Source organism: Schistocerca piceifrons, chromosome 11 (assembly GCF_021461385.2).
Source record: "Schistocerca piceifrons isolate TAMUIC-IGC-003096 chromosome 11, iqSchPice1.1, whole genome shotgun sequence".
NCBI classification, from domain to species: Eukaryota; Metazoa; Arthropoda; class Insecta; order Orthoptera; family Acrididae; genus Schistocerca; species Schistocerca piceifrons.
Genome location: NC_060148.1, coordinates 12,883,128 through 13,171,485, shown reverse-complemented (window position 1 = coordinate 13,171,485; position 288,358 = coordinate 12,883,128). Strand labels below are relative to the sequence as shown.

Genomic DNA, 288,358 nt, shown 5'->3' with positions numbered 1-288,358 from the left:
ATACGGCGGCAAGACATGCGCGTCCGACACAAGTTACAAGAGACGAGAGAAAAAAATGAGTAACTGTTCATCCAGAATATCTCGTACATCAAAAGAATGTGTAAAAGTGTTCTTCATCTGTCCGTTTTTCGCGCCGCGGTTTTCAAAGTCAGTAACTCACTGCATCTCTGACGGCGCTTCGACAATAAACAAGTTACGTCACCTTTTACATTCTCGCAACATTATTTGCTAACTGTAGCTGTTGCCGAGCGACTGCTCGATTAGTTAATGATTTAAAATGATGAAGCAATCACACAATGTTACAAATTCCACTGTTAAATACAGAGGGAGAGCGGAAAGGTGAAAAGAGTACACTGCAGGCCCCTACTGGGGGGAAGATATGTGTGATGTGACAGAAGAAGAATGATTTGATTATGTTCAGCAGCTCAGAATTGGGTGTTTCATCCACTCTTAGATAATTACGATAATCATAACATCGAGAAGTAACAGAGCGTGGGTGAATTTCTTTGTTTGCACATGCCACTTCTTTGTCCACAGCTTTTGCTCGGATTTTTTGGCCTTGTTGTCTCGAAAATAATCAAGGATAACCACAGTTTGGTTTTTTCCCAGAACCGAGCACCATCATGTAGCACACACGCAAAATTAATGTACTTAAATCGTAGCTCTGCGCTGTTGATATACAATCTAGGAGTGCAGTGGGTTGGGACATTTGTAGGCTGCCACGTCCTTCTGCCTGTATGTCGGTTGTTCTCGCACTCCGTCTGTCTGTTCTGTCTGTCGGTTGGTCTGTCGGTCGGTCGGTCGGTCGGTCTCTCGGTCGGTCCGTCGGTCGGTCGGTCGGTCGGTCTGTCGGTCGGTCGGTCGGTCGGTCGGTCGGTCGGTCGGTCGGTCGGTCTGTCTGTCTGTCTGTCTGTCGGTTGGTCGGTCTGTCGGTTGGTCGGTCTGCCGGTTGGTCGGTCTGTCGGTCTGTCGGTTGGTCGGTCTGTCGGTCTGCCGGTTGGTCGGTCTGTCGGTCTGTCGGTTGGTCGGTCTGTCGGTTGGTCGGTCTGTCGGTTGGTCGGTCTGTCGGTTGGTCGGTCTGTCGGTTGGTCGGTCTGTCGGTTGGTCGGTCTGTCTGTCTGTCTGTCTGTCTGTTGGTCAGTTGGTCTCTCGGTCGGTCTGTCGGTCGGTTTGTGGGTTGGTCGGTCAGTCTGTTGGTCTGAGGTGTCTGTTTGTCCGTCCGTCTGTCTCTCTGTTGGTCTATCTGTTGGTTGGTCGACCTGCCTGTTGGTCTGAGGGGTCTGTCTGTTTCACTGTCGGTTTGTCTGTCAGTTGGTCGGTCAGTTGGACGGTCTGTTAATCTGTCGGTCGGTTGGTCTGTCGGTCGGTTGGTCTGTCTGTCTGTCTGTTGGTCGGTTGGTCTGTCGGTCTGTTGGTCGGTCTGTAGCACATCTCAAATGCATTGATTCTCTTCCTGTTTTCCTACAGTCTATGTTTCACTACCATAAAATACTGTATTCGAGACATACGTTACCAGAGATTTCTTCCTCAAATTGAGGCGTGTGTTTGATATTAGTAGAATTTTCTTGGCCAAGAATGCCCTTTTTGTCAGTGCTAGTCTGCTTTTAATGTCCTCCTTGTTGCTACGGTCATTAGTCATTTTGCTATCCAGGTAGCACAATACCTTAACTTCATCTACTTTGTGACCATCAATCCTTATGTTAAGTTTCTCGCTAATCTCATTTCTGCTACTTCATCTTCCTTCGATTTACTCCTAATCCTTACTCTGTACGCATTAGACTGTTCATTCGATTCAGCAGATCCTGTAATTGTTCCTCACTTTCACGCAGGATAGCAATTTCACCAGCGAATATCATCACTGATAACATTTCACCTTGAATTTTCAACCCACTCTTGAATCTTTCTTTTATTTCCCTCATCACTTGTTCGATGTACAGATTGAAACGTAGGGGCGAAACAATACATGGCTGTCTCACACCCTTGTTAATCCGAGTACTTCATTTTTCACCTTCCAGTCTTGTTTGCTCTTGGTTCTTGTACATGTTGTATATAATATTTTTGTATTGTATACAATAATTTTCCAATAGCTTATCCCCTATTTTTTTCAGAATGTCGAACATCTTGCACCATTTTACATCCCCGAACGCTTTTTCCAGGTCGACAAATCCTATGAACGTGCCTTGATTTTTCTTTAGTCTTGTTTCCATTACGAACCGCAACGTCAGAATTGTCTCTCTGGTGCCTTTACCTTTCATAATGCCAAAATGATCATCATCTAACACATCCACAATTTTCTTTTGAAAATTAGGTGGACTGATAAGGTAAGGAATGAGGAGGTTCTACGCAGAATCGTGGAGTAAAGGAATATGTGGAGAACACTGATAAGGAGAAGGGACAGGATGATAGGACATCTGCTAAGACATGAGGGAATGAGTTCCATGGTACCAGAGGGAACTGTAGAGGGCAAAAACTGTAGAGGAAGACAGAGATTGGAATACGTCAAGCAAATAATTGAGGACGTAGGTTGCAAGTACTACTCTGAGATGAAGAGGTTAGCACAGGAAAGGTATTCGTGGCAGGCCGCATCTAACCAGTCAGTGATTTAAAAAAAAATTCAGCTCGGATTCGGAGGCTAACTACAGGGTTATTACAAATGATTGAAGCGATTTCACAGCTCTAGAATAACTTTATTATTTGAGATATTTTCACAATGCTTTGCACACACACACAAAAACTCAAAAAGGTTTTTTAGGCATTCACAAATGTTCGATATGTGCCCCTTTAGTGATTCGGCAGACATCAAGCCGATAATCAAGTTCCTCCCACACTCGGCGCAGCATGTCCCCATCAATGAGTTCGAAAGCATCGTTGATGCGAGCTGGCAGTTCTGGCACGTTTCTTGGTAGAGGAGGTTTAAACACTGAATCTTTCACATAACCCCACAGAAAGAAATCGCATGGGGTTACGTCGGGAGAGCATGGAGGCCATGACATGAATTGCTGATCATGATCTCCACCACGACCGATCCATCGGTTTTCCAATCTCCTGTTTAAGAAATGCTTCTGCTTTAGCCTTTTCCGTAAGATTTTCCAAACCGTCGGCTGTGGTACGTTTAGCTCCCTGCTCGCTTTATTCGTAGACTTCCGCGGGCTACGCGTGAAACTTGCCCGCACGCGTTCAACCGTTTCTTCGCTCACTGCAGGCCGACCCGTTGATTTCCCCTTACAGAGGCATCCAGAAGCTTTAAACTGCGCGTACTATCGCCGAATGGAGTTGTCAGTTGGTGGATCTTTGTTGAACTTTGTCCTGAAGTGTCGTTGCACTGTTATGACTGACTGATGTGAGTGCATTTCAAGCACGACATACGCTTTCCCGGCTCCTGTCGCCATTTTGTCTCACTGCGCTCTCGAGCGCTCTGGCGGCAGAAACCTGAAGTGCGGCTTCAGCCGAACTAAACTATGAGTTTTTCTACGTATCTTTAGTGTGTCGTGACCATATGTCAATGAATGGAGCTACAGTGAATTTATGAAATCGCTTCAATCATTTGTAATAGCCCTGTACGAATTTCAGTTACTACTGATAGTCATTGGTGCATACACTCAGGTGTCACGGGATAGCGACGTGGGGATATAGACATGGCTGTGGTGTCTCATACACAGGTTATAAGAGGGCGGTGCATTTCATGTGAAAAAATTTCCGACATGGGATTATTAACAGACTGGAATGGTAATTGGCGTCAGACAGATGGCACGTTCCACTTCGGCAATCGTTAGGGAATTCAGTATTCCGAGATCCACTGTGCAAAGAGTGTACGGTGAAAGTCAAATTCCAGGTATCACCCCTCACCGCGGACAGGGCAGTGGCCGACGGCCTTCACTTAATGACCGAGAGCAGCAGCTTCTGCGTGGTGTCGTCGGTGCTGACAGACAAGGAACACTGCGTGAAATAGCCGCAGAGATCAACGTGGGACGTACGACGAACGTGTCCGTCAGGGAAGTGCGGCGAAATTTGGCGTCGATGGGTTCTGGCAGCAGGCGACTGACGCGGCTGCCTTTGCCAACATCACGACATCGCCTCTCCTGGGTTCAAATGGTTCAAATGGCTCTGAGCACTGTGGGACTCAACATCTGAGGTCATCAGTCCCCTAGAACTCAGAACTACTTAAACCTAAGGACATCACACAACACCCAGTCATCACGATGAAGAGAAAATCCCTGACCCCGCCGGGAATCGAACCCGGAAACCCGGGCATGGGAAGCGAGAACGCTACCGCACGACCACGGCCCCTCCTGGACTCGCGACCATCTCGGCTGGACACTTTTTTTTTTTGTCATCAGTCTACTGACTGGTTTGATGCGGCCCGCCACGAATTCCTTTCCTGTGCTAACCTCTTCATCTCAGAGTAGCACTTGCAACCTACATCCTCAGTTATTTGCTTGACGTATTCCAATCTTTGTCTTCCTCTACAGTTTTTGCCCTCTACAGCTCCCTCTAGTACCATGGGTCATTCCCTTCTCCTTATCAGTGTTTTCCACATATTCCTTTCCTCTCCGATTCTGCACAGAACCTCCTCATTCCTTACCTTATCAGTCCACCTAATTTTCAACATTCGTCTATAGCACCACATCTCAAATGCTTCGATTCTCTTCTGTTCCGGTTTTCCCACATTCCATGTTTCACTACCATACAATGCTGTACTCTAGACGTACATCCTCACAAATTTCTTCCTCAAATTAAGGCCGGTATTTGATATTAGTAGACTTCTCTTAGCCAGAGATGCCTTTTTTTGCCATAGCGAGTCTGCTTTTGATGTCCTCCTTGCTCCGTCCGTCATTGGTTATTTTACTGCCTAGGTAGCAGAATTCCTTAACTTCATTGACTTCGTGACCATCAATCCTGATGTTAAGTTTCTCGCTGTTCTCATTTCTACTACTTCTCATTACCTTCGTCTTTCTCCGATTTACTCTCAAACCGTACTGTGTACTCATTAGACTGTTCATTCTGTTCCGCAGATCATTTAATTCTTCTTCACTTTCACTCAGGATAGCAATGTCATCAGCGAATCATATCATTGATATCCTTTCACCTTGTATTTTTGTTCCACTCCTGAACCTTTCTTTTATTTCCATCACTGCTTCCTCGATGTGCAGATTGAAGAGTAGGGGTGAAAGGCTACAGCCTTGTCTTACACCCTTCTTAATACGAGCACTTCGTTCCTGATCGTCCACTCTTATTATTCCCTCTTGGTTGTTGTACATATTGTATATGACCCGTCTCTCCCTATAGCTTACCCCTACTTTTTTCAGAATCTGGACACTAGACGACTAGAAAACCGTGGCCTAGTGAGATGAGTCCCGATTTCACTTGGTAAGACCTGATGGTAAAGAAACGTGTGATAGCAAAGAACATTCGTGCCGATTTCCAGAATACACTGGGGGACTCTGATCTTTCATATTCAACTGTTGCCAAGTGGACAAGTGAATTTGAATTTGGTCGGGAGAGGTTAGATGGGGATCCGCGCAGTGGTCGGTCGAGATGCGTCACTGCTCCAGAAATCATTGCAAAAGTGCACAGAATGGTCACAGAGGATTGCCGATTGAAAGTGCGTGAAACTGCCCTCGCCCGCCATGTGTCATCTGAAAGGGTAGACTATATCACTTTTTAACTGAAGAATGAGAAATGAAAAAAATTATCTGCAAGATGGGTGCTGCGACTCTTGGACGCTGGATCAAAAACGCACGAGAATGGATATATCGGAAAAATGTTCGGCCCCTTTTAGGAGAGACGGACAAGATCTTTTTGTGCCGGTTTGTGTCCACAGATGAAACTTGGGTGCACTACTATACGCCAGAGACGAAACAACAGTCAAAGCAGTGGAAACACGCTGATTCTCCGCCAACAAAGAAAGCAAAGACAGTTACTTCGGCGTGGAAGGTCATGGCATCAGCGTTCTGGGATGCGAAGGGGATTCTGTTTGTAGACTATCCCTCCAGTAGGCAAACAATTACTGGAGAATACTAGGCTAACCTCCTGGACAAACTGCAACAAACGATACATGAAAAGGGCCACGTTTCGCAAGGAAGAAATTCATCTTCGATTAAGACAATGCGCGCCGGGACACATGTGCCGTCGTCATGGGAAAATTACACGAACTGAGGTATGAATTGTGGCCACACCCGCCTTATTCACCTGAAATGGCTCCGTCAGACTTCCACCTCTTCCCAGAACTGAAAATTTTTCTCGGTAAACGAAGATGCACTTCAAACGAAGAATGGATAGCCAGAGTTGACACCTATTTTGGCATGCCTGGAGGAAACTCATTTTCGAGTTGGGAGCAAGCCCCTGGAACATCGGTGGACCGAGTACATCAATCTACAAGGAGACTACATTGAAAAGTAAAAAAAAAAGTTTCAGTGGTGTAAGTACGTTTTCACTTCAATGAGAATTTCACTCCGCAGCGGAGAGTGCGCTGATATGAAACTTCCTGGCAGATTAAAACCGTGTGCCCGACCGAGACTCGAACTCGGGACCTTTGCCTTTCGCGGGCAAGTGCTCTACCAACTGAGCTACCCAAGCACGACTCACGCCCGCTACTCACAGCTTTACTTCTGCCAGTATCTCGTCTCCTACCTTCCAAACTTTACAGAAGCTCTCCTGCGAACCTTGCAGAACTAGCACTCCTGAAAGAAAGGATACTGCGGAGACATGGCTTAGCCACAGCCTGGGGGATGTTTCCAGAATGAGACGAGATACTGGCAGAAGTAAAGCTGTGAGTACGGGGCGTGAGTCGTGCTTCGGTAGCTCAGTTGGTAGAGCACTTGCCCGCGAAAGGCAAAGGTCCCGAGTTCGAGTCTCGGTCGGGCACACAGTTTTAATCTGCCAGGAAGTTTCCACATTTCACTTTTCTGCACCAAGAACTTTTCAAACCACCTTCGTAGAAATCCGTTGGTAAATTCGCTTCAGTTCTTAACATGTAAACACGGCAGCAAAAAATGATATCTGAGATTACTGACGTGGGGATCAAAATTAATGGGTGGAAAAAAGACATCTCAGGTTACATAGATGATATTGCTATAGTCACAGAGACAAAAGAAGATCTAGAGGAAGTACTCAGAACAATGGAAAAAATTCTATGCAGTCAGTATGGAATGAGAAGAAAAAGACTAAAGTGATAGTATGCAGTACAGAAGCAGAATATGAACCTCTGAGAATGACAATTCCAAGAGAGGAGCTGGAGTCCGCAGCTCGTGGTCGTGCACTAGCGTTCTCGCTTCCCACGCCCGGGTTCGCGGGTTCGATTCCCGGCGGGGTCAGGGATTTTCTCTGCCTCGTGATGACTGGGTGTTGTGTGCTGTCCTTAGGTTAGTTGGGTTTAAGTAGTTCTAAGTTCTAGGGGACTGATGACCATAAATGTTAAGTCCCATAGTGCTCAGAGCCATTTGAACCATTTTTGAGGAACTGGAAGTGATAGAGGAATTTACTTACCTGGGAAGCAAAATCACAAGAGATGGTAGAAGCCGGAAAGAAATTACGACCAGAATACAAAAGGTCAAAATTGCATTTAATCGGAGAAGGAACTTACTCACCAGGAACAACATCAGTCTGAAAATAAGGAAACGTATCATGAAAGGTTTCGTTTGGAGTGTGGTCCTATACGGATGTGAAACGTGAACAATTCCAAGTGGAGAGAGAAGATGGTTAGAGGCCCTGGAGATGTGGTGCTTTAGAAGGATGATGAAGATCAGCTGGAGAGAGAAAGTAACAAATGAAGAGGTGCTTAGAAGAGTACAGGAAACCAGGTCTCTGTGGAGGCGCATCCAAAGAAGAAGAGACAAACTTGTAGGGCACAGCCCACGACACAACAACACCATTGGAACAATAGCAGAAGGAACTGTTGAGGGAAGGAATCGGCGGGGGCGGCCAAGCGTGCAACAAAAAAAAAAAAAAAAAAAAAAAAAAAAATGGTTCAAATGGCTCTGAGCACTATGGGACTCAACTGCTGTGGTCATAGGTCCCCTAGAACTTGGAACTACTTAAACCTAACTAACCTAAGGACATCACACACATCCATGCCCGAGGCAGGATTCGAACCTGCGACCGTAGCGGTCGCGCGGTTCCAGACTGTAGCGCCTAGAACCGCTCGGCCACCCCGGCCGGCAACAGATCATGAGTGATGTTGGATATAACACATACGTGGAAGTGAAGAGGAAGGCAGACGGGAGAGACGAATGGCGCTCTTCTGCAAACCAACCTCAGGGTTGAACACTAAAGGAAGAAAGAGGATCCAGATTTCGGTTTTCGGAAAACGTACCTCATGTAAACGCAGCAGACATGCGTGGGGCGACAGGGAAAACTGCAGGCGGATGACTCGATTGTACTCCAGCGTGCGACTGAACCGTTTGTTTCCACTCGGCAGTTGCGATCTCGACTCGCGAGTTTGGGCTCGGGGAGCGCGTCCTGTGACGTCACCGCCTGAGCTACCTGCGGCCGCTGTTTACGGCTTCCGGTCGGAGGCTGGGCCAGGACCTTCCCCAAGCCTGCAGCCGGTCCCCTAAAGAGGCCCGGACGTTGATGGCGCGGCCGTCATTCCGGCGTAATGGACGGCCCGGAGCGGGAAATGAGATACAACAGCCCGCCATCAGCGGCGCGACACTCTTCTCTTTCTTTCCGCTGGCCAGGAAGGCGAAAGCGTCGAGTCTGCAGCAGGAATGACATTAGCGACGAACCAAATTTCCAAAATGCGAGTCACATACAGAGGGGACCAAACAGGAGGAAACACACAGAATTTTGGAACGAGTATTATGCTCGAGTATAATGAGACTAGAAATGTGTAGGAATCAGCATTGGTTTCGAAAAAGGCGATCGTGTGAAACCCAGCTCGCGCTATTCGTCCCACGAGACTCAGAGGGCCATAGACACGGGTTCCCAGGTAGATGCCGTGTTTCTTGACTTCCGCAAGGCGTTCGATACAGTTCCCCACAGTCGTTTAATGAACAGAGTAAGAGCATATGGACTTTCAGACCAATTGTGTGATTGGATTGAAGAGTTCCTAGATAACAGAACGCAGCATGTCATTCTCAATGGAGAGAAGTCTTGCGAAGTGAGAGTGATTTCAGGTCTGCCGCAGGGGAGTGTCATAGGACCGTTGCTATTCACAATATACATAAATGACCTTGTGGATGACATCGGAAGTTCACTGAGGCTTTTTGCTGATGATGCTGTGGTATATCGAGAGGTTGAAACAATGGCAAATTGTACTGAAATGCAGGAGGATCTGCAGGGAATGGACGCATGGTGCAGGAAATGGCAATTGAATCTCAATGTAGACAAGCGTAATGCGCTGCGAATACATAGAAAGAAAGATCCCTTATAATTTAGCTACAATATAGCAGGTCAGCAACTGGAAGCAGTTAATTCCATAAATTATCTGGGAGTACGCATTAGGAGTGATTTAAAATGTAATGACCATATAAAGTTGATGGTCGGTAAAGCAGATACCAGACTGAGATTCATTGGAATAATCCTAAGGAAATGGAGTCCTTAAACAAAGGAAGCAGGTTACAGTACGCTTGTTCGCCCACTGCTTGAATACTGCTCAGCAGTGTGGGATCCGTACCAGATAGGGTTGATAGAAGAGATAGAGAAGATTCAACGGAGAGCAGCGCGCTTCGTTACAGGATCATTTAGTAATCGCGAAAGCGTTACGGAGATGATAGATAGACTCCAGTGGAAGACTCTGCAGGAGAGACGCTCAGTAGCTCGGTACGGGCTTTTGTTGAAGTTTCGAGAACATACCTTCACCGAGGAGTCGAGCAGTATATTGCTCCCTCCTACGTATATCTCGCGAAGAGACCATGAGGATAAAATCAGAGAGTAAATATCTCTGCAGTGAGCATTGCGTTCTGCTCATGTTGTCAACATTAGACCAGGATTGTCACGCGTTTTCGGGACATCGCTGTGCGTGTGTGGTTTCGTCAGAGTTTGAAGTTTATAATACCAAGAGTTGTTGTTGTGTTTTCACCATTTGTTGATAGTGTAATAGCTATGGTGAATTACTGTTGTTGCTACGGATGCAAAGAAAAATATGCGAAAGGAGGGATAGTAACTTTTCACTGGTACTATGTTTAAACATTTCGAGACGCGTTATAATTAAGGCTTGATTCTGTAGACCTATTTTTCTACGATTTTATGAGTATATAATAGATATTACGGCTCGTACTAAAGCTTACAAAGAATCGCTTCCTCTCGTAAATTTGCTAGTGGAACAGGAAAGGGAATGGTTAGTTGTTGCAGCAAATACTATGCTCTATGCATTTATCAGTGACTTGTCTATTATGTATATAGATGTGAAAGACGGGTAACAAATAAATTCAATAGAGTGGGAGTCTGTAATTGTCTTCGTATAATGTGTGTATCCAAACCTTTTTGTTTACTATAAAGTTACAGTGTGTCTAGGACATGGAGAATGATTATGTGTGATTTATGTTTTAGTTTCCCGAAGGATGAACAACAAGTAAATATATGGCTCCAAAAAATAAAGAGGAGTAATTTTGTCCCCACAAAATATTCCAAAGTATGTTCAAAACACTTTGAAGAGGAATGTTAAGACAGAGAAAAATTTGGACGTGTGTGGCTGAAGGTAGATGCTATACCAGCTATTTTTAATTTTCCACAGCACCTACTACCAGTTTCTGCATTCAGCTTAAATACATTTTCTGCACAAATGAAATAAAAAACACAATAGTGTAGCTAATCAAAGTACACATTCATCTTCTTTGGTGTATTTTGCTTTCAATTTATTTTCTTTACCATTTGATTAAAAAGCGTAAAATATTAGTAAACATGTCACCAAACTCTTTCATTTGTGTCACTTTCCACATCCCTTAATGGTGTTATATGGGTTGACTGTTACATGACCAACTGTATTTGCTTTACCGTACATTTATTCTCCGATCGCCTTTTTTCCCCCTTCTTACTCAGTCTACTATTTATTTAATAAACTGGGAACAAGTACGGAAAATGCGTTAAATAAACACTTCAAAGTGTCACCAGTAAGAAAAATTGTGCTTTAGGTCGCAAAAACGAGAAAATAAATACGCAGAAATGACAGAAAAAAGGAAGAATTAGCAGGGATATAATAGCTAATGTGTGGGAAATTAGGTGTTTTTCGGACACTTGCAAAAATACTAGCGTGCTGTCAAATCTTTTTGCAAGACTATCACTGCAAAAATGTACGTCAGGCCCTGTAATACTATAAAGTGCCGTATCATAGCGAAAACTACCAAAAGTCGAGTGCATCTGAACTGTGACACCTATCGCAAAGAAGCAGGATGTAATATCACTTGCCCTTAAAAGTTACGCAGCTGGTTTATTCCCGGTATCAAATGGATACTGTTAAAATGTCTGCGCAACATATGTAAATAAAACCACGACTCGTTCGAAAAGAATCCGTCTGTACTAGGGATGTAGTGACGTTCTAAATATACAGGGCGCTTTAAGGACAAACACACGACGTCCCGAGAACACGTGACCAGGCCGGCAATGTGTGTTGACAACACAAAATCTGTTCTGCGCATGTGAATGCTCACTCCAGAGATATTTACTCTATGAATAAAATCAGAGAGATTAGAGCCCACACACAGGCATACCGACATCTTTCTTTCCACGAACAATACGAGACTGGAATAGAAGGGAGAACCGATAGAGGTACTCAAGGTACCCTCCGCCACACACCGCCAGGTGGCTTGCCGAGTATGGATGTAGATGTAGCTGTAGATTATGGTAAATGCACAGTTTTCGAACAGATATCTATAGCTAACGGCAAAACAGTAATATTGCACCACAAAAATAAGGATAAACATGGTGGACAGCGTGAGAGGAAAAGTTGCGAATAGAAAAGTGTGCTTGTGTTTCGGAAGTCAAGTGGTAGTGCTACGTCCATACTAGATGACTCGAAACGCAGATCCCAACAGACTGTCTCCAGGGTAGTTTTGTTCTGTCGTCGCAACTACAAAAATGCGGAATAAGATTTTCACTCTGCAGTGGAGTGTGCGCTGATATGAAACTTCCTGGCAGATTAAAACTGTGTGCCCGACCGAGACTCGAACTCGGGACCTTTGCTTTTCGCGGGCAAGTGCTCTACCATCTCTTTTTTTTTTTTTTTTTTTGCTCTACCATATAGGCCTATATATATATATATATATATATATTTTTTTTTTTTTTTTTTTTAAGAGTGTTCAGATATGGGTAGGTGGAGACAAAGCGGGCAGGGGTCGAAACCCGAGGCCTGGCCGCGATGTCTCCCCCCTCCCATCCCTGAATCACTCACTCAAAGTAGCTTTTTGATTTTTTTTTTATTTATATTTTTTTTTCACCAGGAAAAGGGTAAATGGAAAAAAAGATCTTTATTGGTACAAACTTAAATACAACAGAAATGCCATCCTTCCGGCGAAAATAACACAAGACAATATACTCGTACAAGGCGAGGAATTTTTTTTGTTTTTTTTTATGAACATGGTGTAGGGAAAAAAAGAATAATAGGTCTGATGTAATCTAAGAGGTGTGAAGCAATATACAGTGGAGTGAGGGAAAGACCAGTGTTGTCTGGGGTAGTGCATTAAAGAAAGGAGGTGCGTGTCCATGCGCCTACTCCACTGTGGGTTACAATGTAGAAAGTAGCGCGGGGAGTCTCAGATGTCAGCAGGGGGGGCGGGAGTGCTGTCGGCGTGTGGCACCATCCAACTGAGCGGGGGTGAAGTAAAGATCGCGTGTAGGTAATTGGCGAAGAAGGCGCGGTAGCGCGGTCGCTGTTCGACTTCACTGTGGGCGGTTTGTAAGTACTGGCAGAAATCAAGGCGTGATTTGTCGCCACCATTATACATGTAGGTGATCGTCCATCCCTTGACCCAGACAATCGCATGATTTTTGGAGGCGGGGAAATAAGTATTCTCAGGATGGATAAAAGTGCATGGGTCAATCGAGTCCGGCGGAACGCGGAGGTAACAGGCTACGAACTGTCGGGCAAGTTTCCAGACGTCACTGGTGGCAGTACAAGTCAGTTGATGGACATCGTCATCCACGAGGTGGCAAATGGAAGAAAGTGGGGAGTCCTGTAGTCCGATGGCGTGAAGGCGATGGTTTGTGGCGAATTTTTCATTTGCGACTTGGTACCATGTTGCCCGGACGTTGGAGGGAAGAAAAGGCTGGTGGATGTGACGCCAAACCGTTGGCCACCGCGTGGACGGGTGTCTCAGTTCGATATTGTTGCTGGATATGGAACGAAGGAGAGGGGTGTAAAAATCTTTAGGTCGAGGAGAACGCGTGGTCGGTAAGTGTGTGTGAGCATAACTGAAGTCGACGATGAAATCAGAAATGTGCGTCAAATGGTGCTTGATGTGTCCGACTGGTACTGGTGGTGTTATGGTCGCGGGCACAAGAATTTCCAGCAAGCTGCGCGTAAGGGAGGTGCCCCCGTGCCACTGCTTGTGCATGGTGGACATGTACAAGGACGCCGCTCGGAGTCGCACATTGACAAGGCCGAGGCCTCCTGCTCGCGGGGGAAGGGTGAGCGTGTCGCAGCGGACCTTAAAGATCGTACCGGCTGTTAGGAAGTATCCGAGGGCAGCCTGGAGGCTGCGTCCAATAGTTGATGGCAGCGGGAGGACCTGTGCGATGTGGACCATTCTGGCCGCCACATGTTGATTGAGGTATTGGACACGTTGTAAAGAATCGAGTCGTCGGAGAAGATTTTGTCGCACCGTCGTGCGGATAGTTTGGAGTGCACGCCGAAAATTGATGGCAGCGGAGCGGCGCACGGTGGAGGTGAAAATGATACCAAGGTATCGTAGTTGTTGTACACACGGGAGAGGTGCTAAGTCCTCGTGTGAGAGGCCCCGTCCAATGGGCATCGCCGCGGATTTAGCCACATTCATGTTACTGCCCGCTGCATTGCCGTACGTTGATATCAAATCAAGTACCGTGTGTGTTACACACCGTGAGCGGATCAAGAGGAGGAGGTCGTCCGCATACGCACGACATCGAAAACTGTGCTGTCGCAGAGTGAGACCAGAAAGGTGGCTCGTCAGACTCCCGATGAGTGGCTCCAGGCTTATGGCATAGAGTAGGGTCGAAAGTGGGCAGCCTTGCCGTACGGAACGCCGGATCGCCACTGGTCCCGCCACACGGCCGTTAACCTGAATCAGAGATTCGGCGGTGCCGTACAGGCTCCGGATCACGTCGATAAAGGCTGGTGGAAAACCTATGCGGTTCATCACTGAGAACAGAAAAAGATGGCGCAATTTGTCGAATGCGCTGTCAAAATCAATGGCAACCACTGCGGCGCGGAGTCTGCACGCCGCTGCCAGTGCAATTAAATCGCGACATTCTCCTGTGGCCGTTTGTATATTAACTGAGCCGCCCGGAGTTGTCTGTTCCGGGGATAGAATGCTAGGCAGGATCTTGCGGCATCGCGTTGCCAGTAGGCGTGTAAAAATTTTACAGTCTGCGTTAAGCAGAGTCAGGGGACGGTAATGTGCTGTCGTCACACCTGGTGTCGGCTTGTGGATGGGTATAATAATTCCCGTGACGAAGGACGGCGGTACGGCGTTCCCTATCGTCAGCAGTTCATTAAACATGGTTGTCCACCGTGATGCCATTAGTGTGAAGAAAGCGCGATAAAATTCTATTGGCAATCCGTCGACACCAGGTGACTTATTCAGAGCACCTTTTTTGATTGCATCGTGGATTTCGTCACGCGTAATGGGCTCCAGCAGCTCGTCCGCTTCGTCGCTGCTGAGGGTGCGAGTTACGTGTGGTAACACAGACTCCTCAGCGTGGTTGTTGGTAGTCTCCTCCTGGTACATTGTGCGGTAGTGGTCGACAAAGGCACTGACGATTTCGGCCTGGCAAGTGACGTGCTGGCCGCGACAGGTGGTGATCTCGGTGATGAGTTGTCGTCGTCGAAGTTTCCTATCGGAGGCGATATGATGCATGGTCGGATGTTCTTGTTCCGCCGAATCTTGACGTCGGGTTCGCACCATAGCCCCCTGCAGTCTACGGCGTGTCAAAGTTACAATTTGCGCCTTAATCCTGCTGCGTTCCCTCTGGGTGTCGGGGGTGGGCGGTTGGGCGTCCAGGTCGCGGAGAACGGCGTAGAAATAGTCGGTAGTGTGCCGGCGCCACGTAGCAACTTTCTTCCCATACTGAATCAAAGTACGTCGAATGGCAGGTTTGGCACATTCTAGCCACCAGGTCAAGGTCGTGCAGTATTTAGGTAAGCGACGTTCACAGGTGGCCCATGTCTCGGTAACACGTTGAAGACATTCGGGATCATGAAGATGGGAGGTGTTTAGCTTCCACGGTGCACGACTACGCCAGACCACTTGCTTCGGGAAGAGAATGTTGCAGATGTAGGCACAGTGGTCCGAAAAGGCCAGGGGCCAAAGTTCTGCACCTTGGACTGCAGGTGTGAGTTCCCGAGAGACGTAAATTCTATCAAGGCGGCTCGCGGAGTGACTCGTCTGGTAAGTATGTCCAGGCGCGTCGCCGTGCCGAACTTCCCAAGTGTCGCGGAGCAACAGATCTCGGACGACAAGACGCAGTTCTTGACAGGTGTTGTAGTGGGGCACTTGATCTTTAGGGTGCAAGACACAATTAAAATCACCCCCAAGCAGGTAATGGTCGCAGCGTCCAAGAAACAAAGGAGCGATTTCTTCTGAATAGAAGAGGGCCCTGTCGCGTCTGCGGGTGGAGCCTGACAGAGCGTAAATGTTGATGATACGCGTCCCCATGACGGTGACGGCCATGCCTCTGGCAGATGGAAGGTATGTGATATCGGCCACTGGAATGCCTTCTCTGGCGTAGATGGCTACGCCGCGTCCCAGGTGGTCACCAGGAGAAGGATAAGTGTTATATCCCGCGACGTCTGGTAGTGTGGCCAGGTGTACTTCCTGTAGTAGTGCGATATCGACGTCCGACGCCCATATCATCTCTCGCAGCAGTTGAAGGTTCACGGGAGAGCTAATGGTGTTAGTGTCGATCGTCGCTATTCGGTAGGTTTGGAGCCGTACCCCGCCGTGGAGGGGAACTCCACCGGCGGAGGATGAAGAGGGGCGAGGCAGCGGTGAGTCGTGCCGTACGCCACCTGACGGCGTTACCAGTGGCGTAACGATGCTTCCGTCTGGGGTGACTCTGTCCCCAGCGTGTGGTCCGGCTCCTCATCGACGTCCTCACTCCACACCATTGAAGGCGGTGTCGTTGTGATGGTCGTACGTTCCACTTCGGTCGTAGGGGCTGTGGACGTCTCGGCGGCAGTCGCATCTGTGGAGTCCATTGGTTCAGGAGCACCTGAGCGAGCCAGTAGAGTAGGCATCGACGTATCCACAGTCGGCGTCATGTTGTCGTCATTCGTATCGTCGTGTAGGTTCTCCGAGGCCTCGTCGGGTCGGACGGCCTCTGGAGCATCGGGGGGTGGTGATCCGTCTCGTTCCGAGACCGTACGGCGCCTCCTCTTGCGCCTCTTAGGTGAACGTTGTTTGCGGGTTCGTCCCTCCGTGTCGGAAGACGGAAGGGAGTCGCGTCGCTCTGAGAGGAAGACCGTCGCGGGAACGTCAAATGAAGGGGCGTCCATATGTTCAGGCGGGTGGGTGTCGGAAGTCGTCGCTGTTGGTAGTGGCGCCGGAGTAGCGTCAGGCTTTGAGCGCGACGCGTCGGCCCCAGCGGTATCCGTAGCAGCTGGAAGGGTCACCGGTGCATGGTCCGATGGGCGGCGGCCGGTGGGAGGAGAACAGAGCGCCGATGCGTAGGTGATCGGTAAAACCGTAGTCGGAGCCGGAGGTGCCACGGTAGCGGCTGGCAATTGGGTGATTCGTCGCTGACGACAGATCTGAGGTGGCCTTCTTTGTCGCACCCGGAACAGGTCTTGGGTTGGCCGTCGTATATGACAACCGCGCGGCACCCGCTAATTTGCAGGTAAGATGGCACGTGGCGATGGAGGTCGATGGTGATCTGCCGTACACCGTTAAGAACAGGGTACGTTTGGAATTGCGCCCAGCGTTCGGCAGTGTGGCCATGTACAGTGCCATAGGGGCGGAAAGCCGCTGGAAGCTCGAACGGGAGTTCGAAAACTCGTATGGTGCGCATTCCTAAGCCGGCATGGTCGACAGTGACCACTCCGACATTGCCGTCGGCGTGGCAAAAGCGTAATCCATGGTTGGTGTCACGAAGTATTCTTTCACATACCGCGTCATTGACGACTTTGACGTATACAGTACTGCTTAATATGGACAAATGGATGCCCAAGATGTCAGAAGTTGGGATCTTAGCAACGTCGCGTAGGAAGCGTTCCACTTCCAAGGCCTTTGGTCGTGCGTAGTCGTTGCAGAAGTTGAAACGTAAAGTTGATTTTCGAAAACGGTTGGCCATGATTCTAGTGCACGTAAGCGACACGTAAGTGACGGCCGCTGAAATTGTAAACAACAGCGAGCGCGCGCGCTCCGCAGGCGGAAATAACAACACGTCCGCACTGCACGGCGGCGAAAGCCGGACTGTTCCAAGCTTTACAGAAGCTCTCCTGCGAAACTTGCTGAACTAGCACTCCTGAAAGAAAAGAAAGAAAGGAAGTTTCATATCAGCGCACACTCCGCTGCAGAGTGAAAATCTCATTCTGGAAACATCCCCCAGGCTGTGGCTAAGCCATGTCTCCGCAGTATCCTTTCTTTCAGGAGTGCTAGTTCTGCAAGGTTTGCAGGAGAGCTTCTGTAAAGTTTGGAAGGTAGGAGACGAGGTACTGGCAGAAGTAAAGCTGTGAGCACCGGCCGTGAGTCGTGCTTCGGTAGCTCAGATGGTAGAGCACTTGCCCGCGAAAGGCAAAGGTCCCGAGTTCGAGTCTCGGTCGGGCACACAGTCTTAATCTGCCAGGAATTTTCGTTACAAAAACGCGTGTTTTTTTTTCCTTCAGACGCGTTTAGCTTTATTGACGTAAAGCATTCTCAGTGGTCTGTAGTTAAGGTATTTACTTTTTGATTTGCTTTTAGATCGAAAAACAGTTCATTACGAAAGGAGTTGATTTGTACTCGCGGTGATTTTCGGTTGATTTCTCGCTTGCAGGAGGAAATGCCGTTTGCTAGCACATCGTTGTTTTTCAGCGTTAGGCGCTGATAATTTTGGTCTGATTTTTAGATCTTCTGCAGCACTATGCATTTCTTATGTTTTTCACGACACACTTTTATGTACACCACTGTATTCCGTCTGTTTTTGTACTTCAAGTATGTGTTGTGGTTTGTGTTTTGTAGTGTTGCCAACATAACCTTTCCACTACTTTGTCTTTGATGTACAACTTTTAAAAAAAAATTAGAGTATTTCGTTTGTGTAATTCTATTAAATTCTGTTTCTGTGCATCGTGCAGCCTATTGCGCACAGTTTGAGTCGTAACACGACGTCCTGCAGCTGTACGAAAAGCATCATTCAACATGGTGGCGTTGCTGTCAGGGTTTCTCCGAGCCATAGTCCGTAGGCAGCGGTCATCCACTGCAGTAGTAGCCCTCGGGCGGCCTGAGCGAGGCATGTCTTCGACAGTTCCTGTCTCTCTGTATCTCCTCCATGTCCGAACAACAGCGCTTTGGTTCGCTCCAAGACGCCGGGACACTTCCCTTGTTGAGAGTCCTTCCTGGCACAAAGTAATAATGCGGACGCGATCGAACCGCGGTATTGACCGTCTAGGCACGGTTGAACTACAGACAACACGAGCCGTGTACCTCCTTCCTGGTGGAATGACTGGAACTGATCGGCTGTCGGACCCCCTCCGTCTAATAGGCGCTGCTCATGCATGGTTGTTTACATCTCTGAATGGGTTTACTGATATCTGAACAGTCAGAGGGACTGTGTTCAAATGGTTCAAATGGCATTGAGCACTATGGGACTCAACTTCTGAGGTCGTCAGTCCCCTAGAACTTAGAACTACTTAAACCTAACTAACCTAAGGACATCACACACATCCATGCCCGAGGCAGGATTCGAACCTGCGACCGTAGCGGTCGCGCGGTTCCAGACTGTAGCGCCTAGAACCGCTCGGCCACTCCGGCCGCCGAGGGACTGTGTCCGTGATGCAGTATCCACGGTGAACGTGTATTTTCAGGAGTTCTGGGAACCGGGTTGATGAAAAACAGTTTTTGATGTGTGTAGGTCATCTCGCATCTTCCATGTTGGTGTGTGGATTACAGTGATGTTCCACTTTTTCAAGATTTCTCCAATGCGGTCAGTCACATGCTTAACGAACAGCAGCATAACTTTTGATTTAACCTTCAGTTGGCCATCACAGTGATTTCTATGCGGTGGTCTTAACGCTCTTTCAAACTCAGCGAACGAATATCCGTTCTAGAGCAACGCATTGGTCAGATCTTTTAATTTTGCGCCAAGCAGCTCTTGTACGCTGATTTTCCTTGCCCCGTCCGCCAACGTCTTTATGATGTCTCGCTTATATTACGGGTGGTGGTTCGAATCCCCGGTGTACGTAACGGCCTGTGTGCGTGGATTTTCGATAAACTGTGTGGCTCAAGTTCAAAACTATCACATCAACAAACTTCAATGCTCCGGCTGTCCCCCCCACCGTAGTAAACTGATTTTTCGCATTGATCTGCATCTACATCTACATCTACATTTATACTCCGCCAGCCACCCAACGGTGTGTGGCTGAGGGCACTTTACGTGCCACTGTCATTACCTCCCTTTCCTGTCCCAGTCGCATACGGTTCGCGGGAAGAACGACTGCCGGAAAGCCTCCGTGCGCGCTCGAATCTCTCTGATATTACATTCGTGATCTCCTCGGGAGGTATAAGTAGGGGGAAGCAATATATTCGATACCTCGTCCAGAAACGCACCCTCTCGAAACCTGGCGAGCAAGCTACACCGCGATGCAGAGCGCCTCTCTTGCAGAGTCTGCCACTCGAGTTTGCTAAACATCTCCGTAACGCTGTCACGCTTACCAAATAACCCTGTGACGAAACGCGCCGCTCTTCTTTGGATCTTCTCTATCTCCTCCGTCAGCCCGACCTGGTACGGATCCCACACTGATGAGCAATACTCAAGTATAGGTCGAACGAGTGTTTTGTAAGCCACCTCCTTTGTTGATGGACTACATTTTCTAAGGACTCTCCCAATGAATCTCAACCTGGTACCCGCCTTACCAACAATTAATGTTATATGATCATTCCACTCCAAATCGTTCCGCACGCATACTCCCAGATATTTTACAGAAGTAACTGCTACCAGTGTTTGTTCCGCTATCATATAATCATACAATAAAGGATCCTTCTTTCTATGTATTCGCAATACATTACATTTGTCTATGTAAAGGGTCAGTTGCCACTTCCTGCACCAATTGCCTATCCGCTGCAGATCTTCCTGCATTTCGCTGCAACTTTCTAATGCTGCAACTTCTCTGTATACTACAGCATCATTCGCGAAAAGCCGCACGGAACTTCCGAAACTATCTACTAGGTCATTTATATATATATTGTGAAAAGAAATGGTCCCATAACACTCCCCTGTGGCACGCCAGAGGTTACTTTAACGTCTGTAGACGTCTCTCCATTGAGAACAACATGCTGTGTTCTGTTTGCTAAAAATTCTTCAATCCAGCCACACACCTGGTCTGATATTCCGTAGGCTCTTACTCTGTTTATCAGGCGACAGTGCGAAACTGTATCGAACGCCTTCCGCAAGTCGAGGAAAATGGCATCTACCTGGGAGCCTGTATCTAGTATTTTCTGGGTCTCATGAACAAACAAAGCGAGTTGGGTCTCACACGATCGCTGTTTCCGGAATCCATGTTGCCTCCTACTGAGAAGATTCTGGGTTTCCAGAAACGACATGATACGCGAGCAAAAAACACATTCTAAAATTCTACTACAGATCGATGTCAGAGATACAGGCCTACAGTTTTGCGCATCTGCTCGACGACCCTTCTAGAGAACTGGGACTACCTGTGCTCTTTTGCAATCATCCAGTGATCCCGTTGAGATGTGCACCAGTCTTCCACCTTGCGGTGACGACAACCGCAGACGACGCCAGTCCACAGTTGCGGTCGCGCATTCAAAACACGTGACGTCACGACACTGCGCGGAAGCGGAGTTCTGGTGTAGTCAGTAGCGAGGCCAGGCTGTGAATCGGACATTCGACAGTGCTTGAAAAATGTCCTCCACAGATGGGGACGAACTCTTCTGTTTTAAGGTGAAATCCATTCGACCGCAATGTGTTACCCTGGAACATTTTATTAACTGCGGCCTTTCCGCCCGTGGAAGTTTATACACAACTGGCCATTATAATTGCTACACCAAGAAGAAATGTAGATGATAAACGGGTATTCATTGGACAAATATATTATACTAGAACAGACATGTGATTATATTTTCACGCAATTTGGGCGCATAGATCCTGAGAAATCAGTACCCAGAACAACCACCTCTGGCCGTAATAACGGCCTCGATACTCCTGGGCATTGAGTCAAACAGAGCTGGGATGGCGTGTACAGGTACAGTTGCCCATGCAGCTTCAACACGATACCACAGTTCATCAAGAGTAGTGACTGGCGTATTGTGACGCGGCTGTTGCTCGGGCACCATTGACCAGACGTTTTCAGTTGGTGAGAGATCTGGAAAATATGCACGCCAGGTCAGCAGTCGAACATTTTCTGTATCCAGAAAGGCCCGTACAGGACCTGCAACATGCGGTCGTGCATTATCCTGCTGAAATGTAGGGTTTCGCAGGGATCGAATGAAGGGTAGAGCCACGTGTCGTAACACATCTGAAATGTAACGTCCACTGTTCAAAGTGCCGTCAATGCGAACAAGAGGCGACCGAGACGTGTAACCTATGGCACCCCATACCACCACGCCGGGTGATACGCCAGTATGGCGATGACGAATACACGCTTCCAGTGTGCATTCACCGCGATGTCGCCAAACACGGATGCGACCATTGTGATGCTGTAAACAGAACCTGGATTCATCCGAAAAAATGACGTTTTGACATTCGTGCACCCAGGTTCGTCGTCGAGTACACCATCGCAGGCGCTCCTGTCTGTGATGCAGCGTCAAGGCTAACCGCAGCCACGGTCTCCGAGCTGATAGTCCGTGTTGCTGCAAACGTCGTCGAACTGTTCGTGCAGATGTTCGTTGTCTTGCAAACGTCCCCATCTGTTGACTCGGGGATCGAGATGTGGCTGCACGATCCGTTACAGCCGTGCGGATAAGATGCCTGTCATCTCGACTGCTAGTGATACGAGGCCGTTGGGACCCAGCACGGCGTTCCGTATTACCCTCCTGAACCCACCGATTCCATATTCTGCTAACAGTCATTGGGTCTCGACCGACGCGAGCAGCAATGTCGCGATACGATAAACCGCAATCGCGTTAGGGTACAATCCGACCTTTATCAAAGTCGGAAACGTGATGGTACGCATTTCTCCTCCTTACAGGAGGCATCACAACAACGTTTCACCAGGCAACGCCTGTCAACTGGTGTTTGTGTATGAGAAATCGGTTGGAAACTTTCCTCATGTCAGCACGTTGTAGGTGTCGCCTCCGGCGCCAACCATGTGTGAACGCTCTGAAAAGCCAATCATTTGCGTATCACAGCATCTTCTTCCTGTCGGTTAAATTTCGCGTCTGTAGCACGTCATCATCGCGGTGTAGCAATTTTAATGGCCAGTAGTGTATTTTACAATTGAAGTATAACAGGTAGATGGTTGTCAACCCCAGAGCGGTTTGTCTGCATCACGTTTGGCTGATATCGGTCCAATGTTTTAGGGAGAGGTGTGCAACACACACACATACACATATTTTGCCGGCCGTGGTGGCCGTGCGGTTCTAGGCGCTTGAGTCCGGAACCGCGAGACTGCTACGGTCGCAGGTTCGAATCCTGCCTAGGGCATCGATGTGTGTGATTCCCTTAGGTTAGTTAGGTTTAAGTAGTTCTTAGATCTAGGGGACTGATGACCTCAGATGTTAAGTCCTAAAGTGCTCAGAGCCATTTTTTTACACATATTTTATAATTTCAGTGCCTTAGAAACATCCGGGTGCCGTGTGATAGAGCGGCGAGGCGTAATGCCGCTATAGAGTGTGCGAGTTAGTGAGGTTTGCCTAGTCTTATTACGTTACTCGAGTTACCTCAGTGTATTAGGCTACAACAGACAGCTTAGAACCGCCGCCAGCAAAAATACTTCTCCACCCTCGCGCCGCAGCGCTACACGCACCCTGCAATCGATCGCTCTCGCCTCTCGACAGAGGTCGAAAAGCCGGCCGACATCGATACCTCGCAGTAATTAGGCCGTCTGCGAGCTGAGGCAGTCGCCCGCTGTACGGATAATGGCCAATTAACCCGGCCAGGATGGCAGGAAGGGTGGGTGGTGGGGGTGGGGAGGTTAAGTCCCGCCTCGTTAAAACCCCCGCGACCCCTACCCGTAGCTGGGTGAGGCGTGTGCCCCGCAGCTACCCGGCACAGATATACCCGGGTATCGCATTACGCGCGTCAAGCGGAAGGTCGGTCTGGGGCATATCGTGTTTCACCGACCTGGGGGGGGGGGGGGGGGGGGGGGGAGAGGCAGCACCCACCCCTATGAGCCGGAGTTCACGCCCCTCGATGAAACTTACCGTATCGCTATGGCTCGCTCGCGCTAACGAAATCAGACCACATCAATTTTCCCGTATTTTGCAGATGCTGACTTTACCGTACCGAACTCACTGAATGTTTACTAAACAACGCCTTCAGCACCTACTTTTTCAGGCTTCCTTCCGTCATTGTGTAAGACCAGAACCACAGTTTATAAAATATTCTGGGCTGTTATGCCGCGGTCGAATGGATTTCGACTCAAAACCCAACGTTTCCTCCCTTCCAAGAATTCCTCAGTACGCTCACAAATTGCGTCTGATACCTGAAACAAGCCTTGTTGTTGTAGTGGTCTTCAGTTCAGAGACTGGTTTGATGCAGCTCTCCATGCTACTCTATTCTGTGCAAGCTTCTTCATCTCCCAGTACCTACTGCAACCTACATCCTTCTGAATCTGCTTAGTGTATTCATCTCTTGGTCTCCCTCTACGATTTTTACCCTCCGCGCTGCCCTCCAATACTAAGTTTGTAATCCCTTGATGCCTCAGAACATGTCCTACCAACCGATCCCTTCTTCTAGTCAAGTTGTGCCACAAACTTCTCTTCTCCCCAATCCTATTCAATACCTTCTCATTAGTTACGTGATCTACCCACCTAATCTTCAGCATTCTTCTGTAGCACCACATTTCGAAAGCTTCTATTCTCTTCTTATCTAAACTATTTATCGTCCATGTTTCACTTTCATACAGGGCAACACTCCATACAAATACTTTCAGAAACGACTTCCTATACTCGATGTTAACAAATTTCTCTTCTTCAGAAACGCTTTCCTTGCCATTGCCAGTCTACATTTTATATCCTCTCTACTTCGACCATCATCAGTTATTTTGCTCCCCAAATAGCAAAACTCCTTTACTACTTTAAGTGTCTCATTTCCTAATCTAATTCCCACAGCATCACCCGACTTCATTCGACTACATTCCATTATCCTCGTTTTGCTTTTGTTGATGTTCATCTTATACCCTCCTTTCAAGACACTGTCCATTCCGTTCAGCTGCTCTTCCAGGTCCTTTGCTGTCTCTGACAGAATTACAATGTCATCGGCAAACGTCAAAGTTTTTATTTCTTCTCCATGGATTTTAATTGCTACTGCGAATTTTTCTTTTATTTCCTTTACTGCTTGCTCAATATACAGATTGAATAACATCGGGGAGAGGCTGCAGCCCTGTCTCCCTCCCTTCCCAACCACTGCTTCCCTTTCATGCCCTCGACTCGTATAACTTCCATCTGGTTTCTGTACAAATTGTAAATAGCCTTTCGCTCCCTGTATTTTACCCCTGCCATCTTTAGAATTTGAAAGAGAGTATTCCAGTCAACATTGTCAAAAGCTTTCTCTAAGTCTACAAATGCTAGAAACGTAGGTTTGCCTTTCCTTAATCTTTCTTCTAAGATAAGTCGTAGGGTCAGTATTGCCTCACGTCTTCCAACATTTCTACGGAATCCAAACTGATCTTCTCCGAGGTCGGCTTCTACCAGTTTTTCCATTCGTCTGTAAAGAATTCGCGTTAGTATTTTGCAGCTGTGACTTATTAAACTTATAGTTCGTTAATTTTCACATCTGTCAACACCTGCTTTCTTTGGGATTGGAATTATTATATTCTTCTTGAAGTCTGAGGGTATTTCGCCTGTCTCATACATCTTGCTCACCAGATGGTAGAGTTTTGTCATGACTGGCTCTCCCAAGGCCATCATTAGTTCTAATGGAATGTTGTCTACTCCGGGGGCCTTGTTTCGACTCAGGTCTTTCAGTGCTCTGTCAAACTCTTCACGCAGTATCGTATCTCCCATTTCATCTTCATCTACATCCTCTTCCATTTCCATAATATTGTCCTCAAGTACCTCGCCCTTGTATAGACCCTCTATGTACTCCTTCCACCTTTCTTCTTTCCCTTCTTTGCTTAGAACTGGGTTTCCTTCTGAGCTCTTGATATTCATAACAGTGGCTCTCTTTTCTTCAAAGGTCTTTTTAATTTTCCTGTAGGCAGTATCTATCTTACCACTAGTGAGATAAGCCTCTACATCCTTACATTTGTCCTCTAGCCATCCCTGCTTAGCCATTTTGCACTTCCTGTCGATCTCATTTTTGAGACGTTTGTATTCCTTTTTGCCTGCTTCATTTACTGCCTTTTTTGTATTGTCTGCTTTCATCAATTAAATCTGTTATCCAAGGATTTCTACTAGCCCACGTCTTTTTACCTACTTGATCCTCTGCTGCCTTCACTATTTCATCTCTCAAAGCTACCTTTCTTCTTCTACTGTATTTCTTTCCCCCATTCTTGTCAATCGTTCTCTAATGTTCTCCCTCAAACTCTCTACAACCTCTGGTTCTCTCAGTTTATCCAGGTCCCATTTCCTTAAATTCCCACCTTTTTGCAGTTTCGTCAACCAATAGATTGCGGTCAGAGTCCACACCTGCCCATAGAAATGTCTTACAATTTAAAACATGATTGTTAATTCTCTGTCGATTAACAAGTGTTTATGTAGTGGTGAGTGAAATTCTTTTCGGAAATCAGGAAATAGCACCTTCAGCTCATTGCCTTGATCTTGCCTTTCAGGATGCCATACGAGAAAAGCGCGGGTTGGGCTTTGAATGATCGATGTTTCGGGAATGCATAGAGGAGACCATGCTGTTCTAGATGCCTCATTATGTTTGAGCTCAGAATATTTTCTAATATCCCACAACAAATGGATGTCACGACAGGAAATTTCGAATAAAACAAAAAATGACAGTATATGCAAACAGGGTAAAAGAAATAACAGCAATTATTTGTGAAATTATGTGGAATGTCTAAATGGGAATCTTGTAACAGAACTGGCACATACTGAAGACTGGTGGAAATGCTGTTTTCCAGCACTACCAAACAGAAGTAGTCACATTAAAGGAAACACGTGTAGCATAGATTTCCAAACAGCTGAAGTATTAGTCGAGGAACCCTCTCTTAAAGAAGTGAGGCAAAGTGTACAGAACTTAGACAGATACCTGCCAGTATCTGGAAAATAAGAAATCTACCTATACAGGATAAATTCCGCAATCTGAGTGTGAAGATTTGGGAAGAAGAGCAAATTCATCCAATATACAAGCTATTTCAAAAGTCACGTCCCATAGGTGAATCAGGACTAAACTAACAAACTTTCAGGGTGGTACTACGGACCGAAACAAATAAAAAATGTCTGGCCAGGGTGTGAATCGGACATTCAACAAATATACGATCCCCCCGAAAAATGTCCTCCGCTCATGGGGACGAAACGTCGGGTTTTAAGGTGAATCCCATTCGACCACGGCATAACAGCCCGGAGCATTTTATTAATTGTGATATTCCACCCACGAAAGTTCACATTAAAAAAAAAAAAAGAAAAAAAAACGGGAGCCTTACAGAATCACTTCGTTACTCCTCTCTGTCTGTTTTCCTGTCCTGTTTTTCGAAACCTTTTTCCTTTCATAGGCACGGATACACCTATCAAGCTGAAATTTACGTCACGTACTAAGGTCCCTTGGCGATTACAATGCTACTCAGCTGCAATTCTGGCTAAAATACTTTCTAGTTTACATTTTAGTTTTTGCAGTGGAATACTTAGCATTGAACCGTCGTTCTGCCCCGCCAACAGCGTCCATTAAGGGATGTACACTACTGGCCATTAAAATTGCTACACCCAGAGGAAATGCAGATGATAAACGAATACTCATTGGACAAATATGTTATACTAGAACTGACATGTGATTACATTTTCACGCAATTTGGGTGCATACATCCTGAGAAATCATTACCCAGAACAACCGCTCTGGCCGTAATAACGGCCTCGATACGCCTGGGCATTCACCCAAACAGAGCTCGGATGGCGTGTACAGGTATAGCTGCCCGTGCAGCTTAACACGATACCACAGTTCATCGAGGGTAGTGACTGGCGTACTGTGACGAGCCAGTTGCTCGGCCACCATTGACCAGCCAGCGCTCCTGTCTGTGATGCAGCGTCGAGGGTAACCGCAGCCACGGTCTCCGAGCTGATAGTCCGTGCTGCTGCAAACGTCGTCGAACTGTTCGAGCAGGAGATTGTTGTCTTAGAAACGTCCCCATCTGTTGACTCAGGGATCGAGACGTGGCTGCACGATCCGTTACAGCCGTGCGGATAAGATGCCTGTCATCTCGACTGCTAGTGATACGAGGCTGTTGGGATCCAGCACGGCGTTCCGTATTACCCTCCTGAACCCACCGATTCTATATTCTGCTAACAGTCATTGGATCTCGACCGACGCGAGCAGCAATGTCGCGATACGATAAACCGCAATCGTGATAGGCTACAATCAGACCTTCATCAAAGTCGGAAACGTGATGGTACGCATTTCTCTTCCTTACACGAGGCATCACAACAACGTTTCACCAGGCAACGCCGGTCAACTGCTGTTTGTGTATGAGAAATCGGATGGAAACTTTCCTCAAGTCAGCACGTTGTAGGTGTCGCCACCGGCGCCAACCTTGTGTGAATGCTCTGAAAAGCTAATCATTTGCAAATCACAGCATTTTCTTGCTGTGGGTTAAATTTCGCGTCTGTAGCACGTCATCTTCGTGGTGTAGCAATTTTAATGGCCAGTAGTGTATATTGCAAAGTTGCGTGGCTTTCGGACGTGGATGAAAACTTGGAAGTTAAAATAATATTTTCCAACACAGCGATGAATCCTTTTAAAGGCAGACATATTTTCCGGAAGCATTTACAAAGATCTTCACTCACAAACTGTCTTGTAACAACGTGAATGACAAAACAGCAAAACACTACTACGAATATTAGGCATCTACAATGCTTTCACAATGAGCCCATTTCCGCATAATGCCGTGGTCAGGTGCTCCGTAAATGCATAAGTAACCGCTGGTCTTAATGTAATCGTATATAATTATGATCAGAAAAGTTGTAATACATCGTTAGGTGTTTTTACCTTACACGTAATATCGTTTCTCCCATGTTCTGTCTTTTTCTTTTAGCATTATTAGTTTCTCCTTTGATGTACGGTGGAGATGTATATCTGACTTCAGTTGGTTTTTATGTATGCTGTTTTTCTCCTGACAGCATGGATGAGTGGATCAGCAGTTTTACACGGTTACATAGTTAGCATTACAAATAAGTGATGCTTGGAAATTAGGTCGTTTTTGACGCTGATTCACTGTTACCCATGCTGTGAGTAAAAAAAATAGCATACATTAATACCAACCCAACTAAAAAGAAATCTCCAGCGTACATTTGGAGAAACTAATAACTGTGAAAAAAAAAGACAGGACTTGGCAGCAACGATATTACATGTAGGGTAAAACTAACTAATGATGTATTATAACTTTTCTGATCACAGTTACAAACCATTATAGTAAGACCATCAGTCACTTGTGTGTTTACAGAGCAGCTGATAATGCCATTATGCCGAAATGGGCTCGTCGTGACTGATTTGTAAAATAAAAACCATTTAAAGAGTTGTGTAGCTGCCTCATATTCGTAATAACCACGTTATAACAAAGATATTTTGCACTGCGGGCGGCAAAGAGCAAAGAAGAGCAGTTGTTACAGATTTTGCGTCATTACATTGGCCAAACTGCTACTGCGACTAACCTATCTTAATAATGTATGTTCTTTGGCCTATTGTCAAAAACAATTACATTTATTGATTTATGATGAAAAGTCAATGATCGACGACAAACAGCTGGTGCGGTCTTAATGGCAATAAATGATGATTCATTCTGAATACATTTCTAATTATTGTTCTTTTGACTTTTATGTTAAAATTTGGTTACGAAGTTGCAATAACAATACCTATCGTAGAATCATTCATTAAATCTTGAGTTGACAATGGATTTTATTTCTGACGTTACTCGAGGTGCAGTGCAAAATGCCGATACGTAATTTCAGGTTAAAACTCTGTATGATAATTTCGTAGTATCAAAATAACTCAAAATCAATAGTGTTTACATCACAATGTTCGAGAATCGTTAGTGAAAAAGTTAATTACAACTGACGTAATTGGTTTTTCGCTATTGACATGATACCTGTAGTGCACAAGTCACGTTAAATACGTCAGATGACTGATAAACGACTAATAAATCTGTTTCAAGGTAAGTTGAAATTTACGGATTTTACTAACTAGTAATTGGTTTAATTACAACATAGATATTTGCCCTAAAATTTCTATGGGAATCACTTAACACTTCCAGGCTGAGATGCCGTGGTCCGTATATAAGACTCTCCCCTGGCGTTTCGCCTTCGACTGCGGAAGGCATCCTCAGAGGACAATCGGCCAACTGCAACGAGAGCGCGAGTGAGCGACTCATACAGGGTGTTACAAAAAGGTACGGCCAAACTTTCAGGAAACATTCCTCACACACAAAGAAAGAAAATATGTTATGTGGACATGTGTCCGGAAACGCTTACTTTCCATGTTAGAGCTCATTTTATTACTTCTGTTCAAATCACATTAATCATGGAATGGAAACACACAGCAACAGAACGTACCAGCGTGACTTCAAACACTTTGTTACAGGAAATGTTCAAAATGTCCTCCGTTAGCGAGGATACGTGCATCCACCCTCTGTCGCACAGAATCCCTGATGCGCTGATGCAGCCCTGGAGAATGGCGTATTGTATCACATCCGTCCACAATACCAGCACGAAGAGTCTCTACATTTGGTACCGGGGTTGCGTAGACAAGAGCTTTCAAATGCCCCCACAAATGAAAGTCGAGAGGGTTGAGGTCAGGAGAGCGTGGAGGCCACGGAATTGGTCCGCCTCTACCAATCCATCGGTCACCGAATCTGTTGTTGAGAAGCGTACGAACACTTGGACTGAAATGTGCAGGAGCTCCATCGTGCATCAACCACATATCGTGTCGTACTTGTAAAGGCACATGTTCTAGCAGCACAGGTAGAGTATCCCGTATGAAATCATGATAACGTGCTCCATTGAGCGTAGGTGGAAGAACGTGGGGCCCAATCGAGACATCACCAACAATGCCTGCCCAAACGTTCACAGAAAATCTGTGTCGATGGCGTGATTGCACAATTGCGTGCGGATTCTCGTCAGCCCATATATGTTGGAATGAAGCCTCATCCGTAAAGAGAACATTTGCCCTGAAATTAGGATTGACACATTGTCGGATGAACCATTCGCAGAAGTGTACCCTTGGAGGCCAATCAGCTGCTGATAGTGCCTGCACACGCTGTACACAGTACGGAAACAACTGGTTCTCCCGTAGCACTCTCCATACAGTGACGTGGCCAACGTTACCTTGTACAGCAGCAACTTCTCTGACGCTGACATTAGGGTTATCGTCAACTGCACGAAGAATTGCCTCGTCCATTGCAGGTGTCCTCGCCGTTCTAGGTCTTCCCCAGTCGCGAGTCATAGGCTGGAATGTTCCGTGCTCCCTAAGACGCCGATCAATTGCTTCGAACGTCTTCCTGTCGAGACACCTTCGTTCTGGAAATCTGTCTCGATACAAACGTACCGCGCCACAGCTATTGCCCCGTGCTAATCCGTACATCAAATGGGCATCTGCCAACTCCGCATTTGTAAACATTGCACTGACTGCAAAACCACGTTCGTGATGAACACTAATCTGTTGATGCTACGTACTGATGTACTCGATGCTAGTACTGTAGAGCAACTGGCGGTGAATCGAGGAAGTACAGTACATACTGACGAAACTAAAATGAGCTCTAACATGGAAATTAAGCGTTTTCTTTATTTGTGTGTGAGGAATGTTTCCTGAAAGTTTGGCCGTACCTTTTTGTAACACTCGGTATAACCCATCCAAAGGGCGGTGCTGTCAGTCACGTGACGTCGGCTGTGGTATGATCTCTGATATTGCCAACTCTCTCAATTGAAATTAATCGATTGTCATGCTGTTGCTACAATGTTGACATTCATATCTTATCCAGCTTAATGCCTTCATCTTTTCTATTAAAATTATTGCAGTGTTTGGCAATCTCAATGGCCTCTCTGTACATTCGCGCATAGTAATGCGGCGTCTTTGCTATGACGGTCGTCTTACTAAACTTTTATTTCGCGATCACCTTCCTGAAACACATGTTCCGCTACAGCCGATTTATCAGTATATCCGTGGCGGCAGTTCTTTTACGTTCACGCAGACAGATGTTGACGCGTCTTTTTGTTGTGCCTATATAGACCTTTCCACAACTGCGCGGAATTTTATAGACACCTGGTGTAGCTAGAGCATGCCGTTTATCTTTTGCGGATTTTAAACATTCTTTTATTTTCGTAGTGGGTCTGGAAACAGTTTCCACATCGTACTTTCTTAAAATTTTTCCAATGCAATCAGTCACCTTACTGATGAATGGTAAGAAAACTTTCCCCTTGGGTTGGTGTCGATCCTCGTCCGTCCTGGTTGTCACCCTAGGACGTAGTGCACGATCTATCTCGCTGTTGGAATACCCATTCTCCTTGAAGATCGCTCTAAGGTGTTCAGTCTCATCATCTAAGTGAGCTGGTTCACATATTTTGTGAGCCCTGTCTACTAATCTACATATACATCCATACTCCGCAAGCCACCTGACGGTGTGTGGCGGAGGGTACCTTGAGTACTTCTATCGGTTCTCCCTTCTATTCCAGTCTCGTATTGTTCGTGGAAAGAAGGATTGTCGGTATGACTCTGTGTGGGCTCTAATCTCTCTGATTTTATGCTCACGGTCTCCTCGCTGAAGGTATGTTCTCGAAGCTTCAACAAAAGCCCATACCGAGCTACTGAGCGTCTCTCCTGCAGAGTCTTCCACTGGAGTTTATCTATCATCTCCGTAACGCTTTCGCGATTACTAAATAATCCTGTAACGAAGCGCGCTGCTTTCCGTTGGATCTTCTCTATCTCTTCTGTCAACCCTATCTGGTACGGATCCCACACTGCTGAGCAGTATTCGAGCAGTGGGCGAACAAGCGTACTGTAACCTACTTCCTTTGTTTTCGGATTGCATTTCCTTAGGATTCTTCCAATGAATCTCAGTCTGGCATCTGCTTTACCGACGATCAACTTTATATGATCATTCCATTCTAAATCACTCCTATTAATGTTTTAATAAAAAAAAATGGTTCAAATGGCTCTGAGTACTATGCGACTTAAGATCTGTGGTCATCAGTCCCCGAGAACTTAGAACTACGTAAACCTAACTAACCTAAGGACATCGCACACATCCATGACCGAGGCAGGATTCGAACCTGCGACCGTAGCAGCAGCGCGGTTCCGGACTGAAGCGCCTAGAACAGCTCGGCCACAGCGGCCGGCCACCCAGCATTCAGATCTCGTTAGCGGCTCAGGAAAATATTTGAGAGACAGCGCCACTCAAAATCGACATGAAAAGGCCCCAGGAGGTGGCATAAAGCATGCCAATGAAACAACCCTTTTCCTTGGGACGTTCATTCCTACACATTTCGGTGCCCAAACCTGCAGTTCATACTGCGATGCACAAAAGGAAGACGTTCTTGCCAACCTTCGGCGCTGTTGTCACCACCTGGGCGATCCAACCTTCTTCAACAGCAACCATTGGGGAATCCCAGTGATCTTGGAGTGCAGTGCGACCATAATTTTTGCTCGAGTGTACGGAATGGAACCATTAGGGACCCTTCAAATCTATTAAACGAAATTTGAACGTGAGCTGAAGCAGCAAAGGCACGTTATGCTCCTACAGTGCTGTTGTTTGAAACTCTTTTGTGGTATGATCTTGGACAGGTGCGGCATAGACGCTTGCGACAGTAAAACGGCAAAGGATCCTTCTAAGAGCTGCCCTCATTTGTCAAATCCCTCGGTGACAACTACCCACATTTATTGAGTATTTCAAAAAATGTACCTTTACAGAGGAAACGTGTAAAGTTGGCCAAGGCACTTGCAGATAGGCAACCACTTAACACACCTACAAGGCTGGTTGCCTACCTGCAAATATCTTCCAGTATTTTGCACAGCATCATCCTCATTATCTATCTTTCAAGGATTAGGCTGTTGCCTGTTCCGAACCCACAAACAAAATCGTTCCCATCTTTTTAGAGGTCTTCGAAGATCTCTTCTTCCCATTTCGTTTGTGATTCAGGATCTTCTGGGGAATTCTGTGACCTGGTGTTCTCTTGAGGTGTTGTCTCCAATCTTCACGATATTTTTTAATTTTTTCATTCAACCTGAAAACATTTAATTCTTTTCTAATATCTTTTTTTCTAATCAAATCTCTTCTTGTGCAGCTGTCCGCCTTTCTTAGGAACCTCATTCCTCTTGTTTGATTTATTTATTATTTTTTTTTTTATAATTCACATTACGCTTCTGTAGGATGACACAGGAACCGCCATTACTTTATGGAATTTGATGACGGTGTGTTTTTGTGCTTTATGGCCCAATGTTCTGCTAATGGTGCCAAGGACAGTTTGGAATTTGTGTATTTGATTTTGAATAACAGGGACTAAATTGAAATTTATAGCACAGCCTAAATAAGAGATTTGAGACACTTGTTCTAAAACTGAATTACGCAAATAAATTTTTGATAATATTTGGCTAATTTGTTCAGGCAGTTAAATTAATTTTGTTGCTTATGAAAAAGGCGAACAAGATGATACGTTGCTATTGTCGGGAGGTTAGATGTTAAAGTTGGAAATCTCGAAAAGACAACAAATGAAAATTAGCATACGAATCACAAAGCGAACCAGTTCCAAATAGCTGTTTGGTACAAGGATGTTTTCATAAGAATGAAATTTTAAAATGTTGTGAAGCTACACTGCGAGAAAGCAATGGTCAAAATGTGTATAGATATGCTCCAGTAAAAAAAATTAAAATTAATTTGCTACTTGAGCGTATCTGCTCGAATCTTTGACCATTGCTTTCCGGCAAACTTCACAGTTTCTCAAAATTTAATTCCAGCAGTCACTCACTGATATATACATAAAATACAACGTTTTTTCGTTTTGTGAAGTGCACAATTTTACATTTATGAACATTTACAGCAAGTTACCAATCTCTGCACGACGTTGAAATATTATCAAGATCTGACTCAACACTTATGCAGCTTCTCTCAGATAGTACTTCATTGTAGGTAACTTCATCATCTGCAAAAAGCCCAGCTTCTCTCAGATAGTACTTCATTGTAGGTAACTTCATCATCTGCAAAAAGCCTGATTTCACTATTAATATTGTCTGCAGGGTCATTAATGTACAAAATGAACAACAAGGGTCCCAACACACTTCCCTGGGGCACACCTGAAGTTACTTCTACACCTGACAATGGCTCTCCAACCAAGATATCCTGCATCCTGGATACCAAAAAGTCCTCCACCCAGTCACAAATTTCACTTGACACCCCATATGATGGTACTTTTAACAATAAGCATAGATGCGCTACTGCGTCAAATGCTTTTCGGAAATCAACAAACACTGCATGTAAACTACTGACCATTAAAATTGCTACACCAAGAAGATATGCAGATGATAAACGGGTATTCATTGGACAAATATATTATACTAGAACTCTCATGTGATTACATTTTCATGCAGTTTGGGTGCCGTAATAACCGCCTCGATACGCCTGGGCATTGAGTCAAACAGAGCTCGGATGGCGTGTACAGGTGCAGCTGCCCGTGCAGCTTCAACACGATACCACAGTTCATCGAGAGTAGTGATTGGCGTATTGTGACGAGCCGGTTGCTCGGCCACCATTGACCAGACGTTTTCAGTTGGTGAGAGATCTGGAGAATGTGCTGGCCAGGGCAGCAGTCGAACATTTTCTGTACCCAGAAAGGCCCGTACAGGACCTGTAACATGCGGTCGTGCATTATCCTGCTGAAATGTAGGGTTTCGCAGGGATCGAATGAAGGATAGAGATACGGGTCGTAACACATCTGAAGTGTAACGTCCACTGTTCAAAGTGCCGTCAATGCGAACAAGAGGCGATCGAGACGTGTAACCAATGGCACCCCATACCATCACGCCGGGTGATTCGCCAGTATGGCGATGACGAATACACGCTTACAATGTGCGTTCACTGCGATGTCGCCAAACCCGGATGCGACCATCACGATGCTGTAAACTGAACCTGGATTCATCGGAAAAAATGACGTTTTGCCATTCGTGCACCCAGGTTCGTCGTCGAGTACACCATCGCAGCCGCTCCTGTCTGTGATGCAGCGTCAACGGTAACCGCAGCCGTGGTCTCCGAGCTGACAGTCCGTGCTGCTGCAAACGTCGTCGAACTGTTCGTGCAGATGGTTGTTGTCTTGCAAACGTCCCCATCTGTTGACTCAGGGATCGAGACGTGGCTGCACGATCCGTTACAGCCGTGCGGATAAGATGCCTGTCATCTCGACTGCTAGTGATACGAGGCCGTTGGGATCCAGCACGGCGTTCCGTATTACCCTCCAGAACCCACCGATTCCATATTCTGCGAACAGTCATTGGATCTCGACCGACGCGAGCAGCAATGTCGCAATACGATGAACCGCAATCGCTATAGGCTACGACGTTTATCAAAGTCGGAAACGTGATGGTACGCATTTCTCCTCCTTACACGAGGCATCACAACAACGTTTCACCGGGCAACGCCGGTCAACTGCTGTTTGTGTATGAGAAATCGGTTGCAAACTTTTCTCATGTCAGCACGTTGTAGGTGCCGCCACCGGCGCCAACCTTGTGTGAATGGTCTGAAACGCCAATCATTTGTATATCACAGCATCTTCTTGCTGTCGGATAAATTTCGCGTCTGTAGCACGTCATGTTCGTGGTGTAGGAGTTTAAATGGCCAGTAGTGTACTTTCCCTCAGACAGTACTTCGTTATAGATAGCTGTATCATCTACAAAATGACGGATGTTACTACTAATATTTTCTGTATGGTTCCAACACACCTCCCTGGGGCAGACCGGACGTTACTTCTACATCTGACGATAATTCTCCAACCAAGATATCCTGCATCCTGGCTTCCCAAAAGTCCTCAATCCAGTCACAAATTTCACTTGATAGCCAGCGTGATCGTAGTTTTGACAACAAACACAGGTGCGGTACCGCGTCAAATGCTTTTCGGAAATCAACAGACACTGCATCTACCTGGTTGTCTTGATCCAAAGTATTCACTTTCGCTGAGGGCAGAAATGTCCTGAGCGAATGTTATGGATCATATCCTCTCATTCTGAAGCTGTCTTTTATTTACGTCATTACCCCTTTCCATGTATAGTTTGGGGAGTAGGGGCGAAAGACTGCATCCTTCTCTTAGGCCCTTTTTAATCCTAGCACATCCTTCTTGGTGTCGCATTGCTACACTTTGCACTTGGTTCTTGTACGTACTGTGTGATACCCGTCTCTCCCTGCAGCTAACCGTGCCAGAATAAGCAGTGTACCCTCCCGTCACACGGAGACCGCCACAGGAAGTTTTGGCTGCTGCTGCTGCGGCGGCGGCGGCGGCCGCGGGATGCGAAGCCGGGACCCCGTGTTGAGTCTCCCCGACTTCCTGGCTTTGTCTCCGTGTCGGTCGCAGGCCGCTATCTGCCCAGGGCTCAGGGCTAAGGGCCTCGCCACATTCCGCCCTGCCCTTTAGCTTTGCTCCGCGTCTGCCCGTTCTAATAACCCTACCACAACAAAGGTCAGAAATTAATTATTATTGTAGTGTTGCTCACGGTGCTAAATGGTGCATTTCCGGGCAACAACAAAGTTATATTATGTGGCAGGTGTCATGAGAGCACAGTTAATAAAGTCATTTCTTGAAATAATGGATAGACTAGGCACTCATCTTTTCGTGTTTCCCACGCTGGTCTCGTTGTGAACTCGTGGCTCAATTGTCGAAAATCTAGGTGGTGATGATTCCAAGCTCGGATGTAAAGAGGTCTAGGTGTTATTGTGCGATATTCAAAAGTTTTATAGATCTCTTTCATAAACCATTCTTGAAGATTAAAATTCTGCAAATTAGGACAATGGTGATGTAAGAAAAAGTAATCAGCACTCCGAATTTCAGTTACATTTCTTTTTTATTACTTTTGTTGCAACATCACTTCACAATACAAAACATACTTGAAAATATCTTCCTCACTGTTAAAGTTCACATTTCATAAACTCACAACAATTTACGTCTTTTTAACATGACGACCAAAGCTTGACTCTCCAATAACCGCTTACGCGCCCAAAAATCGGAGTTACCACTACGTCAGAGATCATAGTGACAAAAGAAAGGATTCACAAAAGAATAATATCATTGCAATATAAACATATCGATGCATCAAAGTACCTCTACATTAATGAAATCAAATCTGAATGTAATATGTTAACTACATTACAGAAACACAGTAGAATATTGCTGGTATCGAGAGGTTCAGGTGAGGTGCCGTAATGGCTGCGTAATTCAAGTACCATTACACCATGTTGCTGTAGGCCTGCAACCTGTCTGGGTCATTTACACGCAGTGACGGCGTTGGGGGTTTAAGACCTCTACTGCTAAAGTAATTTACTGCTCGTTGTTGGGGTTCGCAGACGTGCAAAATTTTGTAAATATCATCGTATTTGCATTTCGTTGATACAATTATTCACTTCTACAACCCAGTGTTGAAATTTCGGAGGTATCGCTTACTATTATTATTGTTGTTGTTGTGGTGTTCAGTCCTGAGACTGGTTTGCTGCAGCTCTCCATGCTAGAGTAGCTTCTTCATCTCCCAGTACCTACTGCAACCTACATCCTTCTGAATCTGCTAAGTGTATTCATCTCTTGGTCTCCCTCTACGATTTTTACCCTCCACGCTGCCCTCCAGTACTAAATTGGTGATCCCTTGATATCTCAGAACATGTCCTACCAACCGGTCCCTTCTCCTAGTCAAGTTGTACCACAAATTTCTCTTCTCCCCAATTCTGTGCCCGCATCTCGTGGTCGTGCGGTAGCGTTCTCGCTTCCCACGCCCGGGTTCCCGGGTTCGATTCCCGGCGGGGTCAGGGATTTTCTCTGCCTCGTGATGGCTGGGTGTTGTGTGCTGTCCTTAGGTTAGTTAGGTTTAAGTAGTTCTACGTTCTAGGGGACTGATGACCATACATGTTAAGTCCCATAGTGCTCAGAGCCATTTGAACCCAATTCTGTTCATTACTTCCACATTAGTTATGTTATCTACCCATCTAATCTTCAACATTCTTCTGTAGCAGCACAATTCGAAACCTTCTATTCTCTTTTTGTCTGAACTATTTATCGTCAATGTTTCACTTCCATATAAGGCTAAACTCCATACAAATGCTTTCGGAAAAGACTTGCTGACAAACCTATACTCGATGTTAACAAATTTATCTTCTTCAGAAACGCTTTCCTTGCCATAGCCAGTCTACATTTTGTATCCTCTCTACTTCGACCATCATCAGTTATTTTGCTCCCCAAATAGCAAAGCTCATTTACTAATCTAATGCCCTCAGTATCACCGGATTTAATTCGACTACATTCTCTAAGTTGTAGACTTAGAGAAAGCTTTTGACAATGTTGACTGGAATACTCTCTTTCAAATTCTGAAGGTGGCAGGGGTAAAATACAGGGAGCGAAAGGCTATTTACAATTTGTACAGAAAGCAGATGGCAGTTATCAGAGTCGAGCAACATGAAAGGGAAGCAGTGGTTGGGAAGGGAGTGAGACAGGGTTGTAGCCTGTCCCCGATGCTAATCAATCTGTATATTGAGCAAGCTGTAAAGGAAACAAAAGAAAAATTTAGAGTAGGAATTAAAATCCATGGAGAAGAAATAAAAACTTTGAGGTTCGCCGATGACATTGTAATTCTGTGAGAGACAGCAAAGGACTTGCAAGAGCAGTTGAACGGGATGGACAGTGTCTTCAAAGGAGGATATAAGATGAACATCAACAAAAGCAAAACGAGGATAATGGAATGTAGTCGAATTAAATCGGGTGATGCTGAGGGAATTGGATTAGGAAATGAGACACTTAAAGTAGTAAAGGAGTTTTGCTATTTAGGGAGTAAAATAACTTATGATGGTCGAAGTAGAGAGGATATAAAATGTAGACTGGCAATGGCAAGGAAAGCGTTTCTGAAGAAGAGAAATATGTTAAAATCGAGTATAGATTTAAGTGTCAGGAAGTCGTTTTTGAAAGTATTTGTATTCAGCGTAGCGATGTATGGAAATGAAACATGGACGATAAATAGTGTAGACACAAAGACAAGGTTTCGAAATGTGGTTCTACAGAAGAATGCTGAAGATTAGATGGGTAGATCACATAACTAATGAGGAGGTATTGAATAGAATTGGGGAGAAGAGGAGTTTGTGGCACAACTTGACTAGAAGAAGGGATCGGTTGGTAGGACATGTTCTGAGGCATCAAGGGATCACCAATTAAGTATTGGAGGGCAGTGTGGAGGGTAAAAATCGTAGAGGGAGACCAAGAGATGAATACACTAAGCAGATTCAGCAGGTACTGGGAGATGAAGAAGCTTGCACAGGATAGAGTAGCATGGAGAGGTGCATCAAAGAAGTCTCAGGACTGAAGACCACAACAACAACAACACATTCCATTATCCTCGTTTTGCTTTTTGTTGATGTTCATCTTATATCCTCCTTTCAAGACACTATCAATTCCGTTCAACTGCTCTTCCAGATCCTTTGCTGTCTCTGACAGAATTACGATGTCTCCATGGATGTTAATTCCTACTCCAGATTTTTCTTTTGTTTCCTTTACTGCTTGCTCAATGTACAGATTGAATAACGTTGTTATTATTATTAATTTCTTTAACTGCTTATGTGGAGCATAGGGCTGCAACAAAAGATCGCTCTCTATTTCTGTCTTCTGCTAGTATCTTCATTTCTTCCCATCCTATTCCTTGGTGAGGGCCTTCTGCATCGACTGACCGTCTCCATGTCAAATGGTTCAAATTCCTCTGAGCACTATGGGACTTAACTTCTGAGGTCATCAGTCCCCTAGAACTTAGAACTACTTAAACCTAACTAACCTAAGGACATCACACACATCTATGCCCGAGGCAGGATTCGGACCTGCGACCGTAGCTGTCGCGCGGCTCCAGATTGTAGCGGATAGAACCGCTCGGCCACTGAAGCCGGCTTTGTGGAAGCAACAACGTGATTCAGGCGAAGAGCCGACACGTTTCCATTGATTGACGGTCGAATCGCGATGGTCCCGTGGCCATTCCAATCTTAACTGACGACGTCATTAGGCCAACGTGTGAACACGTGGTCTGCTGCGGAGCCCCACGTTCGACAACGCACGATGAACGGTGTGCTCCGAAACACTTGTGCGTACACCAGCATTGTGCTGTTTCGGCAGAGATCCTGCAGATCACCGTCTGTCCTACTTTACAGAGCAGACAAGCCTCCGAACCCCACGTTCTGTGCAGAGTCGTGGACGTCGGACCATTTAGCGCCTAGTGGTACTTTCACTGTCCTTCTACGTCTTCTACGTCTTTCTTTAGATGCTCACGACAGTAGCACGCGAACATTCGACCAGCTTCGCCGTTTTCGAAATACTGGTCCACAGGCTCTGCGTAACAATCATCTATGTTGTGTCCGCATCTCGTGGCCTTGTGGTAGCGTTCTCGCTTCCCGCGCACGGGGTCCTGGGTTCGATTCCCGGCGGGGCCAGGGATTTTCTCTGCCTCGTGATGACTGGGTGTTGTGTGTCTTTCATCATCATTTCATCCCCATCGACACGCAAGTCGCCGAAGCGGCGTCAACTCGAAAGACTTGCACGAGGCGAACGGTCTACCCAACGGGAGGCCCTAGCCACACGGCATTTCCGTTTTTTATCTATGTTGTGTTGGCAGAAGAGGCAACACCGTGTTACTAGAGGAGGCCGAAATGCACGCGTTTTAGCTCACGCAGGCTGGCGTGAGGAGGGAAGGACTATACTGACGTGAGGTCTGGAACATGACTAGGAATGAGAATTCAGAAAGCGGACGTAATTTGATTCTTAACTTTATTCCATTAATGATGAACGTCGCTCTCGACGGCACATGAGTCACAATATTATTATATGATGATGATGATGATTGCTTTGCGAGGCGCTCATCAGCGCCCATACAAAGTCCCAATTTCAGAATGAGATTCTCACTCTGCAGCGGAGTGTGCGCTGATATGAAACTTCCTGGCAAATTAAAACTGTGTGCCCGACCGAGACTCGAATTCGGGACCTTTGGCTTTCGCGGACAAGTACTCTACCATCTGAGCTACCGAAGCACGACTCACGCCCGGTACTCACAGCTTTACTTCTGCCAGTACCTCGTCTCCTACCTTCCAAACTTTACAGAAGCTCCCCTGCGAACCTTGCACAACTAGCACTCCTGAAAGAAAGGACATAGCGGAGACATGGCTTAGCCACAGCCTGGGGGATGTTTCCAGAATGAGATTCTCACTCTACAGCGGAGTGTGCGCTGATATGAAACTTCCTGGCAGATTAAAACTGTGTGCCCGACCGAGACTCGAACTCGGGACCTTTGCCTTTTGCGGACAAGTACTCTACCATCTGAGCTACCGAAGCACGACTCACGCCCGGTACTCACAGCTTTACTTCTGCCAGTACCTCGTCTCCTACCTTCCAAACTTTACAGAAGCTCCCCTGCGAACCTTGCACAACTAGCACTCCTGAAAGAAAGGACATAGCGGAGACATGGCTTAGCCACAGCCTGGGGGATGTTTCCAGAATGAGATTCTCACTCTGCAGCGGAGTGTGCGCTGATATGAAACTTCCTGGCAGATTAAAACTGTGTGCCGGACCGAGACTCGAACTCGGGACCTTTGCCTTTGGCGGGCAATGACTCTACCATCTGAGCTACCGAAGCACGACTCACGCCCGGTACTCACAGCTTTACTTCTGCCAGTACCTCGTCTCCTACCTTCCAAACTTTACAGAAGCTCCCCTGCGAACCTTGCACAACTAGCACTCCTGAAAGAAAGGACATAGCGGAGACATGGCTTAGCCACAGCCTGGGGGATGTTTCCAGAATGAGATTCTCACTCTGCAGCGGAGTGTGCGCTGATATGAAACTTCCTGGCAGATTAAAACTGTGTGCCCGACCGAGACTCGAACTCGGGACCTTTGCCTTTCGCGGGCAAGTGCTCTACCAACTGAGCTACCGAAGCACGACTCACGCCCGGTACTCACAGCTTTACTTCTGCCAGTACCTCGTCTCCTACCTTCCAAACTTTACAGAAGCTCTCCTGCGAACCTTGCACAACTAGCACTCCTGAAAGAAAGGACATAGCGGAGACATGGCTTAGCCACAGCCTGGGGGATGTTTCCAGAATGAGATTCTCACTCTACAGCGGAGTGTGCGCTGATATGAAACTTCCTGGCAGATTAAAACTGTGTGCCCGACCGAGACTCGAACTCGGGACCTTTGCCTTTTCGCGGCACACAGTTTTAATCTGCCAGGAAGTTTCAAAGTCCCAATTTGTACACAATCCAATTTTTTCGCAATATTGTCTAGCCACTTGTCACGAATGATGATGACGTCATCGTGGCGAGCCTGTCAGATAGGTCCTACTTTTCCAACAGCACTACATGTTAGTTGCTAGGTGTACTGAGGGACTGTCCGGCGTACATCGCATGAACATTCGCCCCAATAAGCGGGAGGCTGCAACAGTGCGGTATATCGATTTATCGACCAATTTCTGGCGGCGTTAACGGTCGACCTGAGAGCTGCGTATCGAGACCATTTCAGCGAGAAACGGGCACTAGGATCGAGTTAACGAGACAATTGTCACCTCGCTATTCCGGCGCTACGGTCGGTTGCTCGTATCCCCGAGGCGATCATAATAAACCGGCGCGCAGCTACAATAACCGGGCACAAAAACGTTCCCGCGTCATTCACAGACGTTCGGGGAGCTTTACTGCGCTCGGCACGGTATGTCTCCATTACTGCCACTAGCGAGAACAAAGAAACGCCCCGTAGCCGTAAAGGGCAGAGAGCGCTCAATTTGTGCCCTTGTCCGCGACGAATGGACGCGATCCTCAAGACCGTGCTCCCTACAACATATAACCGCCATTTGACTGTACAAAAGGTTTTATTCCACAATCTAGACTTCCGCCAATTTTTGTCAAAACCAAATGCGAGAACATTTGCGTAATAGGCTAATTTATTAGCAATTAGCATGACTTTTTTACTTGATATGGTTGTGGAATAAAAGAGATGACCAAATTACAGGTTTCAAACTTCCCTACAGTTATGTTTATGTCAGTGACTGCTTAGACACAGTGTAGCGAAGTTTAAAACCTGTGATTTGGTCACCTTTTCAGTCGGCAACCATATCAGGTGAATAAATCATCTACTCGTATTAAGGTTAGGAAACGACTGAAACAACTGACTAACGGTTGCCAACAACGACATAAACGTTTCTACATTCTTAATGGAAAGTAAACAAATTTACTTATGTAATACTCTTCGCTTCTCTGGATGTCCGGCAAAACTACTGCAGATACACGTCTGGGACTTGTCTTATTAGATTCACCAGATGAATAACAACAAAATGAATGGAAATCTTGTTTTACTTTAATCTCGTACACTTTTGGGGCTGCTTCATATTAGCGAATTTCCTAAATTACAGGTAAAATCTTTTATTAGCCGTAACTCTGTGATTTTAGTGTATTTTACTTCTGATGAAGGTATATTTAGATATACCGAAACCGTGGTCAAGGATTTTAATAAATCTTTATCGTGCAACTGTTTGGCTGTTATCGTTTATCGTGAAGAATTTCAACAGTTGCTGTTTCAGCCATGTTTAAAATCTTGACAAAATATCGACATTCGATATTAGCGAAGAGAGAAAAAAAAGAAAGCGAGACTATTTGTTAACACTGCCAATTATTTATGGTCGTTTAAAAGAATGTTTACGTGAACATGTATCTTAACGACATCTGTGTAGCACAAGTTGGCGACTTATAAAATCTGGCCGAGGGAGGCGTGGGGGGGGGGGGGGGCAATATTGTTGAACGAATTAAGGCAAGATCATCACTGGCTATTGTTGTAGCTAAGCGCGGCTTAATGGCTTTAATTGTTAATTCGGATCACACTTTCCTCGGATCAAGCAGTATGAACAATGTGTTGATGTACTACGGTAAAACAGAGGAACCAAATTTGATTTGTGTAGTGAACATTATCAGTGACCGGAAAAAAACAATAATTCGAAAATTTGAACAGAAGCTGACCTACCATCACAGTTCGCGTATTGTCTGAAATATCGCCTTCTGCATCTGACGCCAAGATCCGTTAGAGCCTTCGAGTCTCAAAAGCAGGACATGCCGTCTCTCAACAGCGCAACAGACTGAAAGGGAATTTTCTCTCAGCTTTTTTTCTTTTCTTTTCTTTTTTCTTACAGGCTCGTGACAAAAAGTTAATGACAAACTTGAAAGAAGACAGGCACTATAAAATAATATCTCTTGAAAACTACACCATGTGGTAAAACGTATGAATACATAATTTTGTCAGTTCTTCAAAAAAATTGTAATTACGATTTCAAAAAGTAATATTTACATGTGTACAAACAGTATAGAACTATCTTTGTGTTTAACAGCCATAAAATAAAAGCCCAATGATGATGCTGCAACTTCAGTGAAACATGTTTGGGATATAAAGCAAAATTGTGTTTTGCTAAAGACGGACCCCATCCAAAAACATACGTATTGTTAAAGCAAACTGGACAAAAGAACTTCAACCTCAAGGTGGTTAACATACAGATGAATGGAAAAGAAAATACAGGACGTATTCCACGACTATCGCTTGCTCTGGAGGAACGCTAAGACCACCAGAGAGGCAGTTCTGACATTGCGTTGGTAACCGAGGCAACACTTAAAGGAAAATCGAAGACACGTTCAGAGAATTTATCGATATGAAAAAAGCGTTTGACAGTGTAAAATGATGCAATATTTAGGAACTGTGAGAGAAATAAGAGGTAGCTATAGGGAAAGATGGGTCATATACAATATGTACGAGTGGCAACTATTTATTTACAGCTCGTACAAAATAGATACGTGTTTCAAAGTTTTCCTGACCTTCAAAGTATTCACCAGCATTGCATGTAACCCGTTGCCAGCGATGTGGAAGTCGTAGGATACTCTTAGCAGTGCCAGTTGTGTTGACAGTTCGAGGGCAGCGGTCTATTGCCCAACGAATTTGTAGCAGTTCTGAAGCGAATACCATGAAGTGTTTCCTTCAGTTTAAAAAAATCCAGTTGAACTCGCGAGGGCTTAAGTCATGGGAGTGCAGTTGGTGGTATAGCACTTAGCAGCCCTTCAGTCAAACAAATCAGTAGCAGCTTGCACTGTACGTGCTTGACCATTGTCCTGCAAAATGGTGGTCAGATTTTGCAGAAAGTAACTTCTGTCTGCATAGAGACAGAAGTTATGACACTTTCTCCATATCAGAGACCTCAGTAGTCATTAGGCATCGTGAGAGAGCAGAATGGGGCGCTCCGCGGAACTCACGGACTTCGAACGTGGTCAGGTGATTGGCTGTCACTTGTGTCATACGTCTGTACGGGAGATTTCCACACTCCTAAACATCTCTAGGTCCACTGTTTCTGATTTGATAGCGAACTGGAAAGTGAAGGGACACGTACAGCACAAAAGCGTACAGGCCGACCTCGTCTGTTGACTGACAGAGACCGCCGACAGTTGAAGAGGGTCGTAATGTGCAATAGGCAGACATCTATCCAGACCATCACACAGGAATTCCAAACTGCATCTGGATCCACTGCAAGTACTGTGACGGTTAGGCGGGAGTGCAGAAAACTTGGATTTCACGGTCGAGCGGCTACTCATAAGCCACACGTCACACCAGTAAATTCCAAACGACTGCTCGCTTAGTGTAAGGAGCGTAAACATTGGACGACTGAACAGTGGAAAAACGTTGTGTGGAGCGACGAATCACGGTACACAATGTGGCGACCCGATGGCAGGGCGTGGGTATGGCGAATGCCGGGTGAACGTCATCTGCCAGCGTGTGTAGTGCCAACAGTAAAATTCAGAGGCGGTGGAGTTATGGTGTGGTCGTGTTTTTCATGGAGGGAGCTTGCAACCCTTGTTGTTATGCGTGGCACTATCACAGCACAGGCCTACATTGATGTTCTAAGCACCTTCTTGCTTCCCACTGTTGAAGAGCAATTCGGCGATGGCGACTGCATCTTTCAACACGATCGAGCACCTGTCCAAAATTCACGGCCTGTGGCAGAGTGGTTACACGACAATAACACCCCTGTAATGGACTGGCCTGCACAGAGTCCTGACCTGAATCCTAAAGAACACCTTTGGGATGTTTTGGAACGCCGACTTCGTGCCAGGCCTCACCGACCGACATCGATACCTCTCCTCAGTGCAGCACTCCGTGAAGAATGGGCTGCCATTCCCCGAGAAACCTTCCAGCACCTGATTGAACGTATGCCCGCGAGAGTGGAAGCTGTCATCAAGGCTAAGGGTGAGCCAACACCATATTGAATTCTAGCATTACCGATGTTGGACTCCACGAACTTGTATGTCATTTTCAACCAGGTGTCCGGATACTTTTGATCACATAGTGTATGTAAGGTTGGACCTTGGTTAATAGTCTACAGTGGGACACTATGTGAAACGCTTTCCGGAAAGTTAGGGATACTGCCTCTAGTTCTGTGTAACTGACAGATGGGAGTCAGAGGAGGGATAGGCCCATATCATAACAGGAATTGGTTTTTCATTATTATTGAAACTTTTCTTATAATTTTAACAAATACTCCGTTTACGCCGGCCGCTGTGGCCGAGTGGTTCTAGGCGCTTCAGTTTGGAACCGCGGGACTGCTACGGTCGCAGGTTGGAATCCTAGCTCGGGCATGGATGTGTGTGATGTCCTTAGGTTAGTTAGGTTTAAGTAGTTCTAAGTCTAGGGGACTGGTGACATCAGATATTTAAGTCCGATAGTGCTCAGAGCGATTTGAACCATTTTGTGAGAATATTTTAATCATATTGTATAGATATCCCCGATGTTATTCAATCTGTATAGTGAGCAAGCAGTAAAGGTAACAAAAGAAAAATTCGGAGTACGTATTAAAATCCATGGAGAAGAAATAAAAACTTTGAGGTTCGCCGATGACATTGTAATTCTGTGAGAGACAGCAAAGGACTTGGAAGAGCAGTTGAACGGAATGGACAGTGTCTTGAAAGGAGGATATAAGATGAACATCAACAAAAGCAAAACGAGGATAATGAAATGTAGTCGAATTAGGTGGGGTGATGCTGAGGGAATTAGATTAGGAAATGAGACGCTTAAAGTAGTAAAGGAGTTTTGCTATTTGGGGAGCAAAATAACTGATGATGGTCGATGTAGAGAGGATATAAAATGTAGACTGCCAATGGCAAGGAAAGCGTTTCTGAAGAAGAGAAATTTGTTAACATCGAGTATAGATTTAAGTGTCAGGAAGTCGTTTCTGAAAGTATTTGTATGGAGTGTAGCCATGTATGGAAGCGAAACATGGACGATAAATAGTTTAGACAAGAAGAGAATAGAACCTTTCGAAATGTGGTGCTACAAAAGAATGCTGAAGATTAGGTGGGTAGATGACATAACTAATGAGGAGGTATTGGATAGAATTGGGGAGAAGAGAAGTTTGTGGCACAACTTGACTAGAAGAAGGGATCGGTTGGTAGGACATGTTCTGAGGCATCAAGGGATCACCAATTTAGTATTGGAGGGCAGTGTGGAGGGTAAAAATCGAAGAGATGAATACACTAAGCAGATTCAGAGGGATGTAGGTTGCAGTAGGTAGTGGGAGATGAAGAAGCTTGCACAGGATAGAGTAGCATGGAGAGCTGCATCAAACCAGTCTCAGGACTGAAGACCACAAGAACAACAACATTGTATAGAAAGAAATTTCGAACGAAATGTTACATCAATGTATGCACTGTTTCGTAGGTGCATCAGACTGGTTCAATCCCGCGTCCGGCCATCCTGATTTAGGTTTTCCGTGATTTCCCTAAATCGCTCCAGGCAAATGCCGGGATGGTTCCTTTCAAAGGGCACGGCCGTCTTCCTTCCCCGCCCTTCCCTAATCCGATGAGACCGATGACCTCGCTGTCTGGTCTCCTTCCCCCAAAAAACCACCACCAACCACCATCAGACTGGCTTACCTTTCATTTCTGGGACCGTTGGCTGTGACGTCACGCCAGCTTTCCAGCCAGCCCCATTGTGTCTTAAACACAACGCACGCACACACACACACACACACACACACACACACACACACACGCACGCACGCAGAAGCCGCGACTCCACCCCTCCGCTGGTCTCCCGCCGACTGCAGACCCCTGAACAGTCTCGCGCTCCACAACGCTGAGCTTCTCAAACAGCGCCCCGCCGTGTTTTATAAACTGGAGCTGATCTGCTGGGAAACAAGCTCGTTCTCTGCTTCCCTGTTGCCGGCAAGCGCGGCTGGCGGTGACAAATATTTCTGCTTTCACAGCCTGACTCCACGTCGTCTCCGAAACTGGAGAAGCCCAACATTTACAAACTCGTGACAACACCACTTGCTCATGCTGCTGTCGTGTTTCATTTTCCACAGCGAGGCTATCTTGTTTAATGTTTCTGTACTCTCCTTCTCTCCCTAAACATCGCGATCACACTATTCACTACCATTTCCTGCCATTGTTTTCCTCTTTCTTTAACTATCTCTCTCTCTCTCTCTCTCTCCTCTTCCTCGTTATATAGCACCTTCTTCCCTTATTTTTCATTCTTTTATACTTCTAAATCTTTGAATATCCACTTCCAGTTCCTTTCTTTGTCTACTTGTTTACACCTGACTCTCATCAACTTCTCTCTTTTTTCAACCTCACCACGCATTTTCCCTGTCTCTACAGTTGCTCCCTCCCTCTCATTTCCCAGCTCCTTCATCATCCCCCCCCCCCCCCCGACTCCTACCCCTCAACTCTGTTTGCTATTGTGCCCTTCAGCCTGAAGACTGGTTGGCTGCAGTTCTCCACACTACTCTGTCCTGTGCAAACCTCTTCACCACACTTGTGTAAATGATGAATTACTGTGCTTACAAACCTCTTACATTATTTGATTTTCAAACAGCTGAGCAGAACTGAACGTGCTCAGACATTTCGCTCTTTACCTATTCTGATCGACACTAAACTGACACACAATATTTTTAGAGCAACGCAATCTGACTTTCAATAATCCCTACAAAAGAATGGCCCTGACTAACATTAAACTATACCTTTCACAAATCACTTACCTCACAAAAATCTTCGTTATTTGAACTACTGCAATACAGCGAGCGCCACTACTGCCAGCTAAATAAAAGATTCAAACTACTGAAGGCACTAACTACTGATAGGCATAGTTAACAAACGAAAGATTTTGATAGAGAAAAAACAATGTATTTACCTTAATAGTGTTCAAAAGTCATAATATATATAGCAGTTCATGACATCGAGTCTTACAAATTTACTGTCTCTGATGGACACACGTCCAGATCGTCCGCTCTCAAAACTCCGCCATCTCTCTCCCCACATCCACCACTGCTGGCGGCTCACCTCCAACTGTGCAACGCTACGCGCTGTTAACAGCCAACTGCCCACTACAATTTTTCAACAATGCCAACCAGCGACAGACTGCACACAGAACAGCCAGTGATTTTCATACAAAGCGCTACGTGGTCTTACCAATATGAAAACCTAAACAGCCTACTTACAGTGTGTGTGTGTGTGTGTGGAAGGAAGAAAGAGTGTGTGGTGGTGTGGGAGAGATCATCATTCTTCTGATTGATTTGATGTGGCCCAACATGAAATCATCTTCTGTACCACTCTCTCTTTCTGTGCAGCTTTTATCCTCTACATCTCCCTCTAGTACCATGCAAGTTATTCCCCTATCCCTTAACACGTGTCCTATTAGCCTGTCCCTCTCGCCAGTGTTTTCCATCATATATTCCTCTCTTCACCGACTTTGTAGGGAGCTTCCCTATTCCTTACCTTATCTGTCCGCCTTATTCTGAACATTCTTTTTTAGCAACACACATCAAATACTCTTCTGTTCCGGTTCTTCGACAGTCCATGATTCAGTACCATACAGTGCTGTGCTGCAAACATAGGGTCTCACAATTTTCTTCCAACACGTTTGATAGTAGTGGACATCTATTAGCCAAGAAAGCCCTGTCATCCTGTTCTAGTCCACTCTTTATGCCGTCCTTGTTCCGTGCATGATGCGCTATTCTCCTTCCAAGGTATCCGAATTCCTCCCCTTCATAAATTTACAGGCTAAATTTATTGCTATCTTCGTTTGTGCTGATCCTCATTGCTTTCGTCTTTCTTCACTTTAGATACAGTCAATAGTTTACGCTCTGTAGGTCGTGCAATTTTCTCTGAATTTCACTGAGGATAACAATGTCATCAGTTTGTAAGGTGGCGTTATTTTACAACTTAGAAACCGCGCTTACATCCAATACGACATAGGTAAGCCCCTTGAATGATAGAAACGACAGGTTTGTGCTCTTTCATTAAAAACATGTATGTGACTGACATCGTGTAGTACACTTACACTACTGGTTATTAAAATTGCTACACCACGAAGATGGCGTGCTACAGATGCGAAATTTAACCGACAGGAAGAAGATGCTGTGATATGCAAATGATTAGCTTTTCAGAGCATTCACACAAGGTTGCCGCCGGTGGCGACACCTACAACGTGCTGACACGAGGAAAGTTTCCAACCGATTTCTCGTACACAAACAGCAGTTGACCGGCGTTGCCTCGTGAAACGTTGTTGTGGAGCCTCGTGTAAGGAGGAGAAATGCGTACCATCACGTTTCCGACTATGATAAAGGTCGGATTGTAGCCTATCGCGATTGCGGTTTATCGTATCGCGACATTGCTGCTCGCATTAGTCGAGATCGAATGACTGTTAGCAGAATATGGAATCGGTGGGTTCAGAAGGGTAATACGGAACGCCGTGCTGGATCCCAACGGCCTCGTATCACTAGCAGTCGAGATGACAGGCATCTTATCCGCACGGCTGTAACGGATCGTGCAGCCACGTCTCGATCCCTGAGTCAACAGATGGGGACGTTTGCAAGACAACAACCATTTGCACGAACAGTTCGATGACGTTTCCAGCAGCACAGACTATCAGCTCGGAGACCGTGGCTACGGTTATCCTTGACGCTGCACCACACACAGGAGCGCCTGCGATGGTGTACTCGATGACGAACCTGGGTGCACGAATGGCAAAACGTCATTTTTTCGGATGAATCCGGGTTCTGTTTACAGCATCACGATGGACGCATCCGTGTTTGGCGACATCACAGTGAACGCACATTGGAAGCGTGTATTCGTCATCGCCATACTGGCGTATCAGCCGGTGTGATGGTATCGGGTGCCACTGGTTACACGTCTCGGTCACCTCTTGTTCGCATTGACGGCACTTCGAACAGTGGACGTTACATTTCAGATGTGTTACGACCCGTGGCTCTATCCTTCATTCGATCCCTGCGAAACCCTACATTTCAGCAGGATAATGCGCGACCGCATGGTGCAGGTCCTGTACGGGCCTTTCTGGATACAGAAAATGTTCGACTGCTGCCCTGGCCAGCACATTCTCCAGATCTCTCACCAATTGAAGACGTCTGGTCAATGGTGGCCGAGCAACTGGCTCATCACAATACGCCAGTCACTACTCTCGATGAACTGCGGTATCGTGTTGAAGCTGCACGGGCAGCTGTACCTGTACACGCCATCCGAGCTCTGTTTGACTCAATGCCCAGGGGTATAGAGGCCGTTATTACGGCCAGAGGTGGTTTTCTGGGTACTGATTTCTCAGGATCTATGCACCGAAATTGCGTGAAAACGTAAACACATGTCAGTCCTAGTATAATATATTTGTCCAGTGAATACCCGTTTATCATCTGCATTTATTCTTGGTGTAGCAATTTTAATGGCCAGTAGTGTAATTTATTGTATGATGTCTGGATATTGGGTGGCTGGGGAACAAGCAGAGCTGTGAAACCCGTGGTAGAACGGAAGGACACAGGACGCTCACACATGCCTTCGGACAACAGGACAGCACAGCCGCTTCCGGCACTGAAACCGTGATCCGCCCGTGAGCTGGACCACCTGCAAGACGGGAACGCGTGTGCGGCGGGCAGGCCTGAGAGGGCGGCCTGGTTGGCCAAAAACACGTGGCAGCAGGTGTTCGCGTACTTTCCTGCTGCGGACGTAGAGAGAGCTTACAGAAACTTCGGTCCGGATTCTAAGCTGGTCGGCGTTAAGGAACGAGGTCCTTCCGGAAAGATGATTCGCCAGCCAAGTTTGGGAGAAATGACTTTGAGCAGCGAAAAGAGGAGAGAAGAAAAAAGGGAATCGTTGAGGGGTCGTGGAAGAGGAGGGTCGACTTGGAGGCCCACGGCAGTCGACGGACGTCTTCCGCTGTAATTTTGGTGAAGTAAAATTTTGCTATCATCCAAAAGAGAAATCCTTGTAGCTTTGGCAGTTTGTTGTGCCAGTAAATCCTGTCCTGTTTCAGAGGCTTGCATTGAGTATCCTGACCGTTTCGTTATTTTTACATGAGTGGCTTGGTAGCCCTCTGCACAACCCCCAACCTGGAGGACCAGGAGTCTTGATTTTGGGGTACTCTACCCCTAGGAGGGTTGCCTTCACCGCGGCTGAGCGAGGCTCTCCTGCCCGTGCTAGTTTTGGTCCACCCCGGGTATTTTATGTCCCCGGTATCCTCTATATCTGGAGAGCATTCGCCTATCCGCCACTTTGGGAGGCGCCCGATGGGGGACTAGCAAACCCCACACGGAAAGGTTGAATTGCGCAGGCCATATGGCAAGAATGACAGAGAATAGACTACCTAGAATGGCATTCAGCAGAAGAATAGAGGAAGAGGGAGACACAGAATCAGATGGCGGGATAACATTCTGGAGGACACAACTAGGATGAACAGCAGCAGCAACTGGACAAACAGTGCATTGGACAGTCAGAAGTGGAAGAGGCTCATAGAGCAGCCGTATCGTCGATAAGGCCATGTAAAGTAAAGCAAAGTAAAAAGTTTGCTACCATCATCTAGAGAATGCCTGCGGTTACAGCTTTTGATCATTACAGTGATCTTCTTTATCACCGGCGTGTGGGAAAATGAATTTACATTGGTGAATCACGTGCGCTGAGGTTTCTCACTGCTCATTGAGATCGCTATTTAGCACAACGGGGGATGTCCAGTTACTCGGCGCCTAATCACAGATCGGGAGTACACTATAGGGCAGACCAGACAGTTTAAGGGCCAGTATTAATACAGGGAGAACATGAGATTTGTAATGCTTACTTAGTTCCTTAAATTGTTTTTTATTTTTTAAGTGTCGAATGAATGTATTAAAATCACGGCATTTGTCCGTCAGTACATACTATTTTCCTGTAACAGTTAGCCGGCCGAAGTGGCCGTGCGGTTAAAGGCGCTGCAGTCTGGAACCGCAAGACCGCTACGGTCGCAGGTTCGAATCCTGCCTCGGGCATGGATGTTTGTGATGTCCTTAGGTTAGTTAGGTTTAACTAGTTCTAAGTTCTAGGGGACTAATGACCTCAGCAGTTGAGTCCCATAGTGCTCAGAGCCATTTTTGAACCTGTACCAGTTAATCTTGTTTCTTGTGTACATTATATAATTTATTCGTTAAAAGGGGGACTTATGCTGACATTCTATCGTATCCACAGGATAAGATTAGGAAATGGGTAGGCTACCACATGACAATTTACATAATTAACGACAATAACGTACTCCTACTGCGGGACGTATAAGTGTTAGGGCGACTTCAGTAGCGTTAAAATATCCATTTCTGCAAATTATTGGCCGGCCGGAGTGGCCGAGCCCTTCTAGGCCCTTCAGTCTGGAACAGCGCGACCGCTACGGTCGCAGGTTCGAATCCTGCCTCGGGCATGGATGTGTGTGATGTCCTTAGGTTAGTTAGGTTTAAGTAGTTCTAAGTTCTAGGGGACTGATGACCTCAGATGTTAAGTCCCATAGTGCTCAGAGCCATTTCTGCAAATTATCGCTCGTACGTACTCATGGCAAGTCTCCGCCACCAATAGCCAGTAGAAGAAGTGGAGGTACGTTAGATATGTCCTTCCGTTCTACCACGGGCTTCACAGCTCTGCTTGTTCCCAGTCACCCAACTTGCAGACATTGTGCAATAAATTAAGTGTACCAGACGATGTCAGCCACACACGAGGCGTGTCTTTTAAGTAAGTACCGTTTTGAAATTTAAAAAAAGACGTGCTAAGATACCTCAATAATTTTATTTTTACATGAAAGCCCGTACCTTAATCTTCGCACTGACGCAATTACAGCTGATCCTTCCTTGTTTACGTTCTGTGCTGAGTGTTTAAGATGCCTCCAATAATCGTGTGTCCCGCCGACTGTGAAGTACGGGCTGTTGTAAGATTTCTTAGTGCTAAAGGCCTAAAAGCGATCGACATTCATCGTGAGATCTGTGCAGTTTACAGAGAAAACATTATGAGTGACGGAATGGTAAGAAAGTGGGTGAGAGCGTTTAAAGATGGCCGCACAAATGTGCACGATGAACGACGGAGTGGGCGTCCTTCGGTCTTTAATGAAAGTTTGGTGCAGGAAGTGGACAATAAGGTGAGAGAAAACGGACGCTTTACGATTTCCTCCTTGCGGGATGAGTTCCCTAATGTTTCTCGTAGTGTTTTGTACGGCATTGTGACCGAGCACTTGAATTACCGAAAATTGCGCGCGCGTTGGGTACCGTAAATGACGGATGTGCACAAAACCAAATGTTTACACAGTGCATTGACTTTCCTTGAGCGGTACCACAACGACGGTGATGATTTCTTAAGCCAAATTGTTACGGGCGATGAGACATGGGTGGCCTACCTCACACCAGTCCATGGAAGTTGAGCAAGGGCATCGTTTTGCTGCAAGACATTGCCCGTCCGCATGTGGCGAATCAGACCAAAGATCTCATCACAACTTTTCGACGGGAAACTCCAGATCATCCTCCGTGCAGCCCCGATCTTGCGCCCAGTGACTGCCATCTGTTCCTGCACTTGAAGAAACATCTACATCCACATACATACTCCGCAATCCACCATACGGTGCGTGGCGGAGGTAGCGTCTTCTCTCCCTGTTCCACTCCCAAACAGAACGAGGGAAAAATGACTGCCTATATGCCTCTGTACGAGCCCTAATCTCTCTTATCTTCTCTTTGTGGTCTTTCCGCGAAATGTCAGTTGGCGGCAGTAAAATTGTACCGCAGCCAGCCTCAAATGCTGGTTCTCTAAATTTCCTCAGTAGCGATTCACGAAAAGAACGCCCCCTTTCCTCCAGAGACTCCCACCCGAGTTCCTGAAGCATTTCCGTAACACTCGCGTGATGATCAGACCTACCAGTAACAAATCTAGCAGCCCGCCTCTGGGCGGACAGCGTCTTCGAGACGATGGCGAAGTCAAAACAGTGGTGATGCAGTGGTTAACAAGTCAGGCGGCAGACTTCTATGAGGAGGGTATTCACAAACTGGTACAACGTTATGACAAGTGCTTCAGTATTGACGAAAATTATGTAGAAGAGTAGATTAAGGTACAGACTTTCATGTAAAAATAAAATTATTGAGATATCTTAGCACGTCTTTTTTTTAATTTCAAAACGGCACTTACTTAAAAAACACGCCTCGTACATGTTTTAATGAACGAGCAGAAACCTGTCTTTATTATCACAGAAGGGGCTTACTTATCTCGTATTGGATGCAACCACGCTTTCTACGTTGTAAAATAACACCACCTTACAAGTTGACTACAATTCCACTTGAATCACTTTATTGTATTCGAGCCTTCGCTTCCTCTACAATTTTTAACCTAGATACCCCCGTCCATTGCCAAACTGATGATTCCTTGATGCCATAGGATGTGTTCTACCAATCAACCCCTTATTTTGCTCAGGTTGTGCCACAAATTGCTTTTTTCCCCAGTTCATTTCAGTAACCACACTTATTAGTTATACGAGGTCCATTCAACTTCTAATTCCTCCGATTTTTTTCCTAATTAACTACTCACCCGAAATCGATGAAACTGGCGTTACTTCTCGACGTAATCGCCCTGCAGACGTACACATTTCTCACAGCGCTGACGCCACGATTCCATGGCACCGGCGAAGGCTTCTTTAGGAGTCTGTTTTGACCACTGGAAAATCGCTGAGGCAATAGCAGCACGGCTGGTGAATGTGCGGCCACGGAGGGTGTCTTTCATTGTTGGAAAAAGCCAAAAGTCACTAGGAGCCAGGTCAGGTGAGTAGGGAGCACGAGGAATCACTTCAAAGTTGTCATCACGAAGAAACTGTTGCATAACGTTAGCTCGATGTGCGGGTGCGTTGTCTCGGTGAAACAGCACACGCGCAGCCCTTCCCGGACGTTTTTGTTGCAGTGCAGGAAGGAATTTGTTCTTCAAAACATTTTCGTAGCATGCACCTGTAACTGTAGTGCCCTTTGGAACGCAATGGGTAAGGATTACGCACTCGCTGTCCCAGAACATGGACACCATCATTTTTTCAGCACTGGCGGTTTCCCGAAATTTTTTTGGTGGCGGTGAATCTGTGTGCTTCCATTGAGCTGACTGGCGCTTTGTTTATGGGTTGAAAAATGGCATCCACGTCTCATCCATCGTCACAACCGACGAAAAGAAAGTCCCATTCGTGCTGTCGTTGCGCGTCAACATTGCTCGGCAACGTGCCACACGGGCAGCCGTGTGGTCGTCCGTCAGCATTCGTGGCACCCACCTGGATGACACTTTTCGCATTTTCAGGTCGTCGTGCAGGATTGTGTGCACAGAACCCACAGAAATGCCAACTCTGGAGGCGATCTGTTCAACAGTCATTCGGCCATCCCCCAAAACAATTCTCTCCACTTTCTCGATCGTGTCGTCAGACCAGCTCGTGCGAGCCCGAGGTTGTTTCGGTTTGTTGTCACACGATGTTGTACCTTCATTAAACTGTCGCACCCACGAACACACTTTCGACACATCCATAACTCCATCACCACGTGTCTCCTTCAACTGTCGATGAATTTCAATTGGTTTCACACCACGCAAATTCAGAAAGCGAATGATTGCACGCTGTTCAAGTAAGGAAAACGTCGCCATTTTAAGTATTTAAAACAGTTCTCATTCTCGTCGCTGGCGGTAAAATTCCGTCTGCCGTACGGTGCTGCCATCTCTGGGACATATTGATAATGAACGCGGCCTCATTTTAAAACAATGCGCATGTTTCTATCTCTTTCCAGTCCGGAGAAAAAAAATCGGAGGCCTTAGAACTTGAATGCACCTCGTACAATGTATGCATCTAACCTGCGTAAAACTCGTTCTACTGAGTCCCATCTACAACCTCTAGAAGTGTGTAACATGAGTTGTGAAACACCCTGTACATAGTCGGCATCATTCGCTCCTTTTGCACCGGCCATTATAGCCGAGCGGTTCTAGGCGCTACAGTCTGGAACCGCGCGACCGCTACGGTCGCAGGTTTGAATCCTGCCTCGGGCATGGATGTGTGTGATGTCCTTAGGTTAGTTAGGTTTAAGTAGTTCTAAGTCCTAGGCGACTGACGACTTCAGAATTTAAGTCCCATAGTGCTGACAGCCATTTGAACCATTTGAGCTTCTTTTGCGGCTCCCGCGGCGGAACATCGGGGGCGAGAGGTTTTCCGCAATCGCGACGGATGCGTGGTGTCCCCCCAAACACTGCACGAACTTTTTCGTGCCTCCGTCACGTTTTCTTTTATCGTCACGACGTTCACGAACGGGCAGCATCCGCTGTCTGGAAACGTGTCTCCAACACTCGCCTCGAGCCCATTACCACTAGCTTCTGGAGCAGGAAGTGATTTTTGTAGCATGTGCTCGACTTGACACCCGATACTTCACGTTCCCGCAATAAATAAACCAGAAGATACGGACAGGCGTCAATGTAACTTCATGCAGAACATCGGCGGGAATGTAAGTGTTTAAGCTTTGAAATCATCTGTGACAGGCAACGCACCCAACGGAATGCATTACTGTTCTACGCGTTTACTGTGTTCACCAGTCCTGGTAGGGAATACATAAGGGCCGCGAGCAGTGGCAGGTGCTGGGTGATCACTGCGAAGCTGCCGCGTTCTCCTGTGAGGCAGCGGTATCAGCACCTGTCACAGACTGAAAGCGACCCCATTGTCGTTCTCCGTTTGGCCGACTGGTCGAATCGTGGAACACCCACATAGGGGGGGCGTTCCAGTGGGGCAGTGGCCCCATATGCAAGTTCTTCTGTCATAGAGGTCGCCATTCGTAGTAACTGACGAAAAGACATCGAGTAAAACCGAAGTGATTTACGGCGCTCCCCAAGGTAGTGTTCTAGGCCCCCTACTCTTCCTTATATACAGGGTGACACACGAAGATAGGCAAATATCTTAACACGTTATTCTACAAGCAAAACTAGAGAAAAAAGTTCATATAAAAATAGGTCCGCAAATGTTTAGTTACGGAGTTACGGCTAATGAAAGACTTTGCCTGAAATTTAGCAACTTCGCTAATATGAAGCCATCGCAAAACTGTACGAGGTTGAAGTAAAGCACGATTTCGATTTACTCTCTTGTTATTTCTCTGGTGAATCTAACGAAACATGTGCCAGACATGTATCTGCAGTAGCTTTCCAGAACATACACAGAAGCAAAGAAGTCATTACTTCTTGTTGCTGTTGTGGTCTTCAGTCCTGAGACTAGTTTGATGCAGCTCTCCATGCTACTCTATCCTGTGCAAGCTTCTTCATCTCCCAGTACCTACTGCAGCCTACATCCTTCTGAATCTACATAGTCTATTCATCTCTTGGTCTCCCTCTACGATTTTTACCCTCCACGCTGCCCTCCAATACTACACTGGTGATCCCTCGATGCCTCAGAACGTCCTACCAACCGATCCCTTCTTTTAGTCAAGTTGTCCCACAAGCTCATCTTCTCCCCCAATCCTATGCAATACCTCCTCATTAGTTATGTGATCTATCCATCTAATCTTCAGCATTCTTCTGTAGCACCACATTTCGAATGCTTCTATTCTCTTCTTGTCTAAACTATTTATCGTCCATGTTTCCCTTCCATACATGGCTACACTCCATACAAATACTTTCAGAAACGACTTCCTGACACTTAAATCTATACTCGATGTTAACAAATTTTTCTTCTTCAGAAACGCTTTCCTTGCCATTGCCAGTCTACATCTGATATCCTCTCTACTTCGACCATCATCAGTTATTTTGCTCCCCAAATAGCAAAACTCCTTTACTACTTTAAGCGTCTCATTTCCTAATGTAATTCCCTCAGCATCACCCGACTTAATTCGACTACATTCCATTATCCTCGTTTTGCTTTTGTTGATGTTCATCTTATGTCCTCCTTTCAAGACATTGTCCATTCCATTCAACTGCTCTTCCAAGTCCTTTGCTGTCTCTGACAGAATTACAATGTCATCGGCGAACCTCAAAGTTTTTATTTCTTCTCCATGGATTTTAAAACCTACTCCGAATTTTTCTTTTGTTTCCTTTACTGCTTGCTCAATATACAGATTGAATAACATCGGGGAGAGGCTACAACCCTGTCTTACTCCCTTCCCAACCACTGCTTCCCTTTCATGCCCCTCGACTCTCATAACTGCCACCTGGTTTCTGTACAAACTGTAAATCGCCTTTCGCTCCCTGTATTTTACCCCTGCCACCTTTAGAATTTGAAAGAGAGTATTCCAGTTAACATTGTCAAAAGCTTTCTCTAAGTCTACAAATGCTAGAAACGTAGGTTTGCCTTTCTTTAATCTTTCTTCTAAGATAAGTCGTAAGATCAGTATTGCCTCACGTGTTCCAACATTTTTATGGAATTCAAAGTGATCTTCCCCGAGGTCGACTTCTATCAGTTTTTCCATTTGTCTGTAAAGAATTCGCGTTACTATTTTGCAGCTGTGACTTATTACTTAAAATTTTTAATTAATTTAATTTTTAATTTAGTCCATCCCATGTAAACTGTACCAAATGGGCGTAGTGTGGCAAAAATACGGCCGCCCCTGCGGGATTGGCGAACCTCTGCCGGGGTCACGACCAGGGGTGCCGGAAGTGATACGCGAAACTGCTGCCCGTTACACTTTACGCACGTTTGTTCCAGGATCTTAGAACACAGTGTGACCTCAAACGTAATGGCGCATTCGAACAGAATGACCGCCTCCAGTCCATCCACTGTGCATTCCGAAAATGTTGAAATGTGAAATGCAACAACAACTCTGCTCAAGCGACATGCAGAAGGTCATGCAGTGAGACTGTCAGGCAGATGGTGATGACTTGCAAAAAGCAAGTGACTCAACAGCACACGTACGTTTATCATCAAAAGTAGGGCCCGCGCACTCCGGGTTCCTTGCAAACTTAATTACACACACACACACACACACACACACACACACACACACACACATGCACCACACGTACAGTCCTCGACAATACGAGCGAGACCCCTCGCCTTCTCGTTATGCTGATCCGCACAGCTTTTAAGTCTGCTACTCAGCATAACAGGCAAGGCGACGAAGTGCTACCAACATACGAGGTGCATTCAAGTTCTAAGGCCTCCGATCTTTTTCTCCGGACTGGAAAGAGATAGAAACATGCGCATTGTTTTAAAATGACGCCGCGTTCATGGTCAATACGTCCCAGAGATGGCAGCACCGTACGGCAGATGGAATTTTACCGCCAGCGGCGAGAAATGAGAACTGTTTTAAATACTTAAAATGGCGACGTTTTCCTTACTTGAACAGCGTGCAATCATTCGTTTTCTGAATTTGCGTGGTGTGAAACCAATTGAAATTCATCCAAAGTTGAAGGAGACATGTGGTGATGGAGTTACGGGTATGTCGAAAGTGTGTTCGTGGGTGCGACAGTTTGATGGAGGCAGAACATTGTGTGACAACAAACTGAAACAACTTCGGGCTCGCACAAGCCGGTCTGATGACATGATCGAGAAAGTGGAGAGAATTGTTTTGGGGGATCGCCGAATGACTGTTGAACAGATCGCCTCCAGAGTTGGCATTTCTGTGGGTTCTGTGCACACAATCCTGCAGGACGACCTGAAAATGCGAAAAGTGTCATCCAGGTGGGTGCCACGAATGCTGACGGACGGCCACACGGCTGCCCGTGTGGCACGTTGCCGAGCAATGTTGACGCGCAACGACAGCACGAATGGGACTTTCTTGTCGTCGGTTGTGACAATGGATGAGACGTGGATGCCATTTTTCGATCCAGAAACGAAGCGCCAGTCAGCTCAATGGGAGCACACAGATTTACTGCCACCAAAAAAATTTCGGGTAACCGCCAGTGCTGAAAAAATGATGGTGTCCATGTTCTGGGACAGCAATGGCGTAATTCTTACCCATTGCGTTCGAAAGGGCACTACGGTAACAGGTGCATCCTACGAAAATGTTTTGAGGAACAAATTCCTTCCTGCTCTGCAACAAAAACGTCCGGGAAGGGCTGCGCGTGTGCTGTTTCACTGAGACAACGCACCCGCACACCGAGCTAACGTTACGCAACAGTTTCTTTGTGATAACAACTTTGAAGTGATTCCTCGTGCTCCCTACTCACCTGACCTGGCTCCTAGTGACTTTTGGCTTTTTCCAACAATGAAAGACACTCTCCGTGGCCGCACATTCACCAGCCGTGCTGCTATTGCCTCAGCGATTTTCCAGTGGTCAAATCAGACTCCTAAAGAAGCCTTCGCCGCTGCCATGGAATCGTGGCGTCAGCGTTGTGAAAAATGTGTACGTCTGCAGGGCGATTACGTCGAGAAGTAAAGCCAGTTTCATCGATTTCGGGTGAGTAGTTAATTAGAAAAAAAAAATCGGAGGCGTTAGAACTTGAATGCACCTCGTACTATACACAGGCCTAAAATTGAAAAGATATCCGAACTTGTCAGAATGTTTTCAATCATGTGTAAGACTATGTTAATGCTTATAAGTGTGTTAAACACAGACACGTAAATATAACATATTAATGAAAGAAGAAACGCTAATTAGTATGGACTGTACTAATACAAATGAATTTCAGCTTATCGAGCTAACATAACTGTTTTAGTAAGACAAAGTACCCCAGATCGTTACGAATTAGCAAAATATTATGCGCATTCGGCCGCGAAACGGTCTGTGTCAAGGTTCAGACCAGCCATACAGGATTACCGTTGCTGACCTACCGTGAAAGTGGGCAGATTTAACAATTCGTGAAGATTCATAACGAAACTCTGTTAAAAATCATTCAGAGCCACACTTACATAAATTCAGTTATTGACAGAAGCGGAAAAAGTAGGCAGTAACAAGTATGAAATTCTGCAAGAGTTTCATATCGACATCCACAAGGCGCCGGTACGGAATAGAAGTAGCAATAAAACGTACTGGGGGCGCGAGAATTTCTTACAATTGCTTTACTGATAGTCTGTCTGCCTCCATCGAGATTAGAACCGAAAACAAACCAGACCTCCCTGGCAGTAGCAAACATAACGCTAGCAGATAACCCAAGCCAATATCCCTCTATTATTACCCCAGATATGAATAAGCCGCAATGAAAATGGCAAAATTATCTGCAGTTTTTTGTTGCATAGTGTATCTGGACTCAAAAACATGAATTTTCTAGCTTTATGTCACCGCTTATGTGACAATCATTCGGGATGTTTATCGAAATAGCAAAATACTGTTATTAGCGAGTAAATGTAGTAGGATACTTCTGCACCACCCCAGAAAATAAACGGCTACATAGCTGCCAAACGTGTTATACAATGTTTCGAATTCTCCATTAGACTCGCCACAGCCAGAAAACGTTCATTAGCCGAAGTGTTTCACAAGGTAGCTAGCAATGGGAATGCTCGCACTTCTAAAATGTGGTGGTATTAATACTGGGATCTGAGTTACCACGTGTGTAGGCAAATGGATTTTATTTGCGTTCCTGTAAACGTGATCTGGATCGAGAGCGTAGCTACGATTAATATGCTGATGTATCGACTGCAACTGGAACATTTCGAATAAAGAGGAGGGGAAGTTATTTATGTGGTCCTCATCTTCGGTAACTGTGGTAGCTATTTTCGTTGTTTCGATTTCGTCACCTAAATCGGTTAAAATGGAACCCTACTAGTCTCACTTTCTTGACCGTCCATCTGTCTACCCAACCCTTAAAACCCGTTTACCTCGAGTAAGCGGAGATGTATCGCGGTTTCTGCGGTATACGGTGCCTTGGTGGTGTAAAAATGTGAGCTTCTATGTCAACGCAAAGAAAATTTACGCGAAATGTCAAAAAATGGCTCTAAGAACTATGACACGAAACTGCTTAGGTCATCAGTCTCCTGGAACTTAGAACTACTTAAACCTAACTAACCTAAGGACATCAAACACATCCATGCCCGAGGCAGGATTCGAACCTGCGACCGTAGCAGTCGCGTGGTCCGCGATATGACGCCGTTGTACGCACGGCTAAGGAGCGCAGGCAAGCTGTTAATATCATCTGGTGTTGCTAAAAAGTTATTCACTTCTGGTGAATGACTTTCTGCGCAGTTCATTTAAGGTAGAATAATGAAATAATTCCACTGTTAAATGCAGAGGAGAGAGCAGATAGGTGGAAAGAATACATTGAAAGCCTCTATGAGGGTGAAGATTTGTCTGATGTGATAGAAGAAGAAACAGGAGTCGATTTAGAAGAGATAGGGGATCCAGTATTAGAATCGGAATTTAAAAGAGCTTTGGAGGACTTACGGTCAAATAAGGCAGAAGGGATAGATAACATTCCATCAGAATTTCTAAAATCATTTGGAGAAGTGGCAACAAAACGACTATTCACGTTGGTGTGTAGAATATATGAGTCTGGCGACATACCATCTGACTTTCGGAAAAGCATCATCCACACAATTCCGAAGACGGCAAGAGCTCATGCATCGAAGCTGCTTACAAGAATAATATACAGAAGAATGGAAAAGAAAATTGAGAATGCGCTAGGTGACGATCAGTTTGGCTTTAGGAAAAGTAAAGGGACGAGAGAGGCAATTCTGACGTTACGGCTAATAATGGAAGCAAGGCTAAAGAAAAATCAAGACACTTTCATGGGATTTGTCGACCTGGAAAAAGCGTTCGACAATATAAAATGGTGCAAGCTGTTCGAGATTCTGAAAAAAGTAGGGGTAAGCTATAGGGAGAGACGGGTCATATACAATATGTACAACAACCAAGAGGGAATAATAAGAGTGGACGATCAAGAACGAAGTGCTCGTATTAAGAAGGGTGTAAGAAGGCTGTAGCCTTTCGCCCCTACTCTTCAATCTGTACATCGAGGAAGCGATGATGGAAATAAAAGAAAGGTTCAGGAGTGGAATTAAAATACAAGGTGAAAGAATATCAATGTTACGATTCGCTGATGACATTGCTATCCTGAGTGAAAGTGAAGAAGAGTTAAATGATCTGCTGAACGGAATGAACAGTCTAATGAGTACACAGTATGGTTTGAGAGTAAATCAGAGAAAGACGAAGGTAATGAGAAGTAGTAGAAATGAGAACAGCGAGAAACTTAACATCAGGATTGATGGTCGGGAAGTCAATGAAGTTAAGGTATTCTGCTACCTAGGCAGTAAAATAACCAATGACGGACGGAGCAAGGAGGACATCAAAAGCAGACTCGCTATGGCAAAAAAGGCATTGCTGACCAAGAGAAGTCTACTAATATCAAATACCGGCCTTAATTTGAGGAAGAAATTTCTGAGGATGTACGTGTGGAGTACAGCATTGTATGGTAGTGAAACATGGACTGTGGGAAAACCGGAACAGAAGAGAATCGAAGCATTTGAGATGTCGTGCTATAGACGAATGTTGAAAATTAGGTGGACTGATAAGGTAAGGAATGAGGAGGTTCTACGCAGAATCGGAGAGGAAAGGAATATGTGGAAATCACTGATAAGGAGAAGGGACAGGATGATATGACATCTGCTAAGACATGAGGGAATGACTTCCATGGTACTAGAGGGAGCTGTAGAAGGCAAAAACTGTAGAGGAAGACAGAGTTTGGTGTACGTCAAGCAAATAATTGAGGACGTAGGTTGCAAGTGCTACTCTGAGATGAAGAGGTTAGCACAGGAAAGGAATTCGTGGCGGGCCGCATCAAACCAGTGAGTAGACTGATAACCAAAATAAAAAAAAAAATAAAATAAAATAAAACAATAAAATGTGGCGTCTTCGGAGCGCGAGCTTCGCCACTGCTAGCTGTCTCTGCACATCTGCTGAGCGAACGTTTTCTTCCTGTTGCTAGTCTAATGGAGAATGGCAAGACCGTAGAATACGTTTGACAACTATGTGGCCATCGATTTACGTTCTTGAGTGGTTCATAATTACGTTAGTTAATCCACTTGATATTTTAATGTCCTTTAAATTCACAGGAAGCACATTCCAACAGAAATTGCTGCTTACATTGACGTTTATCTACATCTACATGATTACTCTGCAATTCACATTTAAGTGCTTGGCAGAGGGTTCATCGAACCACAATCATACTATCTCTCTACCATTCCACTCCCGAACAGCGCGCGGGAAAAACGAACACCTAAACCTTTCTGTTCGAGCTCTGATTTCTCTTATTTTATTTTGATGATCATTCCTACCTATGTGGGTTGGGCTCAACAAAATATTTTCGCATTCGGAAGAGAAAATTGGTGACAGAAATTTCGTAAATAGATCTCGCCGCGACGCAAAACGTCTTTGCTTTAATGACTTCCATCCCAGCTCGCGTATCGTATCTGCCACACTCTCTCCCCTATTACGTGATAATACAAAAGGAGCTGCCCTTTTTTGCACCCTTTCGATGTCCTCCTTCAATCCCACCTGGTAAGGATCCCACACCGCGCAGCAATATTCTAACAGAGGACGAACGAGTGCAGTGTAAGCTGTCTCTTTAGTGGACTTGTTGCATCTTCTAAGTGTCCTGCCAATGAAACGCAACCTTTGGCTCGCCTTCTCCACAATATTATCTATGTGGTCTTTCCAACTGAAGTTGTTCGTAATTTTAACACCCAGGTACTTAGTTGAATTGACAGTCTCGAGAATTGTACTATTTATCGAGTAATCGAATTCCAACGGATTTCTTTTGGAACTCGTGTGGATCACCTCACACTTTTCGTTATTTAGCGTCAACTGCCACCTGCCACACCATACAGCAATCTTTTCTAAATCGGTTTGCATCTGATACTGGTCTTCGGATGACCTTACTAGACGGTAAATTACAGCATCATGTGCGAACAACCTAAGAGAACTGCTCAGATTGTCACCCAGGTCATTTATATAGATCAGAAACAGCAGAGGTCCCATGTTGCGAATTAGTCGTCTTATTCATCACATGGACAACGAGGATGCTCTGGTTTGCTACAGTTGTTTCATAGCCTAGTGGTATTGTGTGTTGGTGGCGTTTCTTCTTTCATTTATATCTTATATTTACGTGTTGTGTTCAACACACTAATCAGCATTGGTGTAGTCTTACACATGGTCGAAAACAGTCTGACAAATTTCGGATAGTTTTGAATTTCACACCTGTGCACAGTATGTAGGTAGCACTTCGTGGCGTTGCCTGTTATGCTGTGTAGCAGACATTAAAGCTGTGCGGATCAGCATAACGAAAAGGCGAGGGGTCTCGCTCGTTTTGTCCACGACTGTACATCGCCAAGCGGGGTAGCCACCCGGTCTGAGGCGCTTTGTCACGGTCCGTGCGACTCCCCCAGTCAGAGGTTCGCTTCCTCCCTTGGAGACGGGTGTTGTCCATAGCGTCAATTACTTTAAGTTTGATTACGTAGTGTGTAAACCTAGGGACCGATGACCTCAGCAGTTTGGTCCCATAGCAACTTGCCACAAATTTCCAAAAACGCTATACATCCATATACGGTGTTTCAAAACACTCCATAGGCACGCAATTTGATTAGAGATCGCCTGTAAGGGACAGTATCAAAAGCCTTCTCGAAATCGAAAAATAAGGAATCAATTTCACATCCTCTACCGATATCACTCATTACTTTGTGAAGATAAAGAGCTAGTTGTGCTTCAGAAGGACGATAATTTCTGAATCCCTGATGACTGCGTGTCAACAGACCGGTTTCCTGGACGTTATTCATTATACAGGATGTATGAAAAAGAATCATCCGATTTGCCACGTCTATATTTCTGAAACCAAAAAACGTATACAATGAATTTTGTTTTTTGATGAACGGCAAACTAAAAAAAGATTTTTTTCATACCTTTCCATAGGTTTAGATTAGATTAGATTAGTACTTGTTCCATAGGTCATGAATACGACACTTTGTAATGATTGGAACGTGTCAGGTTAATAAAAGGTGTCTATAGAAGATATTACATTACACAAGATATTACATGACAATTAATATTTTTTTGTGGGGGTTGGGGAAATTACCCACTTATTATATCAAAAAATTCATCTAATGAGTAGAAGGAGTTGCCATTAAGATATTCTTTTAATTTCCTTTTAAATGCTATATGGCTATCTGTCAGACTTTTGATGCTATTAGGTAAGTGACCAAAGACTTTAGAGGCAGCATAATTTACCCCCTTCTGAGCCAAAGTTAGAATTAACCTAGAGTAGTGAAGATCATCCTTTCTCCTAGTGTTCTAGCCATGTACACTGCTATTACTTTTGAATTCGTTCAGATTGTTAATAACAAATTTCATAAGTGAATTTATATATTGTGAGGCTACAGTGAAGATCTCTAGCTCTTTAAATAAGTGTCTGCAGGATGATCTTGGATGAGTTCCAGCAGTTATTCTGATTACACGCTTTTGTGCAATGAACACTCTTTTACTCAATGATGAGTTACCCCAGAATATGATGCCATACGAAAGCAGAGAATGAAAATAGGCGTGGTAAGCTAATTTAGATACATATCGCCAAAATTTGCAGTGACCCTAATAGCGTAAGTAGCTGAACTCGAACGTTTCAGCAGATCCCCAGTGTGTTTTTTCCAGTTCAACCCCTCATCAATGCATACACCTAGAAATTTTGAATATTCTACCTTAGCTGACGATTTCTGATCGAAGTCTATATTTATCAATGGTGTCATTCCATTTACTGTGTGGAACTGTATATACTGTGTTTTGTCAAAGTCTAATGAGAGCCCATTTGCAGAGAACCACTTAATGATTTTCTGAAAAACATCGTTTACAATTTCACCAGTTAATTCTTGTCTGTCGGGTGTGATAGCTATACTTGTATCATCGGCAAAAAGTACCAGCTTTGCATCTTCGTGAGTATAGAATGGCAAGTCATTAATATACATTAAGAACAGCAGAGGACCCAAGACCGAACCTTGCGGCACCCCATTCTTGATTGTTCCCCGGTTTGAGAAATCACCAGTTTTTTTTTTTTTTTTTTTTTGCATATTATGTGAACTGCTTATTTCAACTTCCTGCTCTCTTCCAGTTAGGTACGATTTAAACCATTTGAGCGCTGTCCCATTCATACCACGGTACTTGAGCTCATGTAGAAGTATTCGTTGATTTACACAATCAAAAGCCTTTGACAGATCACAAAAAATCCCAACGGGTGACTTCCGGCTACTCAGAGCATTTAATATTTCATTAGTGAAAGTATATATAGCATTTTCCGTTGAAAAACCCTTTTGGAAACCAAACTAGGTGTTGAGTATGCCGGCCGGGGTGGCCGAGCGGTTCTAGGCGCTACAGTCTGGAGCCGCGCGACCGCTACGGTCGCAGGTTCGAATCCTGCCTCGGGCATGGATGTGTGCGATGTCCTTAGGTTAGTTAGGTTTAAGTAGTTCTAAGTTCTAGGGGACTGATGGCCTCAGATGTTAAGTCCCACAGTGCTCAGAGCCATTTTTGTGTTGACTATGCCCCCCTTGAGATGCACGGCACATGTCAGTGCGGTATTCAGATTGTTCCCACACTGCGGCGAGTATGTCTTGAGTTATAGCTTCCACAGCTGCTGTTATGTTATGACTCAGTTGTTGGTGACGGAGGCACAAAAACAGTCTTTTATAAAGCGCCTCAACACATAATCACACAGTCAGGTCCGGTGACCTTGGATGCCAGTAATGTAAGGCTGAACCAAGTATGTCGAGATATGTGCTTCCTGTAACAGTGTTCTCCGCAAATAGAAGTGGACCACACTCCTTTTCCCGCGAAACGGCACAAGACGTACCAAATTTTGGAGAGTACCTCTCACGTTGTACAACTTCATGTGGTTGTTCCGTGCCCCATATTCTCACTCAATGGCGGTTCTCTTTTCCATTTAAATTGAATATTGCTCCGTCACTAGACATTTAGTGTGGAAGAAAACTGGCATCCTCCATCTTGCCAAGAACGAAATTACAGAACTCCGCACGTTATTCTTTGTCACCTTCACGAACAGCTTGCAGTAGCTGAATTTTGTACGGTTTCCTGTGTAAACGTCGACGCAACACACGCCAGTCGGAGATCGGGGGAATATTGAGCTGTCGAGATGCACGGCGAACGGATTTCTGCGGACTTCTTGTGAAACTGCAAATGGCGGAAGTGTTAGACGTCTGTGTCAGACACTCGGGGATGGCCGGGCGATTTGCCTTCACACAAACAACCTGTTTCTTGGAACTGGCTGTGCCATCGTCTAATGCTCTGTGCTGTACGAGGATCCACACCACACCTGGTACGAAAGTCACGTTAAACAGTTATTACTCACACGCACTGAGCAAAACGTCCCAACAGCATTTTTATTAAAACTGAAGTGGGCGCACACTGCTGCCACCTAGCGGGAACCGTGTGAAACTCGAGAGTTTTTTTTTTATTTATTTTGTTTTTATTTCGCCTTTGAGTGTGTACTCAATTTAGCCATCGGCAACACATAGTGACAATGTACACATAATTGAATAAACAAATACAGAAATGCATATTTACAAGAATAAAAAGCTTAACTGTTACAGTTTTGTACATAATGTTTTAAAAATTGAATTGAATTGAATTGGAAAATAATTAAAAGTGTCTTGGCTTACAATTCACACCATTTCTGAAATATCTTCATCAGCAAGACATACAGGGTTATTACAAATGATTGAAGCGATTTCACAGCTCTAGAATAACTTTATTATTTGAGATATTTTCACAATGCTTTGCACACACATACAGAAACTCAAAAAGTTTTTTTTACGCATTCACAAATGTTCGATATGTGCCCCTTTAGTGATTCGGCAGACGTCAAGCCGATAATCAAGTTCCCCCCACACTCGGTGCAGCATGTCCCCATCAATGAGTTCGAAAGCATCGTTGATTCGAGCTCGCAGTTCTGGTACGTTTCTTGGTAGAGGAGGTTTAAACACTGAATCTTTCACATAACCCCACAGAAAGAAACCGCATGGGGTTAAGTTGGGAGAGCGTGGAGGCCGTGACATGAATTGCTGATCGTGATCTCCACCACGACCGATCCATCGGTTTTCCAATCTCCTGTTTAAGAAATGCCGAACATCATGATGGAAGGGCGGTGGAGCACCATCCTGTTGAAAGATGAAGTCGGCGCTATCGGTCTCCAGTTGTGGCATGAGCCAATTTTCCAGCATGTCCAGATACACGTGTCCTGTAAGCTTTTTTTTCGCAGACGAAAAAGGGGCTGTAAACTTTAAACCGCGAAATTGCACAAAACACGTTAACTTTTGGTGAATTGCGAATTTGCTGCTTGAACGCGTGAAGATTCTCTACCGCCCAGATTCGCACATTGTGTCTGTTCACTTCACCATTAAGAAAAAATGTTGCTTCATCACTGAAAACGAGTTTCGCACTGAACGCATCCTCTTCCGTGAGCTGTTGCAACCGCGCCGAAAATTCAAAGCGTTCGACTTTGTCATCGGGTGTCAGGGCTTGTAGCAATTGTAAACGGTAAGGGTTCTGCTTTAGCCTTTTCCGTAAGATTTTCCGAACCGTCGGCTGTGGTACGTTTAGCTCCCTGCTTGCTTTATTCGTCGACTTCCGCGGGCTACGCGTGAAACTTGCCCGCACGCGTTCAACCGTTTCTTCGCTCACTGCAGGCCGACCCGTTGATTTCCCCTTACAGAGGCATCCAGAAGCTTTAAACTGCGCACACCATCGCCGAATGGAGTTGGCAGTCGGTGGATCTTTGTTGAACTTGGTCCTGAAGTGTCGTTGCACTGTTATGACTGACTGGCGTGAGTGCATTTGAAGCACGACATACGCTTTCTCGGCTCCTGTCGCCATTTTGTCTCACTGCGCTCTCGAGCGCTCTGGCGGCAGAAACCTGAAGTGCGGCTTCAGCCGAACAAAACTTTATGAGTTTTTCTACGTATCTGTAGTGTGTCGTGACCATATGAATGGAGCTACAGTGAATTTATGTAATCGCTTCAATCATTTGTAATAGCCCTGTATTTATAATTTACGTACACCATTAAAACCTACAGATTGTGACCAGTACTCTTGATGAAGTTAACCGTCACTTTATATAGACGAACGTCTTTAGTACACAAAAGAGAAGAAGCTGATTGAGGAAGATGGTAGCCCATACTCAGCAATGTCTTCAGAAAGACCAACCGTTCACGGTGAAATCTGGGGCACATAAATAAGATGTGGTTGACATCAGCTTCCGACTCAGGATCACACTCACATGCTGGTGAACCGTAAACGTTGATCCGATGTAGATGTTGTGGGAAAGAGGCACGATCGAAGCGGAGTCTTACGATGGTAGAAATCGTGGATCGGTCCAGATGTGTCCTCATGAACCACGGCTGTGAAGGAATCCGAGGTTGTAGCACTGCGTAACAACCGCCTTTTGTCTGTTGAGAGACGTTCCACATTTCCTGCCACTGTTGTCTTGCGTGATCCTTGACTTCACGTAAGTGGTCTGTATAAAGAAGGTGCAGACCCAGGTCGGTGCCTAAGGTTGCCGCTTGTTTGGCTGATGCGTCAACTTCATCATTATAGACGATACCAGAGTGGGAAGGTACCCACAACAAATGGATCGTCAGGCCCGTGCGTGTGCTGGGAATATATTCAGATATCACATCCAAGATGTAACTGTTGGTTGTTTTGTTCCATCGACTGTACTGAATGTTTTTAAGAACGCTTTGCGAATCAGATACTATCAATCTCTTGGGGAAGGAAGTGAGTTTGCTCTTTCTGACATTACGTTGTTCACGCTGTAATGGTACTAGAATTACGTAACCATTACGGCACCTCACCTCCACTTCTCGATACCAGCAATATTCTACTGCGTTTCTGTAAAGTAGTTGACATATTCCTGAGACAACATTCAGATTTGATTTCATTAATGTAGAGGTGCTTTGATACATCGATATGTTTATATTGCGATGATATTATTCTTATGTGTATTCTTTCTTTTGTCACTATGATCTTTGTCGTACTTGTAACTCTGATTTTTGGGCGCGTAAGCGGTTATTGGAGAGTCAAGTCTTGGTCGTCATGTTGAAAAGACGCAAAATTGTAGTCAGTTCATGTAATGTGAACCTTAACAGTGAGGAAGATATTTTTCAAGCATGTTTTATATTGTGAAGGCATATTGCAGCAGAAGTAATAAAAAAGAAGTGTAACTGAAATTCGGAGTGCTGATTACTTTTTCTTACATCACCATTGTCCTAATTTGCAGAAGTTTAATCTTCAAGAATGGTTTATGAAAGAGATCTATAAAACTTTTGAATATCGCAGAATAACACCTAGGCCTCTTTGCTTGGAATCACCACCACCTAGATTTTCGACGATTGAGCCACGAGTTCACAACGAGACCAGCGTGGGAAACACGAAAAGATGAGTGTCTAGCTTATCCATTATTTCATGAAATGACTTTACTAACTGCGCTCTAATGACACCTGCCACATAGTATAACTTTGTTGTTGCCCGGAAATGCAACACTTAGCAGCGTGAGCAACACTGCAATCATAATTAATTTTTGACCTGCGTTGTGGTAGGGTTGTTAGAACGCACATATCGCAAATAACGTAATGTTATGATTTTAGAAAATCTGATGATTCTTTGTGGTACATGCTGTATATTCACCCACTATGGGAATCCAGAATCCCAATAATTTTTGGCTCTCTTCGATATACACACATGCTCATAAATTAAGGATAATTGCAGAATGTGGTGGCCCACAACTTGGCATGACACAAAACAGGCGCGAATAGCATTGGCACACAGGGAACACACACGAGACAGTTGAGAAAACCGTCCCGAAACACATGTGCTACAAAACGCCACTGTTTCCTGTGCATGTACCCCGACATCAGTATGTGAACACAACACAGATCTGTTAAGTCCACGGTATTGGTGATAAGTTGAGTAGCGCGTCCCAAAATACATGATCACCGTGCACATGTATACAGGCAACACGACAGGTTCCCATACTCTGGATCAGGTGGTCGAGCAGCTGCTGGCGTATAGCCTCCCATTCTTGCACCAGTGCCTGTCGGAGCTCCCGAAGTGTCGGAGGGGTTTGAAGGCGAGCAGCGATACGTCGACCCAGAGCATCCCAGACGTGCTCGATGGGGTTTAGGTCTGGAGGACAGGCAGGCCACTCCATTCACCTGATATCTTCTGTTTCAAGGTACTCCTCCACGATGGCAGCTAGATGGGGCCGTGCGTTATCATCCATCAGGAGAAAGGTGGGACCCACTGCACCCCTGAATAGGCGGACATACTGGTGCAAAATGACGTCCCGATACACCTGACCTGTTACAGTTCCTCTGTCAAAGACATGAAGGGGTGTAGGTGCACCAATCATAATCTCACCCACACCATCAAACCATGAACTCCATACAGGTACCTTTCGAGGACATTAAGGGGTTGGTATCTGGTTCCTGTTTCACGCCGGATGAAAACCCTGCAGAATCACTGTTCCTGACTGTACCTGGACTCGTCCGTGAACACAACCTGGGACTACTGTTCCAATGACCATGTACTGTGTTCTTGACACCAGGCTTTACGGGCTCTCCTGTGACCAGGGGTCAGTGGAATGCACCTTGCAGGTCTCTGGGAGAAAAAACAGTGTCTGTTCAGTCGTCTGTAGACTGTGTGTCTGGAGACAACTGTTCCAGTGGCTGCGGTAAGGTCCCGAGCGGGGCTACCTGCGGTACTCCGTGGCCGTCTGCGGGCACTGATGGTGAGATATCGGTCTTCTTGTGGTGTTGTACTCTGTGGACGTCCCGTACTGTAGCGCCTGGACACGTTTCCTGTCTGCTGGAATCTTTGCCGTAATCTTGAGATCACACTTTGTGGCACACGGAGGGTCCGTGCTACTACCTGCCGTGTTTGGCCAGCCTCCAGTCGCGCTAGTATCCTACCCCTCATAACGTCATCGATATGTGTTCTTTGAGCCATTTTCAACAGACAGTCACCATTAGCACGTCTGAACACGTCTGCACACTTACTCGCTGCACTGTACTCAGACACGCAGCAACACACCTCTGCGTATGTGGACTGCTGCCAGCGCCACGGTGCGGCGACCGCAGGTCAAATGCACCTCATGGTCATAGCCCGAGCTGATTTAAACCCGCAAACCGCCCACCAGAGCGTTGTTTCACCACATGTCAGCATTATCCTTAATTTATGGGCACGAGTGTAGATACTGGCAAGATACTGGTGCCGTTAATTCCAAGACCATATCAAAATCTCTTCAGGAGTTCTTCAAGCTAACCCAGACTTACGAAAAGAAGCCAGCAGATGACCTCAGCATATGTATGTAAAATATTTAGTATTTGCTGAGTAACACGTTATCTCAAGCTACATTATATTTTTGCACTCAGTAACGTTCGTCTGTTATCATGTTAACAGAATCTGCCGTCGGTTTTTGGTAGAAGAACATTATAATAAATGAAAATCACCAGTCTCCTTTTGTTCTACAATATTACTTTTATTACTTGTCAGCCGAAAACCGGTTGACAATAAAAGTAATATTGTAGGACAAAAGCAAACTGGTGCTTTTCATTTATTCGTCTATTATGCTTGTGAAATTTGATGCTTGCAGAGTATGTTCTAACGGCGAAACGATACTTTTATGTGATTTAATGACAGTTTTCCAATTTTCAGATTTTTTTTTTTTTTACTTGTACTGTGAAATGTTACTTCTTGCGGAATTTCATCATTCTTTCAATGCGAAGCACGCTGCAGATTTCTGATGAGTGAGTTTGCGAGTATCAAAATATGTACTATAAATAGCCGAATCTTTTTGTTGCATTCATTTAGATGTTATGATTTTTTATAACACCAAGGGCCGAAGATGTTAGCATCGGTTCGAATCCTGCCTCGGTCATGGATGTGTGTGACGTCCTTATGTTAGTTAGGTTTAAGTAGTTCTAAGTTCTAGGGGAGTAATGACCTCAGAAGTTAAGTCCCATAGTGCTCCGAGCCATTTGAACCATTTTGTTAGCATGGGCCTAAATTTCGAGTTGATCCGGCTACCCGTTCCTGACAAAAAGGCTCTTAACAGCCGGACGAACGGACATTCAGAGAGACGGATGAACGACAAAGCGATACTGTAACAGTTCTGTTTCTAGAGAGGACAGGAACCCTGAAAACACGATCGCGTGGGCTGTCAAGCGGTATCTGTGACTGGACTGGAGACTTTTTGATAGGCAGGGCGCAGCATGTTACCTCGGATAGAGTGTCGTCGCCAGGTGTAGAAGTAACTTGAGGTGTGCCCCAGGCGAGTGTGTTGGGATCGTTGCTGTTCATGTTGTGTATTAATGACCTTGAGGACAACACAGTAATCTCAGATTTTTCGCACACAGTGAAATACTGTCTGAACAAAACACATACTGTATTCAGTTGGATACTCGTAAGATGTGACGTCCTGCTAAAACTAAATAGCCTATTAATACAGCGAGTGGCCGTTGGAAGCAGCCAATTCACAGGCAGTAACTGGGTGTAACTATTTGTAGGGATATGACAACATTTGCTGGTTGTTCCAGCCGGGCTACTTCATCCCACGTTGGCCGAGGAAGGATCAGTGTAACAGAAAATGAGAAAAAACAAAAATGTTAAGATAACATTTCGTCTGAACAAAACGTTATAAATAAAATATATGTACTATTTTTTTTAAAGAGAAATTTTCTCATTTTACTTTTGGGGGTAAATCAGAAGAATCGTCGTGTGTAATGTAGTGGCGGAGCTCTGACTGGGGCGAACTTTTAGTGAGTGTGTCTGTCTGTTGGTCAGTTGGTCAGTCTGTCTGTCTGTCTGTCTGTCTGTTGGTCAGACTGTCTGTTGGTTGGTATGTCAGTTGGTCAGACTGTCTGTCTGTTGGTCGGACTTCCTATTGCTTGGTCTGTCTGTTGGTTGGTCTGTCTGTTTGTTGGTCGGTCTGTTTATTGGTTGGTTTGTTTATTTGTTGGTCGGTCTGTCTGTTGGTTGGTCTGTCTGTCTGGTGGTTGGTCTGTCTGGGTCTGTCTGTTGGTTGGTCTAATCTGTCTGTCTGTCTGTCGGTCGGTCGGTCGGTCTGTTGGCCGCTCTGTCTGTCGATACATCTGTGCGTATGTGTGGAGCCTTTAAGTGCAACATAATTATACCAGTGTTTAAAGATTGGTGTTATTACTGCTTTCGTCCAGTCTGATGGAACCTGTCCCGACTCCCACGCCATTTCATTTATCCTGTGTAGCCATTTAAGACCTGACATTCCACTGTATTTGATGAGTTTTAACTTAATTTCATCCACCCCAAACGCTTTATTGCACTGGTCGGACGTGGGAAATAATTCGTGCAGTCCCAAATATTTGTACAGTGTGTATGTGAAATGTTAAGTGTGTGTGAAATCTTATGGGACTTAACTGCTAAGGTCATCAGTCCCTAAGCTTATACACTACTTAACGTAAATTATCCTAAGGATAAACACACACACCCATGCCCGAGGGAGGACTCGAACCTCCGCCGGGACCAGCCGCACAGTCCATGACTGCACCGTCCTAGACAGCTCGGCTAATCCCGCACCGTACAGTGCCACCATACTAGAAAACTTGACAGGTGAGGGTTGAATGTTGACGTGGGAGAGCGTTTGAAGGCCACTTCTCCGCGTTTTCGTTGAATAACTCGAAACTGTGTCCTCCAGCGAAACGTTTCCCACTACAGTATTAAACAACATGAAATTTTCTACGAAAGGGTTTGTGTTAATATTTGCTGTGGGACTAGTAGGATCCACGTAGTCAGTAATCAGTTCGTCTGAGAAATGATGAACAGCGGTAGCAACACGGAAGACTGCACAGCAGTTGGAACCAGACCGGCGATGATCCTTCACTTCTCGTCTGCTGTTCATAGACATCCAAGTCTGGTGTATCTCTTACATACATACATACAGGGTGTTTCAAAATTGACCGGTATATTTGAAACGGCAATAAAAACTAAACGAGCAGTGATAGAAATACACCGTTTGTTGCAATATGCTTGGGACAACAGTACATTTTCAGGCAGACAAACTTTCGAAATTACAGTAGTTACAATTTTCAACAACAGATGGCGCTGCGGTCTGGGAAACTCTATAGTACGATATTTTCCACATATCCACCATGCGTAGCAATAATATGGCGTAGTCTCTGAATGAAATTCCCCGAAACCTTTGACAACGTGTCTGGCGGAATGGCTTCACATGCAGATGAGATGTACTGCTTCAGCTGTTCAATTGTTTCTGGATTCTGGCGGTACAGCTGGTCTTTCAAGTGTCCCCACAGAAAGAAGTCACAGGGGTTCATGTCTGGCGAATAGGGAGGCCAATCCACGCCGCCTCCTGTATGTTTCGGATAGCCCAAAGCAATCAGACGATCATCGAAATATTCATTCAGGAAATTAAAGACGTCGGCCGTGCGATGTGGCCGGGCACCATCTTGCATAAACCACGAGGTGTTCGCAGTGTCGTCTAAGGCAGTTTGTACCGCCACAAATTCACGAAGAATGTCCAGATAGCGTGATGCAGTAATCGTTTCGGATCTGAAAAATGGGACAATGATTCCTTTGGAAGAAATGGCGGCCCAGACCAGTACTTTTTGAGGATGCAGGGACGATGGGACTGCAACATGGGGCGTTTCGGTTCCCGATGTGCGCCACTTCTGTTTATTGACGAAGCCGTCCAGGTAAAAATAAGCTTCGTCAGTAAACGAAGTGCTGCCCACATGCATATCGCCGTCATCAATCCTGTGCACTATATCGTTAGCGAATGTCTCTCGTGCAGCAATGGTAGCGGCGCTGAGGGGTTGCTGCGTTTGAATTTTGTACGGATAGAGGTGTAAACTCTGGCGCACGAGACGATACGTGGACGTTGGCGTCATTTGGACCGCAGCTGCAACACGGCGAACGGAAACCCGAGGCCGCTGTCGGATCACCTGCTGCACTAGCTGCGCGTTGCCCTCTGTGGTTGCCGTATGCGGTCGCCCTACCTTTCCAGCACATTCATCCGTCACGTTCCCAGTCCATTGAAATTTTTCAAACAGATCCTTTATTGTATCGCTTTTCGGTCCTTTGGTTACATTAAACCTCTGTTGAAAACTTCGTCTTGTTGAAACAACACTGTGTTCTAGGCGGTGGAATTCCAACACCAGAAAAATCCTCTGTTCTAAGGAATAAACCGTGTTGTTTCACGTGAGCTGGTACCGTAGCTCCGTAGGAGTGATATTGGGCTATTGATAAAGTATCGATAGATCGATATTTTCTTCAGTATGTACAGGGTGTTACAAAAAGGTACGACCAAATTTTCGGGAAACATTCCTCACACACAAAGAAAGAAAATATGTTATATGGACATGTGTCCGGAAACGCTTACTTTCGATGTTAGAGCTCATTTTATTACTTCTCTTCAAATCACATTAATCATGGAATGGAAACACACAGCAACAGAACGTACCAGCGTGACTTGAAACACTTTGTTAGAGGAAATGTTCAAAACGTCCTCCGTTAGCGAGGATCCATGCATCCACCCTCCGTCGCACGGAATCCCTGATGCTCTGATGCAGCCCTGGAGAATGGCGTATTGTATCACAGCCGTCCACAATACGAGCACGAAGAGTCTCTACGTTTGGTACCGGGGTTCCGTAGACGACAGCTTTCAAATGCCCCCATAAATGAAAGTCAATAGGGTTGAGGTCAGGAGAGCGTGGAGGCCACGGAATTGGTCCGCCTCTACCAATCCATCTGTCACCGAATCTGTTGTTGAGAAGCGTACGAACACTTCGACTGAAATGTGCAGGAGCTCCATCGTGCATGAACCACATGTTGTGTCGTACTTGTAAAGGCACATGTTCTAGCAGCACAGGTAGAGTATCCCGTATGAAATCGTGATAACGTGCTCCATTGAGCGTAGGTGGAAGAACGTGGGGCCCAATCGAGACATCACCAACAATGACTGCCCAAACGTTCACAGAAAATCTGTGTTGATGACGTGATTGCACAACTGCGTGCGGATTCTCGTCAGCCCATACATGTTGATTGTGAAAATTTACAATTTGATCACGTTGGAATGAAGCCTCATCCGTAAAGAGAACATTTGCACTGAAATGAGGATTGACACATTGTCGGATGAACCATTCGCAGAAGTGTACCCGTGGAGGCCAATCAGCTGCTGATAGTGCCTGCACACGCTGTACATGGTACGGAAACAACTGGTTCTCCCGTAGCACTCTCCATACAGTGACGTGGTCGACGTTACCTTGTACAGCAGCAACTTCTCTGACGCTGACATTAGGGTTATCGTCAACTGCACGAAGAATTGCCTCGTCCATTGCAGGTGTCCTCGTCGTTCTAGGTCTTCCCCAGTCGCGAGTCGTAGGCTGGAATGTTCCGTGCTCCCTAAGACGCCGATCAATCGCTTCGAACGTCTTTCTGTCGGGACACCTTCGTTCTGGAAATCTGTCTCGATACAAACGTACCGCGCCACGGCTATTGCCCCGTGCTAATCCGTACATCAAATGGGCATCTGTCAACTCCGCATTTGTAAAAATTGCACTGACTGCAAAACCACGTTCGTGATGAACACTAACCTTTTGATGCTACGTACTGATGTGCTCGATGCTAGTACTGTTGAGCAATGAGCCGCATGTCAACACAAGCATCGAAGTCAACATTACCTTCCTTCAATTGGGCCAACTGGCGGTGAATCCAGGAAGTACAGTACATACTGACGAAACTAAAATGAGCTCTAACACGGAAATTAAGCGTTTCCGGACACATGTCCGCATAACATCTTTTCTTTATTTGTGTGTGAGGAATGTTCCCTGAAAGTTTGGCCGCACCTTTTTGTAACACCCTGTATAAATATTATCTGGCCACATCCTCTCACCTGATAAATCGATACCAAAATCGCAATATCGAGTGCCGATATTTTTATTTTGCACTACACTTTTTTCACAATTTTCGGTAAATATTTGAAGTTGTTGCCTTGAAGCTGTAACAGAACATAATTTTACTTTCACTGTGTGAAGGAGTCTTACTACTTTTTGAGTCCCCAACACGACCAATCTTTCTCGCTGACTGTGTGAAGCAAACATGTGTGGCACAAAAGAAGAAGTCCTTTGTACTGGGTGGGCGTGGGGGCGTGTGAATGGATTAACAAGATATCCGATGTGAAAAAAAAAAAAAAAAAAAATAGCACGCCAGTTGTGTTACGAAACAATTTTTAGCGGAAGTACTGTGCTATTTCTCCACATCGGCGGTCTTCAAAAACAGTTGCTGAAAATGAACAAAAATCTAAATGAAAAGACTGCGGTGGGCAAAGAGGGGAAATGCTTACGTAATCTGTGCTCGCTGCTACCGACAGAAACTGCACCGTTTAGCTTCAGCACACAATTTTGACACTACAGCTGCTACTTTTTGAATCTGCGCTGTACCTAGGAAACATAAAGTGATACAGAAAAACTGACTTCACCAGTGAATTCAGCACTCCGTAATTAGATATATGCGACCATTTACTAACCATGGGCAGAAAAAAAAAGGTTAAATATGCTGGCTAGTGTAATTAGAGCTTTTGCGACGATCGGAGAGGGTTCGCTGTCTCGTTATCCTCGGGTTTGGCATTCCACAGGTGGCAACGGCCCGTTGCAACACGCGCGCGCTGACCCACTTGCGTCAGCTTACGTCACTGGCGAGGACGCACTGCGGACGCATTTTTCTGCTCCGCTTGGAAGGCGAACTCGAGACAGCTACAGGGGCGCCACCGCGCAGGGCCGCCAACTGTTTAATGGGACGGTCCGGCAGTGTTTTGTCAGCGGCGCGCAGGCCGGCCAGCTGTTGCACCCCGATGCGGCAGTGTTTTGTCAGCGCAGCGGTTGGTGGGCCGTAAACAGCTGACGGCGCACGTGTAAACTTGGCAGATAGTGGTTTGTTTTCGGCGTTCAGTCGCATCGCGCCGCTCAGATGTTTTGGATACGAGGCGAATCACGGTAGCCGGTCACTCACTGCAGGCCACAACAACGGCGCTTTATAACTAACGTCGTTACGGACTTGTCCGTCTCATCTTCAGGATTTCGTGCCTCAGTCCGTAAGAACGGAACCCCTACAGAATACTGCAAGAACAGGCTTTGCCTGTAAGGGAAGCGGCTGTTTCAACGAAGTTTTTGCAAAACCTGAGAAGTCAATTGGAGTTATTAATAATAACGAATATGTTACCAATAGTGATCTAAATACTCGATAAAAAAATTTTAAAGTGTGTACAATTTTGACAAAACTTGCAGCATTAAAAACAGTATCCAATTCGCATCTTGGGATTTTACTACTATGTAAACATCAGAAATAATTAAACGTAACTTACTACAGCATAAAGCTGTGGCGATAGGAGAGGCTTTAGAGTTGTTTGGAAGTTTTGCAATTTAGCCTTGAATTCAGGTACTTTAATGGAAAAAATTACTGCATGGGAGATGGTTCAAATGGCTCTGAGCACTATGGGACTTAACTTCTGAGATCATCAGTCCTCTAGAAATTTGAAGTATTTAAACCTAACTAACCTAAGGACATCATACACATCCATGCCCGAGGCAGGAATCGAACCTGCGACCGTAGCGATCGCGCGGTTCCAGACTGTAGCGCCTAGAACCGCTCGGCCACCCCGGCCGGCTGGGAGATGGTATAGCAATGGGTAATAGTTTATCCAGCATCTTGTCAGACAATTTTTCTTTATGACTCAGAAATAAGGTTTTTTGATAAATTCCCCAATACAAAGTAGCAAATACTTTATTATCATCGGTATCTTGACGAACCAAGCAAGATTTAATTGAAGTAACAGATAAAATTCCCCCAAAAATTAAGTTCACAGTTGACCATGAAACTAATAGTAGCATCAATTTTCACGATTTGTCAATTAGTCAATCCAACGGTAAACACATTTTTAAAGCTTACACAGCCGGCCGCTGTGGCCGAGCGGTTCTAGGCACTTCATTCCGGAACCGCGCTGCTGCTATTGTCGCAGGTTCGAATCCTGCCTCGGGCATGGATGTGTGTCATGTCCTTAGGTTAGATAGGTTTAAGTAGTTCCAAGTCTAGGGGACTGATGACCTCAGATGTTAAGTCTGATAGTGTTCAGAGGCATTTGAACCATTACAGCTTAGAGGAAACCTACATATTCAGGTATAATTATTGGGACTAGTTCAAATCATCCAGTATAGAACAAAAAGCAATATTCCTATTCAGCTTTACACAGAATGTTTCAGTTACCATCCACAGACGATGACTGAGCCACGGAATTACAGACAATCAAAAAGATACCATTAAGAAACAATTACCAAGAAAGTGATATAATGAAAATGTACCACACCATAGAGAAAAATGTTAACGAAAGGAAAACAACAGTACAAACAAGCCAGTAGAGAATAAAAGATATGTCACACTCTCATACAAAGGTCCTATAACAGACCGTATTGTGAGGTGCTTCCCAAGACAAAAAGTTAAAGTAACATTTCTAACTAGCAACTCCCTTAGACTCACTCTAATACAAAAAGAAAATGTACAAAAGGATAAATACAGTAATTGAGAAGTACATAAAACGATGCGCTGAAATTGTCGGAGCACATACATTGGCCAAACCGGGAAAGCATTTAAAATACGTTATAAGGAACACTGCAATTTAAATTCAAATCGTACAGCACTGAGTGGACATTTGAGAAAAATTAAACATAGATTAGGTGAGATTCATGATTCACACCGCAAATAAAGTTCCTCTGTCATATGCTTTGGAAGAATTGAAATTGTTGGTAGAAACGAAGAGAAATACGCAAAATTTTACTAAACGAACAAAACGAATTCAATTTACGCTGGTTCTTCCAGTTATCTGATGCGGTCTGCAGATAAGCAACAAAAATATAATACCTGCCGTATTATCCTAACAGAAATATTTTTAAAAACGGTGATTCTGAATGCTTATTTGTAAAGACATTTTTAAAAACGTATTTTTTATAATTTATTTTGAAAGATACTTTAATTGTTACGGATGTATTCGTGTATTTTAAAGGTAAGCGGATATGTACAGATATGAGGTGTCTGTACACACCTCCATAAAAGAGGCGATTAAAATGTGAATTTGGTTTTCTGTGTTTGAAAAATATCTCTTGACACACTATACCATGGGCGTTACAGTTACTGTTGTACATTCAATTTAATCTTGTCCACTGTCAATGTCGTTATTTACTACTGTACTTTACACGAAGTTTAAGCACTGTAGTACATCCAGTTCAATCTTTAGAGCTATCAACAAACGTGAATCACCATGCTGGCAACAGAATATATACCTTACGTAGCGTCAGTATAAGTTTTCCGTATTATCTCAATTTGTATGTTTTATAGGTGTATGCTCTGATGATGCTGTTTTGCATGTGAAGAGCGAAATCGGTAAATAGAAAGTACTAAGTGCGACATGTAGCAGTTTTCAAAAACTTCCTTCTATGATTGTTGTGAATAACGCATCCAGCCACAAGCAGAATCTCTTTGTTGTCCACCGGTCTTTCTGTCCCACGGTTAATAACCCTTTTTATCAGGAACAGATTGGTGTATGAAGTTCAAATCATATTACATTTCAAGGTCTACGGTCCCTTATCAGAAGCAAAATTTTTTAAGCTTCTAAATTAATTCAGTCAAAAGGTACAGAATTTAACTCACAAACTTTACACTCGAAAAATCACTAATCAAAACCTACACTGTACTTCCCGTTGACTTAAAATTATGAAATTTGGTAAGAAGCAAGATTCCACAATATAAGTAATGGGAAAAATCCGAATTTCTTAATTTAAAATTATGTTTTTTTGTCGTCTTTTAGACGTCTGTCTGTTTGTCTGTCCTTGTGTTAAGATCCTTCCTCTCTTGAACAAGTTGGTGTATCGAGTTCAGATTTATGCCACATACTAAGATCTATCATCCCATGACGGTGTAAAACGTTTAAGTTTCTAAGTCAATGCAGTGTAAAGACACGGCCATTTATCTCACGTATTTTGAAACTCGCAAACCCACTCATCAAGCCGGCCGTAGTGGCCGAGCGGTTCTAGGCGCTTCAGTCCAGAACCGCGCTGCTGCTACTGTCGCAGGTTCGAATCCTGCCTCGGGCATGAATGTGTGTGCTGTCCTTAGGTTAGATCAGGTTTAAGTAGTTCTAAGTCTAGGGGACTGATGACGTTAAGTCCCATACTGCTCAGAGCCATTTCAACCATTTTGAACCACTCATCAAAATGTGCATGATACTTTCCATGGACCTAGAATCATGAAATTAGACAAAAAGTAAGGTTTCACAGTATACTGAAATAAGAGAGTCTCGGTTGCAAAATCTTTATTTACAGCGAATTACGCGTTTTGCCCCTTCGGGGCATCGTCAGATTGACCTGTTGTTGTTGTCGTCTTCAGTCCAGAGACTGGTTTGCTGCAGCTCTCCATGCTACTCTATCCTGTGCAAGCTTCTTCATCTCCCAGTACCTACTGCAACCTACATCCTTCTGAATCTGTTTAGTGTATTCATCTCTTGGTCTCTCTCTACGATTTTACCCTACCAACCGATCCCTTTCCCTAGTCAAGTTGCCCGCATCTCGTGGTCGTGCGGTAGCGTTCTCGCTTCCCACGCCCGGGTTCCCGGGTTCGATTCCCGGCGGGGTCAGGGATTTTCTCTGTCTCGTGATGGCTGGGTGTTGTGTGATGTCCTTAGGTTAGTTAGGTTTAAGTAGTTCTAAGTTCTAGGGGACTGATGACCATAGATGTTAAGTCCCATAGTGCTCAGAGCCATTTGAACCATTTGAACCTAGTCAAGTTGTGCAACAAATTTCTCTTCTCCCCAGTTCTATTCAATACCTCCTCATTAGTTATGTGATCTACCCATCTAATCTTCAGCATTCTTCTGTAGCACCACATTTCGAAAACTTCTATTCTCTTCTTGTCTAAACTATTTATCGTCCATGTTTCACATCCATTCATGGCTACACTCCATACAAATATTTTCAGAAACGACTTCCTGACACTTAAATCTATACTCGATGTTAACAAATTTCTCTTCTTTAGAAACGCTTTCCTTGCCATTGCCAGTCTACATTTTATATCCTCTCTCCTTCAACCATCATCAGTTATTTTGCTCCCCAAATAGCAAACCTCATTTACTACTTTAAGCGTCTCATTTCCTTTTCTAATTCCCGCAGCATCACCCGATTTCATTAGACTACATTCCATTATCCTCGTTTTGCTTTTGTTGATGTTCATCTTATATCCTCCTTTCAAGACAATGTCCATTCCGTTCAGCTGCTCTTCCAAGTCCTTTGCTGTCTCTGACAGAATTACAATGTCATCGGCGACCCTCAAAGTTTTTATTTCTCCTCCATGGATTTTAATACCTACTCCGAATTTTTCTTTTGTTTCCTTTACTGCTTGCTCAATATACAGTTTGAATAACATCGGGGAGAGGCTACAACCCTGTCTCACTCCCTTCCCAACCACTGCTACCATTTCATGCCCTTCCTCTCTTATAATTACCATCTGGTTTCTGTACAAATTGTAAATAGCATTTCGCTCCCTGCACTTTACCCCTGCCACCTTCAGAATTTGAAAGAGAGTATTCCAATCAAGATTGTCGAAAGCTTTCTCTAATTCTACACATGCTAGAAACGTAGGTTTGCCTTTCCTTAATCTATTTTCTAAGATACGTGTTAGGGTCAGTATTGCCTCACGTGTTCCAACATTTGTACGGAATCCAAACGGATTTTGCCTTCTACCAGTTTTTCTATTCGTCTGTAAAGAATTCGCGTTAGTATTTTGCAGCCGTGGCTTATTAAACTGATAGTTCGGTAATTTTCACATCTGTCAGCACCTGCTTTCTTTGGGATTGGAATTATTATATTCTTCTTGAAATCTGAGGGTATTTCGCCTGTCTCATACACATTGCTCACGAGATTGTAAATTGACCTAGGGGTGCAAAATGACAATAGTGAGGCATATGCATATTAAATGGAGAATTAGTGTTAATATAAAAACACAAAAGAGGCAAAGTTCCAGGTTGTGCAGCCGTATCTACAATTAACCATAATGTGACGTTACGTAAAAATTAATGTGGAAAACCAACAATTGTCCATTAATGTCCACATATGGCGCGCTATACGAGATTGGAATAATAGAGAATTGTGCAGGTGGTTCGATGAACCCTTTGCCAGGCACTTAAATGTGATTTGCAGAGTATCCATGTAGATGTAGATGTATATAAGGAACCATCGTCCTGTCGCAGTGCGATGAATAAAAGCAAAACGGAACCTGGAACCGGTTGTGCTCGATGGGAAAACTACGACAAACCAAGAAAAATTAAGAAATCATATGTAAGACGCAGCCAAATGCGTGTAGCCGGCCGCGGTGGTCTCGCGGTTCTAGGCGCGCAGTCCGGAACCGTGCGACCGCTACGGTCGCAGGTTCGAATCCTGCCTCGGGCATGGATGTGTGTGATGTCCTTAGGTTAGTTAGGTTTAAGTAGTTCTAAGTTCTAGGGACTGATAACAACAGAAGTTGAGTCCCATTGTGCTCAGAGCCATTTGAACCATTTGAACCAAATGCGTGTAGGTGATCTCTATAGGTCAATGTCAACAAAATATTTTCGCATTCGGTGGAGAAAGTTGGTGATTGAAATTTCGTGAGAAGATTCCGCCGCAATGAGGAACGCCTTTGTTTTAATTATGTCCACCACAAATCCTGTATCATTTCAGTGACACTTTCTCCCCTACTTTGCGAAAACAGAAAACGTGCTGCACTTCTTTGAACTTTCTCGATGTATTCCCTTAATCCTACCTGGTAAGGATCCCACACCGCGCAGCAGTATTCTTAAAGAGGACGGACAAGCGTAGTGTAGGCAGTCTCCTTAGTAGGTCTGTTACATTTTCTAAGTGTCCTGCCAATAAAACGCAGCCTTTGGTTAGCCTTCCCCACAACATTTTCTACGTGTTCTGTCCAATTTAATTTGTTCGTCACTGTAATTCCCACGTATTTGATCGAATTTACTGCCTTTACATTTGTGTTATTTATCATGTAACCGAAGTTTGACGGATTCCTTGTAGCACTCATGTGGATGACTTCACACTCTTTATTATCGAAGCCGTTCACATATCTTTTCAAAATTGTTTTGCAGTCCGCAGCTCGTGGTCGTGCGGTAGCGTTCTCGCTTCCCACGCCCGGGTTCCCGGGTTCGATTACCGGCGGGGTCAGGGATTTTCTCTGCCTCCTGATGACTGGGTGTTGTGTGATGTCCTTAGCTTAGTTAGGTTTAAGTAGTTCTAAGTTCTAGGGGACCATAGATGTTAAGTCCCATAGTGCTCAGAGCCATTTCAACAATTTTTTTGCAATTTTTTTGATCTAGTAATACTTTACCAGACGATAAATGACTGCATCATCTGCAAACAACCTAAGACGGCAGCTGAGATATCCTCCTTAATTGTTTATATAGATAAGGAACAGCAGGGGTCCTATAACACTTCCTTGGGGAACGCCAGAAATCAGATCTGTTTTACTCGATGAATTTCCGTCAATTACTACGAATTGGGACTTCTCTGACAGGAAATTGCGAATCCAGTCGTATAACTAAGACGGTGTTCTAGAAGCACGCAGTTTTACTACACCCGCTTGTGTGGTACAGTGTCTAAAACCTTCTCGAAACCTAGAAATACGAAATCAATTTGAAATCGCTTGGGAATAGCACCCGACATTTCGTGTGAGTATAGAGCTAGTTGTCTTTTACAATGTTTCCTAAATCCGTGTTGACTGTGTGACAATGGACCGTTTCCTTCGAGGAAATTCGTAGTGTTCGAACACAATATATGTTCCAAAATCCTGCTGCATATCGACGTTAATGATGTAGGACTGTAATTTAGTGGAATATTTCTTTCTTGAATATTGGAGTGGCCTGTGCAAGATTCCAGTCTTTGGTACGGGTCTTTCGTCGAGAGTGCGTTTGTCATGATTGTTAAGTATGGATTTATTGCATCAGTATACTGCGGAAGGAACCTCATTGGTGTACAGTCTAGACCGGAAGACTTTATTTTATTAAGTTATTTAAGTTGATTCAGTACTCCGAGGATATCTGCTTCTAAGTTACTCATATTGGCAGCTGTTCTTGGTTCTGGAATATTTCCTTCGTCATCTTTGGTGAAGGAATTCTAAGTGTTTAGTAACTCTGTTTTGGCAGCACTGTCGTTGATAATATTTCCATTGCTATCACGCAGAGAAGGCACTGATTGGGTCTTGCTGCTAGCATATTTCACATACGACCAGAATCTCATTGGATTTTCTGCCATGTTTCGAGACAAATCATGCATGGAAACTGGAATCTTAAAAGAATCGGAGGTGGGATTTATTGGGTTCCGGCTTCATAGACAATCTTCATCTGAAGCTGAAACTCGCAAATACTGATGAAATGACGTGCAATTTGCATAGATATTTGTATGAGTAAAACCTAAGTTAATACACTCCTGGAAATTGAAATAAGAACACCGTGAATTCATTGTCCCAGGAAGGGGAAACTTTATTGACACATTCCTGGGGTCAGATACATCACATGATCACACTGACAGAACCACAGGCACATAGACACAGGCAACAGAGCATGCACAATGTCGGCACTAGTACAGTGTATATCCACCTTTCGCAGCAATGCAGGCTGCTATTCTCCCATGGAGACGATCGTAGAGATGCTGGATGTAGTCCTGTGGAACGGCTTGCCATGCCATTTCCACCTGGCGCCTCAGTTGGACCAGCGTTCGTGCTGGACGTGCAGACCGCGTGAGACGACGCTTCATCCAGTCCCAAACATGCTCAATGGGGGACAGATCCGGAGATCTTGCTGGCCAGGGTAGTTGACTTACACCTTCTAGAGCACGTTGGGTGGCACGGGATACATGCGGACGTGCATTGTCCTGTTGGAACAGCAAGTTCCCTTGCCGGTCTAGGAATGGTAGAACGATGGGTTCGATGACGGTTTGGATGTACCGTGCACTATTCAGTGTCCCCTCGACGATCACCAGTGGTGTACGGCCAGTGTAGGAGATCGCTCCCCACACCATGATGCCGGGTGTTGGCCCTGTGTGCCTCGGTCGTATGCAGTCCTGATTGTGGCGCTCACCTGCACGGCGCCAAACACGCATACGACCATCATTGGCACCAAGGCAGAAGCGACTCTCATCACTGAAGACGACACGTCTCCATTCGTCCCTCCATTCACGCCTGTCGCGACACCACTGGAGGCGGGCTGCACGATGTTGGGGCGTGAGCGGAAGACGGCCTAACGGTGTGCGGGACCGTAGCCCAGCTTCATGGAGACGGTTGCGAATGGTCCTCGCCGATACCCCAGGAGCAACAGTGTCCCTAATTTGCTGGGAAGTGGCGGTGCGGTCCCCTACGGCACTGCGTAGGATCCTACGGTCTTGGCGTGCATCCGTGCGTCGCTGCGGTCCGGTCCCAGGTCGACGGGCACGTGCACCTTCCGCCGACCACTCGCGACAACATCGATGTACTGTGGAGACCTCACGCCCCACGTGTTGAGCAATTCGGCGGTACGTCCACCCGGCCTCCCGCATGCCCACTATACGCCCTCGCTCAAAGTCCGTCAACTGCACATACGGTTCACGTCCACGCTGTCGCGGCATGCTACCAGTGTTAAAGACTGCGATGGAGCTCCGTATGCCACGGTAAACTGGCTGACACTGACGGCGGCGGTGCACAAATGCTGCGCAGCTAGCGCCATTCGACGGCCAACACCGCGGTTCCTGGTGTGTCCGCTGTGCCGTGCGTGTGATCATTGCTTGTACAGCCCTCTCGCAGTGTCCGGAGCAAGTATGGTGGGTCTCACACACCGGTGTCAATGTGTTCTTTTTTCCATTTCCAGGAGTGTATGTGGGAAAAAGAAAATTCAGTTTTATCGTTTAATGCTAAATGGCACTAAGTGTCACATTTCGATTACGATTTATTTACGAATACTGGATTAAAATTGCAAATTCAACTTTATTTTTCATTGGCTGTAAAAAACTCTCTCGAAATAAAAGGCTTTTAGTGTTCCGTTTTAGATAAATGTTAAGTGTTTCTGCATGACGCAGAAATGAAATACTTTCCTATGTAAGCACTGTACACGTAATCATTTTTGTATATTTTTGTCTTTTCTGCATAGAAAATAATGCCGTGTGAAGGCCCCCTGCACACGCCCTTAACTGTCCGACCGACCGACAAATTGGACGTGTGTGGGCCTTTGGCCAACCGACCGACCAACTTTTCTTGTCGGGATGATGGTTGACAACAGACCCCCCCCCACCCACGAAACAAGGTGTGCCGTGTGCAAGGCGTTCGTGCCAAACGGCCAACCGCCAAACCGCCCTTCTGCGAACGGGATTACATGCTGTTCTAGTGTACAGCGCACGGCAAAAGCTCGAGGCGAAGTTTCTGTGGAGACATTTAAACACTGCGCGTGTTTGTGGGATACGTCGTGCGAGGAGTACAATAATAGAGATACAAGAAATGAAGCATCACCTTCATTTTTTAACCACGCCATAGTGGTTTCATGCAACACAGAGACACAACAAGATATTATACATTTTTATGAATAAAATTCCATTGACTGTCGATATTTCGGTTTTTAAGTTTTATTTCTGATATTTATCGGTAATGATGAAACCTAAAACAAAAAAAAAAAAAAACCAAATACAGACAGCGCGGGGTGCCGAAGGTGGGAGTGATCATTTCCTGGTCAGAGGGCATTTAAACATACAGTGTAAAGGAAGGACGGGGCCTAAGTTAAAAAGAGTGGAAAGGTACCATGTGGAGAAACTAAAAGATGAGGCAACGAAGACCAGATACCAGTTGCAACTTAGTAACCGCTTTGAAGCACTCGGCGAAGTGGACGCGAATCAGGACCTCGAACTTATGTGGGGAAACATCCAGAGCTCAGTTAGCGATACAGCAAAGGAAACACTCATGGGAAACCCAGTGGGCAAGAAGATCTGGTTTGGAAAGGAGTGTGCAGATGCCCTGGAAAGGAGAAAGGAAGCCAGGAACAAATGGCTGAAGGGGACAAATCTGGCACAGGCCAAAGCACAATTTGAGGAGGTCCAAAAGACTACACATGCAATTCTGAGAAGAGCAAAGAGGAAATACATAAGGAATATCATCACTGAAGCAGAAACAGACTTCAGAGGACAAAAGACGAGGGTGAAGTACCTCTGCAAAGGTCACCAGGCCAAGCAGAAATTTGTCAAAGATTCCCGTGATAAGATCCTGACGAACGATAGGGACATAGCTGAGAGATGGAAAGAGTACTTTCCACAGCTGCTAAATTGTGACGAACCCGAACTGCAGTTTGATTTCCAGTACCCAATTACAGCCGATGTAGACTATCCCCCACCTACCCTGGATGAGATAAAAACCAGAATCAGACACCTTAAACAGAATAAGAGTCCAGGTGAAGATGGAATACAGGCTGAAATGATCCTGGCAGGAGGAGAGAAACTTGCAGAAAAAATACACCGACTGATACAGGCAATATGGACCAATGAAGAACTACCAGGAGAATGGAAAACAGCTCTGATTTGTCCAATACATAAGAAGGGCGACAAACTGGAATGTGACAACTATCGAGGAATCGCCCTGCTTAACGTCTGCTATAAGATACTGTCCAATTGCCTCATACACAGAATTCAGCCAGTGGCAGAATCGGTGATTGGGGAGTACCAGGGAGGTTTCCGGCCAGGACGGTCAACAGTAGATCACATCTTCAGTCTCCGGCAGCTCAATGAGAAACTGGGTGAATATGGTAAAGATTTGCATATTTTATTCGTTGATTTTAAGAAGGCCTACGATTGCATACACCGCAAGAGCCTGCTCAACTGTTTAAGGGAGTTTGGCATAGCAGAAAAACTCATCAATATGATAAAGATCTGTCTGAACGAAACACATGCAAAGGTGAAGATGGGAAATCGCGTAACTGAGGAATTTGAAATTGTGACAGGACTCAGGCAAGGAGATGGGTTGTCCCCTATCCTGTTCAACTTTGCCCGCCAGGAAGATCGTACGCGAGACCTTCCAAGAGAACAAAGGGATTGAAATCGAAGGAAAGAGACTGGCATAGTTAGCCTATGCAGACGACATCTGTTTACTCTGTAGGTCGGAAGAGGAGTTGGAGCAAATGACCAGAGCACTAAAGGGGGCTGCCAGCAAATTTGGGCTAAACATAAACGAAGCTAAGACAGAGTACCTCGTTATGAGGCGTGGTCATTGTCAGACCGCTGATCATCTACAATCACTGCAGGTTGGGGATCATTCCTACAAGAGAGTGCAAGAATTCAAATACCTAGGGGCACTTTTCACTGAGAACTCGTCGTGTGAAGCAGAGATCAATGCCAGAATACAAGCAGGAAACCGATCTTACCACAGCCTAGCACAACTGCTTCGGTCCAAATCTCTCTCCAGACAGTTCAAGATTCGACTGTACAAAACCCTGATCCAGCCTGTTGTTCTATATGGCTGTGAGACATGGAGTATCCGGAAACAGGACTTCCATAAGCTCCTTGCCTTTGAGAGAAAAGTGCTTCGGAGGATCTTCGGTCCGGTTCTGGATGCAGATACAGGGGAATGGAGGATCAGATACAACCGAGAGCTCGAGGAACTATACCAGCAGCCCAACATAGCAGGAGCTGTCAAAGCCAAACGAATGCAGTGGGCCGGCCATGTGGCCCGGATGGAGGATCACAGATGGCCTCGGAAGCTCCTGATTTCACACCTACAGGAAAGAGACCGCCAGGGAGACCCGAGAAGCGTTGGAGGGATGGACTCCATGAAGATTTAAACCAAGTGTCAATAGATGTGGACGAATGGCGGATAGCAGCAATGGACGGAATGCGGTGGAGGAGGAAACTTGTAGATGCGTGCGGTCCACTGGGCCTGATCACGTCATCGTAGTAGTAGCAGTAGTAGACAGATTAGAACTTCGATTTCATCCCCCCCTGCCCCCCCGCCCTTCCCATTGGAGGTTCGAGTCCTCCTTCGGGCATGGGCGTGTGTGCTGTTCTTAGCATAACTTAGTTTAAGTAGTGTATGAGTTGAGTTGAGTTGTTAATGGGAGGGAGGAGACCAAACAGCGAAGTGATCGGTCTCATCTTAGGGAAGGATGGGAAAGGAAGTCGGCCGTGCTCTTTCAAAGGAACCATCGCGGCATTTGCCTGGAGGGATTTAGGGAAATCACGGAAAACCTAAATCAGGACGGCCGGACGCGGGATTGAACCGTCGTCCTCCCGAATGCGAGTCCAGTGTGCTAACCGCTGCGCCACCTCGCTCGGTAGCGTATAAGTCTAGGGACCGATGACCTCAGCAGTTTGGTCCCTTAGGACCGTAGGAATTCACACACATTTGAACATTTTCGATATGTACAGCACGTAAAATCTAAAACTGAAATATCAGCAGTCAGTGGACATTAATTCATAAAATATACTTGCTTAATTCTTTTATGTTTTGAAAAAAGTTGAGTCTTCTGCAATGAAGAACAAAGTGTGGGATTGATTTTGTTTTTCTACAGTTCTAACAGTTGCTAAATGGTTCATATGTTAGGGGTCTGCTGTTGTATTTAGTAGATGATTTTTTTTTTAAATTGTGTTTCGATTCCCCCCCAAGCCGGGGGGGGGGGGGGGGTCTGGCAGCAGCTTAGTATGCTGCTCTTCAGCCTACAGATTTTGTTTTAAAAAGATGAAGATAATAAATGAAAAAAAAAAACAGGCGATAAAATTGGTGACGTAAATGGTCAGATGGCGAAAAAATCGTGGAACTTAAAACATAGAACAAAGGGACTATGATGATAATAAAATACATATGAAGCAGACAGGTAAAATAATAGACAGACAATTATGAAACATGGCTACAGTCTGGTTTCTGTTCGCAAAAGACATAAGATTCACACCCAGTGACAGCACTGTTTCTGTTCGCAACACTTTGGAAAGACGAACAGCACTGAACATTCACTTCAACACTGCACTAAAAAGTTGGCAAATATGCCATACGACAGCCGAGAGGGGGTGGGGGGTAAACTGGAGAGATGATGGGAAAATAAAAATGGGGGAAGGAGAGGAAAAACGAAGGGGGGGGAGGGAGGAAAGGAACCGATGGGGGATAAGGACCCATAAGAGGGATGGGGGGTGCTGGACAGAGGAGGGGGAATACAAAGGACTCATGGGAGCAGAAGGGAGGGAGGAAGATGTTAGCCGAGGAGAAAACAGAATGGAAGGGGGGGGGGGAAGAGGGAGCCCAGGGAAAGGACGGAGGAAAGGAGGGGGGGGGTGAGGATCGACTTGATAGGAGGGATAAATGGAGGGAGAGAGGGCATCATCTGAGAGGGGGAGTTGACGGAAGCCACCTTGGGAAAGGAGATGGAGGGTGTAGAGATGGAGGGTAGGGGGCAGACAACGGTGGAGACGTGGCAGGGGGCGGGGGTGGAAGAGGAGAGGAGCAACCAGGGGGTGAGGGGGATCAAAGCGGCGGGAGGTGTAGAGTGTGCGGAGATGTTCGAGGAACAGGAGCAGATGGGGGAAAGGAATGAGGGGGACGGGAGGCGCATATGGAAGGCGACGCGGAGAGCATGACACTCGAGAATCTGGAGGAATTTAGTAGATGATATGTGCCACCATCATTTGTAGTCCCCCTTCTTCTGATTTGAAACGAGTTTCTTGAGCTTATGTGCCATTATTTATGCTACATACACGAATGCATTGTTAAGGATTGCATGAGCATATTTTATTTCATTTATTTTCCTTTTCTATGAGGTATCTCTTTAGTTAACTATAAATCACGTTGCAGTTTTCAGGAATCATTTTCGATAATCACTGTGTGGATGCAGCTGCACTGAATTTGAGTTCGTCTCAGCTTCTGCCAGTGGATAGAAGGCGTAATATATGTAACAATCTCTCCTCGCAGATAACAGCTTCTCTCATGGATGTACTCTTTTTCGTTATGAGTCATTTTATAATGTTCAGCAGCCCAGAAATGTATGTTTCATCGATCCGTAGATCATTACCAACATTATCTGCTCCCAGCTCTGTAAGAACGTGAGTGAATTTCTCTCTCTTTGCATTACCCACACCTTTCTCTCTGACTTTTTTTGTGCTTGTTACCTCTAAAACGCCTGTTTTTCTTTCTGTTTAAAATCAAGCAGAATCTCGTAGAACTTAACTCAGTGAATGTAACGTAAACAAACCACAACATCATGGTGGCGCTGTCACCTTCAAGTGCAGTCGTTCTGGATGTATGTACGCTGACACGAAATTGGTCAGTCGGTCTGTCTGTGAGTTTGTCTGTCTGTCGGTAGGTCTGTTGGTTGGTTGGTTAGTCTGTTGGTCGGTCTGTCTGTCTGTTTGTTGGTCGGTCGGTCGGTCTGTAGGTCGGTCGGTCGGTCGGTCAGTCTGTCTGTCTGTCTGTCGGTCGATCTGTCTGTTGGTCTGTCGGTTGTTCAGTCTGCCTGTTGGTCAGTCAGTCTGTCTGTTGGTCGGTCAGTCTGTCTGTTGGTTGGTCGGTTCCTTCTGTTGGTCGGCGGGTCTCTCTGGTGGTCAGTATGCAGGTTGGTCGGTTTACGGGTGTGTAGGAGCGTGTGTAGGGGCCTGTAACTCAGAGATAGTTTTATCTGTGTTTGCGACATTCATTTGTCACCTAAGAAGACTAAACCCCGTTCCTGACCAAGTAAATAACATCTTGCTGTGTGAAGCACTGACGGAAAAATCTGTTAATATTGTGAACTTCTTTCACACCTTGCATATGCCGGCACTCTGGCTGGAGGGATTGTGCCCATTTGAAAATTTTTGCTACGGTCTGAGGTTCGAATCCTGGGCCAGGCACGGATGTGTGTGATGTCCTTAGGTTAGTTAGGTCTAAGTAGTTCTACGTCCAGGGGAATGATGACCTCAGATGTTAAGTCCCACAGTGCTCAGAGCCATTTAATATAAAACACTCTCACATATTACTAATACATCCCGTAAGTTACAATTTTATGCAGCAATTTCTGAGGCAGATTTCATGGAATTTTCTTGGAGCTTTCCTGCAACTCTGACGTCATATGAAATGCTACAAATGGCCATCACATCTTGTTTTTGTTAAATGTCAGTCATATGGTTAGTTCATCGGAGCTTCGTTAATGCATCAAAACGTTACACAATGTTAATGTTCTACATATGAAGATTGTGGTGTCACCGCCAGACACCACACTTGCTAGGTGGTAGCCTTTAAATCGGCCGCGGTCCGTTAGTATGCGTCGGATCCGCGTGCCGCCACTATCAGTGATTGCAGACCGAGCGCCGCCACAAGGCAGGTCTAGAGAGACACCCTAGCACTCGCCCCAGTTGTACAGCCGACTTTGCTAGCGATGGTTCACTGACAAAATACGCTCTCATTTGCCGAGACGATAGTTAGCATAGCCTTCAGCTACGTCATTTGCTACGACCTAGCTAGGCGCCATTATCATTTGCTATTTATCTTGTGATGCATATACCGTCAGACCGATGTTCACCAATTATGAATTAAAGTTAAGTATTCCAGTAGTTGCTTACGTTCTTTGCTACTATAAATTCCCTTACCTGTTCCAGACCTCACGCCAGCCTGCGTGAGCTTAAACGTGTGCCTTTCGGCTTCCTCTCCTAGTGGCTTGGCTGTCTTGCCAAGTCACAACAAAGATAGTAACTGTTCTCGAAAGAACAGATACCATTGATGACCGTGCAGCTTCTCTAGAATAAATAAGTAATTGAAACCATCAGCTGCCTATTCATCTGTGTCCTCGGTGCCTCGGATGGATAGAGCGTCTGCCATTTAAGCAGGAGATCCCGGGTTCGAGTCCTGGTCGGGGCACACATTTTCAGCTGTCCCCATCGAGGTTATGAACAACACCTGTCGGCAGCTGAGGCCTTCAATTAATTATCATTTAATGTGCTATATTTCTCAATGTATTAAGTGTTATGCTATACAGGTACAAAGGCCGCCTTTAATATTCGGTGCTGTTTCAGTAATAGTATCTAGTACTTTTCCCTCGTTGGTGAGTGTTCATTGAAGACAGGGCTATAATCGGCACTGCGCTAGGGAAGTGTGATAGGACCGATGTTATTCTCTATATACACAAATAATCTGACGGACAAAGCGAGCAGCAGTCTGTGGTTATTTGCTGATGACACTGTGGTGTATGCGAAGATGTCGTCATTTAATGACTGCAGGAGGATATAGGGTGAATTGTACAGAGTTCCTATTTGGCCTGATGAATGAGAACTTGCTCTAAATGTAAAAAAAAGTAAATTAAGTACGAGTAGGAAAAACAGTCCTGTGCTCTTCGAACACGATATGAGTGGCTTGTTGCTTTGCACAGTCATGTCCATTTAATACGTAAGTGTAGCTTTGCAAAGCGGCCTGAAATGTATGAAACGTCCCCTTTGAAAAATTATACATGACTGTGCTTAAACTGACACACAATATTTTTGGCGCAACGCAATCTGACTTTCAGTAATCCCTACAAAAGAATGGCCCTGGCTAACATTAACCTATACCTTTCACGAATCACTTACCTCACCAAAAATCTTCGTTACTCGAACTACTGCAATAAAGCGAGCGCCACTACTGCCAGCTAAATAAAAGATTCAAACTACGGAAGGCACTAACTACTGATAGGCATAGTTAGCAAATGAAAGATTATAATAGAGAACAAACAATGTATTTACCTTAATAGTGTTGAAAAATCATAATATACATAGCAGTTCATGACATCCAGTCTTACAAATTTCAAAACTCCGCCATCTCTCTCCCCACATCCACCACTGCTGGCGGCTCACCTCCAACTGCGCAACGCTACGCGCTGTTCGCATCCAGCTGCCCAACACTACAATAGCGAATATTACAACAATGGCACCCAGCCACAGACTGCACACAGCACAGCCAGTGACTTTCATATAGAGCCCTACATGGCGTTACCAATAAGAAAACATAAACAGCCTACTTTACAAATGGAACAAGCATGTAAGGTCGGTTGCAAGAACGGCGAATGGTCGGTTTGGGTCTACTGGGAGACTTACAGGACAGTATAAAATATCTATAAAGGAGATTGCCTAAGAATGCTAGTACGACCGATCTCCAGTACTGCTCAAGCGTTTGGAATCCTCACCATGTTGGATTAAAGGAAGACATCGAAGTAATTCATATGTGTGTTATGAAGATGCTTCTTGAATTCTAATGGGAATCCCTGGACGGAGGACGACGTTCTTCTCGCGGACCATTGTTGGGAAAGTTTTATAGAACCGACATTTGAGAGTGACTGCAGAACGACTCTCCTTCTGCCAACATACGAGGACGTGTTGAAAAGTGACGTCTCCGAATTTTTCATATGAAAACTCTTAAAGCTTTTTAAATAAAATAATCCTTATTAATATTCTACATATCTGTTCTTCATATCTACATATTTATCTAGAACGTACCCTTCCTGCCCGGCCGTTGAGGCGCTTCAGTCTAGAACCGCGCGACCGCTATGGTCGCAGGTTCGAATCCTGCCTCGGGCATGCATGTGTGTGATGTCCTTAGGTTAGTTAGGTTTAAGTAGTTCTAAGCTCTAGGGGACTGATGACCTCAGATGTTAAGTCCCATAGTGCTCAGAGCCATTTGAACTATACCCACCCTGGCGACGAACACATTTCTCCCAACGAGAGACCAGTTTGTTGATACCTTCACTGTAGAATGTTTGTTGACAGAAGCACAACCTCACGTCTGGTTGCACTGCTTCGTCACTGTCAAAAGTGAAGTCGCCGAATGTGGAACATAGTAAACGTGTATGTTGTTTAACGTAGCAGATAAACTACCGCATCTTTAGCTGAAGGAAAAACCACGCACACGTGGTAATAAATAGCCGAAAGCAATAAAATTGTTTAGCAACACAGAAGAAACCAATTCCCCAATTGTTGCTGTATCTCAGCTACAAACTGGAAGAATCTTCGACACATTCGCTTTTGAAACAAAAGTACTTACGTTTACAAAAATATTTATGTATCAAAAAGTCGAGTGAAGTGTACGGCTGTACGAGACATTAAGCGTCAGGGAAAGTGCCTGTCATAATAAGAATAGATATGTTGCGCGGGATTAGCTGAGCGGTCTAAGGCGCTGCAGCCATGGCTGTGAGGCTGGTCCCGGCGGAGGTTCGAGTCCTCCCCCGGGCATGGGTGTGTGTGTTTGTCCTTAGGATAATTTAGGTTAAGTAGTGTGTAAGCTTAGGGTCTGATGACCCTAGCAGTTAAGTCCCATATGATTTCACACACACAAATTCACAATAAGAATAGATGGTTGGTTCAAAGAACTTAGAACTACTTAAACCTAACTAACCTAAGGACGTCACACACATCCATGCCCGAGGCAGGATTCGAACCTGTGACGGTAGCGGTCGCGCGGTTCCAGACTGGAGCGCCTAGAACCGCTAGGCCATACCGACCGGCAGTAAGAATAGAGAACAAAAAAAAAAAAAAAAAAAAATTCTTCTCATGCATGAAATAAGTGTTTATATGTTCTTATTTGCAAGGGAGTAAGCTGCAATTATACACGTATTCCAAAGTATTTTATCACCATCAAGTTTAGCTTATGTTACTGAATTAAGGAGATTTGCTTATTTTTACCTGTAGCTCATGATCATTCACGTCTCTTCATAATTTAATAATGCTTGGAACGCAAAAATTTAAAAACTATTTCGGTAATTATCCAGGAAAAAACATTTAAAAAAAAACATTAATATTTCTCGCCGCTTGTGGTGCTCGTGTCGCACTAAATGCCAGATGGTAACAATTTTCACAGCAGTGAGTTGGCAACTCTATATGTTGCACTATGCTACGAACTGTGACCTCTCCGACAGGATATCATGAATCCAGTCACATAACTGAGACAATGCTCCAGAAGCATGCAATTTAATTAGAAGTCTCCTGCAAATCTAAACATATGGAAGCAATTTGACGCCGCTGCGGGTAGCACACATTATTCCTACATGTACATCACACTCCGCAATCCACGTAGTGGTGTGTGGTGGAGGCTACTTTCGGTACTACTATCTGATCCCTCCAAACCTGTTCCATTCGCGAATGGTGCGTGGGGAGAATAACTGTCGGTAAGTCTCTGTATTGGCTCTAATTTCTCGAATGTGTGATGTACAACGCTTCCCTTTTAACGTCTGCCAGTGGAGTTTGTTTAGCATCTCGTAACCCTCTCTGTCGCCAGCGAAACGATGCCGTGACGAAACGCGCCGCTCTTCGTTGGATCTTCTCTGTCAGTCCTACCTTGATAAGACACTTCTTTGGTGGATGAGTTACAGTTCCTTAGGATTCCTCCGATGAATCTGAGTCTGGTGTCTGCTTTTTCCACTATCTATGTGGCCATCCCACTTAAGGTCGCTCTGGATACTTACGCCTAGATATTTTACGGCAGACGCTGTCTCCAGCTGTTTGCCATCAATAGTGTAGTTGTACAGTAGTGGAATAAAGAGCTTGTTGTGTTTCACAACAACGGTATTTTCTGAATCCGTTCAAATGGCTCTGAGCACTATGCGACTTAACTTCTGAGGTCATCAGTCCCCTAGAACTTAGAACTACTTAAACCTAACTAACCTAAGCACATCACACACATCCATGCCCGAGGCAGGATTCGAACCTGCGACCGTAGCGGTCACGCGGTTCCAGACTGGAGCGCCTTTAACCGCACGGCCACACCGGCCGGCTTCTGAATCCGTGTTCGCTGTTTGTCAATAAATTATTTTCTTCGAGGTGATTGATAATGCTCGAGCACAGTAGATGTTTCATAATCCTACCGCAAATTGACGTTAGCGATACGGGTCTGTAATTCGGCGGATTGCTCCTATTTCCTTTCTTGGGTGTTGGTGTGACATGTCCAACTTTCCAGTCTTTGGGTACGGACCTTCGTACGGGGAAGCGGTTGTTTATGATTCCTAAGTATGTAGCTATTGTTTCAGCATACTCTGAGAGGAAACTGACTGGTATACAATCTTACCTCATTACAGTCAGTCGACCGAAGTGGTTTGTCTAAACAAAGAACACTACGGGCAGTTCAAGGCTGTAACATGAAATTTTTCAAAATAGTATTCTTAAAATATCTTTGTCGGTGGAACCAAATCTTACTTTCTTTCACATTTCATTCAGCGCAACCAAACGCCGCACAAGATTTCACCATTAAAATTTTACTGAAAATACAACGCTTAAGACCAAGACAAACTTAACGGTATTCCGTAAGTCTCCCGCGATTGGATGCCCGCCCCCATTTAGCTGATGGCGATGTCCGTTTTAAAATAACAACGTCATGCGGTGCTTAGCGGTTTAAACCTTCCACTGTCTAAGACTGGCGGATAATTGTGATTAATTGTTTAAGTACACGGTCAGTATTACTATCTTCGTCCATCTGTATTACACCTGCATAACAATCGGCAAATCGGTATGCATATTTATACGGTTGCTGTCATTGACATTCGGTCACTTCACTGTTTCCAGTAGCATTTGTTTTATCGGCAGATATACATTTAGTAATCGAATGAAATTTCAATCAATAAAAGATCCTGAAACTTCCTGGCAGATTAAAAGTGTAAAGTTTGGAAGGTAGGAGACGAGGTACTGGCAGACGTAAAGTTTGGAAGGTAGGAGACGAGGTACTGGCAGACGTAAACCTGTGAGGACGGGGCGTTGAGTCGTGCTTGGGTAGTTCAGTTGGTAGAGCACTTGCCCGCGAACGGCAAAGGTCCCGAGTTCGAGCCTCGGTCCGGCACACAGTTTTAATCTGCCAAGAAGTTTCATATCAGCGCACACTCCGCTGCAGAGTGAAAATCTCATTCAATAAAAGATCCTTTCCCTTAATAAATACAAACCATGACAACAATTTCGTAGATAACACAATAACATACTAGTTTCTTAAATAATATTTTACGGCTGAAACCACCAATTTATTATTATTATTTTTACGTACCAGTGCCTTTCGCATGAAACCATCGGTGCTTTTGCAAGACAGAGACATCTACTGGTACACCGAAGTACTTTTGCGAATTAAGTGCATTGTTGCTGCCACATATAGCGCTCAAAGGAACAATTGGCCTGCAGATTGCGCTACGTGATTGAGGCAGTATGTAGTTTCGATACAAAATTTATTGTATTTTAGGCCCATTTTGGCTTGTTATGAGTTCATGGAGGTCTCTAGATGCGGCATTGTGTCTAGGAAAAATGCGAAATTGCTTTCCAATACACCTCATGAAACGATGAGTGATGGGAACCTTTATGTCGCAGCGGCTCCAAAGACAAACAACCTCCTTAATAATAATTGATTGTTAATTTATTGCCAATTTGTCTTTCTATTTTTGGGATTCAAATGATTAGTACTAAAGCATATTATTCGGTTACAGCGTAATTGTTCTTCATTACCACTGATACTTCGTCCCAACAGGCCTCAGAACGTCCAGTCATTCCAACCGACCGCCGCGTCATCCTCTACGATAGGCGTCACCGCATGTGTATATGGCCCTTTTCAGTTCCGTGACGGGAACCGCTACTTCTCAGTCAAGTACCTCTTCAATTGGCCTCACAAGGGCTGAGTGCACCCCGCTTGCCAACAGCGCTCGTAGGACCAGGACGGTCACCCATCCGTGTGCTAGCCGGGGCCAACAGCGCTTAACTTCGGTGATGCGACGGGAACAGGTGTTATCACTGAGGCAAAGCAGCTGGCTCTTGAATACTGCACAGAAAAAATTTTCTTTAAGGAATCGAGATCGCACGTATAAAATCTTTTAAACACCTGACTACTTAACAAATGAGTTACGAAAACAATATTTTCCACCTATCTCAACATGTGGCGCACAAAGATATAGTTTTGTTGGTACATTCTGTGGTATACAGTGTGTTCGGAAATTCCCTTGTGGGACATATTGAGGAGAGTAGGTTCGCAATACTTTCATTAGGAAGCCATGGTTCAAATGGTTCAAATGGCTCTGACCACTATGGGACTTAACTTCTGAGGTCATCAGTCCCCTAGAACTTAGAACTACTTAACTAACCTAAGGACAACACACAACCTGCGTGCGTGGAGATCGCGCGGTTCCAGACTGTAGCGCCTAGAACCGCTCGGCCACTCCGGCTGGCTAGGAAGCCACGGCCGGAAACATATCGTTCCTGCGACGGTTTCAATCCATATGTGTAACTCATCCACTTCCGCTTGAAAAATTGAATTAGTTGTGACGCAGTGCAATAATTAGGTGACAATTGGAGTGGAAACAAAACAAAACATCCATTTAACACTTCAGTAATCTTGTGCATACTCTACGTGCTGTAAGTATGCTGAGTTGTGTTTTGTTTCGAAATAATGAGAAGACGTAAGTACACTCATGCTCATAAATTAAGAATAATTGCAGAACGTGGTGACAGAACGTGGCGCCACACCAAACTGGCGTTAATAGGATAGACACATAGGGAACACACAAGACACATTTAAGACGACGGTATTGGTGATAGGTTGAGGAACCGTCCCGGAACACATGTACTACAAAACGCCACTGTTTCCTGCGCATGTACCCCGACATCAGTATGGGATACGACCACCATGCACACGTACACAGGCCGCACAACGGGGTTGTCATACTCTGGATCAGGTGGTCGAGCAGCTGCTGGGGTATAGCCTCCCATTCTTGCAGCAGTGCCTGTCGGAGCTCCTGAAGTGACCTATGGGTTTGAAGACGTCCAGCGATACGTCGACCGAGAGCATCCCAGACGTGCTCGATGGGGTTTCGGTCTGGAGGACAGGCAGGCCACTCCATTCACCTGATATCTTCTGTTTCAAGGTACTCCTCCACGATGGCAGCTAGATGGGGCCGTGCGTTATCATCCATCAGGAGAAAGGTGGGACCCGCTGCACCCCTGAAAAGGCGGACATACTGGTGCAAAATGACGTCCCGATACACCTGACCTGTTACAGTTGCTCTGTCAAAGACATGCAGGGATGTACGTGCACCAGTCATAATCCCACCCCACACCATCAAACCACAACCCCGATACAGGTCCCTTTCAACGACATTAACGGGTTGGAATCTGGTTCCTGGTTCACGCCAGATGAAAGTCGGACGAGAATCACTGTTCAGACGCTTCCGTGAACATGGCCTGGGACCACTGTTCCAACGACCACGTACTGTGTTCTTGACACCAGGCTTTACGGGCTCCCCTGTGACCAGGGGTCAGTGGAATGCATCTTGCAAGTCTCCACGCGAATAAACAGTGTCTGTTCAGTCGTCTGTAGGCTGTGTGTCTGGAGACAGCTGTTCCAGTGGCTGCGGTAAGGTCCCGAGCGAGGCTACCTGCAGTACTCTGTGGTCGTCTGCGGGCACTGACGGTGAGGTATCGGTCTTCTTGTGGTGTTGTACTCTGTGGACGTCCCGTACTGTAGCGCCTGGACACGTTTCCTGTCTGCTGGAATCGTTGCCATAACCTTGAGATCACACTTTGTGGCACACGGAGGGCCCGTGCTACGACCTGCTGTGTTTGAACAGCCTCCAGTCGCCCTAGTATTCTACCGCTCATAACGTCATCAATACGTGTTCTTTGGGCCATTTTCAACACACAGCCGCCATTAGCACGTCTGAAAACGTCTGCACACTTACTCGCTGCACCGTACTCTGACATGCACCGACACACCTCTGCGTATGAGGACTGTTGCCAGCGCCGCCGTGCGACGACCGCAAGAGAAATGCACCGCAAGTTCATACCCTGTGGTGTTTCAACCCGCAAACCGCCCACCAGAGCGTTGTTTTACTATCTATCAGCATTATCCTTAATTTATGGGCATGAGTGTAGCTCTTAACATGGCGGTGTATTACATAACCATAACGCTGTGATCATATTCATATCACATAGTAAACATTGATCAAAACCCGCCAGGTTAGCCGAGGCGCTGCTTCTTGGACTCTGGTAGGTGCGCCGGCCCCGGATCGAATCCGCCCATCGGATTAACGACGAGGACCGATATGTCGGCCGGCCTGGATGTGGTGTTTAGGCGGTTTTCCACATCCCTCTAGGTGAATACCGGGCTGATTCCCACCACATCCGCACTTTCCCATGATTGACACTAGACACACACAGATGGGGTACTCTGATTCCGTCCCGGGGTGTACGGGGTGGCAGGAAGAGCATCCGGTCACCCCTTAAACATTAACATGCCAAATCCGATGTAACCACGACAACCCCGCGCACAATGCGGGCGAAAGGCGCAAGTGATAGATAGATAGTAAACAGTGATAAAGTTGGCTCTATGTGATACGAATCTGACCACAGCGTTACCGCCGTCTGCAGTTATAATATCTACACCTACATCTGCGTCTGCATAGACACTCCGTAAGCCACCGTACGGTGCGTGGTGGAGGGTATTCTGTACCACGACTAAGTCATTTCCTTTCGTGTTCCACTCGCAAATAGAGCGAGAGAAAAACGACTGTCTATATGCCCCCGAATGAGCCCTAATTTCAGCACTAGAATCGTTTGGCAGCCAGCTTGAAATGGCGATTCTCTACATTTTCTCAGTACCGTTCCTTGAATGTGACTTCCCTGCAGGGATTGCCATTTGAGTTCCCGAAGCATCTCCGTAACACTTACGTATTGTTGGAACCTACCAGTAACAAATCTACACTACTGGCCATTAAAATTGCTACAGCACGAAGATGACGTGCTGCAGACGCGAAATTTAACCGACAGGAAGAAGATGCTGTGATATGCATACTATTAGGTTTTCAGAGCATTCACACAAGGTTGGCGCCGGTGGCGACACCTAAACGTGCTGACATGAGGAACGTTTCCAAACGATTTCTCATACACAAACAGCAGTTGACCGGCGTTGCCTGGTCAAACGTTGTTGTGATGCCTCGTGTAAGGAGGAGAGATTGTAGCCTATCGCGATTGCGGTTTATCGTATCGCGACATTGATGCTCGCGCTGGTCGACATCATATGACTGTTAGCAGAATATGGAATCGGTGGGTTCAGGAGGGTAATACGGAACGCCGTGCTGGATCCCACTCGAGATGACAGGCATCTTATCCGCATGGCTGTAACGGATCGTGCAGCCACGTCTCGATCCCTGAGTCAACAGATGAGGACGTTTGCAAGACAACAACGATCTGCACGAACAGTTCGATGACGTTTGCAGCAGCACGGACGATCAGCTCGGAGACCGTGGCTGCGGTTACCCTTGACGCTGCATCACAGACAGGAGCGCCTGCGATGGTGTACTCGACGACGGACCTGGGTGCACGAATGACAAAACGTCATTTTTTCGGATGAATCCAGGTTCTGTTTACAGCATCATGATGGTCGCATCCGTGTTTGGCGACATCGTGGTGAACGCACATTGGAAGCGTGTATTCGTCATCGCCATACTGGCGTATCACCCGGCGTGATGGTATGGGGTGCCATTGGTTACACGTCTCAGTCACATCTCGTTCGCACTGACGACACTTTGAAAAGTGGACGTTACATTTCAGACGTGTTACGACCCGTGGCTCTACCCTTCATTCGATCCCTGCGAAACCCTACATTTCAGCAGGATAATGCACGACCGCACGTTGCAGGTCCTGTACGGGCCTTTCTGGATACAGAAAATGTTCGACTGCTGTCCTCGCCAGCACATTCTCCAGATCTCTCACCAACTGAAAACGTCTGGTCGATGGTGGCCGAGCAACTGGCTCGTCACAATACGCCAGTCACTACTCTTGATGAACTGTGGTATTGTGTTGAAGCTGCACGGGCAGCTGTACCTGTACACGCCATCCAAGCTCTGTTTAACTCAATGCCCAGACGTTCGAGGCCGTTATTACGGCCATAGGTGGTTGTTGTGGGTACTGATTTCTCAGGATCTATGCACCCAAATTGAGTGAAAATGTAATCACATGTCTGTTCTAGTATAATATATTTGTCCAATGAACACCCGTTTATCATCTGCATTTGTTCTTGGTGTAGCAATTTTAATGGCCAGTAGTGTATATTGTAAGAATTTGGTTCTGTATGTCCGGGTGCACTCGAGTCTATGCTCATAAAATCTAAACGAATGCGAATTTCGCTTTGAAATTTTTACACCGTATTCTTGGACAGTTAAGCTAACGATTTATGCAATGAAAAAAAAATTGGATTTTTTGAATCATCATTTTAAGAATAAAAGTGTTCCAACAAAAATCTTTCATTCCACAGTTTAGTTAGGTACTGGTCGAGGTGATAATGTGTGGGAGGGGGGGGGGGGCAACAGATGGCTGGAGGGGGTAGGAGGGGGAAGACAGGGGCACTAGCTGATCTCTGGTTGCACACATGGCTTATGGTCATATAAATGATGTGCGCGCTAGTATTACGGGTAACTCTAAAATATTTCTGTTTGCTGGTGACGCTAGCTTGGTGGTAAAGGATGTTGTGTGCAACATTTGCTCTGTTAGTGCAGTACATGACCTCAGTTCATGGCTTGTAGAAAACAAACAGACGCTAAATCACAGTAAGACTCAGTTTTTACAGTTTGGAAGACACAATACAACAAAACCTGACGTTTTAATTCCACAGAATGAGCAAATGATTAGTGAAAATGAACAGTTCAGATTTCTAGGTGTTCAGATAGTAAACTGTCTTGAAAGGCTACGTTCAGCATCTTGCCATTTTTCCTATTCGAACGCTATCTGAAGTATGGGATAGTTCGATATCAAAAGTAGTCGGCTTTGCTTATTTTCATTCGCTTATGTCGTATTATATTATATTTTCTGGTAACTCTTCCCATTCTCAAAGGATATTTTTGGCTCAGGAACGAGCGATTGGGCCAAATATCTCACGAAATAAGCATCAAACGAAAAAACTACAAAGAATGAAACTCGTCTAGCTTGAAGGGGGGAACAAGATGACGCTATGGTTGGCCCGCTAGATGGCGCTGCCATAGGTTGAACGGATATCAACTGCGTTTTTTAAAATAGGAACCCCATTTTTATTACATATTCGTGTAGTACGTAAAGAAATATGAGTGTTTTAGTTGGACCATTTTTTTCGCTTTGTGATACATGGCGCTGTAATAGTCACAAACGTACAAGTACGTGGTATCACGCAACATTCCGCCAGTGCGGACGGTATTTGCTTCGTGATACATTACCCGTGTTAAAATGGACCGTTTACCAATTGCGGAAAAGGTCGACATCGTGTTGCTGTATGGCTATTGTGAACAAAATGCCCAACGGGCGTGTGCTATGTATGCTGCTCGGTATCCTGGACGACATCATCCAAGTGTCCGGACCGTTCGCCGGCTAGTTACGTTATTTAAGGAAACAGAAAGTGTTCAGCCACGTGTGAAACTTCAACCACGACCTGCAACAAGTGATGATGCCCAAGTGGGTGTTTTAGCTGCTGTCGCGGCTAATCCGCACATCAGTAGCAGACAAATTGCGCGAGAATCGGGAATCTCAAAAACGTCGGTGTTGAGAATGCTACATCAACATCGATTGCACCCGTACTGTGTTTCTATGCACCAGGAATTGCATGGCGACGACTTTGAACGTCGTGTACAGTTCTGCCACTGGGCACAAGAGAAATTACGGGATGATGACAGATTTTTTGCACGCGTTCTATTTAGCGACGAAGCGTCATTCACCAACAGCGGTAACGTAAACCGGCATAATATGCTCGATTGGGCAACGGAAAATCCACGATGGCTGCGACAAGTGGAACATCAGCGACCTTGGCGGGTTAATGTGTGGTGCGGCATTATGGGAGGAAGGATAATTGGCCCCCATTTTATCAGTGGCAATCTAAATGGTGCAATGTATGCTGGGTTGAAGCGGTATTGAATAGCACATTTCATCCTCGCTGTTGAGAGGAATGTCGTTACACGTATTGCCAAATGCATTGAGGTTAACGGACATCATTTTGAGCATTTATTGCATTAATGTGGTATTTACAGGTAATCACGCTGTAACAGCATGCGTTCTCAGATATGATAAGTTCACAAAGGTACACGTATCACATTGGAACAACCGTAATAAAATGTTCAAACGTACCTACGTTCTGTTTTTTAATTTAAAACACCTACCTGTTACCAACTGCTCGTCTAAAATTGTGAGCCATATGTTTGTGACTATTACAGCGCCATCTATCACAAAGTGAAAAAATTGGTCCAACTAAAACATTCATACACACGAATTCATACTACACGAATTCATTTTACACGAATATGTAATAAAAGATGGGGGTTTCTATTTTAAAACAGCCGGCCGATGTGGCCGAGCGGTTCTAGGCGCTTCAGTCCGGAACCGGGCTGATGGTACGGTCGCAGGTTCGAATCCTGCCTCGGGCATGGATGTGTGTGATGTCCTTAGGTTAGTTAGGTTTAAGTAGTTCTAAGTCTACGGGACTGATGACGTCAGATGTTAAGTCACATAGTGCTCAGAGCCATTTGAAGCATTTAGAAAAAACGCAGTTGATATCCGTTTGACCTATGGCAGCGTCATCTAGCGGGCTAACAATAGCGCCATCTGGTTTCCGCCTTCAAGCTACTTGTGCAGAAAGGTGTGCAGTATACTGCTGCATCCATTTTCAGTAAGCTACCACTAGAATTCAAAAATCTTAGCAGTAATCCACGCGGTTTCAAATCTAACAAATGAGTTTCCTCATGGATCACTCCTATTATCTCGAGAAGTTCCTTTAAAAATTGAGCTGATTCCTATGGTACATTGTTGATTGTGTTTCCGTAAACTTATGGCATGCATTTTTTGGTTCATAAACATTGTATTTTATCTGTTATTACTTTTATGTTGTAATTTCATGTACTGACACGTTCCATGGCTGTGGAGATTTGAGCCTCAATTTGGTCCTACGGAACCAGACGTGTAGAATAAAAAAAAAGGATAAAGGCTGGGAACCGCTTGTCTAGAATGTCTGACTTGTAGTAACTGTGAGTGCTCTGTATCATCCAACATGAGAAACACACGCTGTGCGGCTGACATTTGGATGTGTCGTTTCGGCAGGCAACGCATCTTCAGGGCAGTTCAACCGGCAGTCGGACGGCAGCGGCGCGGGACCACAGCACCAGCTGTACCTGGTCAAGACGGAGCTGCTGGCCGCCGACTCTGATGTTGGCAACACTGGTGAGTGCGCTACCACACGGCGACTCCCTACAAACTGGCGAAAATCAAGGTTTTTTTTTTTACAAAATGTAGTAGGTAGATACTATAACAGAGAGCGCAAAAAAAGATCCTTTACAGTTGTAGGGTAATAACAGTAGTAGACATAGATTTGGAAGAAGACGATATTTTTTGTTAATAGTAGAAAATAGCTGTACCCGGTTACAAATCGCTGGGGCTCGGTCTGCTTAATTGGAAAGAAAAGAGAAAGCACACGTTTCTAACATGCATGGGAATTGCACCGGATGATCAAAAAGTCAGTATAAATTTGAAAACTTAATAAAGCACGGAATAATGTAGATAGAGAGGTAAAAATTGACACACATGCTTGGAATGACATGGGGTTTTATTAGAACAAAAAAAAACAAAAAAATCCATATTGCTAGACGCGTTAAAGATCTCTTGTGCGCGTCGTTTGGTGATTATCGTGTGCTCAGCCGTCACTTTCGTCACGCTTGGCCTCTCAGGTCCCCAGACCTCAGTCCGTGCGATTATTGGCTTTGGGGTTACCTGAAGTCGCAAGTGTATCGTGATCGACCGACATCTCTAGGGATGCTGAAAGACAACATCCGACGCCAATGCCTCACCATAACTCTGGACATGCTTTACAGTGCTGTTCACAACATTATTCCTCGACTACAGCTATTGTTGAGGAATGATGGTGGACATATTGAGCATTTCCTGTAAAGAACATCATCTTTGCTTTGTGTTACTTTGTTATGCTAATTATTGCCATTCTGATCAGATGAAGCGCCATCTGTCGGACATTTTTTGAACGTTTGTATTTTTTTTTTGTTCTAATAAAACCCCATGTCATTCCAAGCATGTGTGTCAATTTGTACCTCTCTATCTACATTATTTCGTGATTTATTCAGTTTTAAAATTTATACTGACTTTTTGAACACCCAGTATATACGTCCTAATCTCCACCCCTCGCCGGACTCTGTCCATTTTTCCCTCTCACTTTCTTTGTCAATCTCCTCCATTCCTCCTCTTTTTCTTCTTCACCTCCTCACCCCCCCCCCCACTCTGCATCTCCTTTCCCCCTCTGTCTGTCAATCTTCTCCTTGCCATTTTCTCTGTCTACTTCCTCCCCTCCTCTGTCCATCTCCCCTTCCACCCTTCTCTCTCTCACCATGAGCTTTGTTTACTGTTATTGCAAGTTCAGATCCTGTAGTAGTAATCCCAAAGAAAGCAGGTGTCAACAGATGTGAAAATTACCGAACCATCAGTTTAATAAGTTACAGCTGCAAAATACTAACGCGAATTCTTTACAGACGAATGGAAAAACTGGTAGAAGCCGACCTCGGGGAAGATCAGTTTGGATTCCGTAGAAATATTGGAACATGTGAGGCAATACTGACCCTACGACTTATCTTAGAAAATAGATTAAGGAAAGGCAAACCTACATTTCTAGCATTTGTAGACTTAGAGAAATCTTTTGACACTGTTGACTGGAATACTCTCTTTCAAATTCTAAAGGTGGCAGGGATAAAATATAGGGAGCGAAAGCAGTAAAGGAAACAAAACAAAAATTAGGAGTAGGAATTAAAATCCATGGAGAAGAACTTTGAGGTTCGCCGATGACATTGTAATTCTGTCAGAGACAGCAAACGACCTGGAAGAGCAACTGAATGGAATGGACAGTGTCTTGAAAGGAGGATGTAAGATGAACATCAACAAAAGCAAAACGAGGATAATGGAATGTAGTCGAATTAAATCGGGTGACGCTGCGGGAATTGGATTAGGAAATGAGACGCTTGAAGTAGTAATTGAGTTTTGCTATTTGGGGAGCAAAATAACTGATGATGGTCGAAGTAGAGAGGATATAAAATGTAGACTGGCAATGGCAAGGAAAGCGTTCCTGAAGAAGAGAAATTTGTTAACATCGAGTATAGATTTAAGTGTCAGGAAGTCGTTTCTGAAAGTACAGGGTTATTACAAATGATTGAAGCGATTTCACAGCTCTACAATAACTTTATTATTTGAGATATTTTCACAATGCTTTGCACACACATACAAAAACTCAAAAAGTTTTTTTAGGCATTCACAAATGTTCGATATGTGCCCCTTTAGTGATTCGGCAGACATCAAGCCGATAATCAAGTTCCTCCCACACTCGGCGCAGCATGTCCCCGTCAATGAGTTCGGAAGCATCGTTGATGCGAGCTCGCAGTTCTGGCACGTTTCTTGGTAGAGGAGGTTTAAACACTGAATCTTTCACATGACCCCACAGAAAGAAACCGCATGGGGTTAAGTCGGGAGAGCGTGGAGGCCATGACATGAATTGCTGGTCATGATCTCCACCACAACCGATCCATCGGTTTTCCAATCAATCTCCTGTTTAAGAAATGCCGAACATCATGATGGAAGTGCGGTGGAGCACCATCCTGTTGAAAGATGAAGTCGGCGCTGTCGGTCTCCAGTTGTGGCGTGAGCCAATTTTCCAGCATGTCCAGATACACGTCTCCTGTGACGTTTTTTTCGCGAAAGAGAAAGGGCCCGTAAACTTTAAACCGTGAGATTGCACAAAACACGTTAACTTTTGGTGAATTGCGAATTTGCTGCACGAATGCGTGAGGATTCTCTACCGCCCAGATTCGCACACTGTATCTGTTCACTTCACCATTCAGAAAAAATGTTGCTTCATCATTGAAAACAAGTTTCGCACTGAACGCATCCTCTTCCATGAGCTGTTGCAACCGCGCCGAAAATTCAAAGCGTTTGACTTTGTCATCGGGTGTCAGGGCTTGTAGCAATTGTAAACGGTAAGGCTTCTGCTTTAGCCTTTTCCGCAAGATTTTCCAAAGCGTCGGCTGTGGTACGTTTAGCTCCCTGCTCGCTTTATTCGTCGACTTCCGCGGACTACGCGTGAAACTTGCCCGCACGCGTTCAACCGTTTCTTCGCTCACTGCAGGCCGACCCGTTGATTTCCCCTTACAGAGGCATCCAGAAGCTTTAAACTGCGCATACCGTCGCCGAATGGAGTTAGCAGTTGGTGGATCTTTGTTGAACTTCGTCCTGAAGTGTCGTTGCACTGTTATGACTGACTGATGTGAGTGCATTTCAAGCACGACATACGCTTTCTCGGCTCCTGTCGCCATTTTGTCTCACTGCGCTCTCGAGCGCTCTGGCGGCAGAAACCTGAAGTGCGGCTTCAGCCGAACAAAACTTTATGAGTTTTCCTACGTATCTGTAGTGTGTCGTGACCATATGTCAATGAATGAAGCTACAGTGAATTTATGAAATCGCTTCAATCATTTGTAATAGCCCTGTATTTGTTTTGAGTGTAGCCATGTATGGAAGTGAAACGTGGATGACAAACAGTTTAGACAAGAAGAGAATAGAGGCTTTCGAAATGTGGTGTTACAGAATAATGCTGAAGATTAGATGGGTAGATCACATAACTGATGAGGAGGTATTGAATAGAATTGGGGAGAAGAGAAATTTGTGGCACAACTTAAGAAGGAATCGGTTGGTAGGACATGTTCTGAGACATCAAAGGATCACCAATTTAGTATTAGAGGGCAGCATGGGGGGTAAAAACCATAGAGGGAGACCAAGAGATGAATACACTAAACAGATTCAGAAGGATGTAGGTTGCAGTAAGTACTGGGAGATGAAGAAGCTAGCACAGTATAGAGTAGCATGGAGAGCTGCATCAAACCAGTCTCAGGAATGAAGACCACAACAACAACAATGTATATTTATATATTATATCTGTTGAAATGTAGATATATTAAAGAAGTAGGTATGTAAAAACGCGCCTGTATTAGAATTCAACGTTGTGTCAAAATTTCAAGAACTTTCGGAGATTAACGATTCTGAACAAACCAACACTTATATTTTTATAACGTTTTCCTCTTTATTACATATGTGCCAGATGCTGCTCCAGTCGGTATATAAAAAAACGCGAGTATTCAAATGTAGTGCTGTGTCAAAATTTCAAAGCAGTGCTGAAGAACTTTCGGAGATTTAAAATTTTGAATAAACGAACATCTGAGTTTGTACTTGCATAGTACTGTAAATGTTCCTAATCGCAAATCGCCGGAAGTTTTTGACCGAATGCTTTGAAATTTTTAGACAACGTTGCATCTGAATACGCGGTTGTTTCTCTGTACCTATTTTTTTAAATACATGAAGTATATGACTTTTTATAGGGAAAGGTCGTTACAGCAAACCTCAAAAAGGTACACACACAGACACAGCGGTAGGTGAATCAACACAAAATGTCCAGACACTCTGTGACTAAAATGGTACTGGAACAGAGGATGACAGACTAAAGGCCGAAATACTAAATGTCTTTTTCCAAAGCTGTTTCACAGAGGAAGATTGCACTGTAGTTCCCTCTCTAGATTGTCGCACAGATGACAAAGTGGTAGATATCGAAATAGACGACAGAGGGACAGAGAAACAATTAAATTCGCTCGAAAGAGGAAAGGCCGCTGGACCTGATGGGATACCAGTTCGATTTTACACAGAGAACGCGAAGGAACTTCCCCCGCTTCTTGCAGCGGTGTACCGTAGGTCTCTAGAAGAGCGTAGCGTTCCAAAGGATTGGAAAAGGGCACAGGTCATCCCCGTTTTCAAGAAGGGACGTCGAACAGATGTGCAGAACTATAGACCTATATCTCTAACGTCTATCAGGTGTAGAATTTTGGAACACGTGTTATGTTCGAGTATAATGACTTTTCTGGAGACTAGAAACCTACTCTGTAGGAATCAGCACGGGTTTCGAAAAAGTCGGTCGTGTGAAACCCAGCTCCCGCTATTCGTCCACGAGACTCAGAGGGCCATAGACACGGGTTCCCAGGTAGATGCCGTGTTTCTCGACTTCCGCAAGGCGTTCGATACAGTTCCCCACAGTCGTTTAAAGAACAAATTAAGAGCATATGGGCTATCAGACCAATTGTGTGATTGGATTGAGGAGTTCCTAGATAACAGGACGCAGCATGTCATTCTCAATGCAGAGAAGTCTTCCGAAGTAAGAGTGATTTCAGGTGTGCCGCAGGGGAGTGTCGTAGGACCGTTGCTATTCACAATATATATAAATGATCTTGTGGACAACATCGGAAGTTCACCGAGGCTTTTTGCGGATGATGCTGTTGTATATCGATAGGTTGTAACAATGGGAAATTGTACTGAAATGCAGGAGGATCTGCAGCGAATTGACGCACGGTGCAGGGAATGGCAATTGAATCTCAATGTAGACAAGTGTAATGTGCTGCGAATACACAGAAAGATAGATCCCTGCCGGCCGGAGTGGCCGTGCGGTTAAAGGCGCTACAGTCTGGAACCGAGCGACCGCTACGGTCGCAGGTTCGAATCCTGCCTCGGTCATGGATGTGTGTGATGTGCTTAGGTTAGTTAGGTTTAATTAGTTTTAAGTTCTAGGTGACTGATCACCTAAGCAGTTGAGTCGCATAGTGCTCAGAGCCATTTGAAAGATCCCTTATCATTTAGGTACAATATAGGAGGTCAGTAACTGGAAGCAGTTAATTTCATAAATTATCTGGGAGTACGCATTAGGAGTGATTTAAAATGGAATGATCGTATAAAGTTCATCGTCGGTAAAGCAGATGCCAGACTGATTCATTGGAAGAATCCTAAGGAAATGCAATCCGAAAACAAAGGAAGTAGGTTACAGTACGCTTGTCTCCCCACTGCTGGAATACTGCTCAGCAGTGTGGGATCCATACCAGATAGGGTCGATAGAAGAGATGGAGAAGATCCAACGGAGAACAGCGTGCTTCGTTACAGGATCATTTAGTAATCGCGAAAGCGCTACGGAGATGATAGATAAACTCCAGTGGAAGACTCTGCAGGAGAGACGCTCAGTAGCTCGGTACGGGCTTTTGTTAAAGTTTCGAGAACATACCTTCACCGAGGAGTGGAGCAGTATATTGCTCCCTCCTACGTATATCTCGCGAAGAGACCGTGAGGGTAAAATCAGAGAGATTAGAGCCCACACGGAGGCATACCGACAATCCTTCTTTCCACGAACAATACGAGACTGGAATAGAAGGGAGAACCGGTGGAGGTACTGAAGGTACCCTCCGCCACACACCGTCAGGTGGCTTGCGGAGTACGGATGTAGAGGTATGTGTAGACAGTGTTGCAGGCTGTGTGACCTACGCGTCGTCCTGTTAGCAGCGGAGTGGTCCGGTATTCGCGTTGGGAACAAGCCGAGATGGTGTTTGTGCGGGCACGCAAGCGCAAACCTTCGAGAGGCAAAACCCGGACCCGAGATCTGGTGTGCGCATAGTCCGCCGGCTCCCTGCACCTTCGTCTCTCTTGAAAGGACCCACGATCACACATGCTCTCAAGAAGGGCTCGAAATGTCGCCTGATGTGGTCGGTGTCTGTGAGGGTACATGTTTTGGGATAGCCGTGCTGCCTCTCGGCCGTTTCCATCTGCTCGGCCATAAAAGCCTGTACTATGGTAAGTTGACGGGCTTCACCTTTAGAGAAAGGATTTTTGTATAGATTTTGACCGCGTGTAGCTGAATGGAGGCAAATCACACTTACACCCACTCAGTAACAACAATGATACGTCAAGCAAGTCCGGAATGCAACCACATGTTTGGACGGACAAGAAACAACACAGCAGATGCTACCAAATTGTTAATAATACGGTCGCCAGCCTAATTAGGCATTAACTGAGTTTCTTCCCAGTACAAGTTGATGTACGTTCATTCAAAACAACACGTAATAACACTGCATAATATGGTAAATTTTAGAACCAGAATATCTACTGAACTAATAATTTCACTTTCTGTACTAACATGGACAAGCCATAAATACACAACAAAACACTATAATGTTTACTACAAACTTCGTACTGTCTACTGATCTGATTGAAATCGGGCATAGGTTACCCTAGAAATAGCACTTTCGAAACACACATACAATGTCAATTTTGAAAAAGGTAAAACACTGATAAATTTTGGGTTTTATATTGGCTTTAACTTTACTGTTCTAATCAGTTTAGAACTCTTCAGAATTCAAATGAATAAAAAAAAGGGGGGGGGGCCGTGAAACTGTTATGATCACTGTATTGAAACTATTAACTATTGAAAACATTAAGCGCTCAAGATTTCCAATATATGAATTACTACTCTTTTTATCATATTTCCTGCTCATTTAACTACCATTATTTTTGTCTCAAATTAATTAAACTTATTACTAAACCCATTTCAACATTATCCTCCAACTTTGTCAGACCTACATATTCATTAACAACAAAGTTCTTTAAACATCATTCTAACATAGATAGGTCTGCAGGTAAGTATTATTAACATAAACTTTAAATCTTCATTTCGGGACACTCGGATTGCACAACATGTGGAAAGGATCCTGTCTAGGTTAGTGATGAGGTAATTAAATGATAGGACAGTTCTGGTAAAATTTAAGTTGTTATTAAGTTGTTATTGAACAGTATGGAACAAAAGTAACACTGGTCCACACGAATACAGTACTAAAAGTTTCAACCTGCTAGTATCGATGCGGCGGTTGGCGGGCGGCGAGATGGCGAGGCACAGAGCACACATACAACAACAGCTATGGCTCTTGACGTATCGGCACTTTAATTCTTCTTAGCGTCGCAATACTTTTCCGTTTAGTGCCTATGTAATTTTGCCATGCTGTATGGGCGTTGGAACGGCATACCCGAGGCTCAATGAAACTACGTCTTCCAGGAGAGCCTCCTCGCTCCAGAACGTGTTTCCCAGACCGATGCCCAACTCCGACTACCACTGCTGAGCCCGTTATGCCGTGCCGCGCCCGCGCGCATTTTCCCGCGCTCGCCTGCCATCCACCTTTTACCACTCCCCTACAAATAGGGTATTCACCCGAGGTTTTGCATTCTACATATCCTAATACATTGCCTACGTATGGACCAGGCGCACAATTACAACTTTAACATCTTACAACAGTTTCAAGATTTCTTACATTTCCATTTTGTTATAATATTGCTTGCAATTTGACATAAACATTAATATTCATATCGAAAATTGTTTACAATTTCTTTAACATAATGACATGAAAAGAAAAAAGAAATGAAATCAGAACATTGCTTACACTAACTTCTCGAAAATCAGAAGAAAAAATTATTATATGTACAGTTGTTGTTGTTACAACCATCTCGGCTTTTTCTCGGCACGAATACCTAGCCATTTATTGTATCTCTTTAAAAAATGTGTAACTAATATATTTTACAGGAAACACTCTCTTAGTAAATTTGTTTGTCCTTTGATTTATCATGATCTGTTACTGATTTTTAGTGAAGTTAGTTTTTACGTTTAGCTTCCAAAAAAATACAAAATAAATATAATAAGCAAAATAATGAATTTCGTAGGTTGCCAATTACGTATTATATCTGGTTTTATGGAGCGCCAGGCTCCCTACAAATTACTGTAAATGCAGTAGCGTAGTATTACTCAGCTCCAGTTCACTGATCTGAAATTATTACTACCACAGAAAATAGACAAATTTTAATAAAATTATTTCACTGGATTCCTTCAATTAATCTCACAGAATATTTTTACATAACTTCTTCCGCTCCGGCTATCAGACATTGTGCTGTGAAAAAATATTTTTAAATGTACCGCGCAATGCCGGCTAATTGTTAACAGTCAGAGATCACTCCGCAGCAGCTGAAACATGCTAAATAATTTTCATTAAATATTCTTTTCATAAGATAAATGTGGCGTAGGTTGTTGAAATAACACACGGGGATCACTTTATACTCATATATTCTTACTAGGACACAATTTACACCATTAAATATTTGCAATTACGTTACGACAGAACCAAATGCTAGCACAGCACAATAGCTTGCGTACCTTATTCCAGCTAACACCAGAACGAACAGAACAAAACAGACTGGACAGAAGAATGAGCATTGCATTGTGTTTCATACTCTTACAAAGATAATAATACTTCTTTTAATTATTTACACATTATAATCTCATAAATCTATCGGTTTATATTGTATATCTTTATAGTTAGTGTCATTACCTTTCGCAGATAAATCGATGTTTGCAGTTCATTTTGACTCACATACAGTCATTTTTGTTTATGTTTCACCTCGATGTTGTTGTTGTTGTGGTCTTCTGTCCTGAGACTGGTTTGATGCAGCTCTCCATGCTACTCTATCCTGTGCAAGCTTCCTCAGCTCCCAGTACCTACTGCAGCCTACATCCTTCTGAATCTGCTTAGTCTATTCATCTCTTGGTCTCCCTCTACGATTTTTACCCTCCAAGCTGCCCTCCAATACTAAATTGGTGATCCCTTGATGCCCCAGAACATGTCCTACCAACCGATCCCTTCTTCTAGTCAAGTTGTGCCACAAACTCCTCTTCTCCCCAATCCTATTCAGTACTTCATTAGCTATGTGATCTACCCATCTAATCTTCAGCATTCTTCTGTAGCACCACATTTCGAAAGCATCTATTCTCTTCTTCTCCAAACTATTTATCGTCCATGTTTCACTTCCATACATGGCTACACTCCATACAAACACTTTCAGAAACGACTTACTGACACTTAAATCTATACTCGATGTTAACAAATTTCTCTTCTTCAGAAACGCTTTCCTTGCCATTGCCAGTCTACTTTTTATATCCTCTCTACTTCGACCATCATCAGTTATTTTGCTCCCCAAATAGCAAAACTCCTTTACTACTTTAAGTGTGTCATTTCCTAATCTAATTCCCTCAGCATCACCCGACTTAATTCGACTACATTCCATTATCCTCGTTTCGCTTTTGTTGATGTTCATCTTATACCCTCCTTTCAAGACACTGTCCATTCCATTGCAAAAGCGACGTTACACATTCTGCTGCTTACACTACGCTGCATCAGTCACACACCATGCAACACATGGACAGAGGAAATGCCATTCGTCAGGGTCATCTACAAGTGGCAACGATGCATTTCCGTATACATGTTCACAGGAGCTTTTCTGCTCCATTTCCCAACAGGAATCCGTCCCAGCAGATTGTTGGTCTTGCCAATGTTCACTCTATATAGGTGACTGCATGCGCACGCCGATTATCCCAATATTCTACGACAAGGAACCAGATGTAGTTTTACTGTAAAATCAAACATATTTATTACCATTTATGAAAAATACAGGGCTATTACAAATGATAGAAGCGATTTCATAAATTCACTGTAGCTCCATTCATTGACATATGGTCACGACACACTACAGATACGTAGAAAATTTCATAAAGTTTTGTTCAGTTGAAGCCGCACTTCAGGTTTCTGCCGCCAGAGCGCTCGAGAGCGCAGTGAGACAAAATGGCGACAGGAGCCGAGAAAGCGTATGTCGTGCTTGAAATGCATTCACATCAGTCAGTCATAACAGTGCAACGACACTTCAGGACGAAGTTCAACAAAGATCCACCAACTGCTAACTCCATTCGGCGATGGTATGCGCAGTTTAAAGCTTCCGGATGCCTCTGTAAGGGGAAATCAACGGGTCGGCCTGCAGTGAGCGAAGAAACGGTTGAACGCGTGCGGGCAAGTTTCACGCGTAGCCCGCGGAAGTCGGCGAATAAAGCAAGCAGGGAGCTAAACGTACCACAGCCGACGGTTTGGAAAATCTTACGGAAAAGGCTAAAGCAGGAGCATTTCTTAAACAGGAGATTGGAAAACCGATGGATCGGTCGTGGTGGAGATCACGATCAGCAATTCGTGTCATGGCCTCCACGCTCTCCCGACTTAACCCCATGCGATTTCTTTCTGTGGGGTTATGTGAAAGATTCAGTGTTTAAACCTCCTCTACCAAGAAGCGTGCCAGAACTGCGAACTCGCATCAACGATGCTTTCGAACTCATTGATGGGGACATGCTGCGCCGAGTGTGGGAGGAACTTGATTATCGGCTTGATGTCTGCCGAATCACTAAAGGGGCACATATCGAACATTTGTGAATGCCTAAAAATCCTTTTTGAGTTTTTGTATGTGTGTGCAAAGCATTGTGAAAATATCTCAAATAATAAAGTTATTGTAGAGCTGTGAAATCGCTTCAGTCATTTGTAATAACCCTGTATGTAAAGATCAGCCAACCGGTTGCATAGGTTTTCTATATACCTTGACCTGGTTTCGTCACCTCTAAGGGTGACTTCATCAGAAGGTAAGGCAATTACATGAAGAGCATATCGTCAGCCATGTTCAAAGTTGTATTGCCATTTAGTTATGAAACTCTGAATAGTGTGACACCAGTCCAGAGTAGGGATAGGAAAACCGACAGGTTAAAACCGCTACCGGTGTTTTAGTTCTGAGCAAGGCCAGTATTACACTACCATATTTGAAACGACAATGAAATCAAGGCGTTGATGTACATCAAGGAGGACAGTTGAAATTGTGTGCCCCGGCCGGGACTCGAACCAGAGATCTTCTGCTTACATGGCAGACGCTCTATCCATCTGAGCCACCGAGGGTTCAAATGGTTCAAATGGCTCTGAGCACTATGGGACTTAACGTCTGTGGTCATCAGTCCCCTAGAACTTAGAACTACTTGAACCTAACTAACCTAAGGACATCACACACGTCCATGCACAAGGCCACTGACGGCACAGAGGATAGTGCGACTGCAGGGATTTATCCCTTGCACGCTACCCCTGAGACCCACATTCCCAACTTAGGATGGATAGAGCGTCTGCCGTGTAAGCAGGAGATCCCGGGTTCGAGTTCCAGTCGGGGCACACATTTTCATCTGTCCCCGTTGATATACCGGGTGATCAAAAAGTCAGTATAAATTTGAAAACTTAATAAACCACAGAATAATGTAGATAGAGAGGTAAAAATTGACACACATGCTTGGAATGACATGGGGTTTTATTATAACAAAAAAAAGTATTGCTAGACGCGTGAAAGATCTCTTGCTCGAGTCGTTTGGTGATGATCGTGTGCTCAGCCGCCACTTTCGTCACGCTTGGCCTCCCAGGTTACCAGTCCATGCGATTGTTGGCTTTGGGGCTACCTGAAGTAGCAAGTGTATCGTGATCGACCGACATCTCTAGGGATGCTGAAAGACAACATCCGACGCCAATGCCTCACCATAGCTCTGGACATGCTTTACAGTGCTGTTCACAACATTATTCCTCGACTACAGCTATTGTTGAGGAATGGTGGTGGACATATTGAGCATTACCTGTAAAGAACGTCATCTTTGCTTTGTCTTACTTTGTTATGCTAATTATTGCCATTCTGATCAGACGAAGCGCCATCTGTCGGACATTTTTTGAACTTTTGTATTTTTTTTTTTTGTTCTAATAAAACCCCATGTCATTCCAAGCATGTGTGTCAATTTGTACCTCTCTATATACATTATTCCGTGATTTATTGAGTTTTCAAATTTTTAGTGACTTTTTGAGCACCCGGTATATAAAAGCCTGTCGACAGCTTAGGGCCGGCCAGGGTGGCCGAGCGGTTCTAGGCGCTACAGTCTGGAACCGCGAGACCGTTACGGTCGCAGGTTCGAATCCTGCCTCGGGCATGGATGTGTGTGTGATGTCCTTAGGTTAGTTAGGTTTAATTAGTTCTAAGTTCTAGGGGACTGATACCTCAGAAGTTAAGTCCCAGTGCTCAGAGCCATTTGAACCATCTGAGCAGCTTAGGATCTTGATTTCATTATCATCTCATTTTAAGAGAGCTGCATGGTCGTCGATGGTATCTGTTCTTTCGGACATGTCCAAAAGAACAGATACCATCTTCATACTACCATGTTTCTTTGTCAAAGTTGATACGCCAAATACTTATGTCAAAGAAATTTAATGGTTTAATAGAGTATTTTGTCAAATCTTTCCCGTCGTCAAATAAATATGATCAAATCTAGGTCCTCGCCGTAGATTTGATCATAAAAGTCGTTCATTTTCTGTTCACTGCAGTCTGGAATGTAACCGCTTCGATGTCTGGCGTCGCTACAGCTATTTGATGTCTCTGTAGAGTGCTTGTGAACATGGCTTCAAACGTGGTTTGTTCCATCGATTCTTTTATTTATTTATTTATTTTTTACATAAACTTGCCTCGACTAGGGTGGGGGTGAGCAATGGGCACTGTACATGCTATTAATTGTGCGTTGATGGGCAGGTGGGATAAGCTGCAGGCAATTTCATGTCCACAATCACAGATACAGCCATCCACCTCTACACCTGGAAACATCCAGGCAGCTTTCCAGCAAGCCAGAAAAGAGGATGTGGTCACATTCTAAAGTAAAATATTCCTTCTCAGCTTTCGGTCCTACTTTGTCTCTTTTTGAACTCTGGATGCCACAAGTTAAAAAGCGCTCCATCTTTCAAACAACTTACGGGAATTCAGCCAGTAATATTCACAGCGACCGCCGGTATCTCGGCGGAAGGACACCCCGCCACTTTCAAGGCACAAACTGCAACGGACAGGTGATGTACAGGCAATGGTGCATGGAGTAATTCAGGGAAGATAAGACACACACATTGAACACTAGGGCCACCAAAGATGACCAAAGCCAGAGGTTGTTGTTGTGGTCTTCAGTCCTGAGACTGGTTTGATGCAGCTCTCCATGCTACTCTATCCTGTGCAAGCTTCTTCGTCTCCCAGTACCTACTGCAACCTACATCCTTCTGAATCTGCTTAGTGTATTCATCTCTTCGTCTCTCTCTACGATTATTATATTCCACGCTGCCCTCCAATACTAAATTGGTGATCCCTTGATGCCTCAGAACATGTCCTACCAACCGATCCTTTCTTCTAGTCAAGTTGTGCCACAAACTCCTCTCCAATTCTGTTCAATACCTCCTCATTAGTTATGTGATCTACCCATCTAATCTTCAGCATTCTTCTGTAGCACCACATTTCGAAAGCTTCTATTCTCTTCTTCTCCAAACTATTTATCGTCCATGTTTCACTTCTATACATGGCTACACTCCATACAAATACTTTCAGAAACGACTTCCTGACACTTAAATCTATACTCGATGTTAACAAATTTCTCTTCTTCAGAAACGCTTTCCTTGCCATTGCCAGTCTACATTTTATATCCTCTCTACTTCGACCATCATCAGTTATTTTGCTCCTCAAATAGCAAAACTCCTTTACTACTTTAAGTGTCTCATTTCCTAATCTAATTCCCTCAGCATCACCCGACTTAATTCGACTACATTCCATTATCCTCGTTTTTCTTTTGTTAATGTTCACCTTATACCCTCCTTTCAAGACACTGTCCATTCCGTTCAACTGCTCTTCCAAGACATTTGCAGTCTCTGACAGAATTACAACGTCATCGGTGTCCCTCAAAGCTTTTATTTCTTCTCCATGGATTTTAATACCTACTCCGAATATTTCTTTTGTTCCCTTTACTGCTTGCCCAATATAGAGATTGAATAGCGCTACGGTCGCAGGTTCGAATCCTGCCTTCGGCATGGATGTGTGTGATGTCTAACTAACCTGTTAGGTTTAAGTAGTTCTATGTTCTAGGGGACTGATGACCTTAGATGTTAAGTCCCATAGTGCTCAGAGCCATTTGAACCATTTTTTTTAATAGCATCTGGGAGAGGCTACAACGCTGTCTCACTCCCTTCCCAACCACTGCTTCCCTTTCATGTCCCTCGACTCTTATAACTGCCATCTGCAATCTGTACAAATTGTCAATAGCCTTTCGGTCCCTGTATTTTACCCCTGCCAGCTTCAGAATTTGAATGAGAGTATTCCAGTCAACATTGTCAAAAGCTTTCTCTAAGTCTACAAATGCTAGAAACGTAGGTTTGGCTTTACTTAATCTTTCTTCTAAGATAAGTCGTAGGGTCAGTATTGCCCCACGTGTTCCAACATTTCTACGGAATCCAAACTGATCTTCCCCGAGGTCGGCTTCTACCAGTTTTTCCATTCGTCTGTAAAGAATTCGCGTTAGTATTTTGCAGCTGTGACTTATTAAACTGATTGTTCGGTAATTTTCACATCTGTCAACACCTGCATTCTTTGGGATTGGAATTATTATATTCTTCTTGAAGTCTGAGGGTATTTTGCCTGTTTCGTACATCTTGCTCACCAGATGGTAGAGTTTTGTCAGGGCTGGCTCTCCCAAGGCCGTCAGTAGTTCCAATGGAATGTTGTCTACTCCCGGGGCCTTGTTTGGACTCAGGTCTTTCAGTGCTCTGCCAAACTCTTCACGCAGTATCGTATCTCTCATTTCATCTTCATCTGCCTCCTCATCCATTTCCAGAATATTGTCCTCAAGAACATCGCCCCTGTATAGACCTTCTATATACTCCTTCTACCTTTCTGCTTTCCCTTCTTTGCTTAGAACTGGGTTGCCATCTGAGCTCTTGACATTCATACAAGTGGTTCTGTTCTCTCCAAAGGTCTCTTTAATTTTCGTGTAGGCAGTATCTATCTTACCCCTAGTGAGATAAGCCTCTACATCCTTACATTTGTCCTCTAGCCATCCCTGCTTAGCCATTTTGCACTTCCTGTCGATCTCATTTTTGAGACGTTTGTATTCCTTTTTGCCTGCTTCACTTACTACATTTTTGTATTTTCTCCTTTCATCAATTAAATTCAGTATCTCTTCTGTTACCCAAGGATTTCTACTAGCCCTCGTCTTTTTACCTACTTGATCCTCTGCTGCCTTCACTATTTCATCTCTCAAAGCTACCCATTCTTCTTCTACTGTATTTCTTTCCCCCATTCCTGCCAATTGTTCCGTTATGCTCTCCCTGACACTCTGTACAAACTCCGGTTCTTTCAGTTTATCCAGGTCCCATCTCCTTAAATTCCAGAGGTATCGGTAGTGAAAGACTACGAACTAGCAAGTGAGGTAGTATTGACTCTGCCCCTCTGTTTCTTGACAAGAGAGGGCGCAGGATTCCAAACAGAGTTTAAACAAAAACCTCCACCCTGTTTACAAGATCGCTCGCTAATTTAATCTCAACCGCCTTTATAATAACACTGTCCCAATAGGTGGACGTGCGTGCCAATATCTCGGTGTATAACACAGGGTGTCCAGTACCCAAACAATGTTCGGCAACAGCAGATCTACTTGGCTGCCGTAATCGTGTGTGCCGTTCATGCTCAGTACATCGGTCCTCCACGGTCCTGATAGTTTGACCAATATATGCCATGCCGCAGCTAGAAGCCATGCGATACACACCCGCCTTACAGAAAACAAGATCATCCTTGACAGAACCCAAAAGCACTCTCATTTTAGATGGAGGTCAGAAAAAACATTTCGCATCGTATTTCCGTAAAATACGACCGATCTCGATGGAAGTGCTTCCTACGTTAGGCAAAAGGGCAGTACACTTAAGTGTCGACTCGGTATTACCATCATCCATCCGATACACCGTTGCTCGATAGCGCAATGTATGTTCAATCTATCTTTCACTATAGACATTCTGACGGAATGTAGCTTCAGGATGGACCAGCTCAGCTGGCAAAGTCTCAGCGTCGGAATGACACGTACCTTGGGAACCAAGGTACGAAGTGCCGAAATATCGGCGGTCGCTGTAAATATTACCTGGCTGAATTCCTGTAAGTTGTTTGAAAATCGCATACGCCAGGAGAAACTCAAATCTCGCAGTGCTTCATCTGTTTCGCACTTTTTATTAACGAACCATGGACCTGGCCATTGATGGGGAGGCTTGCGCGCCTCAGCGATAGAGATAGCCGTACAGTAGGTGAGAGGCCAGACAAACGTGTGGTTCCTGAAGAGGGGCAGCAGCCTTTTCAGTAGTTGCAGGGGCAACAGTCTGGATGATTGACTGATCTTACCCTGTAACACTAACCGAAACGGCCTTGCTGTGCTGGTACTGCGAACGGCTGAAAGCATACAGCTTTACTGTATGGTTAAATGATGATGGCGCTGTCTTGTGTAAAATATTCCGGAGGTACAATAGTCCCCAATTCGCATCTCCGGGCGGGGACTACACAAGAGGACGTCGTTATCAACAGAGGAATTTGCACAGAAACCAGATGGCAGTTATAAGAGTCGAGGGGAATGAAAGCGAAGCAGTGGTTGGGAAGGGAGTGAGACAGTATTGTAGCCTCTCCCCGATGTTATTCAATCTGTATATTGAGCAAGCAGTAAAGGAAACAAAAGAAAAATTCGGAGTAGGAATTAAAATCCATAGAGAAGAAATAAAAACTTTGAGGTTCGCCGATAACATTGTAATTCTGTCATAGACAGCAAAGGACCTAGAAGAGCAGTTAAACGGAATGGAGAGAGTCTTGAAAGGAGGATAGAAGATGAACATCAACAAAAGCAAAACGAGGATAATGGAATCTAGTCGAATTAAGTCAGGTGATGCTGAGGGAATTAGATTAGGAAATGAGACACTTAAAGTAGTAAAGGATTTTTGCTATTTGGGGAGGAAAATAACTGATGATTGTCGAAGTAGAGAGGATATAAAATGTAGTCTGGCAATGGCAAGGAAAGCGTTTCTGAAGAAGAGAAATATTTTAACATCGAGTATAGATTTTTAGTGTCAGGAAGTCGTTTCTGAAAGTATTTGTATGGAGTGTAGCCATGTATGGAAGTGAAACATGGACGATAAATAGTTTAGACAAGAAGAGAATAGAAGCTTTCTAAATGTGGTGCTACAGAAGAATGCTGAAGATTAGATGGGTAGATCACATAACTAATGAAGAGGTACTGGGTAGAATTCGGGAGAAGAGAAGTTTGTGGCACAACTTGACAAGAAGAAGGGACCGGTTGGTAGGACAGGCTGGCTCTGAGCACTATGGGACTTAACAGCTATGGTCATCAGTCCCCTAGAACTTAGAACTACTTAAACCTAACTAACCTAAGGACATCACACAACACCCAGCCAGGTAGGACAGGTTCTGAGGCATGTAGCGATAACTAATTTAGTATCGGGGGGCAGCGTGGAGGGTAAAAATCGTAGACGGAGACCAAGAGATGAATACACTAAGCAGATTCAGAAGGATGTAGGTTGCAGTAGGTACTGGGAAATGAAGAAGCTTGCACAGGATGGAGTGGCATGGAGAGCTGCATCAAACCAGTCTCAGGACTGAAGACCACAACAACAACAACAACAACAACAACATAGTCGTTGGAATACTAATTCCATTAATTAAATTATTCAAAATTGAAAATAGTTCTTGTTGCCCATATAGTGTAATAAACGTTTATTTACCTTCACATACTCCGCATTCAGTGCCTTATAAATCGCTTCACACATTTCTGGAATTATTTTGGTTAATGTGCAACGTGATATTCGAGTGCTGTGTTGTAATCTAGAGTAGTTCTCTCCTACATCGAGAAATCCCAGTGACATAGTTTGCCTGTCTTCTGAACATACATCATTTCTCAAGATAGTATCCTGTTTTGTAATATGAGAAGCCACTTTACTGACCAAATACTGAAATACACTCTCCTCCATTCGTAAGTAATTTATGTATTAAGACTCCACTTCCTCCACTTGCAGCTCTCGTAACAAATTTTGCTGAATGCTTTTACTCTCTCGACGTAACATCTAGGGCTTCATCCAAGTATGTTTCCCTTTTTTTCCGCCGCTTTTCCTCCAAATCCACACACATTGCTATTGTCCTACCAGCAACTGCATCGCATAATAACAAGTTTTTATCCGCCATCTTGAAATTTCACGAAAAATATGACGACAGTGTAATACCCCTGTTTAGCGCTGCGTCAAAAATCTTTGTCTAAGAAATATGATAGCCCAATACCGACCTAACCGTTATTTTTCTTTGGTCTCGGTTATAACAGGTGCTTTTTATATTTTACTAATAATCGAGTAAAAATACCGAAATATCGATTAGTCATAGCAGCAGTGTTAACATTTTTCGTTTTTAAATTAACCTTTTTTTTTAAAAAAATAGGAGTAATTTTTATTCATAAAATTTGCTTTGATTTGTACTATTGCGTTATTGTAGAAAATGGGAATAGTGATCGGCGCTATTTTAATAACAATGCCGACTGAAACGAGCAAAAAATACATGGGCAGAAGAACGTGCGTCGCCTCTGGCGTGAAGCGCAATATCTTTGGACCTGATGATCTTTGACTTTGCTTGTGTGTATGTCGCTCTGCGCGCTATGTACATGCAGCCTTGTTCAGTGTTTCAATAAGTGTTCACTCGACTGCAAAAGCTGTGTTATTACCGAACGACACGCCGTAATATCCACAGTGGTAACCTCGTCGTCACCGACAGTCGAACGAACATTTATTTAAAAACTGAACAAGGCGAATACAATATGGCTGTACGAACATAGCGCGCAGAGGAACACAGACAAAAGTAAAGTCAAACATCATCGAGTCCAAAGACATGGCGCTTCACGCCAGGGGTGCCACAAACTGGTACAGCATTGTTGAGACAACAATGTCCCTGTTGCTGTGTGTCGTGGCTTAAGGTACACGGTGCAAGTGCAGTGTGCAGGACTTGAACCCACCTGGTCAGTACGGCAGTTTCTCGCTGTCATCGCCAGGCTTCTGTGATATTGTGTTATGGTACCAAACCTACTCTGGAAATACTTTTACGAAGTGACAGAACAGTGAGGCACAATGCTTCATTTGCTTTAGTACATTAAAGATTTGTCTGCGACTTACGTTGTTGTTGTTGTGGTCTTCAGTCCTGAGACTGGTTTGATGCAGCTCTCCCTGCTACTCTCTCCTGTGCAAGGTTCTCACAACACACATCCATACCGAGGTAGGATTCGAACCTGCGACCACAGCAGTCGCGTGGTTCCGGACTGAAGCGCCTAGAACCGCTCGGGCACTGCGGCCGGCAAAGTGAGTGAGGCAGAATTGTTGCCTATCCCCAGTGTTACCCAATCTGCACGTTGAGCAAGCGGTAAAGAAGCGAAGAAGAAATTTTGTAAAAGGAAGTAAAGTTGAGGGAGAAGAAGTGAAAACTTTTCAGGTTTCCCAATGACATTCTGGTTCTGTGAGAGACACCAAACGACTTGATAAGCAGTTCAGCGGAAAGCATAGTGTCTGGAAAAGAGGATATAAGATAAGGATCAAGAAAAACGAGACGAGGATAACGGAATGTAGTCAAATCGAACCAGTTGATACTGAAGGAATTGGATTAGGAAATGGAACACTAAACGTAGTGGAGGAGGTTTGCTTCTGGGCAGCAAAATAACTGATGATAACCGAAGTAGAGGGGATACAAAATGCAGACTGGAATGACAATAGAAGCGTTTCTGAAAAGGAGAGATTTGTGAACGAAGAATATAAACTGAAATTTAAGGAAGTCTTTTCTGTTGACAATAAGAGAATAAAAGGTTTCGAAATGTGATGCTACACAAGAATGCTGAAGATTAGATGGATAGATTGTATAACTGATGAGGAGCTACTGAATAGAATTGGGGAGAAGAGGAGTTTGTGGCACAACTTGACTAAAAGAAGGGATTGGTTGGTAGGACACATTCTGAGACATCAAGGGATCACTAATTTAGTACTGGAGGGAAATTTAGAGGATAAAAATCGTAGAGGGAGACCAAGAGATGAATACACTAAGCAGATTGAGAAGGATGTAGGCTGCAGTAGGTACTGGGAGATGAAGAAGCTTGCACAGGATAGAGTAGCATGGAGAGGTGCATCAAACCAGTCTCTGGTCTGAAGACCACAACAACAACACTACCTACAATAGATGTATAACGGATCAAATCTTTTTGTGTAATCGTTGGTTTGCCTTTCCCTAACCTGTCTTCTAAGATAAGAAGGTGCCTAGCATGTTCCAACTCTGTCCGTAGACCAAACCAATCTTCCCCGAGGACCACTTCTACCAGTTTTCCATACTTCTGTAGATAATTTGAGTCAGCATTTTCCAGCCACAGCTTATTAAACTGATCCTTTATTAATGTTCACTCTAGTTTGCGCCTGCCACGTATTGGAATTCGAATTATTGCATTCTTCGTGAAACCCGAGAGTATTTCACCTGTCTTGTACATACGAGTGTCATTCAATAATTAAAGAGACAAATTAGTTTGGAGATAAAAGCGTTTATTTTTACAAAACAATAGTATTCCTGCTTTTCAACATAACCCACCTCAACAATTATGCACTTGTTGCAACGGGCTACAAGCTTTTTTATTCCTGCTGCAAACAACTTTTTATCTTGAAGTTTGAACCAATTTCCCACAAAGTTTTTCAGGTGCTCGTTGTCCGTAAGGGGGGTGAGGCAGTACTTCCCAGCCCATGTTGTCGATGGTTAGTTGACCAATACGAGGGCGTGCGTTGTCTTGCTGGAGAATCACACCTCTCCTCTGAGATCCACGACGTCTCTCTCTCATGGCTGGCTTCACCTAGTTTAAAAGCAAAGCCGAGTAGCATTCTCTGATCGTTGGACGGTGCTATTCGAGATAATCACAAAAAACTGGACCTCCAGCATCCCGAAACACCGTCAACATGACTCGTCCTGCTGATGCTCGGGTTTTGAATTTTTTGTTGACAGGTGAATTGGTGTGCTTCCGCTCTGTGCTTTGTCTTTTTGATTCTGGCTCATAATAGTGAACCCAAGTTTGATCACAAGTTAAAAATTTGTTGAGTAAGTGCTTACCTTCTCTTTCATAACGTTCCTTTAACTGTGTGCACACTCTCAACCTTGTTTCCTCGTGTAGCCGCGTCAGCTCCTTTGGGACCCATCTTGCACATGTTTTGCGGTACTTCAGCTTGGTACGGATAATGTTACGAACTGCACCAGTACTGACTTGAACCTTATCAACTATCATTTCCACAGTCACACGACCATCGCCACGAATAACGTTATCAATTCGACTTTCAAGTGAGGGAGTTTAAACTGCAAATGGTCGGCCAGAACGGTATTCGTCAGTCACTGAGTGGCGACCGTTTTTGAACTGCTCTACCCACTTCTAAAAGTTTGCACGATTCAACAACCTTCACCGTAAACTTTAGACATTCTGCAGTACATATTCACGGGTTTCTCGCCTTCAGCAACTAAAAAACGAATAATTGAACGTTGTGCAACTAATGTCGACGTTTCAAGCGGACTCACCATCTTGAAATGTATTTTTTAGGCTATAACCAAAAAAATATTGATACATGAGCTGATCAGGGCTCATCCCAGTGATGCCAACTTAAAGCCATAAAAGTACCAAACTTGTCCTACTAACAGTTTTTTCCTGAGACCAATTTGTCTCTTCAATTATTGAATGATCCTCGTACAATAATTATAGAAAGTATCTGACCTTCTACCTGTTTCTACGTAATGTGCCTTTATCTGCTTGTAGCTCCCTTGAAAACGGGCAAATTAACACGAAAAACAAAGCTTTTCAACCTCAGTTTTCACCCTTTAGCACTGACTATTCGTAATGCTCAAATAGTGTTATGATCCCCAATTTCAGCATGATTTTTGAGTAGAGTTTCAAAAAATTGAAATAAGTAGCAGAATACTGGATACTTTTTTTGTAGTATTCAACAACTTATCACTTTAAGAGAAAAGCAGAGAACGTTGGACGGACTAATTTTTTGTTTTATTTTCCTGTTTAATATTTTATTCTGTTTATCTTGAAACTGGGAGAGCAGAAATTTTTCAATCCTTGTTCGATTTCTATGGTTATTACTGAAATAACAAAAAAAAAAACAGAAAGTAGGTTATTTCACAAACCGGTTATTCTGAGTGGTTGTAACAATCAGGTTAAATTGGCGGATAAAAAAAGGTGCAACCGAAAATCGATTGTTTCAGTGATAACCGCCACCCCTAGTCCAAAGACTCAGCTGTGCGATACCCTATGCTATTCTATCCTGTGCGAAGCTCTTCACCTCCGAATAACTGCTGCAGCCTTCATCCCTCTGAATCTGCTTAAAATAAGTGACACAGCTCAACTACATTTTTCCTTTAATTTTCTTCGACTCTTACAACGGCAGGTCTGGTTGTAGCTAATCTTTCGCACCCTGTATTTTATCCGCGCTAGCTTCAGAATTTCACTTTCGATTCACTCTTGCAAACTGTGAATGCAGAAGCGGTAAAACACAGGCAGCGAAAGGTTACCTCCAGTTTGTAGGGGAGGCTGCTGGACTTTGAAACACTTCTCAGACTTTCACATCTACACAGCACTATAATAGAAGTTCAGCACATTTTCTTATTTCATTTTGTAACGTTCTTTTACAATTTTTTTTGTTTTTTGTATTTTGTTTGCCAATGAATATTCAGTGCGTAATCTTTGTCTTACACAAATTTACTGAGTGATGTGTTGTTGAGCAAATGATTTAATCTGCAAAACCAGTACCCAATTTTCATAATGAAATCAGTCCCTCTGAAATTTACTGAGTCTCGTGATCACTGAGTTCTGTGGACCTAACGGATGTAAACTTGGTATTCTGTTCTCCCCACAGTTGGTATAGAAAATATTCAATCTTGGCACAGCGAAGTGCAATGGCGGCCGTAAAATAGCTTCATACAAATAATATCAGTAGAATGGCTGATAAATGAGTAACGTTGCAAATGTTCAATGAAAATACTGGATATTGGCTCAGCACTGTGCAATGCTGCCCACATTGAAGCTGTTAGAAACATTAACACTTTTCTGATTCTGGCACATAAATATTTTTCTGACTCTGATTGAAAAATGGTTTCTTTAAAAAAATTCATTGACTTCAAATAAGCACGACATGTAAGGGGATGAGGTACTCATGAGGGGATATCCTAAGACCAAATGCTTCAGTTCGGAAATTGTACCCAAAATAAAGTTTCTCCTTCACAAAATCTGATATGAAACATTTTACATTAACTTCAAAATCAGTGAACTTCTCAACTGTTCTACAATTCTTACTTACTGTCACAATTTTAAAAAAAAGTCTGACATCGTTTGAAAAAAATAGATTCCAAAATTTAACTTCTGTGTGTCAGGATTACAAAACACGCGAAATATTACAAATCAGGTAATACCAAATCAACCTATACACTAAATCTGATGGAGAATTCTTGGTTCCAGCATTCAAGGGTAAGCACTGAAAAAATTAGCAAAATCCACATTGCGTTGCTGCATACTTAAAAGGTAAACATACAAAATTTCGTTACCTTACAGATTTGTTCCAGTTGCTTCACCTTTGAGTTACAGTATGAATTCATTACTCTCCTACAACTGCCATGGGCAATGCTCAGTAATTCTTAACGGTCAGTATCATTTCAGTTGCTGATAATCGTACAGCCCCACGAATTTATAACACACTTTACGCTACCACCTAAAATTTGCCGGCCGGCATGGCCGAGCGGTTCTGGGCGCTTCAGTCTGTAACCGCGCGACCGCTACGGTCGCAGGTTCGAACCTGCCTCGGGCATGGATGTGTGTGATGTCCTTAGGTTAGTTAGGTTTAAGTAGCTCTAAGTTCTAGGGGACTGATGACCACAGATGTTAAGTCCCATAGTGCTCGGAGCCATTTGAACCATTTTTGAACCTAACACTTAGTCGCTCTGTGTGAGTTTAAACAATATCATTTCGCCCATACGCCAACAGCTAAATTCTTCCAGCTAGCCAGTAGCTGTACGCCTTACATCCTACCTATGCAACTGCTACCTAGCTCGGTTCTGCCACTGTGGTAACGTCTTTGCTTCAGTGCTGCCAAAAATACAATCTCAGGTCAGTTTTCGTGAATTATATTACAAAATCGGTCTCCACGTACAAGTGGACGCTTCACAAATTTGAAATGATACGATTCATTCACTTTTTGAGTGCTGTAGTCTTTTTACGAGGTGCATTCAAATTCTAAGGCCTCCGATTTTTTTTTTCTAATTAACTACTCACCCGAAATCGATGAAACTGGCATTACTTCTCGACGTAATCGCCCCGCAGACGTACACATTTTTCACAACGCAGACGCCACGATTCCATGGCAGCTGCGAAGGCTTCTTTAGGAGTCTGTTTTGACCACTGGAAAATCGCCGAGGCAATAGCAGCACGGCTGGTGAATGTGCGGCCACGGAGAGTGTCTTTCATTGTTGGAAAAAGCCAAAAGTCACTAGGAACCAGGTCAGGTGAGTAGGGAGCACGAGGAATCACTTCAGAGTTGTTATCACGAAGAAACTGTTGCGTAACGTTAGCTCGATGTGCGGGTGCGCTGTCTCGGTGAAACAGCACACGCGCAGCCCTTCCCGGACGTTTTTGTTGCAGTGCAGGAAGGAATTTGTTCTTCAAAACATTTTCGTAGGATGCACCTGTTACCGTAGTGCCCTTTGGAACGCAATGGCTAAGGATTACGCCCTCGCTGTCCCAGAACATGGACACCATCATTTTTTCAGCACTGGCGGTTACCCGAAATTTTTTTGGTGGCGGTGAATCTGTGTGCTTCAATTGAGCTGACTGGCGCTTTGTTTCTGGATTGAAAAATGGCATCCACGTCTCGTCGATTGTCACAACCGACGAAAAGAAAGTCCCATTCCTGCTGTCGTTGCGCGTCAACATTGCTCGGCAACGTGCCACACGGGCAGCCGTGTGGTCGTCCGTCAGCATTCGTGGCACCCACCTGGATGACACTTTTCGCGTTTTCAGGTCGTCATGCAGGATTGTGTGCACAGAACCCACAGAAATGCCAACTCTGGAGGCGATCTGTTCAACAGTCATTCGGCGATCCCCCAAAACAATTCTCTCCACTTTCTCGATCGTGTCGTCAGACCGGCTTGTGTGAGCCCGAGGTTGTTTCGGTTTGTTGTCACACGGTGTTCAGCCTTCATTAAACTGTCGCACCCACGAACGCACTTTCGACACATCCGTAACTCCATCACCACATGTTTCCTTCAACTGTCGGTGAATTTCAATTGGTTTCACACCACGCAAATTCAGAAAACGAATGATTGCACGCTGTTCAAGTAAGGAAAACGTCGCCATTTTAAGTATTTAAAACAGTTCTCATTCTCGCCGCTGGCGGTAAAATTCCATCTGCCATACGGTGCTGCCATCTCTGGGACGTATTGACAATGAACACGGCCTCATTTTAAAACAATGCGCATGTTTCTATCCCTTTCCAGTCTGGAGAAAAAAAATCGGAGGCCTTAGAACTTGAATGCACCTCGTATGAATGTGAATTACCAATTCGAGGCACAACCTGGCCATGTACTTAGGAACAGTTATTCTGTTCATATATGAAAGCGTTCTCATCAGTACAGTATTTAACCTCCTGTCTGATACATTATTAATATACTACACATCAGTAACTACGAGTGAAATCAAAATAAGAAGTACTATTATCGAAAACTAGTTGAAAGTTAAGCGCATCTTGGTATGTAAACTGTTGCCAACTAACACAGACTTCTGTTTTCAAGAGTAGGAAAAATGTTAAGGTACTAGAAAAATTTAGTTCATTTGTAAAGATCACGTGTTCAATACTTAAAGACTTGTGTCTCGAGGTACAAAATCGATAAATTATGTCTTAACGAACCACATGTCGCGTAACTAGTTTTGAAGATACACAGATTCTTAAGAATAGCCTCCAGAAATTTTAATATACTGTGCAGCAGTTACATATGTAGAACTGACATTATTCATAAACGCTGCACAAAACACAACGTTGTGTGTCACGACAACGAAAACTGTAGAAAATTCCGCAAACTGCTGTTGTCTGTTCCTACTGAGCATTCCTTCACGTGGTTGTAAAGTTGGTCACTACATCTAGACATCGATGAGAAAGCACAATGTGTTCCTGGGCACACTAACCTCCAGGTACAACTCCATCTGCTACAGAAACCAGACTTCACTTGTAAAAGCTGGACGAAATATAAGGCAAGGAATGGCTGCCAAGTGAGTGAGGCAGCATTGTTGCCTATCCCCAATGTTGCCCAATCTGCACGTAGAGCAAGCAGTAAACATGCGAAAAAGAAATTTTGTAAAAGGAAGTAAAGCTCAGGGAGAAGAAGTGAAAACTTGTGAGGTTTCCCAATGACGTTCTAATTCTGTGAGAGACACCAAACGACTTGATAAACAGTTCAGTGGAAAGTATAGTGTCTCGAAAAGAGGATATAAGATAAGCATGAAGAAAAGCAAGACGAGGATAACGGAATATAGCCAAATCGAACCAGTTGATACTGGAGGAATTGGATTAGGAAATGGAACACTAAACGTAGTAGAGGAGGTTTGCTTCTGGGCAGCAAAATAACTGATGATAACCGAAGTAGAGAAGATACAAAACGCAGACTGGAATAACAGTAGAAGCGTTTCTGAAGAGGAGAAATTCGTGAGCGTAGAATGTTAATTGAAGTTTTAGGAAGTCTTTTCTGTTGACAATAAGAGAATAGAAGCTTTCGAAATGTGATGCTGCAGAAGAGTGCTGAAGGTTAGATGGGTAGATTGTATAACTGATTAGGAGCTACTGAATAGAATTGGGGAGACAAGGAATTTGTAGCACAACATGGCTAAAAGAAGGGACTGGTTGGTAGGACACATTCTGAGACATCAAAGGATCACTAATTTAGTACTGGAGGGAAGCGTAGAGTATAAAAATCGTAGAGGGAGACCAAGAGATGAATAGACTAAGCAGATTCAGAAGGATGTAGGTTGCAGTAGGTACTGGGAGATGAAGGTTGCACAGGATAGAGTAGCATGGAGAGCTGCGTCAAACCAGTCTCAAGACTGAAGACCACAACAACAACACTACCTACAATAGATGTATAACGGATCAAAATATGCTGTCCAACCAACACTCTCAAATCTTTTTGTGTGTCTTCTAAGATATTACAGTCACCGCTGCCTAGCATGTTACTACATCCATTCGTTGAACCAAACCGATCTTACCCGAAGATGACTTCTACCAGCAATAATTCGCGTCAGCATTTTTCAGCTGTGGCTTATTAAAGTGATTCTTTACTAATATTCACTCTAGTGTGCACCTGTCACTTATTGGAATTCGAAATATTACATTCTTCATGAAACCCTAGAGTATTTCACCTGTCTTGTATACAGGAGGGTCATTCAATAATCAGAGTGACAAATTTGTCAGCAGCGTTTATTTTTACAAAACAATACTTTTTCTTCTTTTAAATATAATCCCCTTGAACATTTATGCACTTGTTCCAACGTGCTACAAGCTTTTCTATTCCCGCTGCATACAACTTTTTGTCTTGATGTCTGAACCAGTTTCCCACAAACTTCTTCACGTCCTCGTTTTCCTGGAACCTCTTCACACGTAATGCCTCCTTCAGTGCACCAGACCGATGGAAATCACTAGGAGCTACATCACGACTCTAAGGGCATCAGGCAGTACTTCCCAGCCCATTAAGTCGACGGTTTCACGGGTTAGTTGAGCAATATGAGGACGTGCGTTGTAATCGTTGGTTTGCTTTTCCCTAACCTGTCTTCTAAGATAAGAAGGTGCCTAGCATGTTCCTACTCTGTCCGTAGACCAAACCAATCTTCCCCGAGGACCACTTCTACCAGTTTTCCATACTTCTGTAGATAATTCGAGTCAGCATTTTCCAGCCACAGCTTATTAAACTGATCCTTTATTAATGTTCACTCTAGTTTGCGCCTGCCACGCATTGGAATTCGAATTATTGCATTCTTCATGAAACCCGAGAGTATTTCACCTGTCTTGTATATACGAGTGTCATTCAATAATTAAAGAGGCAAATTAGTCTGGAGAAAAAAGCGTTTATTTTTACAAAACAATTCTTTTCCTACTTTTCAACATAACCCCCCTCAACAATTTTGCACTTGTTGCAACGGGCTACAAGCTTTTTTATTCCTGCTGCAAACAACTTTTTATCTTGAAGTTTGAACCAATTTCCCACAAAGTTTTTCAGGTGCTCGTTGTCCGTAAGGGGGGTGAGGCAGTACTTCCCAGCCCATGTTGTCGATGGTTAGTTGACCAATACGAGGGCGTGCGTTGTCTTGCTGGAGAGTCACACCTCTCCTCTGAGACCCACGACGTCTCTCTAGTGGCTGGCTTCACCTAGTTTAAAAGCAAATCAGAGTAGTATTGGCTGTTCATTGCACGCTGCTCTTCCATATCATCATAAAAAACTGGACCTTCATCATCGCAGATTGCAGTCAAGATAACTTTTCCTGCTGATGCTCGGGTTTTGAATTTTTTGTTGATAGGTGAGTTGGTGTGCTTCCACTTTGTGCTTTGTCTTTTTGATTCTGGCTCATCATAGTGAACCCATGTTTCATCAGAAGTTAAAATTTTGTTGAGGAAGTGCTTACCTTCTCTTTCATAACGTTCCTTTAACTCTGTGCACACTCTCAACCTTGTTTCCTCGTGTAGCCGCGTCAGCTCCTTTGGGACCCATCTTGCACTGTTTTGCGGTACTTCAGCTTGTTACAGATAATGTTACGGACTGTACCAGTACCAATTTCAACCTTATCAACAATCTTTTCCACAGTCACACGGCGGTCGGCACGAATTATGTCATCAATTCGACTTTCAAGTGAGGGAGTTTAAACTGCAAATGGTCGGCCAGAACGGTATTCGTCAGTCACTGAGTGGCGACCGTTTTTGAACTGCTCTACCCACTTGTAAACATTTGCACGATTACAACCTTCACCATAAAGTTTAGACATTCTACGGTATATATTTACTGATTTCTCGCCTTCAGCAAGTAAAAAACGAGTAACTAATGTGGACGTTTCAAGTGGAGTCGCCATCTTGAAATGCATTTTTGACTTTGTAAACAATACAATGTTGATACATCAGCTGATCAGGGCTCGTCCTAGTGATGCCAACTTGAAATCCATAAGACTGCCAAACTTGCCCTACTAATAGTTTTTCCCCAGACTAATTTGTCTGTTCAATTATTGAATGACCTTCGTAGTTTTGTTAAGGTTGGTTCTACCAAACATCGCCAGAGACCTTGATTCGACTTGAGCCTTTCAATGCTTGGCAGTGTGTCCCGAAAGTCTCGCTGTACCTTTATGTTACCTTACACATGTTCATAGTCGAGTAGACGTTTGGTGCCGGTCGGGCAGGAAGTGTTTCAGGGAGAGACGTTTCCAACACTGAGCTCGTTTCGTCTTCAGGACCGCCGCTCACCCCCGGCGCGGAGGACGTGACGAGCAGCACCGGCCTGGGCCAGCAGCAGCCCATGGAGCCGCACCACCACACCCTGGTCGCCATGGCGCTCGAGCACCACCACGCCACCTACCTCCAGCCTGGGTGAGTACCGACACACGCACCCACACACATGTATACACTACTGGCCATTAAAATTGCTACACCCAGAAGAAATGCAGATGATAAACGGGTAGTCATTGCACAAATATGTTATACTAGAACTGACATGTGATTACATTTTCACGCAATTTGGGTGCATAAATCCTGAGAAATCAGTACCCAGAACAACCACCTCTGGCCATAATAACGGCCTTGATACGTCTGGGCATTGAGTCAAACAGAGCTCGGATGGCGTGTACAGGTACAGCTGCCCCTGCAGCTTCAACACGATACCACAGTTCATCAAGAGCAGTGACTGGCGTATTGTGACGAGCCAGTTGCTCGGCCACCATTGACCAGACGTTTTCAGTTGGTGAGATATCTGTAGAATGTGCTGGCCAGGGCAGCAGTCGAACATTTTCTGTATCCAGAAAGGCCCGTACAGGACCTGCAATATGCGGTCGTGCATTATCCTGCTGAAATGTAGGGTTTCACAGGGATCGAATGAAGGGTAGAGCCACGGGTCGTAACACATCTGAAATGTAACGTCCAGTGTTCAAAGCGCCGTCAATGCGAACGAGAGGTGACCTAGACTAGTAACCAATGACACCCCATACCATGACGCCAGGTGATACGCCAGTATGGCGACGACGAATACACGTTTCCAATGTGCATTCAACGCGATGTCGCCAAACACGGAAGCGACCATCGTGATGCTGTAAACAGAACCTAGATTCATACGAAAAAATGACATTTTGTCATTCGTGCATCCAGGTTCGTCGTCGAGTACACCATCGCAGGCGCTCCTGTCTGTGGTGCAGCGTCAAGGGTAACCGCAGCCACGGTCTCCGAGCTGATAGTCCCTGCTGCTGCAAACGTCGCCAAACTGTTCGTGCAGATGGTTGTTGTCTTCCAAACGTCCCCATCTGTTGACTCAGAGATCGAGACGTGGCTGCACGATCCGTTACAGCCGTGCGAATAAGATGCCCGTCATCTCGACGGCTAGTGATACGAGGCCGTTGGGAGCCAGCACGGTGTTCCGTATTACCCTCCTGAACCCACCGATTCCATATTCTGTTAACAGTCATTGGGTCTCGACCAACGCGAGCAGCAATGTCGCGATACTATAAACCGCAATCACGACAGGCTACAATCCGACCTTTATCGAAGTCGGAAACGTGATGGTACGCATTTCTCCTCCTTACACGAGGCATCACAACGACGTGTCACCAGGCAACGCCGGTCAACTGCTGTTTGTGTATGAGAAATCCGTTGGAAACATTCCTCATGTCAGCACGTTGTAGGTGTCGCCACCGGCACCAACCTTGTGTGAATGCTCTGAAAAGCTAATGATTTCCATATCGCAGCATCTTCTTCCTGTCGGTTAAATTTTGCGTCTGTAGCACGTCAGCTTCGTGGTGTAGCAATTTTAATGGCCAGTATATATATATATATATATATATATATATATATATATATATATATATCGGGTGGAGAAAAATTATGTCGCGAAATTTCAACCCTGGAAAGCTGATGCCAGTTGGAAACAATATTACTAATGTTATAAACTAGGGAAACTTGGCAGCGGGCATTCCGATTGGCCATGTGGTTGCCCTGTTGCCAGATGCTCTGGACAACGCACGACAGCAAATGCTTACCCTGCCGGAGTTTGCAATGTATCCGTGGCGGCCCGCACGCTCGGTTGTAGCTCGCCAGCCTTCCACTCTGGGGGCCCGGGATCCGGACACGTCCAATGTAGATTCGTGATAAGACGTGCTGCCAACTAACCCATCAACAGCTATTAATTCGCGTACAGAAAGTCTTTTACAAATTGTGTGGCAGAACAGTACATCACAGACATCATGAGTCCTCAAATGTTGCTCCTCAGGCGACAGTGTCGTGGTACTATTCTCCAACAGGACAATGCTCACGCACCTGTGGCATATGTTACTATGAATCGATCGAGGAACTGTTATGCAGAACAGTACATCACAGACGTCCTGAGTCCTCACGTGTTACTCCCCATACGACAGTGTCGTGGTACTATTTTCCAACCGAACAACACTCGTGCACATGTTCCTGTTAATATTGAGCTACTCTCGTGTTGGTCTTAACCGATTGATGGAACTGAGATGGCAGAACAGTACATCACACACGTCTGAGTCCTCACGTATTACTCCTCATATAACAGTGTTGTTGTACCATTTTCCAACATGACAATGCTCTTGCACACACGGCTTGTGTTCCTGTTAATATTGAGCTACTCTCGTGGCCAGCATGACCCCCAGAAGTGTCCCAAATAGAATTTGTGTGGGAACAGCGCGGATATCACTGTATACTATTGCCAGTAGCAGGATACCAAGGACCTGAAACAACATTTGTGGAGCAGCCTGGAACAGATACGGCACCCTTCCCAAGAGAATCAGTGCATGGGTCCAAGTAACAGTGGATGCTACGTCATACTGGTAACTGTGTCCATTATAAATTTGCCAAACCAATGAAGTAACGTCGCGTATATTCTCTAACCATGAAGTTTCATTTCGTTTTCTGGTCCTCTGATGGACACTTCCCTTTTTTAGGGTGGGTCAAAGGAAGTTTTAGAATTTGGGCACAGGTTCCTTACACCAAACCGAGGACAAAAATTCGTCTAAACATGTATCCATAATCCTTCATTTTCGATTTACAAAGTTTACTTGGAGCAGATTTGCAGCGACACCGTAAGAACGTAAATGCACACATTCAGAGACAGGTAGGACTGTTGAGGGTGGACATGGGCACCAGTTTAAGAGAAATGTGTGGGCTGTGACAGTCTGATCAAATGGCTCCAGGCACTATGGGACATAACATCTGAGGTCATCAGTCCCCTAGAACTTAGAACTACTTAAACCTAACTAACCTAAGGACATCGCACACATCCATGCCCGAGGCAGGATTCGAACCTGCGACCGTAGCAGCAACGCGGTTCCAGACTGTAGCGCCTAGAACCGCTCGGCCACCGCGGCCGGCAAATCTGTTGATATAAGCGATTTTGCCATAGGGCAGATTACTGTTACGCAGAGCCTGTGAACGGGTGTCTCGAAAACGGCGAAGCTGGTCGAATGTTCGCGTGCTGCTGTCGTTAGTGTCTACGGAAAGAGGTAGGAGGACAGTCAAACTACCACTACGCGATAAAAGGTTGGACATACACGACTCTTCACAGAACGTGGGGTTCGGAGGCTTGTCTGCTCTGTAAAGTAGGATAGGTGGGATCTGAGGCATCTCTGCCGAAGGAGCATAATGCTGCGGCACGCACAAGTGTTTTGGAGCACACCGTTCATCGTACGGTGTCGAACATGGATCTCCACAGCAGACCACATGTTGACCCAACGACATAGTCAATGATTGTAGTGGGCGCCGGCCGCTATGGCCGAGCGGTTCTAGGCGCTTCAGTCCGAAACCGCGCTGCTGCTACGGTCGCCGGTTCGAATCCTGCCTCGGGCATGGATGTGTGTGATGTCCTTAGGTTAGTTAGGTTTAAGTAGTTCTAAGTTCTAGGGGACTGATGACCTCAGAAGTTAAGTCCCATAGTGCTCAGAGCCATTTGTTTTAAGAGAAGAAGGAAAGTACCTCATCTTTTCTTGCTACCTTTTGCGCCTTTCCTCGACCTGCTCTTATGTTGATAGTGTGCTTAAATAGAGCATATTGTAATACCAAAGTCTACTTCATTTATTTCGTACCAGTTGACTTCTTTGATTCCCATAGTGATGATAATAATTTTTCGTGTGCTTCTACAGTTCTCCCAGAGGTCGTAAAGGAAAGATTGACGGCGAACTGTTCTTTGGTATAAGGACCGGACACGTTACGTGTTCTTCCGTTATTTGTTCAACACCACTGAGCCAGAACTGCCCTGAGATTGGCTTACCGACCATTTCTTTCGTTTTCTACGTATACTTTTTTGTCTAAGAATTTTGTTACGTTGGTCGATCAATCACCACTGTATAATGACGTCATCAATGGCATCATTGACTTCACGTCTCCAGTTCCACGAGTTAATACACACACTGAACACAGGAGATACTTTGATGTGAATTTAAGTAGTTCTAAGTTCTAGGGGACTTGATGACCTCAAATGTTAAGTCCCATAGTGCTCGGAGCCATTTGAACCATTTTTGCAGTGAGATGATTCGACCGTCGATCAGTGGAAACGTGTCGACTCTTTGGAGTGAATCACATTTTTGCTACACTGGGTCGACGGTCGTCTTCACAGACGCCGAAGTGAACGGCGGCTCGAAACGTGCAGCGCGCCACGGCCGCGGGCTGGCGGGAGAAGTACTGACCTACGGGAGACATCCTCCTCCGCTTGCATGGGACCTGTGGCGGTAATCGAAGACACGTCGACAGCTGCGAACCGCCTGCATCCCTTCATGTTCCACGTCTTCCCCGACGGCGATGTCATCCCACAAGGGAACCTCCCCATCGCACCCCCCTCAGATTTAGTTATAAGTTGGCACAGTGGATAGTCCTTGAAAAACTGAACACAGATCAATCGAGAAAACAGGAAGACGTTGCGTGGAACTATGAAAAATATAAGCAAAATATACAAACTGAGTAGTCCATGCGCAAGATAGGCAACACCAAGGATAATGTGAGCTCAGGAGCGCCGTGGTCACGCGGTTAGCGTGAGCAGTTGCGGAAGAAGAGGTCCTTGGTTCGAATCTTCCCTCGAGTGAAAAGTTTTAATTTTTTTTTATTTTCAGACAATTTTCAGTTCAGGCACTCACAAATAATTAACTTGCGTCTCCAAAATTCTAGGACATGTTCTGATTTGCTTGGACAGATGCAGGATTTGACGGTCTACACACGGAAAAATTTGAAAATGTTAAAAGCATATGTTTTGACAGAGCACAGAGAAAACTCTGCGACTGTGAAACTGTTGCATTCATTCGTTGCAGTTTATGTGACAAACTCTTATGTTTTCATCACTTTTTTGGGAGTGATTATCACATCCACAAGAAAACCTAAATCGGGCAAGGTAGAAGAATCTTTCTACCCATTCGCCAAGTGTACAAGTTAGGTGGGTCGACAACATATTCCTGTCATGTGACGCACATGCCGTCACCAGCGTCGTATAGAATATATCAGACGTGTTTTCCTGTGGAGGAATCGGTTGACCTGTGACCTTGCCATCAAATGTTTTCGGTTCCCATTGGACAGGCACGTCCTTTCGTCTACTAATCGCACGGTTTTTCAGTGCGGTCGCGAAACACAGACACTAAACTTATTGCAGCGAACAGAGACGTCAATGAACGAACGGACAGATCAAAACTTTGCGAAAAAAAAAAATTCAGTTTTTCAGTCGAGGGAAGACTTGAACCAAGGAACTCTCGTTCCACAGCTGCTCACGCTAACCACAAGACCACGGCGCTCCTGAGCTCCCTGTGTCCTTGATGTTGCCTATCTTAAGCATGCACTACTCAGTTTGTATATTTTGCTTATTTTTCTCATAGTTCCACACAACTTCTCCCTGTTTTCTCGATTGATCTGTGTTCAGTTTTTCAAGGCCTGTCCACTGTGCCAACTTATAACTAAATCTGAGGGGGTGCGATGGGGAGGTTCCCTTGTCAGCAGTATAACGGTCCCTGTTTCGATGCCAGAACAGTGCTACAGTAGGTTGACGAGCATTATAGTCTCGCCACATGCATGTCTCGGCGGCCAAATTCGCCTGATGTAAATCCTGTGGAACCCATCTGTGCCGCTATAGGACGCCACCAATGAGTACACAAATCAGAGGCCCATTATTTACGCGAATTACGTGATCTGTGCTTAGACATCTAATGCCACGTACACTATGTGATCAAAAGTATCCGGACACCCCCCAAAAACACACGTTTTTCATATTGGGTGCATTCTGCTGCCACCTACTGCCAGGTACTACATATCAGCGAACTGAGTTGTTAAAATGGCTCTGAACGCTATGGGAATTAACATCAGAACTACTTAAACCTAACTAACCTAAGGACATTACACACATTCATGTCCGAGGCAGGATTCGAACCTCCGACCGTAGCGGTCGCGCGGTTCCAGACTGAAGCGCCTAGAACCACTCGGCCATAGCGGCCAGCTCCACTGTTTCCGTTGTGATAGTGAAGTGGAAACGTGAAGGCACACGTACAGTACAAAAGCGTACAGGCCGACCTCGTCTGTTGACTGGCCGAGCGCCATCTCGTTTCCCCCTTCAAGCTAGATGAGTTTCGTTCTATGTATCTTTTTCGTTTTATGCTTATTTCGTGAGATATTTGGCCTGGTCACGATCAATGGACCACCCTGTATATCTTGTAATCTGACTTGTTCCTACATCATATCAATAAAATAATCATGAAAATGATCTACAGAACGTGACATAACTAAACTAAACTAGTTTCTCAACATTAGGAAATTCAATCAGTTACTGCGTGTAACTTGACAATATTGAAAGGCTGGTGAAAGCACGAATGTCCGCTTGTAAAGTCAGCGGTCGAGAGCATTAAAATATTCGTAACATATGATACAGATCACCGTATCTCTCTCACCCGACAACGTCAGTTTTCCACAGCAAGTGCTCGTGTTTTAAAAGTGTGTGTGTGGCGGGAATGTGGTCTAGCTGCGTGTGTTATGTGTGTGTCTGTTTCTACTGTTCACAGGTCGCCATCTTTCTTCCCCTTCCTGTCCTCACCGCCACAGCACCAGAGGAACTTCCAGACGTCGTCACACCTCAGGTAAGGCAGCACGCCGTATCACTCGCAAGTAAACACCCACAACAACAACAACACAAACAACACCACTAACCAAACTTCTATAGGGTGGTCCCTCCTAACTGTCGCCAAACATGTTCTCCCTGATGTTTCGGTAGGTATTTGCAATTGAGGGGGAATATATCTATGATAGGACAGAAGAGGAAACAGGAGTGGATTTAGAAGAAATCATAAATTAAGGATAATTGTAGAATATGGTGCCACTACACAAAACTGGCGGCAATAGCACAGGCACATATTTATTTATTTATTGCCAAATTATAGACGTGTTACCTGATGTTTAAAACAGGTCGTACATCTTACAGTTTTTGTTTTTCATCTTTTTACAGCATTTTTTTTGTTTTATCTACAGAGTTCACAAAGAATGATACTTTTCAAAATAACAATAACTAAAGGGTGGTTTTTTTTAGGGGCATAGATATAGGGGACACACACGACACAGATCTGTAAGTCCGCGGTATTGATGATAAGTTGCGAAAACCGTCCCGGAACACACGTGCTACAAAACGCCACTGTTTCCTGCGCATGTACCCCGACATCAGTATGGGATATGATCACCGTGCACATGTACACAGGCCGCACAACGGGTTGTCGTACTCTGGATCAGGTGGTCGAGCAGCTGCTGGGGTATAGCCTCCCATTCTTGCACCAGTGCCTGTCGGAGCTCCTGAAGTTTCGTAGGGGTTTGAGGACGTGCAGCTTTACGTCGACCGAGAGCATCCCAGACGTGCTCGATGGGGTTTAGGTCTGGAGAACAGGCAGGCCACTCGATTCTCCAGATATATTCTGTTTCAAGGTACTCCTCCACGATGGCAGCTCGGTGGGGCCGTGCGTTATCATCCACTAGGAGGACCAGGGACCCACTGCGCCCCAGAAAAGGCGGACATACTGGTGCAAAATGACGTCCCGATACACCTGACCTGTTACAGTTCCTCTGTCAAAGACATGCAGGGGTGTACGTGCACCAATCATAATCCCACCCCACACCATCAAACCACAACCCCGATACAGGTCCCTTTCAAGGACATTAAGAGGTTGGTATCTGGTTCCTGATTCACGCCAGAGGAAAACCTGGCGACAATCACTGTTCAGACTATACCTGGACTAGTCTGTGAACATAACGTGGGACCATGTACTGTGTTCTTGACACCGGGCTTTATGGGCTCTCCTGTGACCTGGGGTCAGTGGAATGCACCTTGCAGGTCCCCGGGCGAATAAACCGTGTCTGCCCAGTCGTCTGTAGACTGTGTGTCTGGAGACAGCTGTTCCAGTGGGTGCGGTAAGGTCCCGAGCGAGGCTACCTGCGGTACTCCGTGGTCGTCTGCGGGCACTGATGGTGAGATATCGGTCTTCTCGTGGTTTTGTACACTGTGGACGTCCCGTACTGTAGCGCCTGGACACGTTTCCTGTCTGCTGGAATCCTTGCCGTAATCTTGAGATCACACTTTGTGGCACACGGAGGGCCCGTGCTACGACCTGCTGTGTTTGACCAGCCTCAGTCACCCTAGTATTCTACGCCTCATAACGTCATCAATATGTGTTCTTTGAGCCATTTCCAACACACAGTCACTATCAGCACGTCTGAAAACGTCTGCACACTTACTCGCTGCACCGTACTCTGACAAGCACCGACACACGTCTGCGTATGTGGACTGCTGCCAGCGCCACCGTGCGACGACCCCAGGTCAGATGCACCGCACGGTCACACCCCGAGGTGATTCAAACCCGCAAACCGCCCACCAGAGCGTTGTTTCACCATGTATCCTTAATTTATGAGTATGACTGTAGTTCCAGTACTGGAATCAGAATTTAAAGGAGCTCTCCAGGACTGAAGTTCAAATAACGCAGAAAAGATACTATCAGAATTTCTAACATCATTGGGGGAAGTAGTAACAAAACGACTATTCACGTTTGTGTGAGGAATGTTTGAGTCTGGCGATGTACCATTTGACTTTCGGTAAAATATGATCCACACAATTCCGGAGACGGCAAGAGCTGACAAGTGCGAGAATTATCGCACAATCAGCTCAACAGCTCATGCATCGAAGCTGCTTACAAGAATAATATACAGAAGAATGGAAAAGAAAATTGAGAATACGCTAGGTGACGATCAGTTTGGCTTCAGAAAAGGTTAAAACACCAGAGAGGCAAATCTGAAATTGCGGTTGATAATGGAAGCAAGCCAAAAAGAAAATCAAGACACGTTCATAGGACTTGTCGACCTGGAAAAACCGTTCGACAATATAAAATGGTGCAAGATGTTCGAGATTCTGAGAAAAATAGGGGTAATCTATAGGGAGAGACAGGTAATTACTATATGTACAATGGTGAAGAGGGGAAGTAATAAGAGTGGACGACCGAGGACGAAGTGCTCGGATTAAAAGGGGTGTAAGACAGGGCTCTAGTCTTTCGCCCCTACTGCTCAATCAGTACATCGAAGAAGTTAAGTCGGAAACAAAAGAAAGCTTTAGCTGTGGAATTAAAATTCAAGGTGAAAGGATATCAATGATACGATATGCTGATGACATTCCTATCCTGAGTGAAAGTGAAGAAGAATTACATGATCTGCTGAGTGGAATGAACAGTCTAATGAGTACAGAGCATGAATTGAGAGTAAATCGAAGAAAGACGAAAGTAATGAGAAGCAGCAGAAATGAGAACAGCGAGAAGCTTGCCATCAGGATTGATGGTCAGGAAGTAGATGAAGTTAAGGAATGCTGGTACTTAGGCAGTAAAATCACCAATGACGGATGGAGCAAGGAGGACATCAAAATCAGACTAGCACTGCCAAAAAGGGCATTCCTGGCCAAGAGAAGTCTACTGGCATCAAACATAGGCCTTAATTTGAGGAATAAATGGTTCAAATGCCTCTGAGCACTATGGGACTTAACTTCTGAGGTCATCAGTCCCCTAGAACCTAGAACTACTTAAACCTAACTAACCTAAGGACATCACACACATCCATGCCCGAAGCAGGATTCGAACCTGCGACCGTAGCGGTTGCACGGTTCCAGACTGTAGCGCCTAGAACCGCTCGGCCACTCAAGCCGACTTTGAGGAAGAAATTTCTGAGAACGTACGTCTGCAGTACAGAACTGTATGGTAGTGAAACATGGACTTTGGGAAAACTGGAAAAGAAGAGAATAGAAGAACTTGAGATGTGTTGCTACAAACGAATGTTGAAAATTAGGTGGATTGATAAGGTAACGAATGAGGAAGTTCTGAGCAGAATCGGAGAGGAAAAAAGTATGTGTAATACTCTGACAGGGAGAAGGGACAGAATTACAGGACATCTGTTACGACATGGATGGATCAGAATGAAACATCTCGCAGCACAACTGGACATTCCAGAATGAGATTTTCACTCTGCAGCGGAGTGTGCGCTGATATGAAACTTCCTGTCAGATTAAAACTGTGTGCCGGACCGAGACTCGAACTCGGGACCTTTGCCTTTCGCGGGCAGGTGCTCTACCATCTGAGCTACCCAAGCACGACTCACGCCCCGTCCTCACAGCTTTACTTCCGCCAGTACCTCGTCTCCTACCTTCCAAACTTTACAGAAGCTCTCCTGCGAACCTTGAACTAGCACTCCTGAAAGAAAGGATATTGCGGAGACATGGCTTAGCCACAGCCTGGGGGATGTTTCCAGAATGAGATTTTCCCTCTGCAGCGGTGTGTAGGGCACTTGCCCGCGAAAGGCAAAGGTCCCGAGTTCGAGTCTCGGTCCGGCACACAGTTTTAATCTGCCAGGAAGTTTCACAACTGGACATCTCTGATTATAGTGCTGATACACTCGTCGACCAGATTGGGATACTCAAAGATATATGCCTGCTGGATTGCTGGCTGCCAAAACGGAACACCATCAACATCAACGAAGGACAGTCTGTGCTTATGGTTACGAGGTTGATCGTGACAATTTTTTGTCGAACATCGTCACGGGAGGTGAAACACGTGTTCATCACATCGAACCGGAAACAAAACGGGAGTCCACAGAGTGGCGCCACACCAAAGAAAAAGTTCAAATATGCGCCCTTGGCCAGTAAAGTCGTGGCGAGTGTCTTCTGGGACTCTGAATGGGTTATTCTGTTCGATGTCCTGCCACATGGCGCAACAAGTGTATTGTGCTACCCTCAGCAAACTGAAGAAACCGCGCCACGCGGAGTGGCCGCGCGGTTTGAGGCGCCATGTCACGGATTGCGTGGCCCCTCCCACTGGAGTTTCGAGTTCTCCCTCATGCATGGCTGTGTGCGTTGTTCTTAGCATAACTTTGTTTAAGTAGAGTGTAAGTCTATGGACCAATGACCTAAGCAGTTTGGTACCTTAGGAATTCAGACACATTTGAACATTTTTTTTTTTGAAGAAACCGCTGCAGGTTGTTTGTTGTTATCAAAAATGTAAACGAACTACGTCTTCTCCATGACAACACAAGGCCTCGCACAAGTCTGCCCACACGGGAGGAGCTGACAAAACTTCATTGGACTCATCCACCCTACAGCCTGGATCTCGCACCTTCCAACTTGCACCTGTTTGGCCCAGTGAAGGATGGGCTCCGCCAGAAGCAGTACATGGATGATGCGGGGGTTGTTGATGCAGCAAGACGTTGGCTCCAAGTAGGGTGGTATGATGGGCCTCGCAGTAAGGTGGTGTCAGGCCTTCGCACTGAATGGAGATTATATTGAAAAACTCCGCCCCAATAGCTGATGGGTCAGCGTGACGGACTGCCGTCCTAAGGGGCCCGGGTTAGATTTCTGGCTGGATTGGGGATTTTCTCCGCTCAGGGTTTGGGTGTTGGGTTGTCTTCATCATCATTTCATCCCCATCCGGCGCGTAGGTCGCCCAATGTGGCGTCGAATGTAACAAGACCTGCACCGTGACAGCCGGACCTGCCCCGTAAGGGGCCTCCCGGCCAAAGACGCCAAACGCTCACTTCCATTTTTTCCATACTGAAAAAACGGGGTTTCGTAGCCAAATGTGTGGGGTGTTTTTGGGAAAAAAAATGTGTTGCTGTAGTTATTGGATGCCACTCGTATTGTCCACCGTTGGCAGACATCACGTGCAACGTCTTGTGAATAGGGTGGCTGCTAGCTGTAGCAGCCTTGTATATTAGCAATGTTGGTCATCTACACCGGATTGTTGCGTATTGTAATTACGTTGCAGCAATGTTGCCAGCAACAATATTGTTGTTGTTGTTGTTGTGGTCTTCAGTCCTGAGACTGGTTTGATGCAGCTCTCCATGCTACTCTATCCTGTGCAAGCTTCCTCATCTCCCAGTACCTACTGCAACCTACATCCTTCTCAATCTGCTTAGTGTATTCATCTCTTGGTCTCCCTCTACGATTTTTACCCTCCATGCAGCCCTCCAATGCTAAATTTGTGATCCCTTGATGCCTCAAAACATGTCCTACCAACCGATCCCTTCTTCTAGTCAAGTTGTGCCACAAACTCCTCTTCTCCCCAATCCTATTCAATACCTCCTCATTAGTTACGTGATCTACCCACCTTATCTTCAGCATTCTTCTGTAGCACCACATTTCGAAAGCTTCTATTCTCTTCTTGTCCAAACTAGTTATTGTCCATGTTTCATTTCCATACATGGCTACACTCCATACAAATACTTTCAGAAACGACTTCCTGACACTTAAATCCATACTCGATGTTAACAAATTTCTCTTCCTCAGAAACGCTTTCCTATCCATTGCCAGTCTACATTTTATATCCTCTCTACTTCGACCATCATCGGTTATTTTACTCCCTAAATAGCAAAACTCCGTTGCTACTTTAAGTGTCTTATTTCCTAATCTAATTCCCTCAGCATCACCCGACTTAAATTGACTACATTCCATTATCCTCGTTTTGCTTTTGTTGATGTTCATCTTATATCCTCCTTTCAAGACACTCTCCATTCCGTTCAACTGCTCTTCCAAGTCCTTTGCTGTCTCTGACAAAATTACAATGTCATCGGCGAACCTCAAAGTTTTTACTTCTTCTCCATGAATTTTAATACCTACTCCGAATTTTTCTTTTCTTTCCTTTACTGCTTGCTCAAGATACAGATTGCATAACATCGGGGAGAGGCTACAACCCTGTATCACTCCTTTCCCAACCACTGCTTCCCTTTCATGCCCCTCGACTCTTATAACTGCCATCTGGTTTCTGTACAAATTGTAAATAGCCTTTCGCTCCCTGTATTTTACCCCTGCCACCTTCAGAATATGAAAGAGAGTATTCCAGTCAACATTGTCAAAAGCTTTCTCTAAGTCTACAAATGCTAGAAACGTAGGTTTGCCTTTCCTTAATCTTTCTTCTAAGATAAGTCGTAAGGTCAGTATTGCCTCACGTGTTCCAGTGTTTCTACGGAATCCAAACTGATCTTCCCCGAGCTCGGCTTCTACTAATTTTTCCATTCGTCTGTAAAGTATTCTTCTTGAAGTCTGAGGGTATTTCGCCTGTTTCATAGATCTTGCTCACCAGAGTTTTGTCAGGACTGGCTCTCCCGAGGCCATCAGTAGTTCTAATAGAATGTTGTCTACTCCTGGGGCCTTGTTTCGACTCAGGTGTTTCAGTGCTCTGTCAAACTCTTCACGCAGTATCGTATCTCCCATTTCGTCTTCATCTACATCCTCTTCCATTTCCATAATATTGTCCTCAAGTACATCGCCCTTGTATAAACCCTCTATATACTCCTTCCACCTTTCTGCCTTCCCTTCTTTGCTTAGAACTGGGTTGCCATCTGAGCTCTTGATATTCATACAAATGGTTCTCTTCTCTCCAAAGGTCTCTTTAATTTTCCTGTAGGCAGTATCTATCTTACCCCTAGTGAGACAAGCCTCTACATCCTTACATTTGTCCTCTAGCCATCCCTGCTTAGCCATTTTGCACTTCCTGTCGACCCATTTTTGAGACGTTTGTATTCCTTTTTGCCTGCTTCATTTACTGCATTTTTATATTTTCTCCTTTCATCAATTAAATTCAATATTTCTTCTGTTACCCAAGGATTTCTATTAGCCCTCGTCTTTTTACCTACTGGATCGTCTGCTGCCTTCACTACTTCATCCCTCAGAGCTACCCATTCTTCTTCTACTGTATTTCTTTCCCCCATTCCTGTCAATTGTTCCCTTATGCTCTCCCTGAAACTCTCTACAACCTCTGGTTCTTTCAGTTTATCCAGGTCCCATCTCCTTAAATTCCCACCTTTTTGCAGCTTCTTCATTTTCAATCTGCAGTTCATAACCAACAATATTACGGCGACATATTGTCCGGCCTCACTGCAGTGATAACACTGGTTCCCGTCAGTGACCGAAGTTAAGTGCTGTCGGGCTTGCCTACTGCTTGGATGGGTGACCGTCCAGACTGCCGAGCGCTGTTGGCAAGCGGGGTGCACTCGGTCATTGTGGGGCCACTTGACTGAGAAGTCGCGACTCTGGTCACGGAAAAGTACATCGGTAGGGAGAGCAACATGCTGACCTCACGCCCCTCCATATCTGGGTCTAGTAACGCCTATAGGCTGAGGATGGCACGGTGGTCGGTCGGTACCGTATGTGTCTTCCGAGACCAGTTCAGGTGAGTTTAGTTCTGTTTTACTGTCCCAGCGTACTGTGCGTGTAAATGCACCTTTGAGAAATGCGTGTGGACCAGGATTGTGAGAAGCAAAGGGAGGAGGCATAAAGTATGGGCAGAAGTTAAAAAAAAATGGTTCAAATGACTCTGAGCACTATGGGACTTAACATCGATGGTCACCAGTCCCCTAGAACTTAGAACTACTTAAACGTAACTAACCTAAGGACAGCACACAACACCCAGCCATCACGAGGCAGAGAAAATCCCTGATCCTGCCGGGAATCGAACCCGGGAACCCGGGCGTGGGAAGCGAGAACACTACCGCACGACCACGAGATGCGGGCTGGGAAGAAGTCTCTTCATTCAACTGCAGTGCTGTTGCATGTTTTCAGAGTTTAGGTAATGCTTGCAGCGTCGCAGCCTACGTTTCTTGGTCACTGACGCCATTTCTGATCTGATTGTCTATTTTCAGCGAGGCGAGCCCTGGAGGCGGCAGCAGCGGCGGCGGCACTGGAGGCGGCGTGAGCAGCTCCGGCGGGGGCGGCAGCCCGCCCCCACACGGCGACAGGTAAGCTGAGCAATGGAGCGTTCTTACCAGCAAAAATGGTCTCTCTCCTTAGCCTGAAAAAAGGGCAGTTCCAAGGACTGCGTATCAACCAATCTAGATACCAGTTTGGTCCTGGATTCGCATTGGCAAGGACAGCGGTTCTAATCCCTCTTCCAGAGATCCAGATTTAGATATTTACGTGGTTTTCCGTTGATGGCTGAAGATGAATATTGGAGTGGTTCCTTTCAAAAAGACTCAACCGACTTTCTGGGACAGTCTAGGTTGGGATACGACTGTGACGACCTCTTGATCTACACCTACATCTAAAAAGCCACGTTTCACTGTGTGGCAGAGGGAGTTTATGGACCCACTATCACTTTTTGATACCCTGTGACATACATACCCTCGTATGAATAAAATGGAGAATATTTTTATACGAACCTCCAGCATGCTGTAGTAGCTATGGGCCAGCAACTTCTGTTAAACTGTAGAACGAAAAAACAGTCCAAAGTTACAAATTTTACTTTTTTTATTCACTTGATGACTAGTTTCAGACTGAAGCCCATTTTCAAAACATCGTGACATAGTCAAAAATCGTATGTCCAAGGATGTGAAAACCACGTCAAAAGTGAGTAACGAAAACAGTATGCACTGTATTGTGTGTATTAAACTGGGGACCTAGAAACGATGGAGAGGCTTTGTCCCGCCATAGCCCTCAGTGGTTTGCAAACCCACAACAAGTCATAGCAGTCCACACGTCTCGCTGCCGCCCCACATCGAACCCGGGGTTACTGTGCAGTACGACCCCCAGTGGACACCCCCAGGAATGCTTCATACCAGTCGAGTGTAACCCCAAATGTTTGCTTTGTAGAGTAATTATGGTGTACGCATACGTGGAGACAGTGTTTGCAGAGCAATCGCCGACACAGTGTAGCTGAGGCAGAATATGGGGAACCATCCCGCATTCACTGAGGTAGATGGAAAACCGCCTTAAAAACCATCCACAAGCTGGCTGGCACACCAGACCTCGACACTAATGCATCGCACGGATTTGTGCCGGGGACCGGCACGCCCTCGCGCTCGGGAAGCAGCATGTTAGGCTGCGTGGCTAGCCAGGCGGGTGTATGCACTGTAAACTGTTCATTATTTTTGACACAGCTCTCACATCATTGAGATTGAGCGGTGGATCAGTGGAAGCGTGTCGCCTGATCCGATGAATCAATTTTCTTGCTATGCCAGGTCAGTGGCTGTGTCCACATAAACTGCCATCGAGGCAAGCAGCTCCTCGGAACATTCACTGTACCACAAATGTGGGCCCATGGAAGCAGTGTTACATTGTGGGGAACATTCACCTGGGGGCTACTGTGGGACCTGCGGTTGTAACCTAAGACACCATTACATCTGCGGACTATGTGAACGTTGCTGCAGACCATATAGAACCGTGATGCTTGAAGTCCTCCCTGACAGCAATGGCATATTCCAGGAGGATAACTGTCTGTGGTCAAAGGCCACAACTGTGGAACAACGGATTTTCACCGTCGTGATAGTGAACTTGTGTCGATGTCTTGACCACTGATCTGAACGTGATGGAATGCTTCTGGAGCGCTATTGGATTCCAGCTCCACACCCGCAAATCACCCGGCTGTAAAGTCCAGTAATTGGCTGACATTTGTGTGGACAGCTGGTGCCACATAGCTGCGGTAACCTACCGAGGTCTTTTCGAATCCATGCCATGAAGGATCGCTGCTGTATGACACTACTATGTCCGCCTCAGCACCAGGACGGTCTGCACAGCAGGTTGCCAACTGAAAGGGCCCGGGTTTGATTCCTGGCTCGGTCGGAGATTTTTCTTCGCTTGAGGACTGTCTGTTGTGTAGTCCTTACGTTCGTATCGTCAGAAATGACGTTCCACTGTTGAGATGGTTGTATGGTCACATCCCAAAAGCCAATAACAAGGGAAAAAGGGCACTGAAAAGGTGATCAGCGTACCTGGGCAATGGGAAACCTGTCCCAACAGTCTGTACTGTATCCTGCGGTTATCACTGTCCTGTTAGAAACCATTAATTTTTTGCCCACGACCGTTTCTACATTAAGTTTCTTTTCATCCAGCAGCTGCAGAAAAGTTTGTTATGTTTCCTATTACAACCTCTGTAAGAGACTCAACAAGAACCATCTGCTTCGTGTTCTAGAAAACACTGTCCGCAACCCTACATCTACGTCTAAACGCAAGCTACCTTACATTGTATGGTGGAACATAGTTGTAGTGTCATTGTCATCCATCAGTCACCTGTTCGATTCCTGAACAGTGTGTAGGAAGAATGATTGACACTAAAGCTTCATATTGGTTCTTTCCTCCTCTCTACACTTTTTAAATCTCCTGTCTTCTTCCTTCCTCTCCTCTCCTCTCCTCTCCTCTCCTCTCCTCTCCTCTCCTCTCCTCTCCTCTCCTCTCCTCTCCTCTCCTCTCCTCTCCTCTCCTCTCCTCTCCTCTCCTCTCCTCTCCTCTCCTCTCCTCTCCTCTCCTCTCCTCTCCTCTCCTCTCCTCTCCTCTCCTCTCCTCTCCTCTCTCCTCTTCTCTCCTCTCCCCTCTCCTCTCCTCTCTTCCCCTCCTGTCCCCTCCCTCTCCTCTCCTCTCCCCCTCCCCTCCCCTCCCCTCCCCCCTCCTCTCCTCTCCTCTCCTCTCCTCTCCTCTCCTCTCCTCTCCTCTCCTTTCCTCTCCTCCTCTACCTCTCCCTCTCCCATCTCCCTCTCCCTCTCCCTCTCCCTCACCCTTTCCCTTTCCCTCTCCCTCTCCCTCTCCATCTCCGTCTCCTCTCCTCTCCTCTCCTCTCCTCTCCACTCCTCTCGAGTTCGAGTCTTGGTGTGGCACACAGTTTTAATCTGCCAGGTAGTTTCAAATCAGTGCACTCTGCGCTGCAGAGTGAAAATCTCATTCTGCCTTCTTGGTTTTGGGTTACCACTCTTGCCAGATGGCTGTTAAGCCAGCTCTTAATTTCTAACTGTGTAAAGTACTTAACGGTCCCATCACAAATGAATCTTTACCTCTTCAGGAAGGGATGGATAATCAAATTATTAGTAGCAAAAATGACCTAAATTGCTTTATGTAATTATTAAATTGCACTTATTATAAGTGTACACTCAAGTAGTGTACCGTTAAAAGCATGTACTTCTTACGTCACACATGTAAGTTATAACAAAGTCACGGAGTAATGTGAGGCAGTTCTGGTTTTGCTCCAATGCTTCTACCCAGTTTTACCTCAACTGTACCTAATATGTATATAATTTCTTCCGCATAACAGAGAAGGTGAACCATAATTTAGCATGGTATATGTTCACAAAGCCTGCTGAAAGTATTACTCATTATATTTACTTGTTTCAGCTTCTAATACGCCGGTATGTACTCCTTATTGAATAGAAAAATCACAAAGTAAGATACGCAACCACGAAAATCTAACAAATAATGTTGCTCAGAAACAACGCATCTGACACTACAATGCATCATAGCGCTACTGAAGTTGCTGGCTATCTTCATGGCCTAAACGGCCAAAAAACTATGTCACCAACTTGTAGAGAGAAATATGAGGGCTCCTAGTTTCACCCCCACACCTGATTCTAGCCCAACTTCCCCTACTTTTTTAGCTTCACACAATTTATAACTTTTGTGTGCAGCCTTGCAAAGAAGGAATCGCAGTCGTTTCTACGTCGTAATAAACGAGGCGTGAGCATTACTACACATCCATGAGAACATTGTATGTTATGAACCAAAGACATGAACCGTTGTACAAATTTTTACCCCGCCATAGCTGTTAATGCCCAGTTTATATTCAATCTGAATAGGTAGTTCCCATGCATAGTCACGAATACCCGCTATAATTTTTTTATTTGACTGAGGATAAGTCTCGGGTGATAATGGAAGCAAGAATTACTCAAGTGAAAGACACATTCATAGGGTTCTTCAACATAGAAATAGCGCTCGACAATGTTGTGAGACATTCGAAATCGTCAGAGAAATAGGCGTGAGTTTTAGGGAAAGACAGGCACTACACAATATGCACAGGAATGAAAACGGAAAAATGAGACAAGAATAAAGTGCTCGGATTTAAAAGAGTGTAATATGGGGATGTAGTCTTTTGCCCTTCAATCTAACATCGAAGAAAAAATGATGGAAATAGAAGAAAAGTTCAAGAGCAGAATTGCAACTCAGGCTGAAAAGATATTAGTTATGAGATTCGCTGATAACACTGCTATCCTCAATCAAAGTGAAGAACAATTGCATGACATGTTGAATGGGATGAACTATCTAATGACCAAACACGATGGATTGAGAGTAGACTGAGCAAATACAAAATTAATCAGGACTAGGAGAAATGACATTAGATAGAAACTTAACCATAATAGTTGGAGGCTAAGAAGTAGGCAGCATGAATTAAGTCTGCTACCTTGCAAGCGGAGTGCTACATGGTGAACGAAGCGTGCAGGACAAGAGAGTAGACCAGCCTAGGCAACGATGGCATTCCCGGCCAACAGGGGCCTACTGGTATCAAAGACACGCTTTGATGTCAGGAAGAAATTTGGGAGCATTTTCGTCTGGGCCACAGCCTTGTACGATAGTCAATCAAAAATCATGTAAAACGGGAACGGAAGAAAATCGAACTGTTTGAGATGTGCTGCTGTACACTGAAGAGTCAAAGAAACTGGTACACCTGCCTAATATCGTGTAGGGCCCTTGCGAGAGCACAAAAGTGCCGCAACACGATGTGGCATGGACTCAACTTATGTCTGAAGTAGTGCTGGAGGGAGTTCACCACAGAATCTTGCAGGGCTGTCCATCAAACTCTAAGAGTACGAGGGGGCGGAGATCTCTTCTGAACAGCGCGTTGCAAGGCATCCCAGATATGCTCAACAATGTTCATGTCTGGGGAGTTTGGTCGCCAGCGGAAGTGTTCAATCTCGGAAGAGTGTTCCTGGAGCCACTCTGTAGCAAGTACGGACGTTTGGGGTGTCCCATTGTCCTGCTGAAATTGCCCGAGTCCTTCGGAATCCACAGTGGACATGAATGGATGCAGGTGATCAGACAGGAGTCTTACGTACGTGTCACCTGTCAGAGTCGTATCTAGGCGTATCAGGGGTCCCACATCACTCCAACTGCACACCACCCACACCATTACAGAGCCTCCGCCAGCTTGAACAGTCCGCTGCCGACATGCAGGGTCCACGGATTCATGAAGTTGTCTCCATACTTGTACACCTCCACCCGCTCGATACAACTGGAAACGAGACTTGTCCGCCCAGGCAACATGTTTCCAGTCATCAACAGTGTAATGTCGCTGTTGACGGGCCCAGGTGAGGCTTAAAGCTTTGTGCCGTGCAGTCATCGATGGTACACGAGTGGGCCTTCGGCTCCAAAAGCCCATTTCCATTATGTTTCGTTGAATGCCTCGCAGGCTGACACTCGTTGATGGTCCAACATTGAAATCTGCAACAATTTGTGGAAGGGTTGCACTTCTGTAACGTTGAAAGATTCTTGTCAGTCGTTGTTGGTCCAGTTCTTGCATGATCTTTTTCCAGCTATAGTGAAGCGATGTTGGAGACTTGATTTTTTACCAGATTTCTGATATTCACGGTACACTCGTGAAATGGCCGTACAGCAAAATCCCCACTTTATGAGTGCGCCGACTATAACACCACGTTCAAACAGACTTAAATCTTGATAACCTGCCATTGAGGCAGCAGTAACCGATCTAACAACTCCACCAGACACTTGTTGTCTTATATGGGCTCTTGCCGACCGCAGCGTCGTATTCTGCCTGTTTACATGTCTCTGTTTTTGAATACGCATGCCTATGCCAGTGTCTCTGGCGCTTCAGTGTAGAATGATGTTGAAAATTAGGTGGACTGATAAGGTAAAGAATGAGGAGGTTCTGTGCAGAATCGCCAAAGGAACAGATATGTGGAATGGACTGACAAGAAGAAGGGACTGGATGTTAGGGCATCTGTTATGACATCATGGAATAACTTGCGTGGTACTAGAATGAGCTGAAGAGGTTGAAAACTGTAGAGGAAGACAGAGATGGAATACATTCTAACAAGTAATTGAGGACATAGTGTGCAAGTGCGACCCAGAGATGATGAGGTTGATACAGGAGAGGAATGAAGTGTCGGCCATATAAAAAAGATGAACAATGAAACATGTAGAACATCGTCTATGAGAGCCGTGTAATGTATCACTCTTCTGGATGGGTGAAAACACATAATTTTTATTCTCTCCCTGATATTTGTAAGAAATCCATATGTTCCACTGACTGTTCTGAAGTGCCCCACAGTACTTGCCAACTTGCATTACTACTTTAGTTTCCAGAATGAGATTAGTACCGAGAGAGGTGGCGCAGTGGTTAGACACTCGACTCGCATTCGGGAGGACGATGGTTCAATCCCGCGTCTGGCCATCCTGATTCAGGTTTTCCGTGATTTCCCTAAATCGCTCCAGACAAATGCGGGGATGGTTCCTCTCAAAGGGCATGGCCGACTTCCTTCCCCATCCTTCCCTAATCCACTGAGACCGATGACCTCGCTGTCTGGTCTCCTTCCCCAAACAACCCAACCCAACCCAACCCAACCCCAACCCCAATGAGATTAGTTTTGGCTTCAGTTCCAAGTGTCTATCTTACCATGTCAGTGCCTTTCTTGAAACATTATAGACCTCCTCACGTCTTTAACCGCTAAAATCTGTCTTTGTCGCACTTAAAACAGCACCACCACCCCTACCTCGGCCAGCCTGTCAGTCTCCGAGGTTGGCAGCACTGGCCAGGCTGCCCCCGACTCGTCCCACCCTGGCGGCGGCCGCTGCGAGGACGACACCCCGGCGTCGGACACGACGGCGTCGGCGGGCGACGCGGCCACTCCGACCTCCGCATCCGGTGGCACCGCCAACAGCGCCAGCGGCGGCACTGATAACAAAAGTGGGGGAACCACCACGGGCAGTGCTGCCAACGGAGTGGGCGAGGAGCAGCGCTCCAGCGACGCTGGCTCAGTCAACACTGCCAACACGAAGCCGCCGTTCTCCTACGTGGCGCTCATCGCCATGGCCATAGCGCAATCGCCGCACAGGTTGGTAGCACTGCAGCACAGTTTCAACTCCCTTGATGAAAATACACTACACCATCTTTAACGCCACTGTAGTTCGACACTCTCCATGGTTTCCTACACATGTGGTAGATATAAGGTGCTGCTGTTTTGGTCATCAGAAGTAAATACTCCATCACTTACTTCTCCATTCATTCCAATTCCCAGCTATCCTCATCATCTCAGTATGTCCGCCCCTGGTAGCTGAGTAGTCAGCGCGATGGAATGTCATACCTAACGGCCCGGGTTCGATTCCTGGCTGGGTCAGAGATTTTCTCTGCTCGGGGATTGGGTGTTTTGTTGTCCTTATCATCACTATTTCATCCCCATCTACACGCAAGTCGCCGAAGTGGTGTTAACTCGAAACACTTGCACCAGGCGAATGGTTTACCCAATGGGAGGCCCAAACCACATGTCATTTCCATTTATTATCTCAGGTTAACTGCTCAATCTAACATCATCAAGTACCAGAGGTTTTCTTGTCGGCAGTCTTTTTTCGGGTAGGTTTCATGTGGTACGCCCTGACTCACTCTTCTGCGCTGCTGCTACGGTCACAGGTTCGAATCCTGCCTCAGGCATGGATGTGTGTGATGTCCTTAGATTAGTTAGGTTTAAGTAGTTCTAAGTTCTAGGGGACTGATGACCTCAGATGTTAAGTCCCATAGTGCTCAGAGACATTTGAACCAACCCCTTCATCTCAGAATAGCACTTGCAACCTACATCCTCAGTCCTTTGTTGAATGTATTCCAGTCTCTGTCTTCATCTACAGCTTTTTCCCTCTACAGCTCACTCTAGTTCCATGTAACTTATTCCTCATGTCTTAACAGACGTACTACCATGCTGTCCCTTCTTCTTGTCAGTGTTTCCCATGCATCCCTTACCTCGCCAATTCTGTGGAGAACCACTTCATTCCTTACTTTATCAGTCCACCTAATTTTCAACATTCTTCTGTAGCACCACGTCTCAAGTGCTTCGATTCTCTCCTGTTCCAGTTTTCCCACATTCCACATTTCGCTACCGTACAATTCTGTGCTCCGGGCGTACATTCTCAGAAATTTCTTCCTCAAGGTAAGACCTTTGTTAGATACTAGTAGACTTCTCTTGGCAAGGAACGCCCTTTTTTCCAGTGCTAGTCTGCCTTTTATTTCCTTGCTCCATCCATCATGGGCTGCCTAGTTGCAGAATTCCTTAATCTCGTCTGCTTCATGATACTCTGTGTTCTCATTTCTACAACCTCTTGTTCCTTCGTCTTTCTGCGATTTACTTTCAATACATATTCTGTATTCTTTAGTCTCTTCAGTCCATTCAACAGATCCTGTAATTCTGCTTCACTTTTACTCAGGATACCAATGTCATCAATGGTATCCATCTTCTGGTGGAGTATGGGACTAAGGCTGTTCAATGTTCAGTAAAAACAATACTAATCGCCGTTATATTGGTTTATTTCTAGGCAACCAGTTTGAACATTACACTACGTCATCTTCAAGGCAAGACAGGATTGGAGCAGTCTTGGCCTGAAGATGACGTAGTGTAACGTCGAAACTGGTTGCCTAGAAATAAAACTGTATAACAGCGATTGGTATTGTTTTCATTGACCAATGCCATCACTGAATCGCATCATTGATATTCTTTCACCCTAACTTTTTATCGAGTTCTTGCACTTTTCTTTTCTTTCTGTCATTGCCTCTTCGATGTGTAGGTTGAACGGAGGTGGCCAAAGACAGCATCCCTGTTTTACATCCTTTTTAATCTAAACACTTTGTTCTTGGCCTTCCAGTCACTTGGTTTTTGTACATGCAGTATTGTGTACCACCCATCTTTTTCTATACATTACCTCTATTTTTCTCTGAATTCCAAACATCTTGCACCGTTTTACATAGTCCAACGTGTCTTGATTTTTCTTCAGTCTTGTTTCCATTATCAGCTGCAACATCAGAATTACCTCTCCATTGGATTTACCTTTCCTAAAACCAAACTGATCCTCAATATTCCTTTCCATTCTCCTGTATACTATTCTTGTCAGTAGCTTAGATGCATGAGATGTTAAACTAAGTGCACGATAATTCTCGCACTTGTCAGCTTGTAACGTTGTTACTTTAATTTGCTATGAAAGCGGTGCTGATAGACCATAAAAGCGGGTTAAAAGCTGTGAGCTGTCTGGGGAAGTTAACCTTGCATTACTGCGCAACTGTTTCACCAGGTATCTAGTCTAGCTTACCAAATTCCCAACCAGACTAACATTAATTATAATCTTTTAATAGTCATACAACAACCGGTAATATATATATAAAAAAGAGAATTTAAATAAAAATAAATAAATCAGTTTATATTTGGAAATTTATTTTAACATTGATCATTGAAATTCCAGCATATTAAACTTGATTCATTACTAAGCTTGGTGCCTTATTTAGGATTGTGAAAATGTGAGTTTGTAATCTTACGGAACACATCAAATAGGGAGCCAAGATTGGGAGACTACATACAACACTGCATTCATAAAATAACACACGAAGAACGTTGAAACATATGCAAGAGGAAATTAACCACAACCAACCGATTCAATTTTCACCCAAAGAAGTTACGTTCGTAGCGCAATCCTGTCCGTCATGTAATTACCACACACTGGTATGCTAAGTTCATACTAACTCTCTGTGAAATCTTCCCGAAAAGAATAGCTGACGGCTACTTTGATGCTTTCACCACATGCTTCACGTGGTCAACTTGGTTTACACAAAGAGTGTAACTCCACAATAATTTTGATAATTAAAATAAATTACATCGAAACGCAATTTACTAAAGAAAAACCTCGGACTGGTTACTATCGTCTTACTATTAACCTGATGGGTCAGACAGTTGTATAAGCACGTGGTACTGGTCTCATAAAGTACACCCCACGTGGGTTGAACATAAAGAAAAGTTGCTATATAAAAAAAAATATTGTCAAGACGAGACATTATAATCACACGAGCATTCGCATTTAAGATTGATCATCTTAGTTAGAGTTACTGATCAACACGTGGTTCCACTTTACTCACAAAGTAGTGACAAAGCAACTACCGGAAGATATTCTGAACTTCACACCCGAATTACACTGCCTTGCAATTTAAGATAACATTAGATATTTTAGAGCTAAACCTGAAATAAAGGTGATTAAATTTTCAGTTAGGCTGAACTTAAGAAATCCATTGTCCTACGGACATAGCAGACACGCGCTTAGCCAGAGATCTTACCACTTCAGACGCTCGCCACGGACAGACTGCCGTGGGCTCCTACCGAGCGTGCTTAACAGATACAAACGGAAGTGGCCAGAGAGGCAGCTTCCTATACCAACATGACAAGGGACGGACAGGACCATACTAAGCATAGAAACCTCTCTGCTTTTAGAAAGCATAGCTACCTGTTCCGACGTTGGTCCTACTGTTCTCTAGCAGACAGGCTTGTCTGCTACCATCCAGCATGCAACTAGAAATACATTTGCTCATTCATCAAAAAATGGTTCAAATGGCTCTGAGCACTATGGGACTCAACTGCTGAGGTCATTAGTCCCCTAGAACTTAGAACTAGTTAAACCTGACTAACCTAAGGACATCACAAACGTCCATGCCCGAGGCAGGATTCGAACCTGCGACCGTAGCGGTCTTGCGGTTGCTCATTCATCCTCTCACACAGTAGGGGATGACAGTATCTTATCATATACAGTATATAAAAGAAAGCAGATGTAGGTTCCGTATGAGACTGTGTAACATGAATTACATACAAACTGTGTTTTAAAGTGTAGTAGTGTGACAGATCGTTCTTGTTTATGTGTACAAGTAACACGTTCCACTACTCAGTCTCCTCCCAGATAGTCAGAAACACCACAGTAAAATTAGAAGAGGAATTTATGCCGTAAATGAGAACAGATTTAAGAAATTAACATGAAAGGAATCCAACAGAGACCTTTCAAGCTACCTTCGGAATTGTGAGGCTGACGTCTTTCTGAAAGGCTGATGGTGTATCGCCAGTCTCATACATTCTACAGACCAGCATGAGTAGTCGTTTTGTTGTCAGTTGACCCAACGACTGTAGAAATTCCAATGCAATATTATGTGTGTCTCTGCTGCCTTATTGGATTTTAGGCTCTTTTAAATTCTCTCATACTCGATCCTCTATTTCTTTCCTGTTGACTCCTGTTTCTCCTTCTATCACAACACAGACAAGTCCATCTCCTCATTAAGGCCTTCAGTGCATTCTTTCCACCTTTTCACTCTCTCCTCTACATCTAACAGTGGAACTCCCGTTGCACTCTTAATGCTGCCTCCGTTGCTATTAATTTCACTGAAGGTTTTTTTACTTTTCTATATACTACGTCTGTCCTTCTGACAATCGTCTGTTTTTCCATTTCTTTGCATTTTTCATGCAACCTTTTCGCTTTAGCTTCCCTGCACTTTTTATTTCATAACTTCCATTTCTATACTCCTGAATTTCTCTGACCATTTTTGTACTTCCTTCTCTCGCGACCAACTGAAATATTTCTTCTGTTACTCGTGGTTTCTTTGCTGTTACCTCCCTTGCACCTGTGTTTTTCCTTTCAGTTTTTGTGGCTGTTCTTTATAGAGACGTCAGTCCTCTTCAACTGAACTGCCTTCTGAACTAAGCATTTCGCAGTTTGTATAGCCCCAGAGAAATTCAAGCCTATCTCAAGCCTTAGCACTTCTGTATCGCATTTCTTTGCACATTGGTTCTTCCTGACTAGTCTTTCAAACTTTACCCTACTCTTCATCATTACTAAACTGTGATCTGATCTGTATTTCTCCTGTGAACGCCTTACAATCCGGTACCTGGTTTCAGAATCTCTGTCTGTCCAGGATGTAATCTAACTGGAATCTTTCTGTGTCTCCTGGCTTTTTGGAAGTATACCTCCTCCTCTTGTGGTTCTTGAGCAGAGTGTTCGATTTTATTAGCTGAAATTTATTGCAGAACTCAATTAGTCTTTCTCCTCTCTCATTGCTACTACCAGGCCTCTTTCCTCCCGTAACTCTCTTCTACTCCTTCCCCTACAACTGCATTCCAGTCTTCCATGACTACACTACTGGCCCTTAAAATTGCTACACCACGAAGATAACGTGCTACAGGCGCGAAATTTAACTGACAGGAAGAAGATGCTGTGATATGCAAATGATTAGCTTTTCAGAGCATTCACACAAGGTTGGCGCCGGTGGCGACACCTACAACGTGCAGACACGAGGAAAGTTTCCAACCGATCTCTCTCAAACACAAACAGCAGTTGACCGGTGTTGCCTGGTGAAACGTTGTTGTGATGCCTCGTGTAAGGAGGAGGAATGCGTACCATCACGTTTCCGACTTTGATAAAGGTCGGATTGTAGCCTATCGCGATTGCGGATTATCGTATCGCGACATTGCTGCTCGCGTTGGTCGAGATGCAATGACTGTTAGCAGAATGTTGAATCGGTGGGTTCAGGAGGGTAATACGGAACGCCGTGCTGGATCCCAACGGCCTCGTATCACTGGCAGTCGAGATGACAGACATCTTATCCGCACGGCTGTAACGGATCGTGCAGCCACGTCTCGATCCCTGAGCCAACAGATGGGAACGTTTGCAAGACAACAACCATCTGCACGAACAGTTGGACGACGTTTGCAGCAGCATGGACTATCAGCTCGGAGACCATAGCTGTGGCTACCCTTGACGCTGCATCACAGACAGGAGCGCCTGCGATAATGTACTCGACGACGAACCTGGGTGCACGAATGGCAAAACGTCATTTTTTCGGATGAATCCAGGTTCTGTTTACAGCATCATGATGGTCACTTCCGTGTTTGGCGATATCGCGGTGAACGCACTTCGGAAGCATGTATTCGCCATCGCCGTAGTGGCGTATCACCCGGCGTGATGGTACGGGGTGCAATTGGTTACACGTCTCTGTCACCTCTTGTTCGCATTGACGGCACTTTGATCAGTGGACGTTACATTTCAGATGTGTTACGACCCTTGGCTCTACCCTTCATTCGATCCCTGCCAAACCCTACATTTCAGCTGGATAATGGACGTCCGTTTGTTGCAGGTCCTGTACGGGCCTTTCTGGACACAGAAAATGTTCGACTGCTGACTGTGCTATCGTGTTGAAGCTGCATGGACAGCTGTACCTGTACACACCATCCAAGCTGTTTCACTCAATGTCCAGGGGTATCGAAGCCGTTATTACGGCCAGAGGTGGTTGTTCTGGGTACTGATTTCTCAGGATCTATGCACCCAAATTGCGTGAAAATATAATCATATGTCAGTTCTATTATAATATGTTTGTCCAATGAATACCCGCTTATCATCTGCATTTCTTCTTGGTGTAGCAATCTTAATATCCGGTAGTGTATTAGATTTTCATCTCCATGCTCTTACTGAATTCAGTATCCTCGTATACTTTCTGTATCTCTCCATCTTCAGCCTGCACCATCAGCATATATACCTGAACTAAGGTTGTCAATGCTAGATTGCCGTCGATTCTGATGGGAGCAACACCATCACTAACTGTTCACAGTAACTCATTCTGTTCCCTTCCTTCCTACTCATAACGAATCCTACTCCCTTTATACCACTTTTTGCTGCTGTTGATATTACCCTGTACTCAGATGACCACAAGTCCTTCTCTTCTTTTCATTTCACTTCACTGACCCTGACCCCTGCTATATCTGAGCCGTAGCATTTCCCTATTCAGGTTTTCTAGCTTCCCTACCACAATCTCAACCTTCCGACATTCCACTCTCCAACTCGTTGAACATTACCCTTTTGCCCGTTATTCAGTCCTTTTCTTATCGTCACGTCCACGTTTGTAGATCCCTCCTTTTGCCAATGGAGAGATTATCATGACTCTTTTTCAACTACAGGTCACATGTCCTGTGGATACACGTTATGTGTCCTTAACGCAGTGGTTTCCATTGCCTTCTGCATCCTCGTACCATTGATCAAAGCTAATTATTCCGCCTTTTAGAGGCAGTTTCCGACTGCAAGGGCAACAGAATGTCCTGAACCTCTGTCCGCCCTCTTTGAAAAGGCCGTTGCTGACGATTTTTATACGAAATTTTGAGCAGGACTGGGTTGGAACCCGGGACCTAGGACGTTTTGATTCCTAATCAAAGACGCTACCCCTAGACCACATGTGCATGTGCCCTAAGATCAGACAGCATTTCCTTCGTTTGTCAGTCTGCTATTCAGATTAAAAAATAATTCTCTCTTCGTTCGTTTGAAATGTCTGTCTTTTTGTGACGCGTACGCAGCTCGTGGTCGTGCGGTAGCGTTCTCGCTTCCCGCGCCCGGGTTCCCGGGTTCGATTCCCGGCGGGGTCAGGGATTTTCTCTGCCTCATGATGACTGGGTGTTGTGTGCCGTCCTTAGGTTAGTTAGGTTTAAGTAGTTCTAAGTTCTAGGGGACTGATGACCATAGATGTCAAGTCCCATAGTGCTCAGAGCCATTTGAACCAATCTTTTTGTGACGTGTTGAGTTGCAACCATTGCTATCGCACCTTGGACCTTGTTAATCACTCGGTTATTATCATGAAATTGTCAAGTCTGTCTTGTAAAATATTTTCGTCGACAAACATTACAAGTGCGTCAGCAAGGGGTGTAGAAGACATTGCGGGTGACTCACAAGATCAGCATAGACACTTTGATAGTTAAATTGATCGTGTATGTAGCGCACAGTGGAGTTGTTTGTGATGACATGTTTAAAGTGTCCTTTGCAGATTCAGAAACAGTGCCTAACAAGATCCGTGCCGCGCGGGGTAACCGTGCGGTCTCGGGCGCCTTGTAACGGTTCGCGCGGCTGCCCCCGTCGGAGGTTCGAGTCCTCCCTCGGGCATGGGTGTGTGTGTGTTGTCCTTAGCATAATTTAGGTAGGTTAAGTATTGTGTAAGCTTAGGGACCGATGACCTCAGCAGTTTGGTCCCGTAAGATCTTGCCACAAATTTCCGAATTTCCTAGATCCTAGGAGTCATAGGAAAGGAGGTAATTCAACACATGGCAAGGCAAGATGCATGCATGTCCAAGGGAACTTTGCATCGTAATCAGAATAACATAGCCACTGCAATATTGTACATAAGATTATGTCTTCGAAATACAATGTAAATAAATAATATCTGGTTTTGCAAATGTACAGATTTGTGAAATAAGATATATAATCGTCTTACTTAGAGAAAGCTTTTGACAATGTTGACTGGAATACTCTCTTTCAAATTCTAAAGGTGGCAGGGGTAACATACAGGGAGCGAAAGGCTATTTACAATTTGTACAGAAACCAGATGGCAGTTATGAGAGTCTAGGGGCATGAAAGGGAAGCAGTGGTTGAGAAGGGAGTAAGACAGGGTTGTAGCCTCTCGCCGATGCTATTCAATCTGTATATTGAGCAAGCAGTAAAGGAAACAAAAGAAAAATTCGGAGTAGGTATTAAAATCCATGGAGAAGAAATAAAAACTTTGAGGTTCGCCGATGACATTGTAATTCTGTCAGAGATAGCAAAAGACTTGGAAGAGCAGTTGAATGGAATGGACAGTGTCTTGAAAGGAGGATATAAGATGAACATCAACAAAAGCAAAACGAGGACAATGGAATGTAGTCGAATTAAGTCGGGTGATGTTGAGGGTACTAGATTAGGAAATGAGACACTTAAAGTAGTAAAGGAGTTTTGCTATTTGGGGAGCAAAATAACCTATGATGGTCGAAGTAGAGAGGATATAAAATGTAGATTGGCAATGGCAAGGAAAGCGTTTCTGAAGAAGAGAAATTTGTTAACATCGAGTATAGATTTAAGTGTCAGGAAGTCATTTCTGAAAGTATTTGTATGGAGTGTAGCCATGTATGGAAGTGAAACATGGACGATAAATAGTTTAGACAAGAAGAGAATAGAAGCTTTCGAAATGTGGTGCTACAGAAGAATGCTGAAGATTAGATGGGTAGAGCACATAACTAATGAGGAGGTACTGAATAGGATTGGGGAGAAGAGAAGTTTGTGGCACAACTTGACCAGAAGAAGGGATCGGTTGGTATGACATGTTCTGAGGCATCAAGGGATCACCAATTTAGTATTGGAGGGCATCGTGGAGGGTAAAAATCGTAGGGGGAGACCAAGAGATGAATACACTAAGCAGATTCAGAAGGATGTAGGTTGCAGTAGGTACTGGGAGATGAAGAAGCTTGCACAGGATAGAGTAGCATGGAGAGCTGCATCAAACCAGTCTCAGGACTGAAGACCACAACAACAACAACAACAATCCTCTTACTTTTATGGACTTATACATACGTAAAAATACAAAAATTAAAAATATAAAATTTCTTACACTGTATTATGAAGACAATCTTATGTCGTAAAAGAGTGTTGACATCTGGTGGAGCCTGAAAACACGATGTATTGCACGTTTCTTGTAATGGCCATTTTCGCAGCAGTTGTGCATAAATTGCAGTTGTTTCAAAGAAAATGCCTTTCTTGCACACTGCACATCGAAAATTGTATTTTTATTTATGCGCCCATACGCATTTCGCCTTTTTTTTACAAGGCATCTTCAGTGGGTTTCGTGAAATATTACATGATTTGTCCATTTTTAGACAAAGGTTATGTCTTCACATGTAGGTTATAGATTTAAAAGCAGTTCCTCAACGTTGTTTTATGAAATGGAAAGGTACTTACAGGTAACTTCTAATTCATTGCATCGAAGCAAACAGCTTTTTCTCATCTGGCAACCAAGTGGACATATTTTTCTGCAATGAATTAGAAGTTACCTGTAGGTGCCTTTCCATTTCATAAGAAAAGTTAAGGAACTGTTTTTAAATCTATAAACTGGATGTAAAACCATAACCTATGCCTAAAAATGGACAAATCATGTAATATTTCAGGGCAGCCACTGAAGATGCCTTGTAAAATAAAGGCGAAACGCGTCTGGGCGCATAAATAAAAATACAGATTTCGATGTGCAGCCTGCAAAAAAGGCATTTTCTTTTAAACAACTGCAATTTACGATGCATTACGTTGATTTCTTCGTAACAGTTTCCTGTGAGGTGTCAACGAGGACATAACACGAAACATACTATACACGTCTTATAAATTTTACTTGTAGCTCTTGTGCGCTGTTCGCACAGCTATTCTCTTATCGCGTGACGAGAGACGGCACCATGGAATGTTGTCTCTATAGTATATAATTACTCTGAGTTTGTATGCATGTTATGTTGGTTTGACCGTAGAATTTTCCATACTGATACCTTTCTGTACATTACAGTTGTGTCCAACTAATGTAAACGTCCGCGAATTGTCTCTGTAAATGGTCAGAAGATGGCGATTTAATTTCGCTTAAACTAGAAACTGTTGTGTATTTTTATGCGATCTGGCCGAATGAACATCTGTAACAAGAATAACAACCGTGTTTCGATTCTAAGATCGCCTCAAATGCACCTGAAAACAACTTATTTAATAAACACGGTCTCTATTCCATTAAAGTTATTAGTTTCTATTTTCTAGATGACGGGCTTCGATCTTCTATAAGACCAATTAGTTTTTATTTTCCAGCTGAGGGGTTTCGATCTTCTGCAAGACCATCATCAGATCAACATTACTTGATGACAGTAGGAATCTGTCGTGTCAACTAGGTCCGTCCATGCAGGTATGGAGAATATCAGTGTTCTCCAGGCCTGCACACAGATTTTTCTCGACGCCAGTCATCTAAAAAATAATAAAAAAAACTAACAACCTTAATGCGATCGAGACTGTGTTTGCAAAATACACTACTGGCCATTAAAATTGCTACACCAAGAAGAAATGCAGATGATAAACGGGTATTCATTCGACAAATATATTATACTAGAACCAAATATGATTACATTGTCACGCAATTTGGATGCATAGATGCTGAGAAATCACTACCCAGAACAACCACCTCTGGCCGTAATAATGGCCTCGATACGCCTGGGCATTGAGTCAAACAGAGTTCGGATGGCGTGTACAGTTACAGCTGCCCATGCAGCTTCAACACGATACCACAGTTCATCAAGAGTAACGACTGGCGTATTGTGACGAGCCAGTTGCTCGGCCACCATTGACCAGACGTTTTCAATTGGTGAGAGATCTGGAGAATGTGCTGGCCAGAGCAGCAGTCGAACATTTTCTGTATCCAGAAAGGTCCGTACGGAACCTGCAACATGTGGTCGTGCATTATCCTGCTGAAATGTAGGGTTTCGCAGGGATCGAATGAAGGGTAGAGCCACGGGTCGTAGGCCGGCCGAAGTGGCCGTGCGGTTAAAGGCGCTGCAGTCTGGAACTGCAAGACCGCTACGGTCGCAGGTTCGAATGCTGCCTCGGGCATGGATGTTTGTGATGTCCTTAGGTTAGTTAGGTCTAACTAGTTCTAAGTTCTAGGGGACTAAGTTCTAGGGGACTAGTGCTCAGAGCCATTTGAACCACGGGTCGTAACACTGTTCAAAGTGCCGTCAATGCGAACGAGAGGTGACCGAGATGTGTAACCGATGGCACCCCATACCATCACGCCGGGTGATACGCCAGTATGGCGATGACGAATACACGCTTCCAATGTGCGTTTACCGCGATGACGCCAAACACGGATGCGACCATCGTGATGATGTAAACAGAACCTGGATTCATCCGAAAAAATGGCGTTTTGCCATTCGTGCAACCAGGTTCGTCGTCGAGTACACCATCGCAGTCGCTCCTGTCTGTGATGCAGCGTCAAGGGTAACCGCAGCCACGGTCTCCGAGCTGATAGTCCGTGCTGATGCAAACGTCGTCGAACTGTTCGTGCAGATGGTTGTCGTCTTGCAAACGTCCTCATCTGTTGACTCAGGGATCGAGACGTGGCTGCACGATCCGTTACAGCCGTGCGGATAAGATGCCTGTCATCTCGACTGCTAGTGATGCGAGGCCGTTGGGATCCAGCACGGCGTTCCGTATTACCCTGCTGAACCCACCGATTCCATATTCTGCTAACAGTCATTGGATCTCGACCAACGCGAGCAGCAATGACGCGATACGATAAACCGCAATCGCGATAGGCTACAATCCGACCTGTATCAAATTCGGAAACGTGATGGTACGCATTTCTCCTTCTTACACGAGGCATCACAACAACGTTTCACCAGGCAACGCCGGCCAACTGCTGTTTGTGTGTGAGAGATCGGTTGGAAACTTTCCTCATGTCAGCACGTTGTAGGTGTCGCCACCGACGCCAACGTTGTGTGAACGCTCTGAAAAGCTAATCATTTGCATATCACAGCATCTTCTTCCTGTCAGTTAAATTTCGCGACTGTAGCACGTCATCTTCGCGGTGTAGCAATTTTAAGGGCCAGTAGTGTAGTCATGGAAGACTGGAATGCAGTTGTAGGGGAAGGAGTAGAAGAGAGTTACGGGAGGAAAGAGGCCTGGTAGTAGGAATGAGAGAGGAGAAAGACTAATTGAGTTCTGCAATAAATTTCAGCTAATAAAATCGAACTCTCTGCTCAAGAACCACAAGAGGAGGAGGTATACTTCCAAAAAGCCAGGAGACACAGGAAGATTCCAGTTAGATTACATCCTGGAGAGACAGAGATTCTGAAATCAGATACCGGATTGTAAGACGTTCACAGGAGAAATACAGATCAGGTCACAGTTTAGTAATGATGAAGAGTAGGATAAAGTTCAAGAGACAAGTGAGGAAGAACCAATGTGGAAAGAAATGGGAAACGGAACTGCTAAGGAATGAAGAGATAGGCTTGAAGTGGTGTAGCAATTTTAATGGTCAGTAGTGTAAATTATGATGTTAACAGATCGCTGTTTTCCTGAAACAATGTTCCAAAAAATTTTGAGAGCAGACAGTATTTGGTAATCATTGTAAATCAGATGTTTATTTGTTCAATAGTGCAAAGTCGAGAGGGCTAGTAGTACTTGTTGGACAGCCTTTGTAAGAAGTACCCTCTGCCTCCAGCTCGGCGTCTGCTTTCTCGGATGTCCCGGACTGAGCCGTGTGTGTGTGTGTGTGTGTACCACTACCTTCTTCTGCCTGGCAGGAGGGCGACCCTGTCGGAGATCTACGCCTACATCACGAGCCGCTTCCCCTACTTCGAGCGCAACAAGAAGGGCTGGCAGAACTCCATCCGGCACAACCTGTCGCTCAACGAGTGCTTCGTCAAGGTGCCGCGAGAGGGCGGCGACCGCAAGGGCAACTACTGGACGCTCGGTGAGTGAGTCCAACGCGACTGGCTGGCCAGCCAATGGCGCCGCAGCTGGGCGTGGCGTCACCTCCTCCCTCTCGTACTACACTGTTCGTCGATTGGATGAAGTGTGCCCTGGCTTCCTGTCCCGTCGAGTTGTAAAACGCCACGAGCCTTCCACCGAGCACTCCTTGTCCTTTGTCAAGTGGAATGGCTCCAGATATGCTAGGTCTGTTTCTTGTTTGTCATACAAACGCCAAAGACCCACACCTGTCAGGCCTCTAGCTTGCTGTAAAGATGTTTGAAAATGTCGGTTTTTATTGATATGAATGACTCTTTTTATAAATAACTGTTGTCTGTAATCTATTATAACTTAACTTGTCTGGTAAGTGTAGAGACGCATAAATGACCTTGTGGACGGCATCGGAAGTTCACTGAGGCTTTTTGCAGATGATGCTGTGGTATATCGAGAGGTTGTAACAATGGAAAATTGTACTGAAATGCAGGAGGATCTCTGCAGCGAATTGACGCATGGTGCAGGGAATGGCAATTGACTCTCAATCTAGACAAGTGTAATGTGCTGCGAAGAAAGATCCCTTATCATTTAGCTACAATATAGCAGGTCAGCAATTGGAGGCAGTTAATTCCATAAATTATCTGGGAGTACACATTAGGAGCGATATGAAATGGAATGATCGTATAAAGTTGATCGTCGGCAAAGCAGATACCAGACTGAAATTCATTGGAAGAATCCTAAGGAAATGCAATCCGAAAACAAAGGAAGTAGATTACAGTATGCTTGTTCGCCCACTGCTCGAATACTGCTCAGCAGTGTGGGATCCGTACCAGATAGGGTTGATAGAAGAGATAGAGAAGATCCAACAGAGAGCATGGCGCTTCGTTACAGGATCATTTAGTAATCGCGAAAGCGTTACGGAGATGATAGATAAACTCCAGTGGAAGACTGTGCAGGAGAGACGCTCAGTAGCTCGGTACGAGCTTTTGTTAAAGTTTCGAGAACATACCTTCACCGAGGAGTCGAGCAGTATATTGCTCCCTCCTACGTATATCTCACGAAGAGACCGTGAGGATAAAATCAGAGAGATTAGAGCCCACACAGAGGCATACCGACAATCCTTCTTTCCACGAACAATACGAGACTGGAATAGAAGGGAGAACCGATAGAGGTATTCAAGGTACCCTCCGCCACACACCGTCAGGTGGCTTGCGGAGTGTGGATGTAGATGTAGATGTAGAAGTGATGAGATATTTTTTTTGTTTATTTATGTAGAACAAGCTCCATTACAATATTTGTAATACTTCGTGTATGTGTTGTGTGTGTGTGTGTGTGTGTGTTTGTGTGTGTGTGTGTTTGTGTGTGGAGTTTAGTGTAAAGTTTGTGTTGTATGATGATGATGATGATGGTGATGACTGAAGGGAGAGGGTGAAATCCAGTGCCAGCACATGGCATACTCCTGGTGAATAGCACCAACAGGGCCAATGAGTTTAATGTCCCTATTTGAAGAACGGATCTCCATTAACAGTGTCGCATGCCCTCACTTGATAAGATGCTGTGGAGAGGTTTGGTATTTAAAGCAGGACACTGGTGCAAGGTCTCGCCCTGCTGGCCAAATACTGGCACTGCAAATTTTTTCCTCCACCACGATTCAAACCGAATTACTTTTGGGTTGGGTGCTATCACAGAATCCTGCATTAGGGACGACAGCCAAAGGGGCGCGTTGTGTTGGGGGTAGTGCGTTCCCAACTGACGAATGAGTTGGTGGGTGACAGTGGAAGCCCTGTCATAGAGATTTCGAGACTTCTTCATACAGATGATGATGGGTGGTTCACATAGGCAGGAGGTCCCTAATGTGTGAATTGGTATGAGTAGGGGGACCAAGTATGTTGTGGAGCATTTTGTTAGTGCGGGTTGCCTACATCAGGGACAGGTATGTACTCAGGGACAAACCTGTTGTTCTCCTTTGATTGACAGGTACTTAACCTATCGTTCTACTAAAAGGATCCTTCCTTTTGATTGACAGACCCTTAACCTACTGCTCTGCTAAAAGGATCCTTTTAGCAGAACAATAGGTTAAACCTGTCAATCAAAGGAGAACAGTTGGTTTACCCCTGAGTACATACCTGCCCCTGATGTAGGCAACCCGCACTAACAAAATGCACCACATCATACTTAGTCCCACTACTGGCATGTACCTCTGAGTGTCGCCTGTGTCTGGTGATGATTTGGACAGCCTTATCGCGGTATTCCATAGGTCACGTGGTTCCTCTGCAAGGTTTCATTACTGCCAAGGATTATGCGACCATTTTTAGCTGTTCAAGTCTTTCCCATGGTACTGAGTTTGCTCCCCAATGGTGCTGCTGTCTTCCGAGACGACAGGGTCCCTGTTCACGCGGAGCTTCATCGTCCAGGAGTGATTTTGTGAGCACGTGGATAAATTGTGCTATCTTGTCTCCCCACCGCAATCACCGGATCTCAATATTACTGAGCGTTTCTGGTCTACTTTGGAGTTAAGAGTGAGTGATCGCCAATCACCTTCATCATAGTTAGCTGAACTGGTCACTATCTTACAGGAAGAATGGTTTAGCAATCGCTTGGCCATCATACTTGAGCTGTATTTATCCTTTCTGAGGTGACTGGAAGGTGTTTTGTATGCCAATGGTCTTGATACTCTCCACTAGCTTGATTGGTCGATTTGGGGGAGAGGAGAAAACAGTGAGGTCATCGGTCCCATCGGATTAGGGAAGGATGGGGAAGGAAATCTGAGAAACTATCCTGGCCTTTGGCTGAAGCGTTTTAGGGAAATCGTGGAACACCTACATCGGGATGTCTCCTGGTCATGTAGGTCTGCCAGGAAACGAGGCTGCTGACCGTGCTGCCAAAGCTGCAGTCCACGTACCTCTGCGCACTAGTCCCTATATTCCTTCCGATCATATCTCTGTTGCCGTCTGTCCGGAAGTGGTGTCCCTTTGGCATCGCCAGTGGTCCTCCCTTCACAGGAACAAGCTCTGGCTTATGAAGCCTCTGCCAGCGGCTTGGACGACCTCCTCTGGACCCACCAAACTGGAGGAGGTCTATTTCAGTAGCCTGCGTATTGGGCACTGCCTTTTTGGTCATTGTCATTGGATAAGTGGCGCTACCCGACCACTTTGTACACATTGTGCCCAAGTTTTAACTGCCCGTCACTTCCTGATGGAATGCCCATTTTTTTTAACCGTTATGTAACCTCCCCCCAGTTTCGCACCAAACTATATTATTCGCATATGCTGTAGGTAAAGCTATATTTTAATTATTTTAGCATAATATACAGCGAGTTACAAAAAGGTACGGTCAAACTTTCAGGAAACATTCCCCACACAAATAAAGAAATGATGTTATGTGGACATGTGTCTGGAAACGCTTAATTTCCATGTTAAAGCTCATTTTAGTTTCGACCACCAACGCTCAATGGAGCACATTATCATGATTTCATACGGGATACTCTACCTGTGCTGCTAGAACACGTGCCTTTACAAGTACGACACAACATGTGGTTCATGCACAATGGAGCTCCTGTACATTTCAGTCCAAGTGTTCGTACGCTTCTCAACAACAGATTCGGTGACCGATGGATTGGTAGAGGCGCACCAATTCCATGGCCTCCACGCTCTCCTGACCTCAACCCTCTTGACTTTCATTTATGGGGGCATTTGAAAGCTCTCGTCTACGCAACCCCGGTACCAAATGTAGAGACTCTTCGTGCTCGTATTGTGGACGGCTGTCATACAATACGCCATTCTCCAGGGCTGCATCAGCGCATCAGGGATTCCGTGCGACGGAGGGTGGATGCATGTATCCTCGCTAACGGAGGACATTTTGAACATTTCCTGTAACAAAGTGTTTGAAGTCACGCTGGTACGCTCTGTTGCTGTGTGTTTGCATTCCATGATTAATGTGATTTGAAGAGAAGTAATAAAATGAGCTCTAACATGGAAGGTAAGTGTTTCCGGACACATGTCCACATAACATATTTTTTTTCTTTGTGTGTGAGGAATGTTTCCTGAAAGTTTGGCCGTACCTTTTTGTAACACCCTGTATATCTTTCCTCCTCGTCATGAGACTCATTGTTGTCCACTTCCGTTATTGTGAAAACTACTAAATTATTACATCTCCTTTCTTAAATGCTGGAATTTATTAATTAAATCACTCAATTTATAAACATTTATGAACATCAAACACTGTGTGCCATTCTGCCACTCATCTCCGGCCTCGCTATCGAGCAACCTCTCTCTCTAGCCTCTCACACCCGACTTCCACCCACGGACTGCAACACTCGACTCCCGCTTACCCACTCGCATATTGTCGACTGCACTGCAGTCTTTGCTTAAATCATTTATGAGCTCTGCATAGTGCATAATCGATACTACGTAAGGGTACTGTACCCTTACAGATAACATTCCTGCTTGGTACGAAACTTCCTGGCAGATTAAAACTATGTGCCCGACCGAGACTCGAACTCGGGACCTTTGCCTTTCGCGGGCAAGTGCTCTACCATCTGAGCTACCCAAGCACGACTCACGTCCGGTACTCACAGCTTTACTTCTGCTAGTATCTCGTCTCCTACCTTCCAAACTTTACAGAAGCTCTCCTGTGAACCTTGCAGAACTAGCACTCCTGAAAGAAAGGATATTGCGAAGACATGGCTTAGCCACAGCCTGGGGGATGTTTCCAGAATGAGATTTTCACTCTGCAGTGGAGTGTGCGCTGATATATGGTAGAGCACTTGCCCGCGAAAGGCAAAGGTCCCGAGTTCGAGTCTCGGTCCGGCACACAGTTTTAGTCTGCCAGGAAGTTTCATATCAGCGCATACTCCACTGCAGAGTGAAAATCTCATTCCTGCTTGGGTTTGCCATATGAGTTATCAGCCGTTTTTGGAAATGACTCCAGGTATTTTACTTTTTATCCGCCAAAGCAATGTGGCGATTTTTTAGTTTTGGACCTCCGTTTCTGTATGGTGTCCTTTTTAGCAGTTTCTCCACTTCCCTGTTTTTAGCTATCTTCTCTTATGTCACTTGGGACTGACGTATAGTCGTTTTCTAACTCCTCTCTGTCTTCGTGTTGCATAGCTTTACTTGGGCACATTGGCCCCAGTTGGTTTTTGCGCCCTACTGCAAAACAAAACAAAAGAAACAACAATGGCCATACGTGGGTTTGAGCTGTCGTCCTCCCAAGTCCAGCCTACTGGCCACTGTGACCCCTCGCTCGGTACAGTACTAGGGTTGGTAATGGTTACGTTTATGGACGTTTACAACTTTTGTGTCCAACTGTGTATGCCCCAGTGGTACACAGAGGGTTGAACCGGAGCTGCGCTACAGTCTGGAACCGCGCGACCGCTGCGGTCACAGGTTCGATTCCTGCCTCGGGCATGGATGTGTGTGATGTCCCTAGGTTAGTTAGGTTTAAGTAGTTCTAAGTTCTAGGGGACTGATGACCTCAGATGTTAAATCCCATAGCGCTCAGATCCATTTGTACCAATTTCAGACGGGCTCCATGTGTTTATCGAAGCCCTCTCAAATAAAATAGCTACGTAAAGGGCCACCTCTTGGTATCTAGGTCTTTCCTTTCGAGCGCTACTTTCTTCTTAATAATAAAGTGAAATCTGTTTTTTCTTTCCTTTCCCAAATTCTACTTCCTAGATCTTGTGTGATTTTGTTTTTGTTTTTTTACTTCACAGTTTCATTATATAAAATCAAGAAAAGTACAAAAATTCTGAAAATGTCTAGTTTGTAGTTGCAAACGGCTGATTGTAATTACGAAGGGGGTGGGTGAATTTCCTGACGCACGCCAGCCCACCACCATTGTAAGTGGTCCTTCATCCACTGATGAGCCAAAACATGATGACCATCTGCTTAGCCGGCCGCTGTGGCCGGGCGGTTCTAGGCGCTTCCAGTCCATAATCACGCGGCTACTGAGGTCGCCGGTTCGAATCCTGCCTCGGGCTTGGATGTGTGTGATGTCCCTAGGTTAGTTAGGTTTAAGTAGTTCTAAGTTCTAGGGGACTGATGACCTCAGAAGTTAAGTTCCGAAGTGGTCAGAGGCAATTGAACCATTTCTTCAACCGGAGCTGTCTGGGAGCCGCCCTGGAAACGCCGGCTGTGCGGTGGTGTTGCAGACCCGCAGTACGAGGACATGTTCGAGAACGGCAACTTCCGCCGGCGGCGGCGCATGAAGCGGCCGTTCCGCGGCGGCCTGGGGGCGGTGGCCGCCCCCGCGGTGCCGTACGGCGCGGCCGCCGCCTACCACCCGCACCACGCGCACCACCACCACCACCACCACCACCAGCACCTGGTGGCGGCGCACCACGCGCACCCGCACCACCAGCACCCTGGCCAGCACCCGCTGCACGGCCACCAGCCGCACCACCAGCCGCACCACCAGCAGCACCCCGGCCACGCCCACGCGGGGCTCGCCGTCCACCCCCAGCTGCTGGGCGCCGCCGCGCGCTCGCTCTTCGGGCCGTCGGCGCTCCAGGCCGCCGCCGCCGCCGCCGGGGGCGGGGGCGTCGGGGGCGGAGGCGTCGCCGTCGGGGGCGGCGCCGTCCCGCCCCCCGCCTACCCGCACTACGCCAGGTACGAGCACAGGTCAGTACCTCGCAGTGCGACAGACTTCACCGACATCGCGAGGTAGCCAGGTTCGCGCAAACATCTTAGAATAGTGAATTTCATCCATAGTGGATGCTGTTGAATTTTTTTTTTTTTTCTTTATTGTGATTTCATTCCCCTGCCCCATATGGGCAGGGGAGGGCTGCCAGCGTCACAATCCGCCGCTCTTCAGCCGAGTGACATAACAACTTAAAATAAGAATAAAATGTTACATACATAAGGCGAGAAAGGGGAACTTAAAACAGAATAATGGGAGAAAATGGAGGTAAAAATAGACTAACACGGAGACGTTCATGGAGGACAGTTAAAAGTCACCAGAAAGTTAAAAAACACAGTTGGCGAGTCTTCAAAACTCGGAGAAGACACTGAGTGGACATGCACACGTTAGAAGTCGGCCACAGTAGTAAAAACACTCCGGGACAACACACTTAAAACCCACTTGGAGCACACACGACGAAGAATAAAACTGCCAGGCGGGACCTGCCAGGGAAAGGGCAGAGAGGATGGAAAAGGAGGGGAGAACATGGGGCAGCAGGGGAAGCGGCGGGATGAAGAGAGGAGGGGCAACCGTGGGTGCACGAAGAGGCAGGAGACACGTGGGGCAGGAGAGGAAGAGGAAAGACAGGGCAGGAGGGAGCGCAGAGGCACTGAAGGGGATTACAGGAGAGGGAGGGAGAGTAGGAGGGGAATGCCGCTCAGGAGGAGGGAGGGGGAGGAGAGGGGACGCTGTTGAACTCTGTGCCTGTTCCTTTATAAGCTGCAGAAAAATTTCCGCTACCAGTCACAATAAAAGACCAGCTGTCAAAAATCAGTGGTTACGTAGACACGGTGTAGCGAAGTTCAAAACCTTTGATTTGGTTGTCTCTTTGATTCTGCAACCATATGAAGTGAATAAGTCAACCTAATTGCCAGTAATTTAGCTTATTACACAAATGTTGTCGCATTTACTATTGACAAAATTGGTCTATATAACCGAAGATACGTATTTCGATATATTCAGCTTCTCCAGTACGCCAATGACACCGGCTTCCTTGCCCTTGCCCCCACCCTGCAGCGCTCCCAACACCTTCTCCAATCCCATCTTGACCGGTTCACCGCTTGGTGCAACCAGTGGTTGCTTAAGGTGAATCCTGCCAAGTCCCAGGCGATCATTGTAGGCAAAACCACTCCTTCCTTCCGCCTCCTCGATTTCTACATCACCATCTATGGCCGCCCTATCGCCCTCACCCCCACCCTTAAGTACCTTGGCGTCAACCTCGACCGTCGCCTCTCCTGGACCCCCACCTCCGGACGATCTGAAACGAGGCATGCTCCCGACTCCATCTCCTCGAACTCCTCTCTGGCCGAACTTGGGGTCTGGACCCCTCTACATCCTCCATACCCATAAATCCCTCATTCGCCCTATCCTTTGCTACACCCACACTGCCTGGATCTCCGCTCCCCCTCCCTTTTACAAATCCCTTCCGATCCTGGAACACCGTGCTCTCCGCCTCACCTATCGCATCCGTCTCCCCTCCCCCACACGGATCCTGTACGACCTTATTCCCTTCCCCCACCTCCTCCTCTTCCTCGAATGGATACGGATCCTCTACACCTCCCGTAAACTCGATCCTCCTCACCCGCTCGTCTCCCCCATCCTCTCCCACCCCCGCCAGCTGCCGCGCCTGTATTCCCACGTCCCGCCCGGTCTCCATCTCTCCGCCCTCCTTACCCTCTCCCGAGGTGGCTTCCGCCAGGTCCCCCTCACTGATGATGCCCTCCTCCCCTCCATCTACCCCTCCTACCAACTTTGATCCTCCCTCCCTCTTCCTGTGTTTGTTTCCTTTGGGCATCCTCTCTCCGTTCTCTCCCCCTTTCCTCCCTCCTCCCTTTCTCCCCACTCCTCCCCCGGGCTTCCCCTCCAGCCCTTCCTCCGTTCCTCCTACCGTCTCCTCCGCCATTGGCATCCTCGCTCACCCCACTCCCTCCCACTCCCCCTTCTTCCCCTCTTGGCAGGTCCCCAGACTCGTACACGTTATGTGGACATTTGCGCGCCGGAGATCATCGCCATCAGTTTCGCGTGTGTGTGCCACCGTTTTGGGTTTTTCAGTGTCCACCGTCACTCTCATACGTTCACCTGTGCCGTCGAATTCATCAGTGTTATGTGCGCCCTGTCAACATGTTTTCAGTGTCGTTATCGTCGAGTGTGAACGGCTCCATGTTTTTTGTATTTCTGTGTCTACTGTTTATTGCCCGTCACTATGTATAGTCTGGATCTTCTTTCTGTGTTATATCATTGTCAACGCTAAGGCTGAAGAGCAGCGTAGCATGCCGCTGCCAGCCTACCTGATTGTACAGGTATAAAAAAAAATATTTCGATATACCACACTGTTGCTGTGATTTTTAGTTGTCTGTTGGCTTACTCTCTGTCTTAATTAACATCACCAACCCTTTGTTTTAGTAATTTTAACTTCCACAACTTTCCGCCGTTTTATAGTTTAAAAGGTCGCCGTTTTCATCGCCTGTTTTTATTGTCTTTTTCTTCTTATTCTTCTCGAGCCAGTGGTTTTTACTGTTTCCATATGTGCAACATCCTTGCACTTCCTATGACTAAGTTCTTTGATCATAGCCTACATGTTTCTGTACGAGCAACATCTTTACACCTCCAATGTCTAAGTTATTTGACCATAGCCTACATGTTTGTATGTAAATACAGTGTTTTTCACGAGTGCATACCGTAATAGTGAAATATGCAGCTAAACTTCATAAAACTGAAATATGGACGTGAAAATCATAACACAAGTGCAACTAAATGGAAAATGTGTCACCACAGCATTATTATAATAATGACGCTTCATCTTTATGTAAGTACAGATATATTTTCGACAAATGCTGCCTTGTCACTTACAATTGTTCCATATCTGAAATGTAACGTCCACTGTTCAAAGTGCCGTCAGTGCGAACAAGAGGTGACCGAGACGTGTAACCGATGGCATCCCATACCATCACGCCGGGTGATACGCCAGTATGGCGGTGATGAATACACGCTTCCAATGTGCGTTCACCGCGATGTCGCCAAACACGGATGCGACCATCGTGATGCTGTAAACAGAACCTGGATTCATCCAAAAAAATGGCGTTTTGCCATTCGTGCAACCAGGTTCGTCGTCGAGTACACCATCGCAGGCGCTCCTGTCTGTGATGCAGCGTCAAGGGTAGCCGCAGCCACGGTCTCCGAGCTGATAGTCCGTGCTGCTGCAAACGTCGTCGAACTGTTCGTGCAGATGGTTGTTGTCTTGCAAACGTCCCCATCTGTTGACTCAGGGATCGAGACGTGGCTGCACGATCCGTTACAGCCGTGCGGATAAGATGCCTGTCATCTCGACTGCTAGTGATACGAGGCCGTTGGGATGCAGCACGGCGTTCCGTATTACCCTCCTAAACTCACCGATTCCATATTCTGCTATCAGTCATTGGATCTCTACCAACGATTGCAGCAATGTCGCGATACGATAAACCGCAATCGATATAGGCTACAATCTGACCTTTTATCTAAGTCGGAAACGTGATGGTACGCATTTCTCCTTCTTACACGAGGCATCACAACAACATTTCACCAGGCAATGCCGGTCAACTGCTGTTTGTGTGTGAGAAATCGTCATGTCAACACGTTGTAGGTGTCGCCACGGGCGCCAACCTTGTGTGAATGTTCTGAAAAGCTAATCATTTGCATATCACAGCATCTTCTTCCTGTCGGTTAAATTTCACGTCTGTAGCACGTCATCTTCATGGTGTAGCAATTTTAATGACCAGTAGTATATTTGTAAAATAAACACATGAGTAACACTTTTCGCTCCCTAAAGTGTGAACACATTCTTCTGGCGGACTCTGCATAAAACGTGTTGTACAGTCGAATGGCGGTTATACCTTTGAAGAAATGTTCAAAGTGTTCCATGAAGAGCTTTAAATAAAAACTTCGATACGGCTGATGTGTGATTCGTACTCAAAATCTCTACCGCTCTTGGGCGCCACTCTAGATTTCATTATCATTTTTAAGGCTCTAGGGCATCACATGAAATTTCTATCGATTACTTTCATACGAGGTCCCACTTCGATCAATGAGTACACCACTACGCAGCTTGTTTCCAAACACCGATCCCGCCTCTGGCTGCCTTCGCTCCTGCTATTCCGCCCCAGGCTGCCGACTGACCGGTTCGCCCGGTGCCCCCCTTTGCAGCTGGTCGCTGACGCAGTCGACGGGGGCGGCAGGCGCGGTGCCGTCGATGTCGGTGTCGGTGACGCCGGGCTACGGCTCGCCGCCGCAGCTGTGCCACCAGCCCGGCAGCTCCGCCCCCACCGCCCCCACTGTGGTGGCGGCTCGGGCCAGCGTCGCGCCCGGGGGCGGCGTGTCGCACGGCGCCTTCTCCCCACTGCAGGCGCAGGTAGGTCAGCACCGAGGTTCACACACTGACACACACAAACTCTGATATCTTTCTGAACAGGTCTTGAAGACCGGAAGTGGAAATTAAAAAAAAAAAAAAATATTCAGACATGCAAACACACACTAAAACATTTTTATACATTTCTGAATTTCTGAACAAGTCTTGAAGAGGGGAAGCGGAAATCCAAACGAAGAAATGTCACACAAACACTTTGATACATTTCTGAACAGGAGCTGAAGAGGGGAACTGGAAAGCCAAATAAGAAAAGGTTCACACACACACACACACACACACACAAACACAAACACTCTGATACGTTCCTGAAAATGTCTTGAAGAGGGGAAGTAGAAATCTAAATAAAGAAAAGGGTGGGTTCCGCCCCCCCCCCACGCCCCCCCCCTCATCCAATCACACACACAAACACTTTGAAACGTTTGTGAACAGGTCTTGAAGGGCGCAACCAGAAATGCAAATAAAAAAAGTTGTCCCTCCCCCCTCTCCACAGAGACACAAACACTTTGATATGTTTCTGAACACATCTTGACAAGGGTGAGTGGAAATCCAAATAAGAAAACGTTCAGACACACACACACACACACACACACACACACACACAGGCGCTCGCGCGCGCGCACGCACACACACACACACACACACACACAAACACTCTGATATGTTCCTGAAAAGGTCTTGAAGAGGGGAAGTAGACATCTAAATAAAGAAAAGAGTGGTTTCCCCCCCCACCCCACCCCCCCTCATCCAACCACACACACAAACACTTTGATACGTTTCTGAACAAGTCTTGAAATGGGCAAGCAGAAATGCAAATAAAAAAGTTGTCCCTCCCCCGTCTCCACAGAGACACAAACACTTTGATACATTTCTGAACACATCTTGATGAGGGTGAGTGGAAATTCAAATAAGAAAACGTTCAGCCACACATGCACTCACACACACACACACACACACACACACACACACACACACACACACACACACACACTTTGATACTTTTCTGAACAAGTCTTGAAGGGGACAAGCAGAAATCCAAATGAAAAAAAGTTGTCCCCCCCCCCCCCATTCACACACACATACACACATACACACACACACACACACACACACACACACACACACACACACACACACACACACACACACACTTTGATAAGTTTATGAACTCGTCTTGAAGGGGGCGAGCAGAAATCCAAATAAAAAATGATTGTCCCCCCACACACAGACAGTTTGATACGTTTCTGAACAGGTCTTGAAGAGGGAACTGAAAATACAAATAAGAAAAGGTTCACACACGCACACACAAGCATTTTGATATGTTCCTGGACAAGTCTGGAAGAGGAGAGGTGGAAACGCAAATGCTAAAAGGTTCACACACACACAAACACTTTGATACATTCCTGAACAGGTCTTGAAGGGGGGAAGTAGAAATGCAAATAAAAAAAGGTTCACACACACACGCACACAAACACTTTTACAGTTTCTGAACTGGTCTGAAGAGAGGAAGTGGAAATCCAAATAAAAAAAAAAAGGTTCACACACACACAAACACTTTGATACGTTTCAGAATAGGTCTTGTATTTGGGAAGCGGAAATCCAAATATAAAAAGGTTGTCCCCTCCCCCCGGACACACAAACACTTTGATAAGTTTCTGAACAGGTCTCAATGAGGGGAAGTGGAAACCCAAATTAAAAAATGTTCACACACACGCAAACACTTTGATACGTTCCTCAAAAGGCCTTGAAGAGGGGGAGTAGAAATCTAAATAAAGAAAAGGTTGGGTCCCCCCCCCCCCAATCACACACACACAAACACTTTGATATGTTTCTGAACAGGTCTTGAAGGGGGCAAGCAGAAACGCAAATAAAAAAATTTGTCCCTCTCCCCCTCCTCACACAAACACTTTGATATACAGTATTTCTGAACACATCTTGGCAAGGGGGAGTGGAAATCCAAATTAAAAAAAGTTTGTTATTTAGAAAAGAGAGACTGTATTTCGTATGTCTGTAAGCAACAAAGTTATAGGAAAAACAGTCATGCTGTCCCCCTTGTATGTAAACATTTGCTTGATACCTCTATTCTGCCTCTGTACCAAAAGTTGTTTGGGTGGTGAAGATAAATGGGACGCCCTGTACATACAACGATTTAACGACACTAGCAAACCCTGAAATCATAAGACAGTCATGCTGTCCCCCTGGTATGTAAACATTTGCTTGATACTTCTAGTCTGCCTCTGTACCAAAAGTTGTTTGGGTGGTGAAGATAAATGGGATGCCCTGTACATACAACGATTTAACGACACTAGCAAACCCTGAAGTCATAAGACAGTCATGCTGTCCCCCTGGTATGTAAACATTTGCTTGATACCACTATTCTGCCTCTGTACCAAAAGTTGTTTTGGGTGGTGAAGATAAATGGGACGCCCTGTACATACAACGATTTAACGACACTAGCAAACCCTGAAATCATAAGACAGTCATGCTGTCCCCCTGGTATGTAAACATTTGCTTGATACCTCTAGTCTGCCTCTGTACCAAAAGTTGTTTGGGTGGTGAAGATAACTGGGACGCCCTGTACATACAACGATTTAACGACACTAGCAAACCCTGAAATCATAAGACCGTCATGCTGTCCCCCTGGTATGTAAACATTTGCTTGATACCTCTAGTCTGCCTCTGTACCAAAAGTTGTTTTGGGTGGTGAAGATAAATGGGACGCCCTGTACATACAACGATTTAACGACACTAGCAAACCCTGAAATCATAAGACAGTCATGCTGTCCCCCTGGTATGTAAACATTTGCTTGATACCTCTAGTCTGCCTCTGTACCAAAAGTTGTTTGGGTGGTGAAGATAAATGGGTCGCCCTGTACATACAACGATTTAACGACACTAGCAAACCCTGAAATTATAAGACAGTCATGCTGTCTCCCTGGTATGTAAACATTTGCTTGATACCTCTATTCTGCCTCTGTACCAAAAGTTGTTTGGGTGGTGAAGATAAATGGGACGCCCTGTACATACAACGATTTAACGACACTAGCAAACTCTGAAATCATAAGACAGTCATGCTGTCCCCCTGGTATGTAAACATTTGCTTGATACCTCTATTCTGCCTCTGTACCAAAAGTTGTTTGGGCGGTGAAGATAAATGGGACGCCCTGTACATACAACGATTTAACGACACTAGCAAACTCTGAAATCATAAGACAGTCATGCTGTCCCCCTGGTATGTAAACATTTGCTTGATACCTCTAGTCTGCCTCTGTACCAAAAGTTGTTTGGGTGGTGAAGATAAATGGGATGCCCTGTACATACAACGATTTAACGACACTAGCAAACCCTGAAATCATAAGACAGTCATGCTGTCCCCCTGGTATGTAAACATTTGCTTGATACCTCTAGTCTGCCTCTGTACCAAAAGTTGTTTTGGGTGGTGAAGATAAATGGGACGCCCTGTACATACAACGATTTAACGACACTAGCAAACTCTGAAATCATAAGACAGTCATGCTGTCCCCCTGGTATGTAAACATTTGCTTGATACCTCTAGTCTGCCTCTGTACCAAAAGTTGTTTTGGGTGGTGAAGATAAATGGGACGCCCTGTACATACAACGATTTAACGACACTAGCAAACTCTGAAATCATAAGACAGTCATGCTGTCCCCCTGGTATGTAAACATTTGCTTGATACCTCTAGTCTGCCTCTGTACCAAAAGTTGTTTGGGTGGTGAAGATAAATGGGATGCCCTGTACATACAACGATTTAACGACACTAGCAAACCCTGAAATCATAAGACAGTCGTGCTGTCCCCCTGGTATGTAAACATTTGCTTGATACCTCTAGTCTGCCTCTGTACCAAAAGTTGTTTTGGGTGGTGAAGATAAATGGGTCTCCCTGTACATACAACGATTTAACGACACTAGCAAACTCTGAAATCATAAGACAGTCATGCTGTCCCCATGGTATGTAAACATTTGCTTGATACCTCTAGTCTGCCTCTGTACCAAAGGTTGTTTTGGGTGGTGAAGATAAATGGGACGCCCTGTACATACAACGATTTAATGACACTAGCAAACTCTGAAATCATAAGACAGTCATGCTGTCCCCCTGGTATGTAAACATTTGCTTGATACCTCTAGTCTGCCTCTGTACCAAAAGTTGTTTGGGCGGTGAAGATAAATGGGATGCCCTGTACATACAACGATTTAACGACACTAGGAAACCCTGAAATTATAAGACAGTCATGCTGTCTCCCTGGTATGTAAACATTTGCTTGATACCTCTATTCTGCCTCTGTACCAAAAGTTGTTTGGGCGGTGAAGATAAATGGGACACCCTGTACATACAACGATTTAACGACACTAGCAAACCCTGAAATCATAAGACAGTCATGCTGTCCCCCTGGTATGTAAACATTTGCTTGATACCTCTAGTCTGCCTCTGTACCAAAAGTTGTTTTGGGTGGTGAAGATAAATGGGACGCCCTGTACATACAACGATTTAACGACACTAGCAAACCCTGAAATCATAAGACAGTCATGCTGTCCCCCTGGTATGTAAACATTTGCTTGATACCTCTATTCTGCCTCTGTACCAAAAGTTGTTTGGGTGGTGAAGATAAATGGGATGCCCTGTACATACAACGATTTAACGACACTAGCAAACCCTGAAATCATAAGACAGTCATGCTGTCCCCCTGGTATGTAAACATTTGCTTGATACCTCTAGTCTGCCTCTGTACCAAAAGTTGTTTGGGTGGTGAAGATAAATGGGACGCCCTGTACATACAACGATTTAACGACACTAGCAAACTCTGAAATCATAAGACAGTCATGCTGTCCCCCTGGTATGTAAACATTTGCTTGATACCTCTATTCTGCCTCTGTACCAAAAGTTGTTTGGGTGGTGAAGATAAATGGGACGCTCTGTACATACAACGATTTAACGACACTAACGAACTCTGAAAACATATGTGTGAAAACGAGATAGATGGAAAAAAAGTAGGTAAACTGATTATCATTTCAAAATTATTGCCCATAACTGTTACTATACTGTAAAGAAAAAAAAAGACACACCACGAAGGAATTATCAGAGGGGGCCAAAACAGTAAATGTGATGTGCATGTACAGACAAAGAAATGATTAAAATTTCAGCAAAAACTCGATGATTTATTCAGGAAAAAGAGCGTCACAAGTTCAGTAAGTCAATAACGCGTTGGTACACCACTTGCCATTATGAAAGCATTTATTCGGCTCGGCATTCATAGACAGAGCTGTTGGAGTCCTCTTGAGGGATATCGTACCAAATTCTGTCCAAGCGGCGCGTTAGGTCGTCAAAATTTCGAGCTGGTGGGAGGGTCCTGGCCATAGTGCTCAAAACGCACCCAACTGGGGGAAGATTCGGCGACCTTGCTGGCCAAGGTAGGTTTTCTCGAGGACGAAGAGAAGCAATCGATAGTCTCGCCATACACGGGCGGGAATGATCTTTTTTAAATGTAATCCCTGCATGGCTTGCCATTAAGAGGAACAAAATGGGGCGTAGAATATCGTCGACGTACCGCTGTGCTGTAAGGGTGCAACGGATGACAACAGAAGTGGTCCTGCTTTGGAAAGAAATGGCACCCCAGACCATAACTCCTGGTTATTGGGCCATATAGTGGGCGACAGTCGGGTCGGTACAGCTCCGCTGCCGTCCAGAGCATCTCCTGACCCATGTTGGGCCTCGAGTCTCATCGGCTGCAGGAGGATTTTGGCACCACGCGCTGTGGATTTTGAATCCGCACCAGATGGCACTGACGTCGAAGACAACCAGAGACCTCTGCGCCATCGTGCCGTAAGCTGTGACGGCGCACACCTTCTGGCCCACGTTTAGTGTGAGGGCGCCACGGTGCGACACGTGGTCCCAGCGGCCAATAGCGGCGTCCTCGTCCGTGTATTTAAGCGCCTGCCTCTCGCTCAGCCAGCTCCCCCTCCCTCTGTTGTTCTCTCTTTCAGTGTCTCTGCACTCCCTCCTGCCTTGTCTCCCCTCTTCATCTCCTGCCCCACCTGTCTCCTGCTGACACCCCTAGTCTTTTCATCCCACCCCCTCCCCTGCTGCCCCTTGCTCTGCCCTCCTTTTCCATCCTCTCTGACCTTTCCCTCGGCAGGTCCCACCTGGCAGTTTTATTCTTCATCATGTGCGCTCAAAGTGGGTTTTAAGTGTGCTGTTCTGGAGTGTTTTTAATACTGTGGCCGACGTTTAACCTGTGCATGTGCATTCAGTGTCTTCTTTGTGTTTTACGAATCGCCAGCTGTGTTTTTTTAACTTTCTGGTGACTTTTTTAATTGTTCCCCATGAACGTCTCCATGTCACTGTATTTTTACCTCCATTTTCTCCCCTTACTCTGCTTTATGTTCCCCTTTTTTATCACCTTATATATGTAACATTTTATCCCTGTTTTAGTTGTCATGTCACTCGGCTGAAGAGCGGCGGATTGTGCCGCTGAGAGCACTCCCCTGCCCATATGGGGCAGGGGAATGAAATCACAATAAAGGAAAGAAAAAAAAAAAAAGCTCAGCCAGTCAGTCTAATCATTGGATGCGTCTATTGACATCTCGCTTCACACAGCGTATTTATGTTACTTTGTACCGTGTATGAGTGGACGTGGTCGATTCGTGAGGTTTTCTTGCGACCATTGTTTCTTGCTCGTTGTGGGTCGTAAGGTCTCGCTCAGTTGTCCTTCGTTATTTGTGTCTCTCCTCTCCGGTTTGTGTTGTTGTTCACGGGCCGCTCCATGGGTCCCTTTGTGCTTACGGCAACCCCGTGACCCGAATGATCGCGGTTACAACAGGATTGTCTCCAGTGGTGAGTCCTGCTTCGACCGCCATTTGTTGTTGTTGTGGTCTTCAGTCCTGAGACTGGTTTGTTGCAGCTCTCCACGCTACTCTATCCTGTTCAAGCCTCTTCACGACCGCCATTGACCAGCGAAAAAGTGTCTGGAGACGCCCCAGAGAGCTGTGGGATGGCAACCAGACTACAGCTCGCTATACGACCTGACAATCATGAGTGCTGCTCTGGGGTGCTGTTTCTTTTCACAGCAGGAACCCTTTGGTTGTCATCCATGGCACCCTTACAGCACAGTGGTATGTCGACAATATTCTACTGACATTCATGGCGACCTCTCCTGGGCTTGCATTTCAGCAAGATAACGCTGGCGCTCATAAAGCGAGAGACTCTACTGCTTGTCTTCGTGCGTGCCAGGCCCTACCTTGGCCAGCAAGGACGCTGGACCTTGAGCACATTCCGAGTACTTTGGACAGGGCGCTCCAACCAGCTCGGGATTTTGGCGGTGTGACGTTCCAATTGGATACAATTTGATACGATATGCCTCAGGAGAACATCCAAAACTCTGTCAATCAATGCCGAGCCGAATAAATGCTTCCATAAGGGACAGACGTGGACCTTGACAGTACGGGGTTAGAATTATACAGTAATATCTTCAGCTACTGATGGGTGTTGATATGTATCAATGGGGACAGGTGAAAATGTGTGCCCCGACCAGAACTCGAAAATGCCTCAGAGAACACATATTGATGACGTTGTGAGGGGCAGAATACAAGGGCGACTGGAGGCTGGTCAAACACAGCAGGTCATACCACAAAGTGTGATCTCAAGATTATGGCAATGATTCCAGCAGACAGGAAACGTATCCAGTCGCTACAGTACGGGACGTCCACAGCGTACAACACCACAAGAAGACCGATATCTCGCCATCAGTGCCCGCAGACGGCCACGGAGTACTGCAGGTAGCCTCGCTCAGGACCTTACCGCAGCCACTGGAACAGTTCTCTCCAGACAGACACGGGTTATTCTCCCAGAAACCTGCAAGGCGCGTTACACTGACCCCTGATCACTGGAGAGACCGTAAAGCCTGGTGTCAAGAACACAGTACATGGTCATTGGAACAGTGGTCCCAGGTTATGTTCACAGACGAGTCCAGGTTTATTCTCAACTGTGATTCTCGCCAGCTTTTCATCTGGGCTTAACCAGGAACCAGATAGCATCCCCTTAATGTCGTTGAAAGGGACCTGTATGGAGGTCGTGGTTTGATGGTGTGGGGTGGGATTATGATTGGTGCACGCACACCCCAGCGTGTCTTTGACAGAGGAACTGTAACAGGTCAGGTTTACTGGGATGTCACCATGGGTGGCAGTGGGTCCCACCTTCCTCCTGATGGATGATAACGCACGGCCTCACCGAGCTGCCATCGTGGAGGAGTACCTCGAAACAGAAGATACCAGGCGAATGGAGTGGCCTGCCTGTTCTCCAGACCTAAACCCCATCGAGCACGTCTGGGATGCTCTCGGTCGACGTATCGCTGCTCGCCTTCAAACCCATAGGTCACTTCAGGAGCTCCGACACGCACTGGTGCAAGAATGGGAGGCTATACCCCAGCAGCTGCGGACGAGTCCAGGTATAGTCTGAACAGTGATTGTCGCCAGGTTTTCCTCTGGCGTGAATCAGGAACCAGATACCAACCTCTTAATGTCCTTGAAAGGGACCTGTATCGGGGTTGTGGTTTGATGGTGTGGGGTGGGATTATGATTGGTGCACGTACACCCCTGCATGTCTTTGACAGAGGAACTGTAACAAGTCAGGTGTATCGGGACGACATTTTGCACCAGTATGTCCGCCTTTTCTGGGGCGCAGTGGGTCCCTGGTCCTCCTAGTGGATGATAACGCACGGCCCCACCGAGCTGCCATCGTGGAGGAGTACCTTGAAACAGAATATATCTGCAGAATCGAGTCGCCTGCCTGTTCTCCAGATCTAAACCCCATCGAGCATGTCTGAGATGCTCTCGGTCGACGTAAAGCTGCACGTCCTCAAACCCCTACGAAACTTCAGGAGCTCCGACAGACCCTGCTGCAAGAATGGGAGGCTATACCCCAGCAGCTGCTCGACCACCTGATCCAGAGTATGACAACCCGTTGTGCAGCCTGTGTACGTGTGCATGGCGATCATATCCCATACTGATGTCGGGGTACATGCGCAGGAAACAGTGGCGTTTTGTAGCACGTGTGTTTCGGGACGGTTTTCTCAACTTTTCACCAATACCGTGGACTTACAGATCTGTGTCGTGTGTGTTCCCTATGTGCCTATGCTATTAGAGCCAGTTTTGTGGAGTGCCACGCTCTGCAATAATTCTTAATTTATGAACATGAGTGTAGGTCTGGCAATATTGGCTATAACCTTATTCTTCTGTGTGGATGCACACATATTACCCGAACTCTTTATGAGTCATGGTAAGATTGTCTTCCACGAGTAAACAGTGCATTGGGTAGGGACACTACGAATGTAGTGTGTGGACGTATAAGGTGAGAATGTGGGTCTCGCAGGAGGCGTGTGCGCGAGATAGTCCCTGCACTCGTACTATCCTCTGTGGCTCAGATGGATAGAGCGTCTGCCTTCTAAGCAGGAGATCCTGGGTTCGAGTCACCATTAGCACGTCTGAAAACGTCTGCACACTTACTCGCTGCACCGTACTCTGACATGCACCGACACACCTCTGCGTATGTGGACTGCTGCCAGCGCCACCGTGCGATGACCGCAGGTCAAATGCACCGCACGGTCATACCCCGGGGTGATTTAAACCCGCGAACCGCCGGCCAGAGCGTTCTTTCACCATGCATCAGCATTATACTTAATTTATGCGCATGAGTGTATTTACTTATATGGACATGTCCGAAAGAACAGACACCATTTCCATATAAGTATACAGTACTGAGTTGGTCAGTTTTTACGAGACGGTCAGTGCCTTCGGAACCATGATTGTACGCAGCCGTACCCCTCTTCGACAGCCGCCAAGCCGGACCTCCAAAAATATCGAAATCGAATGGAGAGACTTCAGGGCTGTACAGAGCTTGTGTAAGGGCTTTGTAAGACCTCCATTTTCATTATCCCGACCTGATCTGATCGAATAGCAGTCCAATATTTATTATTAACACGACCGTGAACCTAATGGGGCTGGCAATCGGAATTGACTGCTGCCGAAGTTGTTACATTCCAGTTCGTTCTGCTCAATACTATAATACTGAATGTCTGGTAATGAGGAATACCAACACAGTTTTACTAATTACGAACTTATATTCTTCTCAAAACACAAAAAAAAGGAGACAGCCACTGCCTTCGTCATACATATCTAATTACGGCTAATCTCAGCGCAGGCTTTCTTCATTTTCCATTATCGTCACACGCTAATCCATCACTGCATCCAACACTGCAATCCAAGGTTAGGCCGGCGCGGTAGACGTGAAACCAAATATTGGCACTAGTAAAGTCACTGATCACTTTCATAATGATACTTCTTCACTTTCCTGGTATTAATTTTAGGGGTCTAACCACGGCGATGGCGACACCCTTCTCCGTTAAAGACCTGTATTTCAACAATGGCCTTCACACACACACCATTCCCGCCAACCACACTGGCGCATCTCGACACTCGCTCTCTCAACACCTCACAATCGATTCTTCGACCTATCGACCTGTGCCAAGTGCAAAGTTATAGTAAGGGCCTATGGCCCCCTTACAGCTTCCCAGCGAAATTTGTTTAATGTAGTCGAAACAACAGCAACGCCAACTCTGGGAGAGTCATGTCGACTTTTCTGTATGACTGCAGCAGTCCGCTGCTCATTGGCTATCAGGAACTCGGCGCCACAATTAACGCACAGTGCTACGTGGACGCTTTGCGAACACCGAACCGCATCGTCAGGACTGTTGACCGACGTCGTCATTCTGTTGCAGGCCAATTCCCTCCCACACGTTGTCAAGGTTGTTTCGATTGTGCTGTAGAAGTTTCGGGTGGAAGTCCTTACACATCCTCCGTACAGTCCCGACCTCATCCCATACTATTTCCAGCAACAACATGTTGTTGTTGTTGTGGTCTTCAGTCCTGAGACTGGTTTGATGCAGTTCTCCCTGCTACTCTACCCTGTGCAAGTCTCTTCATCTCCCAGTACTTACTGCAGCCTACATCCTTCGGAATCTGCTTAGTGTATTCATCTCTTGGTCTCCCTCTACGATTTTTACCCTCCACGCTGCCCTCCAATACTAAATTGGTGATCCCTTGATGCCTCAGAACATGTCCTACCAACCGATCCCTTCTTCTAGTCAAGTTGTGCCACAAACTCCTCTTCTCCCCAATTCTATCCAATACCTCCTCATTAGTTACGTGATCTACCCATCTAATCTTCTGTAGCACGACATTTCGAAAGCGTCTATTCTCTTCTTGTCCAAACTATTTATCGTCGACGTTTCACTTCCATACATGGCTACACTCCATACAAATACTTTTAGACAAGGCTTCCTGACACTTAAATCTATACTCGATGTTAACAACTTTCTCTTCTTCAGAAATGCTTTTCTTGCCATTGCTAGTCTACATTTTATATCTTCTCTACTTCGACAAACATCACTTACTTCGCTCCCCAAATAGCAGAACTCTTCTACTACTTTCAGTGTCTCATTTGCTTATGTAAGTCCCTTAGCATCACCTGATTAAATTAGACTACATTCCATTATCCTCGTTTTGCTTTTGTGTAGGTTCATCTTATATCCTCCTTTCAAGACACTGTCCATTCCGTTCAACTGCTCCTCCAGGTCCTTTGCTGTCTCTGACAGAATTACAATGTCATCGGCAAACCTCAAAGTTTTTATTTCTTCTCCATACGTTGTAATTCCTGCTCCAAATTTAATTTTTCTTTTGTTTGCTTTATTGCTTGCTCAATATACATATTCAATAACACAGAAGATAGGCTATAACCCTGTCTCACTCCATTCCCAACCACTACTTCCCTTTCATGCCCCTCGACCCTTGTAACTGTTATGTGGTTTCTGTACAAATTGTAACTAGCCTTTCGCTCCCTGTATTTGACCCCTACCACCTACATAATTTGAAAGAGAGTATTCCAGTCAACCTTGTCAAAATCATTCTCTCATCAATATATGGAACGTATATTGTGTTCGAAGATTACTAATTTCGTCGATGAGAACGGTCTATTGACACACACAGTCAACACGGATTTAGAAAACATCGTTATTGGGAAACACAACTAGCTCCCAACACACACGAAGCGTTGGGTGCAATTGACAAGGGATTTCGAATTGATTCCGTATTTCTCGATTTCCAGAAGGCTTTTTACACTGTAGCACACAACGGGTTTGTAGTGAAATTGTGTGCTTATGAAATATCGTCTCAGTTATGTGACTTGATTCGTGATTTCCTTCCAGAGACGTCACAGTTCCTAGTAATCGAGTAAAACAGAAGTGATTTCTGGCGTACCCTAAGGTAGTGTTATAGGCCCTCAGCTGTTCCTTATCTACATAAACTATTTAGGACACAAGCCACCGTCTTATGTCTTTTGTAGGTAATCATGTCGTTTATCGTCTGGTAAAGTCAGCAGGTAAGAACAAATTGGAAATCGATTTAGAAATGATATCTGTATGGTGCGAAAATTGGCAATTGAACCTAAATAACGAAAAGTATGTCATCCACATGAGTGCTAAAAGGAATTCGTTAAACTTCGGTTACACGCTAAATCAGTCACATCTAAAGGCTGTAAATTCAACTAAATACCTACGAATTACAAGTACGAACAATTAAAATTGGAAAGAACACATAGGAAATGTTGCGGGGAAGGCTAACCAAATATTGCATTTTTTGGCAGGACACTTGGAAAATGTAACAGACCTACTAAGGAGACTGCTTACACCACGCTTGTCCGTCCTCTTTTAGAATACTGCTGCGCGGTGTGGGAACCTTACCAGAGAGGACTGCCGGAGTACATCGAAAAAGTTCAAAGAAAGGCAGCACGTTTTGTATTGTCGCAAAATATAGGAGAGAGTGTCACTGAAATGATACAGGATGTGCGGTGGACATCGTTAAAACAAAGGCGTTTCTCGTTACGGCGGAAACTTATCCCGAAATTTCCATTACCAAGCTCCTCCTACGAATGCAAAAATTTTTTGTTGACATCGACCTACATAGGGTGAATCGATCATCATTATAAAATAAGGGAAATCAGGACTAGCACGGAAAGATATAGGAGTCAGTTTTCTCCACACGGTTTTCGAGAGAAGAATAATAGAGAATTATTGTGAAAGTGGCTCAATGAACCTCTGAAAAGCACTTAAGTGTGATTTGCAGTGTCCATCTAGATGTAGATGTAGATGTAGATTCTTGGACTCCTGACGAACGACGTTCGTGATTCCTTCAGACGAAGAGATGCACCCCTGGCTAGAAGCATGGCTCTGCAGTTAACCGCAAATATTTTTTCAGGTGGGCGTCAACCGTCTGTCTCACGACAGGATGTAAACTTATTAACAGTTGTGGAGATTACTTCTCAAATAATTAAGCAGTTTACTTACTTACATTTTTTCGAACTGCCTTGTTTTCATTTGAATGCCCCGTATATGAATTATAAGTCGAGAAAGAATGTGCTGTAACTCTGACCAGAATTTCCAACTTTCTATTTCACTTTAAATCTCTTATTGTCAACCTCGTTTTTATTCAGAAATTTGGTTCGGCACGTACGACCGGGCCAAATATCTCGCGAAATAAGCATCAAACGAAAAAACTACAAAGAACGAAACTCGTCTAGCTTGAAGCGGGAAACCAGACAGCGCTATGGTTGGCCCGCTAGATGGCGCTGCCATAGGTCAAACGGATATCAACTCGGTTTTTTTAAATAGAAACCCCCATTTTTTTGTTACATATTCGTGTAGTACGTAAAGAAATATGAATGTTTTAGTTGGACCATTTTTTCGCTTTGTGACAGATGGCGCTGTAATAGTCACAAACGTATAAGTACGTGGCATCACGTAACATTCCGCCAGTGGGGACGGTATTTGCTTCGTGATACATTACCCGTGTTAAAATGGACCGTTTACCAATTACGGAAATGGTCGATATCGTGTTGATGTATGACTAATATGATCAAAATGCCCGACGGGCGAATGCTATGTATGCTGCTCGGTGTCCTGGACGACATCATCCAGGTGTCCGGACCGTTCGCCGGATAGTTACGTTATTTAAGGAAACAGGAACTGTTCAGCCACGTGTGAAACGTCAACCACGACCTGCAACAAATGATGATGCCCAAGTAGGTGTTCTAGCTGCTGTCGCGGCTAATCCGCACATCAGTAGCAGACAAATTGCGCGAGAATCGGGAATCTCAAAAGCGTCGGTGTTGAGAATGCTACATCAACATCGATTGCACCCGTACCATATTTCTATGCACCAGGAATTGCATGGCGATGTCTTTGAACGTCGTGTACAGTTCTGCCACTGGGCACAAGAGAAATTACGGGACGATGACAGATTTTTTGCACGCGTTCTGTTCAGCGACGAAGCGTCATTCACCAACAGCGGTAACGTAAACCAGTATAATATGCACTATTGGGCAACGGAAAATCCACGATGGCTGCGACAAGTTGGAACACCAGCGACCTTGTCGGATTAATGCATGGTGCGGCATTATGGGAGGAAGGATAATTGGTCCGCATTGTATCGATGGTAGTCTAAATGATGCAATGTATGCTGATTTCCTACGTAATGTTCTACCGATGTTACTACAAGATGTTTCACTGCATGACAGAATGGCGATGTACTTCCAACACGGTGGATGTCCGGCACATAGCTCGTGTGCGGTTGAAGCGGTACTGAATAGCACATTTCATGACAGGTGTATTGGTCGTCGAAGCACCATACCGTGGCCCACGCGTTCACCGGATCTGACGTCCCCGGATTTCTTTCTGTGGGGGAAAAAAAAATGGTTCAAATGGCTCTCAGCACTATGGGACTTAACTGCCGTGGTCATCAGTCCCCTAGAACTTAGAACTACTTAAACGTAACTAACCTAAGGACATCGTACACATCCATGCACGAGGCAGGATTCGAACCTGCGACCGCAGCGGTCGCGCGGTTCCAGACTGAAGCGCCTAGAACCGCACGGCCACAACGGCCGGCTGTGGGGAAAGTTGAAGGATATTTGCCATCGTGATCCACCGACAACGGCTGACAACATGCGTCAGCCTATTGTCAATGCATGTGCGAACAATAGGGAAGGCGAATTACCCGCTGTTGAGAGGAATGTCGTTACACATATTGCCAAATGCATTGAGGCTGACGGACATCATTTTGAGCATTTATTGCATTAATTAGGTATTTACAGGTAATCGCGTGGTAACAGCATGCTTTCTCAGAAATGATAAGTTCGCAAAGGTACACGTATCACGTTGGAGCAACCGAAATAAAATGTTCAAACGTACCTACGTTCCGTATTTTCATTTAAAAGACCTACATGGTAGAGCACTTGCCCGCGAAAGGCAAAGGTCCCGAGTTCGAGTGTCGGTCGGGCACACAGTTTTAATCTGCCAGGAAGTTTCATATCAGCGCACACTCCGCTGCAGAGTGAAAATCTCATTTTGGCGACCTACCTGTTCCCAGCTGTTGGTCTAGAATTGTGAGCCATATGTTTGTGACTATTACAGCGCCGTGTATCACAAAGCGAAAAAAGTGCTCCACCTAAAACATTCATATTTCTTTACGTACTACACGAATATGTGATAAAAGATAGGGGTTCATATTTTATAAAACGCAGTTGATACCCGTTTGACCTATGGCAGGGCCATCTGGCGGGCCAACCATAGCGCCATCTGGTTTCCCCATTCAAGCTAGACGAGTTTCGTTCTTTGTAGTTTTTTCGTTTGACGCTTATTTCGTGAGACATTTGGCCCTGAGCTTCGTTAGCAGAGACAGTAGTATGACTGAGGGTAAAATCCTCCGAGTTGTTAGGCCACGTCATATTCGCCACAAGCTTCTTCACTGCTCGACGTTTCGGTCCGTCTGCTGCAATCTCCCTCAGTATTCCACTCGCGTCTCTGCATGTCTGAACACTCATCCATCCAGAGACGCCAGTCCAAGAGCGAAGAGGACCGCGGCGGATGGACAGAAAACGTCGAGCAGGGAAGAAGCTTGTGGCTAATAGGGCGTGACCTCACAACTCGGAAGATTTCGTCACCAGTGACTAGGACCATGAAAGCCTGCAGACTTACATAGCAGCATAAGTGTTTGTGTTTTTCCAGCTCCAGCACCACCAGGTCCAGAACATGCAGCTGCAGGCGGCAGTGAATGGCTACTCCCAGCTGGGTTCGACGCTCGGTGAGTACCCACCTGTTTACCATAACCACGGTTTGCTCTGTGTACGTACCGTCCTAGCTCATATTCCACCTTCATCGCCTGGACCATCAGTGACGATGTGTGGTGGAACGTGCCTTTCACTCTCTTCCTTTGCCTTTATATCCATACACACGGTTCTCTTGCCTGCCCCGTATACCCTCAGTGCATGGGAAGCTGCGAGGTTCCAATCGTGTAGTCTGAACTACAGCACCTGTCTGCCCTCTGCAACCACAAAATACTGGGTGATAAAGATCAAGGCACACTCTTCATGCAAGTAACTACTCCGAAAACCACTGTGAAGTGCATGGCAGAGGGTACTTCCCGTTGCACCAGTTATTAGGACTTCTTCCCGTTCCATTCACACACGGGGCGCAGTTCAGCTAACGGTTTAAATACCTCTGTGCCGTGTTGTGGTTAGTCTCGTGTCCAATGCAATTATCCGGGGTGTTATGCCGTGGTCGGTTGATGAATTTTGTCTCAATTCCCAACGTTTCGTCTCCGACTGCGGGAGACGTCTTCAAGGGGGTCTGTAGCTCGATGGAAGGTCCAACACACCCACTGGCTCGTAGGACCCCCTTGAAGGTGTCTCCCGCAGTCGGAGACGAAACGTTGGGAATTGAGACAAAATTCACCAACCGACCACGGCATAACAGCCCGGATAATTACAATGGACATGATATTTCCGGCTGTGAAAGTCTACATTTTAGTGTTAGTCTCGTGTCGTCCTCACAGTTGACATGGGAAGGTACGTAGGGGCGTCTACTATATTCCTGCATTCATAATGTTGCGTCTCGAAACTTTGTATGTGGGCTTTATCGGGATAGTTTGCGTTGATGTTCATGCACCTGCCAATACAGTTCTCTCAGCGTCTTTGCGACTCTATCCCATCTGCAAAATAAACCTGCCCTTCTCTGTGTACATTACTGTCATTGTCATTTTGCTATTGAAGTATCTGCGGTAGCAGAATATAAATCCGGAAAACACAAGCCCGAAAACAATTTATTGGACTCACCAAAATGAACCTCCCTGAATTCAAAGGCCCAGGAAAAAAACCACAGTAGATACGACAATGAAAAAAGCACCACATTGTAGAGAATCTCAAAGATTTTATTTGTCATCAATACACATGTGAACCATTTGTAGCACGTAGAATATCGAGTCTATATTCAATTTCTTGCTAACAGTCATCGGATCTCGACCAACGCGAGCAGCAATGTCGCGATACGATAAACCGCAATCTCGATAGGCTACAATCCGACCTTTATCAAAGTCGGAAACGTGATGGTACGCGTTTCTCCCCGTTACACGAGGCATCACAACAACGTTTCACCAGGCAACGCCGGTCAACTGCTGTTTGTGTATCAGAAATCGGTGGGAAACTTTGCTCGTGTCAGCACGTTGTAGGTGTCGCCACCGGCGCCAACCTTGTGTGAATGCTCCGAAAAGCTAATCATTTGCATATCACAGCATCTTCTTCCCCGTCGGTTAAATTTCGCGTCTGTAGCGCGTCATCAGTTTTAATGGCCAGTAGTATAGTTGTAAGTCTAGGGGACTGATGACCTCAGATGTTAAGCCCCATACTGCTTACATCCGTTTGGACCACTTGAACCTCGTTATTGCGCGGGACCTAAAGTGCGGATCAGCTGCAACAGCAGCAAAAACTCTAATTTTCCCCTGTTCTGTCGTCACTTGTTTCATTCTGTTACGTTGTCTAGGTGCTAAACTACCACTTCGACGTAACTGGGGCGATAAATGACTGCCCAGCTGGTTGACGTCTAATGGGATACCTTACCGCCTACACCGTTCAACAACGCACTGCATTCTGCCCACACTCTCCATACACCACGAGGACATCGGCTGTTTCTGTATTGGTAAACCCCATCGTCCAGCCAGGACCTACGGCTTGGTCTGTCACACACTGACCAGCAAGTCGACTTTCGCTCAAGGAATACACACGCACACTGAAAGCAAACATAACAACATCGTACCCTGCAACCACACAAGATCAGTGGCACAAACAAGTGTCGGCGTGGAAACTTTTGAAAATACGATCTCTCGTAAACGACTCGCACTAGAATCCTACAACAAACACCACTGACACTTGAAACTTCCTGGCAGATCAAAAGGTTCGCAGGAGAGCTTCTGTGAAGTTTGGAAGGTAGGAGACGAGGTACTGGCGGAAGTAAAGCTGTGAGGACGGGGCGTGAGTCGTGCTTGGGTAGCTCAGCCGGTAGAGCACTTGCCCCCGAAAGGCAAAGGCCCGAGTTCGAGTCTCGGTTCGGCACGCAGTTTTAATCTGCCAGGAAGTTTCATATCAGCGCACACTCCGCTGCAGAGTGAAAATCTCATTCTGGAAACATCCCCCAGGCTGTGGCTAAGCCATGTCTCCGCAATATCCTTTCTTTCAGGAGTGCTAGTTCTGCAAGGTTCGCAGGAGAGCTTCTGTAAAGTTTGGAAGGTAGGAGACCAGGTACTGGCGGAATTAAAGCTGTGAGGACGGGGCGTGAGTCGTGCTTGGGTAGCTCAGCCGGTAGAGCACTTGCCCCCGAAAGGCAAAGGTCCCGAGTTCGAGTCTCGGTCCGGCACGCAGTTTTAATCTGCCACGAAGTTTCATATCAGCGCACACTCCGCTGTAGAGTGAAAATTTCATTCTAGACCACTGACATTTAATTGACCCTACTTTTAGTATGTTAAACTCAATAGCCATTGTTCCAATTAAAAAAGTGTATGTTTGCACAGAAAATACACTTTCTAAGCATTATTGCAGTCTGTGTAGGGCTAAGAAAACCTCACATCAAAAGCACTTTCCATTTCTGCAATATTTTCAGTGCAAGTTTCAGGTGATTCACTCTGAATATAAGAAATTCGGAAACTACACTTGTCCATACATTTATTACAGCAACGTGTAAAAATTTGAAGTAAATCAGTTGAGGGCTTTTTGAAATTTCTGGTAAATGTTTCGACTTTATGTATTACACATATGTATTAAAAATATGTAGTCTATCTCCATCTAAATTCACGCTGAATATGAGAAATTTAGAACCTATACGTGTCCATACTTTATTACAGGAACGTGTAAAAATTTGAAGTAAATCGGTTGAGGGTTTTTTGAAATTTCTGGTAACAACGTTTCGACTATGTGTTAGATACATGTATTAAAAATATATGGTCTATTTCCATCTAAATGTTCGTCGGAGTATTGCGAGACAATTTGAAGTAAATCGGTGAAGAAGTTTTCGAGGCTTTTGGTAATAACACTTCCCCTTTATATATTACATATGTATTTATATATTACATATACTACCTTAGTGCCTGCTGCTTCTCTCGTGTAGTCTGCGTGGTCTGCATAGATTTTTTTTTTTTTTTGTCTTTCTTAAATCAAATTTTTACGTTGCTCACAAATTGAAACACTTCTAAACTTGTCACGCCAATGAAGGCCATATAAACATGGTCTTTACCGAATGTACTTCAGGCCAAAAAGCGATTCTGGTAGCTGGACTCCAAGGTTTCTCTTTTATAATGCCTTTTCCGTTCTTGTGGTCATATTTCCGTAGTAACTTTCATTCCCTGACACATATTTCTTTTATCTAACAGATAAGCGAAATACCATTTATCATAGTTTTCAATTTTGATTTTTGTTTAAATTTAATGAAATATTATCTTGACAAATTTCACCCCTACTTCTCCCCCTAAGGGGCTGAAGTTGCAAAAAGAATTAAACATGAATTTTTTTAAAAAAAATTCTGATTGAGAAGTCAAATACCAATCTTCATAGATGTCAGTTTAAGAATGTTGCAGTAGTTCTCTAGTAATGAATTATTTCCAGTGCAACTTACACCCATTATTTTAACCCCTTGATTGTTGAATTTCAAAAAGGCTGAAACACGTATTATTCTATTTCTGACTGAGAAACCATATACCAATTTTCATAGCCCTATCATCAAAATTGCCTTAATAACGATATATTTTCAAAAACCCTTTCATCCCCTATTTCACTCCCATCAGTAGTGGAATTTCGAATCAATCCATTCTTAAACGATTCTTACAGTATAAGATCCACACCCATCCAAATACCAATTTTCAGGGTGTATACGGGGACAAGGAAAAAAAATTCCCAGCTTCTTCCCAGGTTTCCCGGTTGAAAACACACTTCGTCCCGGGTGAAAATACACTTTTTCCTTGTTAAGTGACAGTACACTTTTCTTCGGAACTGTAAAACTTATTAGTCCTTTGAAAGGTTATGGTTTTATACACCAGCGTAGAATTTTTCAGTCCTCTAGAAAACGAAACTCAGAAAAAAAGACCATTTACGCTGCGCATTTTCGTATTACGACAGTATAAATTCGAATTCCACCAAACACCGCATGTTACTTTCCGAAGAATTGAAATCGAGATTGCGCTTTTGTAAGCCAGTCATAGTTCATGTCACGTGATCTCGCCAGCTGATGACAGCAGATATTTAGAGCTTGGGACACGTGATGTAGTCAGCCAATAGGATTATCGCTGTTAAGTAGCGCGTACACACAAATAGGAAAAGTTAATGGTGTAAATTGATATACAGGGTTATTACAAATGATTGAAGCGATTTCACAGCTCTACAATAACTTTATTATTTGAGATATTTTCACAATGCTTTGCACACACATACAAAAACTCAAAAAGTTTTTTAAGCATTCACAAATGTTCGATATGTGCCCCTTTAGTGATTCGGCAGACATCAAGCCGATAATCAAGTTCCTCCCACACTCGGCGCAGCATGTCCCCATCAATGAGTTCGAAAGCATCGTTGATGCGAGCTCGCAGTTCTGGCACGTTTCTTGGTAGAGGAGGTTTAAACACTGAATCTTTCACATAACCCCACAGAAAGAAATCGCATGGGGTTAAGTCGGCAGAGCGTGGACGCCATGACACGAATTGCTGATCGTGATCTCCACCACGACCGATCCATCGGTTTTCCAATCTCCTGTTTAAGAAATGCCGAACATCACGATGGAAGTGCGGTGGAGCACCATCCTGTTGAAAGTTGAAGTCGGCGCTATCGGTCTCCAGTTGTGGCATGAGCCAATTTTCCAGCATGTCCAGATACACGTGTCCTGTAAGCTTTTTTTTCGCAGACGAAAATGGGGCTGTAAACTTTACACCGTGACATTGCGCAAAACACGTTAACTTTTGGTGAATTGCGAATTTGCTGCACGAACGCGTGAAGATTCTCTACCGCCCAGATTCGCACATTGTGTCTGTTCACTTCACCATTAAGAAAAAATGTTGCTTCATCACTGAAAACGAGTTTCGCACTGAACGCATCCTCTTCCGTGAGCTGTTGCAACCGCGCCGAAAATTCGAAGCGTTTGACTTTGTCATCGGGTGTCAGCGCTTGTAGCAATTGTAAACGGTAAGGCTTCTGCTTTAGCCTTTTCCGTAAGATTTTCCAAACCGTCGGCTGTGGTACGTTTAGCTCCCTGCTTGCTTTATTCGTCGACTTCCGCGGGCTACGCGTGAAACTTGCCCGCACGCGTTCAACCGTTTCTTCGCTCACTGCAGGCCGACCCGTTGATTTCCCCTTACAGGAGCATCCAGAAGCTTTAAACTGCGCGTACCATCGCCGAATGGAGTTGGCAGTTGGTGGATCTTTGTTGAACTTCGTCCTGAAGTGTCGTTGCACTGTTATGATTGACTGATGTGAGTGCATTTCAAGCACGACATACGCTTTCTCGGCTCCTGTCGCCATTTTGTCTCACTGCGCTCTCGAGCGCTGTGGCGGCAGAAACCTGAAGTGCGGCTTCAGCCGAACAAAACTTTATGAGTTTTTCTACGTATCTGTAGTGTGTCGTGACCATATGTCAATGAATGGAGCTACAGTGAATTTATGAAATCGCTTCAATCATTTGTAATAGCCGTGTACATAGTGTTGCTACAAGAAATGCAGAGCTTCCACATATTAATATTGGTCTCGACGATTAATAAGCTGCAAGAGAAGCTAAACTTTCACGTATAATGTTGATCTTTTTTTGTTACACTTTAAGATGCATCACACAAATGTGTCAGTAAAATTTTTAATACCGACATAAATGTCTGATCTTCTGGGCTCGAAATTTTTACTAAATGCCCGTCCTCAAACAGTTGATTTTTAAATGAGAGTCAAACACGCTCTATGATTTAAGAATAAGAAATTCATCGCACATTCTCGCACTTATTTCATCTTGCGTAAAAGGAAAATCACTTTGAAAGTAACGCTTTTCAATCATTCGCAAAATTTTCCCCGCGACCTTTCAGAAAGAGGTCCGTCTCAGCAGTTACCAGAGAGCGACAGATAACAGGCTACGATGACGCAGGAAGCCCGTATGTTCGTACGTGTAAAACATTAAAAGATCTTACATTATGTCATAAAAGAAACGGGACATCAGAGGAATTTCGTGAACCGTACCAAAATGCATAATTCAGCTTAAAGTGCACATTCTTAAGTCGAAATTCGGTTGTAAATTTTCTTGGACTACCAGTACTGCATTTGGGTCTTTATTATCGCATAATTCCATACGTGCTAGAAGATGAAAACATGCTCTTTTAAAATGCAGCGAACAGTTGAAAGTAGCCCACAGTGTGGAATTATACACTTCGTTTCAAATAAATTGACTGGCTCAGCGGAAAAGATTAATAAAACCATGTTTCTTTTGCAAAACCGACGAAAATAACTTCATCGTTCCGCAAGGTGATTAATGCTTGACTGAAATTGCCTCCCGAGGCAGATACTCCGGTTTGCCCCCAGTGAAAATGGCAGCTTGCGCCCGCCAGTAACATTTCTCCGGGTATCATCTTGCTGCTTGCTTATACAGCTAACAATCACACTTTTGTAGCCAGAAGTGGGAGAAAGCACATGCCTCAACTCAACTGCGCATGCACATGAGCCCGCTCGCAACTGCTCACAAGAATCTAATGTTGACAGTTGTGACGTGATGCTCATCGGAGGCAATTTGTTGTTATGTAGCACTGCATAGTCTTCCTAAAGCCTTTTACACATTTTGCTACTGGCAAAACGCTTGTACGGCCACTGTGTTTCTTTGTCTACATGGCGCATTTCCTTTGCAACTTTTATTTTAGTTTTATTTTAGTTTTTTTTTCTCTCGTTCATGTTTTATTGCTGCAGTATTATTCTGCAGTAGCGGGATGCAGTAATATCCTTTGTTAGAGTATTATTTCTTACCAGTCAAAAATAACAAAAAATTTAACTGGAAACTAAAACAAAGAAATATTCCGGAATTCTTAAAAAAAGTCTCGGGTTTTTCCCGGTTTTCTCCCTAATGAAAAGAATTCCCGGGTTTTTTCCCGGATCTCCCGGTTGTCCCGGGTCGTATACACCCTGTGTTTCCTATCCTTAGCAGTTTGGGTTTGTAAAATGACTTTTTTTGCAATAAAATCAATATTTATATATGTGTTTGGAGAGAGAGAGATTGAGTTTAGATTGAGATTCTTAGTTTAAGTCGTAACTGGTACCTGAATTTTGGTTGCTGCCTCCTTGAATGATCAGCTTCTGCACCAGTTGGTGACGTATTGCAGTTTGGAGGAAGTTATTGTTCTTTAAAGTTTAAAATACGACTCTGTTAGTTACTTGGCCGTATTGCGGATAGCTTTGAGCCCAAGTTTTCGTAGCTTTCCATACCTAAGGGACCACTGTTGTTAAGTTAATAAGATCAAACAGCAGTCTGCTTTTCGTGTGAAAAGGAGACTGCTTGACACACAAACTTCCTTGAAACTACACGTCCCTGGTACACCAAAATTGGTCAGTGGAGTTCAGCACCATACTATTGTACAAGAACATAATCCAATTACTGTAATTAAGAAATTATACCAGGTTGTTACTTATTGAATGAAAACCATAGAGAATGCATTTCTTTTCCGGTATTTTGGTGAACTTTGTACACTTACAATTCTGTCAATTAATAGACGGCGACAACAATGAAGTTCACCTCCTTTTCCAAAAACAAGACATTTCTATTCTTCACTTCCAGAAATTTTTTTTATACATAAATGTTTGGCAACTCTTACACATACTTTACTCTGTTTTATCACTAAAATATCAATTTAAATTAAATGTAACAATACGTTCTGAGCGATGACCTAGCAACACGTCCTCTTTCCACAAGATATAGATCAACAGTCTTTTTTTAATAAAATCAATTGTCTTTTTTTTTAGAGTCCATACTCAAAGCTTCTCTAATACTATCGGTGCGGGGATTGCGCGCTAAAGAGTTTCTTGCTGTACAGCTGCGCTTCACTTCACTTCAAGTACTTTTTGAATCACACTTACATTTTCGGTATTTACATACATTACTGGGCTTCTCAGAATAAAATCGGGCACAAGTTAGTTAAGGAAAAAGAAAGCAGTGAGGCACACATAACATTGCAGGTCGGCAGATGATGAGTCACTGACCCAGTTGCACCCTCTTAGGGGTTGAATTTCCAAAACCAATGGAACACCTATTTGTTTCATTTCCAACCGAGAAGCCAAATGCCAGTTCTCGTAGATCTTTTTCGGCACATTTTCTGCTGCAGGTGCTGCTAGGCTCTCGGTAGCCAGAAGAGATAAGACATACGTCCTCGCGGGATCCGCTACTGCAGCTAGCGTTCCCGATAAGGCACGCAGCGACGGAGGAAAACCGTGTTTGTCAGCTTGCTTGTTGTCGCGTGTTTGCGAGGGCGGGGGGTGGGGGGGCGGGGGGGGGTGGGCGTTAAGCTCTCTCCTCTCAGCACTTGTCTGTCTGTCTGTCTGAGCACGTGCCTTTCCCTCGCACACTGCCCCATAGCTGACCAGGGTGTGGATTAATTATCGCCAGTGATGAATTCAGCCACTTTCCCCCCGGGGCGGGGGGGGGGGGGGGATATATAGCTTGAGGAGAGGGGGTGAGAGGGCACAGTTTTAGGCTTAAAATTTAAGTGATAGCGTTTTAAAGACGTAGCAGCGCTATTAATATTTAAAAATTTTCATGAATAGCTAATATCTAATTAAATAATAGTAGGTTAATGGGAGATACGATACTGAAAGACCTGAGTCGAAACAAGGCCCCCGGAGTAGACAACATTCCATTAGAACTACTGACAGCCTTGGAAGAGCCAGTCCTGACAAAACTCTACCATCTGGTAAGCAAGATGTATGAGACAGGCGAAATACCCTCAGACTTCAAGAAGAATATGATATTTCCAATCCCAAAGAAAGCAGGTGTTGACAGATGCGAAAATTACCGAACAATCAGTTTAATAAGTCACGGCTGCAAAATACTAACGCGGATTCTTTACAGACGAATGTAAAAACTGGTAGAAGCCGACCTTGGGGAAGATCAGTTTGGATCCCGTAGAAATGTTTGAACACGTGAGGCAATACTCAACCTACGACTTGTCTTAGAAGAAAGATTAAGGAAAGGCAAACCTACGTTACTAGCATTTGTAGACTTAGAGAAAGCTTTTGACAATGTTGACTGGAATACTCTCTTTCAAATTCTGAAGGTGGCAGGGGTAAAATGCAGGGAGCGAAAGGCTATTTACAATTTGTACAGAAACCAGATGGCAGTTATAAGAGTCGAGGGGCATGAAAGGGAAGCAGTGGTTGGGAAGGGAGTGAGACAGGGTTGTAGCCTCTCCCCGATGTTATCCAATGTGTATATTGAGCAAGCAGTAAAGGAAACGAAAGAAAATTTCGGAGCAGGTATTAAAATACAGGGAGAAGAAATAAAAACTGAGGTTCGCCGATGACATTGTAATTCTGTCAGAGACAGCAAAGGACTTGGAAGAGCAGTTGAACGGAATGGACAGTGTCTTGAAAGGAGGGTATATCATGAACATCAACAAAAGCGAAACGAAGATAATGGAATGTAGTCTAATTAAGTCGGGTGATGCTGAGGGAATTAGATTAGCAAATGAGACACTTAAAGTAGTAAAGGAGTTTTGCTATTTGGGGAGCAAAATAACTGATGATGGTCGAAGTAGAGAGGATGTAAAATGTAGACTGGCAATGGCAAGGAAAGCGTTTCTGAAGAAGAGAAATTTGTTAACATCGAGTATTGTTTTAAGTGTCAGGAAGTCGTTTCTGAAAGTATTTGTATGGAGTGTAGCCATGTATGGAAGTGAAACGAGGACGATAAAAAATTTGGACAAGAACAGAATAGAAGCTTTCGAAATGTGGTGCTACAGAAGAATGCTGACGATTAGATGGGTAGATCACATAACTAATGAGGAAGTATTGAATAGAATTGGGAAGAACAGGAGTTTGTGGCACAACTTGACAAGAAGAAGGGATCGGTTGGTAGGACATGTTCTGAGGCATTAAGGGATCACCAATTTAGTATTGGAGGGCAGCGTGGGGGGTAAAAATCGTAGAGGGAGACCAAGAGATGAATACACAAAGCAGATTCAGAAGGATGTAGGCTGCAGTAGGTACTGGGAGATGAAGAGGCTTGCACAGGATAGGGTAGCATGGAGAGCTGCAGCAAACCAGTCTCAGGACTGAAGACCACAACAACAAGAAGTACTAAGCTGTTAGGTTAAGCCTAAGTTAATTATATTAAGTAGTAAAATAATTTAATTACATGCAAAAAAACTCACATTTACATCAAACTAATACGTCGAGGCTTTTTTACAGCATATCTCTTGATGACGTCATCAATAAAACTTTCTGTCGGCTCGTCGTCTCCTTCAGTTGAAATCTTCACACAAACTTGGAGCGTTTCCTGGCCCATCGTATTCCTTAATTTTGTCATCACCCTGTTCATTGTACTAAATGGCCTTTCCACACTGCAAGTCGAAACGGGAATGCACAGTACACACTCAGCGCGTGTCCGTAGGGCTCCGTAGCCGATGTCGGCTCTCAGAATGAAAGAAGCAACATCAGAAGACGTAAATGATGATTAACTGAAACCCTCAGCTCCCGACAGGTGTTGTTGATTTACCTGGACGTGGATAGCTGAAGATGTGTGCCCCGACCTGGACTCGAACCCGGGAGCTCCTGCTTACATGGCAGACGCTCTATCCGTAGGATTGTGGACAGTTGGGAATGTGGGTCTGACGGGAAGCGTGTAAGGGATAAGTCCCTGCAGTCGCGTTATTCATCTGTGTCCTTGGTGGCTCAGATGGATAGAGCGTGTGCCATGTAAGTAGGAGATCCCGGGTTCGAGTCCCAGTCGGGTAGACATTTTCAGCTGTCCACATCGAGGTAAATCAGCAACACCTGTCGGCAGCTGTGGGTTTTAGTTAATCATCATTTATTCCATGGAAAAGCTGCACGGTCATCAACAGTATCTGTTCTTTCGAGAACAGTTACTGTCTCCATATATATCAGAAGACGTATCGTCTAATTTATTACTAACAACGTACCTAAAAGAATGCAAGTCTTCAATAACAGCGTCGACGTTTGTAAGTCCCAAAATCAAGCACAGTTCTTTACAATCATTATCACTCAACTCTAGAAATTTTTTAAAACTTTCAAAATTTGCACTTAGTTCTATCACTTTTATTGCCTCCTCATCAAACCGTTGCTCAGTTTCATCAATCATACTTTTAACAAATTTCCTTGCGCTTTTCATAGCTTGAATCTGCTCCTCTACATTCGTGAATAGCACACCTTTAACTTCTGTTGCGTCCTCCTGCAGTTTTTTTTTTTTTAATTTTATTAAGAGTTTCATTTTATGCACTATGTCCATCGCAGTCACAAACACAGTCGATGTGTATTAAATGTTCCAGAGTTCCAGAAACAAGTAGAGGGAATTGCGAAATTTTAAGTGATTGTCTCTGCAAAACTTTATATAAGTTTGAGACAACATTTAACGTATCGCCTAAAATCACTAAACCTACAATGAAATTGGAATTCATAATTTCTAACAAAATCCCTCCAGCTAAACTTGTTAAATCCGCGCCGTCCTGACAAAACATGTGCTCTACAGTGAATGTATGGCAGCTTATGGTCCTTCCTCTCTGACAACCAAGCGCGGACTCCTGAGATAGAACCACTAAAATTAGCAGCACCGTCAAAATAACAAGATAATAATCTGTCGTAAGAAAGTTTTCTTGTCTTTAGTTCAGTATCAATTGCTGTAAATATGGATTCAGCTGAAGTGCTTTTCAACTCAACGAGACATAAAAACTTTTCCTTCACTTCAAACGATGGACACGGTGCAACATATCGAACTACTAAAGACAGCTCACTTTGCTTGGAAACATTTGTAGACTCGTCTGCCATTAATGAAAAATATTTGTCATGGAGTAGTGTTTCATCTTGACAGTCTAAACAGTCTCCCAAACAAGACAACAAGTCTGATGCAGTATTCTTACTACGAGGTGCATTCAAGTTCTAAGGCCTCTGATTTTTTTTCTCCAGACTGGAAAGAGATAGAAACATGCGCATTGTTTTAAAATGAGGCCGCGTTCATTGTCAATACGTCCCACAGATAGCAGCACCGTGTCACAGATGGAATTTTACTGCCAGCGGCGAGAATGAGAACTGTTTTAAATACTTAAAATGGCGACGTTTTCCTTACTTGAACAGCGTGCAATCATTCGTTTTCTGAATTTTGCGTGGTGTGAAACCAATTGAAATTCATCGACAGTTGAAGGAGACACGTGGTGATGGAGTTACGGATGTGTCGAAAGTATGTTCGTGGGTGCGACAGTTTAATGAAAGCAGAAGATCATGTGACAACAAACCGAAACAACCTCGGGCTCGCACAAGCCGGTCTGACGACACGATTGAGAAAGTGGAGAGAATTGTTTTGGGGGATCGCCGAATGGCTGTCGAACAGATCGCCTCCAGAGTTGGCATTTCTGTGGGTTCTGTGCACACAATCCTGCACGACGACCTGAAAATGCGAAAAGTGTCATCCAGGTGGGTGCCACGAATGCTGACGGACGACCATACGGCTGCCCGTGTGGCATGTTGCCGAGCAATGTTGACGCCCAACGACAGCACGAATGGGACTTTCTTTTCGTCGGTTGTGACAATGGATGAGACGTGGATGCCATTTTTCAATCCAGAAACAAAGCGCCAGTCAGCTCAATGGAAGCACACAGATTCACCGCCACCAAAAAAATGTCGGGTAACTGCCAGTGCTGAAAAAATGATGGTGTCCACGTTCTGGGACAGCGAGGTCGTAATCCTTACCCATTACGTTCCAAAGGGCACTACGGTAACAGGTGCATCCTACGAAAATGATTTGAAGAACAAATTCCTTCCTGCACTGCAACAAAAACGTCCGGGAAGGGCTGCGCGTGTGCTGTTTCACCGAGACAACGCACCCGCACATCGAGCTAACGTTACGCAACAGTTTCTTCGTGATAACAACTTTGAAGTGATTCCTCGTGCTCCCTACTCACCTGACCTGGCTCCTACTGGCTTTTGGCTTTTTCCAACAATGAAAGACACTCTCCGTGGCCGCACATTCACCAGCCGTGCTGCTATTGCCTCAGCGATTTTCCAGTGGTCAAAACAGACTCCTAAAGAAGCCTTCGCCGCTGCCATGGAATCATGGCGTCAGCGTTGTGAAAAATGTGTACGTCTGCAGGGCGATTACGTCGAGAAGTAACGCCAGTTTCATCGATTTCGGGTGTGTAGTTAATTAGAAAAAAAATCGGAGGCCTTAGGACATGAATGCACCTCGTAAGATATGTGGACCTTTCGCTCTTAAATTTTAACCACTTTTCAGTACTACCTTACGAATTAGAGGTTCATATTTTGTTCTGTGGGGTATTTCTTCCTTACTAAGGAAATACAGACTTCGAATTAACGATGACAATGCTTGGCGGTTTAAAGCTTTTTCATTTTCATTTTGTTTAAATATCTGCATATGAATTGGAGCGTTTAATCCCTGTAATCTACAATTTTCGAGTGCAACGGCTCTTGCATGTTTTTGTGAGTTGGCGTGCTTTTCTAGTTTTCCCGTGCTTCCGGTAGCTTTTCTAAATTTAGTGAAAGCTACAGAACTGAACACTCCCCCTGTTTTCTGTAGAGCTTCGATATCGTTTTGTAAATGCATTTCACACAATTTGCAGAGAGCCCCACCCCGCTCGTGATCAAAGCACAACCAATTGTACTTACACTCCCATTTTTGCTGACACTTAATCTCGCGCTCATTACTCTGTTTAGATTTGCAAAGTACGGATGGGCCAGAAATAGCACGTTTATCGTTTGAAAACTGTGGAAGGGAAACTGAAGACTTGGTAGAACTCCGCAACTCATCGTCACAAGAACAGTGGATTAGGAAATGAGACACACAAAGTAGTAAAGGAGTTTTGCTATTTGGGAAGCGAAATAACTGATGATGGTCGAAGTAGAGAGGATGTAAAATGTAGACTGGTAATGGCAAGGAAAGTGTTTCTGAAGAAGAGAAATTTGTTAACATCGAGTATAGATTTAAGTGTCAGGAAGTCGTTTCTGAAAGTATTTGTATGGAGTGTAGCCATGTATGGAAGTGAAACATGGACGATAAATAGTTTGGACAAGAAGAGAATAGAAGCTTTCGAAATGTGGCGCTACAGAAGAATGCTGAAGATTAGATGGGTAGATCACGTAACTAATGAGGAGGTACTGAATAGGATTGGGGAGAAAAGGAATTTGTGGCACAACTTGGCTAGAAGAAGGGATCGGTTGGTAGGACATGTTCTGAGGCATCAAGGGATCACCAATTTAGTACTGGAGGGCAGCGTGGAGCGTAAAAATCGTAGAGGGAGACCAAGAGATGAATACACTAAGCAGATTCAGAAGGATGTAGGTTGCAGTAGGTACTGGGAGATGAAGAAGCTTGCACAGGATGGAGTAGCATGGAGAGCTGCATCAAACCAGTCTCAGGACTGAAGACCACAACAACAACAATGCTCTCTCAACCGACCTATAGATGAATGTGCGTGTTATTGGGTAAAACAACAATTTTCCAAGAGTTTAATTTTGTCGAATGACGCAACTCTTTCTTGCAGCAGGGGAAAGCATATCTCGGAAACATATTAATGTTAATTTCACAGTACAAGACATTTTTAATTAAGTTAGGGAACTCGTGCGTCGACCTGTTGGCAATTTGCCGCTACGGAGCAACCACATTTTACGCATCTTCTCATTCTTTGGAACATTCAAAAACAATTTTTGAGAGGTTTTTACAGGTGTATTTTTACAGTGTAGTAGTTGAAACAAAGTTTGACAGACAAGAAACTTACTGATGGTAAAACCATAAGAGGCAGGCTGACAGACAAAATGATTGATGTACTACAGCAGTATTATGGGATGGCCATTAGAAATAATACTGAGGATTTGTTGAAAATGAAGCAGGCAGTATGGGCTACCATATTTCACAGACTGTGAACTGATGAAAAACCAGTACACCACCTTTGCCCTCCTGGACCTGATTCATGGTGCAATTACTGCAATGTCCAGTACCCAAACAGTTCATACAGCCATAAACATTCCAGCCCAGCAGCAGTCGTGAATACCATAAAACCTATTTACAGAGACCTGGCAAATCCTGAATTACTGAAGAAGTGTCTGCACGGTCAGACTCAAAATCCCAATGAGTCGTTCAATAATCTTATATGGACTCGCTAGCCAAAACACGTTTTTGCTGGAATGAACACACTGAAGTAGGGGGTCAGTGATGCTGTTATTGCTTTTAATGATGGCAACATTGGTAGGGTGAAAGTTCTACAGTATATGGGAATTAATCCCGGAGCAAACTGCATCACAGAACTTGAACGGATGGACAAGTTTCGCATTGATAAAGCAGAGTATGCAGCATAGTTGAGCACTAAGGAGTCCAGAAAGAAGAAAAGAAGAAAAAACTTGGAAAAAGATCAAGAGGATGGTATACAATATGGTGCAGGGTGCTTCTGAGTGACTAAAAATAAAAAAATAAATGTATATTAAGTGAGTTACAATCTTTTGAAACATCAGAAGGCGTTCCTGAAAATTTATATTTTCTGTTGCGTTTTTCCCTAAATTTCAGAAACCAGTTCGACTAGAGTATTCAAATCTTCAGGGAGTAATAAGATACGTATCCTGAGTCTACTGAACAAAAAGAAGAACATAATCTTATGTATAATTAAAATTATTTTGGGTAACGTACAAAAAAGGTACACAAAATTTTATCTGCGTTATTAAAAAATTTTATTTCCGAAAGCAGCAGCTGAGATGCAATTATTGTAGTTCAGTAGACTCAGAACATACTGTTTAATGTCCTGTAAAACTGTCGTGTCCTTGGCTACAGTGGTTCCTGAAATACAGGGAAGCCAAGTCACTAAAGCCGGCCGGAGTGGCCGAGCGGTTCTAGGCGCTACAGTCTGGAACCGCGCGACCACTTCGGTCGCAGGTTCGAATCCTGCCTCGGGTATGGATGTGTGTGATGTCCTTAGGTTAGTTAGGTTTAAGTAGTTCCAAGTTCTAGGGGACTGATGACCTCAGAAGTTAAATCCCATAGTGCTCAGAGCCATTTTGAACCAAGTCACTAAATGTACCGGGTGATCAAAAAGTCAGTATAAATTTGAAAACTTAATAAACCACGGAATAATGTAGATGGAGAGGTAAAAATTGACACACATGCTTGCAATGACATGGGGTTTTATTAGAACCTAAAAAAAAAACCACCTTATATTGCTAGACGCGTGAAAGATCTCTTGCGCGCGTCGTTTGGTGATGATCGTGTGCTCAGCCGCCACTTTCGTCATGCTTGGCCTCCCAGGTCCCCAGACCTCAGTCCGTGCGATTATTGGCTTTGGGGTTACCTGAAGTCGCAAGTGTATCGTGATCGACCGACATCTCTAGGGATGCTGAAAGACAACATCCGACGACAATGTCTCACCATAACTCCGGACATGCTTTACAGTGCTGTTCACAACATTATTCCTCGACTACAGCTATTGTTCAGGACTCATGGTGGACATATTGAGCATTTCCTGTAAAGAAAATCATCTTTGCTTTGTCTTACTTTGTTGTGCGAATTATTGTTATTCTGATCAAATGAAGCGCCATCTGTCGGACATTTTTTGAACGTTTGTATGTTTTTGGTTCTAATAAAACCGCATGTCATTCCAAGCATGTGTGTCAATTTTAACCTCTCTGTCTACATTATTCCGTCATTTATCCAGTTTTCAAATTTATACTGACTTTTTGATCACCTGGTACTTTGTCAGGATAGGGCATTCCAACTCCCTTTTAAGTGAGTTTGGACGTGGTGTTATGGTCGACGGACGGAGTTCCTGCAAGAGCGAGACCGATGACAATCGAAGAGAATCGTTCACCGTGACAGAAGTACAATCCTTCAGCAAAGTGTTGAGCCATCAGCGACGGCCAGCGTGCAAGCCACTCAACGAAACATCATCGATATGGGCTTTCGCAGCCGAAGGCCCACTCGTTCCCCTTGATGACTGCATGACACAAAGCTTTACGCTTCGCCTGGGCCCGTCTATACCGTTGATGACTGGAAACATGTTGTCTGGTCGGAAGAATCTCCATGCTGTCCATGCATCAGCACGGCTTTAGCAAGCATCGCTCCTGCGAAACGCAACTCGCCCTTTTTTCACACGATATCTTGCGAACTATGGATGAAGGGTGTCAGACGGATGCCACATTCCTTGACTTCCGGAAAGCGTTTGACTCGTTGCCCCACTGCAGACTCCTAACTAAGGTACGAGCATATGGGATTGGTTCCCAAGTACGTGAGTGGCTCGAAGACTTCTTAAGTAATAGAACCCAGTACGTTGTCCTCGGTGGTGAGTGTTCATCGGAGGTGAGGGTATCATCTGGAGTGCACCAGAGAAGTGTGGCAGGTCCGCTGTTGTTTTCTATCTACATAAATGATCTTTTGGATAGGGTGGATAGCAATGTGCGGCTGTTTGCTGATGATGCTGTGGTGTACGGGAAGGTGTCGTCGTTGAGTGACTGTAGGAGGATACGAGATGACTTGGACAGGATTTGTGATTGGTGTAAAGAATGGCAGCTAACTCTAAATATAGATAAATGCAAATTAATGCAGATGAATAGGAAAAAGAATCCCGTAATGTTGGAATACTCCATTAGTAGTGTAGCGCTTGACACAGTCACGTTGATTAAATATTTGGGCGTAACATTGCAGAGCGATATGAAGTGGGACAAGCATGTAATGGCAGTTGTGGGGAAGGCGGATAGTCGTCTTCGGTTGATTGGTAGAATTTTGGGACGATGTGGTTCATCTGTAAAGGAGACCGCTTATAAAACACTAATACGACCTATTCTTGGGTACTGCTCGAGCGTTTGGGATCCCTATCAGGTCGGATTGAGGGAGGACATGGAAGCAATTCAGAGTCGGGCTGCTAGATTTGTTACTGGTAGGTTTGATCATCACGCGAGTGTTACGGAAATGATTCAGGAACTCGGGTGGGAGTCTCTGGAGGAAAGGAGGCGTTCTTTTCGTGAATCGCTACTGAGGAAATTTAGAGAACCAGCATTTGAGGCTGACCGCAGTACAATTTTACTGCCGCCAACTTATTTTTCGCGGAAATACCACAAAGATAAGATAAGAGAGATTAGGGTTCGTACAGAGCCATATAGGCAGTCATTTTTCCCTCGTTCCGTTTGGGAGTGGAACAGGGAGAGAAGATGCTAGTTGTGGTACGAGGTACCCTCCGCCACGCACCGTATGGTGAACTGCGGAGTATGTATGTAGATGTAGATGTAGAGTCTCGTTCCAAATTGTATCGAGCAGATGGACGTGTACGGGTATGGAGACAGCCTCACGAATCCTTGGACCCTGCATGTCAGCAGGGGACTGTTCAATCAGGTGGAGGCTCTGTAATGGTGTGGGGCGTGTGCAGTCGGACTGATATGGGCCGCCTGATACGCCTACATACGACTCTGACAGGTGACACGTACGTAAGCATCCTGTCTGATCACCTGCATCCATTTGTGTCCATTGTGCATCCCGACGGACTTGGGCAATTCCAGAAGGACAATGCGACACCCCACACGTCCAGAATTGCTACAGAGTGGCTGCAGGAACACTCTTCTGAGTTTAAACACCTCCTCTGGCCACCAAACTCCCCAGACATGAACATTATTGAGCATGCCTGGGGAGGCTTGCAACTTGCTGTTCAGAAGAGATCAGTCCCCCTCGCAGTCTTACGGATTTATGGACAGCCCTGCTAGAATCGTGGTGTCAGTTCCCTCCTGCTCTACTTCAGACATTAGTCGGGTCCACGCCACGTCGTGTTGCGGCACTTCTACGTGCTGGCGAACCTGGTAGGGTTAAAACTTCAAGTCATTTTAAAAATAAGTTAACGTCCTTGAATAAAACACAATTTTAGTGCCATACTTCAATAGTTTCACTCATAGGGTTGGCAATAACATTCGATCTTTGGCAAAAACATTTGACAGTCGGCAACAGAAACCAAAACATTGTATTAAAACAAGCGTTCAGTTCACAGTGCTGTCGAATTGGAAAAAAAAACCGCAAATTGGTGTTCATAAGAAGAAGAAGAACACATAAAGTGCAACAGGAGCGTAATATGTAAGAGATTGTCCACGCAACCTGTAAGTACAGTTCAAAACATTACTACTTAATAGGAAATACCAACCACCAGAACTGTTTATAACCTACAGGCACAGTGACAAAAATGTAAATTAAATAGCTAACATACGTACATATTCCAGGCCACTGATGATGCCTTGCAGAAAATAAAGGCGAAACGCGTATGGCAGTAAAATTGTGTTTTATTCAGTTGCTGTCAGACGGTCCATAAGTAAAAATTATCAATATACCGTAATAAATGTATCCTTATTTACAGATTTTTACACAAAATACCGGGTGATCAAAGAGTCAGTATAAATTTGAAAACTGGATAAATCACGGAATAATGTAGATAGAGAGGTACAAATTGACACACATGCTTGGAATGACATCGGGTTTTATTAGAACCAAAAAAATACATAAGTTCAAGAAATGTCCGACAGATGGCGCTTCATCTGATCAGAATAGTCGAGGAATAATGTTGCGAACAGCACTGTAAAGCATGTCCGGAGTTATGGTGAGGCATTGGCGTCGGATGTTGTCTTTCAGCATCCCTAGAGATGTCGGTCGATCACGATACACTTGCGACTTCAGGTAACCCCAAAGCCAATAATCGCACGGACTGAGGTCTGGGGACCTGGGAGGCCAAGCATGACGAAAGTGGCGGCTGAGCACACGATCATCACCAAACGACGCGCGCAAGAGATCTTTCACGCGTCTAGCAATATGGGGTGGAGCGCCATCCTGCATAAACATCGTACGTTCCAGCAGGTGTTTAGCAGCCAGGCTGGGGATGATGCGATTCTGTAAGATATCGGCGTACCTCTCACCCGTCACGGTAGCAGTTTTGCTGTCCAGCGCCATCTGTCGGACATTTTGTGAGCTTTGTTTTTTTTGTTCTAATAAAACCCCATGTCATTCCAAGCATGTGTGTCAATTTTTACCTCTCTATCTACATTATTCCGTGGTTTATTACGTTTTCAAATTTATACTGCCTTTTTGATCACCCAGTACATTGACTTTGTCTACAATTTACCAACTTTGTCACACGCATCTCACCAAATTCGAAAACTAGGGGGTTTTGACAATGGCGATGTCCAAAGACAAGTGGTAACATAGAAATGATAGCAACTATTATTTATTTCATTAGATGTGACGAAAAAATAAGTCATTAACTAAAGGGTGGCGTCGACAATGCAGAAAGGACTTATAGATTTGTTCGTCAGAAGAACGAATTTAGTTCCGTGTGGTAGAAAGAAAACACATGAGATCGTGTAGTATTTCGCCGCAACTGCAGTGTTGATTTCTCGTGTTAAGCATTTTCGTTTTAAGGGTTATCCACTGTAGTCAAGAACTTGAACACCTGAAAGACCAATAAAAAATACTACACTGAAATCTTTCTGAAAACATGAAACAAGTCTACGTGGATCGCAGTATTGGATCGCAGTATTTAAAGTCTTCTGAATCTGGGAAACGAAAGAATGAAGTGGATTGGTGCTTTCAGTTGCTAATGGTCGGCTTACGTCGATCACGTAAGCCATTTCCAAATTATAATACCTTCTGAAGGTCGTATTGGAACATCCTTCCCACTAAACAAAACTGTGATACGTTACTTAATGGAATTATAAAACTCGATGCCATAAGAACATATGTTCATTGATTATCTACAGATTTCTCCACCACTTTCATTTTCGTCGTCTAAGTCTTTATAGGCGTGTATTGGATATTACATTATGATATATAAAAGAGTCATCTTGGTGGGAAAACATTTGTTTGGACTGTACGTGACTCTAATCTTCATCATGTCCATCAGCTCATCTGGCTTGTCAAACAATCTGTCAACTTTTCTTTGCTGACACCTGCTGATTCTTGCAAAGTAATGGATTCAGCTGTCCCCAGTCTTAAATTTTCGCCACTTTTCATAAAATCATAGAAAACATCTTTAAGCACTTTAATTTTTGTCTTATTGAACCGATGTTTTACTTTCAGTTGCTCAGTATATTTGAACACTGGATATGAGAACTCACAAATTACCCAAAGGGTTAAGCTAGATATCTAAATGTTGAACGTGATAATATAATACTGTTTTCTATTCATACTGTTTCTGTTCGCAATAAACCGTTGTTATTTCCTAAAACAGATTCCATGGCCACCTCATTACTTTTCCCTAAGCTTGAAGTCTATCGCTTACAGTACCATTCATATATAAATATTTCTCATTCACATCCCCGATTGTCATTTCAAGAAATCTGACTTTCTCTACGGGTTCCTTCATGTTGTTTTCATCTCATTTAGGCCGTGACTTGTCCATCTTTGTCTATTAAAGGGAAAAAGGTAAATATTTTAATTTTCATACTATCCTTTCTCTCCGCTATAACCGGACATTATTTTCTCCGGTACAACCAGAACGTACTGCTGTGCTGGTTTAACATTTCCATTCCAGTGGAATAGACATTTTCACAGCCTACGATACAGAGAATAATATCAGTTGGATCCAAAGACTCTATAAAAATGATATATTACTTGCTTCCAAACATAAACAGCGTCAGCCGACCGCTGTGACCGAGTGGTTCTAGACGCTTCAGTCCGGAACCGTGCTGCTGCTACTGTCGCAGGTTCGAATCCTGCCTCGGGCATGGATGTGAGTGGTGTCCTTAGGTTAGTTAAGTTTAAGTAGTTCTAAGTTCTAGGGTATCTTAGAAGAAAGATTAAGGAAAGGCAAACATACGTTTGTAGCATTTGTAGACTTAGAGAAACCTTTGACAATGTTCACTGGAATACCCTCTTTCAAATCCTGAAGGTGGCAGGGGTAAAATACAGGGAACGAAAGGCTATTTACAATTTGTACAAAAAAAAGATGGCAGATATAAGAGTCGAGGGACATGAAAGGGAAGCAGTGGTTGGGAAGGGAGTGAGACAGGGTTGTAGCCTCTCCCCGATGCTATCCAATCTGTATATTGAGCAAGCACTAAAGGAAACAAAGGAAAAGTTCGGAGTACGTATTAAAATCCATGGAGAAGAAATAAAAACTTTGAGGTTCGCCGATGACATTGTAATTCTGTCAGAGACAGCGAAGGACTTGGAAGAGCAGTTGAACGAAATGGACAGTGTCTTGAAAGGAGGGTATAAGATGAACATCAACAAAAGCAAAACGAGGGTAATGGAATGTAGTCGAATTAAGTCGGGTGATGCTGAGGGAATTAGATTGGGAAATGAGACACTTAAAGTAGTAAAGGAGTTTTGCTATTTGGGGAGCAAAACAACTGATGATGGTCGAAGTAGAGAAGATATAAAATGTAGACTGGCCATGGCAAGGAAAGCGTTTCTAAAGAAGACAAATTTGTTTACATCGAGTATTTATTTAAGTGTCAGGAAGTTGTTTCTGAAAGTATTTGTATGGCGTGTAGCCATGTATGGAAGTGAAACATGGACGATAAATAGTGTAGACAAGAAGAGAATAGAAGCTTTCGAAATGTGGTGCTACAGAAGAATGCTGAAGATTAGATAGGTAGATCACATAACTAATGAGGAGGTATTCAATAGGATTGGGGAGAAGAGAAGTTTGTGGCACAACTTGACTAGAAGAAGGGACCGGTTGGTAGGACATGTTCTGAGGCATCAAGGGATCACCAATTTATTACTGGAGGACAGGGTGTAGGGTAAAAATCGTAGAGGGAGACCAAGTGATGAATACACTAAGCAGATTCTGAAGGATGTAGGTTGCAGTAGGTACTGGGAGATGAACAAGCTTGCACAGGGTAGAGTAGCATGGAGAGCTGCATCAAACCAGTCTCAGGACTGAAGACCACAACAACAACAACAACAAGTTCTAGGGGACTGATGACCCCAGATGTTAAGTCCCATAGTGCTTATAGCCATTTGAACCATTTGAAAACAACGTCAAAGTTTATTGTGTGCACCGAATAACTGATTAGGAACAGATTCCTTGTTGCCTCTAGAAACATACCGTCGTTTTGATTCAAAATAGCGTGACCGGTTTTGTATCTCCATAGTTCACGCTGCTGTGGCGAAATAGTTGCTGCCACCAATGGCAGAGTTTAGGAACGGCCCTTGACCGATACAATTAGTTGCCTGATACAAACCTATCTTCCTCTATGTATGTTGATATGCTATAACAACAGAAGTACCAATCACAGACTCAATTGAGAGGTCGCATGTGTGTTTCAGTGGGGAGTCCGGGAGGCAGCTTCACTCCCAGCCCTGGAGGCGGTGGAGGCGGCTCTGGAGGCGGTGGGGGAGGAGACGGGTCACCTGGGGGTGGCAACCGGCTGGGGGCGGCTGTGACAACGGCGCAGGACACACGGTACTCCTACTGGGCGGCCACAGCCGATGGTGAGTTCAGCAATTTGAAGTTTCTGATCATATGATTCACTCTCACAATTGGGTTCCTGATCATGTACACCATTGACCACACGTTCAGCAGTTTGGTGTCTCATCACTTGGACTAGAGGTAGTGGCTTAAGGCATGAGGTTTCTGATCTTGTGTGTTCCAAATGGTAACTTTCACAGGATGGTTTCTGATCATGTACACTGTTGATTGTGTGTTCAGCTATTTAGTTTCCCATTACTTAGACTACAGATGGTCAGCTCAGCACTGAGATTTCTGATCATGTATGTTACAAATTGTAACTTTCACAAGTCGGTTTCTGATCATGTAGATTTTTGATGATGCGTTCAGCTGTTTGGTGGTGCATCACTTGTACTACAAAAAGTGAGTTCAGCAATGGACGTTTCTGATCATATGTACTACAGATTGTAGTTTCACAACTGGTTTTGTCATTGTGTGTGATCAGATATTTACTGTCTCATCACTTGGACTGCAGACAGTGAGTTCAGCGACGAAGTTTCTGATCACGTGTGTTACAAATGGTAACTTTCACAAATGGGTTTCTGATCATGTACACTGTTGATTGTTATGATCAGCTGTTCACTTGTAATGCACATGGTGAGTTCAGCAATGGTGTTTGTAATCATTTGTGTTACAAATGGTAACTTTCACAAGTGAGTTTCTGATCATTCAGACTGTTGACTGTGCATTCAGCTATTTAGTGTCACATCTTGTGAATTACAAATGCTGTGTCCAGCAATGAGATTTCTGATCACTTGTGTTAAAAATGGTAACTTGAGGAGCGGATTTGTGATCATGTAGATTGTTGACTATCTGTTCAGCTGTTTGGTGTCTTATCACTTGGACTACACATGGTGAGTTCAGCAATGAGGTTTCTGATCATGTCTGTTACAAATGGTAGCTTTCATAAGTGGCTCCTATACCATGTAATCTGTTGATTGTGTGTTCAGCTATTTAGCTTCCTATTACTTGGACTACAGATGGTCAGCTCAGCACTGAGATTTCTGATCATGTATGTTACAAATCGTAACTTTCACAAGTCGGTTTCTGATCATGTAGATTTTTGATGATGCGTTCACCTGTTTGGTGCTGCATCACTTGTACTACAAAAAGTGAGTTCAGCAATGGACGTTTCTGATAATATGTATTACAAATGCCAATTTCATAAGTGGATTTGTCATTGTGTACACTGTTGACCTTGTGATCAGATGTTTGATGTCTCATCACTTGGACTGCAGACAGTGAATTCAGCAACAAAGTTTCTGAACGTGTGTGTTACAAATGGTAACTTTCACAGGTGAGTTTCTGATCGTGTACACTGTTGATTGTTATGATCAGCTGTTCACTGTTTCATCACGTGGAATGCACTTGGTGAGTTCAGCAATGATATTTGTAATCATTTGTGTTACAAATGGTAACATTCACAAGTGAGTTTCTGATCATTCAGACTGTTGACTATGCATTCGGCTATTTGGTGTCACTTCATGTGAATCACAAATGCTGTGTCCAGCAATGAGATTTCTGATCATTTGTGTTAAAAATGGTAACTTGAGGAGTGGGTTTGTGATCATGTAGATTGTTGACTATATGTTCAGCTGTTTGGTGTCTTATCACTTGGACTACACATGGTTAGTTTAGCAATGAGGTTTCTGATTATGTGTGTTACAAATGGTAACTTCCACAAGTGCTTTCGGATCATGCACGTTGCTGACTGTGTGTTCAACAATCTAATTTCCCATTCATTGGAATACAGATGGTCAGTTCAGCTCTGAGGTTACTGATCGTGTATGTTACAAATGGTAACTTTCACAAGTGAGTTTCTGATCATATAGATTTTCGATGATGCATTCAGCTGTTTTGTGGTTCATCACTTGTACTACAAAAAGTGAGTTCAGCTATGGAAGTTTCTGACCCTATGTGTTGACTTTGTGATCAGATATTTGCTGTGTCATCAGTTGGACTGCAGATAGAGAGTTCAGCAATGAAGTTTCTGACCTTGTGTGTTACAAATGGTGACTTCCACAGGTGGGTTTCTGATCATTGTGTTCAGCCATTCAGCATCTGATCACTTTGACTGCTGGTGGTTGCTTCAGCACTGAGGTTTCTGATATTGTGTAATAGAAATGGTAACTTTGACAACTGCACTTCTGATTGTCTACAGTGTTGATCTTACATTCAGTTATTTGACATTAAATTACTTGGACAAGAGAGGGTCAGTTCAGGAATGGGACTTCTGCTCGTATAAAATACCATGATAAATGTCACAGCATGGTTTCTGATGATGTATATTACAGGAAATTAGTTAAGAGACACAGTTTCTCAAGGCATGCCCAAAGTAGCAGGTGTTTGATGAAAAGGAAAATGCGACTGACATGTGAGATGCCAAAGTAGCACCTAGTCAGAAGAATTTTTGCTTCAGGATGTGAGCAACAGGGGAATTATTTTCCGCTGCTGTCCATTAAAACTGCAGTGAAGTTTAAATTTAAATTGATACTTATTTCTAAGACTTAAATTGAACATCTATTTTTATAATGACAAATCTAATGAATATTTGATCACCTTCTTCATCTATGTAGTTACGTAACCAACCCACTGTATCTGTACGGAACTATTCATTACAATATTACACGAAGAAATTGTAAACTATGCTCCGCTCATGTACGCACAATACAGAATGATCAAATATTGATCGAAACTTATCATCATGAAATCAAATGTGCAACTGAGGTGATAAAATAAAGGAAAATTTTAAATTTCAGCAGAGTTGCGGAATCTCTCATTATGAGTCTTAATAGTGGAAACTTATAATTGGTGAAGTGTACTACATGCTTGGATTTGCAAATGACCAGCACTGCATTGCAGTCGAGTTTAAACACTTACTTCCTACAGTAACTGTTAGAGGAACCATCTTACGTTGCGTAAGAAGTTTTATTTATTTATTGATGGCTAGTTTTGGATGGCTTGCACTGAATCATCCATGTATGTATCTCTTGTATTAGAGCCAGATATGCATGTATGTTACTGGCCACAAAACATATAAACATGACAACACACATTGTAGCGTCCACACACAAACATCACTGTATGTTTATGTTTTGACATACAGTGATGTTCATGTGTGAACGCTACATTATGTATTGCGACAGTTGTATGTTTTGTGGCCAGGAACTTACTTGCAAGTCTGGTGTTGACAGATGTGAAAATTACCGAACTATTAGTTTAATAAGCCACAGCTGCAAAATACTAACGCAAATTCTTTACAGACGAATGGAAAAACTGGTAGAAGCCGACCTCGGGGAAGATCAGTTTCCATTGCGTAGAAATGTTGGAACACGTGAGGCAATACTGACCTTATGAGTTGTCTTAGATCGCATTCGGGAGGACGACGGTTCAATCCCGTCTCCGGCCATCCTGATTTAGGTTTTCCGTGATTTCCCTAAATCGCTTCAGGCAAATGCCGGGATGGTTCCTTTGAAAGGGCACGGCCGATTTCCTTTCCCATCCTTCCCTCACCCGAGCTTGCGCTTCGTCTCTAATGACCTCATTGTCGACGGGCCGTTAAACACTAATCTCCTCCTCCTCCTCCTCCTTATCTTAGAAGAAAGATTAAGGAAAGGCAAACCTACGTTTCTAGCATTTGTAGACTTAGAGAAAGCTTTGGACTATGTTGACTGGAATACTCTCTTTCAAATTCTAAAGGTGGCAGGGGTAAAATACAGGGAGCGAAAGGCTATCTACAATTTGTACAGAAACCAGATGGCAGTTATAAGAGTCGAGGGACACGAAACGGAAGCAGTGGTTGGGAAGGGAGTGAGACAGGGTTGTAGCCTCTCCCCGATGTTATTCAATCTGTATATTGAGCAAGCAGTAAAGGAAACAAAAGATAAATTCGGGTTAGGTATTAAAATCCATGGAGAAGAAAAAAAAATTTAAAGTTCGCCGATGACACTGTAATTCTGTCAGAGACAGCAAAGCACTTGGAAGAGTAGTTGAACGGAATGGACAGTGTCTTGAAACGAGGATATGAGATGAACATCAACAAAAGCAAAACGAGGATAATGGAATGTTGTCGAATTAAGTCGGGTGATGCTGAGGGAATTAGATTGGGAAATGAGACACTTAAAGTAGTAAAGGAGTTTTACTATTTGGGGAGCAAAATAACTGATGATGGTCAAAGTAGAGAGGATATAAAATCTAGACTGGTAATGGCAAGGAAAGCATTTCTGAAGAAGAGAAATTTGTTAACATCGAGTATAGATTTAAATGTCAGGAAGTCGTTTCTGAAAGTATTTGTATGGAGTGTAGCCATGTATGGAAGTGAAACATTGACGATAAATAGTTTGGACAAGAAGAGAATAGAAGCTTTCGAAAGGTGGTGCTACAGAAGAATGCTGAAGATTAGATGGGTAGATCACATAACTAATGAGGAGGTATTGAATAGAATTGGGGAGAAGAGGAGTTTGTGGCACAGCTTGACTAGAAGAATGGATCAGTTGGTAGGACACGTTCTGAGGCATCAAGGGATCACCAATTTAGTATTGGAGGGCAGCGTGGAGGGTAAAAATCGTAGAGTGAGACCAAGATATGAATACGCTAAGCAGATTCAGAAGGATGTAGGTTGCAGTAGGTACTGGGAGATGAAGAAGCTTGCACAGGATAGAGTAGCATGGAGAGCTGCATCAAACCAGTCTCAGGGCTGAAGACCACAACAACAGCAATGGAACAAAAACGTCTGAATTATGATGTTTATCCACATTTCGTGACAGTCGCATTAAGACTGGCGCTAATAGGGCGCAAGTAGGATGAAAATCACGTTTGCTTTAAATATCTACATCTACATATACATCCTTACTCTGGAATCCAGCTGACGGTGTGTGGTGGTGGGTACCTTGAGTACCTCTATCGGTTCTCCCTTCTTCTCCAGTCTCGTATTGTTCGTGGAAAGAAAGATCTTCGGTATGCCTCTGTGTGGGCTCTAATCTCTCTGATTTTATCCTCACGGTCTCTTCGAGAGATATACGTAGGAGGGAGCAATATACTGCTTGACTCCTCGGTGAAGGTATGTTCTCGAAACTTTAACAAAAGCCCGTACCGAGCTACTGAGCGTCTCTCCTGCAGAGTCTTCCACTGGAGTTTATCTACCATCTCCGTAACGCTTTCGCGATTACCAAATGATCCTGTAACGAGGCGCGCTGCTCTCCGTTGGATCTTCTCTATCTTTTCTATCAACCCCACCTGACATGGATCCCACACTGCTGAGCAGTATTCGAGCAGTGGGCGAACAACCGTACTGTAACCTACTTCCTTTGTTTGCGGATTGTATTTCCTTAGGATTTTTCCAATGAATCTCAGTCTGGCATCTGCTTTACCGACGATCAACTTTATATGATCATTACAGTGGAAGACTCTGCAGGAGAGACGCTCAGTAGCTCGGTAAGGGCTTTTGTTAAAGTTTCGAGAACATACCTTCACCGAGGAGTCGAGCAGTATATTGCTCCCTCCTACGTATATCTTTCGAAGAGACCCAGAGGATAAAATCAGAGAGATTAGAGCCCACACAGAGGCTTACCGCCAATCCTTCTTTCCACGAACAACACGAGACTGGAATAGAAGGGAGAACCGGTAGAGGTACTCAAGGTACCCTCCAACACACACTGTCAGGTGGATTCCAGAGTATGGATGTAGATGTAAATATTTAAAGCAAACGTGATTTTCATCCTACTAGCGCCCTATTAGCGCCAGTCTTATGCGACTGTCGTGAAATTTGGATAAACATCATGTTTCAGATGCAGAAACACGCTTACCAACTTTCATTTAACTCGCAGAACTCATCCTTCGTGTTGCGGTCCCCCCCCCCCCCCCCCCACCCAGTAATGCTATTGTAAATATAATACTGCCATTAATCTGTATATTTTAAAATTTTTTTTGTTCCATTGTTGTTGTTGTGGTCTTCAGTCCAGAGACTGGTTTGATGCAGCACTCTATGCTACTCTATGCTGTGCAAGCTTCTTCATCTCCCAGTACCTACTGCAACGTACATCCTTCTGAATCTGCTTTGTGTATTCACCTCTTGGTCTCCCTCTACGACTTTTACACTCCACGCTGCCCTCCAATACTAAATTGGTGGTCCCTTGATGCCCCAGAATATGTCCTACCAACCGATCCCTTCTTCTAGTCAAGTTGTGCCACAAACTCCTCTTCTCCCCAATCCAATACCTCCTCATTAGTTATGTGATCTACCCATCTAATCTACAGCATTCTTCTGTAGCACCACATTTCGAAAGCTTCTATTCTCTTCTTGTCCAAACTATTTATTGCCCATGTTTCACTTCCATACATGACTACACTCCATACAAATACTTTCAGAAACCACTTCCTGACACTTAAACCTATACTCGATGTTAACAAATTTCTCTTCTTCAGAAACGCTTTCCTTGCCATTGCCAGTCTACATTTTATATCCTCTCTACTTCGACCATCATCAGTTATTTTGCTCCCCAAATAGCAAAACTCCTTTACTACTTTAAGTGTCTCATTTCCTAATCTAATTCCCGCAGCATCACCCCTCTTAATTCGACTACATTCCATTATCGTTGTTTTGCTGTTGTTGATGTTCATCTTATACCCTCCTTTCAAGACACTGTCCATTCCGTTCAACTGCTCTTCCAAGTCCTTTGCTGTATCTGACAGAATTACAATGTCATCGGCGAACCTCAAACTTATTATTTCTTCTCCACGGATTTTAATACCTACTCCGAACTTTTCTTTTGTTTCCTTTACTGCTGCTCAATATACAGATTGAATAACATCGGGGAGAGGCTACAACCCTGTCTCACTCCCTTCCCAGCCACTGTTTCCCTTTCATGTCCCTCGACTCTTATAACTGCCATCTGCTTTCTGTACAAATTGTAAATAGCCTTTCGCTCCCTGTATTTTACCCCTGCCACCTTCAGAATGTGAAAGCGAGTATTCCAGTCAACATTGTCAAAAGCTTTCTGTAAGTCTACATATGCTAGAAACATAGGTTTGCCTTTCCATAATCTTTCTTCTAAGATAAGTCGTAGGGTCAGTATTGCCTCACGCATTCCAACATTTCTACGGAATCCAAACTGATCTTCCCCGAGGTCGGCTTCTACTAGTTTTTCCATTCGTCTGTAAAAGAATTCGCGTTAGTATTTTGCAACTGTGAGATATTAGTCTGATAGTCCGGTAAGCCGGCCGCGGTGGTCTAGAGGTTCTAGGCGCTCAGTCAGGAACCGCGCGACTGCTACGGTCGCAGGTTCGAATCCTGCCTCGGGCATGGATGTGTGTGATGTCCTTATGTTAGTTAGGTTTAAGTAGTTCTAAGTTCTAGGGGACTTATGACCACAGATGTTGAGTCCCATAGAGCTCAGAGCCATTTGAACCATTTTTAGTTCGGTAATTTTCACATCTGTCAACACCTGCTTTCTTTGGGCTTGGAATTATTATATTCTTCTTGAAGTCTGAGGGAATTTCGCCTGTCTCATACATCTTGCTCACCAGATGGTAGAGTTTTGTCAGGACTGGCTCTCCCAAGGCTGTAGTGGAATGTTGTCTACTCCCAGGGCCTTGTTTCGACTTCGGTCTTTCTGTGCTCTGTCAAACTCTTCACGCAGTATCGTATCTCCCATTTCATCTTCATCTACCACCCCTTTCATTTCCATACTATTGTCCTTAAGAAACTTAGAACTACTTAAACCTAACTAACCTAAGGACATCACACACATCCATGCCCGAGGCAGGATTCGAACCTTGCGACCGGAGCGGTCGCTCGGTTCCAGACTGCAGCGCCTAGAATCGCTCGACCACCCCGGCCGGCTCGGCCTGTTGTGCTTCCATTCATGAACAGCATTCCAGGTGGTGTATTCCAACAGGATTACGCTCGCCCACCTACCGCTGTTGTAACCCAACATGCTCTAGAGTGTCGACATGTTGCCTTGGCCAGCTCGATCACCACATCTACTCCGCAATCCACCATACGGTGCGTGGCGGAGGGTACCTCGTACCACAACTAGCATCTTCTCTCCCTGTTCCACTCCCAAACGGAACGAGGGAAAAATGACTGCCTATATGCCTCTGTACGAACCCTAATCTCTCTTATCTTATCTTTGTGGTATTTCCGCGAAAAATAAGTTGGCGGCAGTAAAATTGTACTGCGGTCAGCCTCAAATGCTGGTTCTCTAAATTTCCTCACTAGCGATTCACGAAAAGAACGCCTCCTTTCCTCCAGAGACTCCCACCCGAGTTCCTGAAGCATTTCCGTAACACCCGCGTGATGATCAAACCTACCAGTAACAAATCTAGCAGCCCGCCGCTGAATTGCTTCTATGTCCTCCCTCAATCCGACCTGATAGGGGTCCCAAACGCTCGAGCAGTAGTCAAGAATAGGTCGTACTAGTATTTTATAAGCGGTCTCCTTTACAGATGAACCTCATCTTCCCCAAATTGTACCAATTAACCGCAGAAGACTATCCGCCTTCCCCACAACTGCCATTACATGTTTGTCCTACTTCATATCGCTCTGCAATGTTACGCCCAAATATTTAATCAACGTGACTGTGTCAAGCGCTACACTACTAATGGAGTATTCAAACATTACGGGATTCTTTTTGCTATTCAACTGCATTAATTTACATTTGTCTCTATTTAGAGTTAGCTGCCAGTGTTTACACCAATCACAAATCCTGTCCAGTCATCTCGTATCCTCCTACAATCACTCAACGACGACACCTTCCCGTACACCACAGCATCATCAGCAAACGGCCGCACATTGCTATCCACCCTATCCAAAAGATCATTTATGTGGATAGAAAACAACAGTGGACCTACCACACTTCCCTGGGGCACTCCAGATGATACCCTCACCTCCGATGAACACTCACCGTCGAGGACAACGTACTGGGTTCTAATTACTCAAGAAGTCTTCGAGCCACTCACGTACCTGGGAACCAATCCCATATGCTCGTACCTTAGTTAGGAGTCTGCAGTGGGGCACCGAGTCAAACGCTTTCCGAAGTCAAGGAATATGGCATCCGTCTGATATCCTTCATCCATGGTTCGCAACCGCATCTGTCTCCAGTCGATGGCATATGGGACTTCATTGGACGACAACTCCAGCGTCATCCACAAACGGCATTAGCTGTCACTGTATTGACAGTCCAAGTGCAACAGACATGGAACTCCATCCCACGAACTGACACCCAGCACCTGTGCAGCACAGGAAGAAGATGCAAGTGATTAGCTTTTTAGAGCATTCACACAAGGTTGGCGCCGGTGGCGACACCTTCAACGTGCTGACATGAGGAAAGTTTCCAACCGATTTCTCATACACAAACAGCAGTTGACCGGCGTTGCCTGGTGAAACGTTGTTGTGATGCCTCGTGTAAGGAGGATAATGCGGACCATTACGTTTCCGACTTTCATAAAGGTCGGGTTGTAGCCTATCGCGATTGCGGTTTATCGTATCGCGACATTGCTGCTCGCGTTGGTCGAGATCCAATGACTGTTAGCAGAATATGGAATCGGGGGTTCGGGAGGGTAATACGGAACGCCGTGCTGGATCCCAACGGCCTCGTATCACTAGCAGTAGAGATGACAGGCATCTTATCCGCACGGCTGTAACGGATCGTGCAGCCACGTCTCTATCCCTGAGTCAACAGATGGGGACGTTTGCAAGACGACAACCATCTGCACGAACAGTTCGACGACGTTTGCAGCAGCACGGACTATCAGCTCGGAGAGCGTGGCTGCGGTTACCCTTGACGCTGCATCACAGACAGGAGCGCCTGCGATGGTGTACTCGACGACGAACCTGGGTACACGAATGGCAAAACGTCATTTTTTCGGATGAATCCAGGTTCCGTTTACAGAATCACGATGGTCGCATCCGCGTTTGGCGACATCGCGGTGAACGCACATTCGAAGCGTGTATTCGTCATCGCCATACTGGCGTATCACCTGGCGTGATGGGGTGCAATTGGTTACACGTCTCGGTCACCTCTTGTTCGCATTGACGGCACTTTGAACAGTGGACGTTACATTTCAGATGTGTTACGACCCGTGGCTCTATCCTTCATTCGATCCCTGCGAAACCCTACATTTCAGCAGGATAATGCACGGCCGCATGTTGCATGTCCTGGACGGCCCTTTCTGGTTACAGAAAATGTTCGGTTGCTGCGCTGGCCAACACGTTCTCCAGATCTCTCACCGACTGAAAACGTCTGGTCAATGGTGGCCGAGCAACTGGCTCATCACAATACGCCAGTCACTACTCCTGATGAACTGTGGTATTGTGTTGAAGCTGCATGGGCAGCTGTACCTGTACACGCCATCCGACCTCTGTTTGACTCAATGGCCAGGCGTATCGAGGCCGTCATTACGGCCAGAGGTGGTTGTTCTCGGTACTGATTTCTCAGGATCTATGCACCCAAACTGCGTGAAAATGTAATCACATGTCAGTTCTAGTATAATAAACTTTTCCAATGATTACCAGTTTATCATCTGCATTTCTTATTGGTGTAGCAGTTGTAATGAATGGCTAGTGGTGTAACAGTGGAATTCCCATTGCAGTCTTAATGTTACCACCCTTGCTTTTAATTTCACCGAAGGCTGTTTTGACTTTTCTATATGCTGAGTCAGTGCTGCCGACAAGCATTTATTTTTCGAATTCTTCACATTTTTCATGCACAGTGACTGACTCAGAAGTTAGCAGCTGGCCTAGAAGTTTGCGTGGCTAAGTCGCTCCAGAGAAGCGACCTGTAGTACAGAGATCGTGATGTTGCTGGGAAGGAAGGATGGCAGAGACGGGAAGCCGGAACACGGTAGTTCCCCAGGGACGCCCGCGGTTGCGGCGGAAGCTACAGGAGTCTCACGGGGCGTACCGCCGGGCATCCCACGGGATCTGCCGCGGTGGGAAAGCGGCTCCCCTATTCGGGAAGGGAAGAGGGAACACCGCCGTACACACCATGGAGGTAGAATAAGGGGAGATGGCGCTACAGACTTACGCTGCACGTTGTTTTAAGCCAGTGGGCGGGACCTACCGCCATCCGGGATCCCCCAAAACATTAGCAGACGAGTGTTTACAATTGCTTCTTGATCGTTATTTCTGTCGTGTGCACGCGATATTCGTTTTATATAGTAAATTTTAAACTGTTTTAGTGAACAACAAAGCATAAGGCACGCATCTTCAGACGTTTTTCTGGTCTTAAATGCGTACTCGATACAGTTATACGACACGAAAATATAACGCTTCTGGCCTCAGTACTGTAATTACGAAAGCGTGCTTTCACAATCCATTTCTATTCACTTTCGTTGTGTTTGTGTCGATAATTGATAAAGCCAGAACTTGATAGTTTAGAGGCATCGATTTGCATTCGTTGCAATTTCAAGTCAAATACGAGTTTTAAATGTTCAACTTTGCAAGGAACTTACCATATTTCCTTTGGTGTCCCATAGATGTATGCAGGGATGATATAAACAAGCCAGCTGTCACGTCAACAAAGTGAAAGATTCGTTAAATTACGGACGAAAAGAACTGAATTTAAGATAGTCAAGCCCATTTTAGTTTACACATCTACTTTGTTTTTAAGTTGTAGCTACCAAGTGACATTCAGTGTGGCAGATAACAGCAATTTACAGGGTAACACGAGAACACACTGATTAATGTAATGATGTAAATACCCTGGACTTAGGTAGGGAACTTTGCTTTAACAAATATGTAACCCTTTAAGTACTTATAATTTGACCACTGTAACAGGTGTTCCACACATTTTACTGAAGATTTAATTAACTACATGTAGCTACATCACTTTTATATTACATTATTTCATTTTAAAACATTAGTCCCCTTTTCCAGGATATTTCTTGCCAGGAATTTCAGTTACTTGGCAATACCCAAGCAATGAAAACCAAGTGTATTGCTCACCTCCAGAGAGCTCTTCGCGTTGGATTGATAGGAAATCTAAAGTCAAATCACAGAAATAAAACAATACTGTAAAACTTTACAGTACATCAGAAATTCAAGTATATATAAGAAAATAGCGCTTAAGTAAGTACACTTACGTATGAAATGTGGTTTGTTTAAACTTCAGACTACAATCAGAACGATTATTACACCTATAAGCGACGCAAGCCGGCATTTTTCATCAAAACACTTCACGACTGCACGGAATCAAACCACCAGTAGCGAATGTTTTGGGGTAGCTAACATGGCGGATCTTCACTTGTGTCGGCTTCAAGTTTGTGACGTCATGACAACTCCTCTTATTTTTACCTCCATGGTACATACGGTGTGCGGACGTTTGCCACGCCGGACATATGCCACACGATTTCATCTGCTCCGAACGATTGGGTCTCTTGTCTCCCCCCCCCCCCCCCCTCCTCATCATCATCGCTGTCGCGCAGTAAAGGTACTTACTGAGCCTTTCCGCTGGTTTACTTAACATACGACTACAATCTCTTTGGATTTTCCGCCACATTTCTAGAGACACTTTCGTTGTGGAAATTATTAAATGCATCTCGCATTGAAATCCGCACCAAATTTCGAGCCTCTGTAAAACTTCGCCAATTTTGGAGATTTTGCGTTCGTCTAAATTACACGTGCCTTTTTCGGTGCTCCTGCAGCAGCTTTCTGTTGTGTTTTGTGTACCACGGGGGATCAGTTACGTCTCTTATTAATTTATTCGGTATGAACCTCGCGAGTGCTGTTGATACTATTTATTTGAACTTAAGCCACATATGGTCTTCACTTACATAGTTTGGAAGGATTGGAGACTGTCTCTTAGAAAGACGTCAACCGAAGTTTCAGCTGCTTTTATAAATAGATATATTTCGCGTTTAGTTTCGGTGAATTTCTTTGTTATGGAATTGAGCCTCGCTGGACTGTGTGTTCACTAATCCCTGTATCCGTCGTGATGCTCTGGATTATTTGTAGCTAAGAGGTCTACATCTACATCTACACGACTACTCTGCAATTCACATTTAAGTGCTTGGCAGAGGGTTCATCGAACCACAATCATACTATCTCTCTACCATTCCACTCCCGAACAGCGCGCGGGAAAAACGAACACCTAAACCTTTCTGTCCGAGCTCTGATTTCTCTTATTTTATTTTGATGATCATTCCTACCTATGTAGGTTGGGCTCAACAAAATATTTTCGCATTCGGAAGAGAAAGTTGGTGACTGAAATTTCGTAAATAGATCTCGCCGCGACGAAAAACGTCTTTGCTTTAATGGCTTCCATCCCAACTCGCGTATCATATCTGCCACACTCTCTCCCCTATTACGTGATAATACAAAACGAGCTGCCCTTTTTTGCACCCTTTTGATGTCCCCCGTCAATCCCACCTGGTAAGGATCCCACACCGCGCAGCAATGTTCTAACAGAGGACGAACGAGTGTAGTGTAAGCTGTCTCTTTAGTGGACTTGTTGCATCTTCTAAGTGTCCTGCCAATGAAACGCAACCTTTGGCTCGCCTTCCCCACAATACTGTCTAGTATATTTTTGTAACCATTTACAATTTGAATGGACTCGTGACTAATTGCTCAAAATAATTTTAAAAAAAGCATTTAGAACAATTACAGAAGTTGTTTTCTATCTACAATAGGGTCTGAAAATGTATTTTTGTCAACATATGGAAGGTAGATTGGAGTCACTGCCAACTATAATTGTATGAGTGGGGTACCTATTTGTGATGAGACTCGAGTTTTCTTTGATCTGTTCAGCAACTGTTTCATCTGAGACAGGGGATCGGTAAAAGGAGCCAGTTATTAATTTATACCGGTTGTCTAATACAAGCTCTGCCATACTAAGTCACAGGAACTATCTGCTTCAGAGTCGCTTGTGAGCTGCATTACACATTACATTATTTTTACTTAAGTTGTGCTTCTTCTTTCTGTTGTAGTGCAGATCATTATAATTACGGCTTTTCCTTCCAAAACCTAGGATGCTTTCTATGTGACCCTGTAAATACCAGAGCTAAACAATGTCGAACAACAACGTACGTTACAAGCATAACATTCTGTATTACTTCAATTCTTTATGTCTAACGTTTTAAAATTGTACGTCGACTTTAGATGACATGTCAATCATAGATGTCCTTATCTCTATTTGTTGTTGTTGTTGTTGTGGTCTTCAGTCCTGAGACTGGTTTGATTCAGCTCTCCATGCTACCCTATCCTGTGCATTATTCTTTATCTCCCACTACCTACTGCACCCTACATCCTTTTGAATCTGCTTAGTGTGTTCATCTCTTGGTCTCCCTCTACGATTTTTACCCTCCACGCTGCCCACCAATGCTAAATTTGTGATCCCTTGATGGCTCAGAGCATGTCCTACCAACCGATCCCTTCTTCTGGTCAAGTTGTGCCACAAACTCCTCTTCACCCCAATTCTATTCAATACCGCCTCATTAGTTATGTGATCTACCCATCTAATCTTCAGCATTCTTCTGTAGCACCACATTTCCAAAGCTTCTATTCTCCTCCTGTCCAAACTATTTATCGTCCATGTTTCACTTCCATACATGGCTACACTCCATACAAATACTTTCAGAAACGACTACCTGGCACTTAAGTCTATACTCGATGTTAACAAATTTCTCTTCTTCAGAAACACTTTCTTTGCCATTGCCAGTCTACATTTTATATCCTCTCTACTTCGACCATCATCAGTTATTTTGCTCCCCAAATAGCAAAACTCCTTTACTACTTTAAGTGTCTCATTTCCCAATCTAATTCCCTCAGCATCACCCGACTTAACTCGCCTACATTCCATTATCCTCGTTTTGCTTTTGTTGATGTTCATCTTATATCCTCCTTTCAAGACACTGTCCATTCCGTTCAACTGCTCTTCCAAGTCCTTTGCTGCCTCTGACAGAATTACAATGTCATCGGCGAACCTGAAAGTTTTTATTTCTTCTCCATGGATTTTAATACGTACTCTGAACTTTTCTTTTGTATCCTTTACTGCTTGCTCAATATACAGATTGAATAACATTGGGAGAGGCTACAACCCTGTCTCACTCTCTTCCCAACCACTGCTTCCCTTTCATGTCCCTCGACTCTCATAACTGCCATCTGGTTTCTGTGCAAATTGTAAATAGCCTTTCGCTCCCTGTATTTTGCCCTTGCCACCTTTAGAATTTGAAAGAGAGTATTCCAGTCAACATTGTCAAAAGCTTTCTCTAAGTCTACAAATGCTAGAAACGTAGGTTTGCCTTTCCTTAATCTAGCTTCTAATATCAGTTGTAGGGTCAGTATTGCATCACGTTTTCCAATATTTCTACGGAATCCAAACTGATCTTCCCCGAGGTCGGCTTCTACCAGTTTTTCCATTCGTCTGTAAAGAATTCGCGTTAGTATTTTGCAGCTGTGACTTATTCAACTGATAGTCTGGTAAATTTCACATCTGTCAACACCTGCTTTCTTTGGGAATGGAATTATTATATTCTTCTTGAAGTCTGAGGGTATTTTGCCTGTTTCGTACATCTTGCTCACCAGATGGTAGAGTTTTGTCATGACTGGCTCTCCCAAGGCCGTCAGTAGTTCTAATGGAATGTTGTCTACTCCCAGGCCCTTGTTTCGACTCAGGTCTTTCAGTGCTCTGTCAAACTCTTCACGCAGTATCGTATCTCCCATTTCATCTTCATCTACATTCTCTTCCATTTCCATAATACTGTCCTCAAGTACATCGCCCTTGAATAGACGCTCTATATACTCCTTCCACCTTTCTGCTTTCCCTTCTTTGCTTAGAACTGGGTTTCCATCTGAGCTCTTTGTATTCATACAAGTGGTTCTCTTTTCTCCAAAGGTCTCATTAATTTTCCTGTAGGCAGTATCTGTCTTACCCCTCGTGAGATAAGCCTCTACATCCTTTCATTTCTCCTCTAGCCATCCCTGCTTAGCCATTTTGCACTTCCTGTCGATCTTATTTTTGAGACGTTTGTATTCCTTTTTGCCTGCTCCATTTACTGCATTTTTATATTTTCTCCTTTCATCAATTAAATTCAATATTTCTTCTGTTACACAAGGAGTTCTACTAGCCCTCGTCTTTTTACCTACTTGATCCTTAGCTGCCTTCACTACTTCATCCCTCAGAGCTACCCATTCTTCTTCTACTGTATTTCTTTCCCCCATTCCTGTCAATTGTTCCGTTATGCTCTCCCTGAAACTCTGTACAACCTCTGGTTTAGTCAGTTTATCCAGGTCCCATATCCTTAAATTCCCACCTTTTTACAGTTTCTTCAGTTTTAATCTACAGTTCATAACCAATAGATTGTGGTCAGTGTCCATATCTGCCCCTGGAAATGTCTTACAATTTAAAACCTGGTTCCTAATTCTCTGTGTTACCATTATATAATCTATCTGATACCTTTTAGTATCTCCGGGATTCTTGCATGTATACAACCTTCTTTTATGATTCTTGAACCAAGTGTTAGCTATGATTAAGTTATACTGTGTGCAAAATTCTACCAGACGGCTTCCTCTTTCATTTCTTAGCCCCAATCAATATTCACCTACTACGTTTCTTTCTCTTCCTTTTCCTACTGTCGAATTCCAGTCACCCATGACTATTAAATTTTCGTCCCCCTTCACTACCTGAATAATTTCTTTTATCTCATCATACATTTCATCAATTTCTTCATCATCTGCAGAGTTAGTTGGCATATAAACTTGTACTACTGTAGTAGGCGTGGGCTTCGTGTCTATCTTGGCCACAATAATGCGTTCACTATGCTGTTTGTAGTAGCTTAGCCGCACTCCTATTTTTTTATTCATTATTAAACCTACTCCTACATTACCCCTATTTGATTTTGTGTTTATAACCCTGTAGTCACCTGACCAGAAGTCTTGTTCCTCCTGCCACCAAACTTCACCAATTCCACTATATCTAACTTTAACCTATCCATTTGCCTTTTTAAATTTTCTAACCTACCTGCCTGATTATGGGATCTGACATTCCACGCTCCGATCCGTAGAACGCCAGTTTTCTTTCTCCTGATAACGACATCCTCTCGAGTAGTCCCCGCCCGGAGATCCGAATGGGGGACTATTTTACCTCCGGAATATTTTACCAAGAGGACGCCATCATCATTTAACCATATAGTAAAGCTGCATGCCCTCGGGAAAAATTACGGCTGTAGTTTCCCCTTGCTTTCAGCCGTTCGCAGTACCAGCACAGCAAGGCCGTTTTGGTTAATGTTACAAGGCCAGGTCAGTCAATCATCCAGACTGTTGCCCCTGCAACTACTGAAAAGGCTGCTGCCGCTCTTCAGGAACCACACGTTTGTCTGGCCTCTCAACAGACACCCCTTCGTTGTGGTTGCACCTACGGTACGGCCATCTGTATCGCTGAGGCACGCAAGCCTCCCCACCAACGGCAAGGTCCATGGTTCATGGTTCTGTATTTAGTGAAGGTATTTTCAGCCATGTTTTGAACATTGTCCCGCTACACTTTATTAACTACTGTTTCGCCGCAAGGGATATCGGATTTTAGAGAGTAAATTAATGTGGAGTATGTTGTTATTCTTTTCGAACATTCCCATTCCCATTTTTTCTTTCCTTATTGTCTTTTGGGCATGCAGTTGTAGTAATTAAAGTAGGCACAAATGCAGTGTTCAAAAAGAAATCATTAGCGTACATTCGCATTCTCTTTACATCGTTCCTTTCTCGTTGCTCCCATGCCGATGGACTGTTTCTATCGCAATCAGTAAGCGTGAAAGGAAGCTACCCTACAGACAGAGGGATCTATGTTTATACTTGCTGCAACTAATTACATACTGACACAATCGTCGCTATTGCTTTCGTTTCCCAAAAGTTATAAATATTTCGATTTCGGAAAAGAAGCTCTGTATTTGGCCGAGATGTCGAAGAAGAAGGTCCCTTACGTACTGGTTGTATCGAGTAAGATGTGGAGACGGCGGTTTGAAAGCGGACAGAAGTAGTGCGAGGAAGGGCGTCCCTTACCTGAGGGATCGCTACTCAAGCTACCTGGCGAAGGGGCAAGCGTGGCAAATGTCCGGCGTGGCAAATGTCCGGCATTCGTACATACCGCCTGCGCTGTGATACCAGGGTCGCCTTTTCAAGTTTTCTACAAACGTCTATTACATGCTGCCCTTGACATCCGACATAAAATTTTCTAAATTTGGCCACTTGTCATCGTAAGAACAGTGGCACCACAGAAGTACGCCTACTAGTTTCTATACGAGGTCTATTCAAAAAATTCCGGAACATTCATAATTTTGCAATATGATGACATGGTTGGACACCGTGGCTATTATTTGAATACAAATGTTGATGGTGTGGAAACACCAACCAGCCACAAATTTACTTTCATTTCCTTTATTCAGAGGTTTCGCATCGTTATGATTTATCTTCAGGCGGTTTACATGCTTTCCTTTCAACATGCCGTGCGTTTTTTTACACATTAATTGTGCTAAAATATAAATAATACATCATTATAATCACGCCACACAGATGGTTGCGTTACAGATTTTCATTGCATGTGACTTAACGTGAAATGTAGGTATGGAGTGTTTGTTTGCATAACATTCGTCCAACGGATGTGAATACATTCCCAGTGCATTCTTACCGTTGCACTCGAAAATTTTTCTCACTGAACACTTTAGATTTGTCACAGGCGAGATTTCTAACGCGCACCACATGTTTTGATACGTACAAAGTGCTTACAAACATATGAATGTCAAAGATGCTATGAAGTATCGTAACATTATGAGGGTGTTCCATGTTTGGAAAAAAATCATATATTCACTTATAAAACTGAAACGCCTTTTACACTAATAAAGAGATACATTGATTTTGTGAACTTTAGAGCGAAAACTGTTACATTAATTGTATAGTTGTTCAACTGTATAATTAATGAAACAGTATTCGCTAGTTGTTCAACTATATAATTAATGTAACAGTATTCGCCAGTTGTTCAATTATATAGTTAATGTGACAGTATCCGCTAGTTGTCCAACGATATAATTAATGTAACAGTATTCGCTAGTTGTTCAAGTATATAATTAATGTAACATATTCGCTAGTTGTTGAACTATATAATTAATGTAACAGTATTCGCTTTAAAGCTCACAATATTAATGTATGGCTTTAGTAGTGTAAAACGCGTTTCAGTTGCATAAGTGAATTATGATCTTTTTCCAAACATGGGACATCTTCATAATGTTACGATACATCATAGCATCTCTGACGCTCAAATGTTTGTAAGCACTTTGTACGTATCAAAACATGTGGTGCGCATTAGAAATCTCGCCAGTGACAAATCTAAAGTGTTCAGTGAGAAAAACTTACGTGTGCAACGATAAGAATGCAGTGGGAATGTATTCACATCTGTTGGACGAATGTTATGCAAACAAACACTCCAAACCTACATTTCACGTAAGTCACATCCAATGAAAATCTGTAACGCAACCATCTGCGTGTGATGTGCTTATAATTATGTATTATCTATATTTTAGGACAATTAATCTGTAAAAAAAAACGCACGACATGCAATGAAAGCATGAAAACCGTCTAAAGATCAATCGTAATGGTTCGAAACCAGTAACGGTACCCTTTGAATAAAGGAACTGAAAATAAATTTGTGGCTGGTTGCTGACTCAACACCGTCAACATTTGTATTCGTAATCTTACGTCAATGGTGTGCTGGGGCGAAATGCGCTTGGCATCCCTGCATACGATCGTGTTCAGTGTGGAACTGCGGTAAGTTTCATTGTTGTATGTCAGTTAGTTATTGTTCAGTGCTGTATTGTAGAGATGGGCAAACTGAAACACGTAACTGTTTCGAAAAAAATGAAACAGTACAATGTAATGTTTCGATACGCTGTTTCGAAACAGTGAAACAGTTTGTGTTCTGTAATTTAATAAACCTACACATTTTATCATCTTGAATGTCTTCTGTATAGGTATGTCCATATAAACACAAATGAGGCGCGAGAGCGCTAATCGTATCGCAGAAAGTATGAAACTATCACTTAGGCGTCTTGGCAGTTTCGTATTTCATGCAGCAAATGCGCTGCTTTCGTGTCGTGTGACTTTCATACTTTTCAGTTGGCTGAGGACAGCCATAGCTGAAGACTGAAGGACCACCACGGACGGAACTGGAGGTGGGAGCGAACTGCAGAAACAACGGATATGCTACTGGGATTCCCACATTCCGTTAGTATGGGTAATATATCCGTCCTGCTAATTTACATGCACACAAAGGGAATCATTGTGGATAATAGGCACAGTGACTATAGACTCACAAATAACGCCAAATAATTCGAATAAATAACGAAATATAACAGAAAAAAATTTTGGCTTTCAAGGTGTTTCGAACCGTTACTATAAATTCACCATGCTTCCCAGCCCTTCCCGTTCACCATTACACTCTGAGAGATATGTCAAACAGATTGCTTGCAACTATACAAACATCAAATGTATGTATATGTCTAATAACTGTCACTCTACGCCTTTTTTTATTCAAAATGTTGTAGGCTTACTTGCGTTTCTTAATATGATTACTGTACATGAACAGAGAAGCGTATGTTATAAAAAAAAGTGTAATTTAACTGAATGATTTTCACTTATTTATTATTTTGAATGTGAATAGTATGCGTTGTTTTATTGTTTGGTTAGTGTTTATAAAGCAGATGTTACGCCATTTTGGAATAGGACAGTCGGATAGAAACGAAGCTTTATTTTCGGATATCTGAAGCTTCATTCTATTGCTTGTCAAAAAGACTTCGACACTCTTGAAAGTGTTTCATGAAGTGTTATGTTGTGTTTCAGTACCTGTGCCGAGCCCGAATCTCGTCCGACACAGAGCGCAATGAAACATCGCTGTTTCGATACAATTAGTCCGTTCCAAGCACAGACGGACTGAAACAGCCTTATTTTGAAACAACGATACAGTTTCTGTGTCTGGCTAGAGATCGAATCTGGTCCGGATATCCGAGACAGGGGCGGAATGAAACACCACTGTTTCGAGACAGTGAAGCACAGCCGTTCCGAAACACTGAAACAGTTCCACGTATCGATACACTGCATCGAAACATAGAAACAGTGGCCAAGTCTACTGTATTGAGTAGACCGTTTTGTCGGACAGTTTGCGAATTTCGAGATGGCATAGCTAGAGGAGCAACGCGTCTGCATTAAATTTTGCGTGAAATTTGAGAAAAGCTTTACAGAGACACAGCAAATGATGAAGGAAGCCCACTGCAATGAGTGCTGAAGCCGTACTCGGTGTTACGAATGGTTCACACGGTTTAAAAATGGCCGGTCGGAAGTTAAAGATGAGCCTCGTTCAGGAAATGTAGTCCATCAACAAAGGAGGTGGCTTACAAAACACTCGTTCGACCCATACTCGAGTATTGCTCATCAGTGTGGGATCCGTACCAGATCGGTCTGACGGAGGAGATAGAGAAGATCCAAAGAAGAGCGGCGCGTTTCGTCACCGGGTTATTTGGTAACCGTGATAGCGTTACGGAGATGTTTAATAAACTCGAGTGGCAGACTCTGCAAGAGAGGCGCTCTGCATCGCGGTGTAGCTTGCTCGCCAGCTTTCGAGAGGGTGCGTTTCTGGTTGAGGTATCGAATACATTGCTTCCCCCTACTTATACCTCCCGAGGAGATCACGAATGTAGAATTAGAGAGATTAGAGCGCGCACGGAGGCTTTCCGACAGTCGTTCTTCCCGCGAACCGTACGCGACTGGAACAGGAAAGGGAGGTAATGACAGTGGCACGTTAAGTGCCCTCCGCCACACACCCTTGGTTGGCTTGCGGAGTATAAATGTAGATGTAGATGTAGACGCCCTCTGACGTCTACCTACGACGCTCCTGTCAGGAATGTGAACGAAATTGTGCGTGGCAATCGAGGAGTGACCGCCCGGGAGGCTGCAGAAGAACGAGACGTTTCCGTTGCGTCGTGTCATCAAATGCTCGCGCAGCGTCTTGGAACGCATCGTGTTGCCGCCAAGTTCGAGTCGAGGAAGTCATGCTAGCAGCTGTTGAAACACGAACAGCTACTAGCATGAGTTTCTTAGAAGTAGATACCTCAGGGGTTGCGAAGCAACTCAAATCGCTTGATACGGGCAAGTCTTCGCAACTCAAATCGCTCGATACGGGCAAGTCTTCAGGTCCAAATTGTATACCGATTAGGTTGCTTTCAGATTACGCTGATACAATAGCTCCCTACTTAGCAATCATATACAACCGCTCGCTCACCGACAGATCTGTACCTACAGATTGGAAAATTGCGCAGGTCGCACCAGTGTTTAAGAAGGGTAGTAGGAGTAATCCATCCAACTACAGGCCTATATCATTGACGTCGGTTTGCAGTAGGGTTTTGGAGCGTATACTGTATTAAAAACATTATGAATCACCTCGAAGGGAACGATCTATTGATACGTAATCAGCACGGTTTCAGAAAACATCGTTCTTGTGCAACGCAGCTAGCTCTTTATTCGCACGAAGTAATGACCGCTATCGACAGGGGATCTCAGGTTGATTCCGTATTTCTGGATTTCCGGAAAGCTTTTGACACCGTTCCTCACAAGCGACTTCTAACCAAGCTGCGGGCCTATGGGGTATCGTCTCAGTTGTGCGACTGGATTCGTGATTTCCTGTCAGGAAGGTCGCAGTTCGTAGTAATAGACGGCAAATCATCGAGTAAAACTGAAGTGATATCAGGTGTTCCCCAGGGAAGCGTCCTGGGACCTCTGCTGTTCCTGATCTATATAAATGACCTGGGTGACAATCTGACCAGTTCTCTTAGGTTGTTCGCAGATGATGCTGTAATTTACAGTCTAGTAAGGTCATCCGAAGACCAGTATCAGTTGCAAAGCGATTCAGAAAAGATTGCTGTACGGTGTGGCAGGTGGCAGTTGACGCTAAATAACGAAAAGTGTGAGGCGGTCCACACGAGTTCCAAAAGAAATCCGTTGGAATTCGATTACTCGATAAATAGTCCAGTTCTCGAGACTGTCAATTCAACTAAGTACCTGGGTGTTAAAATTACAAACAACTTCAGTTGGAAAGATCACATAGATAATATTGTGGGGAAGGCGAGCCAAAGGTTGCGTTTCATTGGCAGGACACTTAGAAGATGCAACAAGTCCACTAAAGAGACAGCTTACACTACACTCGTTCGTCCTCTGTTAGAATATTGCTGCGCGGTGTGGGATCCTTACCAGGTGGGATTGACGGAGGACAAAAGGGTGCAAAAAATGGCAGCTCGTTTTGTATTATCACGTAATAGGGGAGAGAGTGTGGCAGATATGATACGCGAGTTGGGATGGAAGTCATTGAAGCATAGACGTTTTTCGTCGCGGCGAGATCTATTTACGAAATTTCAGTCACCAACTTTCTCTTCCGAATGCGAAAATATTTTGTTGAGCCCAACCTACATAGGTAGGAATGATCATCAAAATAAAATAAGAGAAATCAGAGTTCGAACAGAAAGGTTTAGGTGTTCGTTTTTCCCGCGCGCTGTTCGGGAGTGGAATGGTAGAGAGATAGTATGATTGTGGTTCGACGAACCCTCTGCCAAGCACTTAAATGTGAATTGCAGAGTAGTCATGTAGATGTAGATGTAGATGTAGACCAGAAAGACCTCCGCCTCACAGTCTGTGACGAGCTTTTTGATTGCGCAAACGAGAACCAGGTGTTACTTAAGAGATCCATAAATAAATGAAAAGCACCAGTTGGTTTTTGCTCTACAATATTACTTTTATTGTAAACCGGTTTTCGGCTTACAAGGCCAGACATTTACTGAGTGTTATCACCAAAGAAGATCTTGCTCACAGTGCAGATCTCATCCTAAATGACCAGCCACAGCTCAACATTCCCCTCTCCTAAACTTCATATTACCATCTTTGTTGTTCATTACTTCCCACACTCTCTCTTCCTACATATTCCCATTTTCCTGTATTTATTATGTTGTTTTGTTTTGTTGAAGTTGTCTTTGTATTCCACATAGACTGTAGTTTCAGTAGTTAAGGCTTTCTTTTAACTGGTACTTGTATTACTGTCCATGTTTAACACCCCTTGTAATTGGCTCAAATACTGTTCATATTTTACTTTGCTCATTTATTTAATGAAAACTGTTAGACAGCCACATCATCATAATGTGGTCTTCAGTCCAGAGACTGGTTTGATGCAGCTCTCCATGCTACTCTATCCTGTGCAAGCTTCTTCATCTCCCAGTACCTACTGCAACCTACATCCCTCTGAATCTGCTTAGTGTATTCATCTCTTGGTCTCCCTCTACGATTTTTACCCTCCACGCTGCCCTCCAATACTAAATTGGTGATCCCTTGATGCCTCACAACATGTCCTACCAACCGATCCCTTCTTCTAGTCAAGTTGTGCCACAAACTCCTCTTCTCCCCAATTCTATTCAATACCTCCTCATTAGTTATGTTATCTACCCATCTAATTTTCAGCATTCTTCTGTAGCACCACATTTCGAAAGCTTCTATTCTCTTCTTATCCAAACTATTTATTGTCCATGTTTCACTTCCATACATGGCTACACTCCATACAAATACTTTCAGAAACGACTTCCTGACACTTAAATCTATACTCGATGTTAACAAATTTCTCATATTCAGAAACGCTTTCCTTGCCATTGCCAGTCTACATTTTATATCCTCTCTACTTCGACCATCATCAGTTATTTTGCTCCCCAAATAGCAAAACTCCTTTACCACTTTAAGTGTCTCATTTCCTAATCTAATTCCCTCAGCATCACCCGACTTAATTCGACTACATTCCATAATCCTCGTTTTGCTTTTGTTGATGTTCATCTTATATCCTCCTTTCGAGACACTGTCCATTCCATTCAACTGCTCTTCAAGACACTGTCCATTCCATTGAACTGCTCTTCCAAGTCCTTTGCTGTCTCTGACAGAATTACAATGTCATCGGCGAGCCTCAAAAGCCATTGGTGGGGAGGCTTGCGTGCCTCAGCGATACAGATGGCCGTACCGTAGGTGCAAGCACAACGGAGGGGTATGTGTTGAGAGGCCAGACAAACGTGTGGTTCCTGAAGAGGGGCAGCAGGTCTACGGTTATCAAAGCCATTTCTTTGGAGGATTAGTTCGTCAAGAATTCGTGTCGCAGGGACAAACTGTCCATCGGTGGTACTATGAGGACGAGGCGGCGCCTGCGAGAAAATGTGAGAAGGAAACGGCCTGAAATGTGGCGGGACAATTCGTGGCTGTTGCATCACAACATCGCACCCTCACGTCCACCCCTGTTGGTGCACCAGTATTGCACAGAAAACGAAATCACTGTGGTGTTTCGTCCACCGTACTCTCCAGACCTGGGCCCTGCGGTCTTTTTTTGTTATTTACAAAGCTGAAAACCCCGTGGAGAGGAACATGATTTGCAACGATGGATGAGATAAAAGAAAATTCGCAGACGGCGCTTCGCGCGATCCGGCAAGAGGCGGCGTACCGAAACTGTTGGCGGAAGTCGAAACGACGTTGGGAGCGGTGTATCAACTGTGGAGGCCGGCATTTCGAAGGAGACCATGGCACATTAAGCATCTACATCTATATCTACATACATACTCCGCAATCCACCATACGGTGCGTGGCGGAGGGTACCTCGTATCACAACTAGCGTCTTCTCTCCCTGTTCCACTCCCAAACAGAACGAGGGAAAAATGAATGCTTATATGCCTCTGTACGAGCCCTAATCTCTCTTATCTTTGTGGTCTTTCCGCGAAATGTAAGTTGGCGGCAGTAAAATTGTACTGCGGTCAGCCTCAAATGCTGGTTCTCTAAATTTCCTCAGTAATGATTCACGAAAAGAACGCCTCCTTTCCTCTAGAGACTCCCACCCGAGTTCCTGAAGCATTTCCGTAACACTCGCTTGATGATCAAACCTACCAGTAACAAACCTAGCAGCCCGCCTCTGAATTGGTTCTATGTCCTCCCTCAATCCGACCTGATAGGGATCCCAAACGCTCGAGCAGTACTCGAGAATAGGTCGTATTACGATTTTATAAGGGGTCTCCTTTACAGATGAACCACATCTTCCCAAAATTCTACCAATGAACCGAAGACGACTATCCGCCTTCCCCACAACTGCCATTGCATGCTTGTCCCACTTCATATCGCTCTGCAATGTTACGCCCAAATACTTAATCGACGTGACTGTGTCACGCGCTACACTACTAATGGAGTATTCAAACATTACGGGATTCTTTTTGCTATTCAACTGCATTAATTTACATTTATCTATATTTAGAGTTAGCTGCCAGTGTTTACACCAATCACAAATCCTGTCCAAGTCATCTCGTATCCTCCTACAGTCACTCAACGACGACACCTTCCCGTACACCACAGCATCATCAGCAAACAGCCGCACATTGCTATCCACCCTATCCAAAAGATCATTTATGTATATAGAAAACAATAGCGGACCTCCCACACTTCACTGGGCCACTCCAGATGATACCCTCACCTCCGATGAACACTCACCATCGAGGACAACGTACTGGGTTCTATTACTTAAGAAGTCTTCGAGCCACTCACATACTTGGGAACCAATCCCATATGCTCGTACCTTAGTTAGGAGTCTGCAGTGGGGCAACGAGTCAAACGCTTTGCGGAAGTCAAGGAATATGTCATCCATGTGATGCCCTTCATCCATGGTTCGCAAGATATCGTGTGAAAAAAGGGCGAGTTGCGTTTCGCAGGAGCGATGCTTCCTAAAGCCGTGCTGATGCGTGGACAACAACTTCTCTGTCACAAGGAAATTCATTATATTCGAACTGAGAATATGTTCGAGAATCCTGCAACAAACCGATGTTAAGGATATTGGTCTGTAATTTTGAGGATCCGTCCTTCTACCCTTCTCATATACAGGCGTCACCTGCGCTTTTTTCCAGTCGCTCGGGACTTTACGTTGGGCAAGAGATTCTCGATAAATGCAAGCTAAGTAAGGAGCCAATGGAGTATTCTCTGTGAAACCGAATCGGAATCCCATCAGGGCATGGTGATTTATTTATTTTCAACCCATTCAGCTGCTTCACAACCCCAGGGATGTCTATCACTATATCCTCCATACGGGAATCTGTGCGAGACTCAAACGGCGTTATGTTTGTACGATCCTCCTGCGTGAAAGATTTCTCAAATGCTAAATTTAAAATTACAGCTTTCGTCTTGCTGTCTTCTGTTGCCACGCCAGACTGATCAGTGAGTGACTGGATGGAAGCCTTCGACTCGCTTACCGATTTTACGTAAGACCAGAATTTCCTTGGGTTTCCAGCAAAATCTTATGCTAAGGCAAAAGATAAGCCTAGAAAAGTTTTGTGTACGAAGTTCCGGGAATTAAATTTTCCCTCTACAGCGGAGTGTGCGCTGATATGAAACTTCCTGGCAGATTAAAACTGCGTGCCGGACCGAGACTCGAACTCGGGACCTTTGCCTTTCGCGGGCAAGTGCTCTACGAACTGAGCTACCCAAGCACGACTCACACCCTGTCCTCACACCCTTAATTCCGCCAGTACGTCGTCTCTTATCTTCCAGACTTCACAGAAGCTCTCCCACGAACCTTGCAGAACTTGCCCGCGAAAGGGAAAGGTCCCGAGTTCGAGTCTCGGTCCGGCACACAGTTTTAATCTGCCAGGAAGTTTCAAAGTTCCAGGATTTTTTCAATAGACTCTGCATAGGGAGAGTTTAAAGCGCCAGTGTTGTAGTAACAAATGGGAATTGCGCGTGAAACTTTAATTGCATGACTTTTTCTTTTTCTTTTTTCTTTTTACTTTCTACATTTCCTTGTGTCAGTCAGTAAAAATGGTACCTTTGTAGGACCGTTTTGTTTGTCTGTCTGCCTGTCCGAGTGTTGAAAATACTTTTTTTTTTGTAAATATATACTTACTTGATATGTCAAAACCGGTGCTCTTTTTGAACCACCCTGTATTACATTCGTGTTCAGAAGAAAGAGAACATCTTGAACGACTACAGATAGGACGTTCGAATTCACAGGGGATGTACATTAGTGTGTTCTGCAGAAATGATTAGCATTTCAGTCACCTCGGTGCCTAGTAGGCACAAGGTCCACCATGCATGATGGCATCGATGCACATAAGGCGTGAATGGCATCCTGTGGTACATCCATATGTGCTGCATTCACCTGGTTCCAAAGTTCACCTGGTTCCAAAGTTCACCTGGTTCCAAAGTTCACCTGGTTCCAAAGTTCACCTGGTTCCAAAGTTCACCTGTGGTGGTCCACACAGCACTCCACCCATCATTTCACCTTGTTGTTGTTGTGGTCTTCAGTCCCGAGACTTGTTTGATGCAGCTCTCCATGCTACTCTATCCTGTGCAAGCCTCTTCATCTCCCAGTACCTACTGCAACCTACATCCTTCTGAATCTGCTTAGTGTATTCATCTCTTGGTCTCCCTCTACGATTTTTACCCTCCACGCTGCCCTTCAATACTAAATTGGTGATCCCTTGATGCCTCAACACATGTCCTACCAACCAATCCCTTCTTCTAAAGCTGTGCCACAAACTTCTCTTCTCCCCAATCCTATTCAATACCTCCTCATTAGTCACGTGATCTACCCATCTAATCTTCAGCATTCTTCTGTAGCACCACATTTCGAAAGCTTCTATTCTCTTTTTGTCTAAAGTTTTTATCGTCCATGTTTCACTGCCATACATAGCTACACTCCATACAAATACTTTCAGAAACGACTTCCTGACACTTAAATCAATATTCGATGTTAACAAATTTCTCTTCGTCAGAAACGCTTTCCTTGCCATTGCCATTCTACATTTTATACCCTCTCTACTTCGACCATCATCAGTTATTTTGCTCCCCCAATAGCAAAACTCCTTTACTACTTTAAGTGCCTCATTTCCTAATCCAATTCCCTCAGCATCACCCGACTTAATTCGACTACATTCCATTAGCCTCGTTTTGCTTTTGTTGATGTTCATCTTATATCCTCCTTTCAAGACACTGTCCATTCCATTCAACTGCTCTTCAAGACACTGTCCATTCCATTGAACTGCTCTTCCAAGTCCTTTGCTGTCTCTGACAGAATTACAATGTCATCGGCGAACCTCAAAGTTTTTACTTCTTCTCCATGAATTTTAATACCTACTCCGAATTTTTCTTTTGTTTCCTTTACTGCTTGCTCAACATACAGATTTAATGACATCCAGGAGAGGCTACAACCCTGTCTCACTCCTTTCCCAACCACTGCTTCCTTTTCATGTCCCTCGACTCTTATAACTGCCATCTGGTTTCTGTACAAATTGTAAATAGCCTTTCCCCTTGTATTTTACCTCTGCCACCTTGAGAATTTGAAAGAGAGTATTCCAGTCAACATTGTGAAAAGCTTTCTCTAAGTCTACAAACGCTAGATACGTAGGTTTGCCTTTCCTTAATCTATTTTGTAAGATAAGTCGTAGGGTCAGTATAACCCACACATTTTCCATTGGCGTCAATTTTGGTGATCTGGCGGGCCAGTGCAAAAGGCTGACATCTTGTGGTACCAAGAAGGCACATCTTCATGCAGCAACAGGTAGTCGTGCATTATCTTGCTGAAAAATGGTGTCTGCGCTGCTGTGCAGAAAGGGTACGGCTACGGGTCACAGGATGTCTTTACGTAGGTCACACTGCTCACAGTGCCCTGGACACACACAAACTGTGATTTGTGTTTTTACCAATTAGCACCCCACACCACAAGGCCTCGAATTGATGCCGTACGTCTTGTGCGAATCCAGTCACTGTGATGCCACTCCCCCTGTCTGTGGCGAACCAAAATGCAGCCATCATTTTCAAGCAAACAGAACCTGAATGAAATTTTCACTCTTCAACAGAGTGTGTGCTGATATGAAACTTTCTGGCAGATTAAAACTGTGTGCCGGACCGAGACTCGAACTCGGGACCTTTGCCTTTTGCATAGAGCACTTGCCCGCGAAAGGCAAAGGTCCCGAGTTCGAGTCTCGGTCCGGCACACAGTTTTAATCTGCCAGAAAGTTTCAAACAGAACCTGGATTCGTCAAAAAACAGTATCCATCCCAAGCGATATTTTTCCATACACTATCCAGCATGTTTCTGTACATTCGTCAAAGTTAGATGGAGAAATAGACAACGTGCACAAAACCCATCCCATAATAAACAGCGGACTGTCGCTCTTGATATTGTACAATGTGTTCCACTGTTGCACCATAGTGAAGGAGGACTCAGATTTGTCTTGCAATGCGATTCGGGTGAGGTATAGATTTTTTTGAGGGGTTGCCCGGTTATTGAAATGTGTTCTACAGCCTTCCGTGAACCATTCTGTACACACTCATTGCACTGCCGAAACGCTTGTTCCTATGCGACCACCAATTTCCCAGATGGATGCATCACATTCTGTTATGCCAATGTTTCAAATGGCTCTGAGCACTATGGGACTTAACTTCTGAGGTCAGCAGTCCCCTAGAACTTAGAACTATTACAACCTAACTAACCTAAGGACATCACACACATCCATGCCCGAGGCAGGATTCGAACCTGCGACCGTAGCGGTCGCGCGGTTCCAGTCTGTAGCGCCTAAAACTGCTCGCCCATTCTGGCCGGCTGTTATGCCATAATGCACTCATTTATTTGACAATATGGTTCAAGTATGCATTTGTGAGGCATCCTGCATGTCTGCTCAGGTAACACTGATCCATTACCTTCAGTTTATATCAACCACGAGAGCTGCCAGCACATTTTACTGGCAGGTGGTATTGCGCTGCAATATCGATATGGACCTGTGGGCCGACGTGGTCCAAATGCTAATCGCTCCTGCACAACATACTATTGTACATGTCCAGGAATATGAACGTCCTATCTCTAGTCCTTCAAGGTGTTCTTTCTTTCTGAACATGAATGAATTATTAGTGTGCAAATGATGTAAATACTGATGTAATTGTGGTGACACCACACTTGCTAGGTGGTAGCCTTTAAATCGGCCGCGATCCGCTAGTATACGTCGGACACGCGTGTCGCCACTATCAGTGATTGCAGACCGAGCGCCGCCACACGGCAGGTCTAGTCTAGAGAGACTTCCTAGCACTCGCCCCAGTTGTACAGCCGACTTTGCTAGCGATGGTTCACTGACAAATACGCTCTCATTTGCCGAGACGATAGTTAGCACAGCCTTCAGCTACCACATTTGCTACGACCTAGCAAGGCGCCATTACCAGTTACTATTGATACTGTGAATAATGTACCGTCAAGAGCGACGTTCACCATTAATGGATTAAAGTTAAGTATTCCAGCAGCTACGTAGGTTTTTTGCTAAAGTCTAATTTCCTTGTCCTGTTCCAGACCTCACGCCAGCCTGCTGAGCTAAAACGCGTGCCTTTCGGCTTCCCCTAGTAACACGGTGTTGGTTCTCCTGCCAACCACAACAGTAATATTATTCAATACACTGTCTTGAGTCATCAACAGAAATATTTGCACTTACACTCATTTAACTCTCTACACCAAACCCCTGGGTTACACTCGTCACACTTCCTCTTTCTTCCAGTTTCCGATTATCATCTAGCCTGTGTAAAGTCATCCAAATATTGTCTTCAGGCCATGTTGTAATGAAGAACACCATTTTCCCTTTAACAAACCACGCCAATGGCCTTGCTGCAGAGGTAACACCAGTTCCCATCAGATCAGCTAAGTTAAGCACTGTCAGGCTGGGCTAGCACTCGGCTGGGTGACCATCCGGTGTGCCGAGTGCTGTTGGAAAGCGGGGTGAACTCAACTCTTGTGAGGGAAACTGAGCCGCTACTCGATTGAGAAGTAGCGGCTCCGGTCTCGTAAACTGACATACGGCCGGGAGAGCGGTGTGCTGGCCACATGCCCCTCCACATCCGCATCTCGTGACACCTGTGGGTTGAGGATGACACGGCGGCTGGTCGGTACCGCTGAGCTTTCATGGCTGTCTGGGGGGAGCTCAGTTTAGTTTTAACAGAAAACAGCTTATTTAGCTTACAATGTGTGTATTATAGAATTATGTCGTGAACTATTTCAGACATCTGGCCGTCCTCATTTAGATTTTCTGCGATTTCCTTACATCGCTTCAGGCAAATGCTTGGATGTTTCCTTCAAAAGGGCACAGTCGAGTTCCTTTCCTATTCTTCCCTAATCTGAGCTGACCGATGACCTTGTTGATTGGTCCCCCCCCCCCCCCCAAATCAACCAAACATTTCAACTGCAAACAAAAAATAACCATTCATATGAATTTTATGTTACACTTATATACTTCCCGTCATTGTATATATGTCTTTATGCTTAGCGATACTGTTACTTTCTAGACTGGTACATTTATTAGGAATAGTAAAGTAAAACGTAAAGACCAGGCCTGAGAACTGTTCCAGTTGTTGCCTGCAAGGCAGTGCCAAGAGTCATCTGTTGTGATCAGCACGCCACCAATACCTTCAGCATTAGTACCGGTAGACGAATCCTAGTATAGCCGCTGCTTCAGTATGAAAGCAGTATATAAAGCAAAGTTTGGGAGTTATTCTATATTTGTATGGACCAACTGGAGTATAAAATCAACATTCGAACCTGTACTGTTTTCCACAGTTATGAGTATATAACATCAAACTGTCCACTCACATGAATGTCGACATCAACGTCCAATAACCACTCACAGACGGCAGATGGTGGCAATCCCAGTGGAATATGCATAAACCATATTGGGGGAGGCGGGGATGCAGAAAACAGTGCAGTCTTTGTAATAATGTAGAAATAAAGGGATTTATCTGACATCCAAAGGGGAACGATCATTGGCCTACCGGCCAAGATTTGAAGCATTTCCGAAATGGCCAAGTTTTTAAACTGCTCGCATGCTGCCGTGGCTAAAGTACACTGTGCGTGGTAAAATGGCACTATCCAAAACTGGCACCAAGGGATCTGTCGGTGCACCGTAGTCCGTAGATGACAAGAGCGAACAGTGGCTGCGAGGATGTGTATGGGGGAATAGATGTGCAACATTGGGCAACTGGTAAACTGAGGACCTACAAACAGTGTATCCTCAATGGCCGTTCAGCGACTGTTGTTGTGTATGAGCCTCCACAGCAGTCACCTCATTCGTGCACCAGTTCTAACTGCTACTCTTTGGCGATGAACACTGCAATTTGCACGCTAGAGCCACAACTGAGTGGTGACAGGTGGGCTTTTCAGATGAATCGCGTTTTTGGCTCCATCACACAGATGGCCATTGGCGTGTATGGCTAGAAACATCTGAATGCAAACACCCTGCAACAATCATTGGGCGCATCCAGACCGGAGGAGGGAGTTTCATAATTTTGGGAATATTTTCGTGCCGTTCCCTGGGTGGTCTCATCATTGTGGAAGGCGCAATGGATCAACACAAGAATGCTTCTCTGCTTGGGACCCAGTCCACCCCTACATGTAGTCTGTTTTTCCTCAGCACCTCAGCATCTTGCAGCACGATACTGCAATTTGTCACACAGCTCACAATGCACATGTGTGTTTGAACAGCGCCAGAGTGAGTTTACCATACTTCCCTGGCCACCCAAATCCTCGGAATTAAACCCAATCGAAAATCTATGGGACCACGTGAATTGCGCTGTTTGCACAGTGGGTTCTCAACTGAGAAACTTCGCGTAGCTGGCATGGCACTGGAGGTGATTCCTCCCAGTATCCTCCAGAACCTCACTCACTCACTTCCTGCGTGCCTCCCAGCAGTCTCTACACAGAAGGTGGTTATTCGGGCTTTTGACAAGTGGTCGCAGTGGCTGGGCAGTGTGTTACTGGTATATGTTGCCTAAATCTGATATGTCTGTTATAGACTGCAAATGTTGTGTATTGTTGTTTACTACTGTACGAGGTGCATTCAAGTTCTAAGGCCTCCGATTTTTTTTCTAATTAACTACTCACCCGAAAACGATGAAACTGGCGTTACTTCTCGACGTAATCGCCCTGCAGACGTACACATTTTTCACAACACTGACGCCATGATTCCGTGGCAGCGGCGAAGGCTTCTTTAGGAGTCTGTTTTGCCCACTGGAAAATCGCTGAGGCAATAGCAGCACGGCTGGTGAATGTGCGGCCACGGAGAGTGTCTTTCATTGTTGGAAAAAGCCAAAAGTCACTAGGAGCCAGGTCAGGTGAGTAGGGAGCGGGTGCGTTGTCTCGGTGAAACAGCACACGCGCAGCCCTTCCCGGACGTTTTTGTTGCAGTGCAGGAAGGAATTTGTTCTTCAAAACATTTTCGTAGGATGCACCTGTTACCGTAGTGCCCTTTGGAACGCAATGGGTAAGGATTACGCCCTCGGTGTCCCAGAACATGGACACCATTATTTTTTCAGCACTGGCGGTTACCCGAAATGTTTTTGGTGGCAGTGAATCTGTGTCCTTCCATTGAGCTGACTGGCGCTTTGTTTCTGGATTTAAAAATGGCATCCACGTCTCGTCCATTGTCACAACCGACGAAAAGAAAGTCCCATTCGTGCCGTCATTGCTCGGCAACATGCCACACGGGCAGCCGTGTGGTCAGCCGTCAGCATTCGTGGCACCCACCTGGATGACACTTTTCGCATTTTCAGGTCATCATGCAGGATTGTGTGCACAGAACCCACAGAAATGCCAACTCTGGAGGCGATCTGTTTAACAGTCATTCGGCGATCCCCCAAAACAATTCTCTCCACTTTCTCGATCGTGTCGTAAGATCGGCTTGTGCGAGCCCGAGGTTGTTTCGGTTTGTTGTCACACGATGCTCTGCCTTCATTAAACTGTCGCACCCACGAACGCACTTTCGACACGTCCGTAACTCCGTCACCACGTGTCTCCTTCAACTCTCGATGAATTTCAAATTCAGAAAACGAATGATTGCACGCTGTTCAAGTAAGGAAAACGTCGCCATTTTAAGTATTTAAAACAGTTCTCATTCTCGCCACTGGCGGTAAAATTCCATCTGCCGTACGGTGCTGCCATCTCTGGGACATATTGACAATGAACGCAGCCTCATTTTAAAACAATGCGCATGTTTCTATCTCTTTCCAGCCCAGAGAAAAAAAATCGGAGGCCTTAGAACTTGAATGCACCTTGTATATGGAGGATATGAATTCTCCTTACAAAGGCCTTGTAAAATTCTCAGGTCTCCGCTCAGGTCATGTTGTGAGTTCTCCACGATATTTTGGCAAACACATGGCTACTCTGCTCACATTGCCATGCTGTGTACATTCTGCTCCATCTCTCCACTTTTGTTGCTAACCATTAACCATGAAGTCACCGAAGTGGCCAGTGGTGGTGGTGGTGGTGGTGATGGTGGCGGTGGTAGTGCAGGACCAGGCTGCAAACTGCAGTTGGAGGTCTCCACACAATTGACATTGGGTGCATACCTGTACAGCGAGGTCAGCATCTGATGGCAATACGTGGAGACTGTTGACCGCAATTTCACAGTGGAGTCAGGCTACTGTCACCACCACTCACCATGCTTATTCAGTTTTCCTGTCACTTTTGGTATCTTGCTATCTTGGCCTCGGCGCCTATTTTGGATAGTGCCATTTTGCCATGCACAGTATACTTTAATCATGGCAGTTTACAAACTTAGCCATTTCGGAAATGCTTCAAACCTTGGCCTGTAGGCCAATGATCGTGCCCCTTTGGACGTCAGATAAATCCCTTTATTCCTACATTGTTACAAAGACTGCACTGTTTTCTGCATCCCCACCTCCCCCAATATGCTTTATGCACCTTCCACTGGGAGTGCCACCATCTGCCAGTTGTGGCAGGACACGTTTGAACGTTGATTTTATACTCCAGTTGGTCCATACAAATATAGAATAACTCCCAAACATTGCTTTGTACACTGCTTTTCTACTGGAGACAGTCATAAAGTATCGGTAGAGTTGGGGTTGGGGGTTGTCTGGGGGATGAGACCAGACAGCAAGGTCATCGGTCTCACTGGATGAGGGAAAGATGGGGAAGGAAGTTGGCTGTGCCCTTTCAAAGGAACCTTCCCAGCATTTGCCTGGAGCAATTTAGGGAAATCACAGAAAACCTAAATCAGGGTGGCCGGACACGGGATTGAACCGTAGTCCTCCCAAATGTGAGTCCAGTGTGCTAAGGTCAGTATTACACTATCAAATTTCTTTGTCAAATATCTTTGTCCAGTATCTTTGTCAAAGATATTTGATGCTGCAATAGGGAACTTTGTCAAATGTCGTCCAATATTGATCAAATCTAGGGCCTCGCTGTAGATTTGATCAAAGAAGTCACTTGTCTTCTGTTCACTGCAGTGTGACATGTTACCACATGGAGCGCTAGCATCGCTGCATTCTGTTGTCTGTAGTGTTTTTATAATCATTGCCGGTAAATACAATTGGTGTGTGCCGACAACTACAACATTAATAGAGGTGTATGAAGCTGATGAGGCGCTTTACAATGTGAGGCAACCTAAATACAGAAATAGATTACGAAGATTGGAGACCTGACATAACCTAACGTAACCTAACCCTCCCCTGTAGCAAGCAATCGGAGTGTTACAGTGAGCCTGTCTTCTGCAGATGTAGCAGTTCTTAAGTGAATATTGTGATTTGTGATATGACGATACACTTCACTGAGCACATACAGGAATGTATGCTCATCCATTCCTAAGTAATTGATATACGACTTAACGTCCTCCACTATAAGCTCACGTAACAAGTTTTGTTGAATGCTTTTATCGTGTCGTTGTAAAACCCACGGCATCACCCAGGTATGTTTCCTCCCCCCCTGCCCCCCCGCTTCTCTTCTGCATGTGCACACAGTGCAGTTGTGGTACATGCAACTGCTGCGGTTAATAACAAGTTGTTGTTGTCAGCCATCTTGATCTTTGATGAAAAATATGATGACAGTGTAATACCCCTTCTAGCGCTATGTCAAAAATCTTTGTCAAATATATTTCATGGAATATTTGATCACATCTTTGATCAAATCTTTGACAAAGAAATTTGATAGTGTAATACCGGCCTAACCACTGCACCACCTCATTCGGTAAAGTATCAGTAGAGAATTATGCAGGTACCTACTTATGTTTCTCAAAGTGTAGTCCTTTGAAAATGTCTGGTGGTCAGAATATGTAAAGGGAAGTAATTCAATAACTGTTACTTGTGGTTAAGACAGGTCTATAGTGTTAGCATGGAGTATTATGTAAAAGTGTAAACATTTAAGAGTGCATAAGTAGACTGTAATGCACCACTTTGGTGTTGTTTCAGGGGTTACCTTGAAAGAGGAGCCAGCTGCCACGATATCCTTCGACTTCACATCAGCGAGGCCCAAATGCTACATGTGAGCGTGGGACCCGTCTACGGCCGCGTCTGTATCGCCCGGGGCAAGTAGCGCCAGCTGCCCACCCTGATGGCGCACTGAGGAAGGCGAGACAAGATGGCGCACACTGGCGAAGCAGCCAGCTTCCGACGACTGCCGCTAGGGCTGCGCACGTGTCGCTCTGTCGAGTCTGCAGCGCAGTCACGAAAAATTACTCTGCCACAGAGGAAAAGTGTGAGAGGGAGAGAAGAGGACACGCTGACATGGACGGCACATCCTCCAGTTCTGTGCGGCGGTGACAATCGTTCTCTCCAAATGTTGCTTTCCGTACTTGTTCATGTAATTTTCTACTTCCCAAACAGATCCGTGTTTGCAATCACAGATACCTGAAGTAGAAAATTTCAAATTCAGTCAGGTGCTGAGCTGACCAAACGAATATGCTAGCCATTCTTAGTCTGCAGTTCTCTTATGAGAGCCTTCGTCTGTCACTGCGAAGAGATGTTTCAGGCTAATAGGCTGGCTACAAAAGATACGTAGCAAAGAACACACATATCACTTTTGCTGTTATAGCCGTCTGTAGCAAATGAAATGGTAATTCGCGCACTTGCATTTTTTCTTTCCGCACTCTTTAAATGTGCCATTTCATATATGAGTAGGACACTGTATAGTAAAAATAAACTACACATATATTGTCAGTTAGGGACAAGAACATTCTTGTCACTATGCACTAAATCACAGGTGACATGAGATGAACTTGATATAAAACATTATCACTAAGAAATTTCAACAGCAGTACGACCTTTGTGTCTACCTGTTTATTCTGCAAGAGTTTTGACACCGCATTTCATCATCAGGGATGCATTATTTCCATAGTGACACAAGAATCATATTAATTATTAAATGTTCCAAGAGTCTGACAGTAAATTATTAAAAAGAATTCTATAAACACTGTTTCAGTCTCAGTGAGTGCATTATCTACAACAGGACCACAGACACCTAGGCTATTAAATTTTCCGAGAAATTTCTCATAATCCTAACCTCACCAATGTTTTATCCTTGGAGGAAAACACACAACAGACAACTAAGTTGTTAATTGTTAAATTTTCCAAGAAATACGTGTTAGTAGATTCCTCCATGTAGAAATAGTCGAAAGAGCTTAAGATCAGTGTTTGGTTCTCATGGATATGTTATTTGCATAAAAGCCAAAATATGTAAGGTATCAACAATCAATTTTTCCAAAGATGTGTCTCATAATATATACAAACTTTACAAAAAGACAAATGCAATGAGTTTCAAGACCAATGTTTCATCCTGGGAGGGAGACATTATTTCCATAGAAAAGCAAACAACTGAGCTCTCAGTCATTAGATTTTCCAAGATATGTTTGATAACAGACTCTAAGAGTTTGGAGACGACTGTCTCATACACGATGGATGCGTTACTTGCATATGAGCACAAATAAATATGCTGTTAACAACTAGACTTTTCAAAAAATGTCTGATAAGACTTAAACATAACAAGAATTAATGGAAAAAACTTACATACAATTTTCTTCTTCGTCAGGAAATACATCAGGCAGTAATTCTTTCCAATAAAATACAGAAAATAATAAAATTCCGAAATATTAGATTTTTTACAGAAATGATAAAAATGAATGCTACTCCAATACAGAATTCTTAAATTACATGAGTTGGCATTATCTTCAGCAGACAGTTTCAGAGTGGCTGAGTAAAGTTTATTTATGAATCGTTTTAGAAGTATTGTATGTTCAGGAGCACTTTCGTTAAACTGAGACATAAATAAGTATTATTTTTCACAAGAAATGAATTCTCAGTGGCAGTGTTTTTGTTCTAATTTGCATAAAGAATGTAACCACACAATTAAGTGTGCAATTTTCCAACAATCTATTAAGGATACTCTCTTCCATAAGAGATACTATCTTCCATAGTAGAGTGCTCTGTCACTTAACAAGTAAAAATCATCAGTATAGTCAGCTTCATAAGCCTTATTACAACTGGATAGACCACTTACAAACTTGCTCTTAACATGTTCGTTCTGCAAAATCGTTTCAAGACTGTTGGCTCATGCTGCAATGTGACATCGTTTGCAGTTAACCAAACGAAAAAACAAATGTTAAGAGGTGTAGTTTATCACAAGCTAATGCGATGTACTCTAAGAGCGAGACTCTATCCCTTCCTAAGAAAACACTATAAGTTGATTTCATCATTTCATATACTTACATCGCTGTGATAACGTATTTCACCACTTGTTTCCTATTTACCTATTTGGCGAAAGCCTTTGAAATCTGCCTAGGCTAGAAAACTATTTTTAATTACTTTTGTAGGGTAATACATTAATGTTGAAGGTTTTGGGTATTTAATCCATGTCTGACCTTAGACTGTTTCTTTCCTGTGCAGTTCTCGCATAGTTTGAGTTCAGCATAAACTAGAACACTGAAAACAAGTGTAATAGGACTGAAAAGTAATTCAAATTATCATTATAAACAAAAATAACTATCAAAGCACCTGTTCATTATGTAGGAACTGCATCTCCATTGATTATATTTCCTTTCTGTCTTATTCTTAAACCAAGTAATGTATCTTAAGTGAGCCCTCGACACCAGCAACTGTTGAATTTTTGTTTATTTATGTAGTACTGCACAGTTTTGGGCCTTGACCATTCTGAAGAGTGATACATTGTCTGTTTTGTAATTAAAATTCTGTGATGTTGCAGCAATGGTTTGTTCTATGTGTTATACATACAGATTGTGATGTAATGTAGCAGTTTTGAGAACAGACATCATATGTATGGTTCAAACATTGGAGCTAGCATTATTGATATGGTAACTTGTCACTAGACTAGAATTACATATAACAGTAAAATACATAGCCACACTTGAGATATAGGCTTAAGGTCAACATGAACAGCTGTATGTACTAGGTGGCTATAATTAAAATGCAGCTACTCGAACAGGTACAGTGTGGTCTGTAATTACCTTGTGGCAGCGAAACCTGGTAGATATATAATGTATTAATGTGGAAGTGAATTTACACTGGAAAAAATTAGTTCCAATTTTTGCCACCAGTTGTAAATCTGACTTTATGAATGCAAGAAAGACGAATAGAAGCGTTTCCATACGTAATGGGTTAGGAACAGGACATGGGTAGAAAAGGTGAAACAAGTGAGAACAGCGTAATGTTGATGTTCTTATCAAAAGTCACTTGTACAATTCATTCACTATGAGCACCGGAGACATCATGAGGTGCTGTACAGCGTACAATATGCACATGGTGGGTAAAATGGGAACTAATTTTTTTCCAGTGTAAACCAGTTACACGTCAGAATATCTACCAAGTTTCACTGCCATACGATAATTATAGCCCACATTGGACCTCTGTGAGTACCTGCACTTTAATTGCAGTCACCCAGTGCAACTCAAAAACCAAACAGCCAACTAATGGTACTTGAGAATGGTTCGAGACCAGAATTCTGCTGTAGAGCATGTATAAATTAAAAATTCAACAGTTACAGGTGGGATGGACTCATCACCAGATGCTACAAAGACTCTGATAGCATGTTTTTAACTTAAGGTCAGCAGGCCAAATTGTTAATACGTTTCCATGCAATGGCTGAGTCATTTTTACAGATTGCGGGGTCATGCCGACGTGTGTTATGGAGCATGTAGTGTAGCAGGGATGAGTCTGCACTGTTTGCTTTATGTAGCACTGAGGCCCATAGCTTGTCAAGTTTTAGTCCTCTTCCATTTCAGTTAAAGTTGTTTTCGTACTTGCTACATCAGGAGTGTATAAAATCACTTCTACATGCATTCAAGTTCAGATAGAAGCTACAAAAATAAGCATTAACACACAGCTTAAAAAACACAAGAGCATTTATCACCTGGAAAAGATGGATTTATACTGCATGCAGATGGTGCATGTCTGATAGTCCTAACCACAGTTCACTAACAGCTTTTTCTGTATACAGTAGGAGCATCAAGGACATGGAACGTTCAAATGTGGACAACTGGCAACAGCTCAAAACATAAAGTGTAGATGTTATACTATGGACTTATTTCATTATTCACATGAGAATGACCGATGTAGTGAATCACAGATATTTGAATGTTCACAATGCTAGAAAGCCATTTATACACTTTAGTATACTCATGTATTTGACTTTTGAACTAGTGGTATATTTGAATCGTAGGTGGTGCCTAGAAAATGAACAATTACATCCGAAACTAATCATCTCTTTCAAAGAAACTAACAGATCCTCTAAGATTTTGTTCATATTTATAGCATTTGAAGGTCAATGCCTGGATATCAATTTTCTAATGAAGTACACACACACACACACACACACACACACACACACACACACACACACACACACACACAAATCAACACAAAAACACATATATCAACAGCAAAAACTTGAAAGAATTGCCTTTGAAGACTTGAAGATTTCTGACTGTTGTTAACTATAAAACCAAACAACATAGTTGTCGTAACTGAATTCATACCATAAAATCTAACTATGTAGTCAATGATTATAATTTCACTATCTATTTACATTCATATACACTGCATACTTATTAACAAATATAAATGTTAATTAACAATTCTTGAGTAATAGTTTCTCAATATAATTAGAGACAACTTTTTATTTTTAGTTACTAATCAGATGAAAATAAATTACAAAAGGCTTTATTGTTAATTGAGGAAATTATATACATCAGTAATACTGTTCAGTTTCTAGAAACAACTGCAGTATTTTACCTTCTACTTGACATTTCACAGTTTTTGCATCATATTTTAATTGAACATAATACTCGGATTTTTAAACGATTAGTAATTAAAAATAAAAAAAAATGTTATTCTTATTAAAAATTATGATTGGATATTTGTTCAATAACATTTCTATTTGGTGATATCCTTCTTCTCCTGCATTTCATAGATTAATCTGCTAAAGCAGTAAAAACAAACTGTCAAAAGAATTGCCCTTGAAGATCTAAGATTTCAAAGTGCTGTTAACTATAGAAGTAAACAACGCCGTTGTTGGTAGCTGAGTTCATGGTGTAAAAGTCTGTAACTGTGTAGTCACTGGTTCTAATCTTTCTAACAGCAACATCCGTCTTTTTTTTCCTTTCATACAAACTGCATACTTATTAACAAACAGAAATATTAATTAACAAATCTTGAATCACAGTTGTTTAATAGAATTAGTAACAACTTTTTGTTTTTGATTACTGATCAGGTGAAAGTAAATTAGAATTTCATACATACTTAGGAGAGACCTTATCAGTAATAGAAACAAAATTACATGCCTCAGTAATTCTGTTCAGTTTCTAGTTACAGATGAAGTATCTTATCTTCTATTTCACATTTCGTATTTTTGTAACAAATTTTAATTGGATTTAATATTAGCGCTTTCATGTGATTAGTACCCTCGATAACCCACCATTCGCTGCCATACAGTAGAGCAGGTACTGCCTCACTTTAGAGAATTTCATTTTTGTGTCTCTTCATGTATCTTTCAATGTTCCACTAATGGTATGACACATATTCCGATATACCTCTAATTTAATATCTACATCCTTATCCTCAGTAAAGGTAATATAGCTCCCTAGGAAATTAAACTTTTGAATTTATTTCAATATTTGATCTGCACTGGTTTTATTTAGTACTGCTTCCCATGAAATGCCATTATCTTAGTTTTATTTGCTTCTATCTTAAAATTATGATCTTCCCAATCTCGTTTGAACGATGGACTGATTTTTGTAGTTCGTCTTCAGAATTTACCATTACTGCCACGCTGTTCGCATATAATAGTGTGTTAATGTACTTATTCAGGTTAATAGTGATATCATTTGGCACCATTCTTTCCATTTCATGATAGCATTTCTAGACAAATATTGAAAAGAGTAGGAGATAAAGTAGATGTTTGTAGCACACCTCAGCTCATCAAAATCTTTATCCTTGAGTTATTTGGGATGTCAGCTATAATATTTCATTATACAAACTCTTGATGCAGTTTATTAAGTGATTTCGGTTTCCATGTTTTACTATAATTTCCCACAGGCTCTCCCTTTCCACCCAAATCTATACAACACACTCCGCAACAGGCGACAGTGTTAATAAACTGCAAATGTTATCTACTTAACAGCGCTCGTTAATTTTCTAACCTTAAAAAGCGATTTTTTAAAACTGATGTCCAGGCAATGACTAACAAGGGGAAAATGGACTGGTAGTCCATAATGGCGCAATATGGGTGTTAAAAAAAATGTGTGATTTTATTGTTTCTAGCTGATAATTAAGACTTTATTATTGCTCCACGTACAACGCCGGATTGCTATTCAACTTCACAAGCACTCTCTTTTTTTTTTGTGCAGGCCCAATTTGACTGTCTACTTATGCTTCTGTTTTATAATGTCGTTTCGCGAATTCACGTTGTTGCATTGTAGCAGTCACAGCGAAATGGAAACGAGCCACGCTTGTTCGCTAGGCACGGGAAGGGGCTCGCTAAGAAGGGAGCAGAGAGAGAGAGAGAGAGAGAGAGAGAGAGAGAGAGAGAGCGCAAAAAAACGCCGGCCCTGAAAGCCCCTGCGACAGGCGTATTAATTGACCGCTTCGGGTTGCACGCGCGCCAACACATCACGCCCCCTAATTTTACGGTCGTTTAGCTAAACCGGGACGTGCCCGGCTAACAGCAGCACTCAGCGCTGTCGTCGGGACCCTGAAAAGAGAGAGAGAGAAAGAAAAACGAGGAGGAATACGCGCGGGAGAAGGAGAAAAAGAGATATAGAGGGAGCAAAAGAAAGAAACGGCCGACCCGCAACGGCTTGGCTTCGGGCGGTGCTGCTAGTTGACGTATGGCCCGACAGGTGGCAGAGCGGAGGCAAAGACAAATGAGCGTCTACCCACTAGCCGCTTTGAAGAGGCGAGCGCCATGTTTTCGTGATAAATACGACGCTTTAGTGGCTTAGCGCGGGAATGCGCCATATCGCTGACATGTTTCCTAGGAGTTTCGTGAAAGTTCAATCTGAAACTTAGATATTGCTCGATTGTTTCTGGCCCTGTTGTGTTCCAATGTACGAACGTCTGAAAAAAAAGACAACGACGAAACACTAATGAATTGTTCCATTCGGCGCGGTAGCTAACTGGAACAGCTTTCTCGGCGGAGCCGACAAATCGGCCTTAGTCAGAAGACGACTATCTTCAGTCGTGAACGCACTCGTATACGAAAACAGACTTTCTCAAAAAGTTATAATTTTGTAACCGAGATTGAAATGTTAGTTAGTTACACATTCCATAGATTATTTGAACGATGTTTTCCAACCCTTCTACAACAACACATTTTTTGTTTTTTGAGCCTTTCAGTTTTTAAATAAATATTCTTCTATGGAACAGAAGGAACTGTCTACAAGAAATACTTTTACGTTTTATATTAACAATCTGTTATATATTTGTTGGTTCACAGTACTCCACGTCTTATTGATAAATGACTCCCTTTCTGAAGTGCGTCATCCGTGTATTTTAGCATTGATGTTTTCAGTGCATGAGGTGCTGCAATATTCTGTTGTCTCTATTGTTGCATATAAACAGGCGCAATTTCGTAATTAATGATCGATCTTTATGAGTAGTTAATGGCGAACATGAAAAAAAAGCATTTCACTTGCAGTTTCCTTGTAGTCTTGTTATTCAGAAACTCACTCATATTATACATGACACGTAATTTACAGTGCACAATACACGTTGGAAACAGAAACGCACAATAACAAAGTTACATGGATAAGTTACATACAGTCAACAGAGATAACTCCTCTTTCGTACAGTGGGTGTTTTTTTTTTTTTTTTTAATCTGTAAACTGATTCATTATCTGTATATGTATTAATAAAACTTTCTTCGAGTGGTTATCTACAGCCAGTAAACATTTGGCAAAAAAAATCATTTTTTGCCCCTACACAGTACAGTTTCATTTATTCTCTGCCGATTTCGGTCTGGCTACTTTCTTCACAGGAGATACTGCAAGATGCAAAATAGGATAACACAAGTGTGAGATTCCTTACAATCTTACAACTTGTGAGCAGGTGCAAAAAGTTTTGATACAATACACGTTGGTAAGAGAAACGCACAATAACAAAGTTACATACAGTCAACAGAGATAACTACTCTTTCGTAGAGTGGGTATTTTTTTATCTGTAAACTGATTCATTATCTGTATATGTATTAATAAAACTTTCTTCCATTGGTTATCTACAGCCAATAAACATTTGGAAAAAAATCATTTTTTGTCCCAACACTTTACAGTTTCATTTATTCTCTACCGGCTACCTTTTTCACAGGAGATACTGCAAGGCGCAAAACACGATAATACAAGTATGAGATTTCTTACACTCTTACAACATGTGAGCAGGTGCAAAAATTTTCGAAACAGCGGGTACTGTACATCAATTTGTCAAAAACACATCGCTGTCAAATATGGCAACATCGGATGTAACATGTGACGAATTATCACAATAATTGTTTCACTGAATTTCCATGGCAGTATATTTATACAAGACAAGTGTGACAGTATATATACACTTACTCTTAACATCCAGTAACCACTGCAAGCTCAGTCAGAGCACGATCGATACAATATGACACTATTTCGTCGATATACAGTACACAGGTCATAATACAGTCCAAAGATAAAATTAAAATATTAAATGGAGAAGACATTACATGTTCATCAAAGAACATCAGGCTGATGTTATACCTTACCGGTGAAGCTACTTCGGTGTTTCTTTTATCACAAATGAAGTAGATAAACATTCAAGTTATGCGATCGTCTTTTAGTAGCGGTGACATTACGCAAAAATGTAATTTCTGCACAGTGCTGTGTGACATAGTAAACACACGATGCGTATGGATTATTTGATTACTGTAGATTCCTCCAGTGTGGCAGTGAAAAACACCTATGTTGAGGGCTCATTTGGTTTTTTATGCAAATGTGACGTACGTTTTTGGGTAACGTGCCCTTGTGACCACTATTAACAGATGCCATCCTATTTTGAATATTCTAATGTTATCTTTGCGCTGTATTGTGTATGGCCTGTGTACTATATATCGACGAAGTAGTGTATTCTTGGATAGATCATGCTCTGACTGAGCTTGTGGTGGTTACTTGATATTTAGATCAAGTGCGTACATGCTATTGCGCTTCAATTGTCTAAATCTACTACAATGGAAATTCAGTGAAACAAATATTTTGATGATTCCTCGCACGTTATACTTGACGTTGCAGTATTGTACATTATGTAAGTATCCGACGCTTGGAAACGTTTGCACTACTTTCATGTCGTAAGACTGTAGGAAATAGCATACTTATATTATCCTGTTATGTACCTTGCAGTATCTCCTGTAAAGAAGACAGCAATCTACGAAACCTGTACAGAATAAATAAAACTGTACAGCTGTTGTCACAAATCAATGCTTTTTCCAAAAAAAAAAGTTTATATATAAATTAGAAAGGCACTTTATTCTATGTATAACTGTTGTATTGGTTTATTTGAGGATACTGTAGAAACAGCTGCAGAAATGCATTCTTAAATAAGAAAATAAAATTGTGAAACATAGAAATGAGTATCTTTGTAACAAATCATTAACATTGGCTTCAAGAATTAAGCCTGCTGGCCGATTTGTCTCAGAATAGTTCACGCCATAAGGGAAGTCGAACGTTTCCCTTTTCTGTTGGGTTATATAATACTGCAGTTTTAATTATCCTATTATTAGACATGCGCTGGACAAGGTCTTTCCAGTTCAGTCTGTATTTTTCAATTATAATTGCAATGGGTTCTACATTTAGTTTTGCCTTGATCAAATGTTGGGATTCAAGATTCGATTTCGACGAGCAGCAATCGCTAGGCCTTTACTTTCACACTTTCTGACCAATATATAACCAAATAATGGTTTATATTACATATGGAAAAAATACCCTCTGCACTAAAGACCAGTACGCATACTCTGTGGCCGATCTGTAGCGTTATCTCTGTTGACTGTAAGTAAAATATCTTTGTAACTGTTGGTATCGTATTATTCTATTTTCAGCGTATGCCGTGGACCGTAAATTACGTGAGTCATGTTTAATATATGCCAGTTTCTGAGTAATAGGACTACAAGAAAACTATTTTTTTTTCTAAATTCGCCATTAACTATACAGAGAGCTCCACCATAAATTAAAAAAATTGCGCGTGTTTATATACTAAAGTAAAGCCAACAGAAAATTTTATATATATAATTTATTGGCCTTTGGCATTAAGCATTTAGCCAGAGAAGTGAGTAACTACACATATACGATATCACATGGACAGTATACACATTAGAAATTACATTAATTCCGGGTAAACTTTATGGTACTGTCTGTAGCCAACAGAATAATGAAGCACCTCGCACATCTAAAACATCACGCGTTAAGTGCCACAATACACGAAAAAACGCATTCATTTCCCAAAAACCGCCGTACATTGAACAAATCAAAGAAAATCGTGATGACAGCACGCAGAGTTTGAAATTATTTAAATTTTTTAATATGTCCAAAGAGCAAAGAAAAACTTTGCGCACAGTACATAATACTAATGCTTGTAGCGAACGTAAACAAGTGTACATCGATTTGAAGTAATACAGCAGTATAAAACACTTCTCTCGTCCTATGATCCCATCGAATAGACAGGATGACGCAAAATGTCGTCTACATATTTGTACAGTTGTTGTCACTGGAATTAAGTCTAACACGTGGACGTTCGTATTTGTTAATATTCTCAGCCATTCTTTCCCAGTTGCCGTTACAACGCAGTTTACGCGTAATTTTCCAATGCTCTGTGAAAATTATGTGACTAGAGAACAACGAAAAAAATCTCTTTTAGTGCAAGAACTTGAGAAAACACATATACAATATTACGGAAACAAACCGAATTAGCGAGAGATAGATAGCCTGCAATTTAGAGCCATAGAGAGTTTTAGTGTGGTCTGTCATGGCTGAAGTTTGGATTAACTGAGTGTATTTTTTCTTGACTCATCGAGGGTTTCTCAGAAGAGCGGACAAATAGTTCAATTAATCGAGAAATTCGTTTGGCAAGAGTGGACTGTATTAAAGACGACTTACTTTACTAAAAACAATAATACTGTAATGTAAGAACACAGAGGTTGGCGGCGGTAACACTGAATAAAAAGTTCTCCGATTTCAAACCGCCTCGATTAATTGCAATTTTAATTACTTGATGCGGCTGAAAGCCCGAGAACTTTTTATTCAATAACGTTGTAGAATGTAACAGAGACCCTCTCAGACGTTTCGCGCTGACGTGAAAAAACATAATGGATGCGACGCTCTTATTGTTCGAAGCAGCAGATGAGTCGAGATTCAAAGCAGTGCATCCTCAAATACAGACAGAACAAGCACAAAGTTGCATGATAACATTGGAGTCAGAAACATACAATAAAAAAAATGCAAAACGGTTATTGTGTTTCCGTAAGACAATATGCCCAGGCTGAATACGTATTTTATTGTGAGATGCAAAATGTTCAGTGTCGGTAGTTCTAGGTTAACTTAATATTATGTATAAGTAAACAATGTGCATTCAAAACTCACTTCCATGTCTCCCATATGCAACAAAAGCGCTGGTACTCTAAAAATCACAGAACAAAATACATATAGTTCCACAAAGAATTATTGCTTTCATTTCTTTTTAGGTCACTTCAGGCACATAAAACAATCCCCAGCAGATGAAATACGTCTGGATAAAGAAAACGATAAAATTTAGTTGCAAAACCGAGAAATAGTTATTCTTATCTTCAAGGTGAACAGCAAAGTAGACATCTGGTAGCAAATTTCGTTATCTGATCGTCTTGATTCAACTTCTGTCTGTAACTGGATGTAAAATGTGTATTATTTGCTAGTGTTTTTGCTCTACATTTTTTTTTTCAAACCACGTCATACAGACACGGTACTGCGAAATTTCGTATGAACCTTGATGCCGTTGCTGTAAATTTCGAAATTTCAGCGTAAAATTTTGAAAAGGTCCGATTGTTTTCATCTCTACCCGCAGCGTAAGAAACGTTTTTTGCGCAATAAAAAATGTAACATTATATGGAAATTTGTCACTACTTGGATATTAACATATACGTATTTCTATTTCCGTGTTGCCAAAGACGTTGCACACGAATTTCAGTAAAGTATGAAGACGTTCCACATTTTTTCAACATGTCTGTCGTTTTAAATAACTCCATGAAAGAGTTGTTCAGTTGTTGTGGATATTCATTTGCGTCCTGCATTACAGTACATCTTTTTCCATTTTCGAATTACTTCACAGTGAGATATCGCGAATTATTTGCACAGCTGTTACTCAGAAATCTTAATTTAAAACGTAAACATTGTTAGAGTGTTTCGTCTCTACGTATAGCGTCATGATCGTCTGGAAATAAATTTGTTTCTACAAGGATTGCTTCATGTGCTAATGCATTCAATGCGCAAGTTTCATTTCTACATAACGGTGCCTATAGCGACACCATGGAATTTATGTATGTGTGACTATATACCAAAATCTTACGCAATTTCTTCAAAATTAATTGATTTTCGATTTTCCTAAGGAAAACTATTATCTGAAACCAAACCACGCACTTTCAGCCTCCCTATAGAGGCGGATCTGATAGTGTTCATACAAAGTACACGTTAACAATATGGATGGAAGCTCCTTCACATTTCATCTTCAAAAGCGGTTCTGTAGTAGCATTCATAACTGAAAAATTTTGTTTGTAATCAGGCCTCACACTATGAAACAATCTTTGGAAAAAGTGGGCTATGTTTTAGTAGCTAACCTTGTTCTCAATGATGAGCACTTCATCGCATTTCATCTTTACAGCAGGGGTTGTGTGAAAAGAATGTACGAATGACGAAGTTTCAGATCTATTTTGCAAATTTCTTAAGTCCTGGTTTCTGTAACCTGCCTTCATCTACAAAAATAATTCATTGGAAATAGTTACACATCTTCAAACGCCCTCCAGATAAAATCCATTATGTAGGCGTATCTGACCTGAACCGTCCACATTCCAATTAAAAGTGTCCATAGCGAAAAAAGGCCGTAGAATAAAGCATCGACGAGGAAGGACAAAGACAAAGAATCAAAAACTCAAACAGTTTGTACAATTTTTTTTAAAATGACTTTCTTAAGAAAAGTGACTGTTTGAAAGAGAGTCACACGTTTGGCAACTTGCTATACATAAAATTCATTGCGCTGTTGCACCAGATTTGATTCTTTCCTTGGCAGCTCTCTGGCAAAGACGTTGCACACGATTTTCAGTAAATTCATTTTAAAGTATAAAGATGTTCCACAATTTTTTAGCCTGCCTGTAGTTTCTATCTCTTGCATTGTCATCTTTACTGTAAGGAGTGAGCAAATAGAACGCAAGAATGACAAAACTTCAGTCACTAGAGCATATTTTCTTAGGTCCCTATTTTAATGTAATGTGCCTACATTATCAAAAGTTATTCAGTGAAATTAGGCCACTCTTTAAGACACACGCTATATTATTAATGAAATACCTTCATACTTTTCGAAACACATTGTATTTTGCAGGGAACGGGTCAGTCCATTATTTTCAAAACATCGTGTATAGAGAATTAAATTGTGTCACAGCTTTTGAAACACACTGCAAGGGAAATGACAATCAGGTCATACTTAAGATAATATACTGTACATAAATTGAAAAGCCGGCCGAAGTGGCCGTGCGGTTAAAGGCGCTGCAGTCTGGAACCGCAAGACCGCTACGGTCGCAGGTTCGAATCCTGCCTCGGGCATGGATGTTTGTGATGTCCTTAAGTTAGTTAGGTTTAACTAGTTCTAAGTTCTAGGGGACTAATGACCTCAGCAGTTGAGTCCCATAGTGCTCAGAGCCATTTGAACCATAAATTGAAAACAGGTTTACTTGGGAAACACCACACACAGAGAATGAAGTCTAATCATACTTTTGGAAACACCTTGTATAGAAAATGAAAAACGCGTCACAATTCTCGAAAAACTGTACACGGAAAATGAAACCACTTCATACTTTACGAAATATCCTGGACAGAAAATGAAATTACATCATACTTTTTCAAACACCCTACACACAAAATAAACCTCTTCTTACTTTCTGAAATACTGTCTGTGGAATCTGAAATCTCTTGGTACTTTTCGAAATACCCTATACGGAAAAATGAAATCTTGTCATACTTCTGGAACACCCTGTACACAGAATAAAGGCCCCCCCCCCCCCAAAAAAAAAAAAATCACACTTTTCCAAACACCCTGCACACAAAATCAGATCGCTAAAAACTTTAAAAAAAAACCCTAGACGTAAAATGAAACTTCTTCATACGTTTCGAAACAGCCTGTGCAGAGAGCAAATCGTGTTATACTTTTAAAAACACCCAGGACAGGGAATATGATCGCATCATCCTTGTATAAAAACCCTGCACACAAAAGTAAATAGTTTCACACTTTTCCAGACACCCTGTACAAAGAATGAAATTGTAAATTATTTTTAGAAACACCCTGTACATTAAACGGAATTGTGAGCAGTTTACGAAACAGCCAGAACTGAGAATGAAATTGCGCGATACTTGATGAAACACTCGTTAACGGTTACAGAATATGAAAAATGCATCATTCTTTTCATAATGCTCTGTAAAGTAAATGAAATCACTTCATACTTTTCGAAGCACCCTAAATGGAAAATGAAATCGCTTCATACTCTTCGAACCACCCTGTACAGAGGATGAAAACGTGTCATACTTTGAAATCGTGTCATACTTTTGGAAACATCCTGTACATTAAATGAATTCGTGCTGTACTTTGTGAAACACCCTGCGTAGAAAATGAAATCTTGTCATACTTCTGGAGCACCCTGTATAAAGAATGAACCCACACCATACTTTCCCAAGCACCCTGTACACAAATTCAGATCGCTTAAAACTTTACAAAAAAAACCTATACGGAAAATAAAACTTCTTCATAAGTTTCAAAACAGCCTGTGCAGACAGCAAATCGTGTTATACTTTTGAAAAGACCCAGGATCATACTTTTATAAAATCCCTGCACACAAAATTAAATAGTTTCACACTTTTCCAGACGCCCTGTACAAAGAATGAAATTGTAAAATGCTTTTAGAAACACCCTGTACATGAAACGGGTTTGTGAGTAGTTTACGAAACAGCCAGAACTGAAAATGAAATTGCGCGATACTTTATGAAACACCTGTTAAAGGTTACAGAATATGAAAAATGCGTCATTCCTTCCATAACACCCAGTACAGCAAATTAAATCACTTCATACTTTTCGAAGCACCCGAAATGGAAAATGAAATAGCTTCATATTCTTCGAACCACCTTGTACAGAGGATGAAATCGTGTCATACTATAAAATCGTGTCATACTTTTGCAAACATCCTGTACATTAAATGAATTCGTGCTGTACTTTGTGAAACACCCTGTATAGAAAATGAAATTGTGTCATACGATTGGAAACACCCCGTACATAAACTGCAGTGCTTCCGCCGAGAGAGTCTATGTTGTCGCAGCTCTTCGACCGGGTCTAGGATACATCATATCCCTTACTCCGTTACGGCGCGTCAGGTTACGAGAGTATGTTACGTCCGCCAGTGCATTTCGGGACCTCCAAGAGCGTGGTGCTCTTTAACGCTTTCCGCCTCTTCTCTTTTCGTCTCGTCGCGCGTGTTATTTTTACTTCCTGCCCCCGCCTGCGACGACTGCCACCCCAACAAAACAAATGCCTGCGGCATTTAGAGAGGCATCCAAAGAACCTCAGACGGCAACTCGCAATAAATTTCTCCCCCAGGCGGGCGAGTGGGCTGACAAGTGTCATATCTTCCCCGTTAAGTTACTCCGCACCGAATCCTCAGAGCGGCGAGGAAAGGGTGGAGGACTTGTGTTTTCGTATTTTTATTTTCCTCCGTCACGAGCTGCGCTTTCCTGCTCTAGAAACAGAAAAAAAAAATAACGGAGAAATTGGCCCTCGGATTGGGCGCATTACGAGAAATCAAATGGTTTTTATTTTCGCTCTTCCTGCTCCGAGAAGCAGACGGCGTCACACTTTATTTTTAAGAAATATTTATTCCGGTACGGCGTGCCGCGAGAATTTATCGCTGTCCGCCAGTATGTTGGACAGGATACCTCGTTTAGGATGACGAGAGTTGTAGCGTGTGTAGGAACCCAAAGACGACCTGGGCCTTTGAGAAACAAACAGGCAGCGACGGCCCGTCGTGTAAAACGGCGGGTTGATTGGGGAGGGAACTAGCGTGTTGCTACAGTCGGCTGACTATATTTACCTAAACATAACTTTCAGCTCCCATAAAATAATTAACAACTCTCCTTTGAAACTGGCTAGTTATGCCTCTGACCGTACGCCGAACGAGGAAAGACTGTGGACAAGATAAACGAATGTGTCTGAGTTGCTGGCATCCATTATCCCACTTTGTACATAACTTTATTGGAATAAAACTACAAGTGTTTGTTTATGAAAGCTTACTTTCCCTTTGCCATTAGTATATATTAGATAATTTATCGATTAGTCTTCTCAGTTGCAATGGATACTTTTCTGTGATTTATCTGTGTCGTATGTGCTTCCTCCTTCCACCACTGCATTTCCAGTGTTCAGAACCACAGTGTAAATACCAAACATTTATACAGATAACGTAGCTAAAATTAATAAAAGTGAGATGTGGAGAAGTGATCTGTGACTTAGAAGACACTTCCTTAATTGCTTTAATTGTGCTAATTTTCTCTACAATTCTTTGCACTTTAATACCAATGCAACATATCTGTTACTTACGAAAAACTCACAGATTTGTTAGTGAGAATTTACTAGAAAATAATGCAACCAAATCAAGAACACTGGATGGAATGTTATAGAGCAAGATTTTATGTTGTTAGTCCAGCTATACTTTTCTTCCTGTGGGGAAACTCCATTTTTCTGTCATTATAGAATGACTTTCGTGATACAATTAACTAATCTGGCAGACTGTTTGAAGTGAGGCAAAAGATATTCACTTAAAATTAATACAAAGAATTTTTAGCTGCCCCTTCGACGTATTTGACAATGTAATGAAAACTGAGAAAATCAAAATGAATTGTATGTCTAAACTATACAAATTAAACAAGAATGTTGTCCTGTATTTCTTGCATGATAAATTGCTCCAGGTACTATTTACATCAATATTTTTTAAAAGAATGCAACTGCTTATTACTGAAATATCTTGTCAGACATACAAGAGTAATAAAAACCATACAGCAGAGATTTTTATACAAAGTAGAAAAAAGCTAAAAACTCTGGCTAATAATGATTCTTTATCTAAATTATTTATAAAAGAGTTTTAAATCATTCCTTCAATGACACTTATAAACAACATATCTTCCCAAACACTGCTATTTTTTCACTCACTAACTTTAAAATTCACGTCTGAACTAACTGAAGTTTATTAGAGACATGTTTCTAATAGTTGTCACACTTCTAGAAACTCTGAAATATGTTATTCTGCAATTGTGTAAACTTACATGGCAGAAACATGGCTATTTTGTTTTTCTGAGGACTAGTTAAAATGTGTGTTTATTGTGAGATGGCCCATGTCACCAACTAATCAGCCATATCCTGGATCAGTGGCCACCATGACATTTTAAAATTATATCTTTGGTCAAGACTTCTGAAACAATATTTAACTTATCACAAATGCTGACCACGAAACAATTATTCTCACTGAAAGATTGTATATGTCATTGCATACAGGCAGGCTATTTGCTACTTGGGGTATCACAAAGTAGCTGATGTATAGTGAAATTATATTTTCATGAACAGACAGCTACCTATATTGTAGATGTTATCATCTCTCAACTTGTCATAGTATAACAGAGATCAAATGTCACTTTATTGTAAGGGAGTGTTTGGAAAAACTGTGGGATTGCCAATGAGGTGTAAAGTATGGACCTTGTTATATCCTATTTCTATGTCATCAATTAGTACTCATATGTGTCAGTCATGTGTGAAAATGGTATCACATGTCCAATAATCCATCCAACATTATCATTAATTGTAAGTACAATTGGGATCTCTCTTGGTATTTATAGTTTTACAATCAAAATGTGCAATCTTATTTCAAAACAGTGTAGTTCTTTGTACATACAGGATTTATTTGTCTAAGTTCGAAACAAGAATATATCTTTTGAACTTGGTGTTAATGAGAGTATTTATTTATTAACTGAAGTGATTTCTCTGACATGAATGTGTTGGAAAAAGAAAAAAAATTTTTGTTACTTTACTTTCAATCCGTCCACATTAAACAAGCACATTGTTGAATTTTACTTCTTTGTTTTCAATAAATAAGTTTTAAGTTTCTATAGCATTTCCATTATTCTATAGAACTCCTATTTAATTTTGAGGATTAAGTGTTTTAAGTAGCAATGGGATAAAAATGTGTTATTGTATGAAGAATGAGATATGCTTGTTCTACCAATTCTTGTATACCATAATATTTGTTTGCCAGTGTATAGTCCTTGGAAATAAATTATTATTACCCTGGTTATGGTGTACTGATATGATTCTGTAAGTCTATTAAGTTATTGCATGTCTGTAAGTTCATCTGACACAGACTGCAAAATGAATGTATTATTATTATTTAATCAGCATTATATTGGTTTACCATTGTATTAAATTATAGATTTATGTAAGACATGTCTCATATATTACAGTGATATATACAAATTAGCACATCATATATAATCACATTTACACACAAATGTACACAATGTGCATGGATGTCTGACAGTAGAAATTGCAATTATTTTTCCAGTTTTGTTTATCTGCTTCTAAACTTGTTTCATTGCCATTCTGTCATTGTCAGTAGTGTTGATTGTTTCATTACATGTGATGTATGACTGTACCTAACTTGATTTGTCCATTTTATTTTTCGAGTGCTACATAAAACGTTTTAAAATGTTTTACAAGTCCCATTCCAAACATCATAATGACGTATCAAAAAAAACATTTAAAAAATCATCAAATGTGTTGCCATATATAAGAAAACACACTAAAAAACCATCCTAAGTCTATACACTAGCAGAGCACCAGAGCATTTCAGTTTCACAATAATATCTGGAAAATACCCAGCATTAAGGTGTTATGGTTATGGTGTGTCAACAGTCAACTGAAGACAGACATGGAATGAGAGAAATAACTACATGCATAACTGATTGATAGTTTGCTTTTGTAGTAGCCACCACGAAACTTGAAAAGGTATTTTTCATTTCTTTTTATATATAATTTTTTATTATTTGGCTCTAATACAAAATAATCAAAAAGTTTCTAAAAACATAGTGTTAAGGGCTTTTACCAAAGAAAATCACAGGTTAGAATAAAAACATTACACTTTACAAAAATTGTACAGCATACATCATCTTAAACAGAAAAGAGAAAAGCTACTCAGTGTGGTATGTTTTGCAGGTCAATTTTTGAAATTTTTAAAGATTTTGGATCTTTCGATACCCAAGTATTTAGCCCACCATAACTTTCCTGTGAGTAAATTCCATGCATGAAATTAAGGTTAGTAAAACCTCTCCATCAGGTTACAAACCTTCCTGGGTAAATTGCACTGACATGATGAAAAACTAATTTTTCTTTGCAAATGCACACTTCTTATATATGATGAGGTGTGTTGAAAAATAAAGGCAATTTTTGTTTTATGGAAATGAAGATGCAAGGCTAGTTAGCTGGTGCCCACCCGAGATCACTTTGCATACATTTATTTAAGGAACATTATTGACACTACCTTCGCAAAATACAGGGCGTTACAAAAAGGTACGGCCAAACTTTCAGGAAACATTCCTCACACATAAAGGAAGAAAATATGTTATGTGGACATGTGTCCGGAAACGCTTACTTTCCATGTTAGAGCCCATTTTATTACTTCTCTTCAAATCACATTAATCATGGGATGGAAACACACAGCAACAGAACGTACCAGCGTGACTTCAAACACTATGTTACAGGAAATGTTCAAAATGTCCTCCGTTAGCGAGGATACATGCAGTATTCAGGGATTCCGTTGCACGGAATCCCTGATGCGCTGATGCAGCCCTGGAGAATGGCGTATTGTATCACAGCCGTTCACAATACGAGCACGAAGAGTCTCTACATTTGGTACCGGGGTTGCGTAGACGAGAGCTTTCAAATGCCCCCATAAATGAAAGTCAAGAGGGTTGAGGTCAGGAGAGCGTGGAGGCCACGGAATTGGTCCGCCTCTACCAATCCGTCGATCACCGAATCTGTTGTTGAGAAGCGTACGAACACTTGGACTGAAATGTGCAGGAGCTCCATCGTGCAGGAACCACATCTTGTGTCGTACTTGTAAAGGCACATTTTCTAGCAGCACAGGTAGAGTATCCCGTATGAAATCGTGATAACGTGCTCCATTGAGCGTAGGTGGAAGAACATGGGGCCCAATCGAGACATCACCAACAATGCCTGCCCAAACGTTCACAGAAAATCTGTGTCGATGACGTGATTGCACAATTGCGTGCGGATTCTCGTCAGCCCACACATGTTGAGTGTGAACATTTACAATTTGATCACGTGGGGATGAAGCCCCATTCGTAAAGAGAACATTTGCACTGAAATGAGGATTGACACATTGTCAGATGAACCATTCGCAGAAGTGTACCCGTGGAGGCCAATCAGCTGCTGGTAGTGCCTGCACACGCCAGTTTCGGCTGAAAAAGTGCGGAATTTGTTGTGTATCATCGTGGAATATTCCCGCTTTAGCCTCTACAATTTCACGAAGTTGAGGTAGGTGGGGGCGCTAAAAAAAAAATGCCGTCTCTAACAGAGGCGCGTTGCAAGCAGAGATCTGTCACTGTTTCTTTTGGCGGAAAACAACAGCATCGCTGATATTCATAGGCGCTTGCCAGGTGTCTACGGAAAGGCACTGAACAAAAGCACGATGAGTCGTTGGGCGGAGCGTCTGTCGTCATGGCAACAAGGTCGCACGAGACTGTCCGATCTCCCGCGTACCAGCCGGCCGCACACATGTGTGACTCCTGCAGTGCAGGGACGTGCGGACAATCTCAATCGAGGTGATCGCCGGATCCCAACCGAACACCTCAACTGGACATCTCTGATGGTAGTACAGCTCACCCGAGAGCAGCTCACAAACTTAATTCGATTGTTTCTCATCATCCACCCAACAGCCCTGATCTCGCACCTTTCGACTCCCATCTATCTGGCCCAATGAAGTGTGGACTCTCTGGGAGGCAGTACGTCGATGATGGGGAGATTAGTGAAGCACCAAGACGTTAGCTCCAAAGTCGACCAGTAGGGTGGCACCGTGCGGCCATTCATTCCCTCGAAATTAGGCGGCGTAAGGCCGTCACATTGAACAGAGATCACGCTGAAAAACAGGGTTTTGTAGCCAAAAGAGTGGGAAGTAATATAATGTATTGGAATCATCAATAGAATAACCACCTTTCAGCAGAAGATGTGTTACATTGCTTATTGAATGCCCCTCGTGCAACACACGAAATTACAAAACTCCATTGCTCTTTGAACACACGTCGTATTACGGGAGGCCCTAGCCACACGACATTTCCATCTACCAATTAGTACCTAAGAGTGGCGGGGTATTACTCTGCTACTGTTTTACTTTTTGTAGAAAAACCTTTATGTCGCGTTACACGTTCACGTTTTGCTATATTACACACTACTGGCCATTAAAATTGCTACACCAAGAAGAAATGCAGGTGACAAACGGGTATTCATTGGACAAATATATTATACTAGAACTGACATGTCATTACATTTTCACGCAATTTCGGTGCATAGATCCTGAGAAATCAGTACCTGGAACAACCACCTCTGGCCGTAATAACCGCCTCGATACGCCTGGGCATTGAGTCAAACGGAGCTTGGATGGGGTGTACAGGTACAGCTGCCCATGCAGCTTCAACACTATACCACAGTTCATCCAGAGTAGTGACTGGCGTATTGTGACAAGCCAGTTGCTCGGCCACCATTGACCAGACGTTTTCAATTGGTGAGAGATCTGGAGAATGTGCTGGCCAGGGCAGCAGTCGAACATTTTCTATATCCAGAAAGGCCCGTACAGGACCTGCAACATGCGATCGTGCATTATCCTGCTGAAATGTAGGGTTTCGCAGGGATCGAATGAAGGGTAGAGCCACGGGTCGTAACACGTATGAAATGTAACGTCCACTGTTCAAAGTGCCGTCAATGCAAACAAGAGGTGACCGAGACGTGTATCCGATGTCATCCCATACCATCACACCGGGTGATACGTCAGTATGGCGATGACGAATACACGCTTCCAATGTGCGCTCACCGTGATGTCGCCAAACACGGATGCGATCATCGTGATGCTGTAAACAGAACCTGGATTCATCCGAAAAAATGACGTTTTGCCATTCGTGCACCCAGGTTCGTCGTTGAGTACACCATCGCAGGCGCTCCTGTCTGTGATGCAGCGTCAAGGGTAACCGCAGCTATAGTCTCCGAGCTGATAGTCCGTGCTGCTGCAAACGTCGTCGAACTGTTCGTGCAGATGGTTGTCTTGCAAACGTCCCCATCTGTTGACTCAGGGATCGAGACGTGGCTGCACGATCCGTTACAGCCGTGCGGATAAGATGCCTGTCATCTCGACTGCTAGTGATACGAGGCCGTTGGGATCCAGCACGGCGTTTCGTATTATCCTCCTGAAGCCACCGATTCCATATTCTGCTAACAGACATTGGATCTCGACCGACGCGAGCAGCAATGTCGCGATACGAAATTGGAAAGGGATCACAACAAAGTTTCACCAGGCAACGCCGGTCAACTGCTGTATGAGAAATCGGTTGGAAACTTTCCTCCTGTCAGCACGTTGTAGATGTCGCCACCGGTGCCAACCTTGTGTGAATGCTCTGAAAAGCTAATCATATCACAGCATCTTCTTACTGTCAGTTAAATTTCGCGTCTATAGCACGTCATCTTCGTGGTGTAGCAATTTTAATGGCCAGTAGTATAATTTAGCGGACGGAGACGCAGAGAAACCGGCCGTGATTAAAATCATCACTTAACAACTGTGGAGCGATTTAGCGAAATCGCGGAAAACCTAAAATAAATTACAAATTGATACATACATGCGTATTTCTCGAATGAAAAATAAATATGTACATGAGTAATACTCTGTTCGCATTTCTACGCGAATAGTAATTACAGATAAAAACAAACAATATTCCATGGTTTTTTTTATTTACATTGCCATTCGATAATAAATGTGGAACTCAACAAAAAATTTAAAAAAATCCCTGCTAGCA

General features: G+C 44.1%; 1 protein-coding gene and 1 non-coding gene across 2 annotated transcripts; both read left to right on the top strand.

Annotated features, from left to right (window-relative positions):
* The first annotated feature begins 82,711 nt into the window (after positions 1-82,711).
* Positions 82,712-266,670, top strand: LOC124720221 (forkhead box protein D3-A-like). Its single transcript, XM_047245543.1, has 12 exons — positions 82,712-82,715; positions 111,103-111,222; positions 141,188-141,323; positions 147,980-148,054; positions 156,120-156,215; positions 162,945-163,301; positions 176,349-176,518; positions 182,663-183,131; positions 187,369-187,573; positions 203,714-203,789; positions 227,492-227,656; positions 264,918-266,670. The coding sequence occupies exons 1-12, from the start codon at positions 82,712-82,714 to the stop codon at positions 264,992-264,994; spliced, it is 1,950 nt and encodes a 649-aa protein (XP_047101499.1). The 3' UTR covers positions 264,995-266,670.
* Trnas-cga lies at positions 206,320-206,396 on the top strand. Its single transcript has one exon. It is a non-coding gene; the product is annotated as a tRNA-Ser (tRNA).
* Positions 266,671-288,358: the final 21,688 nt, after the last annotated feature.

Excerpts from the sequence above, each read along its gene's own strand:
- LOC124720221 (XM_047245543.1), top strand. Across the intron at positions 176,519-182,662 it reads GGGCAACTACTGGACGCTCG|ACCCGCAGTACGAGGACATG; the intron begins GTGAGTGAGTCC and ends GTGGTGTTGCAG. Across the intron at positions 203,790-227,491 it reads CCAGCTGGGTTCGACGCTCG|TGGGGAGTCCGGGAGGCAGC; the intron begins GTGAGTACCCAC and ends TGTGTGTTTCAG.